The following is a 288358-nucleotide window of genomic DNA, read 5'->3' as shown; positions in this document are numbered from 1 at the left end:
ACTATAGCAATGGTGTCCAAAACTAACTTGGTAAGCAATATATTGTGTATACATGTAGCTGCTGAAAAACTGGAAGTTTCTGTGAGCTTAAAGAAAATTAAGGACAAGTTGGCACAGAAAAAAAAAGAAAAAAATGCATCAAAAAAGATCAAAATGTAAATATACAAGGAAGGAAATTTGTGTGCTGCAGTGGAGGTCTTTTTGAGGAAGAGTATCTTCAGCTGATAATTCCAAAAGATATTTTTTCCAAATGTTTGGGTCAAAATAATAGAAACTAGCAAATTCTTTGTTGAGAAACCAGCTAGTATCACCAACGACAGTCCTCAGTTCTCAGGAGCAATCATACTTTACCAAGTTATAATGGGGAGGACCTTTGATAAGATTTACATGTATGTTACTTCATTTCATGGAGTGTCTATTTCTTTTCTTGTAACAGTTCATGTTTATTAAACCATATTTCATTTTGTTACTTGTTGTTCTTGCTGTTCTTCTTTTTATAGTTCAATGGAGCAAGTTCCTGGACTTCAGGTTATTGGAGGGAGAATATATACTCTATGATCTCAGATCACTAGAGTACACAATATGTAATTTACAAAAGGTAACCTTTGGCGTGGTTTCATCACTCAAGCTACTTACCCCCAGAAATTATCTCTGTCATATGGAAGAGCTTCCATCCTTGTTCAAGTTTTTGTTTGTCTGGTTGTTTTTAACTGACTTTTAAATACTTTTTGTTTTCCAGTCTGTGTTGTACTATGTGCGAGTTTGCTGTGGGAATCTCAAAGGCTTTGGTTCATGGTTGGAATCCACTCCTCCTTGTGCCATGCCATCAAGTATGTATTTAATTGTGTATTATTGAAAATAATAAAAAATACCAGGCTAATGACCTATAATTTGGATTAGGTATATCTCTTTGGCAGTTACTCAGAGAGAATATTGACAAAATATCAACATGAACTGTTAACAGTGATACAAGATTCAAAGAGTTCATTGCGGGTATTTTTATGTTCTAGATGTGGTGCCATGTGGTGTATGTTATGACAATTTTGGGCGAGTTTTAAGCTAATTTGTTTGCTTCTTTACAGCATGGCATGAGGTGAATGACTCCAAACCTCGTTTCCAAGGTCGACTTAATGTCATAGACGATTTATTTGGTCGGGTTTGGCAAAGCCACGAACAGTTCTCACCATTTCGACCAATAGTACCACACAGACCACGCAGTACTACAATTGGCAATGAAACAGGTGAGAAGGCTGCTTGTGGCCTAGCTCCTGAAGGGACACTATTAATAAATTACTCCTATTAATTTTGGAAAATGATAAAATGGTTTACAAATCATTCCTTAATGCAACAATATGAATATGAAAATTATACTTTAGAACGTTTTTTGATAAAATTACTGGGCTACTACAAAGTCCCACTAGATAAATATATAGCTGTGATTCCAGTTGGAATGCGGCAGCAATGCTAGATAAAATAGTTCCGCACTCATGACTCAGAAACTAAGAACATTCTCAATTACACGAATAACGGTTTTTACAGTTATCTCCTATTGATATAGTTAAATCTGTTTTCTTAATGCTCTCCCTAAGAACTTTGTATTGATTTTTTTATTCCGGTCACTATGATTAAGATTTCCACGAAGGGAAGGTCGAAAATGGTACAGAGAATGCTTTCCATAATGTACTGTATTCTTTCATTTCTGTATTTTCTCTTAGTTTATATTGTGTAGTTCCAGAAAAAAATTCATACCCACCCCCCTCTCACAGAAGTATTGAAAATTCCAAGCAGGGGGAGGGGAGGGGGGTCTCTAGGCAAAAAAAAAAATTAATAGGAAATGTGAAGCTAAATTGGAATCAATGCCCAGATGGGTAGGGCTCTTATAAAAGATCCCTTCCTTGTGCCAAATGGTTATCAAGGTAATGAAAATGGCTAAACAGTCCTGTACAAAATGCAAATCTACTTAACAGCTTTATTGACCATCACACATGTTAAATACAATAAATTAAACAGCCAGAAAGAAATGAAAAATATGTGCAAAGTGATAAGGTCAAAAGGGCAGGTGCGAACGGGACGCGAGGACCCATGCGAGGCACATTGTAGTGTTACTGGCTTATAAATTACCAGAAAATTCCTAAACTTGAGAGTTGTTAGAGAAATGTTTTGTGTGAGAGACAACTAAACTGTGCTCTATATTTAATTGCAGCGACTGAGATTGGTGTTTCCCCAAGAACAAGTCGGAAATCAGCCATGAAGAAAAGCCTTACAAAATACACTAATCTACTCTTCCATTCTGCACCCAAATTTGCTAGACATTTAAAAAGGTGAAGAACAAGTCACTAGATCAATGTTTTCTTTCTTGTAATGTGTATCCTTAGTATTTGGAGAGGAAAGCCTCAGGTTGTCACCTGAGGGTTGCTTTTGTGTTCTCTGCATCCAGATTGATTTGGAATTTGAAAATGTTTGGGTTTGAAGAGGGAGGACAACTAGGAAAACCAAAAATGATGGTAAGTCTGGGAGTCAACCCCAGGAAATGTAGACATTCCTGGGAGCGAATGCTCTTTACACCATCTTTGTTCTATGGCAACCAAATAATTAGTTGGTAAGGAATAAAATTGTTAGCGTGGTTCTTGTTACTGTGATGCGCCCAAGAACCAATCCACTTTATTCTTACTGCACAGGCTCTCTCCACTTAAGAGGAAAACTAGACAGTGAAATGTCTTAACTAGAAAACCAAAAGTAATTGGTAGTCGGGAAGTTTTCCTTCCATCAAGTTTGAATCAAAATGAAGGAACCTTGGACTCCTGCATTTTCTATGCATATTAAAGTTAGCGTAACATCATGCTGGTACTCTTGGAACTGGTGTTAAACATTGGTTTGGGAATTGAGATTTGGGCCAGTCCAATCTCGTACCCAGAGTCCTCAGGCTTTTTGGTCAGCGGGTGGGCGCCAGGAGAGACTCTGGAGAATTCGAAAAAATGTAGATTTTTTTGATTGGCTGCTTCGTAACAGCTTGCATTGTTTTACCGCAGAAATCCTGCGGTAATAAAATTCCAGTACCCCAGAGTCTCTCCTGGCGACCATCTGCTGGCCAAAGAGCCTGAGGACTCTGGGTACGAGTTTGGGGCCAGTCTAACTCACTATAATTATTAACATAGCTAGGAGCCACTTGTTTAAACTAGGAATTCTTCTTGTAGCTCATGGTAAAGCTACAGTGCATCAAATCTAGGGATATACAATCTCTAAATGATATAGAGATGTGACGTGAAGAATATTGGCGTTCCAAAAAAAAAAACAGTTGTTAATACGTATTTTGGAGATTATTGTAACAATCGTCATCTCATACCTTCACTTTCCTTTTTCTCTTCAGAGGTGTTTACCTGGCGTCTCTTTTATTTACTGATGACGAGAAGCTTCTTGTAACAGTGGATGAAAATATCCCGATAATTGAAGTGGACGACAATCACCCCAGCACTTTCCTTCAAGATTTCTGTTGGTTGATGAAGGTATGTACGTGTATCTTTCTTTTTGAGTTATTCTTCGAAGATCTTCTAAGATTTGTAAGATCTTCAAAGGTAAGATCTTCTAACATTTCTGAGATTTCTAAGATCGTCTGGTATTTCATCCATTTTCAAGAAGCAGATTAAATCGGTAGACATTGGTAATCTGGAATACAAAAAGTGCCAAGGTTGCTTCCTGTGTTATAACTAGCTAGTCATTGTTGTGATTTAGTCTTCTTAAAAACTGTATATACTGGTAAGGAAGATTTTCTTCTGTTTTCTATTTGTCTTCTTTGCTACAATTTTAGGTGTCTCCGAATTACCAAGCACTTTTGTGCATGCTAGATGCATATGACACGTTAATAAAGTTCTTACTTTACTTCTAACTAAACATATTATATGTTTGTTTGTTTTAAATTTGAGAACAATATGCTCAATATAAGAAATTTTCGCTTTGTACTAGTATCTCATCACCTGCTTTTGGATTCTTATAAACTGTGATCAACAAAAAATCAATCAAATTTGAGTGTTTGCCAAACAGAGAGTCTTGCCATTAACCTATTTTGAATCATAATTCTAGGTCGCATGCACTTGGAAAGATGTAAAAAAGTTAAAACAAGAGATTGAGAAAAAGTCGTCATCAACTTCTATCCTGTTCAGATGTAAATTACTTCAGGCTGCTGATACACTACAGGTACTTTATCGACCTTCACAAGTGCTAAACAGAATTCACATAGTAAATGCCAAAAACTCCCTTTGGATTGTGAACATTAAAAAACGTTGGAAACATCTCTCTATGTTGTCAAAGTGAAACCCATTTTTTGGAAATTTCTCAACCTTCAGGACTATATCGCTGTCACAAAGATCCTACACTAGGCCCAGGTTACCATCAACTCTCGCCTTGCGGACACCTCGCTATTACGAACACCCCGATAATACGGACAGCAGCTAAATCCCCGGAAATAATAAATTACAGACGTTTGACTGAAATAAATTTCCACTATTACGGACTCTCACTATTAAGGTGATTCCATCGAATTGCATTGCGCATCCTTGCTGCGCATAATTTTTCGCGTCATTTAGCGCGCGCAAGAGCGCGCGCGCACACAACATTACGGGATTTCCTTGAGGTTAAGCTCGGCAGGAAAATAAATGGTCCTTTTCTTCTTAACGAGCACGGTGACCCCCATTTTTTAATGCATCAATTCAAATGTCATACGGTTGACCACTATATATCGCGATTTAAAGAAAAGTTTAATACTCTACTTTGAGATATTTTTATTTGAATGCTTTAAAAAGCACGTATTTAGGTAGTGCTGCTTACGTGCACATGGAGCAAAATCTTTAATTTCTTTCATAATGTTAATTCCAGTTCAATGAAAATAGTTTGTTGTGTAAGATTAAAGTAAATTTTGTTGAACTGCTTCGATATTTTAATGCAAGAAATTAATTTTTCTAGAAATGATAGTTCCCTTTTCTAATTACTAGCGTTCCTGATATAAACCTCGTGGGTCATCTATTTACTAAAATAGTCACCCAGGTTGCACAAAAACGAGCACGGTGACCCCCATTTTTTATTGCATTTTTGTAGTGCTTATAACATAGTCATGAACTGGACCAAGTTTTAGACAATTTTAAATACTCCTTCTTTTTCAGCGGAATCACCTTAAGGACACTAACTCGCGGTCCCGAGGGTGTCCGCAATAAAGGGAGTTGACTGTATTAGGATAGTAATCATTATTGGGAAACAATACCAGATTTGAAAGTTCACAAATGGACTAATCTTGCTAAATATGTACAGTATGTTACAAGGAGTATGAACATGGTCTTAATGAAGTTTCTGACTGATTCTTATTCTGATATCCTCAATAGCAAGTGAGGAGTGTGTTAACAACATGTCACCATGCTATGGTATATGTACAAACCAGAACTTTCATCACCATCAGATGACTCAGTGACATGAAAGCATTACATTGGGATTCTTTATTAGCTGTGCACAATTAATATTTTCAATTTTTTTATTCAGGGAGCACTTGGGAAACAAGATCTTGGACGACTTCATTACAAGCCTATCAAAGATAGGAATGGAAGCACTGTGATAGTCGCTGTTAATTATGTGATTGTAAGTATGGGATCAATCTAGCCTACCGGCATCCCATCCAGGGAAAAGTTCATATTCTGAATATGAATATATGAAACATATTTGAACTGCGGGTGAAAGATTGAATAGAAGAAAGATCCTCGCAGTTATTTACGCAACTTAAGTAGTTGCGAAAAGAAAGCCTGAAAAAAAAATTCAGGCTTGAACGGGATTCGAACCCATAACCGCTGCAATGCTGGTGCAGTGCTCTACCAACTGAGCTATCAAGCCAACTGGACGCTGGTAATATTTTAAGTTCGTAATATACCCGTGAAGGATGAATAAATGAATATGAGTCTATGAAACATCATATGTTGAACTGCGGATGAAAGATTAAATAGAAGAAAGATCCTTGCAGTTAGTACGCAACTTAAGCAGTTGCAAAAAGAAAGCCTGAAAAAAATTCAGGCTTGAACGGGATTCGAACACATGACCTCTGCGATGCCGGTGCAGTGCTCTACCAACTGAGCTATCAAGCCAATTGGGAACTGGTCGTGTTGATTAAATAGATGTAAATATATGAGACATATATTTGAACTGCTGGTGAAAGATTAAATAGAAGAAAGATCTTGGCAGGGAAAGTCGGTTCTCTTATGTGAAACTCTGAGCCCTCTTCAGGCCAAACAATCCTTTTTCACTACTGAAATCATGAAATGTTTCCAACATTTTAACCTTTATTTTTTGTCAGCATGCGAGTTCTTTTCGGCCACGTATCATGTCTCTGAAGTGGCTTTCCCTGAGCAAGCTTCAAAAGAAGACACAGACAGCTCCTCTGCAAGCGGGCTTACAGGACGAGTTGTTTTCTGCATCAGAGATGCTTTTGTCTTCCATTCAGGTAAGTGCAGATCAACCACTGAAACCACATTTCTGTAAGTTGTTGAGTACACTCTTTTTTTTTTATATTAGAACCGTTTTTGTAAGAACGTCTAGATTAACCAAAATTTTAAGAACATATTAAGAACATTCCTCAGGCTGAGAGTCGATTAACAACGTTTTTATTTTGCTAATCTGTATATAAATCAAGGTAACAAATGTAAATTAACCAAAATACTTAAGGGCATGTTTTGTATAACATTAACAATGGTGACACACATCTTGGTTTGTCATAATCAGCAGTTCTTGATGCCATATCTCAGCAGGCAATGCACTTTGATAGGTTTCCTAGTCACGTCCGCATTGATTTACTGAAATACATGTAGTTTATACCATGTAATTTAAGAACACCTTAAGAACGTTTCCAGCCTCAAATCGCAAAAAAATATAAGAACGTTCAGCCTCAGCACCAAAATTAGACGTTCTTATAAAAAAAAAAAAAACAGAGTGTACTAGATTTATCATACCGCACTGTATGGCACGATGGGCACATGCTGATGTGCGAGTTTTTTGTCTCAGTGGGTTGTTTCAAAAAGCTGTAAGGCCTTGCCTGCATCAGATATTTAGTTGCCCACATTCAATTTAAGGTTCGCTGAAGCCCTTTTGGCTATTTTTAACCAAATGAAACATTGAAACAATGGTATGATAAGACAATCATCGGGCCAGACAGGAAAATATTAGTCTTGATAGCTGATTCATGCCACCCAGAGCTTGTTCTGTGCACTTCATACGATCACATCACACTCCCGCTTAATCAATGATCATAAATTTCCAGCTGGAAAATGATATAATGTCACAGGTTTGTCACAGTAAAAAAAAAAAGAGGATTTGGCAGTACAGATCAATGGGGTCTTAAGGAAAATTGGGGGAAATTAGTGTGAACCTAGCCTCCCACGCAGACGTGCTTAGGGGTTCGTCACGCGTTCCTGCGTGGGGCAGGAACGCGTGACGAACCCCTAAGAACGTCTGCGTGGGAGGCTAGTGTGAACCAAGCAGCAATCATCATCTGAAGGCAGCAAAATCGCCGGCTGCTTGTACATTTTGAGAGGACTGGGATTTTCTCCATGGACTTTAAGGCCCGGCGAAACGATTGCAACATTATCCAACACTGTTGAATCCAACGTTGTTGAACGATGTTGCACAGTGTTGAACGAAGTTGCTAAACGAGTGCAACATGTTGGATTCAACAATGTCGAACGATGTTGCATCCTTTTGGCCAGGTCTTTAGTGGCGTTTGATATACGCAAGAGCTTAACTTGGTTGGAAGGTCAAATTATACAGTAGTAATGGTTACTCATTCAATCAGGTCCCACATTTTGTCTTGTGGCTACCAGAGGGCCACGCAAAATTGTTAACAAACACCTTTGTGGCTTAAGTATAAGTGAACTCCTTGTGGTGAGAAAGTGAAGCAAAGTATGGTTCGTAAACAGAATCAAGCTGTTCGTCGTCCATCGTGACTATGCATCTTCATGTTAATTTTTGTTTCCTTTACGTTTCAGGAAAAAATACATTATTTTGAAAACAGTAAGAAGAACCTTCAAAGGTAAAATATTTATTGAGTTTTTGTATTCTGAGGTCAAGGCTGCCGATTTTCTTATGGCTGTCTTATGGACTTTAATGTTACTTTCGATGAAACCACATAAAACTGTTTATCACTGTGAAGCTCATATAAATTCAAAATCCCAAGTTTGTTCTTAAATGTAATTATTTTGGAGAGAAGCAGCAAGCCTTTGAACACAAACTGACTAAAGTAATGTTTTTGAATCGAAATACTACAGTGGAACCTCGATTTAACGAAGTTGCTGGGGACCGGCCAAATTTGTTCGTTAAATCGAGGGTTCGTTATATCGAAAACCTCGATATAACGAACTTGAGGAGAAACGACCAAAATGTTCGTTATATCGAGGTCATAGTTAATAATTGATTTGCAAAACAGGTGACTTCTCTCACGCAATTCAATGCAATTTTCGTCACCCAGAAGTGCTACGTTTTGAGATGCAATTCATTAAGCATGGTGGCTTTCAGTAGCAATTATTTTCACTTTTGAGCAGACGCACAGCTTTTGTTTACAAAGAAACGACACTTTCAGAGTAGCGATTTAAAAGTGTTGACATTGTAATTCGTTATATCGAGGTAAATTTTACGTTTGGGCTTCCGGATTATGTTCGTTATATCGAAGAATTCGTTATAACGAGGTTCGTTATATCGAGGTTCTATTCCATACATTTTACTGTAACTTTGGCCGGGACATAGAATATCGTTCGTTATATCGAGGACATCGTTAAATAGAGGTTCGTTAAATCGAGGTTCCACTGTATTAAGCTTTACAGAGGTCTATGCTTATCAAGTAAGCCAAGCTTCTTGTCGGAGGCTTGGGGCCAAACTGAGCGCGTCTTCCTGATCAGTGCAATTGGTGAGGTCAAATTCGATTGAATACATCTCATGTCGCTTAGCAACAAAATCACCAAAGAGCCTTGACTTAGGCAGTTCTCACATGTAGGATCATTATGTGACAACGATTTCTTTGTTTCCATCCCAGGGGGCTTTATATTGGATATCTTAAACTCAGAACCTTTGTGGATGCAATTCATGTGGTGGTAGAGGAAAACTGTCCCAATGTTCTGCCACACGTGAAAATACGTGATAACCCTAATGTGTCCAGGTAGGTAAAGAATTACACTGTGTAGTATAATTTTGTTTGATCCAAAGCGGATCTAAAATATAGAATCAAGGGCTTGTGATCGTGTGCTCAACATAGACGACGGTTTAAGATTATTCTCGGTCTTGGTCTTGTACTGAATGAAACTAAGTTAATACTGTTGATAGCGCTGCTTATTTTCCTACGTTTTTCTGTTTCAGAGAGGAATGGCAGTGGCTCCAAACATTGGACTCCTTGAAGGTATGTTGTTTAACACAGAGGGGATTTGAGGTGGGAGAGGGGTGGGCAGCAATGGGTGAGGGTTCTAACGCTGCTTCTCAACCATTCTTAAGTAGAGCAGCTTTCAATTTAGTGTCGTAAAACCAAAACCAAAGTAATTACTCCGGCCAATCGCAACAGATGTAAACAGCACAATGAACCAATCAGAATTCGAAGCAGATACATGTAACTGGCGCCAAACGCGGGAAAACGTGTGCGGCCAAAACACAATTGGTTTCGGTTTGGATTCCCATTGGTTGAAAAGTGGCGCGAGTTTTGTTAACCAATCACAGAACGTAGTAATGCAAAACCAAAGGAAACGCGAAATTACTTTCGACACTCAATTGAAAACCGCTCTAACACATGATATAGTCGCAGTTCTTACTAGTTTGAATGGTAGGCGTTTGAATGTTTTTTGTAGTACAAAGATTGAAACTATGATCTTACATTTCTGAGATACAGGAGACTATAATATTATTATAGTCGACAGTGTTAAACTGTTATGGAACGTTGTAATAATTAAGAATTGGTTCATGCTTCGTGCATCCATAACTCGATATACGCACAGCTAAAAGCATGAACCAATTCTTTTATAACATAGTGAAAATAAAGTAAACGATTCCTGGAAAACAGGTTTTGTCCCTGATTAATTACAAAATTCTCTGAAAAAAAAAAGGTGAAAGTGGTTTCTCATATCAGTTTAATCTTAACGTTTCATTAACTTCATATAAATAGACATTTTTTTATGGTGTTGTCTCTCTGTAAAAAGTTTTTTATAACATAGCGCGCGCATGCTTCCTTCACCTGACTTGCACACGTCATCGAATGGACGCACGGCCGTGCGTATGTTGAGAAATGTACCATGATGACGCCAATAGGAATTAGATTAGGATGCGCGCGCGCTATGTTGTAATTCTTAATTTGTATTTGACTTGGTTACACATTCATTATCACAGTCTCTGTAATCTGGAAAAAAGGAAAAACAGACTACAAATAGAACCAAAACAACATTTACAATTATGTGTTCGTTGGCATGACGATGATGATGATGATGATGTCCTGGACGAACGGGAAACAGACATGTCCCTTTTACATTGTTTCTGGGAAATACAGGACCGGACGTCAGCTGATATAGGCGTCGATGGCTGCCGCTATCAGTCCATTTGTTGGTCCCACCCACTTTTTATGATTGTGAACAGGATAACGTGAATGAACGAACTTGTGATAGACACCGGGGTGGTCCCTAGTGGTTACTTCACATCCCACAAGAATGATCAGTGAAAGTGCTGTGTGATGGGGCCTACGGTATTTTGTCCTTGTCCGAGAAGGCTAGAAAGTGTAACCATTTGTCAGAGCAAAAGCAGAACTTTCTCCTCAGTTATCCACACGTCTTTGTTATTGCTGTTTTTCTCTTTCTTTCTTGAAAGGAGGGAACTCAGGAGCCATCAAAAACTGCGCATGAATTCCAAGTGCTGGTGGCCAAAGCAGCTGAATCCTTAATGGACAAGCTAGGAATCAGTAATCATGTAAGATTTATATTTTAAAACTTTTAAACTTCTTTGAGCTTCAGCCTACAAATTTCACAAATTACCTACCTCTTTTGGACTTGGGATCCAATGAACAGCATAAACGCCACTGGAAAGAATCCGAAAGGTTTTCACGGACTTAATAGTTACAACATCCTTGTGAACTACAATCGATCATTTGCTGGGTTGTGTGAAAACACAAAACAGACTCACGGGAAAGCACTGTTTAGTAGCTTTTATGTCTCTAGGGTCAGAACCACATTGTACAGTATAACAAACCGGACGGTAGCCGGGATGTACCGCTAAGCAGTTTTCATAATAATCGTCAAACTTTAGGATTTCATCGGCGGAGTCAAAAGTTAGCATCGCATCTTAAGAGACTTACCTGCGTGTGTTATGCTTGCGTTAAGATTTCTTTCTTGGTTATAGGCGTCAAGGCTTCATAGAATCTACGATCGTGAAGTTGTTGAGCTGGACGAAAACGTGTCATTTATCATTGTGTTTCCACCCCCTGAGGAAGTGTGTAGCGCTCCGGGACAAATGGACTGCCTGTCACACCAGAAAAGCTACATCTCGTTGTCAGTACAGACGTTTGAAATGAGTAAGTTAACACTTTTGCTAATTCTTCTTACACTAAGATTAACAACGTACAAAATATTGTGAAAAATGCTGCATTTCCCCTTTGGAAAGATTGAAAACGAAACATCGTCACAGCAAAGCACTGTTCAAAGGTTAACTCTTTTCAGAATTTCATGCAAACTCAAAAGTTAAAAGCATGGTGAACTTTAATAATGATATTTTAATAATTAAAATGGTTAATAATGAATGGGTCACTATAGTCTACCATGTCAACGTCAGCTGTATTACAGTACAAAGGTCTGTGGGGGGGGGGGGGGGTTGTGTCGTTGAGAGCAAAAAAGGAAACTTTGCTCCCCCCCCCTCCCACCCCCCATTTTTCAATAGAGCATATGCCTTTTCAGCAATGCTATACTTTGTTCTTTCAGTTCACATGTACACGTACCAGCAGGAGTTCATCTGTCATTATTCCCGTCTCTCGTCTGTTCTGGATATGGACTCAGTTATCTGCCAGCAGTCTCTCCGAGAGGTACACACATTAACCTTGAGTGAACTGAGTGAACTTATGAATCTTTTCAACTCATGTAGCGCTTACGCAAAGCGTACACATCAGAAGTTGTTTGGAGGAGTTGAACTGTCTCAACGGCCTGAGTTCGATGTAGATATTTTCTTCGTGAAATGTGATGTACTAAGTTGCCGTGAGCCGCAATATTTCTGTGCTAAATATCCGTAAAATGAGAATCAAGTCGTTACCCTGTCGTAAAATGTGATTTTGTAAGCTCCAAACGAAATATTGTGAGCGAGGATGAACTACACTTTGCCTAAAATGACTTGCTGTTTTGTTTTGTTTTGTTTTCCATGAAATGTGATCTGCACCAACCTGTCTAACTACGCTGTTTTTTTGTTTTTTTTTTTTAATACTTTTTCTTTAATGTTTAAACCGTCATTTTGTCTTCGGAATTACCTTTTGATTCAGATACGCACAGTGATATCTAACGAAGTTTTTGCAGAGAATACTTTTATTGGTAAAAAAAAAAGAAAAAAAACGTCTTTAGCCAAGGAAATAAATGGTTGAAGTAATTCACTCTTCTTTCTTCAAACAAGGCATTTTCACCGAATGAAGTGCAGCTTGCTAAAGCCCGACAAGAACAGCTGTTAGATTTCCAGCGGGTGAGTTACCTGAACAGTAAACTAATGATGGTTGTTAGTAATTGTATTAAGGTGTGGTTTTGCTAATAGAGTCGTGGTACAAACCTATCTATGGAAAACCGTAAAACCTGTTCGCAACGAGCATAGAGAGAACAGCTAAATTTGTGCTCTGTTTTCTTTGTTTCTTTTGCTTCGTTTCGTTGTTCTGTTCTGTTACGTTGATGATTTGTTGTGTTCTACAGTATTAGACTGTGTTAAGGTGAATTGTGTAAACTGTTTTGTTGTGGTGTGTTGTGTGTCCTTTCGCGGTTTTGTGTTGTGTTGTGTTCTCTCAATAGATAGCTCGCGTAACATTGTTAAGCCTTATCCAAACCAGTGGTACAGTGATCGCTTACCACTTGAGACTAAAGGGGAGCGAGTGAAGTTAAAAGCTACTCAAACAATTTTCCACGCACAGACTTCTTTTTTGTGAAAATTGGTGCGTTTTTGTTTTTAATGCTGCTATCACGATTTCATACATTATTTCTATATAATGTTTTCGCCAGGAACTGGACGAGACATGGCAGGGAATGCGTTGGATTTTAGACGCTCTTCACTACGCCAGGGATCGGCAAATCCGGGGTGGAATACCGCTGGTCGAGGTGTTTCAGTATTCAGATTCTCATCCTGATGGTCAGTGCTGTGTGTGTTCGTCGGATTTGAAAGGAAAAGTTCTCTGCAATGGACACAGTAAGTTAAGTCCGAATGCGTAAGAGCGTTAAAAAATGATTTCTCAGGGTGATATGCCTGTGATTATATTAAGCCTTTGTAGGACAGAGAGCGTAAGTGAGGCAGTCCGCGTATTCTTTACCGAGTAACGTCACCTCTTAAGTTTTGAATATTTAAGGCCCTTTGCTCTACCAGCAAACCTTTTTGCCACTATGCAAACAATCCCACCCTCTGGGGAGGTTTTTGTGGGTTAAGCTGGTACAGCTCTCTGGCCTCTTTATGTTGGTATTCATATTCAATGCCTCATAATTCAAACACTAGATTATCGTTAAGGGAGAGGTGCAGACTTCTTGCTGATAACGTGAACTTGCTCTTAACTTGGCTGAGAAACCCAACAGAAATAAGTAATAAAATCGAAGTCTATGGCGAGTGATTTGTTGGCCCAAAAGTCGACATATTTGCTGTGACTGGTTCATAAACCACTTTGCATTAGTCTCATGAATTGTGGAGCTCTTTAAATACCTAACACACTCATGTATATACTGCTAGTGAAAATTAGTTACTGTTCCAGATGAAATGAAACGTATATATGACCGTTCCCCAGGTTCTTCGTCTGGTGGTAGTCCAAAAGAGGGCGTGGTCCAAATTCACACCGCAGGAGAGACCAGTCTTCCCCCAGGAGCCACTGTAACGGTAAAGTATCAGCTGTTGGTTGACATCGAGATATACCGTGAAGTACGTTCTAGCCCAAAGAAACGACTGTTCGAACGTAACGATAAAATATGACCGAAAGTAACGAATTATCAGAAGAAACAACCGCAACAGTGACTAATAATTTTTTTTTAAACTGAAAATGATGAGAAATAACAAATGCCACATTTAGTGTATTAAAATACCTGATATGAACGCTCATATATCTGTCTCTGGAACCGTTACTGTCACATGTAAAAGTTTCTAAGACTGCCGGGAAAAAGTCTGGCTTCTTCATTAAACTCGCTGCCAAATCCAAAGTAACCACTTTCCGAACTTTTCAGTACAACAGCTTTATCAAGCGTTGTCTCTCGTTCTATGACGCGATCAATTACTTTAAACCATTTGGCTTCGCCGTATTTTTTCTTAACATTCTTTTAATAGCAAGTTTGCTGTTGTTTCTTGTTAGCTTCATATTACTCCCAGCACAAGAGCAGGCGAGATTGTAAAAATGGTTGTACAGCAGCTTCACAAGAAATGTCAGAACAGAGACAAGTCTGCGAGATGGCACAATCTTTCCGATGAGAAGATTAAAGACTTGTGTTTGGTTGCCGTAATCGGCGGACAAGAAAAGTGTTTTAGAGACGATTTTAAACCACTACAACTTCAAAACCCATGGAGACGAGGAAGGTTATATCTGAGGTTACGCTCGGAGGCTCTCGCCGCATCATCTTCCGGTTACTTTACAAGCGTATGACGCCTGTCCAATCATGTGCCACAAAAGTAAATATTACCATGTAGTTTAAAAAAAGAGTTATAATTTATTATGAAATGTGGTCTTACCCTCTTAGTCTTACAAAATGATCGATCGTAGAGCAATTCTCTTTTGACTGTCGATTGACGTTTGATGGAAAAGAAAAACATAAACCGTGGAAGTGCTCGTTAGATTTCGGACAGTATCAATGCCCTTGAAATGTTTCATAGAAGTAAAATTCTTTTGAGATTCATTCGCTGACACTTTTCAGAGGAAATGAACCTTATGCTAAGAGTTTGTGGGCTGAAAGGCTGCCGGTTATCAGTAGGTCGTTTTGTGTAATACTGTTTGTGTGTCTTTTGTTGTTGTTGTTGTTGTTGTTGTTGTTGTTGTTGTTGTTGTCTGTTTTTTTCTGATCAAGTCAACTTCATGTATTCGGATTCTTCATCTGAAACACAATTTGACTATAGCTACCACATTCTTGACTTGGCTTAGGGCGTATTCCCGCCTTTTTTTTTTCTTTTTACAAGCAGTGATTGGCTAGGAAAGCTCGTGCTACATATTCTTATTAAACAGAGCAAGCGTGCCATATTTTCAGCCAATCACTCGCGCGTGGCACTGGTTGCATGTTTTCCCGCGCTTGGCACTGGTTGCATGTTTCCCGCGCAAGGTACTAGTAGCATGTTTTCCCGCGCTTGGCACTGGTTGTATGTTTTCCCGCGCTTGGCACTGGTTGCATGTTACGTGCGCAACATACTAGTAGCGTGTTTTCCCGCGCTTGGCACCGGCTACATGTATGTTTTTTCGAACTCTGATTGGTTCATTGTGTTATTTATGTTTGTTGTGATTGACAACAATGTGTTTCTTTGATTAAATTCAACGACAGTCTTAAGAAAAACGCTCGATTTATCTTCAAGTTTTCAGGAAAAAGTTAGACATGCAGGTCGTGAGAATCAAGGGAACTCATACATGTATTGATGTTGTGTTTTCTCGTAACTGGTTTTAAATAGGATACCTAACAGTGTGGATGTGTTAAAAAAAATATTAGGGCTTAAATGGTTTTAAAATAGGACAAATGAGTGCCTGTTTTAATTCCAGTTGTGTTTAGAGTGGGTGACAGATCATTGTGAGAAACAAAACAGTGTGAAATACTGTCAAGTTTTGCAGGTTCCAAAGGTGAAAGGTATCGTTAGTAAGATCAACGTTGACTAGCATTGACGACAGTAAGTGCTATAGTTTTATCCCTTACACTCAAAAGAATTAAGTTTAAAATTAAGTTTAAATTAAAAATTTTACCAGCGAAGCATCGAAAAACAAGACAGTAAAAAACTAATCATTTATACCTTTTATTTGTACGGTCACAGTTGAAGATGTCGTCCACAAATTCAAAAGATGGAATCAGATTACATGAAGCCAAGTTTGATCCAGTAGGGGACGGACCATTTTATTTTTGAGAGGGGGAGGGGGGTTGGGCGAATACCCCCAAAAAATTCCTGTAAAGCTTTTCCAGGCGTAAAAAAAACTCGCGGACAGCGTAAGGTAAAAAACAAAGAGGTATGTTGAAATCTGTCGAAAAAATCGATAGCTGAAGTGAAAGGTTATAATGGTTTTGACAAGTTATTTTCGATCAGTCCCACCTCGACACGTGGAATAAGAACGCTACGTTCATTCAAAGTTTAACTCAACTACACATTCGCAACCACAGAGAGTTTTGATGACTATAAACCAAATTAGAAAAGGTATATTAATGAAACGTTTCATTTTTTTTTTCGCCAACCTTTGATCTTTTGTTTTCCAATACCGTAAAATGGAGGTTCTATAAAGCCAGGATGCCGAGCATCTCTTCGACAGGCTTTCAGGAATTCAAGATCAAAGGGCTTTGTGTGAATTTGATTATCGTTTCATTTCGAAAAAATTTTATACACACCCCGAGATATGAGACATCCCTTCTGTAAGCTGTATAAGCCCACGGCTTATCATAAGCGGCGGTTTACGGCCGGTTTTCTGTTTTTAAAGCGTTATTCAGAAATGATCGCTAAAATAACATGGCAAAGCCTCTTCAAAGTTCCTCATGTTGGTCCACTATCTTGTGTAATTTTATTTAAAAACAAAATCTCCTTCTTTTGTAAAATAAGATGGGTGAATCCATCGTTGAAATAGTGAGAAATTTTATTAACTGTAAGTATAGAGATGGAAATGTAATAAATGGGACTCTATTTAAGAAGCAAATGTAAAGTCTGTATATCAAAAAAGCAGTTATAATATAATATAAATGTGATATTGTAAATAGTAGAAGATTGTGCAGCCCATAAAATGTATTGAATTGCTTTTGTTTGTAGTTTGTTTTTGTGTTGAATATGACACGTTTGGTAGAGCATCCGCGGTAGAAATTCCACCCTTTGCAACGCAGACGTATTTCCAGCTGTTGCTTCAGAATTTTGGAGCTAAGGCTGAACGTTCTTATATTTTTTTGCGATTTGAGGCTGAAAACGTTCTTAAGATGTTCTTAAACTACATGGTATACACTACCGTATTTCAGTAAATCAATGCAGACGTGCTGAGATATGGTAACAAGAACTGCTGATTATGGCAAACCGAGATGTGTGTCATCATTGTTAATGTTATACAAAACATGCCCTTAAGTATTTTGGTTAATTTACATTTGTTACCTTGATTTTATATACAGATTAGCAAAATAAAAACGTTCTTTATCGCACTCAGCCTGAGGAAAGTTCGTAATACGTTCTTAAAATTTTGGTTAATCTCAGCCTCAACGTTCTTATAAAAAAGGTTCTTATAAAAAAAAAAAAAACAGTGTAGCAATAAATAAGTCTGCGTTCGCAGGCTATTTGCAACGTAGCGCTATCGACCTCTGTGTAGAAACTGGTTAATCCGCCGCAAAGCTCCAGTAAAACAACTAGACAACACACATTGCTACAATGTGTGCTTGAAGACTTGTCCAAAGATCCAATGACTGTGAAGGAATCATGTCATACCGTTACACCAAGTATCTGCGATCATTTGGGCAGTTTTAGTTGAACAACTTGTTTCATTTTTATTGTGACACAAGTTGCACGAGACGTTGCGTAGCGTAATGAACATCTCTCTGAACTTTTCTCAGTGTTTCCTCAATCGTTGCGATGAGTGAAACTCGATTCTACTTCGTTCCAGTTCGCAACGGCGCAACAGAATTGTAAGACTTTTCCCGACTTCCGTGCCTTACTCGCGTTTGTGACTTCCTTGTACTTATTTCGATACACCGACGGCGGCAGCAGAGTAGCCAATTAGGACTGGATCGATAACGTTCTCGCCTTGTGAGTGAAACCTGGTGATTTTGCCAAGAGAAGTCGAAAACTACTTTTTTTTTTCTCGAAAAAATTCCTTTTTTTTTTTTTCTAATTTCTCAAATTCCACAGCTGGTATTTCGTGGGGCTTATTTTCCCGATTTCAGGAGAGATACGGACTAACAGGCTATAAATGTTGTAGAAATATGACCTATAAGGGTAAACATAACGTTCAGATAAAATTTATTTCCAAAGTTGAACAAAATTCCGAGAATGTCTCCCTTGCGACTTGTTACTCAGTCAAAGGATTCGAGCTAAAGAAATAAATTGTCAGCTTGTAAACGTTGTTCGTTTCCTTCGTTAAATACATATTGACAAGATCCGCTCGCACACAAAATAACAAGAAAAGAACAAAGTAAGCCGATAATTTATTAATTAATTTATTTTTTACAGCTGTTGTGGACTCCCTGTGCTTTGATGATTGCAAACTGAAAGTAATCTAGCCTGCGTAGCTGGCGGTTTTTGTTGGTGGGTTCGCCGGAAGGGCCAAAACGAGTGGTGAAGCCGCGGGGAAATGGGGCAAGAGTCGCGGCGCCGCTCGTTGACGCGGCTCGACGTTGGCTCGACGCGGCTTCGCCGCGACTGTAGCGGCTCCCGCCCCATTTCCCCCGCAGTTGCACCACTTGTTTTGGCACGGCTTTCCCGCCCACCAAAACCGCCAGCTACGCAGGCTCAAAGTAATCGTCTTCAGGCCCTCCAGTGCAAAATACACCCAATCGCAATATCTGGATTGTTTGTTTGTTTCGCCGAAAACAGCTCCAGCCTCGGTTATTTATAATACCATCTAGGCAAGCGTTGCTAGCCACAAGATTTCCCACCATTCCTCTCGTGTCGTGTCGTACCCAGTTTCGCGCCCGATGTGAAAACACAAACAAGTCCAAAAAGCGCAAAGAAATGAGGAGAAATTTGCGCAATATTTTTGGTCTGTTTGAGCAACTTTGAGTCAAAATGGTGACCTTACTAAGGCCGAAGAAAATTCTGGCTTGTTATTAAAGTCCTCGTTCCTTCAAAGGACGGAAACAAAAAGTAAGTTGTGATTGTTCGTCGTTTTGTAGCGATGTTTGTTATTCACCTGTTTTACTTTCTGTAAAGTTTTGTGTATTTCGTATCTCCGTCATGGACCCCGGTCATGGACAGCGTAAGATGGGAAATGATATTTAAAGGAATAACGATGATACAACTGTACACAACAATAATTGAATTGACGATTTCACAATTACAGTGTAAGCTTCAGCTGGTTTAAAGCTTATGTAATATCATTTTGCGCTGAATATCAGGATCGAAAACCTAAATGAAGACAGTAGCTGTTAGCTTTAGGTAACTCATCGAGAGTGCATTAATCGCAACACCGTTTAGGATTCACTGGGCTTATTTGCTTTCATCTAAAGTAAAAAAGTACGTAGGTGGTTTGCATGGCCGCCATGTTGGTGGACAAAACAAAAGAATATTTGTTCACATAGTTTGCACAACAATGGCAGTTAACATACATATACATAAATAAGGAAAAAGGCGAGACCAAGAAAAGAAATCATTGCAGAGACAAGTTTTGGTTTATGCAAGATTTAATGAAAAAGATACAATATTTCAATTCTATTCCAGAGTCATAATCATGTCGTGTTACAGGGATGTTACACTAGCGGTATTTACAACTAAGATAATTAGCATACTGTACACGATGAATACAGTTATTAGAACAAGTCTAATTCTCTGGAGGCTTTGGCCTTCATTGAGGGTCTGAATGGGGGGGTCAAAATGTCGGTTGTCGGTTAAAATATCATTACTTTGTCGGTTGTCGGTTAAGACTTTTGACCTTTGTCGGTTGTCGGTAAATCTCAGTTAATAATTAAAAATACACGTTAATTATTCACATTTATTATGCAATTTGCCCAGTTTTAAGACTTTAAACTCTAGACGAAGTGTAATACTTGTAATAATTCATTATTTGTTTTCACTTAAACCTCGTTAACGCTGTTTTTTAATTTAGCAACGTGCTCATCTACCCCACTTTTGTTTGCAAATCTAGTATACCGATAAAATTCACCAAAGCTTTTATTATAGATGTGAATTTGTTTCCTGTCGACTACGGGGCATTGAAGTAAATCAAGAGAGGTAAATTCTACAAAGAATGGAACACCCACTCTAGCCCCTGGGATAACTAATTTTAATTTGTAAGCTACGGAAGTCTTTTTTCCGAGACGTCCACAAAAACTCACTACACTTATTATTCAACGGCTCTCGTGGCTTTTCTGCGAGGTTTCTTTTTTTTCTCTTTTTTTTTGCCAAAAATTTGGTTGTCATACGTATCAATCTGCACCGTTAAATGGATTTTTTAACTGTTAGTACCTCTTACATGTCGAGACGCACAAATGCACAAACAGCCCTGCCGGATCGGGTAACACACGCTCTGTTGACAACCTCTGGATGTTCTTCAAAATCTGATTCCTCGTCATGCGAATCTGTCTCATACTCATCGATTTGTACTTCTCTGTGATCCTCAAACACCTCAGTAACATCCCCTTCGTCCACAAATTGTATGCTGACAACGCGTTGTGCATTAGCTGACGATACAGTGTTTTCCTCAGGATATCGAAGCCTCTCTTCAGACTCGTTGGTGTGGTGAACGGCGTAGACAGCTGGCGGCAAGGCCCCAGCCTTATCTTTTGTGGTCTCACTCCTAACCGTCCGTTGGCGTACTGGTCTGTAACTCTCTAGCCACTCTTTGATCTGTCCTTCCATCCCTGGTGTTATGTCCTCACTTGGCAAAGGTGTCATGGTAGCTATAGCAGAAAGGGGCATGGCGGATTGAGGTACCGGATAGTAGGATTTGTCATGCGTGTAGTACTTTGCTGCCCATCTAGATGTGCGCTTCAGAGATTCCTTGCAAATTGTTCCAAAATCCTGGGCATATGTAAGTACCGTAAATGTCTCGTGTTTAAGGTGCGAAACAGCGTGCAAATTTTCCACTACTGTTGTGAGCAACGTTTCGAGCAGCAGATCATCTACAAATTGGGGGTTAATGTCCACCACGTTCTTGTATAGCCTTTCTATGCCCTTTTTAAGCAAAGACACAGATACTTGCGTCTTCTATGATACAGTTCCCTGTGGACCATTGATTGCAGACGTCTCGCTCAACTGGTAGCGTTCTTTCACCTTACTCACAGTGTCTTTTACATAGCTGTCAATCTTTGTCACGTTCTCTTTTGCTTGTTTCAAGGACACTCCGTCTGGTTTCATACCCTTAGAATGAATTCCAAAGGTATCGTAAAGGGAGCCAAGAATCCGCAGAAAAGATACCGTTTCTGAGAGGCTCGTCACTATCTTCAGTTTTCCAGCGGAAACATCTGTAACAAACAAGTTCTTGTCTACAGAGCATATCCCTTCGATTTGTTTGAATGAGCATGAGTCTTGTGTCCCATCGGAAGAACTGTTGTGGCCACTTCCTACCAAAGTCCTAACCAATTTATCATCAAGGTTGTATTGCATAACCTTTCCCGCCTTTGTATCCGTGTAAACTACCCTCCCGTTCAAGGTGCAGTTTTTTGTTTTTTTTCAAATGAGTTCAATAACCACACAAACAGTTCAAAAACCACACATCAGGAGGCAGGGGAGCTATCCACTCGGTCGTTCAGCTGTTCATCTACTTTCGCTGGTTCGTTCGCTCGGTTTCTCGTTCGCTCGTTTTCGCCGGTGTGCGTTCGATGGACCGTTTGGTCGTTAACTCAGTCATTCGGCTATCTGTTCGCTGGCTCGGTTCTTCGTTCGCTGGGGTTTCCGCTGGTTCGTTCGTTTGCGCTTCGGGTTTTTTCAGTTTTTGCTCCATTGGTCTGATGCACAAGCAAGACAGAAGAGCAGGAAGAGCAGCCAAGTACAAGAAGTAGCTACATAATTAGACAGCTGGTGCTAAAAATGATTACAATGACAAGCGATGGATAAATGGACAATGGGTTTTTAAATACGTCCGTGGAAGCCTGTCACCATTATATGTGAATAAATAGATTCTATTTTGTTTATTCCTACTTTCTGCCTGCCCTAAATATGGACCTTGCCCCCGTAAGGCCCTCACCCCTCTCCTCCTACTTGTGGCAAGAAATAAAAAAAACACCCCTTCTATAGTTGTTCTTACAACTGAAGTCTACTGTCACTGAACTGGTGTGTGTTTATTGAACTGATGGTGTGGTTATTGAACTTTTGATTTTTACTTACTCATTGTACAGGTTTTTCATTATTTATATGGTGGGGGTGGGGTAGTGCTAGTGAAAATTACATCCAAAGAAAATTTCAGTTTAATTTGGGAAAGTGCTACTGGGCCCTTGAATTTTTTCAGGTCAATGACAATGTACGTTCATAGCTCTTCCTCCTCATGTTTAATGAACTTTCCTTTAGTTATTACCATTCTTGATGGTTTTCCTGCTAGCAGGGTTTAAAAAGTAGTTCATTATAAAGTTAACCTAATTAACTGTATGAGGGAATATTTTTACCTTTAGTTTTAACAATGGCACTGTAAGCCAATTAAACGTTTCGATTTCTTTCACAGAAAAACATGTCACAGGGACTCAGCAGACAAGATGATTTGAGTATGCGCATTTTCGTCAAATGGAGGGACACAAACATTGGTGTCATTGTAGCACCTGTTTTGGCTTTTGTCATGGAATATCCTATTGCCACCTTGTTCATTGCAGTTTTTGCAGGACTGTCTACTTTGCCTATTGTGCTGTTTATTTCATTTGTGTTATACAGTCTGCTCTTCACTATCCTTGGATTTGCGATGATTGAAGGAACATTCCTGATGATTGCAGTCTGCCTGTTGAGCGCCGTGATATTTTTTGTGTTTTTTGTATCCATCTGCATCACTTCATTGCTTATTCTGACCTGGTCGTCAGCAGCTATTGGATACAGCTTGGCTCAGAAGTTGCGATGGATTGTCCATTGTGTTTTTCCAAATTTGAATTTAAGTTTGGACACTCCCCCAGCAACAGCCACAGGGCGTCCTAAATCAGAATAGTGCTTACAAGGTTGACTTCCTTGAACAGACTTGAATTCAGAGTGAGGAAAGCCATTTTTAAATAATCAATGTTAAAACATTGACTATTTTCATTCTTAATTGTAAATATGTGTCGAATTGTGCGTACCATACAAAATTGCTCCAACTTAGCCTGAATTTGGCAAACAGACTTACAGTATTTTAATATACGAAACAGTTCTGTGTCACTTGGTGTTTTGATTGGGAGCAGTTGAAATCACAATTTGCTCAAAAATCTCAACTTAAGTTATTGTTTGGTGACTCCCTGAACACACTCAAGCACAATTATTTATTCTTATTACCAAGGTTATCTTTTGGCCTTCAAGGCTGTTTATATGGATGGAGGTGCCTAGTTGGCAAGGTGGGTTGATTCAGAAAGCGACGTAAATTATGTCTTTCTATCACAAGAAGTGAACATCATAATTATTTAATGTAGTGAAAGGTGGTCATACAATTACAAATAGGTGTATTATATTTGTAAATTATTTAATTTACCATATAGCTTTTTCGTCTCAGTAGTCTGAATGGTGAGCCACTCGTATGGGAAAGTTTTTGTGTTGATAAGATCTCAGCAGTGTATCACTAGGGTCCCAGCAAGACCAAAAAGTGCACCTATTGTTATTATTTTAATGGATAAAGGGTGAAGGTTAGGCCATCCACTACACACTTGTACCTTAAAATGACTGTGAAATTAATCCAAGGCCATTATTGAACTCTTTTAAAAATGTCAGTTGTAGAATTCATTGTTCAGATCCAGGATGGCTTGACTTGCAATTCCTGGAAAATTGGCAGTTGATACAAAATAGCCAGCAAAATCTTGGAAAGGGACAATGGACAAACCTTGGTGGATTTCATGTTCTTTTGGATCTAGTTGAATTCTATAGGTTTGGTCATTTTTCAGCGTATAAGGCTCAACATTTAAACCAGTCCAGAAGTGCGTTTATTTAATAGGTAAGGTTTGAAGTGCCAGATCCTAGAAAAAAAAAAGGGAGAATTGATTCATAGATGGCCTCCAAACTAAGCTAGCGTAGTCACAGATGAATCCAACAGCTCATGGATTCATCTGTGACACAGGATTAATAGGCTGCAGTGCAGTGCTCTCATGTGGTGAGGCCTAACTGGTAGCATGTGTGGTAGCACATGAAAATCGTTTTCCTTCTTAACTTTGTTATTTAGTGTGAGTTCACACAATAAGCAAATATGCAATTTGGGATAATGTTATTTAATATGTATAGGTTTGAGTTGTAATTTTTTCTGTGATATTTTATTGCTAAACTTATAAGCTGTGTTAGGCTCTATTTATTTATATAATTTTGCAGCTTTATTGCATAATTATACAGAATAATGTGCTTGTACTGTTAGTTATTAACTAACTGAAGCTGATATTGAAAAAAAAATGTGATGTTACGTTTTAAGCCTGGTAAATAAATGAGGTGTTTTTTTCAGTCAGTGATACAGCCTACTCGGAATATGAAAATCCAAGTTCTCCCAACAGGACTTGTGGGAGCTATTGCAGGTCATTAAACTAGGTTTATAAAAAATACAGCTATCACAAGTTGATATTACTGAAATTAATTATATCGAACAAGTGTTTGGATGTTAATTAAGTCTAGGGCTCAGTTGGTGGTACTGTTTCTTAGCTGTGCAAGAAGGATCTTTTAAAAAACAACTTTGTTCTGTGTAATGGTTTTAGAGATCATTTGCAGGGACTATTTAATAGTCAGGGGTGGAGGGAGAGATGAAATAGGTGACCTCCACCCCCACTGACTTTTCTTTGTCATTTTTTTCTCCTCCTCGCCCATTGTGCAGTTCAAGAAAAAATCCATACCCACCGCATGGAAGGTCATCTGAAATTCCTAGGCGGTGGGGGGTCTTAAAAGTCAAAATTTTAGAAGCAAAGTATGAAGCTAAACCAGAATTTCCTGGGGGGATGGGGTGCAAAACAACCATCTATGGGGGGGGGGGGGGGTATGGATATTTTCTGGAACTGCACAATTTTTGACTTGATGTGTATATATTTACCTAATATCTTCTTCCCATAGTGTGCAAATTACATAAGTAAAAGATTGTAAATGTAAGTAGCATGCACCTGTGTTTAGGTGTGAGGCCTGGCGTACTTTGGAGTGAACATTGTAGTAGGGTTAATGTATAATAAGTGTGAAGTCTTTCCGTTAGTAATGTAGTAGTGTAAGTGAAGCGTTATCAATAAAAGTATAAAAAAAAAGCACAAAGAATAAGCGACCTAACTGTGTACTATTGTCTTGTTTGATTGAAACAAATCCCCTCCACTTGTTCTCTAAGGAACATACAGGCAATCAATTTTAGAGGAATTTACGTTTGTTAATGAAACCCCCCCCCCCCCCCCAAAAAAAAAAAAAAATACTAGGGTAAGAGAGGAAATTTTTCTCCAGATCAATATGTTTTGGATGCCTGGTGACGGCTGGTTTCTGGTTTCAAAATAAAGATGCCACCACTTCAATGGAAGTGTTTCCAGGCACCTATATGAGGAGGGAAGAAGATGGAGGGATTGAAACACAAGCACACATACAAAATTTGGTAGTATTTTTAGGACCATGTGTATGGGAGGGCTTGATGCTCAGTGTACTTTCATTTCCAGTGCCTACTTTTGTTACTGTGCATCTTGAGATACTGGGTTTCCTATGGGTGGTACCTACTCATACAAGGATATTTTTGCACAGTTTAAAACTATGCAGGGAAAGCAGAACTTAGAAAGTGCTCTTGGTAACCAAAGAGAGAATTTGGGGTAACCATGTATTTTTCAGAGATAATAAACCTTTAATTTAGAAAAAAAAAATGCTATACATTGCTTTGCATTTTACTGTTTTTTGGAATAATTGTTGCTTCATTATCTCAAAAAAATGTTATTTGAACACAGTCACATTGTACTTAGATACAGCCTTTTCCTGGCTACCATGATAAAGTACAAAGGCGAAATGGAAACACAAGCACTATACAGTGATTAAACAACAGTTTACTCTTACATGGCCTCTTATTAACATGGGATGCTGCTACTTCACAAACACTACAAAATCACAAAAATATCTGTAATGAAGGGAAAGTATCACACAAATTTGCTGTCATTTCAAAACCCAAAAAGGTTTGTCTGTCAGCAGAAACAAAGAAATAATTGTCAAGTTTGTTATAAATTATCACCCCAGTACAATAAAACCGTCGATTAGTCCCTCTGGCCAGAGGCAGAGTCGGCCGGAATGGATTGAAACTTGAAAAATGTTAGGCTAATGTTCTTCAAGTTCTCACATTTTTGTTTTCAAAATGCGCTAGAACAGATCACGAGTTGTTCCTTTCAAGAATTGAGTTGATTTCGTTCCTCTCGTCATTCTAGAATTATTTGGCAGCTGATTGAAGGTCCCATTTCATCATTTTTGACAAAAGATATCAAAAACCCCACGATACTTCCCCTATAACTAAAATAACTGGCTGATGAAAATGAATTAGCAACTGCACAGTGTTGGATCCGTAGAAGCTGTCAAATTGTTCAACAAAAAATTATTCTGGACATAAGTTTTGAATGGTATGTCACAGTACAGAAACCGGAAAGAACAAACAGGCCTGTTTCCAATATCAATGCGCCATTTTCAAGATGGTGTCATTTACTACAACTACCAGAATCCTTAATTTTGTTGTTTTCCCTTGCATATCAGGGATGTCATCTCAACCTCACTGGGATTACAAATTGAAAATATAAATTACAAAAAGAGAAAACAAAGAGGATCCTGGTAGTTGTAGTGAAATAACATCATTGGAAAATTTGCCTAAAAATTTAAAATTTGCATGAGAAAAATAAAATTGGAAATTATAACTATTAAAGTCATTTATTCTTGCACATAGAACAAAATCCTCTCTTTGCTATGAAGTTAGAGTTACAAAGAATTGTTCCTTTACTGATTGTTTATTGAGATTCTTGTTTAAAGCCAAAATATTATACACATGTATTGTATCAATCTTACCAAAGCTGTGGACCAATTGAACTTGCAGTAGTGCGAGCATTTTGTTTACATACATCATGATCACTTAATAAACAGTGAAACAGAAAGATTGTTAGAAAAATACGTTTATCTGACCCATGCATAAGACTACATTTAACGAAAAGGCAGACACGTTTAACCCTGGGAAAATGCCTACAATTTAATACTTCATCACTTCGAAAGTCTATTTCTGAAAGCACTTCCTTCCAAAGATCATGGATGCCCATTCTATTATCTAACTTGCATTTCTAGCTAATATTAATTGTTCTACATGTTTAAAATATGAGAAGCTTTATTTGTCATTTCTATAAAAAGTCAACAAACTCGTCCCTATTACAAGTATGGCTTAAATTTGAATTATAGTAAACCATTGTTAATTTGGTTAATATATCTTCACAAGCTACGTAGCTCCCAGGCCAGATTTCAAGTGAAAGCTCTCTCTATCCAATAATATTGACAAATATAAAGTCAGAGCTATGCAACAACAAAGCATATCAGCATTGTTCCTTCTATACACTGCTATCGAGCAATTTTGACTTAAATGTCTTACGTCAAGACTACCATAGAAATTAATTCCAAGAAGTGGCGTGAAACCACACAAACAAACCCAGGCCACAAGAGTAGTTGAATTAAAAATTCTTCTTATTTCAAAGGCACCTGCAAAAACTTGACCAAAAAGATTTGTCAAAAATATGAGTGGAGATGGCATGAATAAGTGTATGAACCTTTTGTGGCTTGTAGTTTATCCACAGAAACAAAGTTACGTTAAAATAATCACCAAAGATATTCCACATTCTGACAGTTTTTAGATTCCAAGCAGACCAGTCATTAAGGCAAAAGGTGTTAAAGAACCACAAAAAGCCCATGCTTGTACTTGGTCATTCTAGTACAAGCAAAAAATGAGTTTTAACATGTGAATATTACTTTAATCTCGAAAATAAGCCACTGCTTGGCAGTAGCATGCTGGACAAACTTACGTTAAAATCTTTAAACCACATCTTAACTCAGTGCAAATTTGGCAAACAGCTGATAATCAACTACTTTCCGAGATGTTCACATGTAAATCTCACTCTTCTCTACCTAAAGGTTTCATTAAAGGATGTGTCAAACTTTTCCCTATCTTGGTTGTCAAGAGGAGCTATCACTTTCCAACAAACCCATCACTCATCTGTACACACCTGACGAAAGGAAGCTTATAAGCAATAAGTTATAATGTCCAAGATTTTATCAAACTATATAATATTATCATTATCAAAACTGTAGCCTGAATTTCCAGGGGCACGCCCAAGAGAGCTGTCTGAGTCACTGTTAATGCCAGCCAATGACATGACTACATGATTGATTGGTTGACTTTCCAAAATCAGGATACATTATTCTAAATCATTTATTTGCAAGGACATTTATAATGTTGTCATCCTGCTGATAAAGATTATGAAGATACACGTTGAAAATGTGAGATTTCATATTGTTTACATGTCTCCGGAATTCATGCTGTCAGAGTTTGATATCAGAAGAATGCTATCCACATGCCAAGTTTACAAGAAATTGAGCATGAGGCGTGCCTAAAATTTTGTTTGCATTCACTTCCCAGAAATACATCAACAGATATAACTGCTAATGACGCTGTTTCTTGTGGCTAGACAAAATTCAAATCACTTGTCTAAGTTATTCACTAAATGTTTTTTTTTTTTACAAAGCAAATTTGCTCCCACTGGCAGTTGCTTATAGCAGAACCACTTCAAGGACCAACAAAAAAGTTTGACGTGAGGAATATTTAAATACAGCCAAAGTCATGATAGCATTCCTTCAGCAAGGTAGAATGAATTTATTTTATCCCAGAACTATAGTTGTGAGTATTGCATTCCATTTACAAATTTATAAAAATTGGACAATAAAAAATATTTTTTTACCACCATCTAAACTGGTTTCACATCCTCGTCTAGGCTGTTTTCAAAAGATGAAGAACCAAATCAAACTCTATCATTTTTACCAAATTGGAAAGCAAAATAATCTTGTCACTGAACATTGGGAGTTTTTCACACCAAAGAAATTTATGAAGTTTTTATTGATAAAAATAGAGTGAGTGGTACATTGATGCATGATTCATGACGTCACTGGATGGCATCAACAGCTGGTTGATTCAGACATCTCTGCTGCAAATAAGCGTCGGGAAGATGGCTGAAATTCAGGCTAATCAAACTGTTGATCAAAGCCACTATAGAAAGGCTGTTTCCTTTGTGATCATGATAATCACGATATTATTTATTACACTGGCTATACACAAATAGAATAGAAAAATTCACAACCTAAGCAGCACTAACCTACACATATCAATCGGACTATTTTCAAATTACTCTAAGAAATATGTAAAAAAAGCTTTTCTTTTTGAAGTCCACAAAAGTGCTTGTTATTGTATATGCTTTAGCAATCTAGCTTTCTTCTTTGTAAATAGACATTCTCAAAGACACAGCCAAAGAAATCGGTATGTCTTGAGTGTGTTCTGCCTGATAAACAATTCACAGAAGCACCTCAACATTTGTCATAATCTGTGGCTTAATACCCCCTCCACCCTGGCGGAATATTCCCCTTTTCAATTGCATTAACTTGGACATTTTACATAACACTGTTCATTGTGTTAAGAGTTATTGCAGCATCAAAGACTTCAGATTGTCCTGTAATATAGTGTCCTTCACTGCATGAAAAACAAACTTGATATTTTCCGTGTCAATGGCTGTTGTAAAGTGATGGAAGAGTGCTTTGGACCTCTCTCTCCGTTTGCTATCAAACATCTGTAAAATAAAGTTCTGCACATCTTCTAGTTTTCGTGGATCACCTTGAAAAGCAGGAAAGTAGTCCTTTATGTTTGCATATTTGATCTTTTCCATTAAAAGATCTGTTTTGTTGAGAAAGAGGATGATTGACACATTGGCGAAGAATTTGTTGTTGACTATTGTCTCAAAGATGTTGCATGACTCCACAAGACGATTCGTTGTTCGATCTTCCATGAGAACTTGATCATAAGCACTTGACGACACCAAGAACAGAATAGACGTAACTTCGTCAAAGCACTGAAACCACTTGGCTCTTTGCGATCTCTGGCCACCGACGTCAACCATTTTGAAGGGGATTCCCTTGATGATGAATTCATGTTCGACAATGCCCTTTGTTGCTTTCCTTGCATGAAGAACATCTTGCTTTGTGGGCAAGAAATCCTTTAGGAAAGAACAAAATGGTTGTAAGCCAAAGGAAAACTACAGTCGGACCTTTATTAAGCGGCCACCCTGGGGACTTTGAAAACTGGCCGTTTAATAGAGGTTGGCTGTTGAATAGAGGTATTGAATACAGCACTTTACTGACAAAATAATAATTCGGGACTTTGGAAAGTGGCCGCTTAATGGAGGGTGGCGGCTTAATAGGTGGCCGCTTGATAGAGGTCCGACTGTATATTGCCATGTCAGCTCTCTCTCGATATGAAATGACAAACCATAATCAGTTTAAATGAATTTTTTTTAAGGCACAAGGGAAGAACGTTGGAATCCATTTTCATCCTCACCATCCATGGTATTTATAAAATAATAGTTTCAGTGCACTATTACAGTAACTTTTAACAAACAAAAGAAAGGTTTCCATTTTTGTAAGTGACTTTTGGCTTTTGAAAATGTTACAAAATTTAGCTGACATAGCTCCCCTAAGTTGATAGCAGCCTCTTTACTATTCAAATGTCTTGAAACTAAAACTGTTATCAAGAAAACACTCCATGATTAACAAAAACTTCCTTGGCAGCTGTGCTTAATAAACCACCAAGAGTTTATTTCACCTGTGAACACACCTGTAAAACTCTTACTGAGAAAATAAATGTTATTAGAGCTGCTCTTACAACTGGGAAAACATTGATACAGTAAGGGAAAAAATTGTGATTACAGCTAACTTTTTCAAATAAATGAAGCAATGTTTTGAAAAAAATTTTAAACGTGTGTTTTCTCTTTTGAAAAGTTTGGTTTTTTAAACAGGTTTGGAGGCAGACCCAGAACAAAACTGTGGGCATGGATTTAAAACACACAGGGAATCTTTGCCCCCATCCCTTCTGACCCCTTTCCTAAATCTACCACTATGTCTGAACATTAAGGAATGATAGGAAATAGTTGCTAAATCATCCAAAACGATATAGTAACTGATAAAATCAAGTTACCTGGGGTTAAATTACTGTGCTAGAATTGAAAAAATCTCAGAGAAAGTCTTTTCCAATAATTATTGAATTATTGAATTACGTGGGTCTTGCATTATAGGAACTCATGACAACCATTCTGTCGAGTAACAGAGTTAATATTGTCCATGTCAGAGAAATAATTTTTCACGTATACAAAATATTCAGTGGCAACATATTACTGTTACAACTGACACAAAGAGGATTTCTTTTCCATAATTGTTCATTTTCACTCATTTGCAACTCCTGTACTTCCACTGTGTTCAAAGTTTGTTTGAGATCATATAGCACCCCATTCTCAAATGAAATGACACTGTTGCTTGAAAATATATTTAGCAAATAAACTGAACTCCACACATATAATGAAGTTAGTGGCTTAATAAGCTCTACTCTACTATGGCTGAACACATATTGCATTACAATAATCTGAATTTTTCTAATTTCCATCAGCAATTTCAGTAGTTATGAATGCTTTTCCATCAAAAGGACACAATCTACAGCTTTTGTACCAACTTTGAAATCACATAGTGCACATCAAAAACAATAATTTGTTCTTTAAGGGATTGCAAAGGGAAACAATCACCAGAAACAGAACTAAGAGACTTGAAAGGGGAACATTGTGTTAATGAAATTATTGCAATCTATATTTATTTATTATATCTGTTATGGCACGAACAATACCAGTGTCTTTCAAATGCAAAACAGACAAAATAGCAAACATAAAATCTAACAGGTATGCACATCCGGACCATCTAAAATCGACTTTTTAAAATGCATTTCAATTTTTTCTCATGGTTCTGAAGTGTGTATATATAAATATTTTTGAACAGCCACTTTAAACACTCCTATAAATCACTTAACAACGGTAGCAAATGAATAAGACATCTTTCAAACACAAACACCAAGCTACTAGCATATCAACGCTGCCTCTGTTAATTTAAAATCTTAAGAACTGTTGAGCAATTCTAGGGTGTGCTTTCGATGAACAGGAAGTTTAGATTTTGAAGTGCTTGCTTCCATGACCAAAGTGTCTAAACAGAAATTGATTTCTAAAACCCTGGATTTCAAACAAATTCTTAGATACCTGAAATTTCAAAAAGGCAATCGATTACAAATCCCACTAAACGTGAGGGCTTACTACTCTTTCGAAATGATGACTCACAAGGTTTTTGAAATAGATCTTTCCTCCTAAAAATATTTTCAAAATCTTTCTTTAATACCAAGCCTCAATAAAAAAATAAATGAAAACATAAGTTCGCATTTGACGAAAGAAGAGCTTGATTCTTTTCAGAAAAGACTCTTTGGTTTTAGAAATTGAACGCTGAGAAGAGAAATTGACAGTGATACACTGCTTGAAATGTTGTTCTCGTTTGTCGGCATGTTTACATTCAGAACAGAACATAAACGTCGATTGAATGTTCTTTATCTCAGCTACGTGTGTACAATAAAAAGAACGAAATATTACTACGCAAGTAAAAAACTTACCGGGCGGCCAACACGATCCAAATTGTCGAAAAAATATTTGGATGAATCGCCCTGAAAAAAGGAATGATTACAATAAGTCAAAATGCGCCTGAAAGAATGTCGATTTCATCCTCCCATCACCGCGGTTTCTACACAAAAACGCACAAGAAGCGATACAAAATTGAATGTATAGTCAATTAAAACTTCCCTTTCTAAGCTAATTTAACAGCAGCGTAGAAACGTCTGCTGTCCTAACTGTTATAGGTTGATAATTGGGGTTTTTGAGTCAAAGAACAAAGAACAAAGCAGGATCAAACGGGATCTTGAGATCATTAGTGTCTTGGAAAGAAAATCGACCTTGGTTTACCATTACCTGCAGGTAATACACCCTACACTGATGCGTTTAATGCACAGTATCTGTGTGCAAAATAAAGCTAAGGCGTTGAAAAATACAGAAATGAGCTGCATATCTCTTAAAACATGACAAATATAGCTTTAATTTCCTTCATGAACTCGCATTGTTGAAATGAGCGCAGGGTTATGTGCTATGCATAATACATTGTTTGTGGTAGATCCATCGCAGAAGCCGCTTTCCAACGACTCTAATATACTCCAGGATCAACATTTCAACTTCCTACAGACCATATCGATTGTAACAAGTTAAATGCGCAGACTTACCAGTTGAAATTCTCTCCTTCTGTCATAAGCATCTTGAATTCCCTTATCCCGCCAGAGCCGCTTCACACAGTCGTAGTACCGTAAGAACAAATCGATGTCGATGTGTTGCGGTGCCTGGAAGTTTAAAATAATTTCTGCGTACTGCTGGTTGGACGGATCTTGCCAATTTAGTCTCAACTTCCTTCGGGCGTCAGCCAGCACCTTCATTCCCTTTAGAATGTTCCCATAAATGATCGGGCGAAACTCATTCAACGCATCACTGTCGAAATCCTTGCCGTGAATGATTCGCATTTGCTTTAGGAAAGTGCTCTTACCGCTCTCTCCAGCCCCTAAAAGCAAAACCTTCACCTGCCGACGGTATTGAACTTTCTCTTGAGCTATCTGTCTATCTATTTTCCTCGATCTGGCCTTCTGTTCGGCCTCCTCTTGGCTCAGGCAGCACGCATCGAAAACCATAATGGCCGACTGCTGGCTGCAACTGACTGCAAAATCCACACCCACTGAGGCTTGCGGGCTTGCGGAGAAATGGGCCTTTGATCAGCAAGCCAATAAAGACCTGACCGGAAGAAACGCGTATTTTAACACGTTTTTGAAGCCTAATTTTCGTCGCTAATTACATTTAAGCAAGCTTATTTCTCAGTCGAGCTGAAGTGGCCAAAAGTTATTTTCTGAAAATCTGGAAATGGAAATAATCAACAACAGCAGCGGTGGCAACTCATGGCATTGAAAAATTTTTTGGCCATTTTAGTCTGTTTAGTGCTTGGCGAGGCGATAGTTTTTAAAATTCGGGCAGTGAAATAATGTTTGACGCCTTGATCAATCGAGGTTATTAAAAGTAGGAGTATTTCGCGATGCTATTGCTTTTAAATTCAGTAAAATGAAAATATTTCAGCGAGAGGAATTAATAACTCCAAATGCCCTCAACAAATCACAAAATTGACCAAAATTATGGGGCGTGTACAAATTGAAATAATTTCCCCTCAATGTACTGCGTGATATTATAACTTGAAAAATTTTCCTTGATGCCCCTTAGGACTTCCCTACTATCAAAATTTTAAAAATGGGTCTTTGATCGTAACATTTGGACTAAGTTTCGTGATCCGTATACCTTTGAGAGCATTTACCACAGTGGAACATATATATTTTTATATTTATATTATTTGTTTGTTTGGAATTTCTCAGTTCAAATGACGTCAATACATAGTAAATGTAACTTTTTGCTAATTAATAAATTAGCTCTCTATTGAAAAATCCACAAACAGATAAAAAATACAGTAAATTAAATTAATTTTCAGCAAAACCATTGCTGAAAAGCATTGGAAAATTTTAGGCCAAAAAGCCTATTTTCATTTAACGATGGATTTCCCTTGCAAATGGCATATTTGTTAATCTCTTTGGCGTAATGGTTATTCATAACCACTTGACGATATCTTCCCTAGACTCACTTGAGTACTGTCAATGCAAACTTTTCATTTCAAGCTTACTTTAATAAGTCGATCAAGGTGTTTGATAAAATTTATTTAAATTAAGTTAATGTCGTCACTACTGTTAATTTGATTGGACTTAAAACTTTGGATTTTGGATCCTGTGTGAAACTTTGGATCCGAAGTCAATCCTTGGATTTGACAGCAAAAGCGACATTATACAGAGAAAAACCCAAGGACACTGCAAAGTGGGATATTTTGTTGAAGTAAACACGTTTTTCTTACATTTATATACGATAAACAAACGACATGTCAGTCAGCACTGGTCAGCTGTCTATTTTAAAGGTCACGGACCGTTAAAAGTTCACAAAATTAAAATTGTTACATGTAACATAAGTTAATATCTTGACCTACGTTCCACAAAGAACTGAGAAGTTGAAGGAAGTTCATATATTTTTATGTATTTCGCGCCGTTCAGTTTCGAAACGGAACTTCACAATTAACTTCTTACGTCACTTTTTGGTTTTCCTGAAGGGGTGGAAGTGCGTTCTTCCGCTTGTAAGAGTCAATTGTAATACGCAAATGTTTCTTTGTTCAGGAAAAAAAAAATAAACAAACTGCGTATGATCCTGGACATATCTTCCTGATTTCCTTTTTTCTGAGCATCTTCGTCCCCTGGAGGTGCAAATGGTCGTGTTGGTGTATACTAACAAAATTATCAACACACGTGAATCATCCAGTTGCCTTTGTAGAGAACCATTAACCAACAGGGATAGCTTACGTTTTGTGTAAGATCAGGCACGTAATTTTTCATGCAATTTACTTGTCTCAATTTTGTTGCAACACAAGTTATTGGAAACGTTGCCTATTGCAGCATGCCCTGCAATGAACTAAGGTGAGCCTTGCAATGTCTGTTTTATTATTATTAGTAGTAATGGTAATAGGACTGAGTGGAGTACAATTCAGGGAGTAATCGGGCGAGTACGATATACGAAGTAGTATCAAGTTCTCGCAACGATTGCGGCAATATTTCCAAATCCCATTACAATCCGGAATCTGAGGACCACAGGTTTGTCAGTCGTAACAGACTGTTTTAAAAGCGTCACCTTCGTTAAAAACAAATTTGATTTTAATATGTATGTATGTATGTATGTATGTATTAGAATTTGGCGAGAAACTAACTTCAAGAATTGTTAAAAAAAAACGGTTAAAACTGTGACTGATTTTTCGGCAAGTTCCTGGTGTATTCGTCGAAAAGTGGCGAATAATCGACAACAGATTTCGAAAAACTCTTCTTTTTACCCCAAGTAAGCTCTTAGTAAAAGCTACCAGTCAGTCCACCGCATTCTTCGTTAGGGTAAAATGTAAAAACTCAAAAGATAAAGGATTGTGTCGACTGCTCGTTTCATGATCTAATTCGTGCGTGTGTCATTTCCAATCGCCTTGGCATGTTGTTCAAGTGTTGGTGATGGTGCACTTTCGAGTACCAGGTTTAGGCCATTCCCAGCGGGGGTTTCATGGTCATTTGTTATCACCAATTTTGATATCAAAGATTTGTAACACAGCACATATAGATGTTTTGTCAACAGTTGATCCTGTTAGGGGGTTATCTGAAATAAAATCGACATTTGATTTGGCGGCCACTGAAGACTGACGAAGAAGCATCTGCATTTTGAAAATACGCTGAGGGTCTGGGTCCCTGGGCCAGCTGACTATGAAAAATCCCCGCACCTGTAAAACGAAGGAAATGGCTTTCCGAACACATAAAGTTAATACAAGAACCTCAATCCCGGAAGAGTCGGCCCTTCGACACGAAGAAGATACGTACGCCACTAATATCCAGTTTCAATAGATAGGCTTGATACTAAGTGTATTAAACATCACGTGTTCCTAGCCATATGTGCACAGTTACTCAACCAACATTCCTCTAAAATCCTCCCTGGTGGAAAATTAAAACGGCTTGGTGGAGTTTTGTCTCCCCATCCAGGTCTCCTCAGGACTGTTACAGAGGGAAGTGTGAGAAAAATTGCAGTGTTAACATAGTTTTTTGCGACACAGGGTGTATAAAAAACTGATACAATGTACTCTGTAACGGAGAAATCTCGTGGCGTTGCCAACTGAATTCAAATTTTTCCACGAACCTGAATTGAGAGCTTCAAAAATGGCCTGCAGCATACAGGAAAGTTCTGCTATTGCAAATCTCTTCAGTGTCTGAGTTGGGGCAGGTTTTCTCATTATTAGAGAACTCATTTCATAGTAAAGAAGCGAAGCCCCTCCTTCATTTCACACCTTTGTAGGCGTGAGATGCAAATTTGGACGATGTTCAGTCGTGCAAGTTGTTTACACATGCACCCTCTGAAAAATGTGCCTCAAAATTTTATAATATCACCACAGCAATATAAGATATAAAGTTCTAATATGTTTAACAAGGGTTATTCTGAAAACTAGGCCAATTTTATCGGTAAAAGCCGGAGAAAAAGGCACATGTTGTTTGTCAGTTGTTTACGCTCTGATTGTTAATTGACATCTAAAGGTGAGAATGGCCTAGCAACGCCCCTTTTATACTTGAACTTCCTGTTGAAAGTCACGATCCGGTTAAATGCATTTCAGAAAATGACATGTTAAACTGGGTAGAAGCAAATGTTAGTTTTTGAATGATCTAATGAGCTCGCATCTTTTCTATTCCGAGTAGACAAAAAGAATCGGAAGTCCACCAAGGTAGATATGTCAATACCCGGGACTTATTTTCCTCCATTGATCAAACTCACACAGACTGTGGAAACTGTTTAATCTTAACTTTATAAACAAGTTTACACGTCTTCACTATTTATAGGACTAGGTTGAATAATGTTATTAATAATAATAATAATGACAATCTTTAATGAGGAAACTTTTTCACTAAAAAGTGGTTTACAAAAAGGACCTCGAAAATTAAAAATTAAAAATTTACAATGAATAAAAATGTACACTTGCAAATGGATTGAAATCACATCCGAGTTGAGTATTTGTGGTGTTTCACACCGAGAGGGCATTATTGAAAAATTATTCTGTAGAACTAACATTTAATGATTGCATTTACAAAGATATTTACAAAATATATCAGTTTAATTTTTAGAATGCAAGGATGTCGACCTTCTTCTCATCTGGAAACCAGGCCTCAGTTTGTTCAAAGAGCGGATAACTTTATCCAGCGGATAAATCGTTTTCCAGCGGAGGAAATGTACAGAAACCAATACATTTTATCCGCTGGATAGCGACTTGTCCACTGGATAAAATTATCCGGTCTTTGAACAACTGGGGCCAGAGTTCGAATGTCTTTCCCGTACACACATGGTCACACGTGGCCCCCCTAAGCATAGTATTGGATCACTCTTTGTGGGCAACGCTGTAGCCTGCAAAACAGGCGTTAGTTTTTTTTGCCTTTTTTTTTTCAGGCGAGCGGAGGCAAACACGAGGCGAGCGCGGGGCGCGACGGGACGGGCGCCCCTCCCGTCGCGCGTGACTCGCGCCCCGTGCTTGCCTCCGCTCGCCTGAAAAATGACGCCCGTTTTACAGGCTAGCAACGCTGGTATGTGCCTCTGGTAAAGGACAACATTGCACTCGTATTTGAAAGATGCATTATTACAACTCATCCTGGTCTCGCACAGGAGAAACGTTGAAAGATGAGGAGAACTGGTTTCTAGAATCCAGTTCCTCTTGCAGCACACGTGCACGGGATTGCAGAACCGAGATTTGCTGTCTCAGCGACTCAATTGTATCTTCAAGTTCCTGATGAAAGAAAAGCAAGAAGATATGCTTAGAGACTTCAAATCGAGTAAAATCTGAAATAGTCCTATAATTTGAGAACAGAGTAGAAGCATATGCCAAATTTAACAATGGGATTGTGTGGAAAACTTGCCAAAAGCATTGGTTGGAGTAAATTTTGCTTCCCTGGATAGCGAGTTATACAGTGGATAAAGTTATCCGCTCTTTGAACAACTGGGGCCAGGAAGCTAAAACAAATACCTGTTTACTGATAGAGGAATTGGAACCGAGCGATAATGGTTTTACCGTCAGGCTTCGAGAATGGGTGGGTGGGGTTGGGGGGGGGGGGGGGGGTTAATTAAAGAGGGGGCTAAGAAGCTGATTTCAAATCGTGAAGTTTGAACAACACAACTGACTGAAACATAGAAGTAATGGGTCGCCAATCACAATGCCGTTCTATTTCCATGTACTTTGAATACCAAGTTTTCCTGAAGCAAACTGACTGATGTGTTGATGATTGGTACGACACGTGAGTTTTGAAGCATTTCTAACATGGAAATGGGGGTGGGCTTATAAAAAAATGACCTTCAAACGGGGGAGGGGGGGGGGGGGGGGTAATAGAGCTTTTATGATATTTGTAGAAAAATAATCAATACAACTGACGTGTTGAAGGAATGGATAAACAACTAATGTATTCACAGTACCTCTCTGAGGGAAGCTGGCATGAGACCTTTCATTTTTTCTTCGTATTGCAATCGTAATCTAGATATCTGTCATACAAAATGGAGGAAAAGAAATGATATGTTTCATTGGTCTTACAACTAACAAAGAAATTGTCAAATCAACGACACAGTTTTCAGATTGTACATACTCTTTCTTGTGAATCGAGTTCCGTTTGTTGCACGCGTTTCTCTAAATGTCTGACCATTGTTTTCTGTGTTTCAACATCCTGCTGCAACGACTGGCGGGAAAAATACAAAATTTCAGGGATTACGCTGTCTTTCTTGTTGTTGCGTTAAAATAATCGATTCAAAGTTAGTTAAAACTGAAACACCTAAACAGTATGGATGGTAGCAAAAGGATTTGTAATGGTTAGAATTTCTCTGTGGTTGCAATCGATGTTTTTCTGACTGAACGAATCCATTACCACTCCTAAGTTTTCAAGACCTTACTTGATAAAGACGAAAAGAAAAAACAAAAGATCTAAGGATTTACATTTTCTAAAATTGCCAATGAAATATAGGGGTTTCATTCACACAGAGAGTTATCCTCGTCACATGAAGATTTACATCTGCCTACCAAAGTGCTAATAACAAGTGTAACCTTGTTTATTCGTGGGGGAGGGGGAGGGGTGCACTGATGACAAAATTTGTTGGTCTTAACATTTGAAATTTAACATTTTAAATATCCACTTATCAAGAAGCGTAAATGGCTAAATAAAAAATAAAGAAGAGTGGGAGTTGAAATCTTTGCCAGTTATACACTGATAGAGCGGTGACTATCCAATGAGGGCACAGGAAGATTGGTCACTTTTGTAACAATTCGGCCAACTATAAACGGAATATTTAAATTCAATGAATCATGGTAATGGTGACTCCGTTTTTTGATAATTCTTCTACTTCAAAAGCAAACCTTAGCAATGGTAGAATGATGCTTCTTCACAGACGCTTTCTCTTCTTCGTATTTTGCTGTCGTTTGGGCAAGCTTCTTTTCCAAGCTTGTTTTTGTTCTGAAAACAAGAAAAAACTCTGTCTTGTAAATAAGGCAAAACAGTCTATAAGCTCAATACATGTAAAAAACACCAAAACTACTTTGGTTTTAGTCGACAAAACTTTCTCACTTTCTTCGATATTCCTCTCTCTCTAGAATGCAAAGTCAAAGGTAAAAGCAGACAAGCCGGGAAAATCGCGCGAGTGATTGATTGGCTCTGTGTGATCAAGAGAGTCTTTAAATGACACTCAAATTGCTTGAACCAGTAATTCCAACCAATACGTTCGTTTATAAATGTAAGCCCAATGAAAATAGATTCAACTTAAAAATTAAACGTATAAAACATGAGTGCTACCGGTTGATTTCTTCTTTGAGTTTCTTGATTTCATCCTCTAGAGTTTCTATAACCTGCAAAACACAAGCAAGTACTTAGCCAATGCCAACTTCCAAAGAAACGTTACCCGTTTCTTTTGAAAACGTAGGCTTTCTAAATAACGTAGCGACCGTATATTGCGTCACAGAAAATAAGGCAGATTTCTTGAAAACTTTATTGACAAGAATAACGAGTTGTTATCCTAAGCAATGTTTCAGGTAATCTGTCTTTCATCACCGCAGAACGCTGCAGGGCCAGGCAACTTTAAAAGGCTATTTCCGAGTTGCATTAAACCTCATTACGAGAAGCTGCAGGTTGGTCAAAAAAATCGAGATGAAAGCGGCAAACATATGAGTAGAAGTTGTGAGGCCTTCAATCCCCATTTTACTCGTGAAAACCATACCCAAATCCAGACTGGCCTTCCCCTATTTCAGACCAAACTGGGCAAAATTTAAACCCTATTTCAGACCATAAAGGCTAAAAAACCATACCTATTAGCGCAGCACAAAACTATATAGTCTCTAAATAGAAGAAAGATCCACGCAGTTAGTACGCAAGTTAAGCAGTTCCGAAAAGAAAGCCTGAAATTTCAGATTTTCTTTTCGCAACTGCTTAAGTTGCGTACTAACTGCAAGGATCTTTCTTCCATTTAATCTTTCATCCGCAGTCAAATATATTTTTCGTATATGATATTCGTGTATAACCTTAAAGGGAAGTCCCCCATGCTACACAGATCAAATGCTTGTGCTTCCCAATTGTCAAACCACAAGCCTTAACCCTTTCATTCCCATGGGAAATGTCATATTTTTGTAAAACGGCAACTGTGAACCCCTACACCAATTGTAATACACCAATTAAAAGGTTTTATCTGGGGCATTGTAGAAATCATTCCAGCTAAGACAAAGGAAGTAACAGAAAAGAATGAAAAGTGTTTAAAACGAGAAAATATAAACTTTAAAATACATCTCACTTTACGTATACAATGGGTATACCCCTAAACTATAGCTTAATTTACAGATCTCAGCACAAAGTTTCTTGTCAAATGGTGACTTGGTCTTAAAAGTGTAAGAGGAAAAAGTTACCAAAAATAGAGGGGTGATTAATCATGTCTTATGTAGGAGGGGGGTATATGATTTTATTCTTCCATCGTGAGGATCTCTCCAAGATCTGTTTGGTGTCCAAATTTGATACAAATTGACCCAATATTGAGCACGTAATGACTTCTTGTGCCATATGGCACTCTTGGGAGTGAGAGGGTTAAGGGACAGTTTTTTTACCACATGTGCTTTTCAAATACCGTTAGCTTTAGGGTTTTATCAATAGGAATTCCGGTATGTTTACGTATGGTGAATGAAAATTAATTTTCATGATAAAAACTGTGCACGAAGTCTCGCTTTCACAATGAGGTTCAAAGCAACTCGGGAATGGCCTATTTAGATCCTGGTGATATCGTTAAGCATCCTGACCTGTTGTCCTTTGCTGGAACGGGTTCCATATTCCTCTTCCATCTGTTTCATCCTATTGTTTGTCTACAAACACAAACAAACCCACGATTTTTAGTGTAAAAACGCGTTAGGTGTAAGTGAAAACAAGTTTTTCTAATTAAAGCGATAAAGCTCAATTTTTCAAACAACGTTAGAACATTCAGTGCCAGACAAACGCGACTTTTGTGGCTTTATGAAGACTGTTCTGTCTTTCGCGTTATATTTTGGTCATTTCAACTGCAATTTTGGCAAAATAATAATAGTTATCAGTGTCATTTCCATCATCTTACGTAAGTAATTGTCCTGATATTATTATTCTTCATCTTTTAAGACAACCAATTTTACTAAAATATACTGAGGAACAGGTGGTCAAATATTTGACCTTAAATTCCACACTGTAGTTTACGTTTTGTTTACTCAAAGTTTTGAGCAAAAATGAAGTTTGCTCACAAATTTGACTAACCTTAGACCAAAGCCAAAAGTAGTGTTGTTGTTGTTTTGTTTTAAACATTTAAATACAAGAGCAGAGCGAAAAACCTGACAGATGAATGATCTACTGTCTCTTGGCTTACCTTCTCTAGAATCTGCTCCATCTCAGTGCTGTGTTCTCGTTGTAACTGGAGTCTTTGTTGTTCAAGCTGGCTCTTGAATTTTACCTGCTAAAAATAAAGAAATCAATTATAACAACGAATTACAAGAACCGTACGGCCCTTCAAAAGGTAGAAACCAAACCACACGTTACACTTCTCACCAAGTTTTCCTCCTGTCTCTTGTAATTTTGTTTCTCTTCTTCTCTCAACAGACTTAGCTCCATCAGCTGAGTTTTGTGCGTGGAGTTTGCTTGTATTATCTGTCAACAACAACAAACAATGATTCACACACTCTGAAACTTCTCCTAACTGTCAAAAGTAATCAAAGTTTGGGCTTTAGTTTTTATTCTCTGAGCTCTGTGTATGGTAAAATAAACACATTCAGCTAAACGTCCTCGAAAAATCAGCGCAAGCACGCACTGTTTCTTCAATCAGATACTAAACCAACACCCATCACGTCTTGCCACTTGAACGCATTTTCCCGCGAAAAGCACCGACTTCACGTTTTCCCTTCAATTCTGATTTTGTTACCCTTACTGTGCTCCGAGTTGTAATTGGCTGTCGTAAAACCAAAACCAGAGGAATCACTCTCTCTCTCTCTAGCCAATCACAGCAAACGCATACAACACAATAAACCAATCAAAACTCGCAGCAAATACATGTTGTCATCAAGCGCGGGAAAATGCGTGCGTGTACCTTACGATTGGTTGACGGAGTGGCGCGAGTTTTGTGAACCAATCACAGAAGGTACTAAATTTAAATTAAGGTGATCATTTTCACAGAAGTAACACAAGTTCAATACCTCTTCTTGAAAATCTCTTACTTGCTGCTCCAACTCAGCAATAGACTGCGAAAGAAAGTTCAGTGTCATCACGACGATATAAATGAATAGTGTAAACAAACGCAACAGGTAAACAGGCTCCTTGGTGGGATTGGAGTGGCGAGAAAATCAGGCAGCGAAGACTCGGTTTCTACTCGTCCTGTTCGTGAGCTCAAACATATGCACAATAATCAGGCAGATATTTAAACTAACGGACTGCAGTACGACGTTCGACCCACAAGATGCAATTATGAGCTCAGTACTACTGAGCTCATAGTGAGTATTTGGACAATTTGTGTGAAATTTGCACAACCAGAAGATCTTGGAAAGATCTACAAATTGAAGGCATAAAATAATGCCCCCCTCCTATATAAGACTTGATTTACTACCCCTCAAACTTTTAGATTTTTTTCTTTGTACGTTAAGGGTCCAGTTGATATCTTACAACAAGCAATGCACTGAGAGCTGTACATTAAGCTATAGTTTAGGGGGATACCCAATATGTACAACGAAAAGGACAATTTTCAAACTTTCGTTTTGGACTTTTCTCACTCTAATATGTGACCTCCTCCATCTCTGTTGGAGTGATTTATAGCACACTCCAGAAAATACCTTTTAAATGGTATATCACATGTGTTCTCCCAGTTCATAGTTAGCGATTCAGAAAAATTCGGCATTTCCCTCGGGCGAGAAAGGGTTAAAGTTATAATAATTGTCGTTGTATTGATCAGTGGACGCACGCGTTTTAGTTCCGTGTTTTACTATTTACGTACGTATGACAAGCCGAAAGAGCATACTGTCTGTATTACCTTAGCGTCTTTTGCTGCCCTGTTTCTGGACTGATTTTCGTGCTCTAGCATTTTCTGATGGAGCTTCTCCAGTTGTATTTCCTAAATGCAAAAAATAAACAGACAAAATAAGCAGACAAACACCACAAAGAGAGTTTTTTTTTTCTGACACACCACTGAATCATATGCTAAGTCGGTCACCAGGGCTTAGCTTTATCACGATGGATAAACATGGATGGAGGTAGGTCAACTTCCTGGACCCGGTATTCTTGAGGTGAGCAATGAAGCCACAATAATCGGATGAGGCCGTAAAGTTCTCACAGGTCTTTGTATGTAGCTTCAGTCATAGCTTACCTTTTGAGCGCTTGGCCATACAAGCACTTACTTCGTTACGCGATAAAACTAATTGTTCCTTTTTTTCTGCCACTGGAGCCAGTGCAAAATTAACCCAGATCTCTCCACAGAGGAACAAAACAGAACGTGCAAATTTACAGCGCTGAGCGCACTGTCATTGCTGCTTGTTTTAGTTTAAGTCACAAATTTTAACGGCAAGTCAAAAATGTGTGTATGACAGACTGATAAGCTGTTCGAATGTGAATGCAGATCATAGTGACTCTGCCTCATGGATACATGGATTTCACCAGACTTTGGAAAAGGAATCAATCGGAAAGTCTCCAAAAGGAAGTTGTTAAAAATATTTTAAAAGAAATTATCAACTGGCAATGGTATACACAGAGAAGCACTGCAACAACGAACTCAAACACTGGATTGACCAATTTTGTGTCCGAATGTTTGAAGTCAAGTACCTTTTCTTGTTCATGTTGTTTAAGTGTTGAGTCCCTATCTATCTGGTGAGCCCTGAGGGTCTGGGCTTTCTCCTGCTCGTTCCTTATGTTAATCTCTGCAATCTGGGACAAAACGTGAATAGTTAGCAGTAGATTTCTATAAACATAACATTCAATAGAAAACATTCTATCAATAACAAACATAATTGAACGCGAGTTGATTTCATGGACGTTTCTTGTGGAGTTTGACTGGAAGGATCTCCTTGCTCTTTGGGCGAAACAGAAAAATGTGGCACACAAAAAAGAACAGCCCACCTCTTTCTCGTGCTTGATTTTAAGTTCATCCAGCTGGCGACTAAATTCCTTAGCTTGTTTTTCTCGAAGATTCTTTGAGCGAGCTAGATCTTCTTCAACTTTCTCCATCTTCAGAACAAAAAAGATACATAAATAAGATAACAGCAGTGAATTGCTTTATATGACACTAGAGCTGTAGCTCATTGGACAACTGACTGAAAGACTGACTGACTAACTGGCTGGCTGACTGACTGACCGACTAACTGGCTGGCTGACTGACTGACCGACCGACCGACCGACCGACCGACCGACCGACCGACCGACCGACCGACTAACTGGCTGACTGACTGACTGACTGACTGACTGACTGACTGACTGACTGACTGACTGACTGACTGACTGACTGACTGACTGACTGACTGACTGACTCACACTTTTAAATGCCACTTTTTTCACGTAAGTTCCACTGAAACACTTCCAAGACGTAACAAAGAAAACAAAACACAGCGAGTACAAGTTATCTCAGTGTTGAACAATCCATCAGTGGAAACTGTACCTGGGCTTTCATTTCATCAAACATTCTTCCTGAGTTCCTCTCCACTTGACTTTTAAAATCCTCCAGAGCAAACTCAGCTTGTTGAGCTTGCTGCTTCTGAACTTCGGACAGTTTTTGAATTTGTTCTTCACGTTCCCTGTGAGAAAAAAAAAAGAAAGTGTGAAGTGTGTCCATTAGTGACGGTATAGGAAGGATCACACCAGCAAATGAACTGAGAGACTACACTGTAGGGGTTTAGTTTAAGCAGCTAGAAATAACTAGGAACATTACAACCTACAACTCCGAAGCAAAACACTACTCTATTTTCTTGGACTTGCTTGGCTTCTTTTTTTTAGAAGAAAATCTCCCTGGTTGCCAAAATACGTTAATTTTATATCGTACAAGTAACCAAGGCGAATTTCTATGATAAGACAAACCAGCATCCAGTCGTTGTTTCCCAAACATTTTCACTGCCCGTTTATACACACACTGTAGATTCCGCCCTTACAAGACAAAGGACAATGAGAGACATTAAGCTCAGACTCGTTCGTGAGCCACGGACGGCAACCGGAAGTCGAATTTTTTCCTTTTTGGAGCGTTTTGACGCCATCGCGTTTGTAACGACAAGCCACAGATGTCCAACAAGAGCTTTTCCCGTCCGTTGTGAGGAGCAAAACCGCGCCAAAAAAGGAAACATTCGACTTCCGGTTGCCGTTCGTGGCTCACGAACTCTGTGCTTAAGCTCCCTAATAAATTGAGTTCAGCGCTCTCACTTCAGGAACGCCAAGTAACATATAGTCATTATCCACTTTACACTGTCAGTGGACTAGTTTCCTTTATAAAAATAATGAGCTTACTTCAATGCTGTTTCCAACTTTCTTATCCGCTTCTCAGACTCCTCTTCACCTTGATCAAGCTCTGCCTGAATTCCTCGAATCTAGCAAAAAAAAGAAAGGCGTATCACTAAAGACCTGATTTATTCAAAAACTGGCCAAAAGGTCTTAGGAAATGAAACCTCCTTTCTAAAAAGTGGAGCATAACACCAATATATCTATTGACCCCGTACATCGTTTGAAATCATTTGAAAATCAACCCGCTTCATCCACAGCTAGTTTCACTTTGTGGCTTAGAACTAAGTTTACTAAAATGAACGTGGGCCACTAGACATCTCCAAACTTTTAGTTGTAACGAAATTTGCTGGGCCAATGCATTCTAAAAGAGTTCACTGAAATAAACATCACAATCTGCTCATATTTCACTTTTCTGCTCATATTTCACGTATTTCAGTGCACAGGCTTGCGTTTCATGAATGACATCTACTGGGACAACGTTTTTATACACTGAAAAGTGCTTCTAACCAAGCTTACCCTAATTTGATTGGTTTGTAAACAACAGGCAATCAAAAACAAATTGAAAATAAGGGAGTGAGAAAACTGACGCACCCCTGGGATACAAGCCTTGGTCTACCTCGGAAAACTATGTCGTGTGTCCACTTCACAAGATGCGTCAAGTGACCACTCAATGAACATATTTACTTATTTACAGTAACAAACACCACTGAAAATCTACCAAACCCGATTTTACTTTAGATACAAAATAACAGAATTACACACTAGGGTGCACTGACACGACCCAAAAATCATCACATGATCATCACTTTACTGACAAATTCAATGCCACAATGTAATGCACAGTTGACATTTTTTTATTGATAACTGCACAATATAAATGAATAAATTATTATTATTACTTTGAAGCACACAGAATTGTGATTACAGTTTAACCTGTATTAAACGGCACCATATCAAGCAGTCAGTTGTCAAAGTCCCGAAAATTACTTTGGTACCTTAATTACTGTAATTCTGACCTCTATTAAGCGGTTGCAGTCACTCTTACTAAGTCCCGACAAGCTGTTTCTATTGCCTTGACCTGTTTGTAAGGGGAAGCCACTAAAATATAGTAACGAATAGCCTGCCAGGTAATTAATTTCTAACGAGCTGTAATACTGACTGTAGGATCTTTGTGTTAACGTTTTATTGGTCCATTCTCCTTTGTCATACCATTTTATCATTGCAGTTTCTTAACTGAGTTATTGATTTTGTGCATAAACTGTACATTAAGTTAGCAAATGTAAAAATGTGTCTTTATTGTGTGTGACAAGCATTCTGTACAACCCTTATTAAGCGGTCACATATCCATTCCCTGAGGGTGACTGCTTAATACAGGTTTAACTGTACATTGTTATTTTTTAAAGCAAACACTGCTCCACTGGTAAATGGATAAGATTTCATCATATATATAAATGTAGTAAAATGCTAAAGTTCTCACCTTCTTCTCATGTAAATGTTCTAAATTCATTTTCTCTTGTTTGTGTGTAGCTTCTAATTCCTATTAAAATAAATGCAATTAGCAAAGAAAATATCATTGGAAAATCGATATCAGTTTTGTGAAATTATAAACATTGTAATTTTTATGCACTCTGAGTGATGTAAACTTTGGTTACTCGAGTAAAACTCTCAAAGTAAACCCTTACCCTAAGCTGTCTCTGCCGTTGAAACTCCTCATCTTGCAGTGCTTGTTTCATCTGGGCTACCTGTGACTCTAGTTCTGCTATGGTATCTGTGGCCTGAAAATTCATCACAACAATGACTCATTGGAGCTGACTTCTTAAGATCATTATTGAGGTCAGGATAAGAGCATTTTTTACATGTTAAAATTTTTATGAAAATAAAATATGCCTCAACAGTTTCAATATTGTATCATCGGTTACATAGTAAAAGAGTCCAGGTTGACTAATATGACAATCTGAATAAAAAATATTCATTCTTTTTTATTTTTTCTTCCTTGTTCTTGTAGTTGTTAGCATAACTAGCCCCATAAACAGCCTGTGACATTTTCCCTTGGCCCTTGTTGTTCAAAGAGCGGATAACTTTATCCAGCAGATAAGTCGCTATCCAGCGGATAAAATGTATTGGTTGCAGTAAATTTTATCTGCTGGACAGCAACTGGATAGAGATATCTGCTCTTTGAACAACTGGGGCCAGATGCTTAAGCTTGTCACCATTTTAACCTCTCAAATGCTAAAGACAGGAAATAACTTTTGTTTTTATTATAACTGTTATTTGTCTATTAGAAACCAGTGTAAAGTTTCACCAGAAAATGCAAGGTGGTTGTCTGTTGGCCTCTTATTGCAACACAACATGTATAAGAATTACTCCCACAGTTATAAAAGTTACAAAAAATAAACCATAAAGATACCTTGGTAATGGCTGCAGAATGTTGCTGTTTCATACTATCCAAGCTAGCATCTGTCCTCTTGTTTAACTGTTTCACTATTGTGCTATGCTCATGGATTGCATGGGAATGATCTTGTTCCATTTTGGACAGACTGTAAGAAAAGTGCAACACAGTACTAAATATTTCTAAAATATTGTACATGCAACTCAAAGATTTTGAGCATAGTCTTACTGTAATCATTATAACTTCTGGGCCCGATTAAAAGGTAAGCGAGGTTTTCAGCCCGCTTGTTAAAACTATTTTAAATTAGTCTAATTTTAAGCTAATGGTAAGGAAAAGTCAAAGTCAAAACTGAGGGAGAAAATCTTTTTGCAAAAACCTTTATTGTTTAGTAATTAAACTTGAATCAAAGTTCTCATTAATCCAGGATTAGCTTAATCGGGCTTTGAACAACTAGGTCCTCATTTCCACTAATTCTCAACAGCCTGCCAAACATTTTGCTCACATAATTTAACAATTTGAGAAAGCTCTCCTGCATGTAAACAAATGACAGTGACTTTTAAAGATAATTTTAAAGGATGTTCTTGAGCACAAAATGGAAACTGAAATTATCCAAGGAGTAGAACATTATATTTAAGATGCAATAAGTATTCTTAAATGACAACTGATCAGCTCTGTAGACAGGGATAAATTTCATGCCACAAGGCATTTTCGACATGTATTGCAACCCTGCCCTCCCCACCCCAAGATGACAACCATTACCAATGCATTCAAGAATTTAATAACCAAAGCAAGACAGTCTTAAATGTATAACAAAGTAACGAAATTACGTTGTTTTAGTTTCTTGTAATTCACTAGACATGGATGCCACTTGTTGTTCAAGTTCTTCCTGAAAAAAGAAAGAAAAACAATTCAACTCTTTGCACTAGTTTAAAATTTGCCTAGACAATTGCAGCGCGTTGGGCTACTACAGAGGGTAGTGCAGCGGGGGGAGGGCCTGGGGGAGCTAATGCCAGCTAACAGCATAAAACAGCTTAATAAACAGCTAATCCTAACAGTTCATTGGTTTATATATTCAGGAAGTCTCATTAGTGGAAGGATGTTTCATTTGAAATATACGGTTGAGTAGGGGCTTATTCTCTAAGGGAAAGTTGCATTTCAAGTGGGCCAGGCTTTGCAATAAAACCAGCTTAATACAGATTGAAACAAAAAGTTGACAGCCTAAAACAGCTACCTCCAGCATGCCATGGGCTTACATTATTTTGGGAGGGCAAGTACAATCGCCAGGATGTTTGCACCACAAATATAGGTGGTTTAGTTTTGAAGGGGCTTACAGAGATTAATGAGACAGCTCAGAGGTTCAGACAGGTGGGGAGATGGTACAGTGTAGCTTAAAATCCAGTGTGTGCCCAAATCATAATTTTTTCTTGTTCTTAATAGAAAAGTCTTGAGTCAATTGAAAAAAATATGTTGTAACAACAAACTGCACGTGCAAGCTATAAAAATACTGATCATTGTTACCTTTTCTTTTGCAAGTTTAGATCTGGAATTTTGGAGTCCTTCTGATTCTTGAGTAAGCTGCTGTACTCTTGTTTCCAATTCCTGAATAACCAGTCTCTAATGAACAACAAACAGAAAGAAAAAAGAGTGAATTTTCATTCTCAAAGGACTTGATTATAAAGCACAGCTTTATATTTCAACATCTTAAGCTGAGCAACAAATGTTGCACGATATTGAACCGTGTGTCACCAGCTTCTTAAGACTGGAAAACAATTATTGGTTAGCGCCGTTCAACAAGTGGCAACTTGTTGAATGGAATAGAAATCATCTCTATTTCGTTCAACTGCGTTCAACAATGTTCAACGTGTTGAACGGCCTTTGTCAACGTTCAACACTTCACGACACACAAATGTTGAACAGGAGCTGCAACATTTGTTGATCAACAAATGTTGCACCGTGTGTCACCAGCTTTACGCACAATGGCTTTAGGCATCTGTCACTAACTTGTATCAATAGCATGGCTTTCTGTACTTACAGTAGTAGCATTCTGCTGATTGTACTCTGTCTCCATTTTTTGCAGTCTCTGATTTGTTTCATCCAGTAATTCTTGAATGTTCTGTGTGTGTTGCTTTTGCATCTCAAACTTTTCCTGCTCAAATTCTGCTACCTTGTCATTCAACTATTAAGGAAAAGGTGGGTTAAATAATTTTGCCATAAATCAAGCTCCAAATGTAGAAATATTATTCAAGTTCTTGTCTTTGTTCACAATGTAGACTAAGAAGTTAACAAAGAAAAAGAACGGTCCTTGAAGTAACTAAAAAACAGCAACGAATTCCTAGGAATTCCATCACAATTTCAATCTTCAAGATGCTTGCATGACAATTTTATAGTGCTTGCATTGTTGTACATAGTCCTGTTAAGGATGGTGCCTTCTAATAAAGAAGTATTTTTGCACAGTTTATGACCATGCGGGGACAGCAGATCTTAGCAAGGGCTATTGAAAATCCAAAAGGAAAATTTGGGTAACCGTGCATTTTTAGAGATAATGAAGATAATAAAGCTACAAAAAACAGTAAAATACAAAGCAATGTGTGGCATTTTTTTTTTCCAAAATAATTTTTGAAGTTTTGTTATCTCTGAAAAATGCATGGTTATACCTCCAATTTTTCTTTTTGGATACCAAAAGCACTTGCTGAGTTCTGCTTTCTCTGCATAGTTTTAAACCGCGTAAACATATCCTTGTATTAGTAGGCACCACCCATAGGAAACCCGAGTATCTTGAGATGCACAGAACGTATGCGCAGTAACAAAAGTAGGCACCGTCCTTAATACTACTGAACTCCTTGTAACTTAGTTTTGTCAGGTATCATTATTAGTTAGGTTATGTTCCAGTATCCCCTCGTATTGATCTTCCCCTAGTGTGATTTCTAGCTTGATGATTCATTCAGCCTTGGAAATAATACCTATAGCCTATTAGCAAGTGCTACACTCAGGCTGTCCGCTGTTTTTGAGGGGTACTGACCTTTTTCTCAAAGTCATGCTGAGCTGTTTCACCACTCTGTTCAGCTAAAGTCTTCAGCTCAGTTATCTGCTGGTCTCTTTGCTCCTTCATTGCTTGTGCTTCTCGAGCAAGCTGAGAGACTAAACGGAACGTTAAAACTGTTTGAATAAATGTGTAAAAAGAATATTGCAACAAAAAGTGAAAAGTGACCAACTGCACGCCAATGATTTTCCTACAGTCTTCTCCAGACTAATGTTTTGTTAAGTGTTATCAGACCAGTAGCCAAGATTAAAACATACTGTAAATCACTGTTTCTTGCATCACATCTTGCACATAATAAAAGCAAGATAAAAGTCTCTTATAAAAAGAACCACAAATCAGCCAGTTATACTCAGAGACCATCTCAATCCTTATACTTCTTTTTCCCCTCCTTACCTTTTCTTTCCTGTTTCTTAGCAGCAGCTTCCATTTCAGTTATCTTGTTTCTGTAGTGTGACTTCACTTCTTCTAATTCCATGTTCTTTCTGTCCAGAATCTTAAAGAGAAAAATCTCACGTTATGTTACTGTAAAGCTACTCAGGCTCTGTAGTGATTTAATCTCCAAATACCTTCTGAACAGCAACATCATGCTGCTGCTGAAGCTTGAGCTTATCTTCATGATATTTTGCTTCAACCATTTTTGTTCTTAGCTCAACCTGGAAGTAAGTAAAATAAGTATTAAGTAAAATAACAGATGCTATTGTACTCAGCAAATACACATCTCTTAAGGAGGATCATGGAGGGTTTCAAGGAGTATCAACTTCCTCTGAGAGTAATAGTCACTTTCAAGACTTCAAGAAAGCCTTTGACTGCATCAACAGGTAAACTTAAGTATGTTTGCAGTGAGAATGATGCATTTTTTCAGTGAGTGACACAGGCACACTCGGAAAAAAAGGAAACCTGAGTGCTCCTATCAGGAGTCAAACCTAAGATCTTCTGATTAAACTAGTTCGGATGCTCTACCACTGAGCTACAGGAGACTCGTTGGGAGCTAAGGCCATTAAACTAGGTTCATGGACAAACATCCTGCATACTGCTAGGATTTGAATGCCATTAGTTTGAATTTTATTCAAAATTTCACACACCTTTTGGTGCTGAGATCAAAGCAGCATGTGACTCAGAACTTTACAACAGCTCTACACACATTAATTTGTTACACATGTTCCAGGCTTGTACAAGATGCCTTACCTCTCTATCACTTGATCGATTGAAACTGTGATCATCTCGTAAAGTTCCATTCACAGATGAAATACCTTTACAACACAGAAAAGTAAATTGCAAAATAAACACTTACTAAGACAGGAAGACAGGTTGAGTTTTCAACTTCAGGGTCAGCATGTTATTGAAAGGGCAGTAACCCTTTAGAGAAAGGGGAAAAAAAACCCAGTGATCCCAAGGAAAGCTCATTACAGTCCACTCTCGCCTTGCGGAAACCCCGCTATTATGGACATTCGCTATTACGAACAAAATCCAGATCCCCGGCGAAAGCTTTAGGGGTTTGACTGAAACTGACTCCCGCTATTACGGACTCTCGTTATTACAGAATTACGGACACTTTTGTGGTACAATTATAACAGCTTTATTGTTTTGACTCTCGATAAAGCGGACACCATGAACTTCACATGTAACATATATTGCAGTCTGATGTTTGTCGTTTGTCAAAACACACTTCAAAAGACTTCTGGAATGTTTATTTTTGCGTAAATTTCATTAGGGGCTGTACAACTTTTTCACTCTTGAGCCTTTCCTTCCAGATTATTTAGGAGAGAGCAAGCTCTCATCCTCACATTCTCATTGACTGCTTAGCAGATTCACTACTGTTGCTAAACTTGTCTTACAAGATATTTTGGGTCGCCACATATTAAGTCATAAATAACTCCAGATAACTGGAACGCGGCTCAAGCCCGAGGCTGCCACCTCTGTTGATCCTCACACCCCGCTATTGCGGACACTAAATGACGTCCTGAGGGTGTCCGCTATAATGAGAGTTGACTGTACTTGTATTAACTTACTTCTATCATCCTGTAGCCACGTGTAGTGCCAGAAAAAATCCATACCCACCTCCCCCCCCCCCTCATGGAAAGTAATCAGAAATTCCTAGGGGGAGGGGGTCTTAAAACTCAAAATTTTAGAAGCAAAGTATGAAGCTAAATTGGAATTTCCCAGGGGGATGGGGGTGTAAAGCAAAAAAACCATCCATAGGGGGGGGGGAGTATGGATATTTTCTGAAACTGCACATTAAATATTAGGGGATGAACAGTTCAACTTAGAATGGAAGAAGCTAGGGAATGCACACACTGTAATAATTATTATTAATAGTTGTTGAATAATTCTGACCCACCTTTTGTAAATCCATTGTAGTGGTTTGTTTTAGAAGGCTAGGAGAAAACAGAAATTTAAAACAAATAGTTCAGTAAAGCCATCAGACAAGCCCAAAATTTAATGTACAAATTGACCTTTTTATTTTTTACCACTCCAGTAAACTCCAAAGAGTCTAAGTGATGGGGGTCTTGAGTCACACTTCGGCCTAACATAGTTAGCATGCTCGTATTATCATTTTACAATTCCCATCTTGGCTGCACAGGGTTACCACCCATTGGGATAAAAAAAATCCCTCACTTCCTTTAAAAACATCTCTTTTTCTCGGAACGACATGTTTTCAGCCCCATCCCCAGGTTCACACTAGCCCTGTAGACATTAATAATTTTGATAACAAACAAAAAAAAAAGTTCGAAGCCAATCCCAGAGCCCAAGATGCCACCAAATAACCGTTAGGGTGTACTTACAGGGGACGTTGAAGGATAACCAGAGTCAGTGTGCTGATACTCTGAAGGACTCCGATGAGATGGTGGAGAAATACGACCTCCATATCTGGACTCTACAATATCATCATTGTATCCTAGCGAGAGTCTTCCCTTGTAACGCTTTTCATCAAGAACATGATCAAATCCTGGAGCCACTTCATAACCATTCTTTTCCTCTCTGCTGGAGCTGCTGTGAGTCGTGGATCTCGGTTGTGGAATTGGATTTAGACCACTTGTTGTCGGTAACTCTCTGCAACAAATGTATAGAAAATTAAAAGGCTTACTGCAAGAGATGCACAAGTGATTATTGGACCTCAAACAAATAATTGCTCCAAATAAAAGCTATTCCACTCCAGTGTACAGATTGATTATCATAATTATAAAATGAAATGTGGTTGATCTGTATTTAGTTAAAGACCTGAAGGCTTAAATTTCCAGTACACAAATCAGCTTATTACTTTTTTTCTGTGAACCTGAGAAACTCAAACAAAAACAGAGTCAACGCCCAGTTTTGGTTTAAAGATATCATTCACGTTTTACTTAATGACCGAGTTTCTTCAGCTTTTATCTATAGAAAGTATGCTTTTCATAATGTTGAAACGCACACAACATCAAAAATAAGAAGTAAATAAGGAACTGAGTTAAACTTTTAAGTCACCTTCTTTGATGCAGAGGAAAGTTTCCAGATGCATCGGAATATACACTTCCTGAAAATATAAACAGCAAGGTTGATCAGAGTTTACTATTACTGTTTGTTTTAAATCTCTGTTCACAAGGATGTCACTAAGAGCCAGCTACTGGCAAATTTCACCATCTGAAAGGGATCTTATCACTGGCTGAAATTCCAATAGAACAAGTTCCTGAGGCTAATCTTAAATGCACCATCCAACAGAGCCGGTCAGGCTTATTAATGTTGCCTGCTGAGGCTTTTCTTAGCTACATCCCTATAACTGTTTCTGGTCATAATATTATTCAGATCTCCATTTTTCTCATCTTTATTTCAGATCCTAAACATCTAGAAGTGTTTACAGATCTTGCAAACCACAAATGAATCAGAAATCACAGAAAATACATGTACAGTTGAACCTCCGCTAACGGACACCTCTCATAAGCAGACACTTGGTCATGTTCTCAGCTACATACAAACACTAACATTTCCAACCTCCTAAAACGATGTCTGTTTACAGGAGGCTTGACTGTACACATATATGATGACAACAGCAGGAAAATGCATACGAGAAAGACACAATTAGTTTTTGTTTCACTTTAACAGTGCATTTCACAAAACTTTTGATGAACTGTTTCCAACGTTTGCTTGGAATTTTTGGAACTTCAGAAACTGTTTGTCAAAAGTTTTGTGATTTCAACTTGAACGTTGCACATGTACATTAATACCTGATGAGCTAGCAATTTCTTTGAGCCAATCCGGGGGCTGATGACCAAATTCCTGGAAATGAAACAGTCAACATGATCTTCAATATTATTTACAGACAACAACATCACGGGACCAAGTAAGCAACAATAAATTATTTTTTCAAAAAAAAAAACCAGTAATTAACTATGTTTACAAGGACCACCGCAACAAAATAAAAGTACCAAATCCTGTAGTGAAGGATCTAATCAGCGAAAAAATTATAGAACAAATAATCTACAAAAAGAGCAAGGCTGATTTCATGGTCAGGGAAGTAAATTTTTCCAATATTTCGAAAGGCAGCCTTGTGAAATCAGCCTTGCTCTTTTTTTAGATTATTTGTTCTATTATTTCAAAGCGATGTCACAAATATATCTGGAAAACAAATGATGATAATTAAAAACAAAAGATTTACTAAAATGCACTTTTAATTACCTCTTCAAGTTCCACACTAGCACTTTTTTTGCTAACTGGTTCATCAAGGTATATAGACTGCAATAAGAACATTCACATGTTACATGACAATGATGTATTACTGCAACATACATATCAGGTCGAGATAGTTGACCTCTGCCATAAGAGAAATAGCATTTCTCACAACTACACTGTGAGATACTATTAATGAGATTCCTGGCATTTATTTTAACTCATAAATTAATGAAATGTCCGTTGTACTTGGTTGTAGTGTCACAAATTACATGCAACTACATGTGTTAATTACTGTTTTCTTCTTGTACTTAATATTTCCTCCAACTGGAGCACTAGTTGAGTTTTAATAAAAACAATGTATTTATCACATTTTTACTCAACAACTGTATAGGCATATAAAGGTTGGATATTTGGCAAAATTTTAGCCAGAGCAGTGTCTAGGCATCCTGTGGACACCTAGTCTCCCTTGCAGCCGCTTTTAGTGTTGTGTGCGGAGGACCGTTGCGACAACAGTAAAAATGACTGCGAGAGAGACTAGTGGACACCCACTTATTGGAAAAAATGTTCTCAAAAATTCACTCAATCCTTTAAAAATTTTATGGGAAATCAGTTTTTGGATAGCCAATTTTCAATTATTGCTGGCTAAAAGAGACTTTCAGCGGTGACAAGCTAGGCACCTTGGAATTGAGTACATTACTTGAGTGCCTGACAATCCCTACATGTACATTGTCCTAAAAAAGTTTAACTAGACAGATACATGTCCACATGTACTGTGGATCCCCATGTTTTGCAAAAATTCAGTGAATTTTAACTTAATTGTTAAAACAATTTTTAGTATATCAGACACATGTCTCTTAAGGGCGATTTACACGGTACAACTTTGTCGCATCCGACAAGCTTACAACAGGCCTACGACACAAATAGTTTCACGTAAATCAAACCTACAGTTTGCATACAACTGTCGCGTACGTCACAAAAAATGTTGTAGGGTTTTAAAACACGTTTTAAAACAGATAAAAAAGAAACTGTTCATCAGCTTTGTTTCTCTGATACCAGTCAGAAAAAAGTCATAGGCGAACTCTTTGAATTTAGCCCACAAGATCAAAAATAATATTGGAAAAGAACTGTCTCTTATTTAACAAAAACTATGTGTTCTAAATAAGAGCTAATTTGGTGCAATTTGGATTTCACTGCTAAATTCCATTAAGTACATTGTACAGTTTTCAACAAAGCCCTTCAATAATAAATTATTGCATTTGACTACATACAAATAGATGTACCATGTAAGATGGTAGTGGTTGAAGCGGTCCTGCCTCTGGTCGCCTGGTAAATGGTTCCTCCAACAGACCTCGTTTAACCATATGAAGCAATAACTGCGCATATAAGTTACGATTTTTTCTGTAAAGGTACAAAAAGAGCGTGCCAATTTTAGTCTCTAATGGCAGTTATTTTTTTAACATAGAATCACCTAACCAAGGGCATGCGAAGAAAAGCAATACCACAATGCCCAGAACTAAAGGTGGAAATTAATACCCCTTAAAACACCAATGTCAGCCAAAATTCAACTCAGAAAACAAAATACAGCAAGGGTTTTTTTAAATTTTCTTATTTGCAAAAATACATTACTTACACAACTCACAATTCAGGCTACTTAATTAATAATTATTTACATTACTAACAATACCGTATTTACCCGAATAAGCGCCACGGCACTTATTTAATTTTTCGTGTCTCCTACATTTTGACTGTACAAGCAAATGCTGACAACCTCCTTACTGCAACAGTTACAGGGAAGAGAAAGAGGGAGGTTGGGCTTGTCATACCGTTGAAGTTTACAGCCTTCACGCAAGAACTGAAGAAGAACGCGAACATTTTGAAGAGAGAATTGAATGAAAGAGCATCAAGATATACTCACTTCGAACTGAAAAACATCACTATTGATGAAAATAAATTCCCATTGCTGGCTTAGAACTGCATTGCAGCAATTACAGTGTATTTTTATCATTTTATGGAAATACTTGAATAAGCGCCGCACCGGAGCTGCGGCGCTTATTTGAGGGCGGCGCTTATTAACCATTCCATTCCACGTGCTGCGCTTAATCGAGGGCGGTGCTTATTCGGGGGCGGCGCTCATTCGAGTAAATACGGTATATTACTCTACTTACAATACAATACTTTTTTTTGATACAGCAAGGTTGTTGCCTGTTGCCCTTTGAGGATTAGAAGTAAAGATCCTAAGGATCCCTCTCAAGTTCCTATGAAATCCTAGCACATATCTTCAAATACCCTTGCAGATTTTTTTTGAAGATTTCCACCAGGGTCAGTATTAAAATCTGTATGGTTATACCACACATTTACTGTAAAACTGGCAAGGTGTTTACATTCTACTGGTACAGATATTGAACAAGCAGGTACTTGCATATTGAGCAGTTTCAACATTTACACAGATAGGCTGTGCAAAACTTGGATGAAACACCCATGTATGCAAATTCTTTTACAAGTCCAAACCTTAGAGCTGACCATATAAAAACTTGGCCCCCAATCACCTCAAGACAACACATATCTCTACTGGACATTTAGGCCAGTATAATTATTAATATATTAGTTTGTTGTCTGTTTATTTACCTTCCACTTGTCCCTGGTCCAGGAGGCTCACACAGCTTCTTGATCCATAATGCAACTCTTTGCCTCTCTACAAACAATCGCAAACAAACATGAACTCAAATAAATTTTCCTGTAATATTATAAATCTTTCTTTACAAAAGCAAGGTTTTATTCTTAATTTACAGGTCCACATCATTTGTTGGCAGGCAATCTCATGAACCATTCTCTGGGTTGTCAACAGTATATCACATAAAAATGATTATCATGGTATTCTTTACATGTATTTGAGACTGAACTAGAAGTTATAAAATATAAGTTTTCTTAACAACAGCAGTCAAACTTAACATCTGTAAAAAAAAAAAATGAAATGTTGACTTCTGACTAACTGGAGAGGCAATGGTTTTCTGGTTGGGTACTAATTAAGAGAACCTGGGGAGGGGAGTCTAAAGCCAGCAACACACCTGGCCATTTTATACACCGATCGCGGCGAATTTGATCACCAGCAAAAATTGCAAGCGATTTTCGCCACCGACTGGCAATTTTTTTTGTTGATCTCGGCGATATGGCAGTTTTGAAAACTCATGTGATAAAATCGTCCTTTGGAACCTGATGGGTTGGCTTTACTGGCGATTCGCAGGAATAAACGTAGAAAATTGAGGGAATGGGCACACTTGGCGAATGCCGGTGAATTTAATCACCGATATCTGACATGCCAGATAAAATCGCCAAGTGTGTCGCTGGCTTAATGGATATGTTCAGGTTTGAATTGGTTTTTGTTTAAAAGTTCTCAAACCAGTTTCATTGATTCTTGTGTTCCTTGTTTAAAAGATTATGGTAATGAATCGGCAAGGAAGATAAAAATAAATTAAAACTGGTTTAAAAAATTTAACCCCATAATACAAGTACACAGGGTATGTCAATAGAAATTATAAAAAACAGCCCCTAAAAGGTATCAGAATATTGTTGTCTAACAAATTGCTAGACAACAATATTCTGGTACCTTTTAGGGGCTGTTTTTTTAATTCCTGCATGTTTTTATACTTGAGCCATTATGGCTCAAGTATAAAAACAGGAATTAAAACTGTTATTAACATAATTATTGGAGTTAGCACTTAATATTACTCTCTGAATAGAACCTGGATTTCCTCAGTACCATAACTACATTAGTTTTGGCACATGAGAAATTCTGAAAAAAAAATGGCACTGATAACATGCTCAAGTCACAAGGGCACAACACATTACTAGCTGTGTTTTTGTCTCCCGAGAAAATGCCCTTATTAGAGCAGGTGCCTAGATTTCACTCTTTTCCTTGCAATCTGTAAATGTTTAAAGATACTCTACTACTGGCTAGGATTTTGAACTAAGGCATAAAGACGCTTAGGTATTGCATTTCTGAATTGTAAACAAAAATTGTGTGTTTACAAAACATAGCACCACAAAACAGAAGACATGTCGTTTAATTAATTAAAAGCCTTCTTCAGTGAAAGACTGACTATGATCTCAGTTTCGGCCCCTGTCCAAGCTTTTATTACTTTCCCGAGCACAATCAATCAACAGGGATTTACAGTTGAACAACTTGGAGTAATGAAGTTATGAATAATATTATTACAGTAATCCCAATGTCATTATCTTAAACCCTATGGCATGGCGGCATTTGTTTCTGATTTTTGACGATGTTTTCTCCTCAAACATACAACAAAACTCCAAACCCTGCTTAAACTGTGAGTGTCAATTAGCACAATCAATAATCATAAGAGGCTAACAATGAAAAGGTTTAAGCTTACCTGACTTTTGAGGAAGACGAAGGACAAACGGCTTCATTTCATCTAAATAACGATCAAACATCGTGTCCTGTCTTTCACTTAATGACCCATTTAGTGCACCAAGGTCGCTGAAACGATGAGAAGCCATTTTGTCGGTTGACTTTACAACTGGATATCGGTAAAAGTCACTTTATGCAGTCACGGGATTAGAAACGTCACGTTGAGTGAACCCAAGAGATTCGGTTTCTTTCTTGTTTTTAATACGATGTTAAAGACGGGCTGTTTTCACTCCAGGAATCGATATACACCACAGCTTCCTCAAGTTTTGTTTTCATTTCAGCCCAAGAAATACACCAAATAATGGTTCTCTAAAGAAAAACATCTGTCTTTCCCGTAATAAATTATAAATGAAGTTTGTAAAAGACCGCCAACCGTCGAAGCACACAAAATGCAACCATAAGAGACGGAATAACGATGAGAGCCTGGGAACGAGTTACCAGTTTTTTGTCTCGAAACCTGTTTGTTGTGATTTGTTGTTATTTTAAATGTTGTTGTTTTGCTTTGTGTTCCCTTTGCCTTTTTTACTATTAAAAATGCTCATTTTTTCATTACGAACTAAAACGCGTTCCATCTTTCTCCCAATTTCCTTTGCCGTGGTCCCGCATTCATTATGTACAGTTATCAGTTTTGAATTGCCCATGCGCTAACAGGTCCAAGATGGCGGCAAAATTCGGCCCGCAAAATTCTACAGTTTCAACGCAAAAAAAGTGAATGTTTTAATTCGAAAGGAAGCGTTATTTGATATTATGGCAAAAATTCGAGAGACAATTGAAGCTCTTTGCACTGTATTAAATAATTGCTGCCCTGACAAGGTGTCCGCCGAAAGTTTTCGACAAGCTAAGTTTGACAAAGAAGAAGCGACGGTCACACTATGGCAGACTCTCCACGCGGTTCTTCGGACAGAAAGCTTGAAGCCATTTGGTAAAAGCGATCACGATGTGGTGAACTTCTGTAAACATAAGATGTTTCACAAGGGATATCGCGTAAACGACTTTTTTCGGCTTCCAGAGGACATGTCTCGTGGCAGCAGGGAATTGATGTTGGCTTTGGGTTGGCTGATGGCTAAAGATGATGTTGTGACCAAATTTATAAACAAACTTGAACCTCTGATTTTTGAAGATCCACCGATGGACTTTTCATTGTATGATAAAATTCCTCTTCCAGCGGCGGTTGGTGACTTTACAGAACCATCGAAACAAAAGGACTCTAAATACTCTGTTGATGTTGCTGAGCGTTTAATACTGAACTACAACAAACTATATTCATCGCTGAAAAGTCTTTTGGCATCAAAGGATGAGTACACAAAAATGGTTTGTAAATTGCACACTATTCCTAAAACTTCCAAATCGCAGAGTTCGAGCCATTTCTCGTCACAAGACATTTACTTCTTGCGCCATCCTCAGAAATTGGTAAAATATCAAGAAAAGCTAGAGTGGTTTTGCCAGTACACTAAAGCTCTTGTCTTTTGGTCTCTGAACGAGCTAACATTCTGGAAATGGATGGAAAGCGTTCTGGATGCAAAAGTGCTTAATGACGGCAAAACAGAAGATGAAATCGAAAACACTAATGGTTGTCAGCAAAATGAACTTTTTAAGCCAAGTAGGGCTTTGCAGAAAGCTAAGGAACACCAAGTTGAACTTTCACAAGTCTTGAATGCCCAAGAGCCGGTGTTCAGGAAAGTCTCTAAACGTTGGAAGAAAATCAAAGCAAATCTGCAGCAATCTTGTGAAGAAAGAAATGAGAATCTAACAGAACTGTTGTCTTCACTTGATCGTGAGCTTTTATTAGAGATAAAGGAACTTCAGAAAGATTTCAAAGACCCTCAAGAAAATTTAAGGGATTTGGAACCAAGAGCAGTTTCTTTTTGCTTTAAGAAGTTGAGCCAACCAGACTTAAAGACAGGAAGAGCATCAAAAGAGATTACCAACAAATCAATGGCATCACAGGAAATTGCAAGGTTAACACAAGAGAAACAAGCTCTTGAAGTTAAACTTAAAAACTTAAAAGAAAAACACAAGGCTAAACTGTTTCAGATTTCACAGACGCACCCAAACCTTGTTTGTATCTCTTCTGATTTGAGAGGAAATACATTATAGAATTGGTGGATCTTTGCGGGAAGTGAGGATTTCAGTATATTGCTATGTTAACGATTTACTAGAACCTGCTTCATTCCTACATCTTGTACTGAAGCTTCACTTTTTGAGCTAAAACGAATGCATTTCTGCTCCCACAGCTTGGAATTACAACTTATTTTCGATTTACAAAGTTTCCACAAAATAACATAGCCAGTAACAAAATTCAGTAAAATTTCATTGTCAATTTGAAATTATAATAATTATTTCTGAAACAAATTTGTTGGTTTTTCTTTGGGCTTAGAAAATAATGACATACAGGAGTCTGTACAATCTAGCTCATTGTGTTTATCTTGAAAATACTTCACATCTGAGGGTCTGCAAGATTCAAAACAGTAAGACTTGGGAACGAGATATTCCAGACAGTTCCTTGGGAAAAAAAGTCAAACTCAAACTTGGAACCCAGGATAGAAAAAAAAAAAGACAGAAAAGGAATTCCTAAAAATAGTTTCCACACCTGAGCTGAAGAGGGATGTATACAAACCAAGAAGGGAAATAATGAAGTGTCCCAGGATCAATCTTGTTGGAAATGGACTCAGTTAGTAAGTAAGCAAGTAGTTAAGGGGTGAGCTATCGCAAAAAATGGGAGTTGAAGACGAAATGATTTCAGTACACATGTTTTCTCCACTCTAAATTCTCTACATGAATTTGTTCAGGCTAGTAAGCTCTTTTTTTATTTGTTAATCAACTAGTTTTCTTTGGGAGGCAATGGGGGGGAGGGGGCTGGGTGGTGTTAAGTTTTCTTATGTCAATGCCTTCCAGGGTTTTGTGTAGTCCACCCCTAAGGTTAAAGTTTTGTTGAAAAAGTGTTATTACAGTGGAACCCCACCTTACGGTCACCTCGACAGTCGTTATTACTGCCAATTGTTTTTTTGGTTTTTTTTGGCCCTGCAAAAGGGCTATACAATTTCTTATAAAAAACCCTCATTAATACGGTCACCCGTTAATACGGCCAACGGCCACATTTTGAAATCCCAAACAGCACAATCCTTTTTATTTTCACCCTGTTAATACGGCCACTCACGCTAAATTTAGAAAACCAAAACACCTGTGGCACATCAATTTCATTGACCTCTGTCATTTACTCTAATCAAACAACTGATTTCCTTTACAAATTAAGCAACACTCCTCCCTGTTTTCATTACAAACATGACAAAGGAAATACAGTAGTCTTGGCGCTATCATCCCCTTTTAATCCATTAGGCAAATTACGAAGCGATTAAGTCAATGTGCTTCGCAACAAAGATGATTGATACTACTAAGTTCAAGACGTATTTTGTACAATTCTGTACATCTACATTCCCATTGTTTATTAAATAGAATGGGTTCAGGAAGTGCGAACGCGATTATACTTTGTCATTACTGCCCTTAAGTCATGAAATTTTACCCTGCCCTGGTAATACGGCGGGCCACCCCATTGATACGGCCAATTTTTTGGGTTCCATTGGTGACTGTATTAACGGGGTTCTACTGTATTATTATTATTATTATTATTATTATTATTATTATTACCATAATAATTCAACATAAACATAAACATACAGTGGAACCTCGATTTAACGAACCCCTATTTAACGAAGTCCTCGATATAACGAACGATATTCTATGTCCCAGCCAAAGTTACAGTAAAATGTATGGAATAGACCTCGATATAGCGAACCTCGATATAACAAATTCCTCGATATAACGAACATAATCCGGAAGCCCAAACGTAAAATCTACCTCGATATAACGAATTACAACGTCAACACGTGACAGAAGATAAACGCTGAACAGATCAACACTCTGAAAGTGTCGTTTTTTTGTAAACAAAAGCTGCGCGTCTGCTCAAAAGTGAAAATAATTGCTACTGAAAGCCACCATCATGGCTTTTAAGCATGGTGAATCAATTGCATCTCAAAACACGGCACTTTTGGGTGACGAAAATTGCATTGAACTTCGTGACAGAAGTCACCTGTGTTGACAATCAATCATTAACTATGACCTCGATATAACGAACATTTTGGTCGTTTCCTCTCAAATTCGTTATATCGAGGTTTTCGATATAACGAACCCTCGATTTAACGAACAAATTTGGCCAGTCCCCAACGACTTCGTTAAATCGAGGTTCCACTGTACAACTTTATTTTAAAACGCTGGTCAGAAACAACTGAAGCTGGTTTCCATGTGGGGCATTTACAAATAAACAAAGCAGACAGGTACAAATACATATTGCAAATAAATGCAAGCACATTATTTTTAAATTACTTCACATTAAATTACACCACAAAAGGCTAGACTACTACACTACAGTTAATTACATTACATAGACTAGTTTTAAGAATTAAAGTATCCCCTTTGCTAATTACCTCCCTGTCCTTATAAGTTGTTTGAGCACCCTAACTTCAGTAAGCTCTGTATACCAATAAACAGCTTCCCTTAGATTACTGCACAGTATGTGAGAGTGACAATGAAGCTTTTGTGATAGGTTATGCTGCATGCTAAGATTTGCCTCACATTGAAAGGTTTTACTGAACTTTTGGCATATTCTTGCTTTTGCAGTTCCTATTCCTGTTTTCTCATTTTTATTGGATAATTTTTCTCAATTTCACATGCTTAGGTCAAAACAGACACAAGGATCTTATCCCTAACAAATGCCATTTTTCCAAAACCTTCCTATCACACCAAGCATTGTCTTTCTCTGTTGTTCAATGTTTGCAGGTGAAGATTCAGTGGAACCATCATCCCTTGCGGAGAGTACTAGCCAAGCACACCACAGTCGAGAAAGTCGTTACAAAGTCAGTCAACAACTCTTTGGTAGCCTCGCACACACTAGAGAGTGGTCATGGTGTGCTTGTCAAGGCCAGTGGAGAACAATTTGGAGGAAAAGATACTCTATGGTAAGCATGTAGCTCTGAGTATAGAACATTCTCTTTAATTTAGTTCTTGAGTACAGAGCACACCCTTGTGTTCCTAAACAAAACGGCTAAATCAAGTTTTAGCTTTTTCACAACTTTTATCTCAGTGCAGTGGTAAACTGGCATAATAATGCCTCAGTTATTTTGCTTCCTCTTTACAATGGCCACTCTTCTTGGCCCAAACTAAAAATCACACAGAAAACGCTATCAATCCAACCAGCATCCACTAATGACCATATTTTTAAGGCCCTCGCCTGTGGAAATGTTAAACTGCCTTGCTGTTTGCTGGGATCAAAGTGTAGCTTTGGCAACAGGACAACCATAGCATGCATGTCCAATACTGTCTACCTGATACGACCTGAAAAAGCCATCTTTCAACATGAACAGGTGGACTAATTTTGTCCATTTGAACTATTGCTTGTCTTCTTCAGATAACAACAGTCTAAACTGAGCTGACGACCCAAGTGAGACAGAACAGAAAATTAATTAAGAATGTTAAAGTTCTGCCTTCAGATAACAACAGTCTTAACTGAACTGACTGCCGATGTGAGACAAAACAGAAAGGAATAAATAATGTGAAAGTTCTGCCTTCAGATAACAACAGTCTAAACTGAACTGACTACCCAAGTGAGACAGAACGGAAAATTAATTAATAATGTGAAAGTTCTGCCCTCAGATAACAACAGTCTAAACTGAACTGACTACCCAAGTGAGACAGAACGGAAAATAAATTAATAATGTGAAAGTTCTGCCTTCAGCCGATAACAACAGTCTAAACTGAACTGACTACCCAAGTGAGACAGAACGGAAAATTAATTAATAATGTGAAAGTTCTGCCTTCAGATAACAACAGTCTAAACTGAACTGACTACCCAAGTGAGACAGAACGGAAAATTAATTAATAATGTGAAAGTTCTGCCCTCAGATAACAACAGTCTAAACTGAACTGACTACCCAAGTGAGACAGAACGGAAAATAAATTAATAATGTGAAAGTTCTGCCTTCAGATAACAACAGTCTAAACTGAACTGACTACCCGAGTGAGACAGAACAGAAAATAAATTAATAATGTTAAAGTTCTGCCTTCAGATAACAACAGTCTAAACTGAACTGACTGCCGATGTGAGACAGAACAGAAAAGAATGAATAATGTGAAAGTTCTGCCTTCAGATAACAACAGCTAGTCTAAACTGAACTGACTGCCCAAGTGAGACAGATGAGAAAAAGAATTAATAATGTTAAAGTTCTGTCTTCAGATAACAACAATCTAAACTGAACTGACTGCCCAAGTGAGAAAGAACAGAAAATAAATTAATAATGCTAAAGTTCTGCCTTCAGATAACAACAATCTAAACTGAACTGACTGCCCAAGTGAGAAAGAACAGAAAATAAATTAATAATGCTAAAGTTCTGTCTTCAGATAACAACAATCTAAACTGAACTGACTACCCAAGTGAGACAGAACAGAAAATAAATTAATAATGCTAAAGTTCTGCGTTCAGATAACAACAGTTTAAACTGAACTGACTGCCTAAGTGCGGTCATGTTGAAACGCAGACCATGCAGACTGCAGACTGCAGACTGCAGACCGTGCAGACTGTGCAGACCGCGCAGACTGTGCAGACTGAGTGTTTTTTTTTTTACTTGTACCTTAATTTTTCTTGTAAGACATTAATTAAAGTAGTAAATACTTTCAGTAGCTAGTTTCCCGCTTCCTTTGTTACAGTGCAGGCAAGAATTTTAAGTGAGGAAGCCTGACTTGTTATAAGCCCAGGCGCGGATCCAGGGGAGGTGAAATGGGTGAATTTTCACCCCCCTTTTTCTGAGCCCCCCTCTTTCTTTTTTTTTTTCTTATCCCTCAAATATTGAAATAATATTTGATTTCTCTGATTTCTCTCATTGAGGTGGAGAATGTGCATAAGCGATGACTGGTTCTACCAATCAATTTATTCATTTTGAGCCTGCTAAAGCTAGTAGAGCACGGTAAAGTAGAATGAAAATGTATTATATATATTATTTTTTAAACTATTTTCAGAGTTTAAAGCACGTTTAAATGGGGTTGACAGACCTGCATGGCTCCCGCTGTGTGCCCATTGTGTTGATAAAAGCCTTTATAGTTTTGCTTTAACAAGCATGTCTTTAAGCGATTTCCCTTTTCTTTAAGAGATCAAGGGAGGTTCCTTGTATATCTTCCTTAGTAGCGGCTGGTTTTGTACTAAATGCCATTTGTCCATTAGAATATTTTTCGAACATGGCAGTGATGGTTGAAATTGTGTCACGAAGGGTAGAATTTTCTTGTGCGCTTTCTGTTTTTGTGTAAGAGCGTTCTTCCTTTCTGCGAAGTTAACCTCGGATAGGATTTTGTCCACCAGGTTACTAGGAAAACCTATCGATACCAGGCGTGTTTTAAAGTTTTTAATGTTTTCCCCAAACACTACTTTAGAAGAGTTTGTCCTCAGAAGTCTAAGAGCTTCTCCTTTAACGAAGCCTTTTTTGACGCCTGCTGGGCAACTGTTGTAGTTTGTGTACTGAAATGTTTCAGTAGGTTTGTAATGTGTGCGCACGTCGAGAATCGATTCTTTCTCGAATTTCTCTCCCTTATAGACTGCTGTATCCAATTGTTTCTAATTGTGAGACTTCAGAGGTAAACTTTATGGTAAGCTGTATGGTAGGGTGGTACGAATTTGCTTGCTCAATGAAATGTTCTATTTCTTCTTTGTTTGTATCCCACAAGCAAAATACATCGTCAACGAATCTTTTCCACGTTATTGGTTTGTTAATGCTCTGCCTTAAGATCTCCTTTTCTATAGATGCCATAAAGATGTTGGCAAAAGCTACCGCCATTTTAGTACCCATGGCGGTTCCGTGTGTTTGGAGATAGTCTTTCCTGTTAAATTGGATGGAGTTCTCCTTTAGTATAAGGCTGAGCATTTCTCTGAGGAAATTTGTAGCTATAGGAAGGTTATTGGCATGAAAGTTCTCGTATGCGTTGCATACTATAGTGATTCCTTTCTCCTGTGGGATATTCGTGTAAAGGCTAGTGACATCCATTGAGACTAGAAAAGCGTTTCTAGGCACCCTAGTGCTTTCAATAAACCTTATGAAATGTGTCGTATCTTTAAGATACGAGTCCTGTATTTGTGCTACTGGCTGAAGTAGTTTGTCTACGAATGATGATAGGCGTTCTGTTGGGCCATCACACCCAGATATGATAGGTCTTTCGACTAATGTCGGTTTGTGAATTTTTGTGAGGGTATAAAACACTGGGATTCGAGGCGGATTTGGTGTTAGGTTAAACCATTTAACCGTCATTTCGTCTATGCACCCTGCTTAGAGAAGGGCATTAGTGAGGTGTTTAACTCTCTGGGATGTGTCTCTAACCATTGGTTCGTCTAGTGGCTGATAGTTATTTCTATCATCTAATTGTTTCTGTCCCTCATTTATTTTGTTTTCTCTGTTCATAACGACGGTTGTTGTGCCTGTATCTGCTTTTTTGAGAATAATTTCTTTGTTGTTAATAAGCTCCTTAAGAGCTCGTGGCTGCACAGACCTCAAACACCTCAACCAGGCTTTGGTTCTATTACATTATTACAAAAATTCACCCCCCATTTCAAAATCCTGGATCCGCACCTGAAGCCCCGCGGTTTCTTTCAGGTTTTCTCGCCATTTATCTTCTTTCCTTAACTTTCTTTATTTTTTCCATCTTGTGCTGTAAATGTTGTGTGTATGGCTGTATTGTATTGTATTGAATTAAGCAAACCAAAACATACGGGTAAAACGCGTCTGCTGCGGACACGTTTACGCGTCTAAAAATCTGCAGACGCACGTCTAGTCAGACTCGTTGTTTTACAACTTAAAAAAACGCTTGCCGCGAGGCTTGCTGTATTTTGCAAAAGGAAACGAAACGAGATGATGAATAAATCTGTAGAATTGAAGATATCAAGACTACAACAGGCAGATTTCCGTGTGTGACAAGCTAAAAGAGGAATTAAACGCCGGAAGTGCAGAGTTTCTGTACTTTGCGAAACGATCGAGCTCTGCGTAGACTGTGAAGGGAACTTGTTTGTTTATATTTGTAAACGCTTTTCTTATTTATCCCTTGCTGCAATGATGATTCGGTAGGTAGTTCGAGAATTAAACAGTGCTCGGGGTAAAAAATCATATAGAATAAACAAATAAATTACAGCCCGGAATAAAATCAGTAAATTCAACAGACTTCGCTCCTCCAGCGCGTTTCGGTTCCGATTTGCATATTTGCTGACTTACCATGAACTTTCCCTCACTCTACCTCAAGCATTTACTATCTCCGGCCGCGAAATGTAATCGTTCAGTTGACTTTAAAGATGAAAGGCAATTCCTCGGGTCCAGTGTGAGCGATAAGATCGATTACCCGGAACAAACCTAAACACTGCGAGTCTACTGAGTACCGCAACGCTCGACGCATTTCTATATTCAGTACGTTCGCTTGGATAAAGCCAAAATAGCATCTTTTGCAAGATTTAAAGCTTCTACTAACGTTATAAAACACTGACAGAAGCCGTCGTTCTGACGTAGAAAGGAATTGCCACGCTGAAAACACTGGCAAGATTTTGGTCACGTGCTAGGCAACCAAGTATCAAGTTACATTCGGCGACAACACGATGCAAGGAACAAAATTTACAGACTGAGGTTCTTGGAAGGAAATCTAGACGCTTTTTTTATTCAATCAACACGGGAGCCACAGTGCCTTTCCAATTATACCCAACTTGTGCCATTTTAAGCCCTCCGAAAAAACCTCGAAACACATTACTGCGCCTTTCAATAACATGCGGACTCTGAAGTTTAAAATTCAGCCAACCGTTTCGCTTTTCACTGCCGTCAATCACTAGAGCGGACCTCTTAGAAAACAACGACGTTTGGCTCAACGGGGTCAAAAGGTCATGTTCGAGCGTTGTGATTGGCGGATTTCGATCCACTTTGTCGGTTTCTGTATTTTTGTGGTCAGTCGGTTGTCTCCGTAATTATGATTGACGGCAGTAAAAAACACAAATCGTTAGCTGGGGTTGAAGTTCAGAGTCCGTATGTTATTGAAAGGCGCAGTAATATGTGTACCTGTAATGGCCATGGCTGAAAAATGAGAAAATCACCAGAAAAATTAAGGTACAAGTAAAAAAAAATAACACTCAGTCTGTACGGTCTGCACAGTCTGCACGGTCTGCAGTCTGTAGTCTGCATGGTCTGCGTTTCAACATGACCGGCCTAAGTGAGACAGAACAGAAAAAGAATTAATAATGTTAAAGTTCTGCCCTCAGATAACAACAGTCTAAACTGAACTGACTACCCAAGTGAGAAAGAATAGAAAATAAATTAATAATGTTAAAGTTCTGCCTTGAGATAACAATAGTCTAAACTGAACTGACTGCCCAAGTGAGACGGAACAGAAAAAGAATTAATAATGTTAAAGTTCTGCCCTCAGATAACAACAGTCTAAACTGAACTGACTACCCAAGTGAGAAAGAATAGAAAATAAATTAATAATGTTAAAGTTCTGCCTTGAGATAACAATAGTCTAAACTGAACTGACTGCCCAAGTGAGACGGAACAGAAAAAGAATTAATAATGTTAAAGTTCTGCCCTCAGATAACAACAGTCTAAACTGAACTGACTACCCAAGTGAGAAAGAATAGAAAATAAATTAATAATGTTAAAGTTCTGCCTTGAGATAACAATAGTCTAAACTGAACTGACTGCCCAAGTGAGACGGAACAGAAAATAAATTAATAATGCTAAAGTTCTGTCTTCAGATAACAACAGTCTAAACTGAACTGACTGCCTAAGTGAGACGGAACAGAAAATAAATTAATAATGTTAAATTTCTGCCTTCAGATATAACAACAGTCTAAACTGAACTGACTGCCCAAGTGAGAAAGAATAGAAAATAAATTAACAATGCTAAATGTTTGCCTTCAGATATAGCAACAGTCTAAACTGAACTGACTACCCAAGTGAGACAGAACAGAAAAGAATTAATAATGTTAAAGTTCTGCCTTCAGATAACAACAGTCTAAACTGAACGGACTACCCAAGTGAGACAGAACAGAAAAAGAATTAATTATGTTAAAGTTCTGCCTTCAGATAACAACAGCCCAAGTCGAACTGACTGCCCAAGTGAAACAGAACAGAAAATAAATTAATAATTATGGAAGCCTCGATTATAATTCTGAACTCTTTTAATGGAAACTTCTACTTCTCTAATCCTGCTCGTAATAACAACCCAGTGCGCATGCTCGTAATGCAATATAAGACACTACATCTCTCCCTTCCTCAAAGAATGAGAAGGGTAAATGTCACTATGAAAATGTCACTATGAACAAAAACAAAAACAAAACTCAACATATCGTTTCCTTAGACTATTTGTCTAAATAAAGTTCAAGTTACATAGTTCCAAAAATGTTCCAGGCAAATGTTCAAGTCACATAGTCCTTGAAATGTTCAGGCACCCTTCTTGTTCTTTCCGATCTGTGAAGTGCAGGTGGTGCTTCTGGTTCATCCTCAACTGCTTCATCTGCTTCATGATATCCTTCAGCTACATCAGCTGCTTCAGCTGTCTCAATGCCGGGTGTAAATTTTTCTTCCTCGTCACTTGGAATGAGTTGTACTGGTACGCTGGAAGGGAGCTTTTTGAAGAATGATGCATTTCTGGTTACAGTGCGTTCTGCGTTTTGGGCCGTGATCATGCTTCCTTTCTTGTCTTTTATCTCAAGTGGCTCAGGTTTAAATGGTGTGGACATCTTGTTCTGCTTGGGCTGTTTTAGCAATACTTTGTCACCAACACTTAGGTCTGTGTTTTTGGCATGGCTGCACCTATCGGCATATTCTGTCATCTCTGTCTTTCTCTTGGCATCGGTTTGTCTAACCTCTTAAGGTGCCAGATCGTGTTGTATCTGAGGTAGTGTGGACTTGAGTTTTCGTCCATTCAACAATTCAGATGGAGACTTTCCTGTGGTGCTGTGGGGGGTTGCCCTGTACTGTCGAAGAAAGGTGAACAGCTCTTGCCTCCAGTTCTTGCCTTCTATGACGGCTGTCCTAATTGCCTTCTCTAGTCTTCTCATCAGTCTCTCCGCCTCCCCATTTGCTCTGGGCCACATAGGAGTTATTCTGCAATGAGTGAAACCAAGGTGAGTGGCAAACTTTTGGGAATCTTCGCTGTTGAAAGGTGGACCATTGTCAGGTCTTACTACGTTGGGAATTCCTTGTCTAGCAAAGATTCTGTCAAGGTGTGGAATTACTGCTTTTGCTGAAAGTGTTCAACTCCCCAGATCACTGCAAGGGCCTCTCTTTCGGTTTGACTGTAACGGCTTTCGTAATCAGTGAGTGAGCGACTTGCATAAGCTATAATGTTCATTCCTCCATCTGCTGTTAATTGTGTGAGAATTGCTCCCAGTCCAACAGGGCTGGCATCGACGATCAGCTCTGTTTCCAACGAGGGGTTGAAGTACTTCATGACTTCTGGAGTTGCCATGCGAGCCTTAAGACAAACAAATGCATGTTGTTCTTCTGGGCCTCACACCCATTTGGCATTTTTGTGTGTGAGTTGACGGATTGGAGCGGAAATGGATGCAAAGTCCTTGATGAAGCGTGCAAGGTACTGGGCCAAACCAAGAAAACTGCGTGCCTCAGTTGCATTCTTGGGAGCACTGGCATTGATGAGGGATGAAATTTTCTTGTCGTTTGCACTGATGCCGTCTGCAGAGAAGTGATGGCCAAAGAAGTCAATGGATGATTGGTTGAACAGACACTTGTCAGGGTTTGCAGTTAGATTGTTTTCTCTCATTCTCTGAAGAACAGCTCGTAGAGCCTCGTCATGATCAACTTGGTTCTTGCCAAACACTATTATGTCGTCAGATATGTTTCTTGCACCTTCGACTCCCTGTAATACCTCTTCTATAGACTTCTGAAATATTTCAGCTGCTGAGTTGACTCCAAAGGTGAGTCGCTTGTATCGAAATTAACCAATGTGCGTGGCAAAAGTAGTAATGCCTCGAGAATTTTCTTCCAGCTCAACTTGGTGATAGCCTTGGTTTAAGTCTATCTTGCTGAACACAGTGGATCCATTCAGGTCAACGGTCAGGTCTTCTACAGTACGGACTGGGTGTCGTTCCCGTTCTATAGCCTGATTGGCCGCTCTCATATCGACGCATATGCATATTCCTGTCTTCTTTGGAACTAACACTATCGGGGACACCCAAGGAGTCGGTCCTTCAGCTCGTCCTATTATGTCAAGTTCCTCTAGATTCTTGAGCTCAGCCTCGACTTGTTCGCGAACGTGAAATGGTAGTCTACGGAACTTCTGAGCAAGTGGTCTTGCACTACTATTGACATGTAATTTCGCAGCTTTATCTTTCATCTTCCCCAGCCCCTCAAAGCAATCTTTGTATTCCTCCACGATGTCATCCACCTGGGGTGCTGATACACTGTTTACTATGCGCAGCAGTCTGACATCAGTTGCCGTCTCATAGCCTATCATGTTTCCATCCTGTCCGTCAATGACATAGAATTGTGCAACCTAGAATTTGTTGGTCACTCCCGACTTGATGTTGGCTTCGAACGTTCCAACGACTGGCAAAGGCTCGGAAGATCTGTAGCCATGGATCTTCTTTAAAGTAGGTAAAATGTGAATATTCTCCATCTGATTGAAAGTATATGTGTCAATAACATTCACTCCCGCTCCTGAGTCGATTAGACAGTTCACTGTCTTTTCTCCAAAGATAACTTCAGTTAATGGTTGTGCCTTGTCACGCACAAAGTGGAGCGTGATACGGTAGGTGTATTCTTCATCAGTGGACTCATCACTATCTCCTTCACCCACTGTGTTGACTTTCTTGGCAGTTAATCTACTTCTGCACACCGTAGCAAAATGACCCTTTTTGTGACAGTGCTTGCACGTTTCTCTCAGGGCTGGACAAGGTCGCCCTTTATGAGGGTAGTGTACGCCACATCTGTAGCATTTCTTGTTTTCGGACGTTCGCTTTTCTGTCTGAACTGGCGATACTTTGGCTAACTTTTCGTGCTCCTCAATACCTTTCGCTTGCTTGTCAGACATTTCTAGACCCCGGCCATAGGCAAGTAAGTCTTTGAGATGTAGTCGTGAAGACGAACGGAGATGAACGAAGATGTCCGGTCGTTTCGCTACAAAGTCGTTTCGCTACAAGTCGTTTCGCTGCAAATAGAATGCGATTCGCTGCACATGTAAAGTCGTTTCGCTCCAGTGAAGTTGTTTCACTACAAAGTCGTTTCGCTACAAAATTAAACTCGAGTTTTCCCAAAGGTCTCGATCGATGGAATCATTTGTATTACCCAGTTTTCCCAAAGGTCAATAATGTTAGTTTTCGTATGTAACACGGAATATCTTCGGTGAAAATTTGGAGTATTCTATTGAACAAATTATCACAAGCGGACTCGATCGATGGAATTGTGTTACCCAGTTTTCTCGCGGCCAAATAATAATAATAATAATAATAATAATGATCGTTTATTCAACCTTTTTGCAGTATAAACTGAATAACAAGGCAGGTCATTAATTACGTACAAATATATCGGACACATAAATATAACTGTTAATGTTAATACATATCACATTTCGCTATTTCAAACAAGATTCTGGTATTTTATGGTGCAAAAATTTCCAAATCTGTTAGTTCTTGCGGAGGCAGCCACAAAAACAGATTCTCCTGTTCTAAGGGCATACGGTCTTGTGTTCGCAACTCTCGGCACTAAACTTCGTAGCAGGTCGGAAGAGGAGTAACTTCGCTTGAGAAATGTTATACACGCATCCTCCCTCCTCTGCCACAGCAAGATTAAGCCTGACTTCTTAAGCGCGTCCTCATAGCACAGAGAAGGAAAGATAATTTATAGCGCCCTCTTTTGTATTGACTCAATTTCATCACTTAAGTATTGCGTGAGGCCAGCCCAAGCGGGACTCGCATACTCTAAAACAGACCTAATGATACTACAATAGACAAGAACAAGTTGCCTATCAGTTAGTCCGCATTTCTTAAGGGCGCGTATTGCATATAGCCGCTTACTCCCTTTCTTTACAATATGATTGACATGCTCGTTCCATGTTAAGTTATCGGACAGGTGAACCCCTAACAGCTTGTAACAGGAAACCTTTTCTATCAGAGAGCTACCAACCAGTAGAGGGGCTGCAAAAAGCTAATGCACATTTCCTTGCATTTTTTACCGTTAAGAACCATTCCCCTAGAGGAAGCAAACGAGTAAAATTCCGATAGAGTAAAATTCAAATATGAAGGAGAGAGCCTGGGAACAAATTCCATGACTGTGGCGTCATCTACATATATATATATTTGTACAGTTAGAGGCCATTCTGTTCACAAGAATGCAAAACAGAAGAGGAGCCAGTTTAGTTCCTTGTGGAGTTCCGCCATTCAGCCATATGGGTGGGGACAGAGACTCCCCCACCCTCACCCTCTGGTTCCTGAAAATCTATTCGATGATCTTCCCGCGTAAAGAAAATTTTTCCGATTCCAAGATGGGCGCTGATGAGAATGTATTTCGGCGAAGTATTCTAGATATTGTGGGAGAAGTATTGAGAGATCTACAAGCTTCTATGACTGAAAGAGCTTTGTTTCGCCTTGACTGGCTACTGGATGTTGTGAACAGATACGCAGATTCGTTGGGGTTTAAAAGTGTTGACGGGCCTGCACGACTCCTGCAGTTCGCATATAGATTGGTCTTAAAGCCTTTATAGCTTAGCTCTTACAAAAGTGTCTTTTAGGGATTTTCCTTTGCGATATGAAATGAGGGGAGGCTCCTTAAAGATATTTCTCAGATATGGTTGATTCTGTATGAGGTGCCATTTCCCCATAAGTATGTTCTTGAGGTTGGGTAACGCAGGGTGGTATTGCGTTACAAAGGGCAGTATTTTCTTAGGTGCATTTTTGTTTCTTTGTTCCAGTGCTTTCTTTCTGTCAGTGAAAATGACCTCCGAGGGATGTTTTTCTACAGTTGTAGCTGGGTAATCTCTATTCTTGAGGCGTGTTGCAAAATTCCTCATATTCTGTTGAAAAGTGTTTTCAGAGGAATTTGTTAACGCTTCTCCTTTGATAAAACCTTTCGTGACGCCTGGTGGGTGGCAAGAATAGAAATTCGTGTATTGGAAGGTCTCTGCAGGCTTGAAGTGTGTTCGCACGTCAAGGATAGAATCCTTGTTGAATCTGACACCTTTGTACACTATCGTGTCCAAGAATGTAGTTTCTGTCTCTGAGATTTCAGCCGTGAATTTGATTGTGGGATGGAATTGCTTTTAGAAGGAATTCTTCTATTTTGTTTCTGCTTGTGTCACATACTGATATGACGTCATCGATAAACCTTTTCCAAAAGATAGGCTTAATGCTGCTCTGTCTGAGTATTTCTTTTTCTTTTTCTATTTTGGCCATGAAGGTGTTAGCAAAGCTAGGCTACGGCCATTTTCGTGCCCATGGCTGTTCCATGGGTTTGAAGGTAATCTTTCCCGTTAAATTGAAACGAGTTTTCTTGTAGGATCAGACTAAGGGAGTGTTCATTATTTATGGGGAGGGGGGGGGGGGGCTGGCAAATGGGAGGGGGGGGGGCAAGCAAAGTTTACTCCCCTATTTAGGGGGGGTCAGAAAGGTTTTGCTCTGGATCTGGGAAAGAGGGGGGGGGGGGGGGCGAGACAAAAAAGTTTGAAGGTTGATATCATTAGTTTTCGAGTTTTTTAAATTCTTCCAGAACCGCATGACATTTAATGTACTTATACCACAGTAAATCAAATCATAATCTCACACCAATAGTTTACACAGCAAATGGGTTCCATTCAATGGATTTGCTAGTTAGATATGTTTGGATTTCACTGGCTGCACCAACAGATAGGCCGCCCTCAGAAATAAGTTGATCTAGGCCTTTCACTAGAACGGTTGGGTGAAGGCTGTCAGTGTTTTGCAGGCAGATCATGTCATCTGACAGTGGCAATATAACTTCTTCTGCACTTTGCCCAGTCAAGGACTCCACAACTGCAGCTTGGCACAGTCTTTTTCTCTCTTCTTTCCTCTGTTTTGCCTTTCTCTTGGCCTCTTTACGCCTCCTACTCACTCCACTTTTTTTTAGTGTCTGCCAGTTACACAAACACCCTCTTTAGCTGCCTTATGGTATTTTCCAGACTAGTGATTACACTCCGTATCCCTTCAACCTGTACACTAACATACGTAATAGTTTCTTCTACTGCTAGTGGAGCAAGCAAAAAGCAGGCGAGTAAAGCACTAAGTGGAGGATGAGAGTATGGTCTGATAATAAATGCATCATTGGGGGGGAGGGGGTCAAAAACGTTTACATGTTCTGGCTGGGGGGGGGGGGGAGCGGGGGGCAAAAAAGTTATCCTTCATCATTGAGGGGGGTACAAAAAGTTCCAAGCGTTCCGTTTCCCCATTTGCTCCATTTTCTCGATGAAGTTAATAAAGTCTGTCGCATCTTTAAGATACGAAGCTTGTTGGTGTGCTATTGGCTGAATAAGGTGGTCAACAAATGTTGAGATCCGTTCTGTAGGGCCGGAACAGCCTGAGATAATAGGTCTTCCGACAAGTGTCGGTTTGTGAATCTTAGTGAGTGTGTAAAACACTGGAATTCGCGGAGTATCAGGCGTAAGAGAGAGCCATTTAGCCGTCATTTCGTCAAAGTGGCCTTCTGAGAGCAGTGATTTAATAGGTTGTTGAGCTTTTTTGGCTGTAGTTTCAGCCATTGGTTTGTCTAGGGGTCGGTAGTTATTTAAATCATCAAGTAGAACTTGACCCTCGTTAAGTTTGTCTTGTCTGCTCATCAGTACGGTTGTGCTCCCCTTATCAGATTTTTTTAAGAATAATGCTTTTGTTACGCAATAGCTCTTTGAGAGCTTGGCGCTCTCCCGTAGATATATTATCTTTTGTCTTGTCAAATTCTATACTTGCGAGCTCAAATTTGACCTCCTCTAGGAAGGTCTCTAGAGCTACTGATGGCTGGACTGGTGGTTTCCAGTCTGACTTAACGTGGAAAGGATGAGGTTCGCTTTCTTCTCCGTGAAAAATATATTGTAGTCGCATTCGTCTCGCAAATTGATCAAAATTGCGCCTGATAAGATTTTCTTTTGTCACGGGTGTTGGGATAAACTTAAGACCACGCGATAGTAAAGTAATTTGCTCATCTGTCAATTGTTCATTTGACAGGTTTTTGACATGCTGTTTGCGTGACTCAATGGCGTTACAAAAGCGCTTTTTGTCTTTGATTTTTCTCCGCTCTTTTCTTTTTCGGTTTTTGGCCGTTTTGTTAACTCTGTGGTTTGCTTTCCCTTTTCCCCTTACTTCTAAGGAGTCTGATGAGACACAAGGGTAAGATTCACTCTGTTTATTCTCACGTATTTGTGATCTCATTTGTTCTAACAGTACGTGACTACGCTTACATGACTCCGGGCTGATGTCTCATCGCCATTCATTGTGGTGTTAGTCGCCGTGTTGCTCCGACCCTCGATAATTTCTTTAACCTCCTCTAATAAGGAGATACATCGAGCTGAAAGTCCTCCCTCGCAGGTGCTTTCCTCTCGAGTGGCCATTTCAAACAAGGAAATAATTTTCTGTACGCGGCAGCGCGGCAACTTAGTAATCGAATGTATTTTCATAAATTATAATGTAGAACTAGTTCTTACCCAGGTTCTGCTCGGTTCCCCGTTTGAGCCACACCCCCATCAGAACAGAAATTGAAGCAACAGAACAAAAATTGGATCGGTTGTTAATTGTGTTGTAATTTCTGTTCTGTTGCTTCAATTTCTGTTTTAATGTCTTTATTTCACTTCGCGTGTCTTAAATTCTGTTCTGTTTCTTCAATTTCTTTTGTAATATGTCAATTACCGCTCCAATCTCGTTAGAAAAGAATTTGATTGCTAATAAGAAAAATTGGAGATTCTGCATAACACAATTTGAAACATAATTTTGGCGGAGATCACCCCTCATAGCTGTTGGGTTGGCTCCTAGTAGAGCCGTTTTATGAAGCTGCTGGGCCGTTGAGGTATGAGCACGCTTTCAATAACTTTCTTGCACTGCATGCACCAGAGTTAAATTCATCCCAGAGGATGAAGATCTTGGTCTGGAGGTCTCGGAACTTTTTCTTCTGGATGCGCCGTAACTTTTTCTCGGAAACAAGCCTGATTTGAAGGGATGTCCGATGGGCCTCACGGTGAAGGAGACTGATGAGCAGGTACAAAGGAAGCTGGGATTTTCCAGACGCGCAGCGATTAAGTCCAAGATGCCAGCCCTCGATGTCGTTGTTCGTGCGGATGGACTTCATGAAGATACTCCACGATGAAGGCGGCCACGTGTTGCCTGTGATCCAGGTGCTGCCGACGTACTGGATGAACTGCTGGAGTTTCGGAGTTGACGACATACATAGTAACATAATACATAGTAACCTTTAAACCGTAATTCTACGTTGTATCGGTCTCTGCTTCTTTTATCAATTGTTTGAAGCCGTTCATGCATATCAGGAATCTCATTTGCTGGAAGGAACGGCAGGGCCATGGTCTTTCTGATGTATGCGTACGTTCCCCGGTCCAGTTTGTATAGTCCGCCTGAAGTCCCAACTCTTGAACCTGAAAAAAGAATAGAACACACGTTAATTAATTAAATAACCTACATTGTATCGATCTATTACACAAACTGTATGTGTAGAAAACATCGCACATTTTTCAGAAAACACGAATGTATTTTTTTTCGTTGCCGTCGTCGTCTCTACTTTATAGTCTCTTTAGACTTGATAAATAAACTAAACCAACATGAAATCGCCTTATTCTACTGCCAAACCGGAAACGAGTATCGAACGACTTTTAGAAAGTCTGGAGGTTTGGGTACGTACGTTTCATTCTCACGGAGGTCTGGGTATGTACGTTTCAATTACAACGGAGGTTTGTGTTCGGTCAAGCCGTGTTATGAAAGGTTTGTTAAGCTAATTTATACATTATAGTATTTTGTAACGAAACGACCTCGAGTATCATGAGGTTGTAACGAGTCGACTTTACATGTGCAGCGAATCGACTTCTATTTGCAGCGAAACGACCTGTAGCGAAACGACTTTGTAGGGAAACGACCGCAAACCAGATGAACAAGAGACGACTATGTGTGATTTGATTTCTTCGTCTTCATTGGCAAACTCACAGGTTTGAGCCAGGCATCTGAGCCGTGTGCAGTAGGAATCTTGCAATTCACCAGGATTCTGGGTAGCATTTCTGAACATGTAAATTTCGTACGTCTTGTTTACTTTGGGCTGGAAGTAAGCATTCAAAGCGTTTACGGCTTGGTCGTATTCTTTCTCTTCGCCCTGGTCTGGAAGTGTTTGGAAAATGTCGGCAACTTCCTCACCAGCGGAGTATAGTAGCAGCGCTCTCTTGCGTGTCGGATCTTTCACCTCATGCGCAGCGAGATACATTTCAAAACGCTTCAACCATTTTTTCCAACGCGGACCGACTGAAGCGTCGTCTTCATGCCGGTACGGAGAATGGAGGAAATGGAGGTAAAATATTCGCCATTTCGCTTCAGCAGTTGTGTAATCGTTCGGTGTAATCTTGTGATGCAATTTTCCGGGGAATCTTCCGTGGCGACTGTATATTATCGTTCAACTGAGTCGAGAAGTCTGGATTTTCACCTCAAAACAGTTTCAAGATGGCGGCTGGTGAGAAGAATGTTGTTTTTTCCATTGTTTATCCGATGTAGTTGTTTCGAAATGACTGTTAATTGAGTTGTAGTTGTAGGTGAGCTCGTTTGGGATATCCTCGTCGCCAGTTATGGAATCCTCGATTATAATTCTGAACTCTTTTAATAAAAACTTCTACTTCTCTAATCCTGCTCGTAATAACAACCCAGTGCGCATGCTAGTAAGCAATAACATATATATTTAGCCAAGCCTAAAAGCGGAGCTCCAATTTTTTTCATAGCATTTATAGAATTATCTGCTTAGCGTATGAGCGTAATAACCTTACCAGTTTCCATCCTTTCTGCCAGTTATATATATTTTTAGTGCCTATGCAGCAAACTGCCCATCAACAATAACAACAACAATGTAATACAGAGGTCAAATTTTTTTTGAATGCCGATTTGTTGTAACAGAAGGCAATTTTTCTTCATTTTCCTTTCCCCGAGGGCAAAATTACTTACTCCTGATAGGTCGAGCGGCGAAAATACTCGCTCCAGATTGGCTGAGCACGCCAGTTCTACATTTCGTTGGTTTCTTTATTTTGTGTCCAAAAATAACGAGTTCTTTCAAGTTCTTTGGAGTTCGCCTGTTTAAGCCGGGTTGTTTGTACCCCAAGTACATGGAAATCAAGTGCTGCAGCTAGAAAGAAAATTCCTAAACGTTAAGTTTTCGTGCCAAGAAACAGCAAAAGATTATTTGTGTCAAAGCTAAAAACTGGGATTGGATTGACTTTTGTTTAGCTGAGAAACAGAAATCAGTCATGGTGACCAAGTGCTTTCACCTCGCTACTTCTTCTTACAACGAAGGATAACCGAGTATAACAGTGTCCTTTTGATGGGAGGAAGGAGAAGGTCAAATTCAGTGGAAGAAATTACTCGGTAAGTTCCTTCTTTAGATCCATCGTTTGCTGTTTTTTGTCGATCTATTTTCGCTAATTTTCAAGCGGTAAGAAGCTTCATAGCGCAGGTGAACAATAATTTGATGCCTGACATTAAGTTTTATCTTTGTTAGTTTACTCCTGTATTAAACTTATATTCTTTCTTCATTACATGCGTAAAATTTACAACTCAGTCAATATTGCTCCTACCGAAACCTAAATAAACGCCAAGAAAAGGAAGAACCGTGCGGTGCGAACGAAATTGCCCCAAAACAAAATGTTCAAAAATTAGGTTCTCCACGAATATTTGTCCTATCGCAACGATTGAAGTATATTTGTAAAGCTTGAAACACGTAAAATAAGGAAAAAAATATTGATTGTTGCTCAGAAACGCATTACACTAGCAAACGGCTGGCAAGTTGCCTAAATTGGTAGGTTGCGTTCAAGTTAACAGAGAAAGAAAAATTCACCGTCGTTTGCTCATGATCTCCACAAATCCCTTAAGGACGGTGCCTACTATTGTTACTGCGCATACGTTCTGCGCATCGCGAGATACTCAGCTTTCCTATGGGTGGTGCCTACTAATACAGGAATATTTTTGCGCGGTTTAAAACTATACGGAGAAAGCAGAACTTACCAAATGCCTTTGGAATCTCAAAAGAAAATTGGGGGTAACCATGCATTTTTCCGAGAAAATTAAGCTTCAATTTAGGAAAAAATCCCATACATTGCTTTATATTTTGGCGCTTTTTAGAGATATTGTTGCTTAATTATCTCTGAAAAATGCGTGGTTACCCCCAATTTTCTTTTCGGATTCCAATAGGCCTTGCTAAGATCTGCTTTTCCCGCATAGTCATAAACCGTACAAAAATACTTCGGTATTAGTAGGCACCGTCCTTAAATTAGGTCATTTCACGTTGTTGTTTTCCGGATGACGGCAAAGAAGTGTGCCAAAATTTAATATGCGGAACGATTGTTTTTGTTTAATTGTTGTTGCTGCCGTCGTCGTTGCTTAACAGGGTTCCCAGACTTATTTGGCGCTCGGATAAAAATGTTTGAAACATCATAATTCAGTCAATATTCCTCCTACTAAAATAATTCTGGCCCTTACAAAAATGTTTTTTAAAACACTTTAACGCTTGGTTGTGACTCGAAATATCAGAGCGTCTAAAACTTGTGCGTGTCTATACATTCCAAGCGCATGGAAGCAGAGCGGCGCAAATGCATTGCATGTACACGGCTCCAAAACAAAATGTTCAAAAAGTAATTCTTCTGCGAATATTGGTGGTATCGAAACGGTTAAGTATCTGTCTAAAGCTTGAAACACGTAACATAAAGAAAAAATACCGATTGTTGCCTGTTAAGCGGCCGTCAAATTACACGTCATGATGATATTTTTGGTGTAAGAGCAACTGAGTGACCCGAGGAAAAATGTTTGGAAATTCAAAACTGTGTCAATTCTGCTCCTATAGTATAATAATTCCAGTCTCTATATAAATATTAACAAATGGAGAATATTGGAAAAAAGTCTTTGGTGTTTGGCAGAATTATTTTGGAGCTTTTAAACTTGTGTGGGTTTACAAACACACGAGAGTTGTGGTGCGAATGAAAAAAACAAGGCCACGAAAAAATATTTTTCAAAAATTAATTTCTACACCAATATCGATGATATCGAGAATTTAATAAACGATTGAATCATCTGTTGGTAAATCTTTAAACACGTAACATAAAGAAAATGAACGATTGTTGCCTGGAAGAAAGCGGCCGTCGAATCACGTACTGCATGATATTTTCTGCGAGAGCAAGATAGCTTCCGGGGAAAAATGTTTGGAAATTCAAATTTGGGTCAATTCTTCTCCTATAGTAAAAGTTCTAGTCTCTAAATAAACGTTAAAAAATGGAGAATACTGGAAAATAGTCTTTGGCTTGTGGTAAAATTATTTCAGAGCTTTTAAACTTGTGTGTGTTTACAAACACGCGAGAGCCGCGTGGTGCGAATGAAAAAAGTACGGACACGAAAAAAATATTTTTCAAAAATGAATTTCTACACCAATATCGATGGTATCAAAAATTGAATGAACGATTGAAGCATCTGTCGTTAAGGCTTTAAACACGTAACAAAAGAAAAGTTATCGATTGTTCCCCGGAGCTGGAAGAAAGCATTTTCGTGTACAAATGAGCTATAAAGGGCCGTCGAATCACGTAAACATTATAGTATATTTCTGCGAGAGCAAGATAGCTCCCGGGGAAAAATGTTTGGAAATCAAAACTGTGTCAATTCTGCTCCTATAGTAATAATTCTAGTCTCTAAATAAATTAACAAATGGAGAATACGGGAAATAGTCTTTGGCTTTTGGTACAATTATTTCAGAGCTTTTTTTAAAAGCTTGTGTGAGTTTACAAACACATGAGAGCTGGCGGTGCGAATGAAAAAAAAAAAAAAACCGTGACGGCCACGAAACACAATGTTCAAGTATTAATTTTTACACGAATATGGATGGTATCGAGAATTTAATGAACGATTAAGGTATCTGTGTAAAGCTTGAAATACGTAGAATAATAAATCATCGATTTTTGCCTGAAAGAAAATATTTTCGTTTACAAATGATCTGTTTAAACGGCCGTCGGAATCACGTAAACATGGTATTTTTTGCCAGAGCAAGTTTATAGGTTTAAAATAGCTCACAGGGAAAATGTTTGGAAATTCAAAACTGTGTCAATTCTGCTCCTAATTTTTAATAATTCTAGTCTCTAAATAAACGTTAAGAAAAGGTGAATACAGAAAAATACTCTTTGGTGTTTGGTAGAATTATTTCAGAGCTTTGGAACTTGTGTGTGTTTACAATCACATGAGGGCCATGTGGTGCGAATGAAAAAACGCGACCACGAAACATTTTTCAAGAATTAACTTCTCCTGGAATATAAGTGATATCGAAAGCGATTAAAGTGTCTATGTAAAGCTATTTAAGAGTTTTGAAAGTTGCCATAACTGATCACGAACGGGTGATATAGACAAATGTGAGGCTTCGTTAGACTTACTTTTCCGGCCGGTCTGCTCTAACTTGCTATTTATCGCTCTCTTTCGCGTTGAACTTTTTTTTTTCTCTCTTTCTCTTCTTTCCACGTTTGTCAACATATCCAACGAAAAAATATAAATTGACTTTGTATTTTGTGTTCTTTAGCACTTCTGTTGTAAACGCATCTCGCCATGCAACTTCCCGCCAAACAAACACGGGCGCATTAGCATTTGTGGGATTGCGTAGGTACGGGCGGTCGGTCGGACGCGTGTGACGTCATAACCAAACCAAAATTTATCGCACTGATGGGTTTACCAAAATCTCTTAGCCATGGGGCTCCGCGCGCGCGCCTCCGGCGCGCAGAGCTCCGCTAATAAATTAATGCTTTAATTTCATTGGAGCCAATTTATTTAGATTTTAAACTTTTGCTATGGCCAGCGTTCTCGTTAAGTTTTTGAATAGGCAACTACAGGATTATCAAGTTGGAGGCTATGGTTGTTGACTGACCAACATGAAAGTCTGTTTTTTTCCCCTGAAAATGTAACAAACATCGAATGACTCAAACAATGGAAGTTATTTTTCTCTCTTTTACTTGACAGTCAGCCAAAGCAGCATTTGGGCCTGAGAAAAACATCCAGTAATTAAGAGACCTTCCAGTTATAACAAATGACATGAATGATGTAAACACTTCAGGTTCTAAGGAATGTTGTCAATAAACTATGGGCATGACCTTTACTGACAGCACTCAGTCACAGCTTTGGTCAGGCAGGTTCGCAGTGGTTCTCCTTGTATTTTGTGAGACTTGTACAAAATAATCCATTGGGGGGAAGGGGAGTTGGGTGGGGGGGGGGGGGGAGAGTTGAGTCACCTTTGGCTGTCTATAAATTTCTCAAAGTTTCTTGTTTTTCATAGTAAATTGATTTCCCACTTACAAATATTTAAATTGTGGTTGACGGTATGCAGTGAAAAAGGCAAATCATTGCTTGGAGTTTAAAGTTCAGAACATGTTATTGAAAGGTGCAGTAAAAGCAATCCCTGTTCGGCTTAGTGTAAGAAATCATTTGGGACTAGCTTAATTGAATGACCTCCAATAAGAAGTCCCTCTTTAAATTAATAAGTGTTTCCGATTAATAAATTTTAATAAATTAATCAATTTAAGGACGTTTTCAACAATCACTTACCCCATTTTTTTCCAAGTTGTGACAAATTCACCAGAGTTTTCCAAGCCCGGTCTGGTAACTTTGCTTGGAGTTTGAAGTACAAGAGAACCCAGTCAGGAATTAACTCTCATACTATGAAACACATGCGCGTGTAAATTTCCCGCCAAAACCAAAACATGTCGTCATGATCAGGTTCAAGGTCTAATGGCACGGAGTTTAAAATATTTTTAAAACACAGACTTAAATGCATCCTTGGGAAGATATCAAGGAATCAGCTGGGATATCCTTTTGGCGCACAAGACCAGCAAATAAACCAAACGTTGAAACCACGAAAAAAGGTACTCGGTATTCTGTTGAAATTGGGAGGGGAAGCAGATTTCTGAGTGTTTTGATAATAACGAGATAAGCCTCAACCTTGTTCGGTATATAGCAAGCATTTTTCGGCCGTTAACTTGTTCGGTTGTTATATACAGATACGGATTCGGCCGTTATCCCAACTGAGTTAACGGCCGAGTCTCGATCAGTACAAAGAATGATAATTCAGTTTGATTAATACTATATACCGAGACAAACTCGGCCGTTATCCCAAATGAGTTAACGGCCGAATTTCGTTCGGTATATAATAGGAAACCCAAATTCCGCCGCGGCCGTTATCCCAAATGACTTAACGGCCGGATTTCGTTCGGTATATAAGATGAAACCCAAATTCCGCCGCGGCCGTTATCCCAAACGACTTAACGGCCGAATCCTGTTCGGTATATAATAGGAAACCCAAATTCGGCCGTTATCCCAAATAACCTAACGGCCGAATTTCGTTCGGTATATAATAAGAAACCCCAATTCGGCCGTTATCCCAAAATGACTTAACGGCCGGATACCGTTCGGTATATAATAGGAAACCCAAATTCGGCGGTTATCCCAAAACGCTGACCCCCGGGACAGCTGACCCCCTACTGACCCTCTCAAAAAATCACAGCAAAAAACAAAAAAAATGTGAAATTAAAGTTATAAAGTTAACCTGCAAGATGAAACAGCGCAAATGACAAGTGAGTTACTCTCTCCTCCACAGAGGCTCCATCAGTGGGGAAACGTAGCTTAGAAAGCCTGGGGAGAGGGAAATTAAACGAGTAGAGCCTGGAGGAGAGAAATATTAAAGCGCGCGGGGACGCTGGGAAGGGAGAGGAAAAGGAGAGAAGATACCTTTCAAAGATCAGCGATCAGCCGATCGCGTCCGCAATGAAATCAATTCTCTGGGATCTATGATTAATGTCAACATAAAACCCGTCTTCACCAGTAGGAAATTATGGCAAACTTTGAGTGTAAAGGAAAACAAGCCTCCGATCGTCAACACGCAATGCGTTGTATATTCATTCTAATGTGATTTGTGCGATGCAAATTAGGTCGGCTTTACTGCCCGACACTTACACCAACGCATTAGTGAACACCGCTATTCTGCTATAGGGAAACACCTTGACACACAACATGGCAACAAAAGAGCAAAGATCGATCACCTCTTTAAAGTCCTAAAGAAATGCAGAAGCAAGTTTGATTGCCTAATATACGAGATGCTGTTTATAAAGGACATCAAGCCCTCTCTTAACACTCAGTGACTCAATTCGCGCCAAACTTTTCACTTGACACTTTCGTTTCTTTTTCTATTGGTTCGTTTTGTTTTACTTTGGGTAATATACCCATAGGACACACCAATATTTTATTGTTTTACGTCTTTATATATTCTTGTTTTAACTTTTACCTTTTTGACTTGATAATGGCGTAGAGTAACGCCGAAATGCGTCCGCTTTTAGTTTTTAAAATGTTTTTAAAGAATCTTTTAGCGTTTAACTTTTCGATAAAAATTATTTTTAAATTCAATTATTTTTAAATTCTTAAGACACCGCACTTTGTGGAAAAAACGAAAAAAACCTATAACTTTGCTCAGATTCAACGAAAAATCTCCACTCTTACACTAAAATGATTGTCAAATTATTCTCTACAGATTGAATAACATTATTCTGATGCGTCGTGAAAAAAATTTCCTCGTTTTTTTTCACTAATTGAGTTGAAGACCCCGGACTTTCTGAAAAAAGTTATAACTTTGCTCAGTTTTAACGAAAAATCTCCATTCTTGCACTAAATGATTGTCAAATTATTCTCTACAGATTGAATAAGAATATCCTGATGTAAAGCGAACAAAAAATTTTCGCGTGTTTTTTCCACTAATTGAATTAAAACTCATTCACTGCGCATGCCCGAAAGTTAACAACAGAACCAACCAACTAAGTGAAAAGTCCATCATCGTTATAACTCGTTCATTGCGCATGCGCACATTCACGAGTTAAAAATGACATTTGTTAGGGACAAGATCCTTGTGTCTGTTTTGACCAAAGCATGTGAAATTGACTAACCCAAAAACCTTATGCGATGAGGCGATAGAACAACACAATTGTTTAGAAATGTAGTTTACAAAACTTTATTTAACTGTCATGAACCCGAGAAACAAAACATCTATTATTATACTTTAGATTTTACACCTGTACCAAAAACCTGTAAATAATACTGGTTTTAAAAATACGCTTTTTAGCGAATCCCCAATAACATTCTTGTAATTTTGTTGATCGTATTTATATTAATCTCTGTTATTCAAAATATTAACAATAAAATAATCAAAACAGCACCAATGTACAATACCCTGCACTCAAACCCAGTTTGACAACAGAACAACAAGATCTTTCAATACTATGCGAAACTTATCTTAATAGTTGAGTTTGATAATTTCAATTGTCAAAATTTAGCCAAAACGGTTTTAAAAAATGCTCAAATCTAAAGAAATCCGTTTTCTGAGCTTCTGCATCAAGGAACTCAGATTTTGGACTGTTACATTTTCAACACTTATTCAGAAAATAATTATTCGACTCCACCACTCAAAATTAAGGTGAAGTTATTTTTGAAGGGTTTGAGAGCTTCTCAATTCGACAGTCAAGTTTTCTTCGCCTACTTTTGCAAAGACATGACTTTCATTTACCAACATATTGTCGCTAATGTTCAATAGCCATCTGCGGCTATGACAATGTCAATCAAGGTCAATTGTCAGTTGTTTCTAAAACAATGTCAATTCAGTAAAGTGGTAAAGGCACGATACCACTCTTCTCCATTTTGACAGCCCTTCTGCGCTGTTGCTGTAGCAATGTCAATCAAACTCAACTGCTCAAAGCTTTGGTGATGATGTTGGCTGTCTCGACACCACTCTCGTTCTGAAGGAAGGTCTCGTGGTCTCCATCAACCCAGCTTAGCGTCACTTGCCCATCACACACGTCACGCAGGCTGAAGTCTTCACCGAGGCTCTTTCCCATCTCGTCCACAGTTTTGGCGCGAATGAGATGCACATTGCTACGAAGACGGGAAGTTACTTTATACTGCTCGCCCATGCGCAAGAGAGCCATAAAGCAACTGATAAACGCTGCAAAAGCATCCTTGCTCAGTGCTGGGTTGGCCTCGCAGACCGCGCCTGCTGTCATCTCTACTTGTTTGTCAATGGATGTCTCCTCCTTAAGAGCTTTCAGGAGCTTCGCCTTGTCAACAGGAGCGTACTGAGGGGCCAGAGTACACAGGCCCTCTGCCACAGCACTCGGTCCCCAAGATCCTTGCTCCACAGTGAGCCTGTTTCGATGCCAGACAGTATGCGCTTCCACGTAGGTATGCGAACCATCTAGGAGAACTAAGCGCTCTACTTCGTTCGTTTTCTCCAGTTGTAGTGCCATTTCAATCGCCACGCTTGCTCCAAACGAGTAGCCAGCCAAACGGTAAGGGCCCTTGGGTGCAATCTCCCGTATGCACTTGACGTAACTATCGGCGAGAGACTGGATCGTATCTTTCGGGGATGTGAGAGTGTACTGCAGACCGAAGACTGGACACGACAGGCTGCTGGCGACGGTGCGTAAAGGTTCAACGGTACTATTGATGTTGTGAATAATGAACAAAGGCTTCTGGTTATTCTTGACTTCATTCAGAGGAACTAAACATTGCTTTCCAATCTCTGGGAGAAGAACTTCGAGTTTCGCACCATCAACATTCTTGCCTTTCTCTGTGCCTTTATCAGCGTCTTTTGGAGCACCACCAGCCGTCAGCTCTTGCATTTTGTTGACAGTAAGCAGGCGGACATCTTTCATGCTCATCTGAATGTCAAAATCGCGCTCTAGGGTTTGGCGGACCTCGACCCCCATCAGAGAATCCAAACCTGAGGAGAAGGGAATTCAGCGTTAGGTTATATTTCCCTAGCGAAACGATAATATCAGCGGGTGTGATCACAAGGCAAATTCTTTAAACATCTGGAAAATTCTTTGTCCGTGGACAAGTTGCATACGACGCCATTTTGTAATCACTTGTTGCAAATAGCAAGGCTAGCGAGTTCATCTTCTAGTACAGCCATTTCAGTATTGAAAACTACATTTTTCTCAACTAGGAATACATGTTGTAGTTAATTTTTAATTGTCCTTTGTGTTACACTCATTACCATCCATAACAATAAAGGAAAACTTAAAATCAACTGAGATAAAATAAATTAACTACAACATACACCTCTGGAGGCTATGGTGTAACTAGTCAACACACATATTGAAAAATTGAAAAATTGAAAATGCTCAATGCCAATGAGCTACAAAATCAAATGTAGGGGCCAACAGAGTTTTTCTCTCGAGGATCAACATTTCAACAGCGTCAACTCTAATTTACTAATCATTTTATTACGCCACAGTTTTGAAACTAACCAAGGTCTGCTAGCGTTGTGTCCGGGTTTATAGTAGAAACATCCTTCACTCCAAGAATATGCGCAACAGCTCCCACCAAGTCAGACCCAGATCCCTTGTCTCCTTTAGTCGTGATCTTGGATGCCAGCACATAAGACGACATCACTGGGTGCGCCTGCGATAAGAATCTGTCCAGCACCGCCAAACAGCTGCTCATGCGCTGTGGAAGCGTGCCACCAATGACTGTTTCATTTGAGCCTCCCATTGTGTCCTGAAGCATAACAAGCAACCTATTAATATCCACTCAAGACATTTTCTTTCTTTAGTCATGAGGAAGCTCAAGGTAAGACAAGCGAATCTGAAATGAAATGAGTTATGGCTCTAGCTTGGTTTGGATATTGGTGTGACTCGTGTTGAATCAGACCACTTGCATGAAAACTTGTACGAATCTCTAGTAACTGGTCAGAATTACTAATCACGATGCCAGTGGTTGGTTATAAATTACGAGGGATTAAACTGTATTCAAAAGCAAACTGTTGTCCGTGAAGGTCTTGGGTTTAGTGTGGCCCTCCTAACGTGGAGTCGTGATAGACGTCATTTCCCTTTTTCTAACCAAAACTTAAGAAGTAACGTATCTCAATTTAGCACTTCAACGCCACCAACACCCAGCTGATTACACGTCCCACGCTTATCAGACTAACAACACTCCACATTCAATCCAGTTCTGGGAAATTATCACACTTGGTAAGTACAGATTTGGGTAACAGGTCAAAACGCTCCCAGAACTCAAACTTATTTAGGGGGAGGAGTGGGAAGGGGAGGGGAGTATTCAAATTCAAAGATGTGATACCTGAATAAGACCAACATCTCCAATAGCACCCCACTGCACAGCCACGCCAGGCAGGCCGCTCTTCACTCGATCCTCACAGATTCTCTCCATAGCAGAGTTGGCAAATCCGTAGTTGGCCTGACCTGCATTACCGCGGCCACTAGACACGGACGAAAACGTCACAAACCAGTGAAGATCCTTGGCTACATCCGCCTGCCTGGTCAACTTGTCAAGATACATCGTCCCATGGTACTTAGGTTTGCTGACGGCATCAAAAGCTTCGATTGTTTGATTCTCAAACATACCATCCTTCAGGACCACGGCCAGGTGGAAGATTCCTCCCAAGGGACCAAGCTCACGAGCCTTCTTCACTACACACGCCGCGCCTTCTTTTGTGCCCACGTCATCTGTTAGTGCCAGGACTTTTACACCCATTTCCTGCCAGACCTTGACGCGACGAGCCTGGTAACCAGTGCGGATACCTGCAATAAAGCACGTGATTTTAATCATTCAAGAATGATCCGCCGTGATTCGAGATCGTGCCACAAAAACAGTCTAATCAAAGCCATATGGGATTTCTTGTAGGAAAAAAATTCAGATGTCCATTTAAAAGTAAACTTCTTTTTCGATGTTCCGTTTAACTTACAACCGACACATTTGAGTTTGCGAACGAAATTCGTGAATTACTTGCGCATCAAGCTGTCTTATTGTTGTAGTTCGAACAAGTCACATACAGGAGTAATCAAATATGTATGCCGTTCAGTCTCAGGAGAATAAAAAGCTTTGTTTTTTCACGGCAAGCCTCGCTCTGAATTCGTGTCTGGGCGAGGCTTGCCGTTCGAAAACAAAGCTTCTTATTCTCCCGAGACTCAACATGGGCCAGCGTGACAAAGGTCTGTACTTTTATCTTACCTCTGCGACTTGTTAGCACCAGATGACGAGCACCTCTCTCCACCAACCAATGGGCTAGCTCCAGGCCAAAACCGCCAAGGCCTCCAGTCACCACATAACTCTTGCGAGGATCACACATGCTACGAGCATGCGCCACAAGTTTGACCACTGACTTGGTCTCATCCTCTGGTCTGACTTGAATCACCACTTTGCCAATGTGTTTGCCTTGGGCCATGAAACGGAACGCAGGCTCGATTTCATCACGGTCAAATACTGTGGTTTTCAAAGGTCGCACAGCTCCTGTTAAGAAAACAACAAGAATCATCAATCAAATGCACTAGAGATGAAAGTAATGTGCAGTACAGTCTATTCCAAGTTTCATGGTCTCTCTTTAAAAATCAAAACTTTTAACATGAAAATTATTCGAGCTTGCATGTGAAAGAAAACTTGATCCACAGAAAACGGATGCAAATTTAGTCTCGCTTTCAAAATGAAGTTAAGGCAATACGGAATGACCTAATTGACAAGAGAGCGTGTTCTCTTTACCTGACTTTATTCCATCAGTGAGGAGTTCAGAAACCTGCAGCCATTCTGGGTTGTCCTCTTCAAAGATGGCATCCAACAAGATTCCATGGAAAGACACATTCTTTAAAAACAAAGCCATCCCCAGAGGGCTGTTGTTCGACAAATCGTACTTTCCAATCTCTAGGAAGCGGCCATGACGAGCCAAGCACCGCAGACTAGCTTGCAACTTCTCCTCAGCAAGGGAGTTGAGAACCACGTGGACACCACGCCCATTTGAACGATGCATTACCTGGAAAAATAATAAGGATTGAAGATACTTTTACCGTGGCTGATCACATGATAAACCAAACCTATTACAGCATTGTCAGGTACTTGAACATGGCATTAGAACAGTTTGATTTTATACTTCTTCTGCAGTTAATGTAAGACTAGTTTGGACAGAAATACGATCACTCAATTTGAAGATTTCAGCATGGCACATGGCCGTCGGAGTTAAACACAGAGATAAATGGACTTCTCAGAGCTCTTTTAGTTATTCTTCGTCGATCTGGAGTCCGGAATTATAATGGGAGCTCTAATCTATCATTATTTCACTCAAATCACTTTTTTTGCAATGACTCAAACCAGTTACTGCCAATCCTTCCCCTCACCAGTTTTGCCTAGTCACACATCACTCCTCCCTCAACTATCTATGTTATTACTTTGAAAACGGTCTCCAACTACGACTTACCATTTGTTCAAATGACAAGTCCCTCGAGTTGCCAATGTTCTCTGGTTTCAGATCAGGAAAGGCGGACATCAGATAGTCTCTCTTCTCCTTTGTTCCTACAGTCGTGAACACCTCACAGCCCATCTTGAGGCAGATGGAGATGGCTGCCTGACCAACACCACCTGACCCAGAGTGGATCAGTACGGACTCTCCGGCTCTTAGGTTGGCACGAACAATCAGGGCATAGTATGCTGTGGAGTAAACCACTGGGACGGAGGCTGCCTGCACAAGGCTCCAGGCTTTGGGTACCTAGAAACATGACAGGGTAACGTTGTCACCGAGTACTTGGAACATTAACTACAAAGAATACAGGAACTTTGCACCAATTTGTAGAGAACTAACTATCAAAAGCAATAATTCCTTTCAGCTGGATACTTTACGTATAGTAATTTACTCATTCCAAACAGTTTTTTACTCTCATATGTTGATTTTTCCAATAGCAATAAAAATTCAGCTCTTGCAGGACTCCACTCAACAAAAACGACTACAAGGTAAACAAGACTCAACTCTAAACCATCCTAATTCTGCCAAGATAACAGGAAGTAACTTTTTGAAGTAAAACAGGGAACCTCAAGTTTTCTGATTTTTCAGCTATTGTGAAAGATGTCATAACATAGCTAGACATTGCATATAAAAAGGATTTAGTTTCCCCACCCTCCCCCCCCGCCAATTCCCGCCAAGTAGTACACCACACACAAGTGTTCAAGTTACCTTCCATGTGAACCTCTGATCTGCCATAACAGTGGTGGCCAGAGCTTGGGCAGGAAGCAATCCCATGATCCTCTCACCCTTCGGATTCTTCCCAGAAAATTCCATTCCCAGAATGCAGTCCTGCTGTGCTAGGTCTCCTGGGAGCGCATCTGGAGGCAGTTTGCCTGTAGCAAGCATGATGTCCCGGAAGTTGAGTGAAGTGTAATTGACTGTGCATAGCTCTGTGGTGCCATGTTTTCCTGGTGAATATTTCAGATGAGATGCAATCCAACGCAATGATGAAAGATCTCCACGTGTCAAGACATTCACATATGCATGTTCGGTTTTCTCATTGGCACTTGGGGAGTCTTCCGTTAAAACATGTCTGAAAGGATAATAAGCAAGGAGCAAAAGAATATTAATAATATTTTCCCTTGTTAAACAATTTTCTCCGAAACTGGTCTGTGCACAATTAGCCTATGGAGACTAGAACAATAATTAACTTTGGAGTTTTGTATGCACTAACTTTACCTGGAGAACCCTGAGGTCATCTCCTAAAGTAGATTGCACCTATGTCACAAGTGTTTAGCCTGCATGCATGCAGGCTGCAAGTCATAGTTGCAGAATAAAAAATGGGATCTTGGAGATGAGTATGCTAAGGTCAACACGTTTCTTTAAATTTTGAAAATATTGCTCTTGCAATGCCTTTTAAGGAGAAAAGCATAACTTGCTGGAGAAAGAATTGTAGAGTAAAATGCCAAATAAGCTTGATACCTTGGCAACGAAACAAATTGAAATTACTCACCTGTAAGATCCATATTTGCCATCTTTGAACACATTCATGACCAAGTCTAGCTTCTTCAGTGAATCAAACTGCTTCATCACTTTGTCCTTTTGCTCAGGGCTGGCCAGAAGACAGCGAATCCTCTCCCCACCCATCTCCTGTCTAAGACAGTTCGTCATGCCAACAATTCCTGTGGGGGATGTGGTGAAAGAGCAAAGCCAGATTGGTGACTTGTCATCTGCAGCAAGGACAGTTTGAAGTTGTGGCACAAACTCAAATGATTCATCCACATCAATGAAGACTGGCTTTTCTTCTGCATTGTTGGTGAGCCTGCAAAGAAGTAGACTTGACACAGAGCCAACCTTTTTGATTGAAACAACACTGAGTCCACAAGCTTCCAGACACTTCACCCACTGTTCATCAGTCAGGAAATACTTCTGTTCTCCACTGGTGGTGAAGCCATTCTTGCCAAAGATTGCCCTTGCAGACTCTAGGCTAGCAGTTACCTCGTGCAAGAGGACAAATCCTTTAGGGCTGAGAGCTGACTTGATGTTCTCCAGAGCGCTTGGAAGATCGGATGTCATGTGGATGAGATTTGAGGCGATAACAAGGTCACTTTTGTTTACGCCACCTGGAGGCTTCTTAGAAACGTCCCAGGTGGTGACCTCAATGCTGTCATCAGGTGAAGCTTCTGTGATCATAGCCAAAAGATCCCCAGTTTGGTCAGTAGCTGTGTACTTCAACTGCATCATAGGGTGGAGACTAATGAGAGGCACAGCGCGCGAGAACACTTTTCCTTCAGCAGCACCCACTTCACAGATTTTCAAGTTGGTACCAGTTTTGTTTTCAATAACCGTGTCCAGGAGCATCTTCAACTGAGGGCCGTCTTGTATGGCATTGAAGAAGTTCTCTTTATTCAAACCATCTTGAATTGACTGTTTGTTGGTTGGTTCATCAACATATGGAACAAATGTGAACTTCTCAAGGACAGGAACTTGGCCATCCTGTCTCCTTGGTGCCACTGTAGCATGAAGTCCTGAGAAATTAAGAATTGTGAGGTTAGATACATAATCATGTATACTCTCAAGGCTGCCGCCTAACAGGATTCCGTTAGCCTGGGGTGCCCAATAAATGGCTTTGGGCTCCTAACTTTTATGCAGCAGCACCTAACACTTCACATGTTGGGATCCAAATGTCCTGGCTTTTGGCGGCTCCTTAAAATTTTTCTTAGACAACAGCCTTCACTCTAGACGCCAATCTGGGGACCAGTAGGCCTTGTTTGCATTATTCTATAAAAATGCCATACAAGAAGATTTTTTGGTCTTACAAGTTCTATACAATTCTCCTGCAAGCTGAAGATAAGGACAGAGAAAATCCTTTAACTAGGGAATGTCAACAACTTCACAAAGAATGAAATATTAGGAATCATGGAACTTTAAAACTGAAAGGTTCAATTACTGATGTAGAAGTGCTGGAATAAACACATGCATTGACGACACAACAATGAAATCGACCAATCTAAAAGACATGAATGGTGTGACGATAATCTTTAAGGTTTACCTCGAAGTTCTACACCTCCTGCTACAACCATGTCCATCTTGGGATCAACCTTCACATCACATGATCCACCCTTTACAGTCTCCAAGTGGATGGAAGGATCAATGCACAATGAGCGTACTCTCGTAGGCAGCCTCAGACCCCTTCCAGGAAGCCTCAAGACTGACAGCTGGAGCATAGTGTCCAGGAAGGACACCCATTCACCGATCCACTTAAGTTCACCTTTAGTCCCTATGAATCAAAGCAACCAAGATTAACCATTCAGTCACTGGAGAAACTAAGGTATTCACAATTCTGTGTCCCAGGACAACTGACAAGCCCTATCCAGGAGAACATTCCTGTAGTACTTTTAGTCCTCTTTAAGTTGCAATGTTGTTGCAATCTTAAGGACGTTTGGGAGCAAGGTTTGAGGCAAGAAGTAAATTCCTATTTCTAGGAGCACGAACCCTATGTTGATAAATCTGGTAGATCAACTTCAAAGTGACCTTGTTGGAAACAAATATTAACATGGCAAATATTTAACAACTTGAAAATTGTGATTTAAGAGAACTAAAAACAAACAGAACTTTATAAAAAGAAACTGGAAAGAAATGACCTAAAAACTGTTGGTAACAAAACACTTTGGAGTGCATTACTAGAAGTTGCCAGATTAAACCAGGGAAACAAGTTTTTTCTTCTTTGCAAACAGAATAGATTAGACAACAGACATACCTGAGCTGTTTGCCCCCAGGATTCCTTGGAAGGTGGGTCCATAGTCATAGCCTCGGAGCCTCAGCTCTTTGTAGATACAATCTGCCGTCAGATGAACCTCTTCTTCAACTGGTGCAGCATCCTTGAAGTCTTTGCTCAACACTGGTAATTCTGGAATGAACATCTTTCCAGACACTGCCAAGCTTTCTCCCTCTGACACATCAAACTTGTTTGATGCTGGCATAAGGTGTACTGTTAGGGTGACTGAGCCAGTTTTGGGTAGAATGGTAGCCCTGTGGATGGTTACATCTTCAAAGGCAACTGGTGTATGCTCTAGCAGAAGTCCTGCAGACTTGGCAAGAGTCTTCCATGCCAACACCAAGTACCCAGTAGCTGGGAAAAGAACACGGCCATCGATACAGTGTCCTTCAAGGTACTTATCAGCTGAAGATGGTGACATGTCGATCTCAAAGTTGCAAGATGTTGCTGTTCCACCACTGCTGCTAAACTGGAAATCAGCGGATGTTGGTACATCCCATTCCTGGGAGTGATCCCAACCCATATGTGGAGAAATAGAGGGTGTTGATAGATGAACTGGGAATGTTGCCTTTGCTGTGGTGATTAGTGTGGGATCAAAGTTGATTCCACTGGAATACAGTTTCCCAAGGCCAGTCAGGAAGAACTCCAGGTTGTTTGGATGCTTTCTCTTCATCAGAGGGATGTTGATGGTCTGTGTGTTGAGTGACCGCTTGAGAATGGCTTGAAGAAGGCAGTGAGGAGCAATTTCAATCACAACAGCATCGGCAGGAACCTTTGCAAGAGCTTCCTGAAACAGAACGGGGCTGACCAAGTTGTTTACGTGATAATCCGCAGACGAGTATTTTGCCAGCTCAGTGTCCCACTTTTCTTCAGGAATGGAGGTACTGATCCAACGTGCTGATCTCTTCTTGGGAACAATGAATTTCACCAGCGATTCTTTAAGTGATGGTGCAATGAGAGCCATGTACTTGGAATGGAATGCAACTCCCGAAGTATTGACTTCCTTTGCAAAGATGTCTTCATCCTTCAACTGTTGTACAAACTTGTTCACAGCATCAGCATCACCAGAGATGGTAACAGTGTCCTGGGCATTGTGGCAGGCTGGTCGCACACCTTCAGGGCACCTCTTCTTAGCTTCTTCCCAAGTCAACCCCACTGCAGCCATGGCTCCAGGAGGAAGTTTGGCTTCCTGGACACAACGACCTTAAAATGAAGCAAGTGTTTTATAATTTCAATTTAAAGAACTTGATTATCAGCAAGAACTTACACGATCATTTATCAAATTCAGTGAAAATTCTACATTGCTGAATTGTTGGACTTGTTGCATTCAATGTAGTAAGAAGGCACTCCTAATATGGATTGGAGTTGAGATTGTATGGGACAATAAGCGAATGAATGAATGGATCTTGGGATGCGTATTTGGCATTCCTGCAGATTTTGAGCCTGGAGAGAGAGCCTGGGATCAAGATCACTGAATGCACTCCCCAATCTTTGATTATTACTAGTAAAAGTAATTTATTTATTCCGCTTGAGCATTTCTGGTAATTTAACAAAGTTGTTGTGTTCTACTTTGAGCAGTAATGTATGAAATGATTACTAAATTAGTAACTGTGCACATATTTAGTAACATTGACATATACTAATAGTGTTTTCATGAACCTCACCTCTCCAGTAGGCAGCCAAGATGACTTCCTTAGCAGTAAAACTGCCATCAGCATATGCACAACCAAGTTCTCCAACACTGTGACCTACTATTCCATCAGGAGTTATTCCTAAAAACAGAATGACAACAGAACTCAGCAACGATGGATAACTGCAGAACTGAACGTCTCAAATCATTAATAATTCATCAATATAAAAACAAATAAAAATATTGCAAGTGTAACAGAGGTCCAGATACCCAGTCTCAGTGAGCATAGACGTTGTTGATTTTCTTCTTCGTTTCCTCTTTATTTTAAATGGCTTGTTTGAGAATGTACATCTATATCAAATGTTCGAGAGTGCATTTCAAAGGGATATCCAGCATCTCAAATAAAAATCTGTAAGGCATCACTTTTTCAACATTTTTCCAGCTGTTGGATGTATTGATAAAACATACTCTCTCACCAATGTTGACTAAGCAAGTATGGCACCATAAGCTGCCTAACATTTTAGTTCCAATAGCTAACATAAAGCAGGGCTTGCTACATCGAACAACACTGAAGCAGCTCCAAATGTTTTGCTGTGGTGTAAGAGGTGACAAATGTAACCTCTTACACTTACAAATTTTGGTATCAACAAGATGCCTGCTACACTGGCATTACGCGTGATGCTGGGGCTGATTCATTTATTCCAACTGTATGCTTTGCCGATTGATAAAACTATCCTTGCTAATGGAATAGTTTGAGTCACGACGATCGCGTTACGTTGTTTACCTTGTGTTACGCGACTCAGACTTTCACCGGAAATGTGTGGAATTCCATTACGATAACGTAAGCTTCTCAATGACCTCTTTTCAGTCTCGCGTCGTGGTCTAAGACTGTCAAACAAAGCACGATTCCTTCATCATGAACTCACCAATTTCCACCGTTTTAAATGTCGAGTGCTTCTTAGAAGTTATTCTTTCGATTTGCCGCTTCAAAATGGTGAAATTTCCGTTTGAAAACGGCACACTTGAGTCCAGAACATGTTATAAACAATATGGCGCGACAATTTAATGCACTTTTAATTAAGAAATCAAATGATGCGTTGACGTCACACAGGTAAGGGTGAGTGGGTCCCCTCCCTCGCGATATAAGCGACAAGAATGGATTTTGATTGGCCTGCTGTTGTTGAAGACAATCAGAACAATACATCCCGAGTAGGAGAGGGGAGAGTTAAATGAATAAATTAATGTACCGATTTGTAGCTACGAGGAAGAAAAAAAAAAAGAAATCGACCCGTTTTTAGACATGGTATGCCCCCTCAGGGCATCCCGCGTAATAAATCCACTTATCATAGTATCATGGATTTTCAAGCTAGTAAAAAGATGTGCAAAGAACACTTACCCAAAAATTTCAAGCAGTCCACTAATGCAACCTGAATAGATGCCAACCCAACAAAAGAGTTGATGGTATTGCTATAGGTGTTTGCATCACTCTCCATTATAATCTTGACCAGGTCAAGTCCAAACTCCTTTAGAATCTCAGCTGTCCTGTAGATCGAATCACGGAATGTTGGAATCTGCATCAGCTTTTCTCCCATGCCAGACCACTGTGTACCCATACCGGAGAATACAAACCACACGGGACGTGGGTTCGACTGCACCTTGGCAACCTCCTCAATGTTGTTTTCACTGCCGACGATAGCATAACCTCTGTGTGGAAAGGTGTTGAGGGGTGTTGTTGAAATTTCTGTCAACAGGGACAACAGATCTTTACTTTCAATATTCTCCCTTGCAAATTGCAGAACTTTCTTGACACCTTCTTCTGTTCGTCCCGATGCAGGGACCACAATTGGCAGGGCAGGTTTCATGGGTGCTGCAGGTGATGGCACGTCTGGGGACTTCAGGATCACATGCACGTTGGATCCACCAAATCCAAACGAGTTGATACCAACAAGACCACCTTTCCATGGCAAAGGTTCTGATACAACCTGTAGAATGCAGATTTCAATATGCATAAGAAAAGGACAATTCTCTACCGAGCGTGCAATGTTTTTTTATCCATTTATTACACCCATTTTGAAATCACACTTGTGATTGCAAATCAAACTCGCGCTGCGCGCTCATTCGATTTTCAAATCACGCGTATGATTTCAGACCAAACTGCACTCCCATCAATTCAATTACCATTATTAAACTCATCGTTAGTGGATGAGCTTGCGGGTTGGTGCCTGAAAGACCGGTGGTGCCACAGGTGAAGTGAGCTAAGCAACAAACTTAAACAGCACAAGCTCCGGCAGGTGAACAGATGCGAAATGAATTGGCACAAGCATGTGAGCTGTAAGAACCCAGGGGCCCCAGCAAAGTAGGGTGGCCGCCCCACATGTCCCAGCCATGCGGGCACCGCTGACCAGCACTTGCCTCGATTTTAACTTTGCCTAAATTACATTTAGCCACATTTAATTTGTTCTCTTAGACTCAAACTCTGAATCATGTGACATGGGCCATGATTTTAAAGTACTCTTATAGTGTGATCATTCAAATGAAAGGTACTGAGCCAACTTTTTTTATGAGCTGTGTTTTTTAAGTATAAATTTGGGAACAGTTGTTGCATAACTTTATTCATGGTAGATACAAGATTAACCCTTTAACTTTGGGTCATGTAAGGTGCACGATTTCCTGCCAAGGAAGGGAAATTACCCTGCCTTCATTAATCCCAGGGGATTGACAAAAACTGAACATAATGACACAAGTTGACCCTTTTCCAACTCTGAAGTCTGCAAATCAAACACTCGAGTGTTAATGTCGAAATCGTAGCTGCTGTGGAGAGGTGTTCTAGAAAAGAAAATAACTCCGGAAGTTTGTGTTTGGGCCAAAAAGTGGCTACAATATTTGAAAGGCGAGGTTCCCCCATAATAACCAAAATTGTTATGAAGTGAACGGCTTCTCACCTTAAGTCGTCCATCCAACAGAGCAGGTATATCAGGGTTGGGTGTGTTGAAATGCAGGTTAGGCGGGATCACACCATGTTGCATAGCAAGCAAGACCTTCGTCACACCACACAGACCAGAGGCAGGTTCAGGATGTCCCATATTGGACTTGACAGAACCAATCAACAACGGTCCCATCTCTGGGGCACGGCCATTGCAGAAAACATTGGTGAGCGAGTTCAGCTCCTCCGGGTCACCAGCTTTTGTTCCTGTTCCATGAGCTTCCACATACGAGACTTCAGTGGGATTAATCTTTGCTTCAGCATACACTTGATCAAGCAATTGCTTTTGAACTGCACCACTGGGATATGTGACACCTAAATACAAACATAAAAATGAATCTTATTGTCATAAAAAACGATCAATCCAAACGATGAGCTGTTACTATTATACAATGTTTTAACCAGATTAGTTTCTTTCATCCCTACTTGCAATTCAATGCAGCAATTCTTCAGTGTTGTGTAAATGCTGTTTTTCTATCAAAGGACAAGGAATCAAACTCCTAATAACCCACAGAAACAGAAATTCCATGACCACAATTTCCATTTCCCCGCCTGCTTCATAAGCGAGTGCCAATCAAGTTTATGGTTACCTGAATTCACTGTACTGTGGTTCCAAATTTTACCAAAAATACACAATGGAAGTATAACAAATCCAAAAATGAACACTGGTTAAGATTGTGCTTCAGTTAGACAGTTCATGTGGGTGTGTTCAAGGTTTGAAGATGCTGGCTCAACAAGATCAAATAATGTCCATTAAGACTAGCTGGTCACCTTTGTTGTAGTTACATTTTTTTGTTGTTGGCTACTTACGACAGCCCCAATAATTATAAAATGTCATTACAATCAAATCTTTTTTTAAGGGGAAGACAAATTTTGGACAGCTGTCAAATTAAGAAAAAAACAACAACAAACAAAAATATTTAAACACACAAAAAAAGGATTTCATGAAGGGTGTTTGTGGAATGAAAATGGTTGCTTATGATTTTACATAGTTAGTGATCCATCCCATCGTTTTTGACTGTGTTAAGTTCAGTTATAATTAGATCTAATACAGCAGTAAACTTTTCCACACCTTGCGTCTTGTATCCATCTGAGTTTGTCTTGGAGTTGACAACATGAGCATAGATCCTCTTAGCAGCAGATCTCTTTGTCAAGTAAATGGCCACACAACCTTCTGAACGGCAATATCCATTACCACTGACATCAAATGACTTGCATGCACCATCAGGGGACAGCATGTTCAGCCGTAAAAAGTCTACAGACGTGTTGGGTTTCAATGTCAAACTAACCCCACCTACAATGGCGGCATCACAACTTCCGGACCTGATCGCCTGGACTGCGCAGTCCATGGCAAGCAGCGATGAAGAACAAGCAGTGTCGATAGCAAAGCTTGGTCCTTTAAAGTCAAACGTGAACGACACACGATTTGCAAACATGGCACGACAACAACCAGTCATACCATATCCAACAATTTCTTCAGTGTTTGCACTGAAGGCCTCTCCAGCTTCAGAACCACTGGCGCCGACAAAGACACCAGTCCTTGAATTACGAATTTTCTGAGGATCAACACCTGCATCCATGAGAGCTTCATATGTGATTTCTAGTAAGATTCTTAATTGGGGATCCATTTTGTGGGCTTGCTTAGCATGAACACCAAAGAAGGTTGCGTCAAAGTGCTTGATATCTTTGAGTTTTCCACTACGTTTTGGCAGGCCATGAAGTCCAGGCGTCCAGCGTCGATCGTCCTCTGTAACCATGTCCTCCTTGTTCATCAGATGGGACCAAAATTCCTCAGCATTATCAGACTCTGGAAGCCTGCAAGCCAGGCCTGCCACTACAATATCGTCAGTAAGTTGTTGGACCATAGTAGATATTATCTATTCTGTAGGACAAATAAAAACAGAGGTTACAACTTAAACCACTACAGAATTTAAAGTACATACGCTATCAAATGATTATGTTTAGGTTCATGATTACAAACAGCTGAGAGTGACCAGCATACACCACCCTTCTTTAGTCACTCCTCCTTTAACTAACTTAATTATTTGTAGTCAACTTTGTTTAATTGGGGAGGCTGAATCACGCATAAGCTTCCCAGTTTCTTTTCGGTCTCCTTGTCCCATTTTCTTTGTAACTCAATTTAAATTATTTTATTACGTCTTGTTTTGTAAATATTTTTCTTTGTGTGGCAAAAATAATTAACAAAAAGCTTTATCTTTGCGTGAAAGCAACCTTGGAACAACAAAGCAACGTCTGAGAAGGGGTAAGCCAACATATGACCAACACATGACCATTCCACCTGACCACAACAATGACACGATTAAAATCTGCAATTGTGCTTTAACAACAAATTTACCCTGGTTTTTGTTGTCAACAAGGAATTGCTCTCCATTTAAATACAGAGGAATTTGGTTAGAATACATCCAACAATAACCCTTTATGACACATAATATATTTGGTTAGTACACTTGACCATATCAAACTAACTTTAGGCTAAATTTGATACAGCTAGATGAAAACACCCCTCAACTGAACTTGAAAAGTTAAGAACCCATATAATTGAATACCCCGAGGGATCGTATTAGCTTTCAACTCTTGGGCTCAAAGAATGCCATTGATCCAAGTTCTGCAGCAAACATCGTTTGTCATTAGGCGAATTTCAAAAATGTATACATTCTTTGGAAATGGTATATAGCTGCTTCATTAGCACTGATGGAAAATCGACAGCATCGACCGTGTACGGCAAGATTTCCGCACGGCTCCATACATAAATTATGTCTTTACTAAATTTTTACTTCGGTCATCAAATGGATGTGCAATCTTTGCACAATTAACACTGTCTTTAAAAACAGGCCAATTAATGCAAATTAAAAAGTTAATTAACACTTCAGCTATTCTTTGCTGAATGGCGAAAATAAAATGCCACTGGACCTAATTAAAGTTAAGTTACGATACAATATTCGAAATCTGAAAAGTGCGCACAACATTAAACACTTTGTAATGTTTCCAATGTACATACTTGAGATGGCTTTTTTTGGTTGTGTGTCGAGGCTGAAGGTGGCTTGCCACCTGTGAGAGCCGAGAGAGTAATGAATAACAGCAGCTCGCATACGAGAAGAACCTCCGAAAGCATTTTTCTTCCAGGCGAATCTACAAGGCCAGTTCGGCTGGATGTGCTCCTTGTACTGGGTCTGCGGCCTTTCATGGTGTTCGAGTGTAGCTGCCTGGATAATCAAGACTTGTATACAATAGCCAGAGATAAAACACAAAAGATCCAACGCGAAGGCTGAATGAGATTGTTTTGCGCAAAAATCTACCACTTGAGTATTTTGGTACTCAGCTGGAAGCTCAATGTTTTGTAATCTTGAAAGAATCGGATTTCACTATTGACGTCAATAGACCACGAGATCAAATTAGCTCCGTGGATTTGGCTGTCGTGTTGTTTTGCAGTTAAAGATTCCCTACAGGCAGTAATCAACAGCAAGTTACGTTTACAGCGAATAACAAAGACGCAATATTCCGGGAGTGAAATGTTGTGACTATATGCAAATTATAAGCGGATATGTGTAAATAAAGCGAGGTGGTGTTCCATTGCGAAATGACGACACTTAGGGCTATCACGTTCTGTTCACGTGTTTCCAGGTCTTGGTGTCAACTCTCGTGACAAACAACTGATTTAGCGGTTTTAGACAATTTTACATGTAAAGTACCGTTGCAAATATCATGTACACAACCTCACATGACTGCAATTTATTTGGCTACCCTTATTTAATCACCATTACAGGAAATTATGTCCAATTGCTCTTGGTCGCTCATGATAGCACAAAAGAGACGTCGAGACGTGGCATTATCATGTTACACTCATAAACCTTGCGAGCCTGGTTTCACAAACCGTCCAAATAGTAACTTCTCAAAGTCAAAAAGTTTTCTTTTCGTGGATTTTGCATCGCATATGACCAAACGTGTCTCGGCGAATCACTCGCAAAACAACGTTTTCGACACGCTCACGTCCGCGTGACAAGATCACTTATTCGAATTGCGTTACAATAGAGCGAGTTTTGTGTTGCGTAAGGTCAGAATCGTAAAAATAAGCGCGCAAAAGGTTTAGTAACCGGAGCGTCTTGTAAACAAAACGGCGAAAGGAAAGCTCGGAAAATAACAATAAAAAGAAGAGCTGCGAATGATTTCAACAGACTTTGAATCGATCGGTTGAAATCTCTTGTCACTTGGATGGAAGCATATGAAAGCAGCAGAGAAAACATGTCGGCTTGAACAAATGCACGTGTTGTACGAGAACGCAAAAAGACCGGATAAAAATCTAGCAGCACGACTAAGAAATTGCTGTTAGCTACAATTAGCTACACCCTTAGGCTTGGTATTAAATATTTAGTAACATGAAAATGAAAATGCAAGACTGGTCTTATTACAAAATTGGCACTGCGACACAGCGCAACAAGCGCTTTGCATTGATCAAGAAATAAATCTAAGTTTAGTTTTTAATTTTTTTTTTACAAATACTGCTGTGATTAGGTGAATGACGTAACGAAGGAAAATGGTAGAATTTTAGTCTTCTTTGGCCAAACCCAAAATAACATAGAACGCCGAAAATATAGCCCCATGAAGTGTCAACAATACAAAATGATAAACTCACCTCGAGTAAATGATTCAATAAGTCGGAAATCCAATGTCTTTAAAGCCTTGAAAAATAACGGCTGATTCTTAAGAAAGACTAGCAGCACACAGTGTAATGAGCGCTTAAAGTCTGAGAAAACGCCAGGTATTTCACCTCTTTATACCTTCGAAAATTATTTGTTGCATCTTCATATGACATATGATAACTACCGGCTGACACACCTCCGACACACCACGCCCGGGTAGCCAATCATATCGCTCTGAGGCAATTTTAAACACGTGCAACTGCACTGAATGGGTTTGCTAAATCACATGGGGAGATTGTTGTCGACGTGTGCCAGACAACTTTTTCTTTTATTCTATTGGTTTAATGATTGGGAAATTCAACAACAGTAAGGCTTGCATGTTGTTGTACACGAAGCTTACAAAATATGATTTTATCTTGCTGTAAGTACAAGACATGGAACAAGGAACACAGACAACAATGTACAAGAAGGGACAGACTACGGACTATAGCAAATATTATTCAAAACCGACATTTACGCATTTACAGACAGTTACAGACGAACTCGTCACATGATATCACAGGCCGTCAGCGGCCTAAAACTCTTTAAAATACTAAATATATAAAAAAATCGGCTATAGGTCAAAAAATAAGTGCTGCAACAGGATTTCAAATGCTTTCCGTAGTCTACAGTTCGCAGTCCATGGTTTACAGTAACGAGCTAACCAGCGATCAGGCGTTCTTTTTTTCGGAGGAGCACGAAAGTGTGGCAGCAAGAAAAAACCCGGGAAAAAAGAACGCCTGATCGCAGGTTAGTAACGAGCTTTAAATTTTGTTTCCGCAATTTATTTCCTTCGTAGCTTACTTCACCAAACACTCAATTCTTCCAATTTTCATTGTCAAACTTCATTGTTGGAAATACATTTCAACTTTAGAGGGAAGACTAATAATTACTAACTACAAAAGCTCACTGAAACAACTCAATTTTTTTCTCCAAGGGGCGAAGAAAATTAATACAGTAAGCTGAAACTGGCTAGCCTGCTGTGCGTGATTTCCTCGTGCTGTACAGGACTGAAACCATGCTGTAATCACTATAGCTCGGTTTTTGCTAACGTGGAACGTTACCAGATGAACCGCCGTGAGCAGATTTGGTGACCTAACTCTCTGTGGATCATTTCTAAACATAACTTAATCAAACTTTACACGTCGCGTCCCTCTTCTGTTATGGGGTGATTGGACAACACTGGATAGCGAATATGTGATATTGATTATTCAGTACTCCACACCGAATGACAAAGGAAAAGAGTCCTTACATCTACGCAAAATATAACGATCAAAGAGATGACTTGCAAGAAACTTTCCCTCATGCAGAAAGGTTCGCGCTGAATATGTAATGATTTGTAACTGTATATTTTCCTGAATATATAACGCCTTTGTATGTGCAGTATACACTATGTATTTATGTGTATGTAGTATGTGATATGTATTTTGCGTTCAGTTGCCCAACTGGCACCTAGCAAAACAAGTAGACAAAATAGAGACGTTTTCATTAAACCTCTGAGCATGTTTTTAATAACTTCTTATCATTTGGCCAATCTCAACTTTAACGTTCTCACGAAAAAAAAAGTTCTTCAGTATAAAAAAAGAGTAAATAAGAGTTTCATGTCCTGCAATCGTGATTTCTTCTTAAAATATTGTGGTGGCCACTGCGTTGTAGCCTATTCCAGTTAATAATTGTCGATTTGTAGAGCGCATTTTTCACGCCGTAATGACCAAATGCGCTTTGAGCTGAGGTGGGAGAAAGGGAAGAGGGGAATTACTGATGTGTTCAGACAATAATTTAAAAGTGGTTGTTCTCTAAACGGTGAGGTGTAATGTTTTCCATTGACTGGTGAGATTTGCAAATTACTGCGAACTTATCAGACATCGCGATTCTGTCAAAAACTTCTCCTGCCAGGTTTACTTTGTTCATTGTATCCTGACAGGTCAGGATTGTCTAGAATTGCGTCTGATAACCAACTGTGGTGTTGAGTAATAAACATTCTTACAAGTACTAAATCAATCGAGTCGCTTCCCTTATTGTTGCAAAAGAAAAGAAGGAATTTGGTCTAAAAAATTGGCAGTCATAACGTTCAATCCCTCATTCATTGGAAACATGAACAATCATGTTCATGTAGCTAGCTCGAGGACTCAGAGCTGCGTCGGATTAAATGAACCACAGACATGTTTCCATTTCGGTAGCTGGATTTTCACACTTTCATCACCTATCTAATTTTGTTTATTTTCTTTTAGCATCTTACAAGCTTAAACGTCTGTCACAAAAACCTTTTCAGGTACAACTGCCTTACTGATATCCTCCCTAGCTTTGAACGTGCAGCTAATTTTGGAAAAGTTTATGATTATCTTCAGCCGAAATTCTTCAATTGCAGATTATTTCGCCACGCATATACTGTCTGGCTGAGGTCGAGGAAGATAGCCGATCCCCGGCACCCTACCAAGGACTTTGGAGTTTTCCCAGCGTTTGCAAAACATTTTTGTCTAGACACCTTTATTATGCAAATTATTTTCTATTATTTGCCACTTTTCGATTGCTCGTGCGATGTTTTGCAATAATTATTATTTACCAGACAGAACAACGGTCACGTGAAAAAAGCCTTTTATAGAAATGTTTCTGCTTTGTGCAAGGTTTTGCAATAGTTGTAAAATTAGTAATTGGCAATAGAAAATGCACTTGTCTGTTATACAGGCCAGGCAGCGATCAAACAAGTACGTCAATTAAGTAATAGAGTAATAGTTGTATTGTATTGTATTGTATTAATTCTTGTGCGAAAACGACGAGGAGGAACGAAGAGACCGGTCGTAAAGCGTCAATGTATGGATTTTGTGTGGCATCTACTTTGGTAGTAACATGGCGATCTTTCGCAGAAACAAATACAAAAACATATCACAATTTCTAAAAAAAGGTATTAATAAGAAATTTTTTCCAATACGGCTCAGAGATTTAATTGTCTTTTCCCAGGCGGGCACGTTCGATTTACGCCTTACGATCACTACGCTCCACGGTAAATTCTAGACTGCAAGCAGTCCCTTTCTGGTTAGTCGAGATGGTGGGCTCATAGCGCAGCGAGACTGGAGCGAGGAGAAATAAACGAGAAGCCCCCTTCCGCTCGTTTGCTCTAGTTTTTTTTTGGCGCTCGGCTATTTCGCGCGACCTCTCGACTATCCAGAAAGGGACTGCTTGCAGTCTAAGTAAATTCTCACAGTAAGAACTTTATATGCTAGCCTGCTGAACAGGCAAGCGGAACAAGTACGAGGCGAACACACCCCTCCCGTCGCGCGACTTGCGCTTTGCGCTCGCCTGAAAAACGCCAAAAAAATAAGGCTTTTTCTGCAGGGTATTTTTATGATATGCCAGCAAACACGAAAAGTACGTCAGTTATGCAAAGGACAAGGAAAATAATGAACAAGGATTTAATGACATAATAGTTCAAAAGGATGGTCGAAAACATTTTGCATAAAGTAGGAAGGAAAATTCACTTCCTTTCTCTTCATACAACATATGGTTTTACCAAACAATACAATAATTGTATAAAACGAAATGTATTTTGTAAAAAAATGTACTTTTAGCTGAAAGTTCAAACTCTACCATTTTTAATTTTGGAAAAAAATATATGAAGTATTGTTACCTTGAAAGCAGTTTATTTTCAAATATGCTGAAGTGTGATCACTGATTAAATTCCAGGGGATGGTTTGCAGATTATGAGTGGTGTGATGTGATGGAGCATAAGGCCATAATTTAGGTGATTAATGCCCTGTCTTAGTATTTGTACTTTGTTCAAATCCCAGCACTTTGATTGAGGCTTGTCCAATACTAATATGACCCCCAAAAGCCATCTTTTGACCCTTAAAGGTGGACTAATTTTGTCCATTTGAACAATGGCTCTTTTCTCATTATTAATTTATTTTCTATTCTTTCTTACTTGGGTCATCAGTTCAGTTTAGACTGTTGTTATCTGAAGGCAGAACTTTAACATTATTAATTTATTTTCTGTTCTGTCTCACCTGGGCAGTCAGTTCACCTTGGGCTGTTGTTATCTGAGGGCAGAACTTTCACATTTATTAATTATTTTCTGTTCTGTCTCACTTGGGTAGTCAGTTCAGTTTAGACTGTTGTTATCTGAAGGCAGAACTTTAACATTATTAATTTGTTTTCTGTTCTGTCTCACCTGGGCAGTCAGTTCACCTTGGGCTGTTGTTATTTGAGGGCAGAACTTTCACATTTATTAATTATTTTCTGTTCTGTCTCACTTGGGTAGTCAGTTCAGTTTAGACTGTTGTTATCTGAAGGCAGAACTTTAACATTATTAATTTGTTTTCTGTTCTTTCTCACTTGGGTAGTCAGTTCAGTTTAGACTGTTGTTATCTGAAGGCAGAACTTTAACATTATTAATTTATTTTCTGTTCTGTCTCACTTGGGTAGCCAGTTTAACTTTGGCCTTTTGTTATCTGAAAGCGGAACTTTAACATGATTAATTCATTTTCTGTTCTTTCTCGCTTGGGTAGTCAGTTCATTTTAGACTGTTGTTATCTGAAGGTTGCCCTGGCCACCCCAAACTACTATTTGAAGTTGCAAAGTCGGAGATTTGATAGTCATTCCGTTTCTAGCTCGTTCTTTGGCTGTCTCCAGTGCTTCCCGTCCATTCAGTGGCATGTTTTTCCCGGCCACTTCCTTGTCTCCAAGGTTAGTCTTATTTAATTTTAATGGTTTGCTACCGGGTTCGGTAAAGGCGGTGACAACATTGTTGATGTCATAGTTCCTGTAATGGAAAACTCTTTACGTTTCTCCCCATATCGATGGGTGTAAGTGCCTCTTTTCTCCCGCGCTGTTTAGAAATGCCTTTTAGTCAAAAGGTTTTGGATGAAGCCTTCAGGCACATAAAATCTTTCGACGCGACATAATCTTCCTGGAAGCAAATGTTGGAAAGGAGAAACAGTTTTTTATCGTTCTTTTAGTATAGTCGACTTTATTGAATCCTGTATAAGCCCGGTTGGAAACCTGTCACTGTGAACAAAAACAATTTAGGAATGGAAAGTTGTCTCATCGACTTAACTAAACAACCGATGCACATACAGGCAAACCCACATTTAAGCAACCCCTTATCAAGGAGTTCCTGTATCTTAATTTTAGCTGCTAAGCCGCTGCCGATGACAAAAGTTATTTGTTGTTATAAAAGGGACTTTTTTGGCACCGGTGAGGGTAAAAGAAGGAATGAGTTTGTATACCTGCCAACTCTCACGCATTATGCGTGAGTCTCACGCCTGCGGACTAAAGACAGCGATCTCACGCATTAAGGACAATTTCTCACGCCTGACTCACAAATCCGGAGGAGTTGTTCTAAAAAACACTTTATTTCAATTCAGATTCGTTATGTATTATTTCTTTGCTCTTTATAACAATCGCAAAAGCTTTCAAATGTCTACAATCTGTTCGAACCGTAAGTGTTCAAAGGTCGTCGGAATATCTTCGGACATTCTCGGCAACGTTCGGAAGTCTTCGGAAAATCGACGGAAATCTTCGGAAATGGCTCGGACGTTTTCGGAAATCCTGGTCATGACGAGACAGAAATCTCACGCGTTTGACTCAGAAAAAGTTGGCAGGTATAAGTTTGCGGAATGGTATGTGGAATGGCATAATTATGCGAAATACGATTTACGTGGGAAATAAATTAACTGAAGAGCGCGTCATGTTTTCGCGCCAATTTTATAAGAGCAGCAGCTTTTTTGATGCTGAGGACTCTTGCTAAATATTAACAACAATTCGAGGATTTGATCGTCTGATTGTTGATTTGGAAGAAGTGAGGGTAAAGAAAGCGATGAAAACTGTTTATAGTTTTCGCATTCAAGGAACTATGATTAAATCCGTAGTAAATTAAATTTCAATTTACCAAAATGTATTTGTGATAAGAATAGTTTCACAACCTTTCACACAACCAGTGTCGATAATTAGACACCATACTTGTTATCTGCTTTTTTGCTCTAGGGCTTTTTCGCTTTTAAATCTCATTTTAGGTTGGGACGTCTGGCACTGAAAGACCTTAATTAAGACGGATATGTTTAGTTCGATAACGCGTAACTGAACTATAGCTACCTGAATCGCCGTATTAAATAGCTAGGTAGCTAGCTCAGCAGCTCAACAGTGACTTGCGTATTCGTCGCTCGACGAAAATGTAAGGTGAGAAAAAGTAGAACATATTTTTCCCATGAGTTGTACAAATTGTAACCGTCAAAGAGTCTGATAAAATGACCGAGTTTAAATTTAAAATTTCTCACATAATAGTTTAAGCCTTGGACTGATGTTATTTCTCCAGTCTGGTGTTGCTTTTTGTCTAGGCTACTCGCTGCCACGTTCTTTTTGTCAACTAGAAATTTAATTTATTCTTAGTTCCTTGAATGCGAAACTTCATCGATTTCTTTACTCTCACTTCCTAACCAGCGATCAGACATGTTCTATTCCAGGCGTATATTTTCTAATCTTCAAACTGTTGTTTGGTTGTTTACAGTCAACCCAGGTCACGCAAAGTACAGTATTTCCAAGAGTGAAATGAACATTCGAATTTCTCTTTGTAATGTCCGACGTGTGAATGGAATGTTGGACATTTCTCTGGAAATCGTTCCGAAAAAGACGCATTAACTGAAAAAAAAGATTCAAAATTATTGGGAAACAATTGTTATTCTTGAAATATTCAATTTTGCAATGTAAAGAAAAATTCATAGCTTTATACCGTCAATAAGCTAGGGAAATTTATACGGGAACTCTGAAATCTCGTTGGCGATTTTCAAAACTGACATGTAAATTTCAAAACTCCGTTCAAATTTCAAAAATATCGTTCACGCGTGACCTGGGTTGACTGTAATAGTCCGCAACATCGAAAAACTGCTGCTCTTATAAAATTGGCGCGAAAAAAGGATGCGCTCTTCAGTTAATTTATTCCCTGCGTAAATCGTATTTCGCATAATTATGCCTTTCGCACGCCATTCCGCAAACTCATTCCGTCTTTTACCCTCACCGTTTTGGCACGGCTTTTAATTGTTTTTGTTTTTCGTAAACCGCGATTCCATTTTTAGTGGTCTGTTGTGGTAATTATCCCGCACAATTTGCCTTGGAGACGAAACTTCATTTGGTCATACCTCGCTAAACTCAACTCAACTCCCCTCGAACTGAAACTTTGTAAACGATATTATATTTGGATAATAATACATCCTCGTCCCCAGGGCCGTCCGCGGGGTTAGCCACAACCCCGCGGACGGCCCTGGGGACGAGGTTGATAATAATAGTCAACCGATTCTGAAAGGGTCAATCTATTCTCCAGTACCACCTCAATAGAGAGTCGTGTCAGTTAAATGTTGAGTCAACACTGCACTAATCTCGCAATATAATACGCTGAGCTTGTTGACGCTTGAGTGTCGTCCCTAGATATGCAGACAGCTCTTCGAATACAACGAATCAATCTACCTATACATTTGTTCTTGTAAGCACAATAAAGTTACTTACCAGCGGCTTTTGGGTGTAGGCAGGAGTTAATACTTTCCACAATGCCAGCGATCCAGTGGCTTCGGACATTTTTTTCCTTCGGGAAAATGGCATTGGACGTGCTGGATTTGCTTCCAACAGCGACTGCAGAGTCGCTAAAGGCAGCAAAAGTGGCTTGTTGTGACAACCCGGAGAAACGCCCCTCGATGAAAGAACTTTGTGCCACTTTGTAAAATGGACTATACCAACAGAATATTTAAGGTGGCCGAACACAGTTTGAGCGCGCTTTACAGATTGTTAGTGATGCTATTAAGCGCGCTAGGGTTGTGGTACTACTAATACTATCGATCCCTCTATTTTATACCAAAATGGATCACAAAGGTGAGTTTTGGTCTTAAAATAACTCAGTTTCTCGTTTATGAATCCTGAAAGTGACTTCACGAGGAGCTAAGCCTTTTTGCACGCCTTTCATCTTTGCTGAGAAAACCTAAGTAAAAGCCACGCATGCGCATTCGACCAAAAATTGCGACTAGTTGTTTTATTGGAAATGAATTGTTTTCTAAGGAACCGCTCGTTAGAATTTCTTGAAATTCGACAAAACAGTAGTTCCCTAAAAGCGTAACTCGCCTACAAACAAAAACCGAAATCTAACAGAGAGTATCTTCCATAAACATTAAAGTGCAAAACCAACATTTACAGGAGATCTCTCTGTTAAAATTACATGAAAGCAGCGTCACTATGTCAGTAATTTGTGAGTTTTTCTGGATACAAAAAATGGAAAAAAATCTAACGAGTGCATTTTCTAAAAATTAAGGAAAACCGTTATTGGTGGACGGTTAATAGCTTCTGCGTTGCCATGGCAACGGCACCTTGCTCAACAAGAAGTATCAAAATTTATTTCTTCTCAGTTAACCTTGCGCCATGCTAATTTCGGGTACTCAGAGGTACGAAATTTTCAAATAACGTTTGCTAACAGGTGTATACTGGAAAACTGTGTTCGGCCACCTTAAGAACATGTTGTGCTGAATATTTCGTTCTTCGCCTATATAACCTCTATTATGTGCATGCATATTTTTTGAGTGCTGTGTATTTTCACACATTACATTATTGGCCTTGAAGTTCTCAGATTGTGGATAGTGAGTGTAAAGACTTTGAGTTTCCTGTAACTTCGCCCTCGATTGTTTTGTTTCAGACTGAGAAAAGGCCTTGTGTTCTTATCAGGGATTGCGGTTACGAGGCCGTATTGTTGCGGTCGACTCGTAATTTTATTTCCGTTGTTTTGGCTATGTACATGCAATTTTTTTCGTAAATGCTGTCAAGATGTCAGTTTTAACGGTTTAAACAATATATTACGTTATGTAGTAAATTATGCGAGGCTTTAGTTGTGTTTCTACTTGCGTAATTGGCGGTTTATTCTTCCCGCGAAGTCAGACGTGATCGAGTGTCCTCGCGCGGAAGCCTCGCAAATAATCTTTTTACGTCAAAAAATGCCCGGGTTAGAGGTTTAATGTTTCTCTCCGCATGCACTTTGGAAATCAACAAGTGAGATGAAGCGCTACCACAAATATTTAAAAGCGACACTTCGATGGGGCTCAGTGAGATCTGTGGTCGTGGGTTACAGTTCGACGCCAATGGAAACAGAACTTAAAAAATTACCTTAGCGTCTTCTGAATAAATTCGCGACGATTTATACTCTCTCAGTTTGTGCAATGTGGCCGAACTATCGAGGAGCTAACGTCAAAGGGGCGCCTTTAAAGTTCAGAAAGAGAAAGGAAAATTAATCATCATGCGTTCACGTTCTCTATAAAACCTTAAATTTGGTCATTCCACGTTGTTGTTTTGCAGAGGACGACAAGAAATGTACTAAAGTGTATAATGGACGTGCAGAGCCAGTGTTTTGTTAATTAAAACTATTGTTTTCTGACGTTCTCGTTGACGCCGTCGTCGTCGCTGCTTAAGGTCCCTAATAATAAGCCATGGACCGATTCAATCGGTCCTTAGCCTAATTTGCATAATTTTTTTCGGAGGCTTAAGTTCCTCGTGAGTTAAAAAGAAAGTGTGACAAGGAGACCGAAAAGAAACTGGGAAGCTTATGTGTGATTCAGCCTCCCCAATTAAACTAAGTTCACTACAAATAATTAAGTTAGTTAAAGAAACAGTGTTACTTATTTTTAATGTCAGTTTGAGTACCCAAAAAACATATTTGTATGGACGTAAACGCTAATAAACGGCCGTTCAGTTTTGTTGACAACAATTATTACAATAATAATAATAATAATAATGATGATGATGATGATGATGATGATAATAATAATAATAATTTGTATGGACGTAAACGTTAAAAAACGGCCGTTCAGTTTTGTTGACAATAACACTGATAGTGCACAGAAACTAGTATCATTCATCTTTGGCTGCGGATGGTCAGGATGGGAATGGATTGCAACTTGAAAAAAAAAATTGGTCAGTTTTTTCAAGTTCTTTCTGATTATTTCGGAAAAATTGCTAAAAAACTTACAGTCGAACCTGTATATAACGGCCACCCTCGGGACTTGAGTAACTGGCCGCTTAATACAGGTGGCCGCTTAATGCAGGATCACTAAAAATACTCACTGGGCGTGGTCTAATGTCAATTTTAATGGCGTATCATACAAAAACACTTCATGCAAGGAAACAATAGAACAATCAACACTCTTTCAAGTGATCAATACTTTAAACAAAGTTCAGTGCCAACTTGTAACTTAACGGTATAATATACGTAACATTGTGTAAAAGTACTATACAATAAATTGTCCTCTACTTCCCTACGGTATGCAGTGCTCTATTTCTATGACTTACAGTTCACAACAAAATATCTCATTCCGTCATTTCATAGTTGTTACGCTCAATGTTCAATGTCACATGGCTGAAGAACAAGTTAATTAAAGAGGAATTTCTTGCTAAAGAGTGAAGCATATTCAAAACAAACTTTTTTTAGCGTTCGTGATATGGTATTGTACTTCAGCACATTGCGGACATCTGAAAAGCGTTAACTATATTAAACAGCCGAGTATCAGCTTACAGTAGCTTTGTACATGTTATTTCTTTATAGTGATGCTGGATCGCATTTTAAACACAATAAAATACTGCATAAATAACATATGGCTTAGTTTCCATTCAAGGGTGGCCGCTCAATACAGGTAAAAATAAAAAAGAAAGACAAACATAGCACTGCTACAGGGTGGCCGCGGCCGCTTAATAGAGGTGGCCGCCTAATACAGTTAACAAATACAGCGTTTGTATGAGCAAACAATCGGGACTTTAAAAACTCGCCGCCTAATAGAGGGTGGCCGCTTAATACAGGGCCGTTATATACAGGTTCGACTGTATTTTGGTTTATTTTTCCTCTCAGAAATCATTTCATGTTTTCTCCCTGTGTTGTAAGAGCAATTTCATGTTAGAAAAGTGGTTCTGTGTCAAATATTTGGGCACTTTTAACCAACATGCAGCAAAATATCTGTGACAGTGCCCCTTTAAAGAAGAAGTGACCGAAGAGGGGTGGTGAATGCTGTCGACTCTCAGCTGTTTGTGATCTTTCAAAGCCAAACATAATCATTTGATACTGTGTGTACTTTAAATTCTGTTTTGGTTTAAGTTGTAACCGCTATTTTTATTTGTCCTACAGAATAGATAATATATCTACTATGGTCCAACAACTTACTGACGATATTGTAGTGGCAGGCCTGGCTTGCAGGCTTCCAGAGTCCGATAATGCTGAGGAATTTTGGTCTCATCTGATGAACAAGGAGGACATGGTTACAGAGGACGATCGACGCTGGACGCCTGGACTTCATGGCCTACCTAAACGTAGTGGAAAACTTAAAGACATTAAGCACTTTGACGCAACCTTCTTTGGTGTTCATGCTAAGCAAGCCCACAAAATGGATCCCCAATTAAGAATCTTACTAGAAATCACTTATGAAGCTCTCATTGATGCAGGTGTTGATCCTCAGAAAATTCGTAATTCAAGGACTGGTGTCTTTGTCGGCGCCACTGGTTCTGAGGCTGGAGAGGCCTTCAGTGCAAACACTGAAGAAATTGTTGGATACGGTATGACTGGTTGTTGTCTTGCCATGTTTGCAAATCGTGTGTCGTTCACGTTTGATTTTAAAGGACCAAGCTTTGTTATCAACTCTGCTTGTTCTTCATCACTGCTTGCCATGGATTGTGCAGTCCAGGCGATCAGGTCCGGAAGTTGTGATGCCGCCATTGTAGGTGGGGTTAATTTGACATTGAAACCCAACACGTCTGTAGACTTTTTACGGTTGAACATGCTGTCCCCTGATGGTGCATGCAAGTCATTTGATGTCAGTGGTAATGGATATTGCCGTTCAGAGGGTTGTGTGGCCATTTACGTGACAAAGAGGTCTGCTGCTAAGAGGATCTATGCTCATGTTGTCAACTCCAAGACAAACTCGGATGGATACAAGACACAAGGTGTGGAAACGTTACTGCTGTACTAGATCTAATTATAACTGAACTTAACACAGTCAAAAACAAATTGAGATCAGATCACAGATTACTGAGATGAATCACCAACTATGTAAAATCATAAGCAAGCATTTTCATTCCACAACACCCTTCATGAAGTCCTGTTTTTTTTAGTGTGTGTGCGCGTGTGTATGTGTTAGTAGTATGCTGTTTAAATATTTTTGTTTGTTTAATTGTTTGTTTGTTTGTTTGTTTGTTTGTTTGTTGTTGTTTTTTTTTCTTAATTTGACAGCTGTCCACAATTTGGTCCCTTAAAAGAGATTTGATTGTAATGGCATTTTATATTGGGGCTGTCATAAGTGGCCAGCAAAAAATGCAACTAGTTACAGCAAGGTGACCAGCAAGTCTTGATGGACTTTATTTCATCTTGTTGAGCCAGCATCTTCAAACCTTGAACTTACCCAAATGAACTACCTTACTGAAGCACGATCTTACCACTGTTAATTTTTGGATTTGTTATACTTCCATTGTGTATTTTTTGGTAAAATTTGGAAGCACAAAGAATTCAAGATTGCAACTTTTACTGCGATGAATTCAGGCAACTATCAATTCTATTGGCACTCACTTCAGAAGCGGGAGGAGAAAACTGGAAAATTTGGTCATTGAACTTCTGTTTCTGTTGGCTTTGTCCTTTGACAGAAAAACAGCATTGACACAGCTTTGAAATAAAAGGCAGTCTATGACTGCATGTGGCTACTGCTTTATTTTTGTAGAATATTGCAGTAAAAAAAGCAATGTTGTATAAAAGTCAGAGGGTAAATGAACAGCTCTAGTCAGTGCCAAATTTGTGCAGCGTTATTTGATCGTGTCGTCATAAGGGCGAATTTGGATGGGCTGAAAGATTTCGGTTTGTTTACACTTAAATATACAGGGGACAGTAATAGATGTGGTTTGGCTCTCCCATGGTTTACGTGAGATCGCATGGTGAACAAATTCCGTGAATCAAGAAACACAGATAAATAGACAATAAGCTTTCTTAATTGCAAAATTTATTCAGACAGACCTGTGTGCACGCCTGAAAAGCAAATTCGTTCAATTTTCGCCTCGAGTGAAGCTCAAGCGACTAACTGCTAGCCACTAAAACACCATTTCTCGTTTTTCGAAAATTTCGCCAAAGCTATTGGAAATATGACAAATCGACCAATTTAACATAAAGCATGGTAAAACTCACATTCAAACCTATGGTATTTTGTAAAATGGATTCCCAGGAGCACACAAACATTCAGAGAACGTCTACAGCTCATCTGAAGATTTGCAAATCGTTTCCGGTCGCACATGTTTCGCCTCGACACAATCTCGAACAGGCATTTCTCCACTATGAAATCATTGATTTCCTCTTTTAAAGCAGCCGAGTGTTCCTTAGAAGTTGTTCTTTTGATGTACAGTAATGAAAACCTGTGTCTTCGTTCCATTATAGGAACCACAAACTGCCACCACGGAAATTCATGCATGAGAGATGCGGCAGCCATTTTGAATTGAAAAACAAGGATCTACGAGTTAAGCCGACTGAGATCTCTCAACCTGTCGTGGTGAACTCGACCCAACTTCGTGTAAATTCTGCAATTCCGAAAGCTTCCGATTTACGGACTTATGCACAACACGGCAGCATAGTGGCTACTGACCTTCCCAGAAGGCAGTAGCCACAAAAATTGTTGCATTGAATTGCAAGCAGGGATGAAAGGAACTTTTCTGGTCAAACATTGCATAATAATAACAGCTCATCATTTGGATTGATCATTTTTTATGACAATTAGATTTATTTTTGTGTCTGTATTTTAGGTGTTACATATCCCAGTGGTGCAGTTCAAAAGCAACTGCTTGATCAAGTGTATGCTGAAGCAAAGATTAATCCCACTGAAGTCTCGTATGTTGAAGCTCATGGAACAGGAACAAAAGCTGGTGACCCGGAGGAGCTGAACTCGCTCACCAGTGTTTTCTGCAATGGCCGTGCCCCAGAGATGGGACCGTTGTTAATTGGTTCTGTGAAGTCCAATATGGGACATCCTGAGCCTGCCTCGGGTCTGTGTGGAGTGACGAAGGTCTTGCTTGCTATGCAGCATGGTGTGATCCCACCTAACCTGCATTTCAACACACCCAACCCTGAAATACCTGCTCTGTTGGATGGACGACTTAAGGTGAGGAGAAATTCACTTCATGGAAAATTTGGTTAACATGGTGAAACTACGCCTATTCAAATACATGTTTGCCGTAAATGGGACTACATCGATGTTATATAGCCACTTTTTGGCCCAAACACAAACTTCTGGAGTTATTGTCTTTTCTAGAACACCTTACAACAGCAGCTACGATTTCAGTGTTAACACTAGAGGGTTTTATTTGCAGACTTCAGGGCTGTGTATAAAAGTGGGACGGGGACAAGGGGACGGGGACATTGGGACGCGTGTGTGGGGACTTGGGACCTGGGGACGCGTGGGGAGGGACGTGGGGACATCAAGCATGGGACGCGGGGACGTATGGGACGGAGACGGGGACGGGGACGCGGGGACGTCAAATATAGGGACCCGGGGGACGTGGGGACGTTAATGTTTATTGTTTAAGTCGAAGGTAAATGCGATACCTCTTTCTTCACAACCCACCCTACCCTCCTTATGGTCCCAATATTCCAGCAAGGAGACTTGGACAGCGGTCTCACTTTATTCAACGCTGGGGGTTCTTCGTCACGTTTATCGTCATGGAGGATTTCCAAGGTAAGGCTATCTTGCGTTTGTCTCGATTATCACTAAAATCCTAACACATCCTTGTTTGAATCTTGTAAATTTTGAGCTTGAAGGATACTATAGGCAATACTTAGTTTAACGATTTGCATTTTTGGTCGCCAGATTGTTCAGATTTGAACTACTTATCGGACGAAGATACAGAAGATGCTAGAGTTTGCAAGCGGAGTAGAAGGTGTGCTTCGTCACAATTATTTTCAGTTGTTTTGCATGTATAAAAAAGCCTTAATGTTACTACAGTATTTTACATTTATAGAAAGAATGCATTGTCACTTTGCGTGGCTGTTCACGGCCAACTTGGCTTCTTTGCTAATGTTTCTAGATTAAAGTAACATGATATTTTCATTGAAATAGGGTCATGAGGTTGCACAGCAATTCTGATTTCAAGTTTTCGTTAACACTGCTATTTTCATTTTTTCTCTATAGTGTTTTCAAACAAAGTCAGGATGAAGTCTTTGATACGGTACGTTCTTTTACTATATTAAAGGTTTTTTGTCCTGTCAGTAGTAGTTTCGTTATTAAGTGCAAAAACAAGCTACATTATAGTCACGACAACCCTTTTTTATTTTCTTCGTATCAATAATAACTAGTACGCCAGGGCAACCTTTTGTAATAGAGAAGATTTATTGTCCGACTTAAAACCCCAACTGAATTTTGAATACATTTTAAATAAAGGAGATGTTTTGCTTGTTTGACCAGCTCAGGCTTTACCATGGGAACGAAAGGTTGCTAAAATCTCAGCTATAAATTCATCATGTGATCTGCCTAGTAATGGATTAACAACGTGTCCTTCCACAACCATTGAAGATTAACGCAAATTAAAAATCTTACACATCAGTCCAGGTTAAATTTGGGTGATGTTGATTTTTGTATTAATTTTTAACCTTTGATTTTATTTAGGCGGATAGCAGCCCTGTCAATTCCCCAAATGCTAAGAAAATTAAGAGGTAGGTTTTAAAAGTAATTAAGCAGCTGGTAATTCTTGGATATGCAAATTTGGGGGATGCTAATAGACCCCTCCACGGTTTTTTCAACATTTGACATGGACCAGTTAGTGAAATTCCTTTGACACCACTGGACAGAGCGCCTTCAAATTGGTAACATTGGCAAAGTTGCAAAAATTTATAGACGTTTGTAAACTTGTCCCCACCATACAAACGTCTGAAAATTTTCGCGACTTCGAGGAGCTATATCTTCGTTACTTTTCGACAAATCACAAATCACTTTTCTTTCAAGGCGCCCTTTCCAGTGGTGAACGTTTTTGGATGATGCAAGAGTTGGTTAATTTCCTTTTATTATTATTATTTTTATATATACAGCAAAACGGTTGTGCGGGAGGAAATCGCGTTTGTAAGGCGAGCAATCGAGATAATCGACACGAGTGAGGAAGAGGAGGACTCTGAGGATAGTCAGCAGGTACATTGAGTGACACATAATGATAACTTATACGGTATCTAATAAGTACTGACATTTTAGGGTGATTCTCCAGCTAATATACAAACCGTTCGTTCTCCAGTCAGTTCATTCGCGAGATAATCATGAACTACAGTCCAAACATTTTTATGATGACAGTCAGTGGTCTCAATTTTAAAGTGACAATTTTCTAAATAAGCTACAACCGTAGAAAAACGCCGTTTTACAGTACTTTTTCTTCCCTCAAAAGCGACGTTATACATGAAAATGACTGTTTAAGGAAGTAATTTTCAAGATCAAGCTACTCTACATAGTTTATATTACCCAAATGAGCCACTGAGGTTCCATGATTGTTCTTAGCGCACGCAGTTTAAGTCATTTTTATCGTTCCTTGTTCCATCAAAGTTGTAGCGAGACCAACCACTGTAACAGTTTTCCGACTTTTAGAATCGTCAGTTGGTGATTAACGAATCATCCCAAAATAGCAATGGGGTTAATTAAACATGAAGGTGCTGTTTTATAGAATGTCTTATGAAACAATGTTTTTTTTTTAGGAATTCAAGAAGTATTACGAAGACGACAGCCGCCTTCCTTATTACGAGAACAGCAGACAATCACCATATTCCAGTAAAGAGAGTGTAGACATTCTGCTGAGAGTGAAAGAACCATGTTGCACTGAAGTCCCCCTTCAGGTGATGGAGAATGCTTCGTTTGTAATAGATTTAGATGCTCTCCCCCACCCCGAAGATGTGCGGGCGGACGATCTTGGCAAGTGGGTCCATATTGGCTCCCCGAAAAGCTATATTGCTGTTGAGAGAAACAAAAGTGGCCATATCCTGGATGTTAGAGTGACAAGGCAGAAAAGAACAGACGCTGATTACATCATGGTGGTTAAGCAGTATCTTCACCACGACAAGGAGGCACAATATCGGAAGCGGATGTCTTTCGTGTACGATAGCAAGTCGAGAAGGCACCGACTGGCATTGCTTCAGTATTACTTTGAAGGTGAAGAAACCCTTTTGAACCTTAAGGAACATGGAAATTCAAAAAACAACACAGAGCCTTATGTTCGAACGAAACCAAGCACATTCGAACAGCTGAAAGAAATATCCAGAAGCTGCCAACCCCGAGAGGTCTTTTTCGAAGCTGTACGTCAGAAGGGGGGATTGGAGTTTTGCCGCTCTAAAAGTGATCTGCCGCGAAATTCCAGGCAGGTGCAGAACGTATTATCGTCTACTTCGGCATCCTTTATGCCGTCAGCTAGTTCCAGTAGAGATATCTTGCTTGAAGCTATGGAAAAGTGCAAAACTAAAGATGGTTATGTCAGAGAGGTAGTTGGTGCACCAGAGCCTATGGCCTTCCTTGCCACTGACAGGCAGCTAAAAGATATCGAGCTGTACTGTTGTCAGGAAGACGATTTTTCAATTCTTGGTATTGATCCAACATTCAATCTTGGCAATTTTAGCGTGACTCCAACGACCTACAGGTGCCGCAAAATTGTTAACGTAACCACAGGTAAATCACCTGTTTTCCTTGGTCCCATGCTTGTTCATCAGAGCAAAACGGAACAAACGTACCGATATTTAGCCTCATCAGTTAAGCGATTCAATCCAAACACCGTGTCTCTTCAAGCCTTCGGCACTGATGGCGAACGTGCTTTGTCAAATGCATTCAATGAAGAGTTCCCTGTGGCTGACCATCATCGTTGTTTTATCCACCTGCGTAAAAACATTGAAATGAAACTCTCCAGTATAGGCATCAATGGGCGTTACCAAAATGAATTTCTCGACGACATATTTGGTCATAATGCAGCAGCTATCTCGTATCACGGAATTGTGGATTCCGATGATTCGGATGACTTTTATGCAAAACTGTGCTCGCTGGAGGATGTTTGGAATGCTCGAGAATGGGAAATCACATACCAAACTCCCACATTCTACGACTGGTTTGTCAAAAATGTTGCTGACACGATCAACGCATCGATGCTGAAACCCATGCGACAAAAGGCGGGACTTGGGGATTCCCTATACACAATAAACGACAATGAAGCAGAAAACCACCTGTTAAAGCTCAAGACGGACCACAAACGTGTGAACCTCGTAACGCTTATTGAAAAGAGCCATGAACTTGTGAAGGAACAAGATTCGTTGCTGGAAGGAGCAATAATTGACCAGGGGGAATGCAGACTCTCAGATGAATATAAGCACCTGAAGATATCCCCAGAAAAGTGGAGAAAGATGAATCCTACGGACAGAAGAGCGTACACCAGAAGAGCCAAAGAAAGTGGTCCCATGTCACAAACGCTTTCCACACTCTCCATATCACATACACAGTCCGGCATCTCTGGTATCCCAGAAAGCATTTCATCCCATCAATTCTCTAAGGCCCAGAGGCTCTTGCGAATGAATAAAGTTAGACATGGCTTTGGGGAAGACGATACTCTATTGGTAGCATCGGATACATCAGCGAAACCGCATGTTATAAGGCAATGCAAAAATGGTAAATTCTGTTGCGATGATGACTGTCCCGCATACAACCATTCCAGTCTTTGTGCTCACACACTGGCGGCAGCAGAATTCAAGGGCAAACTCGTAGATTTCGTAACATGGCACAAGAAAACTGGTGTACAGACAAGTGTGACAAAAATGTCTACTTATGGGCTGGATGTTGGCAGTGCTGGTAAAAAGCCACATCAACGAAGAAGAGCGAAGAAGACCAAGGAGAAAGAGAACTTCATCGTTGAACATGTAGACAGAGTGCAAACTCCATCTCAGAATCGCCAGCCCGTGAAAATGAAGATTGTTCGAAGAAATGGAGAACACGAAGTCTTGCAAGAAAGTCTAGCAGAGACAGGCGAAGGGCATCGTGAGGACATCAGTTCGTATTCTCTTGTGTTCCTGTCTGATCATCCCCGAGTGACAACTTGTACAGGATGTGGAATCAAATTCGCTCGAAAGGCCGATGGTGGACTCTTTCCTCCTCCGCATGACGTCGCCATTACACACAAAGAACACCGTCCCTGGAAAGATAGAAATACAGGGATCTTGAGAGTTGGAAAGGAACAGGCTGTCTATTTTCATGTAAATATTTCTTGCGTTCAGAAAGGAAACAGCATCAGTAGCGCTACCTTTGACGGAGCACAATTAGACATTCATCCCATTGTCAAGCAACGCCTGAACAAGGAGCATAAAGATTTCCTCTTTCAGCAGTTGAACATTTCACTATAAATGAACAACACTGTAAAACGTTCCATGCCGGAAACACTACTTACGAGTAAAAGCGTTGAACGTCAGCAAACAGAGCATGTAGTTAAGATTTAAAACTATTATTACTAAGTACTGGTTTGTGTTTTCATTTTGAGGCGATACCTGCCCTTTTTAACAAGTTTCAGAGCAATTGTTTGCATTAGGTGCGATGCATACCATGCGGTTGCTTCTCAATCAATAGGGGATTTTTGGCCTCCATCAACTGTAAGTTATAAAGTGAAATTTTGTTGACTATGCAGTGAGCACTAGCGTTGTAACGTCGTTCATATTCTATTTACATTTCTACGACAATGGTTGCACTCATTCCAAGTTATTGAAAATGAGACAAAGATTATAATAATTTGCTTACAATTTGTTATGAAATTAGGGATACGCGAGGCAAAACTAGTCGGAGGATACCTTTCATGGCTTGTTACCAAGTCATTCCTCGTTACAGTTTTATTGCAACTAGTGTCCTAAGTTCCTTTTGCTATTACAGCGGTAGTTCAGTGTTACAACTCTTCAGATTACACAATTGCAAAAGTAAGTGAAAAGATGTTTGTAAAAGAGTTACTTGGCAGTTTAGTTTGCGGCCAGATAAACGTACAAAGCAACCAAATATTAGAAGGTCAATAAGCCGAATTACGTGTTTACAAATTAAAGCATGCTGTTCACGTTCATGTTATTTGACTGAACTGTCTCGTTGCAAAGTGACTTAGCTAACCAGAAAAACAGTTTTGCAATTTGTTAGATTGATTTCCTCTGGGTGTAGACAGTTTTGTCAATATGTAAACATTCTTTATTATGTAAGTGAAGTTTTCATAAATTAAAATAATGAGTTTATTTTGCCTTCCGTTCACAACGTGGTACTCGCTGACTCTTTTTTTTTCATTCTGGCCTCCTCAGACAAACCTTAAATACTTTTAGAGAAAACCCGCTTTGATTAATAGTGACATGAAAATGCTTTTTTCCATGGCTTATCGGATATTTCAATGACTGACACGGCTTCTGCCACAGGTCGTCCACCTTCTGTGTTACACTTTCATTCACCCAATGGCAAGTCGGTTATGTACGAATCTCCTGTAATGCTTTACGGCCCTTAAAATAAGAAGTGGCAGTGAGTTGTAAAGCGAGAAGTGATCGCGCTCGCCAAACAGTGAACTGGATGTCGTTATTTCCCTTCTGCGAAAGAATTAAACGCCGCTTTTAATCGAGCAAACCAATGCACAACGTGGTGAAATATCGAGATATCTTTTCCAAAATCTGCGTACGTTATAACGCTCAGTTTAGCCGAAGACATCTCTGAACCTAAAACTTCTGTATATTATAGTCAGGGATGTGCAAGGGTTGCGTGATGATCAAAGCAAAAGCAGTAGAAACTTACCGTGGAAATCCTCGATCCTCCATGCCTGTTTACGAAACGAAGACTCGGCCAAGACCCCCTGCATTGAAGAAAGTGAAACCGCTGTCCTGGTCTTCTTGCTGATAGAAAATTGGAGCCTTAAGCAGGGTAGGGTGGGTAGCGGTCGCCAAAATTTATTTTCGATTCCAAATAAATAAAAAAGGAAACTAGATTACTTGTGGCATAAGCGAACTTCCAACCCCGGAGTGCTAGCTCCGAAATCTATTGCATGTGCCTCTAAACCACGGGGGATTCAACTATTGAAACAATATTCTATTTTGTTTGACATATTTTTAGTGGCAAATCTAACAGTAAATGCTTGCTAACAGTGCTTAACCCTAATCAAGATAGTCAGTGCGCCTACTCCTATATGAAGAAATATTTTGTGTAAACATCATAAGGTGTCCGATGTGGTTAAATAACACAGTTTCACGAAGAAAGAGATATCGCGTTTACCTCCGACTTTACCTCCCGCGTCCCCTACATTCGACGTCCCCGCGTCCCCGTCCCACACGTCCCCGCGTCCCCGCGTCCCATACGTCCCGCGTCCCATACCAGATGTCCCCACGTCCCTCCCCTCGCGTCCCCAAGTCCCAAGTCCCCACACACGCGTCCCAATGTCCCCGTCCCCTTGTCCCCGTCCCACTTTTATACACAGCCGACTTCAGAGTTTGAATAGGGTCACCTTGTGCCATTATGTTCAGTTTTTGTCAATCCCATGAGAGGAATGAAGGCAGGATAATTTCCATTCCTAAGGTTAAAGGGTTAATCTTTTATATACCATGAATAAAGTTAATCAATAACTGTTCCCAAATTTGTATGTGAAAACGTAGCACGTAAAAAAAGTTCACTCAATAACCTCCATTTGACAACAACAACTGCAACAACTGTTCCCAAATCTGTACTTTAAAAAGCAGTACATAAAAAAAGTTAACTCAACAACTTCCATTTGAATGATCACACTAGAACTACTTAAAATCAAGACCCATATCACATGATTCAGAGTTGGAGTCTGAGAGGACAAGTAAATAATGGTAATTGAATTGAGTGGAGTGCAATTTGGTCTGAAATCATACGGGTGATTTCAAAATCGAACAAGCACACAGCACGAGTTTGATTTGAAATCACATGAAATCACAAGTGTGATTTCAAAATGGGTGTAAAAAATGGATAAAACATTACACACTCGGTAGAAAATTGTCCTTTTCTTATGCATATTGAAATCTGCATTCTACAGGTTGTATCAGAACCGTTACCATGGAAAGGTGGTCTTGTTGGTATCAACTCATTTGGATTTGGTGGATCCAACGTGCATGTGATCCTGAGGTCTCCAGACGTGCCATCACCTGCAGCACCCATGAAACCTGCCCTGCCAATTGTGGTCCCTGCATCAGGACGAACAGAAGAAGGTGTCAAGAAAGTTCTGCAATTTGCAAGGGAAAATATTGAAAGTAAAGATCTGTTGTCCCTGTTGACAGAAATTTCAACAACGCCCCTCGACAGCTTTCCACACAGAGGTTATGCTATCGTCGGCAGTGGAAAAATCATTGAGGAGGTTGCCAAGGTGCAGTCGAACCCACGTCCCGTGTGGTTTGTATTCTCCGGTATGGGTACACAGTGGTCTGGCATGGGAGAAAAGCTGATGCAGATTCCAACATTCCGTGATTCAATATACAGGACAGCTGAGATTCTAAAGGAGTTTGGATTTGACCTGGTCAAGATTATAATGGAGAGTGATGCAAACACCTATAGCAATACCATCAACTCTTTTGTTGGGTTGGCATCTATTCAGGTTGCATTAGTGGACTGCTTGAAATTTTTGGGTAAGTGTTCTTTGTTCATTTTTTTACTAGCTTGAAAATCCATGATACTATGATAAATAGATTTATTGATACCAAATGTTGTAATGTAACCTGTTACACTACAGCAAAACATTTCGAGCTGCTTCAGTGTTGTTCAATGTAGCAAGTCCCTCTTTACCTTGACTATTAGAACTAAAAATTAAGGTTAAATAGCTTATGGTGCCATACTTGCTAAGTCAACATTGGTGAGAGAGTGTGTTTCATCAAGATATCCAACAGCTAGAAAAAAAGTTGAACATTGATGCCTAAAGGTTGATTTACACGGTATGACTTTGTCGCACGCGACAAGCTTAAGACAGGCCTATTCATTGTTGTTAGATTGATGAATTATAAATGATTTGAGAAGTTCAGTTACTGCAGTTACCATTATTGCTGAGTCGTGTTGTCATTTTGTTTTTAGGAATAACTCCTGATGGAATAGTAGGTCACAGTGTTGGAGAGCTTGGTTGTGCATATGCTGATGGCAGTTTTACTGCTAAGGAAGTCATCTTGGCTGCCTACTGGAGAGGTGAGGTCCATGAAAACACTATTAGTATATGTCAATGTTACTAAATATGTTCACAATTATTACTAATTTAGTAATCATTTCATACATTACTTCTCAACTGGAACACAACAACTTTGTTAAATTACTAGAAATGCTCATGGGGAATGAAGAAATTACTTTTACTGGTGATAATCAAAGATTAGGGAGTGCATGTGATGATCTCGATCCCAGGCTGTCTCTCCTTTGTGATGTAATCTGCCCCTGAAAAAGATCCATCCATTCACTGAATCAATGTTGTCCCATACAATCTCAACTCCAATCCGTATAAGGAGTACGTTCCTCCTACATCAAATGCAACGCGTTCAACAATTCAGCGATGTAGAATTTTCACTGAATTTGATTAATGATCATATACCTTCTTGCTGGGAATCTTGTTCTGTAAATTGAAATATAACATTTGCTTTATTTTTAGGTCGTTGTGTCCAGGGAGCCAAACTTCCTCCTGGAGCCATGGCTGCAGTGGGATTAACTTGGGAAGAAGCTAAGAAGAGGTGCCCTGAAGGTGTGCGACCAGCGTGCCACAATGCCCAGGACACTGTCACCATCTCTGGTGATGCTGATGCCGTGAACAAGTTTGTACAACAATTGAAGGACGAAGAAATCTTTGCAAAGGAAGTCAACACTTCAGGGGTTGCATTCCATTCCAAGTACATGGCTCTTGTTGCGCCATCACTTAAAGAATCGCTGGTGAAATTCATTGTTCCCAAAAAGAGATCAGCACGGTGGATCAGTACCTCCATTCCTGAGGAGAAGTGGGACACTGAACTGGCGAAATACTCGTCTGCGGATTATCACGTAAACAACTTGGTCAGCCCTGTCCTGTTTCAAGAAGCTCTTGCAAAGGTTCCTGCTGATGCTGTTGTGATTGAAATTGCTCCTCACTGCCTTCTTCAAGCCATTCTCAAGCGGTCACTCAACACACAGATCATCAACATCCCTTTGATGAAGAGAAAGCATCCAAACAACCTGGAGTTCTTTCTGACTTGCCTTGGCAAACTATATTCCAGTGGAATCAACTTTGATCCCACACTAATCACCACAACAAAGGCAACATTCCCTGTTCATCTATCGACACCTTGCATTTCTCCACATATGGGTTGGGATCACTCCCAGGAATGGGATGTACCAACATCCGCTGATTTCCAGTTTAGCAGCAGTGGTGGAACAGCAACAGCTTGCAACTTTGAGATCGACATGTCGCCATCTTCCGCTGATAATTACCTTGAAGGACACTGTATCGATGGCCGTGTTCTTTTCCCAGCCACTGGGTATTTGGTGTTGGCATGGAAGACTCTTGCCAAGTCTGCAGGACTTCTGCTAGAGCATACACCTGTTGCATTTGAAGATGTAACCATCCACAGGGCTACCATTCTACCCAAAACTGGCTCAGTCACCCTGACAGTACACCTAATGCCAGCATCAAACAAGTTTGATGTGTCAAAGGGAGAAAGCTTGGCAGTGTCTGGAAAGATGTTCATTCCGGAATTACCAGTGTTGAGCAAAGACTTCAAGGATGCTGCACCAGTTGAAGAAGAGGTTCATCTGACAGCAGATTGTATCTACAAAGAGCTGAGGCTACGAGGCTACGACTATGGACCCACCTTCCAAGGAGTCCTGAGGGCAAACTGCTCAGGTATGTCTGTTGCCTAATCTTTTCTGTCGGCAAAGAAGGGAAAACTTATTTCTCTGGTTTTATCTGACCTCTTCTAGTAATCCACTCTAAAGTCTTTTGTTGTCAATAATTTTTAGGTCATTTACTCCCAGATTCTTTTTATAAAGCTCCTTTCGTTTTTTAAAATCAAAAATTTCAAGTTGTTAAAATTTCCAATGTTAATATTTGTCTCCAAGAAGGTCACTTCGAAGTTGATCTATGAGATTTATCAACATAGGGTTCGTACTCCAAGAAAAAGAAATTTACTTCTTGCCTTAAAGCTTGCTCCCAAAAGTCCTAAAGATCAAGTTATTAAAATTTGCAATGTTAATATTTGTTTCCAACAAGGTCACTTTGAAGTTGATCTATCAGATGTAACAACATAGGGTTCACGCCCCAAGAAAAAGAAATTTCCTTCTTTCCTCAAACCTTGCTCCCAAAAGTCCTAAAGATTGCAACAACATTACAACTTAAAGAGGACTAAAAGTACTACAGGAATGTTCTCCTTGACAGGGCTTCAGACACGGAATTTTGAATACCTTAGTTTCTTTAGTAACTGAATGGTTAATCTTGCTTGCTTTGATTCATAGGGACCAAAGGTGAACTTAAGTGGATCGGTGAATGGGTGTCCTTCCTGGACACCATGCTTCAGCTGTCGGTCTTGAGGCTTCCTGGAAGGGATCTGAGGCTGCCTACTAGAGTACGTTCATTGCGCATTGATCCTTCCATCCACCTGGAGACTGTAAAGGGTGGATCATGTAATGTGAAGGTTGATCCCGAGATGGACATGGTTGTAGCAGGAGGTGTAGAACTTCGAGGTAAACCTTTAAGATTAATGTCACACCATTTATGTCTTTTACATTGGTTAGTTTCGTATTTGTGTCATCCATGCACGTGTTTAATGCAGCAGTTCTACATCAGTAATTGAAACTTTCAGTTTTAAAGTTACATGATTCCATACACTTATTTCATTTTTTGTGAAGTTGTTGACATTCCCTAGTTAATTAAAGGATTTTCTCTCTCCTTATCTTCAGCTTGCAGAAGAATTGTATAGAACTTGTAAGACCAAACAATCTTCTTGTATGGCATTTTTATAGAATAATGCAAACAAGGCCTACTGGTCCCCAAATTGGCATCTAGAGTCAAGGCTGTTGTCAAAGAAAAATTTTAAGCAGTCGCCAAAATCCAGGACAATTGGAGCCCAACGTATAAAGTGTTAGATGCTGCTGCATAAACGTTAGACGCCCAGAGCAATTTATTGGGCACCCAAGGCTACCGGACTCCTCTTAGGCAGCAGCCTTGAGAGTATACATGATTCTGTATCTAACCTCACAATTCTTAATTCTCAGGACTTCATGCCACAGTGGCACCAAGAAAACAGGATGGCCAAGTTCCTGTCCTTGAGAAGTTCACATTTGTTCCATATGTTGATGAACCAACCCGCGAACAGTCAACTCAAGATGGTTTGAATAAAGAGAACTTCTTCAATGCCGTTCAAGACGGCCCTCAGTTGAAGATGCTCCTGGACACAGTTATGGAAAACAAAACTGGTACCAGCTTGAAAATCTGTGAAGTGGGTGCTGCTGAAGGAAAAGTGTTCTCGCGCGCTGTGCCTCTCATTAATCTCCACCTAACGATGCAGCTGAAGTACACAGCTACTGACCAAACTGGGGATCTTTTGGCTATGATCACAGAAGGTTCCCCTGATGACAGCATTGAGGTCGCCATTTGGGACGTTTCTAAGAAGCCTCCAGGTGGCGTAAACAAAAGTGACCTTGTTATCGCCTCAAATCTCATCCACATGACATCAGATCTTCCAAGCGCCCTGGAGAACATCAAGTCAGCTCTCAACCCTAAAGGATTTGTCCTCTTGCACGAGGTAATAGCTAGCGTAGAGTCTGCAAGGGCAATCTTTGGGAAGAATGGCTTCACCACCGGTGGAGAACAGAAGTATTTCCTGACTGATGAGCATTGGGTGAAGTGTCTAGAAGCTTGTGGACTCAGTGTTGTTTCACTCAAAAAGGTTGGCTCTGTGTCAAGTCTACTTCTTTGCAGGCTCACCAACAATGCAGAAGAAAAGCCAGTCTTTATTGATGTGGATGAATCATTTGGGTTTGTGCCACAACTTCAAACTGTTCTTGCCTCAGATGACAAGTCGCCAATCTGGCTTTGTTCTTTCACTTCATCCCCCACAGGAATTGTTGGTATGACGAACTGTCTTCGACAGGAGATGGGTGGGGAGAGGATTCGGTGTCTTCTGGCCAGCCCTGAGCAAAAGGACAAAGTGATGAAGCAGTTTGATTCACTGAAGAAGTTAGACTTGGTCATGAATGTGTTCAAAGATGGCAAATATGGATCTTACAGGTGAGTAATTTCAATTTGTTTACTTGCCAAGGTATCAAGCTTATTTGGCATTTTACTCTACAACTGTAGAAGTAAATATTCTTCCTGTGCAAAATCTTTCTGCAGCAAGTGATGCTTTTCTCCTTAAAAGGCATTACGAGAGCAATATTTCAAAATTTAAAGAAACATGGCCACCTTAGCATACTCGTCTCCGAGATTCTATTTTTGTGGCTACAGTGCCTTCTGGGAAGGTCAGTAGCCACTATGCTACCGTGTTATGCGTAAGTCCGTAAATCGGACGCTTTCGGAATTGCAGAATTTACCCGAAGTTGGGTCGAGTTCACCACGACAGGTTGACGAGATCTCAGTCGGCTTTATTCGTAGATCCTTGTTTTTCAATTCAAAATGGCTGCTGCGTCTCTCATACGTGAATTTTCATGGTGACAGTTTGTGGTTCTCGGGACAAAAACGCAGGTTTTCAATACTGTAAAACAAAAGAACAACTTTTAAGGAACACTCGGCTGCTTAAAAAGAGGAAATCAATGAGTTGATAGTGGAGAAATGCCTGTTCGAGATTGTGTCAAGGCGAAACATTTGCGATCGGAAACAAGATCTGCAAATCATCATATGAGCTTTAGACGTTCTTGGAGTTTTTGTGTGATCCTGGAAATCCACTTTACAAAATACCACTGGTTTGAATGTGAATTTTACCGTGCTTTATGTTAATCGATTTCTCATATTTACTCTTTGTTTTTAAGGCCATCCATGGAATCGTGTCAACGTATTTAAGAGACCTTGTGTCGATTAAAAGACCAGGAAATTTTAATTTAAGATTCTCCTCGGATAGTTTGTTGCTTGCAAAGCCAACTTATAGAAGTAGGGTTACATTAGGAGACAGATCATTCCAGGTCGCAGCTCCGGCACTTTGGAATGTATTACCGCGTGAGATTCGTTCTATTACAGATCTACGGACTTTTAAGTGCCATCTGAAAACGCACCTCTTTAAAGAAGCTTTTATTGATTGAACTTTTAATTTTTATTGCAATGATTATTAGTACCTTGACACGCATTGTACATTTCGATTTCTATTATGGTATATTTTCAATAATTATTATTTAGATACTCTGTAGTTATTATAGATAGAAATCACGTGATGCGCGCTTGATCATTTTATGGAAAGCGCACAATATAAGAATTAAAATTATTATTATTATTATTATTATTATTATTATTATTATTATTATTATTATTATTATTATTATTATTATTATTATTTCAAATAGCTTTGGCGAAATTTCGAAAAACAAGAAATTGTGTTTAAGTGACTTGCAGTTCGCTTGGATCGGTCGCCTCTTCACAGAGCTTTACTCGAGGCAAAAATTAAACAAATTTGCTTTTCAGGCGTGAACACAGGTCTGTCTTAATAAATTTTTCAATTAAGAAAGCTTATTGTCTGTTTATCTGTGTCTTGATTCACGGAATTTCTCCACCATGCGATCTTACGTACCCCATGGGAGAGCCAAACCATATGGATCTACAAACCGAAATCCTCAAGCGCATACCAGATCTGCCCATATGACAACACGATCAAATTACGCTGCACAATTTTTGTTCTGACTAGAGCTGTTCATTTACCTCTCTGAATTTTATACAACATTGCTTTTTTATTTCAATATTCTACAAAAATAAAGCAATAGCCACATGCAGTCATAGACTGCCTTTTGTTCATTTTGCGACCATGATTTGCAGCCTGCGTGCACGCGGGCTAATGACTTGAGACATAAGTGCAATCTACTTTAGGAGACAACCTCGGGGTACTCCAGGGAAAGTTAGTCCATACAAAACTCCAAAATTAGAAATAATTACTATCATCGGCTAATTGTGCACAGACCAGTTTCGGAGAAAATTGTTTAACAAGGGAAAACAACCTCATTAATTTTTTTTTGCTCCTCGCTTATTATCCTGTGTCATATTTTCAGACATGTTTTAACGGAAGACTCCTCAAGTGCCAATGAGGAAACCGAACATGCATATGTGAATGTCTTGACGCGTGGCGATCTCTCGTCATTGCGTTGGATTGCATCTCATCTGAAATATTCACCAGGAAAACATGGCACCACAGAGCTATGCACAGTCAATTACACTTCACTCAACTTCCGTGACATCATGCTTGCTACAGGCAAACTGCCTCCAGATGCGCTCCCAGGAGACCTAGCACAGCAGGACTGCATTCTGGGAATGGAATTTTCTGGGAAGAATCAGAAGGGTGAGAGGATCATGGGATTGCTTCCTGCCCAGGCTCTGGCCACCACTGTTATGGCTGATCAGAGGTTCACATGGAAGGTAACTTGAACACTTGTGTATGATGAACTAGTTGGTGGGAATGGGGAGGGGGGGTGGGGAAATTAAATCCCTTTCACATGCAATGACTAGATATGTTACGGCATCTTTCACAATAGCCGAAAATTAAATCAGAAAACTTGAGGTTGCTTGTTTTACTTCAAAAAGATACTTCCTGTCATTTTGGCAAAATTAGCATCGTTTAGAGTTGAGTCTTGTTTACATTGTAGTTGTCTTTGTCGAGTGGAGTCCTACGACAGCTGTATTTTGATTGCTATTGGAAAAATCAATATATGAGAGTAAAAAACTGTTTAGGATGAGTAAATTACCACGCGTAAAGTATCCAGCTAAAATGAATTATTGCTTTTGATAGTTAGTCCCAGGTGGGTTACTCGGGTATAAACGTGTCGGGGGGGTCCGACGTATTTTTTGGGGGGGTCTAAAATTTTCAACTCCTGTATTTTTTTGGGTTGAAGATTTAACCGTGTATTTTTGGGGGTTTGAAAAATCTGCGTGTATTTTTTTGGGTTCGAATTTCCGCCAGGCTAATAGTTCTTACGCAATTCAAGCCAAAGTTCCCGCAAGATCCAAAAGCATGATTAGAATAATCTGCATGTAACCGGAGTGCCGAATTTCAGCAGAAAGGCAGTATGTACACTGTTCTTAAAATTGCATTTTTAGTGTATAAAAGTCATGTATTTTTTTGGGTCTAAAATGTCCAGTCTTGTATTTTTTTGGGTGCACAATATAAGGTCCATTTATTTTTTTGGGTGCAAAATATGAGGCTCCGTCGGACCTCCCCGTCACGTTTATACCCGAGTAACCCACCTGGGTAGTTAGTTCTCTACAAATCGATGCAAAGTTTACTGTATTCGTTGGAGTTTATGTTCCAAGTACAGTCTAGCCTCCCGTAAACAGACACCCTTGGGGCCAGAAAAAGTGTCCGCTTAAGAGAGGTGTCCACTTACAGGAGGTTTAAATGAAGTGTTTGTATGTAGCTGAGAACATGATCAAGTGTCCGCTTACGAGAGGTGTCCACCTACGGGAGGTGTCCGTTAGCGGAGCTTCGACTGTACTCGGTGACAACATTACCCTGTCATGTTTCTAGGTACCCAAAGACTGGAGCCTTATGCAGGCAGCCTCCGTCCCAGTGGTTTACTCCACAGCATACTATGCCCTGATTGTCCGTGCCAACCCTAGAGCTGGAGAGTCCGTACTGATCCACTCTGGTTCAGGTGGTGTTGGTCAGGCAGCCATCTCCATCTGTCTCAAGATGGGCTGTAAGGTGTTCACGACTGTAGGAACAAAGGAAAAGAGAGACTATCTGATATCCACCTTTCCTGATCTGAAACTAGAGAACATTGGCAACTCGAGGGACTTGTCATTTGAACAAATGGTAAGCGATAGTTGGAGACCGTTTTCAATACAATAACATAGTTAGTTGAAGGAGGAGTGATGTGTAATCCAGTGAACTAGGCAAAACTGGTGAGGGACAGGATTGACAGTAACTGCTTTGGGTCATAGGAAAAGTGATAAACCATGTGATCAGAACCGCGTCAACACTTACTTCACTCGGGAGCAGAACTGTCTCCTTGTACCAGGGTGCGAGTCAAGATATATGAAAGATTCTCTCTCGTAAAGAGGCTCGTCTTTATGGAATTTTGTTAATTACAACGACAAGGAGGCAGCAGCGTCCCCGAACTTTAACGATGCCAGAAAGCGGGTTAACGCTGTGAATTATTTTAAAGATTTCAAGTTTGACTGTACGTCTGCATCTACCACACGTTACAGACAACGGAATTTTGTCAACCATTGTATTTGCTATACCCGAAATATTCTAAAGTAACGTAGATGAGGTTAGTTTAGGCTTATACAGACGACCCCACAAGCTTACAGCTTTGAAAACCATCGTGTTTAAATAAAGATTATATATGATCAGTCAGGGTAAAAGTATCTTCAATCCCTTTGATTTTTCCAGGTAATGCATCGTTCGAATGGGCGTGGTGTCCACGTGGTGCTCAACTCCCTTGCTGAGGAGAAGTTGCAAGCTAGTCTGCGGTGCTTGGCTCGTCATGGCCGCTTCCTAGAGATTGGAAAATACGATTTGTCGAACAACAGCCCTCTAGGGATGGCTTTGTTTTTAAAGAATGTGTCTTTTCATGGAATCTTGTTGGATGCCATCTTTGAAGAGGACAACCCAGAATGGCTGCAGGTTTCTGAACTCCTCACTGATGGAATAAAGTCAGGTAAACAGAACACGCTCTCTTGTCAATTAGGTCATTCCGTATTGCCTTGACTTTATTTTGAAAGTGAGACTAATTTGCATCAGTTTTCAGCGGAGCAAGTTTTCATTCACAAGCAAGTTCAAATAATTTTCATGTTAAACGTTTTGATCTTTTAAAAAGAGACTATGGAACTTGGAATAGGCTGACTGCACAGTGCATTTGATTGATTATTCTTGTTGTTTTCTTAACAGGAGTTGTGCGACCTTTGAAAACCACAGTATTTGACCGTGATGAAATCGAGCCTGCGTTCCGTTTCATGGCCCAAGGCAAACACATTGGCAAAGTAGTGATTCAAGTCAGGCCGGAGGATGAGACCAAGTCAGTGGTCAAACTTGTGGCGCATGCTCGTAGCATGTGTGATCCTCGCAAGAGTTATGTGGTGACTGGAGGCCTGGGCGGGTTTGGCCTGGAACTAGCCGATTGGTTGGTGGAGAGAGGTGCTCGTCATCTGGTTCTAACAAGTCGTAGAGGTAAGATAAAAGTATAACGTTCATAATTAATTACTCCTGTACGTGACCTGTTTTATCTGCAATGATGAGGCTGATTAATGTGTAACTAATTCACGAATTTCGTTGGAAAACTCAAATGTGTCAGTTATAAGTGAAAAAGAAAATCGAAAAAGAAGTTTACTTTTAAATGGACATCTGCAAAATGTTTCCTACAAGAAATCCCATTTGGCTTTGATTAGACTGTTTTTGTGGCACAATCTCGAATCACGGTGGATCATTCTTGAATGATTAAAATAACGTGCTTTATTGCAGGTATCCGCACTGGTTACCAGGCTCGTCGCGTCAAGTTCTGGCAGGAAATGAGTGTGAAAGTCTTGGCACTAACAGATGACGTGGGCACAAAAGAAGGCGCGGCGTGTGTAGTGAAGAAGGCTCGTGAGCTTGGCCCCTTGGGAGGAATCTTCCACCTGGCCGTGGTCCTGAAGGATGGTATGTTCGAGAATCAAACGATCGAAGCTTTTGATGCCGTCAGCAAACCTAAGTACCATGGGACGATATATCTTGACAAGTTGACCAGACAGGCGGATGTAGCAAAGGATCTTCACTGGTTTGTGACGTTTTCGTCCGTGTTTAGTGGCCGCGGTAATGCAGGTCAGGCCAACTACTGTTTTGCCAACTCTGCTATGGAGAGAATCTGCGAGGATCGTGTGAAGAGCGGCCTGCCTGGCGTGGCTGTGCAGTGGGGTGCTATTGGAGATGTTGGTCTTATTCAGGTACCACATCTTCGAGTTTGAATACTCCCCTCCCTACTCCTCCCCCTAAATAGGTTTGAGTTTTAGGGGCGTTTTGCCCTTCTACCCATATCTGTGTATGCCAAGTGTGATAGGTTCGTATTCCTATAAGTGGGTTGAATGTGGAGTGTTGTTAGTCTGATAAGCATGGGGCGTGTAATCAGCTGGGGGTTCTGTGGCGTTGAAGTGGTACATTGAGATACTTTACTTCTCAAATTTTGGTTGGAAAAAGGGAAATGACGGCTATCAAGACTCCACGTTAGGAGAGCCACACTAATACCTAGACCTTCACGGACAACAGTTTGCTTTTGAATACAGTTTAATCCCTCGTAATTTATAACCAACTATTCGCATCGGGATTAGTAATTCTGACCAGTTACTAGAGATTCGTACAAGTTTTCATGCAAGTTGTCTGATTCAACGCAAACCTGCTAAAAATTGTCTGATTCAACTCCAAACCAAGCTGGAGTTAAAATTTATTTCAGGCTGGCTTGCCTTACTTTGGGCTCCCTTATGACTGGAGAAAGAAAATGTCTTGAGTGGATATTAATAGATTCCTTGTTTTGCTTCAGGACACAATGGGGGGCTCAAATGAAACAGTCGTTGGTGGCACGCTTCCACAGCGCATTAGCAGCTGTTTGGCGGTGCTGGACAGATTCTTATCGCAGGCGCACCCAGTGATGTCGTCTTATGTGCTCGCACCGAAGATCACAAGTAAAGGTGACAAGGGATCTGGGTCTGACTTGGTGGGAGCTGTTGCGCATATTCTTGGAGTGAGGGATGTTTCTACTTTAAACCCGGACACAACGCTAGCAGGCCTTGGTTAGTTTCAAAACTGTACTGTAATAAAATGATTAGCAAATTAGAGTTGCCGCTGTTGAAATGTTGATCATCAAGAGAAAAACTCTGTTGGCCCCAACCATTGATTTTGTATCTCGCTGGCATTGAGCATTTTCAACTGATTTTTTAATTTGTCAAGTTTTCAATGTGTGTTGACTAGTTGCATCTTCTCCAGAGGGGTATTCCTGGTTGACGAAAAAATGTAGTGAATACCAATTTTTTAACGGATGTACTAGAGAATGAACTCGCTAGTTTTGCTATTTGCGAAAGCTGATTACAAAATGACGTCGTTTGCAACTTGGCCACGGACAAAGAATTTTTCAGATGTTAAAAGAATTTGCCTTGTGATCACACCCGCTGATATTATCGTTTCCGTAGAGAAATATAACCTAACGCTGAATTCCCTTCTCCTCAGGCTTGGATTCTCTGATGGGGATCGAGGTCCGCCAAACCCTAGAGCGCGATTTTGACATTCAGATGAGCATGAAAGATGTTCACCTGCTTACTGTCAACAAAATGCGAGAACTGACGGCTGGTGGAGCTCCAACGGACGCTGAGAAAGGCAAGAATGCTGATGGCGCGAAACTCGAAATCTTCTCCCAGAGATTGGAAAGCAATGTTTAGTTCCTCTGAATGAAGTCAAGAATAACCAGAAGCCTTTGTTTATTATTCATTATTCCGTTGAACCTTTACGCACCGTCGCCAGCAGTCTCTCGTGTCCAGTCTTCGGTCTACAGTACACTATCACATCCCCGTGGAGTCGAATCATTATCTTCTGAATAAGTGTTGGAAATGTAACAGTCCAAAATCTGAGTTCCTTGATAGAAGCCCAGAAAACGGATTTCTTTAGATTTTAGCATTTTTAAAAACCGTTTTGGCTAAATTTTGACAATTTAAATTCACACACTCAACTATTAAGTAAGATAAGTTTCACAAAGTATTAAAAGAATTTGTTATTCTGCAGGGTATTGTACATTGGTGCTGTTTTTGATTATTTTATTGTTAATATTTGGAATGTTATTGGGGATTCGCTAAAAAGCGTAATTTTAAAACCATTATTATTTACAGGTTTTTGGTAAAGGTGTAAACTCGAAAGTATAATAATAGGTGTTTGGTTCTCGGGTTCATGACGGTTAAGGACGGTGCCTACTATTGTTACTGCGCATACGTTCTGCGCATCTCGAGATACTCGGGTTTCCTATGGGTGGTGCTTGCTAATACAGGAATATTTTTGCGCGGATTAAAACTATCCGGAGAAAGCAGAACTTAGCAAACGCTTTTGGTATCTCGAGAGAAAATTGGGGGTAACCATGCATTTTTCAGAGATAATTAAGCTTCAATTTAGGAAAAAATCCCATACATTGCTTCATATTTTGGGGCTTTTTAGAGATATTACTGCTTAATTATCTCTGAAAAATGCGTGGCTACCCCCAATTTTCGTTTTGGATTCCAATAGACCTTCCTAAGATCTGCTTTTCCAGCATAGTCATAAACTGCACAAAAATACTTCGATATTAGTAGGCACCGTCCTTAAATAAAGTTTTGTAAACTACATTTTTAAACAATTGTGCGGTTCTATCGCCTTATTACATGAGGTTTTTGGGTTAGTGATTTCTTTGCAGTGAAAATGAAAACAAACCGTCCCAAAAAAAGGCGCTAATAAATAGCTTTCATTTGAAACGATCAACACTTTGAACAGTATTCATCCAAAATCGCCTTGTGCAACACAATAAACAGTACAACAGGAAAGCATAACCATTGCTACAGAGCTATCATTGGAATCGTCACACGCCCAGTTATTCAAAGCCCTACTAAACTAATCCTGAGTTAATGTTAATTTTGATTCGAGTTTAATTACTAATCAATATGCATTTTTTCCAAAAGATTTGCCCTTCAGTTTTGGCTTAGACTTTTCTTTACCTTAAGTTAACAATTTGTAATAATTTTTTTAACGAGCGAGATACAAACCATGGGTAACGTTTAATCGGGGAATAGCGTTAATCGGCTTTCGAAAGGGCCCATCCAACGACTAGAAAATTGGAATTGCCTTGCACAGTACAACAAAAGGCAGCACAAAAACGTACTGCTCGATAAATTTGATTTGAATACACTTGGTTGGTCGTACTTTAGGATTTAGTCCGTCCACTAATGAATCTTTTTCGAGAATGGATTGTTTGAACTTGGAAACAAGGTCCTGATCTGACGAAGCCCATTTCCCATAGTCGCAGAGAACTAAGGAAACCAGGAGGGAGCTCGCTTGGAGGGAGTACAGTTCATGTTGGTCCGGGGGGTAACCACCCAGGAATGATATTTTCCAGATTGGTCTCTAAGGGAAAAGCCTTAGGTATCGGAAGGAAAGGGGAATCGAGATTGCAGTGCTGGTTTCTTCCATTGACTTAAACGTTTGAATCGCCTTTTACAAGGTATGGATAACATCAGGAAAGTACTGCGAAATAGCTTTCATTCGATGTAAAACCACCTTATTTAACGAGGCCTGGGAACGAGGTTATTTGGCAAAAAGTTGTGTGGCCGTATTATACTACCGCCCCCGCGAGAACACGCGATGCGTGGTTTTCTCTTTCCCCACGCGTGGCGTGCCCTCGCTGGTGGTGCTTTTCGCCTGGTTCGCTTGCCCAGCAATCCCTGAGAAAAATAATGCACCACTGTTGTCGTAGTCAAAATAACTTCCATAACCCAAATTTTAGCATGCTGGCTTTGTCAACCAAAATTTAGGAATTTTGTAAAAAAAAAAAAAAAAAAAATAGCACACAGTGACACTAATGGTCTCGCTGGATTTCTTTCTTAGATTGATTCATTTATCTATCAATTAATTGATTTATTTATTTATCTTTCTCGTGCTGGCGTATATTTCTGTCATGCTTGATATGCCTAGCATATTTAAAGCTTGTTTTTTGAAATATCCCAGTCATTACCTGAAACAGGCTAGCGTCGCAGAATAATTTTGGAGGAGATGTGATGATGTGGTTTTCCGACAGTTTCCCAAGTGATTGTTTTGGAAAAGGACAGGTGATGAAAGAAAATAACATTTTTCTTTTGGAGAATATTTTGATGGTAGAGGTGCATGGCGCGGAAATGATTTTCATTTTATTTCTCAGTTTTCCTTCGTTATTAACAGGGAAACACTCTGAATAAGTTTCGTTGATTTGCAAACTTCGCCCCTCGAACGGAAATCGAGAAAAATACAAATGATTATAATGCTTTGTGGAAAACTTATCCTGCCAAATGTTGTGATTTTCATAACAAAATACTATAACATTTATTTTGTGTTCGAATGAAGGCGTTAATGAGGTCTGTCGCATAATTGTAGCAACGCCGTGGCAGCCGTTTACGATTATCTACAACTCACGAAATTCTCACTCGTGTTTGGAAGAAATATTGTGGTGTCAACTTGTTTACCAAAAAAATCATTGATTTTAGAAATGAGAACTGTTAGTGTCAAAACAAGCTGAATTAGTCGATCTTTTGTCATCAGACATAAAAACACGTGCTATGTCGCAAGCAAGCCTGAACGATGTTTTGTATTAAATCAGCAGTGCTTTTTTTCAAAATAGTTTTGAAGTATGAATTTATACAGTTGATTTTCCGTAGCAGTTCTCACGACATATATCAAATTTATGTACACTTTACATTAATTTTCTAAGCTAGAAGTTCGATTTTCCTTTTGTTTATTTTGTCTTGTTTTTCTAAATCCTCCGCTTTATTGTTGTCTTTGACGCATCATTTTTGTTCACGTCCGAGGAGAATTTTAGAAAAGAAGAAAAGAAATCAGCTGCATGTTCGCGAAACTCAGGAAAGGGAGTTGCTATTGTATTTATGCAGATACACGTTTTCTTTTCACTCAGTGTAAAGTTTTCCTTGCTGCCGATTTATCTCGGTGGAAAAGATCGTCGCTGTTCAGTCGTATAACCGAGACACGCAAGAAACCATTTGAGTACCACAGAGAAAGCCATTTGAGCGCCACAACACGAAGTAAGCCATCACTCATGATGCTTCCTCGTTCAATGTCATTGCCGTTTATGATCGTTATACTGGTTTTAATCATCATGTTCCTGTGTATGATGGGGTATTTTCACGTGTGGTTTGCGTGCAACAAGCGATATCGCAAAAAGTACCTGGCAAAAAATCCACCACTGTCCCACGAAGAGATCCTGATGCAAACGCTGAAAACCTCCACGGATCCTAAACTCTTTCAGATGCAAACTGAACCAGAGAAGAAGCAGATTGATGCCATGACCAAGCAAAACATTGTCTAAAAACGCTTGTTACTCCGCAGTGCTTTTTCACCTTCTTTCAACTGAAGTCCATTTAGAAACAAAACTGATGGTTGAACTATCCGGCAGTCGGACAAACTATTCTAATATTGTTTACATCATTAGTAACTGCCTGTATCATTTTATTTGTTCACTGATCATACTTGCTCAAATTATTATACAATCAAGGAACTGTTTACACAAATAACCCTGTTAAAGAAGCCGAGAGAAAGCTGTCCTGCATTACCCTAGAAGCCGAGACAACTCATGTGTTATCCTATCAGTTAACGAGATTGCTAAACCTCGCAACGCCTGAACATGATTTTGACGCCAAAATCTGTATCTGTGGCTTAGTTTGAAGTTCTATCGGCCAACATAATTCCAATTCCAATTCCAATTCTAAAGTTCCAAGTCATTAAACATTTGTTGTCACGCTTTTCAGCAGATTTCAAAGGCCGGTTTTTTTGACCAAATTAGAAAACATCGCTCGAATACCACAGCCTTTTTTGCAACAAACGTTAGAACCAATGTTTGGCCGAAATGTGTTGTTGTTCAAAACAAATACGAAAAAGTTGTTCGGCTTGCTAGGGTAGCCCTAAACTCAGTAGTAACTTTCTCATGGGCACTTTTCAATGCATCAAACTTAAGAAAATACTTGACCGAAAACTGTTCGACTTGCAAACGATCACACTGCTTAGTTTAGTTTTTGTTTGTTTGTTTTTTTCCTTTCTAATTTGCCTTCCTCTCTGATTGAAATGGCTTAGTTTCCACTATGCTAGTAGAATGAATAAGTAAAAGAAAGGCAGTCGTGTAAAGCTCATATTAAACATTATGTTAATTGCCGAATTAGCAGATTTTATTTCAAAACAAGTCCGCAGAAAATTTTGGACTCTATTTAAATTACAGACATCGTTCGTCCTATATTCGCCGACAAATCCTTGCCATTAATTGAAATCGCATTTTCACAGCTGCAAGTATTCTTTTCACTTCTTTTCACTTCTCAATTCACTCGTCCTTTATCTGTCAATATCGTTCTTATTTACACATCTCTAGCAAGTGAAGGTCTCTTAAATGTTTCTTTGTCGTGAACTCTGGTCAACGAAGCTGATTCCTGTTGTTTTCTACTTTTCACTGATTGTGTAAACCCTCCATTTATACTGATGTAAATAATTACTCTGCTTACACTAAGTTTTCTTGCCGTGCAAATAAATATACTGACCGTTCTTGAAACGAAAGCAGACCTTGCGTATCTTCCTTGTGCACTCTTTCCTAAATGTGAAATCATCAAATTGCGAGAAAAATCTGATTTAATTGCAAAATAAACGTCGACTTTTACCTCAAGGGCTGTTTTATTTGCAGAAAATGCGCCGTAAACTTGCTTCGTCTCGCAAACGCCATCGGTTTTAATTATTTCATCGAGATAAACTGACGAGATTTATATAATTTTTCTAACATAGAAAGATGAACTTATGCGAACAATTTAAATATAATGGATGCGAATAGCGCCCGCCAAGAAACATACACGGCCCGCTCGCGCAGAAGATAATTTAATAAATGATATAAGTTCAGGATAGTAATCTGACAAAATGGATTCCAAGTATGGGAGGGCATTGCAAAAATAAAGACACATTTTTAGCTTCCGTAAGGCTTACGAGACGCGCGCAAATATATTAAAATGAATTTCTTTTTCTAACATTTTGTGTTTGCGCGATTCGTTTATGATATCGTTAAAATTAGATATTGTTAATTGTATGGTGAATGAAAATTGTCATATAATAACGATTCTTTTCGGCGCAAGATGCAGCATACAGCTACGTATTTTTGCCCGTTAAGTTTTTTTTCTTTACCTAAACTGGAAAGACAGATATAACTTACTCAATATACGCAAAAAAATTATGCAGCAACCGTATTACAAAACGTTCGGCTGAGAAAATTTATTACAAAGCACAAGTTTATGTTTAACGGTCGGAAATCGATCGAAGGGACAAGGCCATAGATAATAGATTATAATCCTGTAAAATGCATGGCTGGTACCAGCTGTCGGCCATTGATGATGTTTATTTTAAGACGGTAAACGAGTTGAATTCTTTTGACTTTGATCAGATTTTCTCTGTTTGTCGCAGTTTCGTCAGTGTCAGATTAACCTACTGTGGACAAGGCAACAGTAAGCTTCTGAGGACCAAAGATAAACCTTTAAACTTAAAAATACACACACATACGCACGCGCGCAGAAATATGACGCTCATCCAAATTCTCCGGCTTAAAATTTTACTACTTGATCAAACATTCAAGTCGTGAGAATCAATAAAATGATCACCAAAAATGAAATGTCTTGACGTTTTAACAGTTATTCTTCGATCTAGCATCATAAGAATTATATAGAAGACAATGAGGATAGCATCAAATGATATGGTACAACTCTGTTTTGAAGCATGAAACCAACAAAAATGGAGGTTAAAGTGCCACTACTGGAAAATTTGATTTACTTCGTTTTTTTGTTGCTGTCTTGTCGGAAGAAATTTAGGCAGAAAACATAATTATTTCGAGTCTACAGGCGAATGATTTTTTTTTGTCTGTGCAAAGAGAAGGAACCGAAAAAGTATGCAAGCTATTTGCATCCGGAAATTGAGGGGAAATAAAGAGCAGAGCAAACCCCCCCCACTCCCCCCCCCCCCCAACCCCACCATTGCCACCACCTTCTCCTTCACCCCACTGGGCTTGGCAAAACATCTCAAAGGATCATACAGTAGGGGTGGGGACAGGACGACGCTGAGGGTGCGAAAAAAGCAGGGATCCTCCTCGAAATTTCATGGTCCATTTTTCAGTGAATTTTGCAGTCGCATTCCACCTTTCAATTTGATGTCATCGGAGATGTCCGAAATTCGCTTTTGTTGTTCACTTTTCAGTAGATAAGATCAGTTTTTATGCCGGCAATGTTCAGTCCCAGTTGTGCACCGGCGTTGAAAAAAACGGATGTAAGTCGGATTCTGATATAGGATACTACCGACGTTCTTTCATGTGAAAAACGAAGTTCTTTCTCCCAGCGCAGATGGACGTCTCAGTTTCGTGTGGCATTTTTATTCTTTCGACATCAAAACAGCAGTGGTTTGCTTTCATGTTGGGATGAAAGTCTAAAAGACGTTTATGGAATGAGAAAGAGAGAATAATTGTGTTACTCAACCACAGGATTAAAATGCAATTTACCTGGAGGAGAATGAAGGAAACAAAACAAGGGACAAAAAACATATCGTTTCAGAAGGTGGAATTTAATGCGCTTAAAAACAAATGAAAGTAAAATGCCAAAGACCAAATCTACCTGACTTTAGTACACTAAATAGAAAATTCCACAGTGTTCTTGGCTAATGTATTTATAATGTTTGTCCCTTCCGCAGTCACTAAAAACAAAATTAAGGTATATTAAAATAGAGGTTAACCTTCCATTCTTGACGGGGTTTATATTCGGCATATATTTACTAACTTGACAACGAAGACCGAGTAGCAAAGGAAACCTCTTGATTTAGTTGAAAGGCCGGCGAAAAGTTGGAGACAACAAGAACTGTTAATTTTAACTTTTTCATGGAGGCTAAAAAGACGAGGCGTAAACGATCGTTTGTTGATTTAGCACCAAGTGGAGCAATTCAAGGATTCAAAAGCGAAAGGATATTAGTAACTACTGTTGAACTTTTCACGTAAATTTAACTTGATTAAAAGAGACCACCTGACTTGAAACGAGAACTGCAATGTTTTGACACCTGGAAATGATTAGAAGATTTGAGCCTGATGAGGGATTTTTTGAGGAATTTTTATTTTATAAACTTGAGTTTCAATTTCCAAAACTTGGCAGTAAAACCACTCGCCTGCGGCTCGTGGTTCCACTTGAGTTTTGAACCCTTTTTTTGCGTCATTTCATGGTCTATATAAGAGAATCTGTAAATGAAACCCTTCAAGAAGACTGGGCAGGAGGAAAGAGGAAGACCTGGGACTGAATTTCTTTAAGCCAATCATGTTGCGAGTTTCAGTTGCAGTGAAGTTCAAAACAAAATGGCTTCGATGGTTTGAAGGAAAAGAAAAAGTTTCGTATTTGGGGAATGGATTTTGAAGAAAGATCATTGGATTCTTTAGACGATGAAGGTTAGAACTGAAAGTGATTCTTTCTTGTTCTTATTTTTGCGTTTGAACGATAAATTAGCCGCAGGGAAGCGGCTGTGAGGTTGACATTCGATGAGCAAAAAAAAAAAACGCACTGAAACTGCGGTTGATAATAAGACCACTTTTCAAGATAATTACAGCCGAACTGGCTCATATGGTTCAGTTGATCTAGCAGGAAAAAGTAACAAGAGTAAAACAAACGATGGTATAAGAAACCACAAAATTCACCTTGGACTTGTTCGAGTTAAAAACTTAAGCTTACATACTGCATGTAGGCCATCTTGAATAATTTCATCTTTTCTTGTGTTTAAAAACGCAGCCTGCTACTGTTTATAGGATTGGCTGTTGGTCTATGAGCTTAATTTAATGACACCTATCCTTCGCTGAATCTTATTAAGTTACGGAAAACTCAAACAAAATGGCCCTCAAATTTGCAGTTACCGCGGAAGCTGGGACACATTTGTATTTGTCAGAACTAAAGGTTGAAGACCTGAAAGAATATAGTTTACTTAAGGTTGACTACAAACTGTTTTCATTCTTACAAACTGCTTTTTTCTTTATTCCTTTCAACCTGATTTCTATTGTATGTTGGATTGGAGAAATGAGAATATAAATAAAATTACCAAGCAGTGATAAGTCTTATTATCGTGTTTATATAAAGGCATATCTATCTCTGTATATTTTCAGCATTTATTGCTATAGCAAATGAGTTGTTGGACAAATGTAACCTGCCTGGCAAAATCTCCAGACTTGAGGAATGCAGTGACAACTTTTTCGTTGGAGTCTACAGAGGTCTGCTGGGTGATGACTTGCCTGGTAGGGTTAATAACATACTTATATGTTTCATAAGAGTTTAAAATTGGAGAGTTTGTTCGACGTTTGTGAATGGGGCTTTGGGTGTGATGCTCAACGAGTTTGCCTATAAATTCTGAAAGGTCTCCGAAGAGCCTCTTAGCCGAGATGAAATGTCACGTCAGACTAGCCATGAACATTTCACAAGTATTTGACAATTAATTTTTCAATTCTATATGGGTATAAAATTCGATAGTGCCATGTACATTTTTTTGAATAATTTTTCTTATACTTTCACGGATCGCAACTACCACTTGCCATCAGTTGATACAATAATAATGGTATCAAGCCGATGCCTAATCATTGGTGAACAATGTATGGCTATTTTCTCAGCGTACTAGGTTACCATAGCAACAGTATAACCTGTTAAAAACTCTGAATAATGAGCTCGTTGCCCTCCATTTTATATGGCAAAATTATTGACATGGCAGTACCATCTGACAGAAAGACTTCAGTAAAGGTAGTTGAGAAACTTTTTAAGTATAACTAATAAGGACTTGGAAATCAAAATAGCCAGAATGTGGAAGATGCAAACAGAGACAGTGCCAGTTGTAATGGGAGCACTTAGCATCATCAGAAAGGGACTGGATTAGTACATTGAGAGGATCCCAGGCTGAATTAACATTAAGTACTGAGTTTCAAAAGATTACCCTTCTGGGAATGACTCAATTATTCTGAGCAAGGTTCTTTTAATTAAGTGAACTCTTTAGTAGCTAAGGACCATTGTTTGGCCCCAGTGTTAAAGGGAACAACCACAAAAGTAAGCAATCAAGAATAATAATGTTACAGAAAAAATTGTTTCTTGATCCAGTCATTTTATATCATCAAAACAAGTTTCGTTTTCTTTGCCAGGCTCATTGCAGGCACATTGGATATGAGCTCCCGGCAACGTACCGCGACATTTTGTCACGTGATATTTTATCAACTTAATTATGTGACAAAAACATCCAACACCACTTTACAAAGATTCCATAAGGGAATCGAAAGCTTGTGCTTGAACATAAATTTTCGATCCTGAAAACAAAACCTGTTTTGTTGAAGAATAATGATAATAATATATTTGAACTGCAAAAATAGTCATAGATCAGGGCCACATTTTTTTTTTTTTTTCATTTCAGCTGTTAGCTGAAATGAAAAAAAGTGTGGCTTGTATTAACCTATATGCAATAAACAACAATTATTAAGAAAATGAATTCCTTTGCAGCTTTGGTTAATACAACTGTTGCATTAATTTCACCACAGGTATTACAGAGAATCCGATCTCAGTCGAACAACGCATTAAAAACTGCCAAACAGTGATTGACTTGGTAGCCACAGATGTCCTAAATGTGGATCTCTCACACATTTCTGGGAAAGGCATTGTTGAGGGTGACAAGGTTTCTGTCCGAAACTTCCTGGAGATATTTGCTGGTTTGCTTGAGTACTTCATGGAGTGTGTTGATGATGAAGGCATGTAGCCACATGTTGTTATCTGATAATATATTTTACTGTTGTCCATTACATTACAGAACTAAGCCTGTCAATGGTGCTGCTTTCTAATTAAGACATTTAAATCTTGTAATTAGGAAGTATGCCTCTTGTAAATTCTTTTTTCAGTGTCTTAATACTGTTGAGCCTGTTGATGTGGTACTGTGTTTTTAAAATGCCTCTAAAAAATTCCACACCATCCTTGTTTGTGCTGGATAAAGAGTTTCTATCCTTATCAAAATTACAATTTATCAATTTTTATTTCATATATATGGTAATCAATGCTTTTGGGTACATGTTATTTTTAATCAAACTGACGATGGACACTGAAGTATCCAAAACAATTGTCATGTCAACAGTAAAATCTACTTAAATGTTATGTCGTTGTTTTGAAATGTCTAATAATTTTAACAATAAAATTATTTACATGTACTAACACAAAGACAAGTACAAACTAAAACTAAAACCCAACATTTCAGTGTCATAACGATGCCACTGTGAAGGAAATTAAAGTTACTCAATTTGGGCTAAACTACAGTATTGTGTCATGATTATAATTAATTTTATTAGTGAATACTATTTCTTGCAGAACACTGAGTTAGTTTAATCATCTTGGAAATGCCATAATGACCAAAACATTGGTTTTTTTATAATTAGTTTTACTTGTCTTTTCAAAATTAAGCATTGGCAATACTTGGCAGTCTTTGTACAGGGTAGTGTAGATTAAATATCTTTGTCTTCTTTTGCAGGGTCTGATGATGAACATGACTCTAATCTGTTAACCTCAGAACATGACGTCATATCTGGAGTATTAAGAGAGGAGTTTGGCCCTTCTTATCAGGCTCTGTATGGACCTAAGTCAGAAATAAGCAGGTATTTTTTACCATAAAATCAAATACCAACATGGTAAGTTTTTGCATCAAATGGAAACTCGGAAAAAAAGCCTAGCTCCAGATGGGATTTGAACCCACGTCCCTCCGTGATCTAGTTGGATGCTCTAACTACTGAGCTACTGGAGACTCCATGATTTTTTTTCGAGTTTCCATTTGCTGTTGTTAAGTCTCCAGTAGCTCAGTATAGCATCTGACTAGATCACAGAAGGTCGTGGGTTCAAATCCCATCTGGAGCTCGGATTTTTTTCCGAGTTTCCATTTGATGGAAAAACTTATCATGTTGTTATTTCTAACAGAAAATCAAATACATTGAAACAACTCTCTGTTAACTAAGGTTCAAAAGTGCTCAGTATTTGCTGTAGGTAGGGTGAAGTTTTGACCATGTTCCCTAAGTTTTCAAGTTCTCTGGGATGGTAATAGCTGCCTACGACTTTGTAATAGAGCTGAAATATTGAAAAAAAATTTTCATTGTAAGAAACCAAAACTTGGTTACTATATTGGCAAAGGAATGATAGTTATTCAAGAAAAAAGTTAAGTTCTTTCAAAAGTCAGCAATCAGTTTCTGGACGTTTTTTCTTTGGAAAACTCCTGACTCCATGATCACCTTAAACAAGCTGAAATAAAATATTTTACAGCCTGGGCTCTGGAATTTTTGGCAAGCAAATTAGCCTTGTTTGTTTATTATGATTTTGAGGCCAAGGCAATTAAGAGACGAACCTCAGCAGCTGAGTGGAAGAGGAGGGCAAGATCAAAGCAGAAGTTTGGCAAGGTCTGCAGCTGTTGACTCTGTTTTGACAAATGCTGGAAATTCCACTGGCTTTGATGCTGATACCTCAAAGGTACGTGTGAACGAGAACAGTACTTAGCATAAATCAGGGCCCAGTTGTTTGAAAGCTGATTAATGTTAACATTGTCTCTGAAATATGCATAGTTACCCCTAATTTTCTTTTTGGATTTCAATAACGCTTGCTTCATGTTAGATCCACATACATATAGTCATAAACAACATTAACGTATATGCCACAAATGGAGGTTGGGTGCCCAGGAGCCAGGGGGCTGGTACCACCAACCCAAACCCAGGTAGGTAGAACACCCCATAAGCCTGCCCTACCCACAACCCAGCCACGAGCCCCGCCCGTAACCCCGCCCCAGCCCTAGCACCCGTCACACTGAGACTAGAAGCTCAGTGAAAAAAAAGTAAATAACACAGCCCTGGTGAAAATCTTTTGAGGATCTTTAAAGATCCTCAAAGATCTTCATGAAGATCTTCGAGGATCCTTATGAAGATCTTTAAGGATCCTTAAACAATCTTGCAAAGATCTTTAAGGATCCTCAAAAATCCTTGCCAAGATCCTTAAGGATCCTCAACTTTCTTGCCAAGATCCTTGAAGATCTTGGCCAAGATCTTTGAGGATCCTCAAAGATCCTTAAGGATCCTTGCAGATCTTGCCAAGATCTTGTCAAGATCTTTAAGGATCCTTTGCAGATCTTGCCAGGATCTTTGAGGATCTGCAAAGATCCTTTGCAGAACTTGCCAAGATCTTTGAGGATCTTCAATTATGTCGCCAAAGATCTTAAAAGGATTTTCAAGGATCCTTTGCAGACCTTTTCAAGATCTTTGAGGATCTTCAATAACCTTGCCAAAGATCTTCAAGGATCCTACAGGATCCTTTGCAGCTCTTGCCAAGATCTTTGAAGATCTTCAATAATCTTGCAAAAGATCTTCAAGGATCTTGAATGAACCTTTTCAAGATCTTGTACTACTTTGAACTTTCCAAAATCACAAAAACATTTGTGACTGAAATTTCCGGTGAGTCTCAGAATAAGCTGTTGAGAATGTACATGTAGTATGTAGATGAAAAAGAACATCAGCATGTCATAAAAGGGATAATTTTATTGAACAATCCCTAACTTATTTTAGTTAAGATTCAGGAATTTATTTGTATATAAATGTAGGTCTACAATGCTAAATCAATACAAAATAACTTGTGTAAATAAAATCAGAAATAGAAACATACCTTTTAATATGTATTGTGAAAGAATAATATTCAGCAGATGGATATTTTACCTCAACCATGATGGACAAAATTTTGACTACAACATGAAGCCTGGGTGATCACGATCCTAATGTTAATGTACAAGAAACTGTAATAATTTTTATTCTAAAATTTGGTTTGACAATTGCCAGTGAAAACGTTTGTACAAGAAAACATAATAACAGAAAAACAATAACTTATAGCAAGCTCTGATTATGTACAAAAGTTCTAATGACAAGGCTACACAGTGCAACAAATTTCAACAGATGTTGTTCACAACATTAGTGCAAGTCAAAATCCCTCTCTAAATTATCAGCCTTTAACAAAACTTAAAAGTTACTGCCTTGTCTGCACAACTTTAACACATTTATAGTGGCTCAGAAAAATTGTAGTTTTTCCCTCGTGATGACCCACAAAATGTGGAATAACTATATTCTAGATAATGAATAATGTAACAAAACAGTGCAATCACAACATCAGCAAATGTTGTGCTACTATAAAAATTTGATAGGCATAATAATTGTGCAAGCACAGTGCTAAAAGACAAAAAAGTACCAATTTGCTTGTAATTTACATGACCAAAACAATTTGACCCTCTAATTTTCTATTAAACTATCAAACATCAAGTAATGAATTCAAGGCTCAAAGTTACAAAATTTTTTATTTTTTCATTGTTCCTGAGTAGTATATATAGTAGTAGAAGTCACAATTCATAACCATACTAAATCAGTTAAAAATAGGCTCCCCTGCTTACAAGTGACTTAGCTTATTGAGCAGGATTTGGTGACTTCACACACTCTGAAGCTGCAGTCTTGGGTATCGGCCTTGACAACAACATTGAGTTGAAGATCTACAGCAAAAAGAGAAAAAATCATGCACTTTAGTCAGTTCTTCTGTGTGATTACAGTGTTCACATTCGTTTTTAACTGATGGTGCTATTTTATTGTACATGTGGGCATTATAATACTCCACCAAATGACCTTCAACTTCAATCAAATCACAGGCAAATTAAAGTAATGTAAGTTATACTCGATCGAATAAGTCACCACACAAATAAAGCTTACAATTGATTCTCAGTACAACTACAATCATCTGATTGTTCATTTCAACTAGCGCTACAACTACAAACTTACCCCATAAAAACGTTTGTAAATGTTTTATTTTAAAAATAAATAGGAAATGGCTACCTCGACAACCGAGATCAGATGAATTTGTAGCTAAATTCACAGAAGCACATGCATTCATTTGGTTGAATTGTGCATCACATTTTCAAGCCAGTCTTTTATCAAAATCATTGATATTAAAGCCTACCTGTTTCTAAAAAGTATTTGTCCACGATTTGTTGCTTAAAGCCATCATTTTCTAGCTTAAAAGAAGAAAAAACCGAGGAAATGTGCCTTGTTTTCTTGAGTCCTGCGAAAATCCAAAAGAAACGGTCTTTCTGCGAGCCTGCAGTGTATAGCTGCTGACCAAATTTGGCTTTGCTCGTGCCCAGTCTTCCAAGTCTGATGGAAATCCAAGATGGCTGCCGCTCTTGGCCCGGTGGTTTCCTTGTTTCCTTTATAAAAGAAGTATTGTGCAAGAAAGCGACAGGGTAATCATTTGATGAAGACTGTGAGCAAACTTTTAGCTATTGGAAATCACTCTTTATTTATAAGAATGAATTACTGAGTCTGAGTATCACTAAGACACTATCATGCTGCATGACAAGCACTGATCAGACAATCAGCTGAGTAAACTTATTTGTCTATTGAATTATATCCTTTGGTGGGAAGCCATATAAAGCAGGAATCTTGGTGCAACATATCACAAATTTAAATTGCCAAAACGAAATTCCATATTCCATGTACCCGTTTCTCTGAGACATCCAAGCAATAGTTCCAAGCAAAAAACCAACAGTATTGATGACATTGCATTATTGCAACTTTCAGAGTTTTAGTCAACAGTCTGTACTTTCCAACACCTTTAAGGTATAATTATTTACTCTGGAAGCTCAAACTCAGTAGAAACAGAAATTTTGATTCTTAATTTTAAAAGTGACAAATGTATTTGTTACTAAAGCGGGCAGATCTGTGTGACTTTCTTTCGAGCAAACTATTTTAACTCTATATCTTCATCAAGAAACCACAAACGCTCAAATTTGCTGCCTCCACCTGCCCTTTCATCCCACAAGCTTAGGAGCAATAACCGTTTTATAATTACGGTGTGCAAGACCAATCATTAAAAGAACTCTTTTATTATTAGTCATTAGTGGTAGTATGTAGTTTTTTTTTTTAAAATAATGTCCTTTTTCCTCTCGCAGAGTTCTATGCATTCTTCTTTATTATATGTTACCTGTAATTATTAAATTTTTTCTATATTTTGTATATATATTTATGTTTTTCAGTTTCATACAATTTAATTATTTGTACATGTAATTCAGTCTTTGGACTGCGAAGTGTATTTGAATAAACGGTCTTATTGATTAATAAAATAAATTACCAAATGCCTACACTGTAATTGCAAGTGTAATGGCCTTTTATTTTCCATCACCTTTTTTTTCTATTTATCATAGGGGTCTTGCAAACATCCTCATTAAATCCTTGAAGCTCATGAAGGATCCTGGCAAAGGTCTTTGCAAGATCCTTACTATCAAGGATCCTTTTAAGATCCGTCAAAGATAATTCAGCTTAATTTAAAAATCCTTTAGGAGCCCTAAGGATCCTGACAAAGATCTTTGCAAGATCTTCGAAGGATCCTTATTAAATTGTTGAAGATTTTGGCAAAGATCTCTTGCAAGATCGTTGAAAGGATCTTTTAAAGATTCTTCAAAGATCCTCATTAAATCCTTGAGGATCCTGGCAAAGATCTTTGCAGGATCTTCAAAAGGATCTTTCTAAGATTCTTTAAAGATCCTCATTAAATCCTTGAGGATCCTGGCAAAGATCTTTGCAAGATCTTTAAAAGGATCTTTCTAAGATTCTTTAAAGATCCTCATTAAATCCTTGAGGATCCTGGTAAAGATCTTTGCAAGATCTTTAAAAGGATCTTTGTAAGATTCTTCAAAGATCCTCATTAAATCCTTGAGGATCCTGAAGGATCCTTGCAAAGATCTTTGCAAGATCTTTAAAAGGATCTTTGTAAGATTCTTCAAAGATCCTCATCAAATCTTTGAGGATCTTGAAGGATCCTTGCAAAGATCTTTGCAGGAATCTTTGCAAGGATCTTACAAAGATCCTTGCAAGATCCTTACCAATTCTTTGAGGATCTTTGCAGATAGTATAACAAGATCTTGCATATGCAGGATCTTTGAAGATCTTTGGAGGATCTTCAAAGATCCTATAAGGATCCTTTGAGGATCTTAATCTTTAAAGATCTTTGGCAGGTCTTTGAAGATCTTTAAAGATCCTTGAAGATCCTGTGAGGTTTTTCACCAGGGCAAAGAACTAACCCTAACCCTAACCAACCCCCAACACTAACACCAATCCCAAACTATACCAAACTAACACTACCAGGGGGGAAGGGAGGGAAAGAAATGCCCTATAAAACACCATAAACCAACCATGCCACGAAAAACGCTGAGTAGAGTGAAATTCCGAGCAGGTGCAAAGGAGCACGCCTAAAGCTGAACCAAACAGTGGTCACCAAATTTGACTTTGCATTTACATGTAGTTGTTCAACTTGACAACCAAAAAATTGTTACACAATTTCACTTGATATTTAGTACTAACTTGTAATTTTTGCATTTGCCACCCTTTTTCCTGACTTAATCACTCTTGTCCCACTAGTTGAGTGACTCTAGAGTTGGTATTGTCAGTGATTCAACAGCCGAGCTGATTAGACTTGGAGAGACTAGCACGGACAGAGCTGCCTCAAAGGCTTCGGAGAGAAGACACTCCAGAGATCATCTCCCAGACTCAACATCCAGCATGTCTCCACCGTCTGCGTTGAATGAAGGGAGTCGTACAGGTCTTAGTATTGGTGTAGGTGCAGGCGGTGCAAATGTCAGAAGATCTATGGAAGGTTCTGGGAGGACAATGTTAGGTGATGCATCACATTCTCAACGGGCAAGATCTGAAATTAGAGCTGGAGATCTTATTAGGTAAGATTTCAAAATAATTTGAAGGACTTGGTTGAGAAGCAAACTTTAAGATGGGTAAAGGTTTGAGCTCAATTATGTTGTTATCTACTTCTTAGGAAGCCTGAATCATCTTTGCTCAGTCGTGATGCCACTTCTGCAGAAGACGAGTTGACACAGTACACTTTGACACCTACAGAGCTTGAAAAATCTTCAGCTGCAAAAGAGAAGGTATAAATTACAACAATGTATTGCAACTACAGTTAGGGTGCATTTCTTTTGGAAGATCAATCAGAATCCAGATTTTTTAATCCTAAAACAGATTTTGCATTTCTTTACTAAGATCAGTTATCCAAGATCACTCAGATCATGGTGCATCAAAAGAACCGAAGAATCCACTCTGGGTAAGGATTTGTCGGTTCCTTTGATGCACCATGATCCGAGTGATCTTGGATCATTGATACTGAACTGGATCATCCCAAAGAAACGCACTCTTAGATATCGCAAAAGTGGAATCACATATAGCTTGACATACAGTCACTGCTGACATTTTATTCAGTGGGAGGAGAGCCACAGTAGAAAGGGCAAGATCATGAACCTGTTTCAAATTGACTTTAAAAAAATTCAGGGAAAGGACCGTACCCTACCTCTTCCCCACATGTAGATCCACTTTTCTTGTTTGAATGTTACATGACATATGCTGCAGTTCAGAAAAGGGATTTGCACACAAATAAGGATGGAAACAGTAAGAGGCTCTGCATCTCCAGTAGATCTGTCATGTACATGCAATCTGCCCCAAAATTAACCGGCTACCTTGGGTTGTCAAAGGAAAGATTGTTAAGAATATACCCAGGAGTAGATCCATGTTTTGCCAAATTCAGCCAAATCTGGAGTACCTTTTCACAATTTGTTATTTTTTTAAGTACATGTGGGAAAATGTATACAGTCAACTCCTTTTATTGGACACCCTCGGGGTTGCGAGTTAGTGTCCTTAGTAGCGTGAGTCCATAATAGCGGGAGTTTATTTTAGTCAAACGTCTGCAATTTATTTTTCCTGGGGGTTTAGCTGCTGTCCATTTTATCAGAGTGTCTGTAATAGCGAGGTGTCTGCAAGGCGAGAGTTGACAGTGTTCAGTTTTTGTTCATTTTACATTGTCCAGTCTTCCCGTAAGAGCCCTGAAAAGCCTTCATCAAGTTTCCTATCAGCATCTTCAACATCTGCTGCATGGCCTGAGCAGATATCACCTTTAGAACCTGCAAAAGACTCTATCAGTGGAGACCCAGGAGGGTTTGATGCACTGGGTGTACGACCAAAAGAACAACCATCCACAAATGGAGCCACAGAGGGTGGGTCACAGGACAGTAGCGGACGGTCCACACCTGTTTATCATCATTATCATCATCACTTTCACCACACTCAACCACAAGGAAGAGTACCAGGTTTGAGATTTTTTCTTTCAAAAGAAATTGAGTTGGGAAACAGAAAGAAAGCAAAAACCGTGGTATCGATTACCTTAATTCTCAGTTTCGTCTTTTTATTCAGCCTGTTCAAACACTAAAAGTTCCAATCATCTTTTATTCTAACGCATACTAGTAAGCTGTGAGTTCACTGAACTGTTTTAAAAACTCTTTTAAGGTGATCTTACAATTTTTTTTTCCAAGAAAAAACTAGTCAAATAAGGGTTGATGAAGGTACATTCTCAGAATGTGATTTGCAAAATTGTACAGTAAAATGATAATTAATTCAATGTTAGAAGGATTATCCTAATTCTTTTCACTTTACAGATTTTCAGTCTACAGCAGGAGTAAGTGCAGCAGCTACTGTTGATGTATCAGGTCCAACAAGCAACATATCAAGATCGGAGCCTGCTACAACAATTACAGGGACTGTCACAAGGACAGCTCCTATACAGCATGACAGACTGGCCCAGACTGCTCCTGGTGCTCTCACCTACCCACTCTCAGGTTGGTTTGTGCATCAGTTGATGCTAGCAATGCCCACCATCTGCTTGTGCTATAATTCAATGACTTTATAATTTTGACCTCACAGAATAGTAGCATACTTTTTCAGTTCATTCAAGTGGTTCCTGAAGGTCGATTTTCAATTGAACGTTTGAAGGATTTTGGGTTACTCTTAATTTTGCACTTACTTATCCTATTAACCTGCTGTCAGTCCCCCCACCCCTCCCCTCCCCCTGATGCGGAGACTGGTTGATCCAGAGACTGGAGGGCGTGATACAATTTGTTGAATGTATAATTCTTTGTACAAAATCATCATATAACATGATGCAAATGACTTACAATAATTATTTTAGATGAAACGCCCTTCGATGAAATTAGCAACTTAATCAGGTTTGTGGGATTCAAACCCATGACCTTACAATACTGGTGGAAGTCTCTTGAGCCTATCAAGCCAACTGGGGACTGGTCATCTTGTTTTGAACAAAAAACCAAGTGAACAGGCTCCAGATGGATTGAAAGCTGATTGTTCGGCTCATACCACGAGATGTGACGTCACTGTTGATAGACAGGTTGAAGGATGGTTTAGTTTATTTTGACAGGCTTTTAAAATAAATGCATCTTGAGCATTTTTTTTCTCTTTTAGCAGCAGTTATTATATCGTAGGTTCTTTGTATGTGTACTTAGTGTTTGTTGCGTGTGTTTCCAGGGTATAGTTTTTTCATAGCATTTATACCATTCGTGACCATGTAGCAGCCAGTTACCAAACTGCCATTGTGTTCTCTCAATAGGAACTGCATATCCTTCAGCTGCGATCCCAAGAAGCTCCACTGTACCAAGCACAGTCCTTTCTCACCCTCCTCCTACTGGGAGCGCTACTGTATCCACCACAGGCTTTTCTCACCCTCCCCCTGCTGGGGCGACGGGGACTATATCAACCCTGGCTGACTCAGTGTTTCTGTCGGGATCTGCGTCGTCACGTAAGAACGTTCACTCGCAGTGCATGCCTGAACTTCACATACTCAAATGGTTTCAAATAAGATCAATTAAGAGTTTTGTGAAGGCCTGTTTACACGCCTGATTTTTGTCGCTCTTTTTTAGTGGGACTTTGTCGCACTCAAGTTGCATTTTTAATCGCCGCAATGTCGCAGGGTTTTCGAACATGTTTTAATTGATGCAAATTTGCAGCATTTGTTAGAAAACGTACAGGGCTATCGCGCCGAAATCGTAGCTGGTTTACACTTAAAATTTAAAGTCGCTGTCGAGAGCCGAGAGCTTGCTCGAAGGATAAATGTGGACTTCGTATCTCAAATTCTGCAAACTGTTAATTTTCAACAGTCAAGGCTGCCTCTTAACAGCAGCCCAGTAGCCTGAGGCGCCCAAGAAAATGCTCTGGGAGCCTAAATGATTTGCAACAGCACTTAACACGTCACATGTTGGGCTCCTAACTCCATACATTTTCTTGTATTTTTTCCCGCGGGCTAGTTTTAGTAGCAGTTCACGGCTGTTTCGCTATACAGACAAATGTATGGAAAGTTCAAAACACGACTGGACGCTTTCTGGAACAGCTACATCCCTCCTATTTTTTTTTTTTTTTTAAATCCTTCTTCTAGTGCCAAAAGTTTCCAATTCATGAATCTTTCAGAAGCGTTGTTTTATGAAAATCATTTGACATCGGATTTCCATACAAACACTGTTATTTCAAGACGTGTTTGCTTACTCGTCAAAATGGCGTCGAAAACCGTGATAAGGTCTATTATCGTACGATTTCCTTTGGGGGCGCTCAGATTACTAAAAATTTGTTCATGAACAGTGTGCGATTGTTAAATCACCTAAAGTTCTGAATAGCTTGCAGTGCTGTGTGAGTCGGCTGTGGTTTGGCAGAGTAGCCATCTTTAGGTTTGCTGGTAATACAATACGGACAGTTGATGTGTGTATTTCAGGTGCTCCAGTCGTCAGCAGGCCGGCTACTACTGGTGTGACCTCTGATGCTCATGTTGACACTACCTCCTTAAGGGACAGGCTGGCCAGAGGCACAACAACTGCATCTACTGCACCAGGTAAACAACCGAAATATGTGTATCAATTTACGACTGATACATTCACCATGTTAAATTTAAGGCTGATTTACATGTAACATTCCTACTAATAAAGAAGTATTTTTGTGCGGTTTATGACTATGCGGAAAAGCAGATCTTAGCAAGGCCTATTGGAATCCGAAAAGAAAATTGGGGGTAACTACGCATTTTTCAGAGATAATTAGGCAACGATAATTCTAAAAAGTGCTAAAATACAAAGCAATGTATGGCGTTTTTCCATATTGAAGCTTTGTGTCTTTTTCTCTCTGCCCAAAACCAAACCCATAAATACTGCTCTTGACTGAGCTCTGTTTACTGGGCAATAAAAAAAATAAACACACCTAAGTTGGAGCAATATGGCTATGGACAATAGGTCCAAAGCCGCTTTTATTGAAACAAACAAATCATGGATGAATTCTGTCATAATATGTTTGCGCAGTAAAGGTGCGGGCCAAGAATATTGAATCTGAAAAATGCCCGGTTACCCCCAGTTTTCTTTTTGGATACCAAGAGTACTTGCTAAGTTCTGTTTTCTCCGCACAGTCTTAAACCGCGCAAAAATATCCCTGTATTAATAGGTACCACCCATAGGAAACCCGAGTATCTAGAGATGCGCAGTAACAAAAGTAGGCACCGTCCTTGATCTGGTCAATTCGGCCCAATTTGACAAAGAAAATTAGTGAGTGGACGAGAATCAGGGCTATTTAACAAAATCTGTGGCAGCGCTTTGAATCAGGTCCGTTTACATCTTCCGCTACACCAACACAAAAAGAAATCCGCCAACCAATTGCCTATTTCCGAGTTGCTGCGAACCTCACTATGAAAGCGAGGCTAAGTGCCAAACTTTTCATATGAAAATTAGTTTTGTTTGCATATGAATGAAAATTAATTTTCATAACAAAAACTTTGCACTTAGCCTCACTTTCATAATGAGGTTCAAAGTAACTTGGAAATGGTCTATTGTAACGTGTAAATTTGCCCTTGCGATTAAAACTACTAATTGGACCGATAAATTGGTACATTCAAATTAGCGTTTAGCAAAACTTGTACTGTTTTGCATACTGATCTAACTCAACTTGAGCAAATAAAACAGATCGATAAAATTTTCGGGGGTTTTACAAAGAAATGCGTATACCATTAGGAGAATTGAAAGTTTTACATTTTTATATTTTTTCGACCTTGAATCAGTTCTCTATACGAAACTTCACAATTTTGCTAAATTGAGTGTGTCAATCAATCAATCAATCAATCAATAAACTTTATTTACCCTCGAATTTACAGTGTAGCACTGAAGTGCTAATCAGTCCAATCTGTGATTCTTTCAGCTTTATTGGTCAACTAATTAATTAGTTAATTAATAAACAAACCATAAATATGAGAGACAGAAATGTGAAATGAAAGACCAAAAGGGTTAGCGCGAACAGGATATGATACCCATGCGAGGCGCAACCCCAACCTAAGAAAATCAAGTAAAAATTGCAAAAGAGAACACAAATAAAAAAAAAAACACGAAGATTACGAATGGTGGCATGGGCAGTCACGGGAGAGCAACCAGGTGCAAGGCATGTCTATGTGAAAGGTGGTATCTAATAAGGTAAAATCTATCCAGGAGCTTGAGTGGAGTGCTTTCCTTTCTGGTAGGACAACAAATGGAACAGTCCTTCCCACTGGAAATTTTCGGAAAAAAGGCATACCTTCAGACGTATTCCTCTTTTCTTCTTTTCACCAAAATAACCGGAATATCACTGAACCATTTGCCTTAACATTATGTACCATGCCCCTTGGTGAGATACGCGGTTTATTTCCCAAAATTGCCAGTGGAAAGAACCGTTTCGTTTGATTTCACAACTGTTTTTTCCATACAAATGGAAAACGCTCGAGAGTTGTGCTGTTCCATTTGGCGGAAAATTCTCACCGGTTTTTCCGTACAAATGGAAAGCGCTCCTGTTTTTTGGCTTTTTCCATTTATTCTATCTAAAAGTATCACGAATTCAATTATTCAATCCCTTTGTAGGCTCGTCTTTACCAGCTTCCTCGTCATTACCATCCACAAGTTACAGATCTTATACTGCGGCAGGGAGCAGTGTAGATGAGAGAGCTTCAGTGATAGAACGAGCAAACAAGTTGGCGGATAGATTAAACAGTTTAAGAAGAGGACAGGTCAGTTGATATGTTTTCATTTATAAATTTCCGTTTTAGCTATAGATTACACAACACTCGTTTATTCCTGTTAAAAGTCACGTGAAATAAGAAACATTTTGTTTTGTTTCTGAAGAATGAAGTATTGTTTACACCTGTTAAACACTTGTAGAAGTTTGGGAGAAATCCACGCCAGTGAAACTCAGATAGCCTGCGAACGCAGACGTATTTCCGGCTGTCGCTTCTCTCTTATTTTTTTCCGGAGAGAAGCGACAACCGGAAATACGTCTGCGTTCGCAGGCTAACACTCGGACGGCCCGTGTTGTCACATTAGTTGCCCATTCTACCGAACGTTCTTCTTTTGTTAAGTTGTTATTTTTTCCCTTTTTCTTGTTTGAATAACCTACCTATATAAAAGTAAAGTTGCTGTTACCCAAAGTAATTTTTCGTGGAACTTCCAACGCAGTGACGGCAGTATTGAGAGACAAGTTGCAGAACACGTGTTAAACGCTTCGACGTATCTTTCAACGTTGCTAAAAGATGGAAGACTATCCTACTTGTCCACTAACTCACAACGCAAGTTTTCGTTTCGAGACGAGTTGCGAAAAGGGAGTATAACACCCGCGATTTTCGTCCGCAACTTGTCTCGCAACGCCATGTTGTGTTTCAAGCTTCAGGAAAACTTGCCTCCTGTATAAACAGCAACTTTTAAGTTTTGAAAAACATGTTCAAACCAAAAGCTAATACATGTTTAAAGAGCACGCCTTAAAATTATTTTCTTCAACTTGAAATTAAGCACATTGAAAAAAGCATTTTCTAGAACGCTATGTAAACTTCTTTGTTTCAGTTTCGAACAATTGTTAAGTTTTCGTTTTGTTAAACCTGGTCCAACTCAACATGTTTAGTTGATGTAAATGGGGCATTAGTTCTAGTAATTGTTTTTGTATTGTGTAGCCGTTGGCGTCAACATTTCCAGGCAGATCCTCTGCATCTGACAGACCACATTCACGGATCACAGACATTGAGCCTCCTGTCGTAACTCGTCGGTCAGCAGAAACAGGCCTTTCAGCAAAGTACGCTAGACCGGAAGCTGATGATAGCGGAAGTGACAGCGAAAGGGAACCGGAAGACGAAGAGTTAGCACAAAACAGCGATAGTGCTGTTGGTAAGTGACCTACTTTGGTAATAAAGTCGAGCCTCTGTTGTTCACTTCCGTAAATACACACCTCCAACCTTGTTGCTAGAGTGTATCTTCTTCCCACACCCTTGAAGCGAGTGACTGAGAGAGAAGCCTCCTGTAAGCTAGGTTGGCTAAGGAACAAGGCTGCATCAGGTAGTCAAGCCTTGCTAACCTGTTCAAATACCTTATGTTCTCATCAGATTGTCAAGCGAGAGGTACTTAAAAACGTGAGATGATTGAGCGCGAACACTAAGGGGCGGAGTTGGGGGAAGGATTCCGCGCTTATTGTGTCCATCCTAACTTTCGGCCACCAATTTTTACGGCGTGAAATTCACTTTTGTTGCAATATTTCTTGCATTATTTTCATATTAAATTACGCTTGTAAACTTGCGTACTGTTACAAATGTCAAGGTACTGACAAGGTTTTGCCTTTGATCGTAACACTGGTTTTATTTTAAGGCTCGACTTGGCCATTCGATAAGAATTGCTTCAAAGTCGCTTGTATGCTGCTCACTTGGATAACACAACAATTAACTGAACTGTTTCCTCAGGGAAGACTAACCACTCAAAACACGTTGGATAAGAGATTGTAAATCGCAAATGTCTGGTCATACAAAATGCGTTAAATAGTGAGCAAGGCTGATGCGATTGACCGCACTCTTGTTTCACTAGATTATGGAAGATTATCGACAGCTGCTACTGCCCCTGCGAGAATGAAAGGTGATGCATCAACAGCTCGACCGAGAAGACGCACTGGAAGTAAAGGCAAGACTCCAAGGATACCTGGCAGTTACAGAGGTAGCTTTAGTTACTGTTCATCGTTAAATGACAACTAAATCGGAGTATCTAATTATACGTAGCCCCAAGAATAAATTTTCATCTATTCTTGATTGTTAATTCGTCGATGATTTTGCTAGTTACTTTTGCATGATACTGCTTCTTGACTGATGGTATCTGCGATCATTTTCTTGTGAAAAACATAATGAGTCAACTCGCCAGTCAGGTCAAATGACCAGTCACTGAACGTCAACAGTTCAGGAATCGTACAAGTTGTCAGGCGTATAGAGCTGTTTCGACAAAGGTTGTCCAAAAAAAGCGTAAAAGCGTACGCGACAATGTCGAAAGATATCTGGGAAATACCCAATTTAAATTTCAGTAAAAGCTCAGAATCCATATTGCTCGCCATCTCAAGTCTTCGCTGTACGGTCGAGGCATTATTGATTCTGAGCTTTTATTGAAGTTTATTGGGTATTTCCTAGACTACCTTAGTTTCAGCATTGTCGCGTACCCTTTTTTGGACAACCTTTGTCGAAACAGCTGTATACCCAGCCCGCAAAGAATAACTTGTCTCTCGGAAAATAGGACAGGAAATAAATCGACCTTGACGAAAGCGCAAGACCATGCAAGGGAAATAAACTTTTCAGCTGCTATTAATAAGTTTAGCGAAGAAGACTTAGTGATTCCTATACAATCGCAGGTGCAAAGGAAGCAACGTTATGGTAGCTGTTCATATCTTTTCACCACTGGCTAGGTTGTACTAAATTTGAAATGGAAGTGGAGCTTACTGGAGTTTTTCTGAGACCTGGAACTCGTGTTCCAAAGCGTGGCGATAACACTCTCTCACCAACTGATGATAAACCGTTCCTTTGGCTTTGAAGCCTTTTACACTCTAAATGATCGGACAGTCAGTCACTTATTTTATTTCTTTGTTTGTAGAAGCAAATGTGATCATCAACAAGATCATCTGAATAAAAACATTATTCAGTTTTTTTGCACATACTAGCTCACTTTTAAATTAGTTGAGCAGAAATTTGGTTGGTCAATGTCTGACTGATTATTACAGTGTTTTAAATCCGAATTGGTCACCAACAACGTTGTTTTAACGACTTAACTTCCGATATGACCTCCTAGTTTTAAACTATTTATTGAGTAAGAAGAAAACTCAAACCTTTGTAACTGTCATTTTTTCTTCCATCAGAGTCGACCGAGGAAGATTCCTCTCCCGAACGCCCTGCACGCCGCGGCGTAACATTTCGCGACACAGTGGAAACGTTTCCTGTTTCGGGAAGAATGGATAGACTAAGACGCCTGCTGTACGAGGAGGCCGAGGAACAGCGGAAACGGCATACAAAAGACATGCGCAAAACTTACCGCGACCAGTTAAAAGAAATACAGCAGGAACAAGAGAGAGAAAGAGCCTCACAACAGAAGCGAAAAATGCCGGTAAGCTACGTGGCCCAGATGGTAATTTGTCCAATAGGGCGGTTTTCATCTGAGTATCGTAAAAACCAAAACCAACTGTTGACCAATTACAACAGACGTAAATAGCGCGATGAACCAATCATAATTCGAAGCAGATACATGTATTCGGCGTCAAGCGCGGGAAAACGGGTACGAGGAAGACACGATTCGTTTTGGTTTAGCTTCCCATTGCTGGAGAAAATGGGACATATTTTGCCAACCTATCGTAGAGCGCGCGCAGTAAAGCAAATCTCAAGCATGTGCGGAAATACTTTTGACACTCAATCGAAAACCGCCATGCTAAATTTGACCCAAACTTGTAGTTCCTTAGGCATCTGCGTCAAATTCAAAGGGAAATAAAAATCCAAATAATTGTAATGAGCCTTGAAACCTTTGTCTGCGGGACACATATTTATATCCTGACAGCCAAATTTTCAGTCCAGGGGAGGCAACAACTATGACCCAAGTGACCCCTTCGCAGAATTCCTCTGCATCCCTGTCTCCAGACCACGTCGAACTCACCGGGCCAAGGTCATCCGTCTTCTATTGAGGAAAGACGGGTACACGCTAGATGGACGAACGATGAGGAGAAAGCGTTAATAAGATTATGGGCCAAGAATTTTGACCGCCTTGAAAGCAAGGATGCCCGAAAAACGTGGGACAACATCGCGAAGACAATGAATGAGATTCGTATCTGGTCCACTTCAGTTGTGCAAAGTGTAATCATTTTTCTTCCACCCAGTGCGACCCTAATAGTTTGACGCAAGTTTTTGCTTTCAGGTTGAGGTTTCGCATTTCTTGTGATTTTTTTTACTCGGCAAAGTTGCTGACTTTTCCCAAGTGCGACCCATACCTAAGCCATCCATTTTTCATCCGTAGTTATCCCCAAACGTTCCTAAGAAGAAACCGAAGAAGAAGAGCCCCGTCAAAAAGTGTGGGAGACTGCAAGCTGTTTACCGCTCACAGGTTAGGAAATCCCGGCCCGTGAGAAAGACTTCAACAACAGTGAGAGGGAGAAAAAGAAGCGCTTCAGCGAGCCCTGTGTTGAGTAGAAGAACCAGCGACAGTTCCGGTTAGTAAACTCAGAATTAAGAGTATTTATAAAAATGATTAAGACCATCATGAGGCCTTTGTGTCCGGATTTTGTAGCATAAAACAACTAGGGTTATTTTTAGCCACGTCTTGGTCAGATCCAAGGTCTCTCTACCCCCAGCATATTGTTATGAACAAGAGAATGTCATGATCTTTGTAAGGGGCTTTTGAATTAAAAATTTTAAGCGTGTTTTCTCGCATTTTTCACCAACGATAAATTCTGTTGAACATTACTTTTTTTGGATAATGATTTTGTTATTAAGAGGTCGACATACCTTTTAAGCTCTTTTTTCTTCTTCTCTGTTCTTTGAAACAGCTGAAAGCGCTTTCCATTTCGAGCTATTTAAGAAACTTTTCCTCGCTTCAAAAATACACGTCTGAGGCAAGTGATTTCTGTTTAGCGACTGAAATCTTTCCTTTATGACGTAACAAAGGAGAAAAAACGCGCGCGCAAAAAAAATCAGCCAATCAGATTCGTTTCTCGCTCACCATATGCCAGCGCGTGCAGCAGTTTGAATTTTTGCGTGCGTTGCTTGGTTTGCAAACCACACCTTCAATTTCAAAATTGCAATGTTTATTTCAGTTCTGGTATATGTTATTTAAAACGGACGTGTATGTTTAAGTCTTAACTTGATCTTTGAACGCACTTTACTGTTAAACAGCAAGAAATAGAGGAAGCTCAGCTTGCTGTGTTTTCATATTATATTAAGTTAACACGCATGGATGTTTTGGAAACACGAGTTGATGCGATTTTTTCCACAGCTGTTTCGGCAAACTCCCAAAATAATTTCCACATCCTCCCTACACTAATGGTGAATTTTTTTTTTTTTTTTTTTTATAATAAATGTACTATTAGTTCATTTTTTAATGGTAGTTGACTCAAAAGATAAAAGAGTGCACCTTACGACGCATAATTTCTTGCCACAAGACCGCGAGCTTATGTGTGGGCATGTGTGAAACATGGTTTAACTTGATGCCAAGTTCAGTCAATTAACTAATAGTTATTTTTCCCAAACGAGCACGATGACATATCTTTATCTCGTCATTTTAACCTAGCAGTTATCCTCTTTGCGTTAAAAGATTTTTAGAAATATTTTTCGCCAGAAAAAAAGAGTTATCGCTAGAAGCGCTAGCTTCCCATCACTCTGGGAATAAAATTGTGACCTTTAGAATACACCTCCTTATTCCAAAATGGCTACCATTTTAATATTCTATTGTTGGTATTCAAATTAGCCCTTCTTATCTCGTTCTTAAGCTCAAAAATCAAAAGAATATTTTATCCTGTACGAAGCAAGAAGGGCTAATTTGAATGCAAACAAAAGAATATTTAAATGGCAGCCATTTTGGAATAAGTTTCAGTTGTACGCGCGCAAGAAACGTTCCGAGAAAAACTGTTTGGTGTGCATCGTCACCAAGAAAATGTATCTTCAATGGTTTCGTATACCTCATGCACTATATGTATTATGTTATTTGAAGTTCTCCTTTACCTGTGCAATTCCTTTTTCCACCAGACATAGCAATAAGTAATCAAATAGACTCATATTTCAAAGCGAATATTGCAAGCAATATTATGGGGTACTGTTAACTTGAGAGGATTGCAGTTCTTTCACGGGTGCGGTGACCTATTTATTATTGGATATTTAAAATTATACAATGAACTGTGTAAAGCTCGCGTTTTGATTGGTCTAGAGGAGTGTGTGATTAGAGTTTTTACCCGAACTGTTTCTAATCTCGCAATCTGATTGGCTAATTTTCCGTTGTCGATAAGAGTCTAGACAACGGTGCTCGCGTCAATCAGCGCGCGGAAATTTTGACAGTTATTGTAAAAATTTTCTTTGACGTTGATATTGTGGTAAAAAACAAATCAAATGTGGTTTAGCGTTGTCTGTACTCTTATCGACAACGATATTCGTCATCACAGTGGTCAAAATTTGTTGTGGACTCACGAGGCACTGTGATGACGAATATCGTTGTCGATAAGAGTACAGACAACGCCAAACCACATTCGATTTGTTAAATAGACGCACGATTGACGTCATCGAGTGGTGTGACCGGTGCACGTGATCAGAGTCTAGAGTCCAGCCAGAGCGACTGGTCAACAAAGTTTTGCAAACTGTTCTTGCGAGTAGCGGACAAATACACGCAAATTTTCTCAGGAAAGGAAAACTGTTCAATAAAAAATTGGACAAAGACCGTTGAGAGTGACTTCAGCCAGGATAGGAAAGCTAAAACTTTGTTGTGACGTGAAAAGGAAGCAAATATTTGTCGAAATATGTCGCCGATAGAAATCTGGTAATGGCGAGTAATAGATTACAAATCGCAGTGAAGCGACTTACATGCTGTAATATTTTGGGGTCAGGATTTCCTTCTCGAATAAAGGTTAGTTTCGAAAATATTGTTAGTGAAATTCTTTCGGATTATACTCTAATTTAGAAGATCACAATTGCATGTGTGTAGTAGTCCAAAACTGAGTTTGCTGGAAAGTTCTTGACTCAGCTCAGGCAACGCGATGCTCGCTCACGAAATGTGTTGAAATGTCTTGGTTATTGTATAAAACAAATAGATTCCATTTTGCCGTGGGTCTGTACTCTGATAACGCACAGAGGACGTCAAAACGTGGTGAGAACATACGTCACGCTACTCGCCTGCGGCTCGTAGCGTACTTCTTTGTTCTCACCACGTTTTTACGTCATCTGTGCGTTATCAGAGTACAGACGCACGGCAAATTGGAATCTATTTGTTAAATATTACATGCTTGTAAACAATTACTGAGAGTTTAAAAAAATACGAAAGCTTTTATTTGGAGGGAATTGGGAATCACCTTAATGCTTGTTTTCAACGTATTCGTTTCCAGATCACCCGGACATGTTACTCCCGGCCATGTTGGAGGAGTTCCCTTTCCTTCATGTCTCGCCCCAGACCGCTCACAGCATGTGGCAGAAACAGGCGCGGCACCTTAGCTCTGTGCTCAAGTCTGGCACTGAAGCCAAGACAACAAAGACTCAGAGAATGATCGAGGAAGCTGAGCGGCGGCAGGAAGCTTTGGTGGGAATACTGAAGAAAGACTTGGACCACAATCTTAGAATGGTACATAGTTATTCTATAATATTTTACACTTGATATACACATATTTAGTTAATTTTCACTAAAGTCAGTCGATCTTGCATTCATCATCAGGTGATGCATAGCGCACACTGGCTTATGAAGTCATGTTTGGCCAGACGAAATTTAGTAGAATGATTGGTTTATTATGAGAATAACACCTGGGTTTTGAAAAAGCTTACTTATTAACAAAAAAATGAAAAATTTATCTATTTCCAATACTTACTTTTGAAGTAGTTACTTTCAGGAAAGTTGTTACTGTCGGAAGTTCGCTACTTCAGGGAGTTGCTAACAACCGTCAAATTGAGAATGATGTATTAATCAGTAAATGACACAGGCATACTCGGAAAAAAAATCCGAGTGCTCCTATCAGGAGTCGAACCTCAGACCTTCCGATTACTAGTTCGGAGTATGCCTGTGTCATTTACTGATTAATACATCATTCCCATTTATTCGCCAGGCTTAACATATTCTATCACATTATTTCCAATCGTCAAATTTTATTGAATTTTGGGGAGTGTATACTAAGAAACTTTACGGTGTACCCCAACACGTAACGACACTTTGTGTAAACAGGAATCTAAGGCGGACTTCATTCTCCATTAACTTTAAGAGATAGAGAGATTCAAACTTAATTACGGTATCAACAAACAGGTCAGTGTCGTTAGCCAATAGCTTTAGCCTAGTTTTCACATGTCAAGAAAATCCCAGACGATCGGGGATTTCACTGTTTCCTGACAAACCCCAGATTTTTCCGAGGTATCGGGAAATTGCCAGACGTCTGTCCTAGATTTGAGGTATTCATCGGTGACAGACGCCATTTGTATTTGTCGGGGGGAAATGGGTAACTGGAGTCAAGCAATTAAGAGGATTGGTAACGAGCTAAAACTACAGTACAAATGTGAGTTTTCATATGTCGGGAATGATCGCCGACCATCGCAGAAATCTGGGACTCGTCGTAAAAATAGAAACTCCCCCGATTTTCCTGATTTGTCTGCGACCATCCCAGACGATCGGGGATGTCTATGATTTCCAGTTTTCATTAGTTGGGAAAGTCTGGGACAGTTGGGAAACAGTGAAATCCCCGATCGTATGGGATTTTCCCGACATATGAAAACTAGGCTTAAGTCCGAAGTTATGACTTATAAACTGAGGTACCTTTTTGAAATGAATAGCAAAGATGTAACTGTTTTTATTCAGTTTTTTTTTTTTTTTTTTATCCTCCATTGTTTTTTAAGCGAGAGAAACAGGAGCAACAACAGCAACAGCGGACAGTAAGAGCCAAACTAAGAGAAAAGCGGCAAGTGTCTGCGCGTGCGAGACGCTATTACGACGAATACGAACTGCGCATGCGCGCTAGGATGTTGAAACGCCGCACTCGGGAAGAACAGGTGAGAGATTTCATAGATAAGAAGTAAACCAAGACAAGATGACAGGAACTTGTGTACTGGACAAAATAAGACTGAAAAAGTTAGTTTGGTTATGTGTTATTTTGGTATCAAATAGTCTGACGAATCAGGTTAATCGCATCTATAACAAAATGCTGAGTAATTAGGGCGCTGTCACGTGGGTGTCTAATTACGACTTTGATCACAACTATAACAAAATCCTCGAATCTGATTGGCTATCAGCAGTCATGATTTGAGCATTAATAGGACAGTGTACGCGTCATTTGCGCGCGCTGTCATTAAATCGAAACTGTTGTCCTCTATTTATTCTCCAAAAATTAAACTGTTGGCTTTTTTTCCTCAAATTTTGTTAGAGTTATGATTAATTGGTAACAGGACTTCGTGTCGTCCAATTCTGTCTGTTATTACACGCATTTTGAAATCACTGATGATCCTTGTAATCTGATTGGCTCTCAACAGTGCGATTTATTCCCAAATTGCACAATTTTTTGCTCTAAATCGCATCCTTTCTTTAACCCATCAAAATGAAAATAAAGTAACAAAAATAGAATATTAAATTGACAATAAAACTATGTGATTTCAAAATAGGTGTAATAAAGTGGTAATTGAACTTTGTGTTGTGCAATTTTGGTCTGAAATCATACTTGTGATTTCAAATCAAACTCGCGCTGCGCGCTCGTTCGATTTTGAAATCACGCGTATGATTTCCGAGCAAATTGCAGTCCACTCAGTTCAATTACCATTATTAATCATACTCGTGTTTAAACAAATTGGACACCCGCTGCGCGGTCGTCCGATTTTGTTAATCACTTGTATAATTACAGACCACTCAGTCCTAATACCATTGTAAATTGGACAATTATTTTACGCGTGCTTCAACCATGTGCACTCAAATGGATTCCTTTCTTGTGCCTCCACAGTCGTTAAACTTACTCTTTGAATTTTGCTGCGATTGGTAATTGAACTCCATGTCATTCGTTTCAAAATCGATCGTGCTCATAATTTCAAATCGTCCTCTCGCAAGTACTCCCCCGTTGCTCCCTGAGTTGTACTCCACTCAGACTCAACAATGCTAATCTACTCAAAGCCTATTGCTTAAACAGGAAGTTCCCGTATAAAAGGGGCCTGGCCATTCTCACCTTCAGTTGTCAATCAACCGTCAGAGCGTAAACAACTGACAAACAACATGTGCCTTTTTCTTCGGTTTTTACCGATAAAATCGGCCTCGTTTTCAGAATAACCCTTGTTAAACATATTAGAACTTGATATCTTATATTGCTGTAGTGGTATTATAATGTTTTGAGGCATATTTTCAGAGGACGTTTGAGTCAGCAACTTGCCACGAGTGAACAGCGTTTAAATTTGCATCTCACTCCCGCAAGGGTGTGAAATGAAGGAGGGGCTCGCCCTTTTATAGCGGAACTTCTTGTTTAACTTATTCATTTAACACTAACAGTTTCTTTACCTCTCTAGATCTTCAAGAGGTTGTTTGAGGATGGTTTAGATATCCAAAAACAACGAATACGAGAGCTAAGGGAATACGCGAAAGAAAAGAGAGAAGCCCAGGCTAAGAGGCAGCAAAACGAAATCGAGTCATTGGAAAACTTGTATCTTTGACAGTTATCATCTGTGTTCATGTTTTTCAGGATTAATTTTGTCGTAGCAATCTTTGGCTGGTGTTTTAACCAGAAATGTCTCGAATTCCTTTTTTTCTAAATAGGCTTGATAGATCTCTTTCAGATGTTTATTTTGTTGTTGTTATTTTGCTTTGTTTTGTTTTGTTTTGGTTCTTGCTCTATTTTTGTTTGTTTAGTTGTTCTCCTCCTGTCTTTTCAAACTGATTCAAAGAAGCAACAGGAGTAAACCCAAAACGAATTGTGATGTCAGTTGGTTTGTGCGTAACCTGAGTATCAGGCCTTCCTAAGGGGAGGGGGGGAGTGGAGAGGGAGGGGAGGGGAGGGAGGAGGAGGAGAAGAGGAGAGGATTCCCCTTCCTCTCTTCCCCCTCTCTCCCCTCTCCCTCCCGAAAAGCCTGATACTCAGGCTAGTTTGTGCGCGCTTTCCCGCGCTTGGCATCGTCTGCGCTGCTTCGATCTCTGATTGGTTGTTTGTGCTATTCGAAAACGCTGTGATTATCCGTCTATGACACCATGAAGTTTTCATGACAATCATTAAATGATCCCTCCTCTCTTTCAAGAATAATTGCCTTTTGGATAGTTTTTTTTTGTGATTACCCCGTTAGTTGTATTTTCTTTGATGTAGCGCAGTTATCGCGACCAGTTTGCCATGCTGGCGGAGGGTATCGCACGGGAGAGGTTTGAAATGGAAGTACGCGACAAAGCTCAAGAAAAGGTCAGATATTCTTAAGTTATGTGCGAGGATGATAAGTTTACAATACCCCTGTCTTTTGAAGTCAAAGTAGAATTATTACGTCTATTCAAAATGTTAACGCGCAATGTTTATTGATTTCAATTATTTGTATGGATATAAAGCGAGGCTAGCTAGGACTGATCGTAAAGTTATTACAGCCCGTTTAATCTTAAAACTCTCAAAATCCGTCAGTTTATCACTTTGAAGCCCTTGTCCATAGATATGTTTAGGGGTCAGTATCATGGGAGATATCATGAGTTTGGGCAAAAATTCACTAAATTTAAACTTTGAACACTGTGTTTAATTTCTAAATCGCTAATTTAAAGAAATATTAATAGTAATTCTACTGAGACGAAAGGTTGAACCAAAATATAGTACAACCGATTTGAACCCATTTTTATTCTGGTCATCTGCCGGCGGAAATATCCGTGGATAGTGTCTTTGTATTCTGATAGTCTTTTAATGGAATTTTGGTCATTATATCTTGGCTGTTATCAACCAAGTAGCGTCTTTTCCATTTTCAATGTGTTACTAAAAATAGCGTGATACTGTCCCTTTAACTTCCTTCCAAGTGCGGTCATAGTTGTTGAGTGGAGAGGCAGCGGGACCATACTGTAATTCAGGGTAGCATACGGCAAGCGGAACTCCCCCCCCCCGCCCGTTCCCTCCGCTTTCCCTCCCCCCCCCCCCCATACCATTTTATTCCTTTCGTTTTCGTTGTTGTTTATCTATTTTTTCAAATGTCTCCGTATTGCAGGTGGTGCGTCAAATGCGACGAGAGTTGCGTTACAAACTGGAGCGTGACGTAAAGGAATTCCAAGAAAATCTACAGCGTGACGAGGATTCCGCTTACTTCAGACAACTGGAAGCCGATAGACTACGAGGAAAATTTCAGTTGGCAACTCGCAGCGCTTTCTACTAGAAATGCCACTCACAGAGGTAATTCATCTATTGGCAGAATATGTGGAGAAGCATCCTAGAGTGTTGGGAGATGTGAAGACACGAACGTCGTGTTCTCACTGTAAACCTATCGGTGCTGCTGTCATTTATCCGTTGGGCTTCTGTGGCATAACTTCGTGCTTCTCTAATCAAGATAAAAGTTGATAGCTACTGCTTCGTTCATTACAATTTTGAGAGGGTTTAGGGTGTCTGTTGGTCTCAAAATCGATCCGTGATCAAATAAGGCAGTTTTAAAAGGACGTTGCTATCTTATGGGCAAGTATTGAAAACACTATTGCAAGTGAACTGGGCTTTATTGAGCCTTAATATTCTGTATATTGCATACTGAAAGTACACCGCGATGGACTGAACGTAAACCAGCGCCTTGTTTTTGGCGGGAAGAAGCAGAAAGTTGTGACGTGCGTGGTACATTGTGGCGGGATGACACCACCAAATAATAACATTGGGGGGGGGGGGGGGGTGGGGGTGGGGGATATCAAATCATTATATTGATCCCCTGTAGCTATGAATAATCAAGCACACTGATTGGTTACCTCCTAATAGGATATCAGCTTATATCCTGCGAGTACAGAACTAGTGCAACTAAACGGTTAATGGAAACTGATCCTGTAATAAAAAATTGGCGTTACGTTGTTGAATTCTTCAGCAAGTGGACTCTCTTTGTTTCGGTTGTTCCTTTGTGATTTTACATTTGTTTAGAATCTTTGTTTTACAACATTTGGTGATCACAAAACCGATTAAGAGCGTACTCTGGAATAAAGTGAGTTCGTAATATTAAACAGTTCGTTGTTTCATTTGCTGCCATTAGTTGTCAGGAGCAGGTCTCCCAACAGATAACTCGAAAATAAATAAAAGGAAAATAAAATTATGATATATAAAGATTGAAATACTGCGCAGCGTAGTTAATTAATGACAATTTAAGGAGTGTAAAATCGACGCTGTTACGAAAGTTTCAACCGACGTTTCGGCAATGCTGCCTTCTTCAGGGTGCAATGAAGAAGGCAGCATTGCCGTCGGTTGAAATTTATAATCCTTAAATTCTCAAGATAAAATTATGATACCGACGACTCGACTCCAGTTCTTGTACTAATTGTACGTACCTTACTAGTAAAGAACTGAAGTTTTTAAAAGATTGCACGAATATACTTCCTGATTTCTTCATAAATCGTTACCCATCAGAAGTCCACTCATGTCGATTACTTTTACTTGTAGTTTGACTAATAAAATTTGCTATTTTGATTGGTTGAGCGAGATGTCGCGAATTTTTTTTTTTTTTTTTCCGTTGTGTCCGATTTTGCGGATTCCGCCCGCCCAACTCCATAACTCGGAGAGTATTAAAGCTATGACAATGACACTTAGGGAATGGATAGTACGTCTAAAGATATTTCCTTTGACGTCCGCAACGGGAAGCGATGACGTAAATATTACGCGATTATTTACAAATGGCGGCCGTCTTGGATCCGCCATCTTGGATTTCTGTATTTCTCCAAAACTTCAGAAGCCACCAAAATTAACTAAAAGTTAATCAAAACCGATAAAAGAACCCTAAAATGATCTAAAAACATGAAAGTTTCCGAAAGAAATTGATTTTGATAGGAATTAAAACTGCCAGTTAAGTGTGGTTGCCATGGTAACATCAAATTTTGTGAACACTGATCTATCCAACAAAATTATTCCCAGATAAGTTTCTGAAAAAAAGTTAAAAAGTTTGGTGGCGTCTGCTCAAATATAAAAAAGAGTTGTTTCGTGAGTTTACACAACCGCTAACAATAAAGCATGCATGTGCGTTTACCCACCCTTACTTTCTATAAAACTGCACTTAGAACCGTTAGTTCAAGCAAAGTTGACTGCTACTCTTTTTGTTAACACATTTTGGCCTCAGAGAAGAAGTCATTCTCTTTCTTTTTTTAATTTATTTATTTGTATTTAAATAAGTACTTTTTTTACATTCTTATAACTATTAGGTACCATGATTTTGGTTTGCTGTGCGAAGTAATATGCAGTACTGATTTGATTGACTGACTGAATGACTGATTGTTGGCTTTAAGCAAGTTCCTTCTTAGTTTTAAATAATACTACTAAACTAGTCTCCATACCAGGGAGATCTGGCGTATAGATCAGAATCTGTCAGCACTCCCTTGCTGTTAACAGAATGCGTCAAGTCCCTTTTACAGTACACTTCGAATTCGACCTTTGACATTTTTAAATAGGCACACAGTTGCAACTGAATTTAATCTTTAGTTGTAATTATTACTTTATTTTAATCAGATATAATGGAGCGCAGGCTTTCAAATGATTGTGGTTACTACGACCTCTGATAAGTTAACCTATTGGGGGAGCAGGGATGGCGCAGTGGTGAGAGCACTCACCTCCCACCAATGTGGCCCGGGTTCGATTCCCGGTCTCGGCGTCATATGTGGGTTGAGTTTGTTGTTGGTTCTCGTCCCTGCTCCGAGGGTTTCTCTCCGGGTACAGTGGAACCTCGATTTAACGAACCTCTATTTAACGAAGTCCTCGATATAACGAACGTTTTTCTATGTCCCGGCCAAAGTTACAGTAAAATGCATGGAATAGAACCTCGATATAACGAACATAATCCGGAAGCCTAAACGTAAAATCTACCTCGATATAACGAATTGCAATGTCAACACGCGACAGAAGATAAACGCTGAACAGATCAACAGTCAACAAATCCTTTAACAAGTCAGGTGCGAAAGAGCGAGAATTTCTGCGTTCCCTCTCGGCAATGGAGGACACATTTTTGAGGATGCAAGCCAAAAGACAGAGGCAATCTACATTGAAAGAATTCTTTCATTAAACATAAACTGCTGCTGGTTTCTATTTTCTACCATCTACCTTTGTTTAAGTTTTGTTATGCACAGAACGCAACTCGCGTGTTGAGAAACTGAAGAAACTCTTGATTGATATAGTTATGTTTGGACTGTAAATGCTTTTAACTGTTTTGGCAAAGATACAGAAATTAAAGCAAAAATATTAAATCTTTGAAATCCGGAAATGTTGGGTAGTGCAACATAACAACACTGCACTAAATCCCGTTTCCTTGTATACATAGACAATTTTCTGTATAACCTCTATGTTGCGACATTTTTAAATCGCTACTCTGAAAGTGTCGTTTTTTGTAAACAAAAGCTGCGTGTCTGTTCAAAAGTGAAAATAATTGCTACTTAATGAATTGCATCTCAAAACGCGGCACTTCTGGGTGACGAAAATTGCATTGAATGGCGGGACAGAAGTCACCTGTGTTACAAATCAATCATTAACTATGACTTCGATATAACGAACATTTTGGTCGTTTCCCCTTAAGTTCGTTATATCGAGGTTTTCGATATAACGAACCCTAGATTTGACGAACAAACTTTGCCGGTCCCCAGCGTCTTCGTTAAATCGAGGTTCCACTATACTCCGGTTTTCCTCCCTCCACAAAAACCAACATTTCCAAATTGCAATTCGACCTGGAAACAGTGGAGAGAATAGCCACTCCGTGGATTCTACTGAAATTCCTATTATTTATTTATTTATTTATTTATTTATTTATTTATTTATTTAGTTATTTATTTATTTATTTAGTTAGTTATTTATTTATTTATTTATTTATTTATTTATTTAGTTATTTATTTATTTATTTAGTTATTTATTTATTTATTTATTTATTTATTTATTTATTTATTTATTTATTTATTTATTTATTTATTTATTTATTGTAACTCTACATGTACGTCTAAATACGTAAGTTACTTAAATAGAATTTATTATTTGCAAAAACGGGCTGGCGAGCTATTACCAATTCAGACTATAGAGCACATTCTGCTCCTTTATTCTCCAAATTAAAAATTTTAAACGTTTGTCAAATCAACACGTTTCAAATAGCGAAATTTATGTACTGTTATCGGAACAACCTTTTGCCTCCATTGTTTTTTTTTTTTTTCAAATTCATGGCTATAGTACCAGAACAGCCAACAATTATCGCGTGCATCAATTCTGAACTAATCTGAAAAAATTTACAATTCTTTACCAAGGCCCTAAGATCTGGAATTCCTTCCTGTTCAGTACAATCACTTCTCTGTAAAGTTTTCCAATTTGAAGAAAAACCTGCTTGAGTTTTTAGTAAAATAATTACTGAATTAGCAAAGCCGCACACTTATAGCACTATCTATGTATTAAGCATATTGTTACGTTCGAGGTGGCCTCAACTATAAGCCTGGTGGTTTCTGGAGGTCACCTCGCCATACATTAAACTATGGATTAATTGTCGATATATTTTCCTTTATAATATTAAGATCATGCAGTGGCATAGGTGGATTGGTTGGAGGCTCCTTCATAGGCGAGGCATTTCTTGCAATTAATGTTAAGCCTTAATGTGTTGCTTGTGATGGACTGCGTGACTGCGAGATGCGGTTCGCAAGTCCAACCCAGTCTTCAGTAGCTCAGAGGTTAGAGCATCCGATCTAGAACACGGAGGGCCGTGGGTTCGAATCCCATCTGGGGCTCAGATGTTTTTTCTGTGTCCTCTTGTGGTCGATTCCTTACATCTCCCTTTATTTTCCTTTATAATATTAGGAAAAAAGGCAAATGAATGTCAATGTCAACAAACCGTTGCCGCGGCTTTCTCAACTAAATAACCACCACGTCTTGTTCGCACTGGGTTTTTTTCCGCGCGAGACACCTTTTACTTTTGTTGGCTTCGAGTTCCTATTGTTTCAATGTGTTAGCTGCGTTTACTATGATCGTCTCAAGTGTTTACTTTGTTGGCTTTACTGCACTCAGTTGTAAACCGTTCTATCTCACAGTGTTTGTTATTGGACTTCTATCTTTTCTTCCCAATCCACGCCGGTTTAAATACGACGAAGTGGCACCGCATCAGGTGCGTTCACACTGTTTGGAGTTTTGAAGAATACTGCTACAAACCCATCACAAAATCCTCGCATCCGCATAGAATATATAATTGGATTGACCAACGAGTTCGCCAGGAAAAACATAATAACAAACATTCTTATGTGGAAACTAGAAGTCCCAGAAAGGTTTAGTGACACGGAATACAAAGTTCTTACGATCATGTACACCACCAGTGGTACAAGAGTCAATAAAGATGCAACCGTGACGATGAAAAGAGTAAAGGTCAGCTTTCGCTCTCTGCGATTCACGGCATTGTTGACAAGATCTAAACGAATTCTGCAACAGCGCAACCTGATATGAATGCAAATATAAGAGATGCAAACAACAAAAAGAGAAATGAAATAATATGGCAAATACAGTGTGGAATTAATTAATGTTTCCAAGTTAGTGTTTGAAGGCCCAGTTTTGATTAACACAATTTGAACGCTTTCCCTGATTACAGCTATTGACCAGATGACGACGATAACTAATTTGTAGGCCCACATCTTCACCGAACGATGCTGGTTATGGCGAAATGTAGCATGCATTCGTTCTAACGAAATAGCAGCAAGATTAGCAAGGGACGCCATGGAAAACAAATGGAGCAAAGAATCTTTCAGATAATATACCCACTCAAAACTTTCATAGGTCTCCCATAGATTACAATAGTGTCCCACCGCTCGTTCAATCTGCAGTGGACCTGAAATTGCTCCGACTAACAGGTCGACAATCACCAGATTCCGTATAAGTAACCCTGTACCTCGTCGACATAGCAAGGGCCGAGTCGCAAATACAATAATGGCGATGATGTTAAGAATGACTATGGCGAGACATTCAATGATCATCACAGCAATCCACGGAACGCACTGGGACGCAGGCAAAAAATCAAACTCGTAGCTGGTGTCAAAGGTACTGTTGTTGGTGTTGATAGCCATTACTGCTTCACCCGGTATTTTATTCAAGAGGACCTACCGAAAATATTGAACAGAGAAGTTGAAGACCAGCTGCAGTTAAGAAGTAATGAGCATATGTCAATCACAGTTGAAGTAATTCAAAGCGAAGAAGTATTCGCTTAGACCCTTCCCAATGACTAGTACTGGCCCCAGACCAGCCCTAAATGTGGTTAGATTTCTAAGTATGCACGCTCTCGTCCATTACGCAGTTTGACAATTTTGGGGAACTTAAAGGGGAAGTATCATGGGGTTTTTAATATCTTTTGTTAAAAATGATGAAATAAGACCTTCAATCAGCTGCCAAATAATTCTAGAATGACGAGAGGAACGAAATCAACTCAATTCTTGAAAGAAACAACTTGTGATCTGTTCTGGCGCATTGTGGAAACAAAAATGCGAGAACTTGAAAAACATTAGCCTAATATTATTCAAGTTTCAATCCAAACCGGCCTACTCTGTCTCTGGCCAGAGGCACTAATCGACAGTTTTATTGCACTGGGGTGATAATTTTTAACAAACTTGACAATTATTTCGTTGTTTCTGCTGACAGTCAAACATTTTTGGGTTTTGAAATGACAGCAAATTTTCGTGATACTTCCCCTTTAAGCAACGACGACGGCAACGGCAACGAAAACGTCACTTGAAAATATAACTTCGCGTTACTTCAACTAGTTCGCGATTATTCCAATTCGTTCAACTTGTACAATGTGGGCGAAGTACCCTGGAACTAAATTAATAGGAACGGCGTTCAAGTAAGGAAGGAGAATGAAAATCCACTATCGTGTGCTCACATTCTCCACAAAACCTTGAATTTGATCATTTCACGTTGTTGTTTTGCTGATGACGGCAAAGAAACGTACAAAACATACAACGCACGCGCAGAGCGATTGATTTTTTTTTCATTAAACCTTCTGTTTTGGGGCATTCTCTTTTTGCCGTCGCCGTCGTCGTTACAACATGAATTACGTGCGCAGTAAGGATGCGCATAAACAATAAGCGCGAACGTCCTTAACCCCCAATATCGACATAAATATTCTCCTCACAGTTCTCTGCATGTTTCTTATGGTACTAGTTGAAAGATTTCGTTTCAGTCATTCTTGGTGATTGTTTCCTTTATTCTCATGAACTGTGTGTTTAATAAAGAAGTGATATTGTAAGGAGAAAATAATTGGTGGTCACCGAGTATTGTATGCAGTTTGAGGTTACCATCAGGATGTATAGAGTGTTTTCACATGACGTCACGAGGGCCATGTTGGTGTCCCAAAACAAAGAAATGGCGGCCATGTTGATGCCCAAACTAAACCTCTGGGAATTGAACTCTATTTTTATGCAAAAACTTTCTTTTCAATAAAGATTTGGTAATGCAGAGACAAGCAAAGATTAACGATAAAAACCGACGTTTCGGTGTCTTCATGACGCCATTGTCAAGGAGAAATAAAAAGTTACAGAGTCTGCGGCAAGGTGTAACTCTGTAATTTTTTATTTCTCCTAGACAATGGCGTCATGAAGACACCGAAACGTCGGTTTTTATCATAATCTTTGCAAACTTTCTTTTGTTTCAGTAAACCAATATGGCAGGTAGTCACGAGAATGAAAACGCTCTGTACAGCTAAAGATGCATACATTGCTAATTAATAAGGATATTACAGAAATAAAAAGCTACTAGTGATGGCCTTGGGGGTCCATTGATTCATCAAATTAAGATGAATTGTGTGTGGAAGATCAGAGGGCACGGGTGACAACATGATATCTTGTCTTCCCTTATTCCTGCTGAAGATTCATGGCTTGCAAATTATTTAAATACAACCAAATAAACGTCAAATGTTGTTGGAAAATTAATGGTTTGTAAAATTACGATGTGCAATGCTTATTACTTAGAACTTATTACACAATAATGAGTAATAAGTTAGAGAAATTGCGGAAAAATGATAAAGTTGCCGTCATGTTATTTATTTATCTAATCTGTTGTTGCTTGTCTTCCGAGTTCCTAACAAAAAGCCGCTGAAAATGTTTGCAAAATAAAACCAATTAAAAATATTTTAAATCTGTGAATGCAATTACACAAATTTAAATACTTGCATGGAAAATTTATATAAAACTTCAAATGACAGCTATGAACCTGATAAAACATATCTACCTTTTTCAGTAAAAGAAAATGATTTGCAGAAAATTCTGATTACCACATAGTAAATAAATTTGCTCTACTTCCTTGCACGATAAGTCGGCAACTATAGAGCTTTTTATGGCAAATTATGGCAAAATAATAAATCGCGGTGCGATTAATCTTTTATCTCAATTCACAAGACAGTTCGCATTGTCCTTCGCTTTTTAATAACGATATCTTTGCGCTATAATCAAATGGTTTAGATATGTTTCCAATTTTTTTCAAAGTCTCTCAGCGGTTTCGAATACTAAGTTTGCGCGCATACGCGCTCCAGTGCTTCTGATTTTTCCACGCAGACGAAGCCTGCGGACCGCTCTGGAGCGCGTGAAATCACGGTTTATCAAAAATAAACTCTAGCTCTAATAAAACGGTGGATTTTCACTCTTTAGATTGAACGTCTTTTACGAAAACGAATCTTTGTCAACAAAGTATGAGTGGTATGAGATTAGTGATTTAAACCTGTTTGTACTTTCCATTGAAAGTCGTATTTAAAAGAGCTGTCGCTAAAACGAATTTAAACGGATAACAAGACAAAGTGTACGAAGAATATGTCTTCACCGTTCAAGCGAAATTCAGTAAAAATATCTGTCCATATATATTAGGTTTCTGTTGTATGTACTTCCTTTAAAATATCTTCTTCTTTTTTTTTTTTTTTTTTACTTGTCATTTATTGTTCCACGATGTATTTAAAGTTCTGTTTTACCGAGAAAGCATAAAAAATTGACGCCTCAAATGGTCATCTGGCTAGAGACACGCCAAGACCTTGGACACAGTTTTTCTGTATACGGACCTCAAGGTCAGTAAATAACTCTCAATCTCCTAATTTTTGGTTTTGCGTAAAGCAGGTTATCAGACTTTCAGAGAGATCCCTGAAAATGATTTTGTACCTGAACCATGCTTCAATTTAAGTTATAGATACTTGTTTAAAAAAGCGGACGAATGAATATTTTATTTAATTAGCGCAGCAACAGAGTCTTGCAAAGACTGGGATAAAAATAGGTCAATATTTTTTTAGAAGAGACAGTGATGACGTTAGCAGTAGCGACGAGCTTTTCTTACCTCAAAAACCTACTCGTCTCCTCTTTGAGTAATCTGGGAGCAAATTTGCTGCTTGTGATTTTGAATGTTTCTTGACAGCTGTTACTGTGGAAAGGCACAATATTAATTGTTAAGATGCCCACGTAGAAAATGGCTTTTGAAAATCGCTGAGTACAAAAATAGGTTATTAAGAGGTAAGTGAGAATGATTTGATTCTTTTTACGAGATTTACCACCATTTTAGAACCCTGGGAGATCACCGCATTACCTTATCTGTCAGCAGCCGGTTTCTCTTTTAATTTAACTTGTTAAATCATTTCTTGATCCTTTCAGCGTGTTTGACATTATTGGATGAAATGCCCGAGGGTTATCATTTAATTAATTTAAAAAGTGATCCATTTCTCTTACTGTGTGCTTCAATTTTTTATATCTGGCAGGAGAAATCGCTGTTTGATTGGATGTGACGAGTCACATGTCATGTTACATACATAATCATACAAATCTTTATTGTAAACACGATGGTTTTCAAAGCTGTAAGCTTGAGGGGTCGTGTGTTTATGCCTAAACTAACCTAATCTACGTTACTTTAGAATATTTCAGGTATAATAATAGTTAATAGTAACAGTTACTGTTCTACGTGATGTCTTTGAATTAAATTAGACGAGGCATTAATCACGAAAACATCAAAAATCAATAAAGCCAAGAAGGAAACTGAATGTCCCAATGATGCCTGCTAGACAATACTTATTATTTTTACATAGCTTGAGGCGAGTTGTAAGCAGATGTTGGGCGCTTTTTCACCGCGAAAGGTTACCATGCATCTGTTCTCATTTTGTTACAGATAACGCTAATTCGTTACTCCATAACTTTGACACTAAGGCTTTGCTTTAGCAAGGCAAAGCTAAATTCAATCAAAATTAACTTTGAAAATGTTATGACGAAAAACGATAACCAGAATACGGCAATCTCGGTTATAGCTTTATCTTTTAATATGTTACTGTCGTCACTTAGCACTGCTGAAATGACAGGCTAACAATGATTGGTGCTTTTTAACCTTTTTTAATATCCAGCTTTGGAGAAAGAAATCAGTCTTCGACTTAAGATCATTTTGCAAAGAAGCAGGGTTTATCTGTAACACGCGAAGTGGTTTCAAAATACTTCGGTTCTGAACACCTAAGTGAGATTCTGGAAGTGTCAATCATTTGCGTTGTTAGCTTCAACCAAGAACCGAAGGCACTGTTGCCGCTATCCCCTTATGTAACAATTTCCACAGATATTATAAACTTCAAATCAGGAAGAAAGCGAACAGCATCAATACTGACAAGATGTGGCCTTAGGTTCGCCAATGATGTATCTCTCCCAAATCGAAGCTTGATCAAATGAAATTTTGCCTGGAGATAAATTTATAAATTACAGGTAAGTGTGAATGTAACACCTTTCTTATTAGAATACTTTTCTTTTGATTTATCAAGTGTTATTCTTCACGGCGGGCCACAGTAGGAACGTTAGCGCCTTTATGAAAGATGATCAGTGCAATGTTATACCGTCTATTATATAGTGCTAGTGAATTGGCTGTCTTGCACAAAGGGAAATCCCAATTTAATTTTTTTAGATGATCTATAATATTGTTATTAAGTATGAATCAACTAAGAATGCGTTTATCTGATTGCCGGCTGTGCTACTCTGCCCGGTATCTTTTCGTGTGAAAAGTGAAAGTTATGCTCTCTACTCACACAGTTAAAAATTCGAAATAACAGTACTATCAAGCAGTGAATATTAATATTTTTTGATGGCAATTAGATTATTTGCCCTGGAGAAATGCGTGATAATTGATTCGGGCATTGAAATCTCATAGAGCAATTTTCCGTAGGCTCGGACGTTTTAGTCGAGTTTTTCCCGGAAAAGTAATTATTTTAGAGGAATAAAATTATATTTTATAACTGAGAGAAAATGGAAACTGGAAGTTGTTAAGGATTTTTAAAATTCAAATCCCAAGAAGCCAAGCTCTAATACCCTTGCAGAGAATGGGGACAGGTAAGTGGTATTAAATTCGACGGACAGTTAAAGACGGCCAAGTTTGGATAATTTTCTGCATTAACTAGCAGTAAAATGCTCGGATAATGGTCATTATACACATGTTTATTCTACTAATTCTACTAGCAGTAGAATAAGTAAGCTTATATGTAATCTCGCAGCCGCTGCCACGAGGGCGTATTTAAGATAAAGGGCATTAAAGAAAAAAAAACGTGGAGGCATTTCTATGTGAACATATGCATAAAACAGTCATCCCCGCAGTAAAAACATCCACTCGTAAGCAAAACATACAATCTACCTGTTTCCTGACGTACGAAAGGAGAAAAGTTGATTGTCATATACATGTCATTAGGAGAAGAATATAAGCTCAATTTTTAAGCAAACTAGCAGCCATTAAACCAAAATGTTTGGCGTCAATTAATTGATTCACCTGCCTTGTGAAGCTTTCTAACGCTTGAAAATCACACGTACAGACATCGATAAAACGACAAAAGATGACTGCTACATATATGTCATTAAGCTAAAAATACGAGTTGAATTTATGAGCAAACTGACAACGATTATAATAATTTCATTGGGCATTGCGGCGTATTTTGCGGGTAAAAATGGAGAATTCAGCGGGCTAAAACGTATTTTAGCCTGCTGCTCTAAGCCAATGAGAAACAAGAAAATAACGTAGCCAGCCAATCAGAACTGGAAACCATTCAACTGTTCGCGCCGTTTTCTTGCTTGTTTGACTGGAAGCGCTGCCATCTGCAAAAAAATTGTTTTGAGCTACAAAATGGCTAAAAAAACTAACGAAGAAGCAAATTCCCAGTCGTCTCAGCTAGCTAGAGAAGAGGACTCACAGAAACTCGTGGGCGAAGATGGAAATAATGCCTGTAGTAGCTCCATGGCCGGCGGCGAGGTGAAGGTAAACAGTTGGTCTTCGTCGAGCGAAACCCGCCCAGTTTAGCACTTGCACAATTAATTTCTGAACATTTGTACGCGACCATGTCTTCGCTGTTTAAAAACTTCTGTTATTTTTCCTTTGAAAACTTAGAAACAAATATTCTTTCGACAAATTTTGCGGTGTTCTGTTGAAGTTTAAGGTGATTCCATTGAATTGCATTGCGCATCCTTGCTGCGCATAATTTTTCACGTCATTTAGCACAACATTACAGGATTTCCTTGAGGTTAAGCTCGGTAGGAAAATAAATGGTCCTTTTCTTCTAAACGAGCTCGGTGACCCCCATTTTTTAATGCATCAATTTAAATGTCATACGGTTGGCCAATATATACCGCGATTTAAAGAAAAGTTTAATACTCTACTTTGAGATATTTTTATTTGAATGCTTTAAACACGGAGCGATCCTATAAAAGGGAAGGACACGCCCCCTTTGAAGCGCTTTGTTGGCTTCCAAACGGATCAGTATAATGGTGGATGACGTCGGTAACGGTCGAGGAAAAAAGAGAGAAGAGCTATCGTTTGTAAAATCGAAGAGGGAATCGATTTATCAATAAAAATAAGCTAAACGCTAACTATAAATCTTGTAAAACACCAGAAATTCGCGAGATTAACGATAATAACGGAAATAATCAAGTTTCGTTGCCGCAATCGAAATATTATACGAAACTTACCTCGAAATTCGAAATCCTTCTACCAAACACACAGTACAAAGATCGAAACCATTATAAACTGAAGCCTGCAAAGAACTGGACATCTGTATCCCTCCATCTGAACATGCCGATAACCAACCGAGTCTGTGTTGTTCGCCAAAACTGGCGGGATTTATTAAAATTTGGCAGATGTTTTCCGCTAAATTATAAACGACCGCTCGAGTCGTCATGTTGGGTTCAAGTTCATTACCGCTTGTGTATCTATCGATCACGTACGTGAAAACTAACTCTACTAATCCGCTGGAAGTAGCAGTAATAAATTCTAAAGTTCTATGCACAAGTCAAAAATAAAAACATCTAAACACATTTGTCCCATTTCGTACGTGATCATGCATATTTGCATAATTTGCTAATTCGAAAAATCACCAAAGATACAAACAAAACACGACCTGATGTTGCTCTTATGTATCTTATGGATGAAATGATAATGGCAATGGCTGTCACATCAGTATTAAAATTAGCCAGTACTAAATATACAGTAAGCAATAGAGCGGCCGACTTCAAAAAGATTTCCAGCTCCGTCGTCTTGCGTGCGATCGCTCGCCGCTTTAGACACTTCACTTTTCTCCTCCGTTGCCCGCTCCGTTGTTTCTTCTAGGCTTCGCTTCCGAGACTATGTGTCCTTACTTAGCTCTCCCCCACTAAACGACAGAAAGGATCGAAGCGATTCCATCTCGGAAGCCGGTTTCAGAAGAACAACCTATTTCGAGACAGAGTTTGTTTACGAATTTTATCCTAATCATTTCAGAAATATCTCGAAAGGATAAGATTTTACCAGCCGATAAATGAATTTCCGATCTCACAACAGACGAATAACTTAACTTTCTAAATTCTTCTCCTGTAGCCATATTCGTTGGATTGATTTTGAACAAAATAATTTGAACTAAAACAGCTTTTCCGCCGACTTCACGTCCTTTCGAATCGAAGTTGCGGGAACTTGAACGTTGCTAAAATAAGACCTTTGGTAATCAGCCAATCCGATACGCGCGTTTGGGATTTTTGATTGACAGTCTGAACGGTTCAGCATGGTCTTATAGGATCGCTCCGTGTTAAAAAGCACGTATTTAGGTAGTGCTGCTTACGTGCACACGCAGCAAAATCTTTAATTTCTTTCATAATCTTAATTCCAGTTCAATGAAAATAGTTTGTTTTGTAAGATTAAAGTAAATTTTGTTGAACTGCTTCGATATTTTAATGCAAGAGATTAATTTTTCTAGAAATGATAGTTCCCAACCTTGTGGGTCATCTATTTACTATAATAGCCACCCAGGTTGCACAACAACGAGCACGGTGACCCCCATTTTTTATTGCAATTTTGTAATGCTCATAACATAGTCATGAACTGGACCAAGTCTCAATTTTAAATACTCCTTCTTTTTCAGCGGAATCACCTTAAAGCTTATGCGAGAATGAATACTTTTGTACAATGAAATGACTGTAACATAAACGTCGACGCGACGCTGGCAGCGTTCAAGATATCTCTTGCTGTACTGTCTTTGGTTCGTTTTCTGAATGCCCTCTGAAATTATTATAATAGTAATAGAGTTGATGTTCTTGGGCGTAAATATGTTTTTGGCCCTGCTCAGAACTCGGGCCAAAAACGTAATTACGCCCGCGAACATCAACTCTATTGTTATATTTAACCAAATTTTGGGCATCAATTAATTGATTCACCTGCAATGTGAACCTTTTACCGCTTGAAATCACACGAACACAGATTGATAAAAAAAGCAAGCGGTGGGTCCAAAGAAGGAACTTGCAGAGTAATTTTAATTTCACTGAATTTGACCTGCTCATTCCTCTCATTAAAACGACACTGTTATGTTCATTGTAAATAATACGTAGCTACGCGCATGGGCAGTCCTTCTTTTCATTTTTTCCGCGTGCAATGATGACAGGCGATTAAGCTCACTTGATTGTCCTTATGTGCTACTCTGCCCGTGAACTGCTACTAAAAATAGTTCGCGGGAAAAAAATACAGGGAAATGTATGGAAAGTTCAAAACACGACTGGACGCTTTCTGTCACAGCTACATCCCTCCAATTTTTTTCTTAAAATCCTTTTCCTAATGCCAAAAGTTTCCAATTCATGAATTTTTCAGAAGCGATGTTTTATGAAAATTATTTGACATCGGATTTCCATACAAACACTGTTATTTCAAGTCTGTTTGCCTACTCGTCAAAATGGCGTCGAAAACCGTGAGAAGGTTTCTGAACGTAGCAACTATTTTGATGAGCATGGTCTTTTCGTAGTTCCACAGGCTAGTTTGCGGTTGAAATCTATTTCTCACGCAACAAAATGTACGACGGGCGTGCAGTTCGATGAATTTATTTCCCACGGAAAATTATTTTACCGCGGCCACAAAAAGTGTAATTTCTTCAATGCAATCTTTCACAAAAAAGATTTCTGGAAGAAAGGGAAAAGATTCTGCAGAGATATTTCTGTATCCAGTGAATATTGATGAACATTGCAGTTGAAATTTGATCCGGCACGCAAACTTTCCCGATGTATGCAAATTTTGCTCAAGATAACTGCTGACCCCAGCCTGTCTCCCAACCTGTTGCTGCCTAGCAACCGTCCCTTTGTCTGACGTCATTCATACTTTGTTTTTCACTGTTGCTAGGCAACATTGCAGACATCTTCAACGAAATATATATATATATACTAGTAGTAATCAAAGATTATAGTGCGTCGCCTTAGGCCCTTAGGCACCTAGTTGGGTTGCATAAATCATGTTAAGATTACAGGAACTTGTAAGTATAGTTGTAAAACGATAGGTTCTTGCCTGAGAACAATTTTAACATCCGTGTTATCTTAAAAACGTTTTACGCAACCAGTCCCAGGTGTTTACAGGGCATCCTACCAAGGGTGGGGTGGGGGTACTGTAGTTCCCAGTCACCTCATTGTTTTCCAAGTGCAGGTTATTACTCATGCAGGACGTTTTTTTTTTCGTCTTCTTCTTCTTCTTTATTTGTATGTTTAATACAACCGTTATCAAATCAGACCTCGGTGATTACAATTTCAGAACATCTTCTTCAAATTAAATGTGATGAGGCTTCCATCTTGACTACCTTGTCTTGTACTTTTCGAAGCGAAACCACGAGGAACGGTACGAAACGCGCGCGGGACGTCAAGAGATGCTATTGTGACGTTGCAAGATGGAACCGACATACTACCTTTTAAATAGAATGAACGGTGAAAAAAAAGTTCCTCGGAGATGCATGACACTTCAGTGTGGAGAAAACGACACTGAAGAAGGGTCATATACCCGAAACGTCTGTGTTTTGTTTGTTTGTTTGTTTGTGTTTTTTTTTTCAAAACCATTTTTGACACTTTTTGATATTTATATTTATATCAATCCTATCCGATATACAACCTCTTTTCTCGATTTCTCGTGCTTGGGAACATGTGCAGGGGTAGGTACTGGGTACCAAATGCGCTGGGCATGATGGACCGTATCTGAACGTCAAGATGCTATTGTGAAGTTGCAAGATGAAACCGACATACAACCTATTTTCTCGATTTCTCGCGCTAAGGGACGCGCGCGCTAGGCATGATGGACCGTATCTGAACGTCAAGATGCTATGGTGACATTTCAAGATGGAACCAACATACAACCTCGATTCTCGATTAGGAAGCGTCTCCTTCGTCGACGCAATAGATATATTTTTCGCTCGAATTCGCGCGGCTAAGCTCCGCTCGGGCTGGCTCGGCCCGACAAATTTATTAACCTCGATTCGCGAGGAAAAATTGAGTACTCGTCTAGTGCGCCAATCGCTCCGGCAAAATTTTACACAAATTTCAAGCCTCAAAAGCTAAAACCAAACAGTATTTTGAAGCTTCGAAGGATTTGTTGTGTCAGCCGGGCCGAGCTGAACAGACTGGAAAAGCTTTTCAACGATTTCTCGGGTGAGTCTTTCTGTGTTTATTACGCAAGCAATTTCACGATCTTTCCTCAGTGTTTTGACAAACGCATCTAGTGTCTTGTTGCTTGCAAGAACTCTGGATCTTTTATGAAACTAAACGGTTTTTCAGAGCGGCTCTGATGCTTCTGAGAATAATTACTTTGTACTCCGTCTATCTTTTTGTCTGCCAGAAAGCTAAAATTTCTCGACGCACTTCAGTGCGAGCTCGGATTTTCTCAGGTGGTTACTAAATCTCTTCAAGACGAGTCGAGATCTCTGTTTAACGGTTGCAAGAACCAATCTCAGGAAATACATGTACTGTTTGTAATTTCTGAGCCCTAGAATACGGGACAATCCAAAAATCTAGCGAAAAATATATGAAACGTTTTTGCTAAACTGTAATTTGCCAGTTCATAAACAGAAAGGTAAGCAGTAAAAGTTTTTGCACTAACCATTACAATTCTTAACAGCAAACTTGGTTGTCTTTTTTGTGTTCAGCATAAAACAGCATTATTAATAGTTTGGTGTTCTTGCGAGGTCTTTACTTTTTGAAAGCGCTCTGCCATTTTTCTCCCCGACGTACGAAAACTACGTATACCGCAGGATATCTGTTATGTGCGAGCGACGTATATTGAGTTCAACACGACCCTATTCGGGCAGTGTCACAATCTGTAGAATAATAATGGTCATTATTAAAAACTTCATCATTGAACATCATTGTATAATGCAATTCGAGGGATTTGATTGGCTTAGCGGCCATGGTATATGAGCAATTATACCATGGCCGAGAAATGGCGACCATTAAATTGCCTTCTGGTCATTCTTGCACTGCGAAATCAGTAAGATCTAGCAATATTTCTCGGTTGTTTTTAATAAAACAATTATTCCACTTGCGCTTGTTGGATATGAGATGATTATAGCCAACTCGGCGCTACGCGCCTCGTTGGCTATCTATCATCTCATATCCAACGCGCGCTCGTGGAATAATTGTTAATTAGTTTATACCACACAAGTGAATAGTACTTTTCGCGCGCGCTGATTGGCTAGCTCGGAAGTGATTAGCCAAGTACTACTCACCTCCGAGCAGCTGAAGAGAAACAAGATGGCTTCCCGTCTCGCCACCGTTACTTGAGAGGTTATTATTTCGATAAACGAGGCAGCTGTTAAAAAAATACATTAAAGGCAACAAGGTTTGTTTTGACGGCATTAAATGGTAAGTTATTTAATCTTTTCAACCTCATATTCTTAGGCGAAAAATGAAACAATCCTTTGTTTACGGAAACTGCCGAGCACTAAAATTACAATGAAAACAATGAAACATTAATATTTTTCAGTAGGGTTTCAACAACAAGAGGAATTTCACAGAAAAATTGAAGAAATGACACCGTAGGAACTAAACAAGGGTCTCCAAAAGTTTTATTTGTCTGCAATAAAGCGAGACGGAACTTTCTAAAATTAGAAATCGCTTACTGCGTGGCGCGCGAGATTTTAAAATTTCAAACCATTGTCACCATTTGTCAGTATACTGTCAGAAATAAAATTATTTGGTCCACTATTTATTCAGCTTGTGTGGTGTATATACTAAAACAATTATTCACCTCATTCTTACACAGCGAAATCAGCAATATTTCTTGATTGTTGGACATGAGATGATTATAGCCAAGTCGGCGCTACGCGCCTTGTCGGCTATCTATCATCTCATATCCAACGCGCTCTCGTGGAATAATTGTTAATTATACAAATTTTTATTCTACTAGCAGTAGAATAAGGAAGCTTGTATCTAATCGCGCTGCCGCTGCCACGAGGGCGTGTTTGTAACATAAAGGGCATTAAAAAAAAAATAACATGGAGGCACTTCTTGGTGAACATAAAACAGTCATCCCCGGATTAAGAAAACTCACTCGTAAGCAAAACATACAATCTACCTGTTTCCTGACGTACAAAAGGAGAAAAGTTGATTGTCATATACATGTCATTAAGGTGGCCGAACACAGTTTGCGTGCGCTTTACAGATTCTGTTAGTGGTGCCATTAAGCGCGCGCTAGGGTTGTGGTGGGGTAAGCAAATAGTACCGATCCCTCGATTTTATACCAAATGGATCGCAAGGTGGGTTTTGCTCTTAAAATTACTCAGTTTCTCGTTAGTGAATCCTTCTTCATTTATCACCGAACAAAGAAAGTGAGTTCACGAAGAGCTAAGCCTTTTTGCACGCTTTTCATCTTTGCTGAGAAAACCTAATCAAAAGCCACGCTTGTGCATTTGACCAAAAAATTGTGACTGGCTGTTTTAATGAAAATGAACTGTTTTCTAAGGAATCGCTCGATAGAATTTCGTTATATTTGACAAAACAGTAGTTCTCTAAGAGCGTAACTCGCCTACAAACAAAAACCAAATCTAACCGAGGGTATATTAAAAAAACATTAAAGTGCAAAACCAACATTTACAGGAGATCTCTCTGTTAAAATTACATGAAAGCAGCGTCACTATGTCAGTATTTTGTGGTTGTTTCTGGATACAAAAAAATGGAAAAAATCTAACGAGTGCATTTTCTAAAATTTAAGGAAAACCGTTATTTGTGGACGGTTAATAGCTTGCTGCATTGCCATGGCAACGGCACCTTGCTCAACAAAAAGTATCAAAATTTATTCCTTCTTAGTTAATCTTACCCCATGCTAATTTCGAGTACTCAGAGGTACGTAGCTTTCAACTGAAACAATGTTTACTAACACCTGTATGCTGGAAAACTGTGTTTGGCCACCTTAAGAGAAAAATATAAGCTCAATTTTAAGCAAACTGAAAACCATTAAACCAAATGTTAGGCATCAATTAATTGATTCACTAGCCTGCGAGCAACCTCGCGCTTGAAAATCACACGTACAGACATCTAAAAAAGGACAAAAGATGATTGCTACATATATGTCTTTAACATAAAAATACGAGTTCAATTTATGAGCAAACTAACAACGATTAAACCAAATGTTAGGCATCAATTAATTGATTCACCTGCGCTGTGAACCTTTTACCGCTTGAAAATCACATGAACACAGCAAGCAAGCGGTGGGTTCAAAGAAGGAACTTACAGAGTAATTTTAATTTCACTAAATTTGACCTGCTCATTCCTCTCATTATAACGGCACTGTTATGTTCATTGTTAGCAAGACGTAGCCATGCGCATGCACACCCCTTCTTTTCATTTTCTTCGCGTGCGCTGGTGACAGGCGATTAAGCTCGCTTGATTGTCCTTATGCACGAAAAGGATTTGTTTGTACTTTAATCAACATTGTGAACAAAAGCTTCAAGTGTCTGTTCTTTTCAACAAAAATGGTTCTGAAGTACGTTTATTCCTCGTTTTGCAGTGAGAAATTCTACCACGCATGATGACAAAGTCGCCATTTCTTTCTGCAGTTGTTACTTCCTACATGTACGAAATATCCTTCAGTGTTACTTAACAATTACTCCACTCGCGCTTGTTGAATACAAGGTGCCCCTCCTTAGGACACCAACATGCGAGACAAAACGATATTTTGAAACTTTTTGAGTTCTGGCTTCCACCAATTCACTCAAATCTCAAAATGCTCTATCTCTAAAGTGAAGCCATTTATCAACACGAAATTTTACATGGATATTTGTCACACTGATGTGTGTGAATATGTTAGGAGAATAGCTTTGTGGTAGTCTTAGTTTAAGGTTTCTAATTTTAAGGACATCGAATAGCTCCATCGCAAGCTTAAATAGACGGATAAATGAATAGATAGCTTAAATTGAAGAAGTCATCTGAAAGCATCTAAACAACCAACTGGTTTGAAGTGGTAGCGTTCTTTATCATCGCAAGATATACAGATATACGTATTATTTTATGAAAATATTGAGGCTCGAAAAATGTTAAAAAATTGAGCCCGTGTTCACAAAGGCCATGCAATGGTTAAGGTTTAATAAGAACGTCCTTTCTTTGAATGGAAAGATATCAGAATGTTCTTATCATAACCTCTCCTAGTTTTGTATTTAGGCTTGGAGGTCATATCCACATTAATTTCCTGAAATAGTTTATTTTGCAAACGTTTAAGAAGAACATATTTTTAACAGAGCGTTTTCTGACTCAAATCTGCAAACTATAAGGAACATTCGTTTCAGATCTGCCTCAGCTCGAAAATTAGCCGTAGCACATATACGTAGCACAATGGCTTTTTTATGATTGGTGGCTCTCAATACTCACAGTCAAAGTGCTACATGAGTGCTACGCTGGTAGTCGTTCCCGTCGCCTTAATGAAAGACTAGGGAGCTTTAGCAACCACGACAGCGACGGCAGCGAAAACGTCCGACTATTAAAATGAGTTCGCGTTTTTTCTAACGTCGCCATTATTCCAACTCGCTCTAAATGTCAAATGTAGATGAAATTTCCTGCAGTTGAATTTTTTGAGACCGCACCCAAGTTTGGAAAAAGAAAAAAAATTCGTCGTCGTGTGTTTACGTCCTCCATAAAACGTCCCGTCAAGACATTTCACCTCCTAGTCGTGCAGTGACGGCAAAGAAATGTACTAAAAAGTGTAATGCACGTGCAGAGTTGTTGTTTTGGTTATTAAGCCTATGGCTTTTTTGACGTTTTTGTTGCCGTCGCTGTCGTCGTTGCTAAACCTCCCAACTAGCTTTGAGCGGTGGAAACATCGCTATCTACATCGACAAGTGATCCTTTTATCGCGTGTTAAACGAAAACTGAAAAAAAAAGGTATCAGTGCAAACCAAACTATCATCTTAAGCTTGGGTGAACAGTATTAAACCACATCTTTTAAAGAACAACTTGCTTACCTTCACTGACAAATTCGATCAACCATGTTCAGTTTTGTCAAAACTGTAAGTCAAACGAATAATGCCTTACCATGTAGTTATAAGCGACTTTCTTTATCACACATTGAAATGAATGAAAGATGTTTTGTTAGCTGTCGCTTGACACATGCCAAATTTAACGTTTTTGTATGATAGAATCAGTCAACAACCTCTTTCTTAAGTCATATGGAATCAAAATTCTTAATCTCTGAATGAATAGAAAACTGAATTATGATAAGTTAGTTCTTTGCAAAATGTCAAAGGAGGAAAAACAGAATCATATGCAAATGCTAACATAGTACTGGGTTTTCAAGATTCAACTTATATCAGGTTTCGTGTTGTAATTCTCTTTTCAACTTTCCACTTTAACTTTATTGATTTAGTAGAAATTTCCGATGACCATTTAATACCATCCGGCCACAGATTTGCTTCCTGTATTTACTAGTAACACAGTTTAGTACTGAAATATACTAGGAAATAGGTCGCCTTTTAAAATATGCCGTTTCCTGTTTTGCGAGATAAGCTATTTAATACTTTTCAAACGTTATTTTCTTGGAAAAAAAATCAATCTCCTTTCCCAATGACATGGCCCATTTTCTATTAATATTTTTCGAACACCACACGGCTGTGAGAAAGGCTGACAGGATTGCTTGAAAAAACAGTGGCGGAGCAGTGATCAAATTAATTTATCATCAAACAACGTAAACAATAGACCCTAGCCCTGAAACAAAAGACCCGTGTGATACACAGGTCCAACGAAATTAAGAGGTTTTAAAACGCTGCGTGCTATCTGAATACCGTAAACTGCCGCTTATAAGTCCTTCTACCTGTAAACCAAAAAAAACAATCCGATTATAAGCCCCCCGGATATAAGCTCCCCTCTGGCCTTTCTTGTCCAGAACTTTGTACTACTTCAAACTACTTCAAACAACTGTGGAACAATAAGTTTATTCCTCTCTTTTTACTCCCCGAGACTATAAACTGATGGTTTCCCAGCAGAAATTTCATGTTCTTAAAACAAACCGTTAGCCCGCCAAAAAGTCACTGAGACTGGCATTTCAAATTTACAGCTCGTCGATTGGTTGAAATTAAAAAGACAAGTGAACAACGCACAGGATAAAAAACAATAAAAGATAAGCGTTTGTTAAAAGATCTTGATAACCAGGAACCAAGTTATCATTTTGAAGAAAAACACAACACTTTTTAATTTTGAAGATTGTGTTTCGACCGTTTTGCCAGTGACAATGGCTGTTGTAACGGCCGAAACATGTCTTCAAAAATTTAAAAAAAAATTGTTAATGAAATGGAAGAATAATTTGGAGTTTTTTGTCGTGGACAACTGAGTACCATCCATCCTGGCATTTTCGCCGAATGGATACTATGCTCTGGTACTAGGGAACTTACGAAAGCACGAAGGGAACACCAATGAAAACGTCACTTACTAAAGAAAATTCACGCTATCTGGCACTGCTACATCTCTCCAATTTTTTTTCTTAAAATCTTTTTCCTAGTGCCAAAAGTTTCCAATTCATGAATTTTTCAGAAGCAATGTTTTATGAAAATTATTTGCCATCGGATTTCCATACAAACACTGTTATTTCAAGACGCGTTTGCCTACCCATCAAGATGGCTTCCAAAACCGTTATAAGGTCTATTGTAAAAGGACTAATGAGATACTGACTAAAAACTCCAAGATATCTACATCGAAACAATACAAGAAAATAGTAGCGTGAATGATAAAACAAGGAACGCTAAAAACGATAAAAGGTATTTAAAAGTGAAATAATTAAACAAATAACTTCGCACGGATCGAGTCGCATTGTTTATTCAGTTCGCAAATAAAAAAAAACGAAGATCAAGCAGTCGAGTTTGCTCTGACACTTTTTTACGATTTTAAAAGTGCTTGCAATGGTCTTTGGATCCTTTCCATACTCATCCTTTACATGATTGCCGATTGTTGATCGCTTGTGTTCCTCCACACGTTGATGTAAGTATCGACTCTTGAAGCCAACCATAGTCTGCATCGCACAGACCATAGTCTGATTCACAATTAGAGGTTTATGTTCCTTTGGTTTGATTTTTCCCTAGAAAACTCAAACCAAAGGAACATAACAGGAGACAACAACTTCAATATTCAAACAAGAAGACATCTGGACATTAAATACGGTCTAAACGGTGTAACTTACACGAATTTAATAGCATGCGCTAGACAGGGAAATAAAATGGAATGAAGAAAATACTGTCGCTTTCTCAACCGACTGTCTTTTAAAAACCAAAGATGAGTCCAACAATTCTGCTGCGTCACCGATCAGAGGAATAAGTTTAGTGACAATTCAAACAATCTGCAATGTAAGATTTATAATTTACGGGACTTTTAAGACCAACAAAACAGTATTTAAAATGCCGCGCGGCCCAGCCTCTGTTTTCCTGTGAATTTACGGTGAGCTGATTTGTATAAGTTGTGTCATTTTTGGTGTGATAAGGTACTATGGATTGAAATTTGTTGTGTTTTCATTGCTCCATATATCGTTTTCAAGGTTAACGGCCGGAAACCAGAAAAAACATCTGGAGTTTACCTTGGCTATTTGAAAGGCCTTTCTCCTCTCTGCTGAACTTTCACACATTGACATTAACGCTTCTATTACATGTTAGCTGATCAGACCTAAAAAAAACACGAGGCGAATCGATGTTTTTTCATGTACGTGACATGTTTAGAGCAGCAATCCTTCTGTCACGCACTGCGCAAAAATCTAAAATTCAAACTGCTCTATTTTCAAAACAAAGAATGCTATCCTGCTGAAAACAAGCAAGCCGATAGAAATTTAGATTTTCTTATATGTGATGAAGATAAAAACTCAAAATTGTGTTTAGTTATGAATTTCAGTTTTTTATGACGTCATGTGAAAACCAAGAATAGTGACCGTTGCAGTTAGATTGAAGATTTCTACCTTGCTTCGAAACTTAAATTGAGATTGTAAAACAATGACAATAAGATTGTTCAAATCTTGAGTTAAAATGAAAATATAACTTACCACAGCACTTTGGATCTAAGAAAAAATCATCTTAATCTAAGACGACATCGCCGTATAAATAAGATGAAAGTTATCTTATCGTAAGATGAATCGTCTTCTAGTCTTACCACAGCACCAGAATAAAGTTGAAAAAACAACTTAAAATTAGATTTTTTACCACAATTGTTTCTAATGTCGCAATCTGATTAACAAATCGAATGTGGTTTAGCGTTGTGTGCACTCTTATCGACAACGATATTCGTCATCACAGTGGTCAAAATGTTGTGGACTCACGAGGCGCAGCCGTCTTCGATCGTGGTAACTACCAACGAGCCGTTTTTTTTTGTTTTTTTTTTTGCCGTCGGGAGCATAAAAATTCGGTTTTCAGTCAGTGACAATAATTGCCTGACTTTGCTACCTGGAAAGGACATTTTCCCTCGATGAAAACCAATTCATATTTGTAGGAAGAGCGAATGAGAAACAACGGATAACAAGTTTCAACTAGCCGAGTAGATTTGTAAATAATGCAGTTTTGAATTTGCAGCAAAACGTTTCACTGAGAATTCGTCTTTTTTCCTCTGCAAATTTGTTACGAAAACAAAACTGAAATTAACTCAGTGTATCGAAAATAAATGCAAATCCACCTGTTAAAACAAGACGGATTTGTATTTGTTGTGTTGTTATATCCTCCAAGTGAAAATTTGACAAAAACAATCAGTCGTATTTGTCTGTTTGTCCGCCTAACGGACGAAAGAGAGAAAAAAGGAGAGTAAATTCATTTTCGAATTTCATTTTTGTTCAACTTTCTTAAAAGTAATTCTTAATGACCAAGGAAAGTTGAAAGAGAAAACAGTTTTCGTTTTAAAGCAAGAGTTATGCCAAGAGTTCGTTTTTTTCTACGGCTTTCTTTTAATACAAATAAGAGGAAACGATTGAGTAAATTGAAATTAAAGGTTGCGGCAGATTGTTAATTAAAAGTGGCCCATAACACCTTATTTTCTCAGAAAAAGTAAGTACAACAAAAAACAGTGAGAATACAGTCGACTCCCCATAACTCGAATCCTCCGGCGCTAACTCGAACCAATTTTCCTTTCCCTTCAGATCATCTTCTACATGTACAGTAGACTCCCGATAACTCGATAACTCGAACCTTCGAGGGAAATTGAAAGAAGTTCGAGTTAGCGGCAGGTTCGAGTTAGCGAGGATTCGAGTTATCGGGAATGTCGACTGTACATTAATACAGGACAATGCATTGCGATAAGAAAACCACACTTAACTGGAATCTTTTCTAGCATTTTGTTGGAGTCTTTTAAGACTTTAAAAAGTGCACGTCTAATCTAACCAAACCGGTCACCTTCTCAAAAGCAAGTACAAGAAATAAAGACGTTTTTACTAAACTCCAGAATACTTTGCTATAAGAAAACCACACTGTTTACGTTACTACCATGTATTGTAACGCTCTCGGACAAGGATAAAATATTAAGCAAGTTCTTAGTAAACCTCAGTCTTGCCATACTCTTAACATGAGACTCAGATGATCTCTGAACAATAAAAATGCCATTGCTTCAAACCACATTATCAACTCGAACCAAGATGAATATTAAAAACACATCTTTCAAAGAACAGTCTTGCTTACCGTCATAAATTCAGTGGACCAAGTTCAGGCTTTCCAGAAAACTGAAACACAGACAAATGAGAACTTCAGTATGAGGGAACTACCATTAAGCGACTTTATCATGTTATCCCTGCATGTTTTGGCAGCTGACAATAGTTCTCCATGCCAAACTTATGGAGTAAGTCAACAGGTTCTTTATATACTGCTTCCTATGGAATATAAATGTTATCAACCTTAATAAATAGAAAACGCAATTTATTTATGTTAGAACTGTACCTTTGTTCTAAAATGTCAAATGAGCGCAAATGAAAGACGCAAATGTTTACATAGATTCGACATAGTTAGTCTTCTGTATGATTCTCAATCATTGTTAAAAGAAACATATGCCTACTACTCTGTTTCCTGTGTTGTACCTCCCTTGAGTAGTTCTGTCCACTGCCTTACTGACATGTGAACAACGACTTTATATTTCGTGTGTGAGACAAACAACCACTTTATTTCCCATATTTTAATATTTGAGAATTTTTCAATTTGCTTAAAAATATAATTTCACTTCTAAAAACATAACTTTTCATATTTAACGCAATAGTCTGCCACAAAATGTTTTGGTGTTGAGGTGATGAGCCCCGACACCTCGATCCTTTCACACATTGTACAGCTGCAATTGGCGAAGTCAGTTTCAACACTAGAGAGACAATCCTTAGACAGATAATGTGTCTTGAGTTTTAGCTTGATATAATAAATAATATGTCTGCTTGTACCCGTCTGTTTATCCGTCTCACAGATAAAAAAAAGAGGAGAAAAAGAAACTACATTCTTACTTGATCACCGAGAAGAGCTGTTGGAGAAAACAGGTTTGGTTTTGCAACGAACATTTTGCAAAGAATCCCTTCTTTTCAACGGCAACTTGCATACTAAGGCAAAATTAATAAATTCAATGTATTGACATAGATCCCTTCTGATGACGACGTTAATTTACACGAAAAAATAAAAATATTAACGAAATTAAAGTTTCTGATCGATTGTTAATCACAAATGGCCCATAACACTTTACAGCAAAAGTTAGTGGGGGTGGAAATTCAGTAACAATAACATTGTCTGTTTTGCTAACTGGAGGTTACATTGTATATCACAAATTGTTTTCTAAAACTTCGTTTTGCTACATAGCCATATAAAATAGATTTGTTTCCAAATAGATCTGCTTCGAATCTTGAACGTGGTTTAAAATTTGTCCGGTTACACTTTTCGACTGGGCCCTAAACGCTGTCTTTCTCAATTTGTGTTGGGGTTCCTTTGGTGGACTACAATTAACATTTGTTCAATTTGTAAAAAGGAAATTTCTGTCCTTCTGTCCTTCTCGCAACACTTAAATTTGATGCTATGCTAAATTCTTCTACTGGTTTATCCTTATACTAAAATACTATTAATGTTTCCACATAATTGTTTCTAGTAGTACAATCAGTAGCTACCCCTCATCCACCCACCTTCACTGCTTCTTGAAATATAGAAAAAAAATGGCTGTACAAAAATACATGTAAACCAAAACTGAGACTTTCTACACCAATTTCCTTGTGGTTATGCAAAGATAAAGACTTGCTCTTAGTTATCATGAAGTAAAATCGTGTGGCCAGATGGTTTCAAGAGCGTGGCGCTTTTACATACTAGCATTTCCCAACTATGAAAATTAGGAATCTCAACTTTGACATGAAACTCCAGAGCGGCAAACATGGCTCGAACAATTGCTCTTCCTTCTTACGTTATGTTAATATAGAAATTGTTTCAAACTTCAATAGGCTAAACTTTATGTTGGTACTCTTCCGTGAATGACTATAATAAAGCTGTAGGCAGCATTCAAATGGGCATGATTAACTATGCTAAATTAACCAAATACAACCTGTCAAATACACTGAAATTTATTCTAGTAGTTTGGAGTTTCGGACTGCACGTCTGCTCAATTAAAATTGTCACCTTCTCAGGGCAAGTGGAAACGTTTTTACTTAACCTTAGAATACGTCAGGAAAACTCCAATTGCATCACATAAATCACTATTCACCACCATTAACCACTGGGTGATCACTCTTGGAAGGTTAAGCTTTGAGCATTTGGCACAATATTGTTTCGAGGGCTAAGCATTGTCGTGAGGTAAGCATTTCTCCACTTTTCTTAGTACACGACAAAGATATTCCAGATCTGATAGTGGTGACACTGGAAGCTCTTTCTTTTGTAGACAAAATTTGGCCTTTACTTGAGAAAAGAATGGAGAGCAGGGACGAGGAAAAGCTCTCGAGTATCACAACAGCTGCCTTTGATTTGCATAAACAAATTTGTCCAGTCTGTAGATTTCAAGGCGTCTCTACAGGAATCAATCGGTTTTGATCTCGCTGATTGCTCCAACAAGGTACGAAAGGAGATCGCATAGGAGTTGAAAGCGAACAATGACGAATTGGAACAATATTCGAGACGTCACAACATACGTGTGAGATGAAAACACTTGATGACATTATCTCCGCCTTTCCTAGCTGCAATTGCTAGGAAAAATTTCCCTTTCACAGAAGAGAGACAATCCTTCTAAGACGGATAAATCGTCTGAATGTGAAAACTTGATAGATACAGTTTTTGATGGATAATGTGTCTGGTTGTATCTTCCTATTATCCGTCTAACAGGTCAAAGAAAAAGAACAAGAAAATAAATTCTTACTCATCGAGAAGAGCTGTAGGAGAAAACAGGTTTGCTTTTGCGGTGAAAACTATGGAAGAGTTTGTTCTTTTCGCCGGCAAAGTTCACAAGAAAGCAAAATTAATTAATTCTGTTTATCGACGTGTCGAAATATATTTTTTTGAAGAACTTAGGGTCTATTTATATGGAGACGTGCCAGTATGCATCCCTATTCAAATGCCGTTGTGTCCGAGCACTTGCCGGGATCTCGTTGTTAAGTTGCAGGGATCTCAGCAAGCCAAGACACATCCACCGCCTACCGCACTGAAAATGTACCTTGCGCCAATGCTAATTACGTTGAACAAAAAACGCGAAAATAGGCGCACGATTATTTCCAGCCACGGACGACGGGGTGATTTATCCATATAAACCGCTTGAGACATAGAAGTTAGATATTTTCTAAGTCATAATTTAATTTTAGTGGTGTAAGCCTAAATTTATTTCAATTGCTTTAGACATTCCTTTCGCGGCATTTTATGGGAGTTTGCTCCGCTCTTTCCTCAAGTGTGCGGCAGGTTTTATTCAGTCAATGAACAAAACGTTTCTACGTGAAATAACGCTACCGACAGCAAGGCTTCATTTGTGTTGCGCACGACACAAATGGGCTCTAAGGTAAATTATTTATCTTTCTGTGGACTAAATCTTCGAGGTTTTCTTTTAGTTTGCTCGACAAGTTTAGTTTCTGGTGTACACAAGTGAGGACGTTTCCTTGATTGACCGCCTTGAAAAGTTCATTTACTTGTATTAATAATGACGAGGCGTTTTTCTTGCTATTGATGGCAATAAAATTGACTAAAAGCGTTGGAAATTTGATTCATGAGCGGTTGTCCCTAAAGATCATATCGCGGCAAGGGGGGAAAATTCGATTTCTTTCATATTTTAATGTTGGATAGGTTAGGAAATAACTAAAATCACTGTGTAGTTTTTTTCGGTCAAATATCCTTTTATTTCAAAGAAAAATGCAAATAACGAAAATCCGTTAAAATTTCCATTTGAGGCGCTAAATTATTACACGGGTTTGAGAGCCTCGCGTGCAAAAAACAAATCATTCTACCCCCTTTTAAAAAACACAAATCTTTTTTGCAATCTCTAAATATCTGTTGGAATGATTTGGGGAAATATTGCTTGTTCTGTGTATACGAAATAATATAATTTCGAAGGCATACAATTCACTGCATTAAATTTACTTCGTGAAAAAAAAAACTAATTTTCACCATGTGCGAGACCTTCAAATCGGTTAAGCTTGTGGTGGTTGAATGTTAGAAGGATGGTCTATCGATTCCTGTAAAAATGTATTTGGGCAAATGATTAAGAGTGACGCGAGAGCCTTACAAAGTCCGTAAAAAATGCAAGTATTTGACCATCCGCAGTAAACTTTGAAGTTGCGGGTCAGACAAATTTTAGTCCGTGCACATGTCTTGACCCATATTAGGTTAAAATAAGCACATAGCAAAACATTTCGAAATGTTCTAACCTAATAATATGCTGTAAAAGACAGGTCCATTTTAGCATGATTCTCTAGTCGCTCGTCGCATAAAGTTTGAGCTCTGTTTAACGTCCGATGTACACCGCGAAAACTGTTAACATATTCAGTGGTCGAATATAAATCTTTGATCAACTTTCGGCGAATTTCATCAATACTGCATTCTCTTCGACGGCAAAGTCATTTGTGAAGTATTGCTTGGTTTACAGTGCACGAAAACATGATATCTGATCGCTGCTAGAATGACAACAAATGTCGGTGCTTACAGTCTATCTTGCATTGCAGGCAGCGCTCTTAACAGTTTTGGCCGGTTTTGCGGCGAAAAGTTTGCGGAGAACTCCATATTGGATGCGAAAGCGAAAGAAGGCAATTCACTGAACCGAAATGAATTTTTAACAACACAGGGGCTCAATGAAACGACGGAATCAATTTCCATTAACTTTTTTCTGTTACTTAAACTTGAATCAGCAAATTGTTCGAAACGGATTTAACTATAAACGTTTACGTCAAAAGAACGACGTTTCGACCGTCCGACGGTCATTTTCAAGTTCAAGATTAGAAGTAAAATAAGCGTGTGCTTATATACAATAAATCTTGTCACAGTTTTGGAAGCCATGATCTTGATGGGTAGGCAAACACGTCTTGAAATAACAGTGCTTGTATGGAAATCCGATGTCAAATAATTTTCATAAAACATCGCTTCTGAAAAATTCATGAATTGGAAACTTTAGATGACTATGCAAAGGATTTTACAGAAAATAACTGAGGGATGTAACTGTGGTAGAAAGCATCTAGTTTCGTTTTGACATTTCCATACATTTGTCTGTATAGCGAACCAGCCTTGAACTGCTGTTAAAAATAGTTCGCAGGAAAAAAATACAGGAAATGTATGGAAAGTTCAAAACACGACTGGACGCTTTCTGGCACAGCTACATCCCTCCAATCTTTTTTTCTTAAAATCCTTTTCCTAGTGCCAAAAGAATGAATTTTTCTGTTCAAAACACGACTGGATGCTTTCTGGCACAGCTACATCCCTCCAATTTTTTTTTCTTAAAATCCTTTTCCTGGTGCCAAAAGTTTTCAATTCATGACTTTTTTAGAAGCGATATTTTATGAAAATAACTGAGGAATGTAGCTGTGCTAGAAAGCATTTAGTTGCATTTTGGCATTTCCATACACTTGTCTGTATAGCGAACCAGCCGTTTAAAAATAGTTCGCGGGAAAAAAATACAGGAAAATGTATGGAAAGTTTAAAACACGACTGGACGCTTTCTGGCACAGCTACATCCCTCCAATTTTTTTCTTAAAATCCTTATCCTAGTGCCAAAAGTTTCCAATTCATGACTTTTTTTAGAAACGATGTTTTATGAAAATTATTTGCCATCGGATTTCCATACAAACACTGTTATTTCAAGACGCGTTTGCCTACCCATCAAGATGGCTTCCAAAACCGTGATAAGGTCTATTGTGAAAGGACTAATGAGATACCAACCAAAAGCTCCAAGATATCTACATCGAAACAATACAAGAAAATAATAGCGTGAATGATAAAACAAGGAACGCTAAAAACGATAAAAGGTATTTAAAAGTGAAACAATTAAACGAATAACTTCGCACGGACCGAATCGCATTGTTTATTCGTTTCGGCTTTAGGTCACGAATAAAAAACATCTCAAGCAGTCGAGTTTGCTCTGACACTTTTTTAGGATTTTAAAGTTGGTTGCAATGGACTTGGGATCCTTTCGTTGTTCATCCTTTACGTGACTGCTGATTGTTGATCGCTTGTGTTCCTCCACACGTTGATGTAAGTGTCGACTCGTGAAGCCAACCATCGCAAAGACTACAGTCACACTTGAAATAATAAACGTTTTGTTGATTCACAATAGGCCATTTTCATGATGGCGTCGTTTGACTACAACTACCAGAATTCATTTTGTTTTCGTTTTCAAATTCAAATTTTGTAATCCCAGTGGAGAACAAAGAACAATAGCTCTAAAACTGAAGGATTCTGGTAGTTGTGGTCAAATGACGCCATAGTGAAAATGTCGTATTAGAGGTTTATGTTCCTTTATCAAACCAAAGGAACATAACAGGAGACAACAACTTCAATACTCAAATAAGAAGACATCTGGACATTAAATACGGTCTAAACGTTGTAACTTACACGAATTTAACAGCATGCATTAGACAGAGGAATAAAAATGGAATGAAGAAATTACTGTCGCTTTCTTAACCTACTGTCATTTGAAAACCAATTCTGCTGCGTCATTGATCAAAGGAATGAGTGTAGTGACAATTCAGACAATCTGCAATGCAAGGTTCATAATATATGGAATTTTTAAGACCAACAAAACAGTATTTAAAATGCCTCGGCCCAGCCTCTGTTTTCCTGTGAATTTGCGGTAAGCTGATTTGTATAAGTTGTGTCATTTTTGGTGTGATAAGGTACTATGGATTGAAATTTGTTGTGTTTTCATTGCTCCATATATCGTGTTCAAGGTTAACGGTATTAAACGCTCCCTGTTTTTGAATGTAGGCTTAATAGTGACCGTTGCAGTTAGATTGAAGATTTCTACCTTGCTTCGAAACTTAAATTGAGATATCGACAATAAGATTGTTCAAACATTGAGCTAAGATGAAAATATAACTTACCACAGCACTTTGGATCTAAGAAAAAATTATCTTAATCTAAGACGACATCGTCGTATAAATAAGATGAATCGTCTTCAAATGAGATTTACGCGCTCTCTTACCACAGCACCAGAATTAAGTTAAAAAAAACGACTTAAAATAAGATTTCAGTTTTTACGGAGTATGTTTAGTACGCGTCGTAAAATTGCACTGAAGACGAATAAATCCCATAACACAGCTTAAATGTTCAATACTTACACTTTTTGAGGAATATACTGACAATTCACAATAAAGTTACAAGTCACTGCATTCGAATAAACATTTTCTCCTCTGAAGAAAATTGCTAACCTTCCTCCGACGATCGCAACGACTGAAGGCCGAGGGATGACACTTACGGCTTATCAATAAATGCAGTTGTGTGACGACTTATATCCAACAATTAATGAAATATTTATGAAAAAAAACCCCACGATAGTTTTAAACGTCAATAAAGGAAAAAGTTCAAACCGCGTTTGAAACATCCTGTGTTTTTGTGGCATTTTAACAAAAATCAAATTAAAATTTTCATTAGGCGCCGGCTTGGTATTTTTTTTTTTTTAATTTATTTTTATTTTTTTTCTATTTCTGTAACCTTTTTTGTTATTATAATTATTATTATTATTATCAAAAGGTCTGGATAGCAGCAGGTAAGTTACAATTTTAAGCAAAACATGCCATGTTTCAACAGCTTTTCTGTCATCTTCAATTTTAAATCGTAAAGTACACAGTTCAATTTATATGAAGTACACGAAAATGCTAATTAGAACAAACTGTGAAAGAGTAATTAAAGAATACAATTTACAGCCTCGGAAATTTTTGTTCTCGGAGGGCACGAGAAAGCGAACCCTGTAACCTACTTTGAAACATTATGCTAGAGCCAGGAATGCGCGGGCCTATGTCTTTCGCTCTCCTTGCTGTCTATAAGGAAGATAAGAGGCTGCTCATAGCCTACATTAGACCACGCGACAGGAACCGTTTTCTCACTGGAAATGTATAATCCTTCTCAAATGATAACACGTCTTATTAAATGTGTGGCTAAAGAGTTGGATGTTTATCAGGTAAAAACCAAATGTGTTGTCTTTTATTATTATCAGTTACATTATCTCTTATGATTGCGTTATATTCGTCGAGAATATAGCTTCTAAATACTCCCTACAGAGTCGAAGCGTGCATTATTTTTTTTGAAGAAGTATGGAGAAAAATGCAGAACAATGGATCGCGAATATTGGCCCTTAGTTTAAAGTTGAACCAGCAGCTTTTCTTGCCATATCTAACTATTTCAGTTGAATACTTTACAAGTTTTGACAAGTAATGCTTCACAGTATTGTCGAAGAAGACGAGTACAGAAAGAAAAGATTGATTTAGAAAAACGCGTGGGACCAATGAAATATTAAAAGGAAAGGAAAAGCTACTTTCTTGAGTAATGAAAGAAGCCGGAACATTAAGAACACTCACGATTTACGTAAAAGCGAAAGATTGCGTTCAAGCAATCAAACGTCACTGTATAATAATAATAATAATAATAATAATAATAATAATAATAATAATAATAATCTGGGGAAAGCTGACAAAATTGCGAATTACCTGTAACTGCTGAGACACTTGAGGTTGCCATTACTCAGATCTCCAACAAGTTACAGGGGTAGCGTAGTGCGAGGTGATAAACGATTCGAACTCCACGTGATAGATTTAAAACAGATTTAATGACAGTTCCTTAGAGTTCATAACAATAGCGATCGCGTACTAGCGATGTTTATAGTCCTAGTTGCGGTTGCAATATCGACGTAGTTGTAGGTTGTAGATTGTAGGTTCGAACTAGGAGTGACAATTAAAAATACGATCTTCTTAGATTAAACCGGCATAAAAAAAATAAGACTAAATAATAAGGTAGAACAATCTCTAAGCGACATGTAACCAATGTAAAAAAATAGACAATTGAATAGATCAATAACTTTTAACTCTGGCATGAATAATACAATCGAAATTAAATTATCCTAGCAATCTTGCTTTGAATAACAACTGACTAATCTTAAACATTGAGTAAACCTTGAAGAATCACATGTAAGAAAAATGCTTTGGCAATAGTAATGAAGATCAATAGGCCATTTTCATGATGGCGTCATTTGATTACAACTACCAGAATTCATTTCGTTTTCCTTTTCAAATTCAAATTTTGTAATCCCAGTGAAGAGCAAAGAACAATAGCTCTAATTAGCATGAGAAAACCAAAAAAATGAAGGATTCTGGTAGTTGTAGTCAAATGAAGCCATAGTGAAAATGTCCTCTTCCAGCTGAGTTGTCCTCAAACTAATGTCCTTCTCATTGAAATATTATAACGTTGGATAATTCCGTAACTTAGCTTAATGACTTATAAGAATAAAAAGAAAGACTTACTTTGGTCGATGACTCGATACCAAGAGTAGCAAAGAAATAGCGATCGTAGCAGCAGTAGATATCGTCCGATAGCGACTCCGATGGTAGCAAAATACAAATGTGTTTTGTCCTTACTGCGTGTCGTCTTTTATAAGAGAGTATACGCGCATTATGCCTAGGGCGTTAATTAATGCATATTTACTCCTGTGCTTAAGACCTTACGCGTTTCCTCACGGAAAATACTGTAGCATGACATAAGCAAAAAAAAAAAATACAAAATGTTTCTAGAAGGTTTCATATAATCACGTTCTCTAAACTAAAAATAAAGCTATCTTTAAACGGCGGAAATTATTGTAACAAGAGAACTAAACAGGGAGCGTTTCAAATCTAACGTTACCGACAAGTAGAAAATAGTATCTTCAAACTCTTAGTAGCTTCCTAGAAATCTTTGGAGAAGACACGAATTTGGACTTCTAGTTTAAGTATGTCTTTACCTATTCAAGAAATGTTAAAACGTCCGACAATGCTGGATCGCACTCATACCGCGCGCAACTTTGGGAATTTTGAGTTCTTGAGAGAGCCCCAAACGAAGGAATTGTTCTCTTTAAACAGGAGCACACAATGGTTCATCTTGGTGGATATCTGTTCGGATGGCCTTAATCGCCTCAGAATTTCAGATTTAGTCTCAAAATAAACTACAGTTTTCTTAAGCAAAATGTCAGCTCAAATTTGGTAACTCTGGAAAACTAATTTCTTTCGCTTTCGAAGCGGCAAATATGTCAGTAAAAATGCGAAAAAGAGGTCCGCCAGCCACAATTTCTTAAAACTAACAACAGCTTGTACATTCGGGGAATAAAATTCATTTGTTAAAGGGGCGGTACAACCTATTTTAAGTGTCCCTTAAAAGCCAGAAAAGACATTTGTATCGGTGGAATCGTTAAAATAATGATTCAGTTTTGTTAACAATAACCTTACTAGTGCACAGAAACCAGTATAAATTTTCTTTGGCTGCGGAAGGCTAGGATGCAAATGGATACAACTTGAAAAAATTAATAATAACAAGCTTTTTTCATACATCTTAAAAAAATAAATATAACATGGATTTACATAATGGGATCTAGAGTGAAAAATACACAATCATAAACAAAGGAGCCTCGCTGCCCGCGCCATAAAAGAGTTCGCATGTCTTTTGGTTCTTGACCTTGGTATTGCTACTGGTCCTGGAGTTGATCTCAGGTTATAGCTGTAGCTAGTATTTGGCTTTGTAGTGAAAATTTGATTTGCGTGGTTTTTATTATTTACAATTCTCTCCAATTCACGCTTTGTCGCTACTTTCGTCTTTCCTCGAACGTCGAAAGGGATGTTCTCGGTATTCCAATGATGGCGACCGAACTTTTTCAAGTTCTTCCAGTTTTTTTTTTTTCTTTTTTTGGGAGAAATCACTACCAAAACTTATTATGGTCTATTCTTCCTCAGTGAAATCACTCAATATTTGCTCCCGATGCTCTGAGAGCAATTTCATGTTAGTGAAGAGGTTCTCAGTCAAAAATTGAATACCTTACGTTCCCTCGTACAGCCTGATCTCCACGATCGCTAATGATCCTAAGTCTTTGTAACGGTACCGATCGTTGGAAATAACATGGAACCAATCGTAAGTTAAAGCTAAACGTGGCGTTCACATTAGCACTCGTGGCTGAGAGACCTGGCGCAACAACACCTATCGCTTGCATGGAAAAGGCGGGAAAATCTTTGAAAGAGATCCAGCCTCACAAAATGGCGAGCTTAAACTTATTATAGTATATTCATCCTCAGTGAAATCACTCAATATTTGCTCCCGATGTTCTAAGAACAATTTTATGTTAGAGAAGAGGTTCTTAGTCGAATATTCGCACAGTTTGCACCAAAGTACAGCCAAATCTCCGTGATAGAGTATTAGTTTACACAGTTAAAAGGGTACAAAACGATCTGAGGACACAAGAGACAACATTTGAAGTATTTTGCTCAAATCGTCTCGTGTGGTGTCCCGGTTTAAGGCTGGTTTCCATATGATCGCGGATCGCAGATAGCAGATCGCAATAAGGTCTGCGATCGTCTGCGATCATATGGAAACTAGTTCTGCGATCGTCTGCGATCCTGCGATCGCGATCGCAGACGATCGCAGAAGATAGGACCATGTTCTATCTAAAGGCTGGTTTCCATATGATCGCAGACGATCGCAGACCTTATTGCGATCTGCAATCCGCGATCATATGGAAACCAGCCTTTAAGTTCATGTTATATTCTAGATTAGCTTTGTTACCTGCGGCGCCAAGAAATTGTAAATGTAATTTAAAAAACACCTAATAAAAGTTGAAAGTTGAAGTTAAAGCAAATAGAACTTCGTTTTCCTATGTTCTATACAAAATGCACTTAAGAGCGGCTGCCTGTAAGAATCGAGAACTGCATTTCAGCGACGACTTGGTCAAATTTCTTATATTTCGTCTAAAGATATCCTTGGCTTAACTATTTTCAAAAATCATATTTTAAAGTTTCAAGGTATTTTATTTTTTGAGAAAATTGCAAGAGTTTGAAATGCGGCCTAGATGCGGTCACGGGCAGATGAAAACCGCGAAAATTTAGGTCAAAGGACGAAGCCCCGTTCACGGTGTAAAATAACTCAATGAGCTTGAAACTTTACACAAACCTAGACCAACCATCTCACAAGAAAATTAATACAATAAACATTCCAAACTCGCTGGCTGCTTTCTAAAGCATGTAGATTTGTGTACGCTACTCAAAATGGCCTTGAAATTAATGCCTATTTTCATTAAAATAAAAGTATTTCTGATATGTGATTTTCTCTAAATTAAATCTCATATCTCGAAAGACGAAGAAAAGAACTTTATTTGTTCCAAGTTTCAAGCTCTGATTCAAACTCTTTCCCACTCAAGGAAGATCGAATATGCGTGCGATACTTGCGGCTCGCAATTCACGTCACGAATTATGACATCAGAACCGATTTACAAACACTTGACATCTGGAGCCCGTGAATGTTTCCAAACATCACATATTGGTCCCTAAAACTAATCAGGCTGACTGAAGACAGCCATTCAATGTTTTCCGATCCCATATTTCTTTCCTATTCTGCTCTAAAATAATATATTTATTCCGGTCAATTAGCCTACAAAACATGTGCAACAAATTTGCATACCATTTCGATGTCGCAGGAAAAAGTAGTGCATATCAAACTTTACTGCTCCTTTATCTTCTTAAATTTCAAACTCTTGCAATTTTCTCAAAAAATAAAATACCTTGAAACTTTAAAATATGATTTTTGAAAATAGTTAATCCAAGGTTATCTTCAGGCAAAATATAAGAAATTCGACCAAGTCGTCGTTGAAATGGAATTCTCGATTCTTACAGGCAGCCGCTCTTAAACTGTATCATTTTCTTGTAGCATATAGAAAATCATCTCCTTTTGGGAAACAAACCCAAGTGCGAGAATGTTAGAGAACAAGCAAGGCTGATAGGAGTACGTCTAGAGAGCACACATCGGTTCTAACTACAATACAGGAAACAAAAGCTAAATTACAGGTTAAAATTTTCAAACGAAGGAAACTTACCAGCACTATGGAGCGATTATATTTTGTTGATCGCCGGAAAATACGTTTTCGGTTCCATTGTCAAATTAACGCGCTTTCAGAAACCTCTTTGTAACTAATTTTAAGGGCCTAACGTTTCCGAGATAACCTTATCACGCTAGATCTCCGACATAGTCTTTGCATCTTTGTCTTAATATCGTTTACATAATGTTCAAGCCCTGTTTTATCTGGTGCACCTGTTCGGTAATACGGCCAAACATTTCCGTAATAAACATTGGTAACATATTCACAATGCACAGAAATTAGTTTTATTTGGCCATTATGTTCTGTGATCTTCGCCTTGACATGTTTTGCCTAGGGGTCATTCCATCTATGTCCAGCTGCTCGGCAACTCTCCCAAATGTTTTCCTTTCTTTCATTCTCTAGAGAAGATTGGACCTAGTGTGTTTTGATTTATAACATGATCGAGGGTCATAACATTTCTCTCTTTTTTTTTTTTTTACTTTCACCCTCTTGTATTAAATGAAGGATAAAACTTATATTAGTTGCCTATTCACGCTTTTTTGGTAGGGGAAGCCATTAAGCGAAGTCCCAGGCATGAAACATTTCCTTTTTTGTCATTTGCGCCGGTGGATGTTGTTTTGCGAGTGCACTGTGTTTTGAGCCGCTCCAGCTGAATACACTACATATAAAAAAAAAAAGCTTCCTTAGCAGAATGCTTGAATTCACCGCTTTTTCCAGGAAAAGATAGGTGCTGTTATCGAAATATAAATTGTTACTCATTGTGAAAAACCGTGCATGGTATAAGCGAAAACAGTTTTAGTAACGCAAGAATTTGCCAAGAATTTGCACTATTTTAAACAAATAATTCTTTTGGAAACAAAAGAATCATCTCTCTGCATCATCATGAAGTGTTACAATAGAACAAGAAACGAAACAATTCAAAAATTACTTTTCTTCAGTGCGCGGAAACTTTCTCAGCGGAAACACAACGCTGTACAACGGACATCGCGCCAGTTATAAACTGATATGTAAAACTTCAAATAATTACACTTTATCATGAATGTGTAGTATCCCAATATTATACAAATTATCCATCCAAAATTACCTTTATCTGGTGAAATGTTCCGCTGCTTCTTTGAAAGAAGACTCCTTTAAATTTGAGTGCTGATGAAATAAGTTCCTCGGAGTAAATTATAGTTTTTAACCAATCGCAACTGCTTCGAATTTTGAGTCGACGTCGTTTAAAATTATCGTGGAAAGTCATCAAATCTAACAGAAACCGCAGCTTTTCCGCTCTTCAGGGGTCTAACTGTTTCGGTCAGCGGGTGGCTCGTATTTGTATCCATTCACAGTTTGACCATTCATGACTCCAGCTCTTGTTGCGTCTGGGAATTAATTTGTTTCTCAACTCCGTTCTTTTATTATCGTCACGCCGTAATTAGCTATATTTTTCTTTTCTTGTCACATTGTAATAAAAAAAATTATTAGTCCTATGCTCAGCCTCTATATTTGTTGTCACGTTGTAATCAGCTATATTGTATATTTCTTGTATTTACATCACACTCACTGGCGGGTTCTGTACTGAAGATGGTGAACTTTCATACGAAACAAGTTTGTGATAAAAAAATGTCGCAACCTTTATAAGAATTAACAAATGCAAGAAAGGAATCTCAATTGACAAAGGATATTATCAGGCAACAAGCTTTCGGAAAGAGAACGGCCAAAAAACTTCCCAGAAAGATTTTCTCACAATTTTTATACATACATCACCTTCAAACATGTACTAATAACCTTCTTACACAAAAAACGAGCATGAATAGAGTCCCAAAATGTACACCCAATTGGAGCCAGGCTGTGCGGAAATCTTACCAAATATTACTCATGGGGTGTAGGTCAAATCAATCATTTATTTACAATTCATCAAATATTTACAGAGCAAAAGCGATACAATTACAAAATCATTTCTTAAATAATTTTCATTGGTCAAGTGATTTCACGAACCACGGAGAGAATAACACCGAGTCAAAACAAAAAGATGATAGAATTCAAAAAAGATAATTACAGATTTCGAGGGCATTGTATTACTTTCTTTGTTATTTCCAGGAAGGTCTGTAAATGCCAACCTGTTAATCTTGTGTCACGGTTTTGTGAAATCAATCAATGAATATCATGGAACCGAATTAACTATAAATATAACAGAATTAAAGAAGTTAAATGAATTCAGTATTTAATCTACTCTTCTTGACTTTAAATTATGACATTGCTGGTTTCGAGGCCTTGTGTTATTTCACCTGCTATTAATTAGTTTACGGTAATGAAACGAGCGACTTAACCAAACCATGCACGAATCCGAAATCAAGATTTGAGAAATATCGTACAAAAACTAGGCCAACAAGCTTTCTAAGATGTTCTATACATCACAACTGCAGCTTCAATACAATCCAGCCCAGTTCCTTTTAAACTACAAAAACACTTAGTATTCTTGGCTCTGGCTAGAGTTTCCCATCTTGGAGCCGCCAGATTTTGATGCAGTTTTCTTGGGAAGAAGTACAGCTTGAATGTTGGGCAGTACTCCTCCTTCAGCAAAGGTCACGTGTTGTAAGAGTTGATTAAGTTCTTCATCGTTCCGTACAGCAAGCTGCAAATGACGGGGGATGATTCGAGATTTCTTGTTATCACGGGCAGCATTCCCCGCCAGCTCTAAAACTTCTGCGGTGAGGTATTCCAGCACAGCGGCAAGATACACAGGCGCTCCGGCTCCAACACGTTCAGCATAATTTCCTGTAGCACAGACGAAAATACATATGGAATAACCGTACATTCGTTTTGTAAATGAACAACAATACTGGAATGCACTTGAAAAGGTCTCGCGTAAGTCGAAAGACCTAAAAGCTAAAACACGCGAAAGCTCCAGCTATGGATCTGAAGCGTCAATACGCCTCTTGACATTTAAACACGTGCGCGTCCAAGAACTCAGAAAAACTAAGTCTAAGTCTGAGTCGCTAGCAACGATTATGTAACGAAGACAAAATCAGTATTCAACAGCGTATGCACAAGAAATGTTTGCAACGGAAAAACTGAGAACTTTGGCGAACAAATATTTAGTTTAGCGACCTCGTGCTATCAACATAAACAATGTCAACGTTTTCGCACAAACCTTTTCGAAGAAACCGGTGAATTCTTCCAACAGGGAACTGCAAACCAGCTCGCATAGACCTGGTTTTGCTCGTGCTTTTTCCACCTTTAGCTGCTTTACCACGTCCAGACATTTTGGTTAAATCAGATTAATGCAGGATTCACCTCTAAATTGCAGTACTTTCGGCTATTATAGAAGAGCGTATGTAAATCTTCAAAGAACAGAGCAGTTTTTATAGCCATAATTTGCACGTGCAGTGATTTGCCAGTACGTGATTGGTTTAAATTTGACATAGTAGGCGGCGAAAAAATGCACGGGCTTTTTCACGGGTGATTAAGGTTGATTACATTCTTTTAAACCAGTATTGTGGGACTCCATTGAGATTGCGGTCTTCAAAACTTCGTGGAAATAATTTGAACAATAAATCGACTATTAAAGTTTGGCTTTTTCAGCCAGCTCAAATTTTGCATTATCAACTTGTATTAGCTTTCGCATTTTCCACTCACAGTGCCCTGGAAGGTCATTTTATCGCGGGAATCCAAAACCAGAACCCCATGCTCCCTCTATGGGTACCAGTTTAACCGGTTTGCAATATCGGAACTAATTATCACCCTGGGCCCAGTTGCTCGAAGCATGGTTAGCGCTAACCCGGGTTAAATACCATAACAACCTACAGGTTTTAATACCTCTTAACCAATGGTTAGCGCTAACCATGCTTCGAGCAACTCAGCCCTGGTAAGAAAACCTATCTCGGGACCTTGTAACCGCGGCATGACTGATGATTTCGTATTCCTTGCCATCCGGCAGTGATTTTATTAATCATATGGAAACGTAACACACGGGGACTCAACGATCGAATACTTTACATTCCCTTGTACAGCCTGATCTCCACCATCGCTAATGATCCTAAGTCTTTGTAACGGCACCGATCGTTGGAAATGCCATGGAACCAATCGTAAGTTAAATCTAAACGTGACGTTCACATTAGCACTCGTGGCTGAGAACAGATTCGAAAGCCATCATTTTTTGATTGTGCTACTCAAAATATTCAGTTTATCACAATTATAAGTGGTTTGCGTTGCCGCCTTGTTGGTGGATAAAACAAAAGAAAATTTTCTGGCATGGTTTGCATGAAAATGGCAGTTAACTCCCAGAGAAGAAAAATCTTATTGTTCCTGTCCACCAACATGGTCGCCATGACCTCACAATGCAAACGATCAATAGCCATCGAGAGAGAGACCTGGCGCAACAACACCTATCGCTTGCATAGAAAAGGCGGGAAAATCTTTGAAAAAGATCCAGCTTCATACAATGGCGAGCATTCCCGGGCTTCCAGCTTGATTTCTAATTACACTAAATAGTTTAAAAAACAAACAGCTTTAGATGTTTTTAACCACGAAATGGGGGAATTGGAGAAAGTGGAAAAGGATGGTTTTCCTAATTCCTGTTTCCAGGCGTTCTAAGAGTGAAGTAAAGATGGCGCCGATGGGCGAAAGGAGAGGGGACTGGGGACAGATGGCTTTAATTTCTCGTCAAACCATGAAGACCTTCGCTTCGTCCCCACAAAATGAACGCCTGGGATAGGCTATTAAAATTTCAATCACCTGCTTCATGCGACTCGCGTTTATCTTGCCGCAATAATCGTTCCAGAAAAATTGATTGCTGCATTTATCTTGGTTCACAATGTGCTCGCAACGAATCATTTGTCTTCCAACATAAATAAGCTAATAATAATTGTCAAAACGGAGAAGCCAAATATTAAATTGCTTAGAACATATCTGGACCCAGTTGTTCAAAGCCAGATTAAGCTAATCCTGGGTTAATCACTAAAGATTCTTCAAAATGATATTTGCCTCTTGGTTTTGATTTGGAGTTTTATTTACCATGGACTTAAATGAGCTGGTAAAAGCATTTTATATTGTATAGTAGTATTGATCGATCGTACGTATATTTTATAATGTAAAGTAGTGGTGTCCCCAATTAGCGTACATTCTAGTGTACTGGAGGCTACGACACATCAATAAAGTTTTCATTTCCTTTCATTTTAACAACCGAACTGTTAACTTCGGTTAACCTTTAATCGAAGCGTTAATCGGCTTTCAAACTGGCAACCGGGCCGTAACAACCCAATGAGCTTATTATGCGTGGGTTTACCGATGTTCGTTATTTTGCGCACCATCAAAGAGTCTAAAAATAATACCCTGATCCAACATAAACGCTTTAATTTACTTGGGGATTCGCATTTTCTCATTTTGTTGTTAGTGTGACTTATTGAATTTCACGAAAACTTTACGCCGCCCAACTTTCGTGATAGCGAATAACATTGAGCCGAATTTTTATTATGGAAGTCTAATTTTGTTGTCATAATTACTCCATCTTTTTAATGTAAGATTTCAACCGTGTAAAGCTTTTTTTTTTAAAACGCCTATCGCCTGGATTAGGACGGGCCGTACAACAAATATTTAGCTCTCGGCCATGATGACAACAGATGTCTCTCTCTCTCTCTTTTTGCTCGGTCGGCTGTGTGCAATGATCCCCGAGGCCAATTTGTTTTCCTACCTTGTCCTTTCACTTAGTCCAAAAGTCAGTACGTATTATTACGAGATGAAGATAAATTCTTTATTGAAAGAAATTTTCAAACTTTAATGTTGCTATCACAAGCACTTTTAAAACCGAAAGGTATGCAGACATTGTGTAAATGTGCACTGATACAGTCGGTGTGCGAGTCTCTGACAGTCAATTTAACATCAAATGCTTTTAACATTTTCCACAGCAGTTCAGTTAAGTTCAGTTTATTGTCTTGCAATAAATTGTACAAAAGCAAGAAAAACTTATTATTTAAACGCTAATGGCGGGGAAGCCAAAGGGAAGCCACTGGGCTTATAAGTTTAACCGTTTTACAGTTTCATTTCGTTGTCATGATATGTGAACGTATGTGAATTAAGTGCTCTAAACATGTAAATAAAGTAAGTTTTCTTGTTTGCCTTACATACGTATATCACGATACTTCAACTAGCAAACGCATGAAATACAAGCATGTTCTTCAGCTCAGCATTTTTAGAATTTTTGCTCAGTAAGACTTGAAAAGAGCCAGTTTATTGGTCTATTAAGATTTAAAACTCAAAACATTTCATACAAACCACGTTAAATAAAGTTGCCTGTTTTAAAACATGTTTGATTAAGAGACATCAACGAACGAAAAGGTGCAAGGAGGTGACCCCGGCGTAAAAGACACAAACGTCGACAAAGTGATTTATCCCTCTCTTTATGATTTTTACAAAGAAAGTAACGAAATATCCTTAGCATGATTTCATTTTATACAACTTCCTTTATACAGCTCGGTGAAAATAGCATAAGACGAATTGGCAAATAACACCCACCAAGAAATCGTCTTAATCCTCTTTTTAAAAAAAAAATTCTCAAATAAAAAATGTTATTACAATACTGCTGGCGGATACCAGGCTAACTTTTCGTATTGCTTTTTTGCGTGTTGTTGTTCAGCAAAGATGTCCGTTTTATACAGATTCAATCGATTAAAGTAAATCACCTGCCCGCTTTTTGGCAGAGCTTAAGCCTAATGGCCGGTTAGACAACTGTCTTTAAAAAATCGGCAACCGTTTAATACAGGTGGTTTTGAATACCGCTCGATCAAGCCTTACGAACTCTGGAATAAAGGCCAAACAAATCAGCCCAATATCCAAATAAACAGCAAGAGTGAATGGCATAAAAGTTCGAATCAAATGCAGATTCGATTCTCATTTGTAATTTCATGGAGACGACACGGATGCCACGAATAAAATTTGGCGTGAAACTGAAACATGAAGCTTTAAGCTTATGACACGCGATTTCGCAATATTTTTATATTACTAAAACAAGAAATATAATTGAGGATCGTAAAAGCAAAGTAATTACTCTGACCCGTAACAAACAACCCATTGAACCAATAAGAACTCGAAGCAAATTCGTTTTCGTGACGGAAAACGCAGGAAAACGTGTGCCGGCAAGTTATGATCGGATTTCCTTCTTTTAATTTGGCTGTAAAGTAGCGCGAAAGTTTTTAGCCAATTACAGAACTTATTGAAACACCAGGGGGGGAAGGTGAATTACTTTCGGTACTTAATTGAAAACGCTCTATCCGTCACAATTAATGGTCATTTTAAACACCATGCTCAAAGCATGGAGGCTTAAAATAATTGCACCGGACTTGACAGCTATTGAAACTGATGTATACGACCATTAGTGTAGCAGGTCGGGTTTTTTTTTTTTTTTTTTTTTTTTTTTTTGTAAATTATCTATCTCTCAGTGTGTGTTTGTTTTTTTGTTTTTTGTTTTTGGTTTTGTTTTTTTAGATTGACGCAACAAATCGAGAACGATTAATTACAGACAGTGTGGAACTTTAAAGTTAAAAAGGCATGTATGCAAGATCTACAATGTTGTCTATTCAATTTCTGCGTCAAAATAAAAGGAGGTGATAGGCAAAAACTTATTCACACATTTATCCTCGGTTTTGTGATCTTTTTCAGTCACCTCGTTCGTAACATATTAAAATTAACCCCTTTTGGTTCGGGGAAATTCTGCCATTTTTTTATGAGAGAGTTGTCTAGTTTTGAATTTTTAGGAGGCTCAAATAAACCTTGAAAGGTGCTAAGACAACATGGGACATAAAACCGAAAAACAGAAACAACTTACTCAGTCTTTTGCTTGTCCTTCTTTCCTTTCGCTTACTCACGGCCTATGTGACAACGTTTTTTTAGTTTTTTAACAAATAAAATTTTCAAAAAGCAAGACCGCCAGATTGAAACACCGACCTTGAAAAAGGACCTGGAAGTTTATTAATAGTCATAAATTTTACATCGCGATTAAAATATCGTGCGTAGGCTTTAACCAACGTTGGCGTAAAGTTTATTACATTACACCCGGCTCAATGGGAGAACTCTTGCTAATTCATTTCCTATGTCGGAAAACGGAGGTAATAATACACTTGCACTTAGGCTTTAAGCCCATTCATTTAGTTTACTTCAAAACTTACTTTAGGTAAGATGTTACTTAAACGAAATTTTGCTGGGTCTCTTCCAAGTGTTTAGCAATCGTTCCAAAAAGAAACTTTTACTTGAGGTCTTATTTCTACAGTGATTTTTAATGACAAATTATCTGGGAGACCTGAACTAAAAAAAAGTAAGCTTCTAATTTGTAATTCAGTAAGGCGCATTAAATCCACATTCACGGCGACTGCGTCTTTACTAACCGGCGACCTGCCTATCTTTTGCAATTAATGGGAAACCATAAACTTCACACTGCAATTGGAAACCGCAAGTAACTGAGAACTTAAATTTAAACTTCAAAGCAACACATATATCTCGCATTTCATTTCTCGTTCAAAAAATTGACCGAAATACGAGAGACCTTTTTGTGGGCCATATTAAGTTTGTTTAAAAGGCAAGGTCATTTTTTCGGAAATCCATTTTAACCGTCTATCGCCGATCCGTTTTCAGTTATTCAAACCACGTTTCCAAACGATCACAAAGCAGAAGATTGCCGCGGCCGATAACTTCCGGACCCACGTTCTAAAGATTCGGGACAACGCCGTCTTGATTGTGTAAGGTACGTTACATATAGAGTTAGTTGGTTATTGTAGGGCGTGGACAAGTAAAGTTAACGTGTGTTGCAGTTTGTTTCCTCTATTTATCATTCAGCTTGCCTCAGGTTTAGAGGTCCTTTGTGTAAAAAGTGAAGAAAGAAAATCATCCGGGCCAAGACAGACTTGTGCTACTAAGGTCACTTTTGCGTATCTGGTCAATCCCAGAACAGTTGATAGTTAAAAAGAGCAGCCTTGTTTCTTGTGTTCCGTTGGTGAAAAATGTACTTTTAGAGAAGATGTTGTTGTGTTCAGTGGTTTGGGTTGGTCAGTTTTCTTTTTCGGAGTGTGTTATATTGAGGAAAAACTCTTCGTAGCTGGTACATGTAGATCTAGGTGGGTTTTCATTATTTTGGTAAATTAGGAAAAGTTCTTCTGTCAACGACGATGAAAATTAAAAAAAAGAAGTAAAACGTTCTTCTTGGTTCTTACCAGTTTGGCATTCCTGGTTGTACTTGAAAGTTATGAGGTCTTCCACTTCGATGTTTTTTTCACTCTTCCCCCTCTTTTTTCTTCCTTTCTTGGAGGATTCTCGAGATAACGAGAAGATTTAGGATCATTTCTATGACAAACGATAAAGGGGGCAAAAATGACCACGTGACCACAATTAATTTCGCGTTAGCAACAAAGTTCATAATTTATTTTTCGCTATTCTATTTATTTACTAATTCTTTTGAGGAAACGTAAAAAGTATTCTGACGTTTGCTGTTTGTAGTTAACGCGGTTCTAAACTTCTCTAATATCTCTCCTTCGTGCAAGGCCACGTTTCAGTAGCCTGCGACAGCATTCGCGTTTTTTTTTTTTTCGGCTTGCCGAAAAGATTTTACTAACGACGTCATCAAACAAATGAAAGCATCTTCTTGACAACTTTCAGTTACCCGCTTGCCATCGGCTGCCTTCAAAATAATCGGAAGGCCTTTTAATAAAAGCTTTTCTTTTTCAGAGATAATTTGAAAACTGTCATAGCATTTCAATAAAACGCAGAAAATTACAGGGAGGTAATTTTTAACTCGTGAATGCGCGCATGTGCAATGAACGAGTTATAGTGATGGTGCGGTTTCACTTGGTTGGTTGGTCGAGTTGTAACTTTCGGGCATGCGCAACGGTGAATGAGTCTTAAATTCAATTCGTGGAAAAAACACGGGAAAATTTTTTGTTCACGGGGCATCAGGATATTCTCATTCAATATGTAGAGAATAATTTGACGATCATTCAGAGCAGGAATGAAGATTTTTCGTTAAATCTGAGCAAAGTTATCAGTTTTTTTCAGTTTTTCAGAAAGTTAGGAGTCGTAACTCAATTAGTGAAAAAAAACACGAGAAACTTTTTTCACGACGCATCAGAACAATCTTATTCAGTCCGTAGAGAATAATTTGACAATCATTTTAGTGCAAGAATGAAGATTTTTCTTTGAATCTGAGCTAAGTTGTAGGTTTTTTTGTTTTCCACAAAGTGCAGTGTCCTAAATTCAATTAGTGAAGTGTCGGCATGAATTTTGAACAAAAAAGAGGTGAAAATGTGTTAATCGGCGCATCAGAATAATCTTATTCAATGAGTAGGGAATAAGTTTACAATCATTTTTATAGTACAAGAATGGTTATTTCTCGTTACATAATCGGGAAAGATATAATTTCTTTTAGCTTTCAAGGAAGTGTCCATAGCCGTCTTAATTTCAATTACTGATGTGTCATCTGCATTCACGAGTTGGCGCACAGGAGCCTTTGATAATATATATGTTTAGCCAAGCCTAAAAGCGGAGTTCCACAATTCCTTTTTAATAGCATTTATATACATGCAAGTCTGCTTATTGTATGAACGTAACAACACGTAATAACGTTACAAATTCCTCATCCTTTCTGGACTTATATATATCTTAAGTGCATATAAAGCAACTGTTTACGCGAAACATTTCAGTGGGCGCTTAAAATTAATTTGAGCGTCTTTACAAATATGCGCTGCGAATGGCGAATGACTTACACAAGTCCAACACAAAATGTTCAAAACAGTTCATAACTCTGGGAATATTTCTCCTACAGAAATAATTCTAGTCTCTAAGTAAATGCTAACAAAAGGAGAATAAAAAAAAAATCGTGTTTGTTTGTGCTCCGAAATATTTCAGCGTTTACTGCGTGTCTACAAATATGCGCTGCGAATGAATTTATGATAAACATTAAGTCAAACACAAAATGTTCAAAACAATTCAAAACTGTGAATATCTCCGTGAATGTTCAAAATTAAAGGGCATTTGACACTCTTCTGTGCATGTGCGGCGATTTGATTTCTGATCCGACGGAACAGTTTTCAAAGTAGGCGTCTGCGAGGAAAATCTTTTTCCATCCACCTTGTGAGGCTTGTAGAAGTGAAAATAACGATATCGAGGAACTGTTTGGTCATTTGTGAGGGATTGAAATCGCATATTTTGTATTTTTATTTGAATATCGTCGAGAAAATCGATGTCCTCGAGAGGAGGTATTCAAACCGGCTCTGGACGAAAGCTCCTGTCGCCTCGTAGCCGCCTTGTTTCAAAAGAAAAGAAGAAAAAAACGAAGAAAAGATGGGAGGACGAGCATCGAAAACTTTATGTTGCTGCCGATGTACACGCTAGTTGGAAGAAATTAAAGTGTATGTGCTTGTATTCCACGGACACGGCCTTTGCACAACATCTTTTAAAACATAAATATCTTACAAATACAAAAGGTTAAAGGCCAAAAAAAGAGGTTTTAGAACGCGCGTGAAAACTTCAGACTGCCTGCGGTTAGCGCTGCTGCGCAGTGTTGATTATTACGATTTCCTATTGGTTAAAAAAAAATTGTTGTCAATCAAGATCGCACATGCGCGTTATCGTGCCAAAGACCCTTTAATTTATCCACGAATATTTGTCGTATGACAACGTCTCAATGTAGTTTGAAATATTTTAAATATGAAAATTACTTGTAATTGTCTGCAAAATTTCCAAGCGACTTGCAAGTTGTTTACTCACACATGTTCGTTTTCAACTGACATTTCGCCTGTTTGTTCGCCCTCTCAGTTGCTCTCAGGTTTCAAATTTCCTTATTAGCTCTTACTAGTCGCCTGCTTTCTCGACATATGTCGTTTGTCGAGATATTCAACGAATACAACAAGTAGTTTTCTTCAAAATTCTCGTTTGTTTTTCTGAAAGAAGTTGGCCATCCGACTTCCCGCCGAAAAAACCTGGATTGCAGCACACGGTTTGAGTGTCTTATTTCACATTGGCTTACATGGGGGGGGGGGGGGGGGGCGCACGTACGGACGGTCGGTCAGACGCATGTGACGTCATAACCAAACCAAAATTTCTTGCACTGATGGGTTTACCAAAATCTCTTAGCTATGGGAGTCCTTGCGTGCAAAGGAAACATGACCCTAAGAATTGTACAGAGAACTGGTTTGTCTTTCTGTTTTTGTTGTCGATGTTGGGGTTTTTTCTAGTTTTTTTTTTTTCATTATTATTCTTATTATTATTCTTATTATTATTATTATTATTATTATTGTGTGATAAAAAAACGTTTCCTTGTACGTGACTCGTTGAGAAGTATTTTCATTACTTAATTTTTCAATACGTCAAACTTACGACAGTTTTCAATGCTTGTATTGATTTCTACCGTCGTCATAACATTTTAAAATTGATTTCGGATGCACTCAGAGATAAAAAACTTTTCAAAATGTTATGGGGTAATGGAACATTTCGTTTTTTGTTTTTCTTATTTTTTCATTTTTTTGCAGACGGGAAAAACTCATTGAAAATACAAAGGCACCCTTAAAATTAAAGAAACGTGTGAATTTTGAGTGGTACGTCTTGCCTATATGACAAAAAGAACGTCGGCAAATTTCATTATTTTCACAAACAAGAGTGGGATTACGTGACACGTTTTTGTGTACCCGTAATTTTACGCGTTTTTACGTGTTCTTCTCGCTAAAGAAACCCTAAGAGGAAGAAGGAAGTTCTCGGAGCCTAGGCCGGAATACTAAGTTTACGGAGACTTCAAAGTGCTCTGTTAATTATAGCTTCTAAAGCTACTCAGCAGAACTGACGTCAATGAAGATGTAATGCCCCAAGGCTAAGAAAATAGTATGTATTATTTCCCAGAGAAGTCAACCGACTGTCTTCCTCGGGATCAGTCCCTCGTATCACGTATACCAGTCGATAACTTCAAGGCCAAGGTGCTGTTTACCTGGAGCGGTTGTACGGTGACGTGTGCTCGTTCTTGTCCAATCGAAAAAGGCCACGGTTCAAGTTATAAAAAACTGAACCATTCCATTGAGAGTTATTACTGAAGAGCTCTCGGTCGAATCATAGTTACCCGTTGATTTGATCTGCTGAGGTACACCTCTATCTCACTGATCGAGGTCTTCAATTTTTGCGTCAATACCATTGCGTGAATTTGAGGTCAAGATGCACGACATGCCTCTCACTGAAGTTTGATTGAGACTTTAGCAGTTTCTAGTTTACAGGGTATGTATAATTTAGGATGGCCACAAAATCGTCTTTCCCAGTCGATTGTAAATTAATGATACAAAATCTAAGACGGAATCAATTGTAAACTGTCTTCGGAAATATTTCTGCACAGCCCCATACATTGATTATACATACACTACTGTCAATACCAACCTTCCTCCAAAGACGGCCAGTGTGAATAGAGTTTGAGTTGCAAAATGAATACGGCATAACACATAACACTTATGGGACTCCGAAGAAATCTTACTCTCTGTTCAGTTTAAAAGGCGGTGAAGCTGAAACAACGCAACAATTAATCTATCTCTGCCTGTCTTTCTTTCCGCCTTTCACTTGCATATCTCTTACGAATGATTATGATTCTTTTCAATCACCCATCATTACTACTTGACGTACATATCACATCTTGTTAGCTGATATAATATCAACAAATACTATAAACTGGTCAATTCTCATAGCCCTTTACTTTTCGCTTTCAACTTGCAGACACAATTAACAAAAACTGAGAAAAAGCATTGAAAATAGACATTTGCCGTCGACAACCAGAATTCAAATCATCCCACGACATTAGTAGGGAACAGGAGTGACAAGCAAGTGTCTGGATTCTGAAGTAAAGCAATCTTTACTTTTTTTCTTAAACCTAACTTAATTTTGATCAAATCTTTGCTGCTTGCTAGTTTACTACTGTAGTGGAAAAAACAACATCAGCTAATTCCCTTACTCTTTGGAAGCCTTCCTATTTTGTCATCGGTTGATTGTGTAGTAGATCAAATACGAAGAAGAGTGTTTCCTCCGATTTCCAAACACCGAGAAGTAGGTTGGAAAAACGAGGCGCAGCCGAGTTTTTTTTAACCAACTTCGAGGTGTTTGGAAATAGGAGGAAACACCCTTTCGAGTGTTTGATATAGCTTCTCAAACTATTGATAATTCTTGGAGAAATTTGAAGCAAAAGTTCACAAAATTTTATGATAATTAAGATCACATTTCTAAACCTCCTTCACATAGTGATTTGCTTTGTTTTGGCTTGATGAATTATTAATGAGTTTTGGAATGTAAAATCACGTTCGCTGTCTGACAATGTGTTGATGGGTCCAGAGGGAATGTGTTTCCCTTCTGAAAAGAAGTCAAAGGCAGGTGTTAGACTAAAAGAGACATTAAATTGTCAAGACCAGATATAGCAAATAATCTGAATGGTAATTTTGATTCTCCTCAATTTCAATAAAATTTCAATTTACCTTTAGTTATCAACTCTGTTGATAAACCAAATATTGGTTTCGATAAAGTATACTTTCTTGGTATTTATCAAAATACTCTACTTATTTGTTTTATTTTTTCGATAAAACGTAAACTAGGAGAGACAGTTTGTCGTCATTTACTATGGAGCTGGAAAAAATGTTTGGATCGATTCCCAGTTGGCATTGAAATAAATTTATACAATTTTTATTGTATTAACTTTAGCTTTCTTTTATTTCCTCAGAACGTGACGCGGACAGCTCCAGAAGATTGAATAAACAGCTGCAAAAGAAAGGAAAATTGAAAACACGGTAATTGTTTTTTTATTATTATGCATTTTGAATTTATTTATATATTCGTTAGACATATTGAAAGTATTAAGGCCAAACATAAATTGTTCATGGTATCATATTTGGCGTCTTTTACGGCATCGTATCATTGTTAACCCTACAGCTTTTGACAAATCTTGAAAAAGCTTGTTTGATGGACAAAAGCTAAGACTATAGAAAAACCTGATTAAGAATTGCATGAGCCGACTCGCCTAAGGACATCTTTATTAAGTATGTAATAAATTATATGTCTTGTCGTTTTCATTTATTTTTTTACTTATTTTTTACAAAAAGGGTATAATTTTAAGAATACAGCCAAGGTAGACAGAGGTACCCTGAAAGCACTGGGCTTATTTTCCAGAGGGTCTTGGGTTCTGAACTTTAATGGTTCCAGATAAGCTCATAGTTAACAACTATTCCACAAGCACAAGTTGGATATGAGACGATAGATATCATATCCAACAAGCGCGAGTGGACTTATTGTTTTATTAAAAACAACCAAGAAATGTTGCTAGATCTTCCTGATTTTCCTTTGCAAGGACAACCAAAAAACAATTTAATGGTCGCTATTTCTCGGGCATGGTATAATGGTTGATATACCATGGCCGTTAAGCCAATTGCCAAACTCTGGAACTGCATTATCCAATGATCACGTTTTTAATGATAATATATACACTGTGTAGCGCCTTCAAGTAGTCAATCAGAAAATTAATTCTTTAAACACTATGGCTCAGTAGACAAAATATTGGTTGACTACCATGAAGAAAGCAATAATACCGAAACGTGGTCTTTTACCTATCAAACGTAATACAGCTCTGAGAATTTAATACTTATAATTATCTACTTTACTGTATCATCCGTTTCCCTGCTTAAGGGCCAAGATAACTGCGAGCTCCAGGGACAAAGTACCACGTGCCTTTTCTTTCTAAAGCCAACTGGGGTATATTTTCCTGTTAGGTATCTTTCCCTTTGGTCTTTAAAATCTAGACCCCATGATCGAAGGAGCGTTCTCGAAGACCCAAGTTTAGACCAACGTTTTTGTATTGTTTTTACTGTTCACACTGATGTGTTTTAGAAAGTTTTCTTTCTTGGTTTAACCTTATCGTAGCTAAATGTTAATTTCTGTACAAGCACACAATTTGCTGCATCATTTTGTCTGTCTACTAAAACGTATCGACTGCGCTGTCAGCCGAAAGTCTCTGTTTTGACTTGTACACGCGTGAAAATAACAGACCTGCATTTTCGAAAGCTCCACATTAGAAATGTTTATCGGAAATCTCGTTTACCTACATTTCTCATTTTGATGGACTATATGAGCATAAAATGACCAAAAATGTGCAGAGTGCATTGGCGTGAATGGTATCTCTGTAAAAGTTACTTAAATGAGGTTGATACTTCTTGTTTGGTTTTCGTTCAGGAAGAAAAACAATAACAAATGTGAGAAAAAATACAGCTTTGAAAGCTGGTAGATTTGACTAAGCGATCAATCGTGAGATCCCAGCATATGCAGTAATATGAATGAACTTGTTCATGATGAAATTAACTATTCTGGTTGGTTGTGTCATCAAGCTGTCCAAAGTCTGCCACACGGATTCCAAATTAAGGACCAGGAATTATCTCTGCAGTGTATTTTTAAGCCACTAAAGTGGACAATGAACAGGTATTGCATACTGGTATTTAAGTGTTTAAGGGGACTTGCCTCTGATTATCTCGCTAAAAAGTTCAAAAAGAGGTCTGAAATCCACAATAAAGACATAAGGACAAGAATAAGATGGACATCCCAGGGTACAGAATGGCGCCAGGTCGAAGCCGATCACCATGACTTCAAAATACATAAATTGTTGTGGCAGTTGTTAGTCAACAAATGAATATTTTTCTGTTCAACTCTTAGGTGAATTGGTTCGTCAAATATCAATTGATAGCATAATGGTTAGCAGCACCAGCAACAGTACCTTTAACACCAGTAATGAGGACGTTCTTTTGCCCACCTTCCAGTGCATCCCGTGGGTTGCTGTGCTAGCCATTGAATGTCTGGCCATAGTGATCCTGAATGTCATCTCCATAATTGTATTTTCTACTCAGCGTGAGCTACAGCGCCAAGGCACATTCCTACCCATTCGGAACTTGGCGATTGTGGACCTGTTGGCTGGGGGAATCTCAGGCCCTCTGCAGATTGAGCGACTTGGGGAGCACTGTGATCTGTGGAAGTATGATGATAGTAAAACTTGGGTAATTTATATAAAATTTGCATTTCTTCATTTGTTTTCCATGGCCTCCCTTGCCAATCTCGCCGCTATTTCTTTGGAACGAATGTATGCTACGTTGCGTCCGTTCCAACATCTCCTGGCCAGAAAACGATTTTATGTGATCATGATCGCCGGGATTTGGTTAACGGCTGTCATCAGAGAAATACTTCAGATTGTGTTCAATGAAAATCCTAAGTTGGAAATGTTAATTAATTCCACCCTGTATTTGCCATATTATTACATCTCCCTTTTTCTAATTTGTTTATCCTACGTTTCCATTTTTTTGAAAGTACGCTGCAGCGTTCATCCTAATTCCCAGAACAGCAGCGTGAATAACAGAGAACGAAGGCTGACCATCACGCTGTTTATTGTCACAGTGGCATCTTTAGTGACTTTGCTACCCGTGATAATTTTCCTTACTACAAAAGCTATCCATCCTGAGGCATTTTCAAAGCTTTCTAAACGTGTCTACTTTAACGTAAGAATGACGGTGATCATGTTTTTCTTGGCTAACTCGTTAGCCAATCCAATCATCTATTCCTTGCGGATGCAAGCATTTCGACAAAGCTTAAAAGCATTTTTCGGCAAGGCTGCAAGGAACGAAACTACAACCGTATTTCAACTTCGCTCCTTAACTCGACGGACTTAGAGTTTAAGAACAGGCGTTTTAAATGGGGCGTGAGAGGGTGACAAACCAACCTTTCGATGAAGATGAGAACAAAGTATCGAATAATTCGCTTTTAAATCATGTCGTTAAAGTCAACAGATGGTTTACAGAGGAAATGACGATACAACAAAATCTTCAAAATCTTATTGAAAGTACAATTTTTTTCCATTCCCAGGCCTGTTAGTGGGTTCAACACACGTATTTATAAGAATCAGTAGTCGTTATGCTAGGAATTTCAGGATTTTTAAAACGTTTAGAAGAGACAATAAACTGCTCCCATTTTATAGAGGCTGTGGCCTAATTCAGTCAGTGTTTGCTGTAGGAAAGCGTCATCATCCATCGGTTTTGGCCGCAGTATTTGATGCTTGAGGTTTAGTTAACATTGTTTCTTTTGTGATCGGATTTTAGCATTTTCTTCATACCAAAGACTAGCCTCTCGTTATTCTGTTTGGTAAGGTTAAATTTTGTTGCGAATTGTTTGTTTGTTAGTAACTTTAACATGCATTGCCGCCATCTCGGCCCAGTTGTTCAAAGCCCGATTAAGCTAACCCAGGGTAAGTGAACTTTGATAACTGTTTTTAAATTAATTATGATAAACGATGCTTCCAGAAGACTTTTGCGTTTCACTTTATACTTAGTCTCTTCTCTACCTTCGGTTTAAAATTAGTTTAAAAACATTTTCGGTAGGCGAGATGAAACCCTGGTTAACTTTTAACCGTGGATTAGCGTTAATCGGCTTTTTAACAACCGCGTCCAAGGGGATGTTTCATGAAAGCCGATCCTGATAACATACCGGCCTCGAATAGGGACTCAATCTTTATTGACAACGAAAGCAAAAGAAACGAATCGGCAAGCTTCTTCTAAAACCAGACACTAATCCGTTAAAAAATGATTTCGCCAAAAAAATCAACGCGCCCGGCAAGATATCAGGACTTTCAAGAAACCTTGCCCGAAGTTCTGCAAGATTTCAAAGGAAGGTCATGGGGTGTATTCCCGTCGGAGACTCATTTTGTCTTTATGTGTTCCATGCTCGCGACGTTATGAGTATTATATCTTTTCCAAGATTTGAATGGTCGTGAAGTTCACATTTTTCAGCTGGCTCTTCTTCGCTGAGCCAACCGGCCGTTTATAACTGTTAAACGATGATTTTTTCGTAGGGCTTTTGGGAGAGCTGTTAGACCACATGGGCCATGATCGAATAGCTTTTCCAAACAGTAAACCTACTGTAACTTCTTTATTTTATTTTTTCGTGTTTTTTTATTTCTGTCAGTGTAATATGAACAATGTATGTTATTACGATTAAAGTATTAAAAGAAAAAAGAAAAAGAAAAAAATATGTATATATGTATAGCTTTTCCAGGTGGCGCGGTCTTGGAAGGTGTTCTTTAAATTTGTCGGGTCTAGTGTAGTCTCCTTCGACTGCGATGGAGACTAAGTTTAGGGTGCTATTTGACCCAAAATGAATGGCTAGTGAGACCAAATCGCCCGTAGAAAGTGTTTCCTTTAGGCTGCGTGCGCACCAGCCGCCTGTAGGTGCCCAAAGAGCAAATTTTGCGAACGAGTACGTTAAAGGGCATCTTAAAATTGGTGTTGTTAAATAATTGTTACGAAGTAAATCGTACCTTTTTCATTCCAGGACAATTACATTGTAACAACTGTTTGACACAAATGAAACGCAGACATTTTAAATATCCCACCTTATGGAAGCAATATTATCGTAAAAAGAATGAATTTGGTAATTACAGTGTAAAGTGTTTCGGTCGAAAACGATTTTTTATGTATTAAAAACGCCTTGCTTATGTAATTTAAAGCGCAATCTATGGGTAGTTACTTTATCCGGTCGCATAGAGATTTTAGTTTAATCGTGATTTTGTCTGATAAATCGCGACTGTGTGACCACAACCGTTGTTATTATAAAAAAACGTGACCTTTACCGTTTTGTTTTATTTTTTCTTATTTTTAACTTAATTTGCCGTTTCGAGAATTTAATTTAGTGTTATGTTGTCAATACTTCAATTTCAATAACAACATTTAACTTTAAAGTTTACCATTTTATTGCTGATCAAACTTTCAAAACTTTCACAAAACTAATGAAATAAAGAAATCGAATAACCCGAATTGATAACCCTAAAACGAGACAAAAGGAAGTAGCATAAATGAGGTCAACAGTGTTAGTTAGTCAAATGGCTCACCAAGGAAGAGCTTATTTAATAATTTCGTTTTTGTAAGTCTGTAAATACTTTACTTAGTTGTAAGCGGCCAAAACGCCAAGCTGAACAATGTTGTAACATTGCAGCTCGTGGTTGTTAGCATAGCTTTGCTCCCTTGTCTTGATAACACACTTAGTTACCTACGTAAAGAATTAGGTGTGTAATTGTTATTATCTATATGTAAATATTAGACTTATAGCGGAGAGCTGATTTACTGCGTTTGATTAAAGTTCATGCATATATGATTGTAGTTAACCTGTTTGCTCTGGAGTTTGAAAGAGCCTCGAGTTAAAATAATACTGGTAATCTATGGCACTTATTACGCTAGATTTTATCTGTAAATGTTTCAAGGGCTCGCTCGAAAACTTGCTAAGTGCAAATTTCGCCTTGTAATCCAAATTGTCAATACACTCTTTTTTATAAGAACGTCTTATTTGCCTTGAAACGTTACCTGGTGTAGAATTTCAGAAAACCGATGATGTGAATTATGATTGTTGTATAATAATCAATCCTTACTGAAAACTGGAACTTACTTGGAGAGATTTGGATTTCACTGTAAAATTTCCTCTTAAAAACTTTCCACAAAGCTCTTCATTTTGTTATTGTCAATATTTATCACAGTACGAAACGTTTGTAACTATTATTAGTATAATTAAGCTCTAGCGGACTGCAATGCTATCTAGTTTTAATAAACGGAGAGCCTCGGCTCCTTAAAGCTTGGTCCTTCGAATTGTCTTGTTTGTATGATAGAATCCTGTTAACTTGAACCCCAACTAACCCTGCTGGTTCCCAATAAATAAGTTCCAACGTATTTTATGCCGGTTTTTCACGTGCTGATTCCAGTCAACGAGCGTTGAATTTATGTGAATTCAAATTGTTCTAAAGAGAATGAAAATTGAGTTCTAATTGCCGAAAAGTTGCATTTATTGGGGCTATAGAAGACTAAGACAAATACGAGGGAAACAATCCGCCTCCGTTCGATTAACCGGATACAAACGTTACATCGGTCCGGCTAATATGAAACGATATAAGAACAGCTCAAAGTTCTTGAATCAGTATGTACTGGGGTGTCCATTCTCAAACAACAGCAACGGTCGCCAGAAAAAAAGAGAGCCTAGCTTCCCAGAAAATGACCTTAGTTGTCAATCAGCTAATAAAAAGTAAACAGGTTGACGAATAACATGCGTTGAAGGCCACTGCCATATCTTTTATCATGGTGAAATTATGCGTTGTATGGGATTTTAGCACCTTTAGTTCAACGGACTTTCGAGTAATCGCCGTACTATTACTAAAACACACCCAAATTTACATTTTACACCCGAATTATGTGAGATAAATGAAGAAGTTTTTTTCCGCACTTAAGAAATGCCACAAACTCAGGTCGTTTTCCATTTTAACGTATTCAATCGTTTTCAAACACAGCCACCCGTCTATTTTAAACACGCAAACTTTCTTAACTTTTTCAAAATAAACTTGCTATTTTTCGCTTACATGTTGTCGTAACATAATGCTCAACCCGAATTCTTCTTCCTGAATGGTTTGTTCTATAGTTGGTATTATCCATCTTCTATTTATCGCATCCGACTTTTCACTTTCCTTAATGCCTGTCCCGAAACATCATTGGCAATTTCTTGTAAGCCTTCGTCGGCCGGGGAGGCGGAGCTTTGGAGGTCTCCCGTAGCTCAGTGGTAGTCAGTGGTAGAGCATCCGAACTAGCAATCGGAAGGTCTTAGGTTTGATTCCTGATAGGAGCAATCGGATTTTTTTCCCAGTATGCCTGTGTCATTCACTGAATAATACGTCATTCTCAGAAAGGTCGGTTTTTGTATTATTTTGGTATGTTTTGGCTGTTTCGTTTGGAGCTGAATACGAGGCTTTTCAGCTTGACAGAAAGAGACATTTCCATTTGCCACGTTAAGTTTTAGGAATTACAAACTTAAAGTTTTGCCTAAATGTTAAAATCCCGAGTTTTTGACCTTAGAGCGCGCTCGTGCTCGGATTCCTTAACGAGACATCTGCTCTTTGCCGACAAAAGGGTTTGTTATGGCCCCAGGGGGGCTATGCGACACTAACATGGCCGCCATGCACTATTATTTGAACCTCTAGTAGCCTGTGAACAGGCTCCCATGTGGGGTGGAGGGCAAAGAGAAAAATCGAGTTTGGTCCAGGGCGACCTTTCTTTCTCATCCCCAGATCGCGCTCGGCTCGCTCCTCTTCGCTCTCCGTTCTCTTCCCCTAAGCGCCACTTTGGTAGCCTACTCACGGGGTAAATCTCTAGGGAATGTCCTCATACCCTTGTTTCTTGTACTGTAGTACCGCAACGTACAAAACTGTTACAACACAACTGTACGCAATACCGTAACTGAACGCAATAAGGCAACGGCTTCCATTTAAAAAAGGAAATGCTTTAATATATTCAAGCCTGGAATTGGAAACATTTCTCTATATCTTTTGACGGCGTAAAGTGGTTTTGACGGCAATTATTTTTTTACGGTAACTTTTCAGTACCATCTAATACTAACAACAGCCGTACGGTTTTCAAACGCCAAGAATTTATTTAAGCTATATCGCCTCCTCATCTACACACTGAACACCAGAATCGTTATCGCTTATGATTTTCCCCGTATGCATTCATGTCTGCCTTCCACTCTGACACGTTAAGTTATACCCTCAAATACTTCCAACGACGTTTTAACTAACAGCTTAGGGAGGACATTGGGAGGCCTTAGAAATGCCTCCAATGAGAAGGCGTGGAAATGCCGACATCGGACTTGCGCCACTTTTTGTTGGCCCTATCCCCCCATTGGAGAAAATTCGATTTTTTTGGCCTCCCGACAATAATTATTATTCAAACAAAAGCTCACAAACAAATCAGCGGGTCCAAAAACCCCCTCTAGGACAAATTTTGGGGCCCACCAAGGGACCAGGGTCCAATGAATATGGAAAAGACGATTAAGAAAGATAGGTGAGTAAAATGTTTCCCAGGGCAAGTTTTCCGACACACTGACTCGATTGGAAGCTTTTAAAAGAATATTTGGTGTTGCGTCCAAAAATCAACATTTTTCCAAGGTGTAGGTCCAGGGTTTCTGGTCAAAAATGACCAAATTTTCAAGTCGGTATATTCCTCTTGTTTATGTCCCTATTGATCTCAGCGTGTCTTAAAACTCCCTTGGAAATTATTTTTAAGTGCGAATAACGCCCTCACAAAGAATTTTTGGTTTAACACTGACACTGACTTCATCTTTTGTGTTTTATTTCTTTCTCCCTGGTCCCTTGAGGGGCCTAAAAAGTGTGTCAGAGGACGTTTTCGGACACACTGATTCGATTGGAAGCTTTTAAAACAATATTTGTCTTGCGTCCAAAACTCGACTTTTTTCCAAGGGGTAGGTCCAATGTTTTTGATCAAAAACGACCAAATTTTAAAGTCAGTATTTTGGACTTGTTTATGTCCCCATTGATCTCGGCATGTCCTAAACATCCCTTGGGAATCATTTTTAAGTGCAAATAACGCCCTGACAATGAATTTTCTATTTAACTCTCACCCTGACTTCATCTTTTGTGGGCTATTTCTTTGTTCCTGGTCCCTTGGGAGGACTAAAAAGTGTCTCAGGGGAAGTTTCCGGACACACTGATTTGTCTTGCGTCCAAAAATCAACTTTTTTTCTAGGGTTAGTTCAAGGATTTTTGGTCAAAAATGACCAGAAAATTTGGAAGCTTTTAAAAGAATATTTGCTTCCGTCCAAAAATCCACCTTTTTCAAAGGGGTAGTTTTAGGGTTTTGGGCCAAATTTTCAAAGCGGCATTTTTCACTTGTTTATGTCCCTTTTAAAAGAATATTAGTCTTGTGTCCAAAAATTGACTTTTTTTCAAAGGGTAGGTCCAGGGTTTTTGGTCAAAAAGGACTAAATTTTGAAGTCGGCGTTATTCACTTGTTTATGTCCCTGGGGTTCTCGTCGTGTCCTAAAACTCCCTTGGAGATCATTTTTAAGTGCAAGTAACACCCTGACAAAGGAATTTCTTTGTAACTCTTACCCTTTCTTCATATTTTGTGGGATATTTCTTTGTCCTCTGAACCTTGGGAGGCCTAAAAAGTGTCTCATGGGACGGTCTCGGACAAGCTGTTTCGATCAATTGGAAGCTTTAAAAAAAAATAATTGTCTTCCGTCCAAAAATTGACTTTTCTCAAAGGGGTAAGTCCAGGGTTTTTGGTGAAAAATGACCAAATTTTTAAGTCGGCATTTTTAACTTGTTTATGTCCCTAGGGATCTCGGCGTAGCGAAAAACTCCCTTGGGAATCATTTTAAAGTGCAAATAAAGCCCTAACAAAGAATTTTCTGTTGAACTCTCACCGTGACTTCATCTTTTGTGGGCTATTTCTTTGTCCCTGGTCCCTTGGGAGGCCTAACAAGTGTCTCGTGGGACCGTCTCGGATACACTGTTTCGATTGGAAGCTTTTAACAGAATCTTTGTCTTGCGTCCAAAAATTGACTTTTCTCAAAGGGTCCAGGGTTTTTGGTCAAAAATGACCAAATTGGAAAGTGAGTATTTTTCACTTGTTTTTGTCCCTAGGGATTTCAGAGTGTCCTTAAACTCCCTTGGGAGTCATCTTTAAGTGCAAATAACGTCCTCACAAAGAATTTTCTGTTTAACTCTCACCCTGACTTCATATTTTGTGGGCTATTTCTTTGTCCCTGGTCCCTTGGGAGGCCTAAAAAGTGTTAAAATATTAACGGCAGACTGATCCCAACGGCGGAGGTGACGAGCTTGATAGAACAAACAACAAAAGCTAGAATAACTGAAATATATTTGTTTTTAAAAAAAACAAATTTTTTTTGCCCGATATTTCGGTTTGCAATACAAACCTTCCTCGGGGGCTGAACGAAAAAGAAAAGTGAGAAACATAAAAGGATCGTTACAAAGAAGTTTTAAAATATAAAATGCGTGACAATGATTGGTTGTTTAGGACTAAGTTACAAGTGTGAGACATGTCGTTGGCGTGTTTCGTCACGTCTATTTATACCAAGAGGGTGCAATGTTTTATCTTTGTTGATTAAATGAGCTTCACGAGCCTTTCTAACTGAGTCACGTTTGCTGCGTATAAGTTCAAGCGGGATTAGTTGGACGTCGTTGATTGAGTGGCCAGGTTGGTTGAAATGTAGCGAGACAGGAGTAGGGTTGAGTAGTTGATGGTAATTCAGGATAGATCTGCGATGCTCCCCGAAACGTTCATTAAGTTTGCGCTTTGTCTCCCCAATGTATTGGGAGTGGCACTTCTTACATTGAATTAAATAGATTAGGTTTTTGGAATTGCAAGATACGTAGTCAGTAATTTTGCGTGATTCGTTAGTGTTGAAAAAAGTGTAGTTCGTTTGACCTTCTTGGAGAAATGAGCAAGTTAGGCATCGTGGGTGGTTGCATTTATGAATTCCAGCGGGTTGTTGATTGGAGGGCTAGTTTTGAGGTAGCTCGGAATGGACCAGGAGATCACGTAGACTTGCGTTACGTTTGTAGGCGATAACTGGTGGATGAGGGAAAACTTGTTTGCAGTTGGCGGAGGACTGGAGGATGTTGATATATTTTGTCACAATAGATGAGATTTTGGGAAGAGCAGGATTGAAGGATATGACGAAGGGTGTTCTGTCTGTTTTTGTGGCTTTCTGTTCTTGCGGCTGTAGTGTTGCGTGACGTGGGATGGCTCGTACGCGATTTGCATCTTTTTGTAGGGAATAGCGGCTATAACCACGTTGGACCAGGTGCTTGATGAGTTCTTCGCTTCGTTTATCAAAGAAAGCGTCGGTAGAGCATATGCGACGGATTCGCAGGAGAAGGCTGAATGGAATAGTTTGTTTTAGTGTGGTTCGGGTGGCATGAAGGTTTGAGGAGGTATTGATGCTTGTCTGTGGGTTTTGTGTGGAGATCTGTTTGGATGTGGTTGTTGCTGAGGTGGACTTGGACATCTAGGAAAGGCAGTGTCTGATGAGAGGAATTTGAGTATTTATGGGTAAATTTGATACTCCCGTAAATAGAGTTTAAGTATCTGATGAATCTTTAAGGTGTTCCTCTCCTTCTGTCCATATCATAAAGACATCATCGAGGAACCTCCACCAAACGAACGGCTTAAAAGGAGCGTTTTCAATGGCGTGTTGTTCAAATTTACCCATGAATAGATTAGCGTATGAAGGTGCCATGCGGGTTCCCATAGCTGTCCCGTGTACTTGTAAATAGTGTTCGTTGTTGAAGGAAAAGTTGTTCATTGTAAGAATCATTCTTACGAGATCACATATACTTTCAGCAGGAAGGGATTTGTCTTGACGAGTGTTTAGAAAATGGCGGCAGGCTTCGATGCCTTCGTTGTGAGGAATGTTAGTATATAATGAGGAAACATCCAGGGTGACAAGGAGGGCGTTTTCCGGTTGAGGTCCCAGTTTCTCGAGTTGAAGAGAAAGTGTGTAATATCGTTTAAGAATGAAGGAAGATTCTGAACAAGGGGCTTTAGGTGGTAATCGACGAACTCGGAAATGCGTTCAGTAGGGTGGCTATTGCTGGATATGATGGGTCGGCCAGGGTTGCCTTGTTTGTGGATTTTAGGGAGAATGTAGAAACGACCAGTCTTGGGATCAGAGTTGGATGACAGGTATTTAAATGTCTCATAGTCAATGAGATCATTTTTGTGTAAACGGGTAGTGTATTCTTTGACGCGTTCGTGTATTTTGCTTGTAAGGTCTGAAGATTGTTTTTGATAATATTTAGTGTCATTGAGCTGTCTGCGGCATTCATCAACATACCAGGAGTAGTCCATTATAACAGTTCCAGAGCCCTTATCAGCTGGTTTGATGACTATATCTGAACGTTTCCTGAGTTTTGTGAGAGCTTTGCGTTCTTCCATAGAGAGATTGTTGTGGATAGTGGCTGGTTTTGAGGTCATGATCTTATTTTCGACTGCATTGATAAAAGTGTCAAGGGGTATGTCTCTTCCATTAGGAGGAGTCCATGATCCCTTGCATCTGAAGCACTTGACTTCATGATCAGATGAAAGATTTGGATCAGTTAGGTGTTGTTGTTGTTGTTGTTGTTGAAAGAATTCTTTTAGTCGTAGATGTCTTGCAAAATCGTTGATATCTGCTTGTATTTCTGACCAGTTGACACTTTCGGGGGTGGGGACGAAGGTCAGTCCTCGTGATAATAGTTTGGTCTCAGAGTTTGAAAGTCGTACAGTAGAAAGGTTGATCACTGTTTCCTTGTCTTGTAGTGGTTGTGATATGTTTTTGTTTTGCGAGCGGGTTCTGCGATTTTTTTGTTGGTTGACGTTTGTTGGTGTTCTAGGAGTGGAGTTGGCTGTATTTCTGTTAGGAGGATCGGAAGGAGCAGTGATGACCGTTGCGTACAGTGTTGGTATTTTCAGCATCAGTTTGTTCCGCATTATTCATCGATGTTGGGTTATTTTCCGCAGGTTGATTAGATGCACCGTTCTTAATGTCAGTTGGAGGCATACGTTTTAATTTCTTCGTGCGGAGAGAATTTAGATTGTTGCTGAGGTTGAATGCCATATTTTCAATGAGAGTAGTTAAAATGGTGTACGTTGAATGATTATTAACGGAGGTTCGCAGGTCTTCCAGCTGATTGCTTAAAAGCGTTGTTAACAGTTCAATGTGATTGTGGGTTTCTTCCAACAGGAGCTGGAGTTGTTTTCTGGCGAGGTTGTTGAAGTTTTCATTCCATTTTCTCCAGAAGAGGGGGTTTTCTGAGTGGATGGCTGGGGTGCATTTAGGAAGTAAGCCTTTCGGAATCAAATCGTTCGTTGCGTAGATTGTGAAGTTAGTGTGGTGACTTTCATAACGTTTCAGTTTCAGAACTCTTTGGTAGAAGGAGGAAGGTCAGAGATACGCTGGGGCCCAGGATTAGTTTCGACGTCCATGCAGAGCAGGAGATGTGAGGTATTTGGAGAGTAGAGGCATTTTGAAGCTGTTGCTTCTGGAGTGACATGTATGTTGGTGTGAGAAGTCTTGGAGGGTCTGTAACTGTAGACGGATAAATGAGCTAAGGTTTCATTTGACTTATAAGCAGTTGTTGTAGACGCGAGGAAAGTGAAACAGAATGAACATACAAAGAGTAAACATAGGAAACGAAAAATGATGTATTGATGAGGTTTACTTTTTCTATAAGAGATGGCCGTTGATTTTCGTCTTGGGTTGTTGTGACGTCTGGAAGAGATGAAAGAACCAACGCGTAGTCTCCACAGAAAAAGGTCAATCCCCATAATTTTAAAATTAACGTGCGGTGAACTCAAAAGTGTCTCAGGGGACTTTTCCACACACACTAATTCGATTTGAAGCTTTAAAAAGAATATTTTCCTTGCGTCCAAAAATCGACTTTTTTCTAAGGGCTAGGTCGACGGCATTTTATCAAAAATGACCAAATTATGAAGTCGGCATGTTTCAATTGGTTATGTCCCTAGGGAATTCGGGTTCTCCAAAACTCCGTTGGGAGTCATTTTACCCTGACTTCATCTCTTGTGGGCTATTTCTTTGTCCGCTGTCCCTTGCGAGGGCTAAAAAGTGTCTCAGGGGACGTTTTGGGACACATTGATTTGATTGGAAGCTTTTAACAGAATATTTGTCTTGCATCCAAAAATTGACTTTTCTGAAAGGGGTAGATCCAGGGTTTTTGGTCAAAAATGACCAAATTGGAAAGCAAGTATTTTTCACTTGTTTTTGTCCCTAGGGATTTCAGAGTGTCCTTAAACTCCCTTGGGATCATTATTAAGTGCAAATAACGCCCTGAAAAAGAATTTTCTCTTTAACTCTCACCCTGACTTCATGTTTTCTGGGCTACTTCTTTGTCCCTGGTCCCTTGGGAGGCCTAAAAAGTGTGTCGGGGACTTCTCCGGACACACTAATTCGATTGAAAGCTTTTAAAAGAATATTTGTATTGCGTCCAAAAATCGAGTTTCAAAAATGACCAAATTTTGAAGTCGGCATGTTTCATTTGTTTATGTCCCTTGAGATCTCGGCGTGTCCTTAAACTCCCTTGGGAATCATTTTAAAGTGAAAATAACGTCCTCATAAAGAATGTTCTGTTTAACTCTCACCCTGACTTCATCTTTTATGGGCTATTTGTTTGTCCCTGGTCTCTTGGGAGGCCTAAAAAGTGTCTCAGGGGACTTTTCCGGACACACTAATTCCATTGGAAGCTTTTAAAAGGATATTAGTCTTGCGTCCAAAAATTGACTTTTTTCCAAGAGGTAGGTCCAGGGATCGTGGTAAAAAAATGACCAAATTTTGACGTCGGTACTTTTCACTCGTTTAAGTCCCTGGGGACCTCTGCGTGATTAAAAGATCGCCCGATTGGAGAAAATTCGATTTTTTTGGCCTTCCAACAATGTTATTCAAAGAAAAGCTGCCAATTTAATCAGTGGGTCCAAAAGTCTCCGCCTCCCAAGGGACCAGAGTTTAAGAAATGTGTCAAAGAGGGTTAAGAGAGAGAGGCTTGAAAATACCAATTTTTTGTCAATTCGTTATTTGTACATAAAAATTAGTTCCAAGGAAATTTTTTGACACGCCAAGTTCATTGGAAAATGAGTGAAAATGAAGACTTCGAAATTCCGTCAATTTTTGGCCCGATCCCCCCATTGGAGAAAATTCGATTTTTTGGCCTTGGGAGAATTATTCAAACAAAAGCTGTCAATTGAATCAGTGGGTCCATAAAACCTCCTTGGGGACAATTTTAGGGCCTCCCAAGTGACCAGAGTCCAAGAAATATGCCAAAGAGGGTTAAGAGGGATAGGTGTGAAAATACCTTTTTTGACAGGTTGTTATTTGTACATAAAAATCAGTCCCAAGAGAGTTTTTCAACACGCCGAGTTCACTGAGGACATAATGAGTGAAATGACGACTTGGAAATTTCGTCATTGCCCCATTGGAGATAATTCGGAAACAAGAGATATTGCAACATTCTTGGAACCTTTGACTCAACGCATTTTTTTCGTAATTTAATTTAAACGAGTTATAAACAGGCTCTAAACTGAGTTGTAGTCGCTCAGTATGCATCTGAGAACCAATTAAATTTCCTGCGACGAGTTTTGTGCTTCTTCTTGCAAGTCCCAGCTTCCTGTCCTGATTCAGCCTCTTGGCGCCGTGTAGACCTGGAAAGCACCTAAAAAACAATATGGGTGTTGTGGGTTTATTCACGGGTGGGGTAAAATCATCAACGGGTTGATTACACTGCCATAACCAGTCAACTCTCGCTTTGCATAATCTCTATTTCTTGGGCGTGGTGTAATGGCTTTTATTAAAAAAACTGGATCATCGTGTAATGCAATTCCAGGGATTTGATTGGCTTAGTGGCCATGGTATATGAGCAAATATACTATGGCTGCTAAGACAATAAAGTCCCTGGAATTGCATTATAAAATGATCCAACTTTCAACAATCACCAATATTTACTTCGCTATTGATGGACCTTTTTGCTAATTGTTTTGCGATGCTCTTGTCACCGTCGCTGTAACAACTTCCTTAAACTCATTAGTCTGCGATAAGAGCATTACCTTAAGATTGCTTTGCTGATCACGTGTCCGAGGGGTGTTACCCGGGGAAGTTGCTGTATTAGCCGCAGGAACCTATAAAAGATTCATATATAGTGTAGTTTAAATGTTTTACCTCGTTCTCAGAGAAGACAAGCAATGATAAGAGATTTAAAAGGCCTATCTCGCATTTTATAGCCGGTATGTGTAAGTACTTCAGGAAAATACTCTACATGTTCTGTTGTTTAATTTGAAATGATTCCTCACGCATCAAAGCAGTATCACAAGACACTTGGCTTTCATTTGAAAAGTGATACTGCTGGTTTGAATCCACGGACGCAGAACGTAAGGTTCTTCTTAATTGAAGAGAGCTTTGTTCGAATTGTTCAGCATCACAGACATAAGTAGGTTTATAATGGTCTCTTAAAAGATCCCCAACATAATTCCTGCACGATATCAGGCAACATTTTCTGCAGAATGTTTTTGCCCAAGTTTTATGAATCAACAAGAGTTTTCTTCAGGGAAACAACATAACGTGCGCACTTGCGGCAATTGTAAGCAAACGTGACCCCATCCTGACATGATAAACACCACCAATGGAAAGTATACACTCGGCGGTTGGAAAGGATCCCTTTTAAGAGAGAGGTTTTTTAAAGTTGCTGGAATACAGTTAATGAAGTAGACGTGGTCCCAATCTTAGCCGCAAACTTGAATGTTAGAATAACAGTATGGGGTTTAGCCTGCGTAATTAGGGAGGGGAAGGGGGAAGCAAGAAAAAGTAACGGATAAAAGGGGGCCCTTTGTTCTCGCTGCCCCTCTCTCTTCCCCCCCCCCCCCCCCCCAATTACGCCTGCTACACAGACTATGCGGGCTCAACGGCTATTAGGAGCTTCAGGAGAGATAGGTGAAACCTTTGGATAAGAATGGTGTATTATTCAGTTAATGACACAGGCAAACTCGCAAAAAGGAAATCCGTGTGTTCCTATCAGGAGCCAAACCTAAGACCTTCCGATTACTAGTTCAAATGCTCCACCACTGAGCTACAGGAGACTCATGGGAGCTAAAGTCATTAAACAAAGTTCAGGGGACAAACATCCTGTATACTGCTTAAATTTCCTCTTTTGAGTATGCCTGTGTCACTCACTGAATAATACACCATTCTCATTCATTCACCAGGCTTAAACTATACCATCACATTTATTCCAATGGACGTATGCCACACAAGACATTCAAATCCTTCATTCAACATCCCTTGGACAATTCCTTCGTTCTCGAAAATGTGAAAGCAGTTTGAACACTTCGTTCAGCATTTGTTGCAAAAACACACATTTCTTCTTAGAAATTTTACGCAGACAGTTGGCCCGATGTTGAAATCATGTGAACGGTCTTCACACAACATTTGCTCAACATTCATCCAAACACTTGGACACCCCAAAATATTATACATTCTAAAACTGAAATGTCATACGCTATAATCTAAGAATATTCAAAAGAATATTTTAAACCTAACATTGGCAGAAAAATAAGAATATTCAGCCTGGGCCAGAAAAAATTAATAATATTATACAAAAAAAAAGAGTGTAACCAGCTTTCCCTGTGTCACCTCACTCAACATGTGAGCAACTTACCTGAAAAGATGGAAGGGAATCAAACGTTGGAGTAGTCAAAGTACAAGGGTCTTCAACCGAGGGCTGAAGTATACTTGGGCTCTTGTCTGTGATAACATCATCGTCACTACTTCTGGTTATCAACAAGCCACTCTCATCTATTACGCCATCAGCGCTTTCGCTTTCTATAATAAAAGACGTAGCCTAACCCTTAATATGTTCAGGAAAAATAACACAATCTCTATGATGTAAACCAAGTAACATTCTGCACATCATTAACTCGTGAAAGGCTTTTATTGTTTTGTTGTTGAGCTGTTTTGATTTTAAAATGGGTGTAGACTTAAATCATCTTGGTCTGTAAGTATAAAAATGAGTATGGATTTTAGAGGGTGGCTCTGAAAACAGTATTGGGACATTTAAAACGGGGCCAAGATTTGGAGAAATCAAATCGAAATCGTCCAAATCATTTACAGACACAGTCATAATCATCTGAATAACTTTTAAGTTAAGTTTTTGGTTAAGTAATTTTTGTAAAGCATCTTTAAACTGCAAGGATACTGGCACCATATAAATATATTACTATTATTATTATTATTATTATTATTATTATTATTATTATTATTATTATTATTATTATTAGTAGTAGTAGTAGTAGTAGTAGTAGTATTAGTATTATTATTATTATCATAATTATTATTATTATTAGTGACATTTTCAATCATGAATGAAAGGCATGTACACACAAGGAAATTGCCTTCCCCTTGTTTATCACATATTTGCTGTCTACAGTGAAGTGCCATGACTCTGGGAATGAATTTGGGGTATCGTGGGTAGATGCTATGATCCATATTGGATCCAGAATGTTCTTTTATTACTGGGTGACTCCTGCACACATTCATGTGTAGTTGGTTCCAAACAACTTCCATATGGAACTATCCTAATTTCTTTCACAGATGTGAATGAACAGTTATGGCATTTTAGGTTTCTTTGATATGCATCCGATTGAGGGAGGGATTGGGGAATGGCCAAAGCCGCAACACTACTGCAAAAAGTGTCAGAACCCACAATAATGTCATAATGTGTCAAAAAATCAGTGACATGACAAGAACCATGTTCGCAAATGTCAGATTAATACTGTACTGCAACGGAGACATTACTAAATACCATACAAAAAATGGCCCAACACCACAATACCATAAGCCACCATGTTCCCCTGTTGATCATAAAATACCTACTGGTATGTTAAAATGTAATTTATTATCATCATCATCATCATCATTATTCTTATTCTTATTGTTACATTACTTTATTTTAAGGTAATACCTTGCATTCAGACAACAAAGTTTAATACCACAATTGTCCACTCACATGTATAGAAGAGAGCAGACAATAACAGAATTTGCATTAGAGGTAACTAACTGATCTTACAAAAATTATATTCTGCAGGAAGCTAAAGGCAGAGCAGAGAACAATGGCCAACACAGGATTAGGTTTGCATTTGCAATTTTTTTTTCTAGATTTTAAAATTTTTACTATAATGGAGGACCTCCCTCCATATTTTTATGTGACGGGCACTTCCTCCTTAAAAATTATTTATTATTATTATTTATTTTTATGCGCCTTTGCTGAAGTCACCAAAACTTACCAGTGGATTCTGCTGAAGTATCAAGAACTAAAGGATCCTGTTGTGAATAGAGATCCATAGCCTTGGCTAGATAAATACTGGACTTTGAAATCAACAGAACAAAAAAATTAATGACAAATAATAAAGATAAAAGGGTTTGCAGCCAGCTCATCCGTAACCATCTCTACTGTAATGCCGATATGTTTTGGTTAAGCTAAAGTTGTACTCTGGATAAGTGGTTGTAGAAAAGACAAAGCTATCCACTAACAGCCAAAAATCAAACTTTGAAAACCAATCGATATTATTAATCAATAAAACTGCTTTAAGGACAGTGCCTAGTAACACAGAAGTATTTATGCATGGTTTATGACTATGCGGAAAAAGCAGATTTTAGCAAGGGTGATTGGAATCCAAAGAGAAAATTGGGGGTAACATACATTTTTCAGAGATAATTAAGCAACAATAATTAAGAAAAGCAGTAAAATTAAAGGCAATGTATGGCATATTTTTCACATAATTTGAAGCTTTATTGTCCCTGAAAAATGCATGGTTATCCCAAATTTTCTTTTTGGATACCAAGAGCACTTGCTAAGTTCTGCTTTCTCCGCATAGTTTTAAACCGCGCAAAAATATGCTTCTATTAGTAGGCACCACCCATAGGAAATCCGAGTATTTTGAGATGCACAGAACATATGCACAGTAACTAAAGTAGGCACCATCCAGTATGAAACATTTATGTGTAGCTAAGAGCATAAAACAGCTTAATGAGCATCATTATACTTGGCAGGGCACAGTATCATCAAATGTTTGCGTCTCAGATTTGGGAGGGTTTATTTGGGGATAGGTAGGTTATTTTGGACGAGCAAGTCGGTATATTTAGATATAATTTATTTGAAATTTTTGGTTGATTGATTCATGGATCATTATTTAAATAGGCTAATTTGTAGTAAACAAGAGGACTCAGTCATCAGACTTCTTACTGAGTGATTTCTAAGCTGGCCTTGAGATGAACCAGAATGACTGCTGGACTTTACTGAGGGTGATGTGCTGTCTGAAAGTTTAAGAAAAGAAAAAATCCTGCTCAGTGGCTGTATTGCATCAATGAAAAAATACTGAAAATTAATTATATTTAGACTTAGTATTTTTTTTTCTGTGTATGTGTCTATGTGAGAGGGTGTACACTGTACATGTGCTTGGGAGGGGGGGGGGGCACAGGTTTACAGGAAGGGAAGAGGCTTTTAAACTGAAACAGTTGTCAACAATTTTCCACTTGAGTTTGCATAATTTGTTGATTGGTTTTCAGTGTTCCTTTAAAATTTTTTTATCAGAGCGATGAAAAAAACCTGTGACAACAATCTTTCACAGAAGTCTTTTCCCATTTTTTTGGTTTGGGAGAGCATTTCTTCAACCCCCCACCCAACCCCCTCTACTTGACATTGTTGTTTTTCATCTACATCTATTTCCTGTTAATCAACATCGTCTGTTGAAAAAGAAGCAGGGATGATTTGTGTTAAATTACACCAAAGGCAAGTTACTTTGCATACAACCAAAATTGATATAATTAATCTTTATCTTGTAGTTCAGTGGACTTTGGTGAAGATTGAAGGATACAACAATTGTTCTGTTATGATAAAAAGAAAGTGTATTATTGTACATGTAAACATCTGATGACTAAAAAAATAGTGGTGTATCACGAATGTAATAAATTACAGTTGTATGCAAGTATTGCTTTGCTTGTTTACTGTACCTGGACTAACAGGCCTGTCTTGTAACTGTGCTTTGTGCTTGTTCTCATCTAGAGGGCATGTGAGATGTACAAGATCTTCACTCTGAGATCTTTTTCTTTTTACAGATTGGCGCCTGTCAATTTCAACTAAATCAGCACTGCACTCCTTGTCTAATGTTTCAGAAAAACTCCACGTGTTTTGGCTAAACAGAGTATCAAAGTCCAGTGTCTTTCTTGGGGTATCATTAATGACAAACTCTTTATTGTTTTCCAAACTTTTCAAACCTTTTTCTGTAACTGTGACACCACCTTCTTTAGTGTCTCTTTCAGAGGTAATTTTCTGGCCAATTGAGTCCTCACTCAACACAACACAATGCTGCCTGACAGTAATGTCATCCAAAGACGATGGATTAGAGCTTGATGGCTCATTTCCCTGCTTAATTTCACAAGGAGTATTCCCTTCTTCTGCCTGGCTTGCGGTAGGTGCAATTTCAAAACAGGATGGCGAGGTGACATCATGAACTGATATGCTTGCATCAAGCAAATTTTCCAGCTGGGATTCTGTTAAAGACCAGTTCATCTGTTTAGCAGTCCTTCCAGGCATTATATTTGGCAGTGCCTGTTCCAGTTCCGTCTCTTCACTATTCTCGCTGGATGGAACAACATTAATGACTGGAGAGTTCTCAACAAGAGACAACCTTTCATGAAAAATTGAGCATGACTCATCACTGTTTGTTTTCATTTGTGAAGAATCACTTGATGACGTACAGTGTTCTTCAGGAACTAGTCCTCTTAAAGGCTGAGTCATCACCACGCTCATTTGAGATGAAGATACACAATCAACACTTATCATGGCAATATCACTCTTCTCTTGTGGTGGAGTGAATTCAGAATTACGATCATCACCTCCCCTTTCCTTGACCACATGTTCTAGAAAATGTAATGGACCTAAATCTTTGAATACTTCACCCTGATTTAATATGTCTGCTATAATTGTTGATGGTTGATCACCATCACTTGACATACTAAAACCACTCCCAATTTCAATTTCAGCCAAATCCTCTTCAGTTGGGTAACTAACACCAGCTTGTTTCTCACTTGACTCAGTTGCTCCAATGGAACCAGTCTCTACTTTCTCTCCAGTGTTATGATCACACGTAGCTGACCTAGTTGGTTGGTACCGTTCATGCTCTAATGCCACAGAAGAAACAGAAGGTTGTACATGTAGTCTGTCACTTGATGTTGTGCTATCGCATGACGTCATCTCACTTTGCTGTATTTCACTAGTTTGTGGTGGACGATAGCTTGGCATCCATTCTAGAAGAATTTAAACAGTGCTCTTTTAGCTGAAGTAGGTTACGGGCAGTAACCTAAATGTCCTGTTACAGTTCTTATAGCCAGTGTCAACTTCCAACCCTCTTGATTTTTAACCATGCCTGGCTACAAACCAAATATTTTCAGTGCTGTTTTAAGGTTTTATGTTACAGTCTCGGATTTTTTAGAAAAGTTTGTAACTGCACACTTAGCATTCCAGTTTTGCTATCAAATTTTTATTCTTTTTTTTAAAAGGGAGAAATGTTTGAATCAGTTCTGGTGAAAAAAAAATACATGTAAAATTTTCAAAGAGAGAAGCTGAGTAAAAGTGGATTGTGTTGTCACATTATTGTCAAAAATTATGTGTCAACATTGAGTCTGCTGAGTGGGGGTGGGGTGGGGCACAATGGCCTAATAGACCATTTCCGAGTTGGTGTGAACCTTATTGTGAAGGCGAGGCTAGGTGCAAAGCTTTTCATATGAAGATTAGTTTTGTTCGCATATGAATGGAAAATAATTTTCATGATAAAAACTTTACACTTAGCCTCGTTTTCATAATGAGGTTCACTGCAACTCGGAAATGGCCTATTATTAAGCCCATAAGGGTTCTTGTTGGGAAATTCTGAGTATTCTGAGAAAGAAATCATGCACAAGTTGTATTTGTGGATAAGCTGTACTCCGATTTGAAACGACACATTGCAAAAATTCAAAACATAGTTTTACTGGTTGAAATTTTATAAACACTAGTTTACATAAACAATCATGTGAATCCTGTAACAAGAGAACAACTTTGTTTTAAATGGAATCATTCTAACTTGCTTTCCATTGTTCTAAAAAAATTGAAAAGTATATCTGAGTAAAAGTACATGTAATGGCTCCTAAGTCCAACATAATTCTCGGAAGAAGATACAAATATTCAAGATTCATGTGATGCATGTATAATTCCAATTTCAGAATATCTCCAATAAAACTTGGGTTAAAAAACTATGTTACTCTTTCCCCCTAAATTTTCTCTTGGCTTTCAAAAAAACTTAAAACCTATTTAAAGCTCTACTGCACATATTCTGACTGGAAGGTAATGGCAGAAGACAAAAAACAGTTTGCTAAATAAACAAAAGCAAAGGAAAAGAAAAATTAAACTTGCTTAATAGAAAACAAATTTTATCCACAACACACACATTACTCAATTACTAAGTGCCATTTACCTGGAAGTTCATCCAGTTGCTTTTCCATTTCTTCAGGAATGAAAACATTGTCATGGTTCTCTTGTAAGACATTTTCTACTTTCTTAAAAAAGGGAAGATTGGCATCAGATTGTAAATCATGGAGTAATGTCTTTGTTTGCGATAACCTCCAGAGTTCCTGTAGTCTGGCCTGTAAGGGGGGATAGGTGGAACTGTCTATGATGTCGCTCCCAAACTGGGTGTTTCCCTCACCACCGGCAAATTTGAACTGGTCTATCTTGACCAGAAACTCTACACCATCCTAAAGTAATAACAAGTATATAAACTGTTAATATGGAGGGCTTGTCTCTAGACCAGTGTACACTGTAAGTGGTGATTTGTTCTTGAAGTCAATGTTGTAGGTTAAAATGAATCCCACGTTAAAATGATTTCAACCTAGGTTGATTTGTATTTTCCTTTTGTTGCAGATGTAAATTAACCAACCTTAACAAAGGAAAATACAAATCAACCTAGGTTGAAATCATTTTAACCTGGGATTCATTTTAACCTACAACATCAACATTGCTCAAAATCAGCTATACCTGGGTTTGGATATAGACAGGAATGTGTAGTTGTTAGCTGTAGTTCCGGTAAATTTGAAAAAATTGGTTCATTACTTTTTAAAAACACTTAACAAAAAACAGCAACTAATCATTCATGTTTTGATTAGGTGGCTTCAGCTTTTAAACATAAAATTATGTCATGAGCTAATTAATAGAGCACACAGTATCTTGGAAAATGTTGGATTCTTTTCAGCATACATGTGTAGATCGTCATGAATACATATGCACATCTCATATCTTACTTCAAGAGTTTATATTTATGATTACACTCCTTTCTGTCCTCCAGTTGAACCAATGGAAACAAGCTACTCCAGTACAAGCCAGAGGTAGTTCATGTAGGTGGGTGCCAAGGGTACAAAGGATGGAGGAGGATTGATAGAGTGTATCATAAAATACATGTACACTTCAGAATGGAAAATTTTCAGTTTTGATGAAAAGGTAGCTTTACAGTACCAGTCAAATGTAAGTTGATAGCTGCTCAAAACTTTAATGGCACTACTTCATCTGGGACCCTTCAAACTTGAAAACTTTGAGGCTTGAGTCTTGGCCTCTAACTTTCAAGTCAGGTATTTTGAGTTTTAAGTTGAGTCATTTGAGTTTTAAGATGACAAAACAAGGAACCTGTGGCTAAGATCATTTTACATGAGACTAAATGAAGAAGAGACCACATTTCCCTTTATTTCAAGGTACTTACATGTATGAGCATCTGAGTGGATAAAGAAAAATATCACACTTTTATGGCTGGGAACAGTTGGAGGCTCCTCCATTAGATTTGCCACTCTATGGGGAAGGGGGAGGTTTGCACTTTGCTTACATTTACGGTCGAGCCTCCTGTAACTGGACACCCTTGGGCCAGAAGAAATGTCTGCTTATAGGAGGTTAAAAATGTAGTGTTTGTAGGTGCTGTAGCTGAGAACATGACCGAGTGTCTGCTTACGAGAGGTGTCCGCCCACGGGAGGTGTCTGTTAGCGGAGTTTTGACTGTATAATAATTCCATTAAAAAGGTATTTCAGAGAGACAAGCCTTATTCTTAGAGGAAGCCTTATTTTTACTGTTCAAAGGTAAAAATGATCATGAACTCCAATTTAAAGCACTTCACCCTCAACATGTAAAAGAGGTGCTGGGAAATAGTAAAATAAATGGAACTTACCAACTTGTTTTCCACTGTAGCTTCCAAAGAATATTTTTTTATAAAGATTAGACCACCTCTAATTTCAGCCATTGAAAGACTTGGGTTATCTCTGAAACAAAAAAGAAATATTAGGATAGTTCCATATGGAAGTTGTTTGGAACCAACTACACATGAATGTGTGCAGGAGTCACCCAGTAATGAAATAACATTCTGGATGCAATTTGGATCATAGCATCCACCCACGATACCCCAAATTCATTCCCAGAGTCATGGCACTTCACTGTAGACAGCAAATATGTGATAAACAAGGGGAAGGCATTTTCCTTGTGTGTACATGCCTTTCATTCATGATTGAAAATGTCACTAATAATAATAATAATAATAATAATAATAATAATAATAATAATAATAATAATAATAATAATAACAACAACAATAATTATAATAAATGTTAAAATTATAATTATTTTAAAGGTCTGTGTTTAGCCCAAATTGGTCTCTACATGTGTGTGCTTGTGTGTGGCACATATAAATAAATGAAATGAAATTCTAATGAAAATGAAGCCTCCATGAATAACTTGAAATCAATGCACAGATGTTGGTACAATGAATCATCAAGCAAAGTTCTATGTAATATTCATTCAAACACACTGTTGCTGCAGTGAATAATAAGGGAACTTTTGGGTCCTAGAGAGGTTTATATTTTAAAGTATAAGAACTGACCCCTCTTTGTCTCCTTATACCAGGGCTGTCAATTAGGATTGCTCCTCAAAATATATCCAGTCTGTATGTCAAAACAAAACTAATTTACAAGAATGGAAGTTTTAACGACATAATTGCACATGCACGTACCCGGATGTATACATGTATAAAATTTTCTCTGACTCTAGCGGCATGGTCCCTCAGTTAATTGGTATATTTAGTGCAAGACCACATTGATTGCGTTAACGTTCATGGAGGTACAGTATATTGTCACATTACCTTTTAAACTGCTCAATGGCAACTTGTGAAAAGAGAGCTTTAACATAAAGTTTCTTGTCACTTATAAGTGCCATAGTTTTGTTGGGTGTTACTTCAAGCTGCAATGAACACAAAACATACTTATGTTAAGGTCAGGACACACTTCGGGACAAGCAACCTGAACAGGCACTTTTGTCTGCACTGTACAACTGTATAAGAGGCACATTGCAGGGACACATGAAATGGGATAATGAATAATGTGTTTTTATTTGTAAAAATTTCTACCTCGCAGCAAGGAAAGGTTCCAGGAACAAGTGCACATGATACGACATTATTTTGGATCACTTTGTCCCCACTTCAAGACACACAAATTCAAACCAGCTGAATTTCATAAAGTATGTAGCTGGGACAAAATTTTTTCCCTGCAACAGAACTTTTCATTGAAGCAGAGTTGTCACTCGAGGGGAACTGACCCTACATCATGTCCCTGCTACATATTCCCTAGTGTGTCCTGACCTTTAAAACATTAATTTTATTCTGGCAAAGTAAAATAGAAATTGTTAATTTTAAATGGAAAAATGTACATTTTAAAACTTTTCTGTGTTTCTATTTGACTTATCCCACTTGGTAATACAGTCGAACCTGTATATAACGGCCACCCTTGGGACTTGAGGAACTGGCTGCTTAATACAGGATCACTAAAAATACTCACTGAGCGTTGTCTAATGTCAATTCTAATGGTGTATCATACAAAAACATTTCAAGCACGGAAACATGAGGAAACAATAGGACAATCAACACTCTTTCAAGAGATCAATACTTTAAACAAAGTTAAGTGCCAACTTGTAACTTAATGGTATAATATACGAAACATTGTGTAAAAGCACTGTGCAATAAATTGTCCTCTACTCTTGTACGGTGTACAGTACTGTATTTCTAACTCACTTACTTACGTGACTTGCAGTTCACAACAAAATATCTCATTCAGTCATTTCATAGTTGTTAAGATCGAAGTGGAGTTATAACGGTAATGTTGCTAATTAAAAGTAACACAATATATAAAGAATTCTTCAAGTGAAAATAGGAATAGGGTAAGAATTACAGCGACTTAAACAAGTGGGACACGTGCATTCGGCGCCTCGGAATTTGAAACTTTTGTTTGTAGAGCAAGTCATTGACTGTCGGCACTCCCAGCGACAATTCCTGTTATCCATGGTACTGTGCATATGGCTTAGTTTCCATTTAAGGGTGGCCACTTAATACAGGTAAAAATAACAAAGAAAGACAAACATAGGACTGCTACAGGGTGGCTGCAGCCGCTTAATAGAGGTGGCCGCCTATTAATACAGGTAACAAATACAGCGTTTGTATGTGCGAAAAATCGGGACTTTGAAAACTGGCCGCTTAATAGAGGGAAGCCGCTTAATACAGAGCCGTTACATAAAGGTTCGACTGTACTATACCTGCCAACTTTTTCCAAGTCAAAATGGGTGAGATTTTTGTCTTGTCGTGGCCGGGATTTCAAAAACGTACCAGCCACTTCCAAATATTTCTGACGATTTTTCGAAGACTTCCAAACATTGCCAAAAATGTCCGAAGATGTTCCAACGACCTTTGAAAACTTCCGTTTTGAACAAATTTTCGCATGTTGTGATACCTTTAGGACACAAAATCAACATTAAGCGCCTTTTTGGGGGAAATGTTATTGAATTTTTGTTATTAATCTTGACTGTGTTAGAGAACAACTCGTCTGGATTTGTGAGTTAGGCGTGTGAAATTGTCCTCTAGGTGTGAGATCTAATTGTCTTTAATCCGCAGGCCTGAGACTCACGCATAATGCTTGAGAGTTGGCAGGTATGTAATACGTTCTGATCTCTTATTGATCTGGGGAAAATTCTGTTTGCATAAACATCTTCCATTGGACTTATGAATGTGATTGGGAGCACTGTGCATTCATGAAAGAGATCGAGTCGCTTACATCGTGCTTCCAAGGATGGCAATCCCAAATCATGCAACTTGCAACGCAATCCTCTCGACAGCAATGTTGTGGCAAGTTGCAGAGCAAACATGGCTTGTATTTAACAGGATCTTTCTTTTCCATGGATACAGATCAAGTGACGATACCAAATTGACTAGTGAGCAAAACCACAAGACACCTTGTGGTATATAAGAATTATAATGCATACCTTCAATATCTGCGCTCTTGCAATTTTCGGCAAATTTTCTTCTTTTCTAGCTATCAAAGCTTGCTCAATCCACGGCTTCGTTATCCACGACGCCATCTTGGATCAGGCGTCCCACCGTTGCGTTCAATCCACCCTCACTAGAAACTGGGGACAACTCGTTACAAAAGCGAGATATACATGGAGTGACAAAGGGTGACTGGTATTAACCTGAAGATGACGAGGTCCCTAGTAGCAGCTGAATATATATTTCCTTCGCGGTTACTTGGTGTATTGTCTCGAAGCCGTTGGAAGAGTTAGGTATGCCTGTGCCTTACCTCGTTCCCAGGGTCTCGCGTTGCCGTAAACTCTGCACAGATCAACCACCTTCTCCGTCTGCGAACGCACACGAATTTCCCGCTGTCGCTTCTCTCCACAAATGGTCACAAATACGTCTGCGTTCACCGGCTGCCATCTCCTTAGCCTCCCACGCAGTTGTTTCTAGGGAACTCGCGGGGCGGAGGTAATATGAGTCCCCTAAAAACGACTGTTTGGGAGACTACCATCTTCCGCGTTTTCAAAACGACTGTAAACTGTCTAAACTTCGTCTCAAGCACGAAAAAAAATCTAAGCACGAGTTTTAAATCTTATTCCTCTGTGTTTCTTAGAGTACCTTAAGCCCTGCTTCTTTCTGTTCGGGTTTGTGTCCATTTGAAAGCATCTCTATTTTTTTTTTTTTTTTATTATTTTATTTGACTTATTTGCATACACTCGTGATACAGCCAGCCACATAACTTACACTACGGGTACTTACACAACTAGAATACAAAGAATTTTAATCATTTTATACATTGTTTATCGACAGGGCTAGTATACATACAAGAGTGAGAAATTATAACTAATAAGCAATACATAAATGAAAAAAATGAGAACAAGGAAAATAAAATAGGAGTGGCACATCCCTCGAGACGAACGTATTTATTGCAGCTCATGCGCATAGTGTTGTCCATTTTGCTCTGAACTTTCTCAGTGTGTTATTTTTAAAGGCAATTGTGCGCTCACAAAGGATCTTTTCATTAAGTAACAAGCTGAAGATTTCAAAAATGGGGTAGGCTTTGTTTATGAATACAATAAAATCTGCAATTCCACAGCGACAAACCAAAGAGTGGTGCCGGATCACTTGTAGACCTGGATCAGCAAATTATCTCAAATACAAAATATTGACGGCAGACTGATCCCAACGGCGGAGGTGACGAGCTTGAGAGAACAAACAACAAATGCTAGAATAACTGAAATATATTTGTTTTTTAAAAAAACAAATTTTTTTGCCCGATATTTCGGTTTGCAATACAAACCTTCCTCGGGGGCTGAACGAAAAAGAAAAGTGAGAAACATAAAAGGATCGTTACAAAGAAGTTTTAAAATATAAAATGCGTGACAATGATTGGTTGTTTAGGACTAAGTTACAAGTGTGAGACATGTCATTGGCGTGTTTCGTCACGTCTATTTATACCAAGAGGGTGCAATGTTTTAGCTTTGTTGATTAAATGAGCTTCACGAGCCTTTCTAACTGAGTCACGTTTGCTGCGTATAAGTTCAAGCGGGATTAGTTGGACGTCGTTGATTGAGTGGCCAGGTTGGTTGAAATGTAGCGAGACAGGAGTAGGGTTGAGTAGTTGATGGTGATTCAGGATAGATCTGCGATGCTCCCCGAAACGTTCATTAAGTTTGCGCTTTGTCTCCTCAATGTATTGGGAGTGGCACTTCTTACATTGAATTAAATAGATTAGGTTTTTGGAATTGCAAGATATGTAGTCAGTAATTTTGCGTGATTCGTTAGTGTTGAAACAAGTGTAGTTCGTTTGACCTTCTTGGAGAAATGAGCGAGTTAGGCATCGTGGGTGGTTGCATTTATGAATTCCAGCGGGTTGTTGATTGGAGGGCTTGTTTTGAGGTAGCTCGGAATGGACCAGGAGATCACGTAGACTTGCGTTACGTTTGTAGGCGATAACTGGTGGATGAGGGAAAACTTGTTTGCAGTTGGCGGAGGACTGGAGGATGTTGATATGTTTTTTCACAATAGATGAGATTTTGGGAAGAGCAGGATTGAAGGATATGACGAAGGGTGTTCTGTCTGTTTTTGTGGCTTTCTGTTCTTGTGGCTGTAGTGTTGCGTGACGTGGGATGGCTCGTACGCGATTTGCATCTTTTTGTAGGGAATAGCGGCTATAACCACGTTGGACCAGGTGCTTGATGAGTTCTTCGTTCTTCGTTTGTCAAAGAAAGTGTCAGTAGAGCATATGCGACGGATTCGCAGGAAAAGGCTGAATGGAATAGTTTGTTTAGTGTGGTTCGGGTGGCATGAAGTTTTGAGAAGGTATTGATGCTTGTCTGTGGGTTTTGTGTGGAGATCTGTTTGGATGTGGTTGTTGCTGAGGTGGACTTGGACATCTAGGAAAGGGAGTGTCTGATGAGAGGAATTTGAGTATTCATGGGTAAATTTGATACTCGCGTGAATAGAGTTTAAGTATCTGACGAAATCTTTAAGGTGTTCCTCTCCTTCTGTCCATATCATAAAGACATCATCGATGAACCTCCACCAAACGAACGGCTTGAGAGGAGCGTTTTCAATGGCGTGTTGTTCAAATTTACCCATGAATAGATTAGCGTATGAAGGTGCCATGCGGGTTCCCATAGCTGTCCCGTGTACTTTTAAATAGTGTTCGTTGTTGAAGGAAAAGTTGTTCATTGTAAGAATCATTCTTCGGAGATCACATATACTTTCAGCAGGAAGGGATTTGTTTTGACGAGCGTTTAGAAAATGGCGGCAGGCTTCGATGCCTTCGTTATGAGGAATGTTAGTATACAACGAGGAAACATCCAGGGTGACAAGGAGGGCGTTTTCCGGTAGGCTTTGTTTAACCACGAAAGAAAGATGTGATATTTTGCAATGATGACATAATGATTGAGAGCTAGACAAGTATTTAATTCAGGCTTATAACCATATAGAATATCCGTAGTGTTTATGGTGACATTTTTCCGATCTCTTTTCATTCCACCAACCGATTACAATTTGCCAAAAAATTTGAGTACTGGGGCATTCGTATAGAAGGTGAAGTAGATTTTCATGGGGGTGGTTGCAACGATCACAGCTCGGAGATGCTCTCAGCTTCATTTTGTAAAGTTTGCTATTGGTTGGTAGAATGTTATGTACCACCTTATATTGAAAACATCTAAGTTTGTTTTCCATTGTGACCTTGAAGGATAACTCATAAATAGCCTTAACTGTGAGATTTTGTTCGGCTAGTATCGTTTCTACGTTCGGAGGTTTAAGCATTTTCAGCACAAAAATTCTGCGTACAATTTTGGCCGTGACGTTCGAAGGAGTGAGGTTGTGTTCATCACTGTTCTTGAGAGGTTCTGAATTAAGAATTGATTTTTTCCATAGATTGGGGATCGCAGAGAGGAGACCATTATAAGTAAGAAAGTCCACTGCTAAACCATATTTTCGTTGAAAATCGGATCTCGATAGAAAGTTTCCGCTTTCGTTTAGAAGATGGTGAATTTTAGTAACCCCTTTTCCGTACCATGAGGCGTAAAACACAGGTTTCCCGTCTATTCTTATGAAACGGTTGTTCCAAATAGTTTCATGTTGATAATCCATAGCCGTTGAAGGGTTCTTAGAGTGTAATTCTTGTCAAACAGTCAGTATATCTCTGTAAAACCTTGGCACATGTGTGGTCAAACTTAAATCGCGTGTGTCAAAATTACAATCAAAGATAAACCGACCCCCATATTGAGATATAGCAGAGGAGAAGACGGAACACCATTTACTACCGTCAGCTTCATGTAAACGTTTGACCCAAGCTGCTTTAAGCGATTTTTCCAATATGTTGAAGTCAACCATATTAAGACCGCCTTTATCCACAGGAAGTGTTATTGTTGGACGTTTTACCTTATCGGGCTTGAAGTTCCAGATAAATTTGAAGCAAATATAATCTCTATGGCGGCAGCTTTTTTTTTTCTCTGGGTTACTCCTGTTTTCGCTCAGTATTCAAGCCGAAATCTAGTTTTTGCGCGCAGCAGCAATGCAATGAAACATAAAAAACGAAGGCTGTTTTCTTCGATCTTCCTTTATAGACCCTTCTCCAAAATGGCGGCCGAAAATTCAAATAAGTTAAAATTAAAAACGTATATTAGCACTAGAAAGAGCACTTAAGAGTAACCCTGCAAAGTTTCAGCATATAAGGTGTAATATCAGCTGAGATGTAAGTTGAAATGTATTAAAGTTGAAAAATTAAAAATTTACAGACCTTTGTATGACTGGGGGTATGACGTATACCCCCAGTCATACAAACCGTCTGTGAATTTGCAAATTTCATCTTATATTTTCTAAGCTGATGTAACACCTAATCTGCTGAAACTTCGCAAGGTTACTAAAGTAAAGGTGCTCTTTCCAGCGCTGGTATCAGTTTTTTATTTAGTTCAATTTTAACTCATTCGACGCTGTTGCCGCCATTTTGGAGAAGGGTCTATTATCTTAGGAGGATTCTCCAGCAACAGGCCTTGGGAGATGTTCAAGCCATGCATCCTCCCGCCCAACCCAAAAGGCTGATTTCGTGTAGCAAACAAATTTACTCATGCATATGCGCGTGCAGTTATATATGCGTGTGGAGGTATTTATATAAATAGAGTGTTCTTTAGTATGTGAGTCAATTGTCGGCCGTTACACTGACTGACGCGTTGACAATTTTTTTTTTCTATCCGAAGTTTTTAGTTTCAGTTCATTACTTTGCAAAGACCTTCTCAGTCTGAAGTTCAGGATCCCGCAGCGATCGGCGTCACAGCCGGGCTACATTGTTCTGTTATCCAGGCGATAGTTAATCAACCGTTAGTGACCGTGTCCGGCAGAATCCCAGGTCAAGGGAGTTTCGAGCAAGCGGCTGAAGATTGAACCCACAACAGTTTGACCACAACGTGAAGGCTCTCGAGAATTTTGAGTCCGCTATCGTGGCACTCGATCATAGCAGGATTGAAAAGGCGAAGGATGCTCTGAAGGAAGGTATGGATCTTGTTCTCCACCGAATTAATCTTGTTAGGATTGCAGATAAATCGGAATTCGGCTGGGAAACTGTGAATCAGTATGAAGCAGACGAGCTTCGAAAACTTTGATGTAAGGCTCATCATAACACAGGGAGACAATTTTTTTTTGTATTTTACTTTTGACGAGACATTTATCTTCGTTGTAGAATGTTTGAAGAGACGCTTGCCCAGCAGTCCGAGGCGAAGATGCTGAGACTAATAATAATAATGATAATGATAATGATAATGATAATGATAATGATAATGATAATGATAATGATAATGATAATGATAATGATAATGATAATGATAATATTCTTCTTCTTCTTCTCCTTCTTCTTCTTCTTCTTCTTCTTCTTCTTCTTCTTCTTCTTCTTCTTCTTCTTCTTCTTCTTCTTCTTATAGTAGACAAAATTCCGTTGTCTGTAACGTGTGTTAGATGTAGACGTACAGTCATAGTTATCAGCCTCAGCGCTAACCTTAACCCGCTAACTGGAATCGCGCGAAATTGCTCCAAAACCCACATACCACATAGGAAAAAGAACAACAGACAACGGAGTTCAGGTGCGGATCTTTTTTTATTGAAAACTTGTTGGCATTTTTAAATAGGCCTTATCACGTTTTTTGACGCCATTTTGACGAGTAGGCAAACAGGCTTGAAATAACAGTGTTTGTGTGGAAATCAGATGTCAAATTACTTTCATAAAACATCGCTTCTGAAAAATTCATGAATTGGAAACTTTTAGCAGCAGGAAGAGGATTTTAGGAAAAAAAATTGGAGGGATGTAGCTGTACCAGAAAGCGTCCAGTCGTGTTTTGAACTTTCCATACATTTGTCTGTAAAGCGAACCAGCCGTGAACTGCTAATAAAAATAGTTCGCGGTAAAAAAATAAAGGAAATGTATGGAAAGTTCAAAACGCTACATCCCTCCAATTTTTTTCTTAAAATCCTTTTCCTAATGCCAAAAGTTTTCAATTCATGAATTTTTCAGAAGTGATGTTTTATGAAAATGATTTGACATCGGATTTCCATACAAACACTGTTATTTGAAGCCTGTTTGCCTACTCGTCAAAATGGCGTCGAAAACCGTGATAAGGCCTATTGAAGTGGGAGTCGTTTGGTCGCCACCTTCGCTTTCCTGTGTAACAAGATGCCTGCTACACTGGCATTACGCGTGATGCTGGGGCTGATTCATTTATTCCAACTGTATGCTTTGCCGATTGATAAGACTATCCTTGCTAGTGGAATAGTTTAAGTCACGACGATCGCGTTACGTTGTTTCCTTTGTGTTACGCGACTCAGAGTATCACCGGAAATTTTAGCCTCCCACGCAGAGGTTCTTAGGGCAGGAACGCGTGACGAACCCCCAAGAACGTCTGCGTGGGAGGCTACGGAAAATTTGTGAAATTCCATTACGATAACGTAAGCTTCTCAATGACCTCTTTTCAGTCTCGCGTCGTGGTCTAAGACTGTCAAACAAAGCACGATTCCTTCGCCAGGAACTCACCAATTTCCACCGTTTTACGTGTCGGGTGCTTCTTAGAAGTTATTCTTTCGATTTACCGCTTCAAAATGGTGAAATTTCCGTTTGAAAACGGCACACTTGAGTCCAGAACATGTTAAAACAATATGGCGCGACTATTTAATCTGTCATTAATAAATATATCAAATGATGCATTGACGTGACACAGGTAGGGGTGAGTGGGTCCCCTCCCTCACGATATAAGCGACAAGAATGGATTTTGATTGGCCTGCCTTTGTTGAAGACAATCAGAACAATACATCCCGAGTAGGAGAGGGGAGAGTTTAATGAATAAATTAATGTACCGATTTGTAGCTACTACAAAGAAAAAAAAAAAAAAAACAAGATGCCTGCTATACTGGCATTACGCGTGATGCTGGGGCTGATTCATTTATTTCAACGGTATGTTTCGCCGATTGATAAAACTATCCTTGCTAATGGAATAGTTTGAGTCACGACGATCACGTTACGTTGCTTCCCTTGTGTTACGCGACTTAGACTTTCACCGGAAATTTTTGAAATTCTATTACGATAACGTAAGCTTCTCAATGACCTCTTTTCAGTCTCGCGTCGTGGTCTAAGACTGTCAAACAAAGCACGATTCCTTCGCCATGAACTCACCAATTTCCACCGTTTTTAATGTCGAGTGCTTCTTAGAAGTTATTCTTTCGATTTGCCGCTTCAAAATGGTGAAATTGCTGTTTGAAAACGGCACACTTGAGTCCAGAATATGTTATAAACAATATGGTGCAACAATTTAATGCAGTTTTGATGAAGAAATCAAATGATGCATTGACGTCACACAGGTAAGGGTGCGTGGGTCCCCTCCCTAGCGATATAAGCGACAAGAATGGATTTTGATTGGCCTGCTGTTGTTGAAGACAATCAGAACAATACATCCCGAGTAGGAGAGGGGAGAGTTTAATGAATAAATTAATGTACCGATTTGTAACTACGACGAAGAAAAAAAAAAAGAAATCGACCCGTTTTTAGACACGGTATGCCCCCTCAGGGCATCCCGCGTAAAAAGAAATCGACCCGTTTTAAGACACGGTATGCCCCCTCGGGGCATCCCGCGTAAAAACCCCTGGCAAAAACCAATCATTCACGTGGCTACTGCCCAACCCCCCATTGGCGCCTGGTTACTAAGCTTTCAGGAAGGTCAGTTTGTTCTTGTTGAGTCGGTTCAGCAGTGGAGGCGACTTTTTCTTTTGGCACGGTGGTATGTTTACAAGCTTATGTTTTTGGGTTTTATCGTCGAAATATAATTGACACATCGTTTTCACTTTTGCATATTCTAGGAGTCTAACGCGTTACTGAGGGCGCAATTCGTAGCTGATAAAAAGACGGCACATTCTTCGTCAGATTCCAAGAAGCGAGAGGCGAAGAATCGAAAGCAACGCCGGTGAACGGGTCACAATGGACATGGAGCTGAATCACACTTAAACATTTAAATGGCATCTGATTTAAATGTGAGATGCAGGATGTTTGTCTTATAAGAATGGATATGCAGTCCAACCTAAAACGGTAAGTTTGGCCGCTTGATTCATAAAAGCTCGAATATGAGACGTTTGTTTACGAGTAAAGTAAGCTGAAAGGACATTTTAAAATGGTTAAATACAAGAGTTTGTATTGAATTTACGATACCCAGGTGTAAAAAATGTAAGAATCTGTAATGATTCCGAGATAAAATGCTACCAAACGGACAAATGGTATGTAAAGGCGATAGGTTAGCAGTCGCGCGCTATTACATGATCAAAAGAATGAGGTTTTGTTACGGGTGTTTAAATACGAAAACGAAGACCCTCGAAAATGAAGACCTAAGACATAAGACCTGGTACGAAAACGAAGACCCTGTAAAACAGAAAACCGTGGAAAATACAAGTTCAACACACATAAAGGTAGCAAGGCTAAGTGATATAATAGGACATTACACTTCATGCGTTCTTTCATTATACTTTTTCACTTTCAGACTTTATTTATTTTATACTGCTAGTACTACTGATCCGTCTTATCTGCTCTGTTTCGCTATGCGAGCTAATTTGGTAGTGAAATTCTTGAGGGTTTCCTCGGGTAAACTTACCACGCATATTATTCTGGTTCAGCAGGTAGAATTCGAATGCTAGCCGCCTTTGATTTATAGTTAGGATTGCGTGACAGGATAATAAAGAACGCGTTCTGTACAGGAAATGACCCTGGGGTTCTGTCAATAAATAATTTATGTCTATGTATGTTGTAGCTAAAATAGATTCTAACAGTCTATAAGGTTGTTTGCAGGAAAATTCTCGATAAAAAGTCAGCAGGTCTTTTTGCTGACGTAGGGTCTTCGTTTTCGTACTACGAAAACAAAGACCCTTTATTAAAAACAGAAAAACCATTGAAAGTACGATTGTAGATGAACACTGCGCACTTTTAATTGTTATTGGACTGACACTTCGCGCGTGGTGTTTCTTGGTGTTTCTTCAGTCACCACTGCTTTCGGCTCTTGTATTTGTTTTTCTATGCAATGAGTTCAAGTTTGGAACAGAAATGCCGTCGATAGAGCGATCGGAATATATTAAACCCTCAATAAGGTTGTGTTGAACTTGTAATCTCTATGGTTTTCTGTTTTACAGGGTCTTCGTTTTCGTAGTACGAAAACAAAGACCGGGTCTTAGGTCTTAGGTCTTCGTTTTCAAGGGTCTTCGTTTTCGTAACACCCGTTTTGTTACATGTGTAGTGCTCTTGTTCCTAGGTTAGTACATCTGGCGGTCCTGCAGTCACACAGTCACGACTGGAGGACTGGAGGAGCAGTGTTTTAAATTGAATATCAAGTGGGCCGAGTATTCGTTCTGCAATCTAGCCGGTGACAGAACATTGCACTTTTCCAGGAGGGGTGGTACGGGACCGGTGATGGGTAGTCAACAAACATGGAGCTTTTCAAGATTTAATAATTGCCGATTTTCTACCCAATTTCTTCACGAGATTTCACCAGAATGTAAAGATACAAACAAATAAATAACATCAAAAATGGTCTTACAAAATTGTGACAAATTGTGATGTTCTTTGTTCCCGTTTAAAGGGGCACAGTTATGTCCTTTGATCATTTACTGTGTACTTTCAGCTGTCAAAATTGTATTGTTTTCTTGTAAATGAAACGTGTGCAATATTTTCCACATACAGTTTGCTAGAGTGATTGTAAAAACGGTTGCAGAAGGAACCTTTAATATACAGGAATTCGAACAGTGTGCAGGTGGAGGACTACACAATTCAGTCAAACCTGCACAATATCACTTAATTCCTAAAAAAACTCTGCACAATCCCACAAAATAGTGAAAAAGTTGTTGAAATTGTAATCAAATAATAGATTCCTATTTATTACCACGATTCCTAGACAGTTTTAGGTGTTTTACCTTCCATGCCAAAACAATTAATAAATCGCACATGCTCCATCAATAAATTTGAGCAGATGTAAAATCAACAAGGCATATCCACTGGCCTGGGCAGGTGTTTCAGCTTCTAATCCTGCTTTTCACTGGCAGATTGCAACAATTGTTTGGCAAGTAACAAATCAGAATTGTTGTTAAATAGCGGCACATAGTTATGGACTTTGAATTGAAGATAAAAATATTCTTGAGCAACATGTTCCCAGGTTTCCATAAAATAATTACACAGTAGAAAACAAAAAAAAAAAACATACTCAGTTTAGTTCCTGGTGAACTTTTTCCAGGCAAAAATATTGTTATGTTTAGCTGCCAAAAATATATTTAAGTAGTGAGCAATAATACCAAACCATGGACAAGTTCTTGGCAAAAACAGACAACATTAACCACACAGCTGTAAAAATAACCGTAGCAGACAATTTGGAAAACTTTTGAGCGAAATTTTTGTGTAATGTTTTACAAAGACTTGTGGTTGGACAATAAATACAAAGTATTTTTTTAGTTTGAATTCAAATTGAAGTAGAACAACTGTTGTGTTTGATTTCCTTTTTTTTTGGAACAAATCTGTCAAGTACAGTAGTTGTTAAGCTCCCAGGAACAAAGCTCCTCTCTTCTCTTTACTAAAAATGTCTTGACTCCAAAAGTGTATCACAGTAGGGAGAGGGAAGGCATTCCAGTAATCCTGTGCGCCATTCTATTCAAAGACATGAGGCAATATGAACCTCATTTGTGTTTATCTCAACTACTTTTTTCTGTGATTTTGGTTTCCTAGTTGATGAGCAGAACTGTTAAAAAAATTAAATAAAATGTTTCACTGTTGTGAGTGAACATCTCAACTGGATTTATCAAATACCTAATAAAAATTTGTTCACCTCCATGAGGCATCCAAAATTTTGCTACAGCTAAGATACTTGCAAGTCTCTGCCTCAGTTTTGCAAAAGTTAATTCCACTACCATAAGAGTTATCATATGAAAGTCTGTGAAAACTGGAAGAAATAGTTTAAAAACAAAAAACAAGTTTGTAAATTTTATCCCAAACATGCCCTTGAAGTTCGCTAACGATCTCACAGTACTGTAAATCTTGCCTCTGATTCAACACAAAATGCCACATGTTTAATCAAAGTCAAGGTTTACAACTCACTGTTAGATTGCTTGTGAACCTTTTAATATTGAAAATTGTATTGCCAAAAATAAAAGAAGAACTATGATTTTTAGAAAACAAAATGAGCTTTCAGATTTCAATTCAAGAATAAATTTAAGCATTCAAGCTTTTGATTCTTTTGTGGAATCTTAAATTCTTTGTCAAGTAGTGAGATGTTAATTTTTTTCACGTGACTTGGGGTGGTGTGAGTCACGTGACGATGTCCAAAAAGACAGCTGATAGCCAGTTCGTAACCACTGTCTCGATTGAGCCATTGAGAGTGGGCCCCTGGCAGTGTATTTTGATGGCCCTTCTGAACCTCTTTCTCTGGATGTTGATGTTGTTGTCATCCACCCAGTTGCCTAATTCATGTTTTGATCTTTCCATCCAGGCAACATTCAAAGCATTACAGAGGCTCGCTTCATTTTCCAAGACCATATGCACCTTGAAACTTTACCCAAGGCCACCTTGTGGGCTTCACTGTGTTCAACTTGAGATTTGATCTGTTATACTATCTATAAAATGTAACATCAATCTCTTATTTTATGTGGGGATTCCTACAATGCTTTGGGCCAAAATATAATATGTTGACAGTAGTGATTGTGGCATGCATTTGAGAGTCACTGACTGAGTTTTTTCCAATTGCCCAAGTTTATGACAAGAATTACCTGCCACAATGGCTGCCATTGTCATGTACCTAAGTAACAAACAGACAATTGCAATGCACCATTTTGTTATAAATGTTACTAATGTTGCAATATATTTTTCTTTTCAGTCCCAAGATATGACCCACATGTTCATTTTTATTTTACTTAACAACAGCTGAAGACCTTGGATCCAAGTGCTTCTCCTCCAGCTGAGGTGAATGGAAGGATGGCTGTTAAAATGTCCAAATACAAGTGGAGGAAATACAATATTATGGCAAGTAAAAACTAAATGAAAGGACACAATGACAAACCCTTCTTAAGTGTTGTTTCTATGTGACCCTATTTGCGAAAACGACCCTTAACGGAAACGACCGTTGAACCATTTTTCAATGCGTTGTCAATGGACTTTCAATGCATTGATAATGATTTTCAACGCATTCTCAATGCATTTTCAACGTTTGTCAACGTTTCTCAAAGCATTGGAAAATGTTCTTCAATGCTTTCATAATGTTTTGCAACGCATTGGCAACGTTTTGTAGTAGAGACATAAAAACGTTTGATATGATAACTCTGGTAATCGAGGACTTCCCTTCCAATTCACGCACCCGGTTTACACGCACGCCTTGAATATTTCATTAGTCCTATAAACGTTAACCGAATTATAGTTTTTACACAAAGCTTGGAAGAAATTAGACAGACAAATACACTTTTTTCTCAAGGTGGTATTACTTCAGAAATTTGGTTAACTGCGAATACAGAATTGAAATGTAACAAACATAATCGAAACATTCCATGCATTATATTTTTAGCCGCGTTCTTGTTGTTTCCAGTTGAATGCACATCACAAACACGCCGCAGACCGCGCGGCGATCATGATCGCCATACTTTCTTGCACGTACCATTGAATTACCACAAACTGATCTCCAAAGACTGAAAGAGTTGCTGACTTACAGCAACGAATCTGCCGACATAATTATTTATTTTAAATGACATAACACGACGAGCGTGAAGTCTGTCACTGGTTCATGTGACAATGCAAGGAATAACAAGAACTCAAAATGTACAATTCGTGTTTAGTTTCTTTTAAAAAATCATTTAGAAATCATTTAAAATATGTTGACCAAGTTTATGCCAGCGAAAATTACAACAGTTAAAGTTTGCATTAATTCTTTGATCTGCTTTCTTGATAAGCTTAATGGTATGTCTGTTTTCTACGGAGGCATGAAACCACAGGCAAAATTCCTTGACCTCCACTTCTTGTGGAAGAGAGAAAGAAATGATGTATTCAAAGAAAAATAATAATAAAAAAACCCCGTGAATACATGCCGGAAAATCTTTGACATTTTTGATTGTCTAGCATTTAGCTTGATGACCTCTATTAACCTGCAGATTTTTGATGCGTGTCAGTTTACACTGACCTGACTCTTCCTTTCAAAATTCGCATTGTTGTAGCATGGAAAATAGCAACTAGGAATATTATAAGCTTGCAGAAATAAAAACTTGGAAACTAAGTAATTGAGGATACAACATTTTTGGCGGCAATTATGTACGTGACAAAAATGAAATACGGCGCGGTTCGGTCTTTCACATGTAATGTATTCACTACACAAAATGGGACAACGTAGGCCGCAGTTTCTAAGCACTCAGAATAGTTTCAACGTTGTAAAATGCCTTGTACTAGACCATTATTCGGAAATTGAAATCGTTTTTGACAATGGTTTTGATTCAATGCTCGGCAAATTCGAAATGTGGTAAAATAGAAAAAATTTTCAAAGCTTTTAACAAACGCGTCCAAATTTGTTCGTTCGTGTAATGATTTGGAAATGGTTTTCAATGGATTTTCGGATGCGTTGAAATGTGTTATCAATGTTTCAAAACACATTCCAAATGTTCTGCAACGATTTTGAAATGGTTTTCAATGAATACTTGTTTCGTTGAAATGCATTGTCAACGTTCCAAAACGCGTTGACAACGTTTTCAAAATGCATTCTCAACGTTTGAAAATGCATTGGCAATGGAAAATGGTTTAACGGTCGTTTCCGTTAAGGGTCGTTTTCGCAAATAGGGTCACCTATTACATTTTCTTAGCATTTGGCAGTTGGCTTGTTTTATAACCATGTTCAAAATCAGTTTGCTATACAATGTAGGAAATTAATTGTCATTTGTCTTATTCTATATTTTATTAAGTCCCATATTAGTCAATTATGCACAATGTACCCTATGTCAGAAATTCCCTTAGCCAATCTTAGTAATTAGAACTGACAACTTCAAAATATGGGTCATCAACTGGTAGACTGTCATTAAAGATCCAGTGAGAGGACCACGTATCTCGTCTTCAAAGCTTTTGATTTGAAATGTTATCGTACAATGATTCAATTTGATAGAGGGTGTAATTTGAACACTTTCAATGCTGTCTTGCAAATACAGTCAACTTCCTCTTTTGCAGACACCCTCGGGACTACGAGTTGGTGTCGTTAATATTGAGATTCCAAAATAGCAGGAATATATTTCAGGCAAACATCATGTAATTTATTTTTTCTGAGGATTTAACTGCTGTCCGTATTACATGTATCAGGGTGTTTGCAATAGCGAGGTGTCCGCAAGGCGAGAGTTAACCCTAATCACTGATTAGCCAATTATCAAGATGTCTTTGGACAACAGGTTTCCTCTGTCTCCAGTTGTATTTGTCTCTTATTCATGTTCTAATTTGCCAAATATCCACGAGATCGTGGGCCAATTTGATATCTGTAATGAGTCTTTTGTTTCTAATTGACTGCCATGACTGTCTTTCATAGCATTTTAATGGACATTGAAATCTCCTGTTATTAATTGATTGAACAACAGTTATTCTCATCAATTATAGACATAACATTCAAAAAGAAGGTACATTCAGGGTCTGAAATTAACTTTTTCCTAAGGAAGCCAACTGGCGACTAACCTAAAAATTTTGGTCGCCAGATGGAAGGGTTTGGTCGCCAAAAGCAAGTGTTATTGTTTTTTTTTTTTGGTTTCTTGCTTGCCGCGCCATGAGCGCGGCTTCACCTCTTAATTTGCTGCAAACTAAAGAAAACAATCTCTCTGGCCAGGGTATAATTTACCTTAATTTAAAGTAAAGCACAAAATTAAACCTTTCAAGAAAATGTTATCATTTAACACAATATACATACAACTATAAATGTTCTCTCTAATGTTCTTGCCAAGGCTTCGGATTTCTTTCTCTTATTATTTCCATTTAGTGGGAAGTATGCTGGTATCCTGTTAAGTTCTATGTTCAAGACATGGGGGCCCTCTTTCTATACCTAGACTCAACTAAGGATGCAATAAAAGTATCTGTTCTTCGCCGAAACGGAACGAAAACGCAACGATGATCAATAAGCTAGTGCCAGACCCTCACACTTTTTTGTTTTCGCCCGTGATATCCGTATTGGGAGAAGCCGCTGAAACAATATGGCGCCAGGAAAATATGGCGATCATAAAATCGTCGCTTTGTTTTACTACAACTTTTAGAAAAAGCCCTTTTACCTTGGAATGTCAAATGCTGATGGGACAAAAGGTTAGTCGCCTGCTGGCGACCATTTCTAAATTTCTGGTCCACAACACCTAATCTTTGGTCGCATTGGCGACCAGTCAGTCGCAATTTCGGACCTTGACGTTGCTCCCTGGTATTATTTTTATCATAGGGGTGTCTTGAAAAGGAAGACCCCCATAGACCCCAAATGCCCCAGACCCAAAGACCCCAAAACTTGAAAACGAAGACCCCCTATTTTATTTATTTATTTTTTGGGAGAGAAACGTTTCAACTAAATGTAATGAATATCAACAAAATGTAATGGATACTTGTACTCTCCTTTTGGATCCTATACTCGGGAGGGGGTGAGGGTTGATAATTTTAATTTTTTTTTTAGTACTTTTTTATTTGAGAATATTATTTACTTTTTTTTTCAACCTACTGTTCCCCAAAAAATGGTCTTTTCTGAGGGGAGTTAGGGGTTGAGACCAGTCTCAACTAAATGGTGTATTGTGTATACTTAGATCTTTTAGATCTTCCACCCCCGATGTTATACCCCCTCCCCCTGAAGGTTTTTTCTAAGGGAAAGGGGTGGGGGCTAATTGCCCTTACCCCTCACCCCCAAGGAAGGTTATTCCTGAAGGGAGAGTGTTGGGTTTAGAATTAAGTGTCGATTTGAAAGAGCCAGAAGACCCCCAATTTTCCATTTCCATCTTCTTTAAATCGTGCACTGTGTAGTATTAGCAAGTAGTAAGTTCCCTCTTCTTTTTCCAAATACCCTCTATTTCTTTGAAATCAGAAATATGAGTTAATTGCTTTGCAATCCCTTGTCTTCCAGTAATTAGTTTTAATGTACTCCTTTTTATTTTTTTACTAAAATGCAACTTTCCAATTTTAATTATCATTGGACATGGAAACAGCAACTTTTTATGGACACACTTGCCAAACACTAATGAAGAAATGATAAAACAATACATGAGACAATGCCTAATAAAACATGGAGTGATCGCAAACACACATGAACAAATAGCATAATATTACAAATAACTTCTTGGGTTGGCCTAGCACCCTTGTGCGTTTAAAACTCTGAGTAACTTCTTCAGGTATATTTCTGGGATGTTGACTGTACCTTCACCATTTACGGAACAACTAAAGCCATACTAGGAAAAACAATCAAGATATACATGTGTATGTTTGGTATTACATTTTTCTTCCTACATACTACTAGCGTGCGCAGTAGTCGAGCTCTTTTTGCAAAATATGTGAGGCCAGCAAATTTTCTTTTACCGAAGGCGGAACTTCAACTAAAGAACTATTAAAGTCTGACAGTTGTTGGAGCACTGGGTAACCACTTGTTTCTGTCGTTGGGGTCAGGGTACATCCAGCGTTCCTCGTGCGCCAAGAGAATGTCAACTGGTATTATTTTGGTTCTTCTTATGAAACCAGTTCTGCACTTTCGACATTCCTTTGCTTTTGGCGCCTCTTCCAGAAAGCACACCTTGAATGGCTTATCGTTGTGGTGAATAGCTGGATTGAATTCAACAGGAACGTGTGTGCTAGTATGTTGATCTTTTGATTTTCCTGACTGTGCAACATGCCACGGATTCTTATTTCTAGAGCTCTTTTTCCCTGCAGAACCGCTGTTTGGTTGGACCAGGCCAGCTCTCTATGCCTGGTCACTCGGCTTCAAACGCTGTGCATGTAGATGGCTTTCGATAATTTTTTCTTTAATTGCAATGGAGATACTGTGCTTACAAATAGAGTCGTGTTTGTATGAGTTACAAACACAAGTCACATAAGTATCATTCTTCATGCATGTGTAGTAGCCACCTTTGGTGTTCCTAATTGCCACAAAAAAACTTAACGGATTTCCCATTCTCAAAGAGGTTGGGCTGCCTCTGAAAGGCATGGGGACTATTTATTAACCTTCGCACTTCTTCAATGATACTCCTTGTCAATTTTAGCGAGTACTTGGCACGTCTTGGAACTCTTGGGGAATTTGCGCACTTGACATTAATTTTTGGTTGCTGTCAACCCGTATTTTTTTCTGTTGCAGTACATTGTCAACTGTCAGTTCATTGAATTTGTCGATGTACTCCTGCTTCTGATGCTCCGTAAACTCTCCGCACCATGTTTGGGGAGTAAGTTCCAGGTATTTGCAGCTCTTTGCAAGCTTGTATTCGTCACTTCCACCGTACAAGGCAGCCGTCACCTCCTCCAATTGATGTACAAATGTCGGTTGAAAGGCTTCTGTTACGAATTGTAATTTTGACAGATCTTGTTTGCCTTTGTCGTTCTTCATAAACAGTTCCTTATGATGAGTTAATACGTTATTTAAACTTTCGGATTGATGCGCGTAGCACCGTTCCGGCTTTCCTTGATTGTCCAGTGGGACGTGTGCTTTAGAGCGGGCCCTTGCTATCATCTTTTTGGCCATGATATCAAAGTTCTTGTCAAGGTACTGCCAAAATTATGACTGGTTATCACCATCTTACTGCGGAAGCTCCTTCTCTTTCTCTTCTTAAATGACAATTTTGAAAATTGAGGAATGGATAATTGAAAAATAGATTCCATTTTACCATGCGTTTGTACTCTGATAACACAGATGACTTCAAAACATGGTAAAAACAAGGAAGTACCTTATGAGCCCCAGGAGGAGTTCATCCGGCATTAAAACTAAACAAACTATTTAACATCAAAGTTCACATGGAGAGATATATTGTTAAACTTAAACTTGAAAGGAAATTCAACATTTAGTATTTTATGAATGGAAGGAAACACTGACTGTTAGCAGATTGAGAAAAGGTACGCTAACTCTGCAAGTATGGAACAAAAGATATGCTGAGTCTGTTTGAATCCTAAGTAGTTAACTAATTAAATATTCTTTTCAAGAAAATTAGCTGTTGAAAAGGTGATGCACAGAGTTCAAATGTCCACATTTACTGGACCTAGTTTGAATACACCTGATGAATACATTTGTCTGTTTACAGCTACATGTCCATACTAGTGTTTAAATAGATATCTTTAATTGTTAATTATTGGTATGTACTTCTAAAACAGTAAAATACTATACTAGAAGTTTAAATAAATAAATAAATAAATAAATAAATAAATAAATAAATAAATAACTAAATAATTCAGAAAGAAAACAGTAAATACTGTAATAAAAAGATATAAGCTAACATTCACATATATATATATATAAGTGTGGGATCACTTGAGATGGCTTTATGGCCTTACCTCTATCCTAGCATCCACACTGCACTGATAAGGCCCAAAAGGACATTACTGTCCCGCAGACATTACTGTCCGCAGTTATATACATGTAATTATATGTATATATACATCAATCGTTTCTACATTTCTGAAATACAAGCTTTAAAACCATTCAACTAGTCAGGAATCACAGGCAATGTTAAATTGCTCCAGATCCTAATTGACTTGGAAGATGTGAATTTCTTGTTGTGGGTGAGATCTCCGCTGGTAAGGAGATGCCAACAAGACCTTTGTAGATTTTGTAAGAACATACATGCTTATAGTCTGTGATGCTCTAGAGAATCCCATATCTCTTACTAACAAACGGTCAATGTTTGCAAAACCTTCCTAACATATTCCCTTCCTTAAATCTTGACATCCTTGTCAAGCAAAATGATAACACTTTTAAAGTTGTTGCATAAAGGCAAGTGGAGGAATAGCAAATCCCTGAACATAATGTAATCAGGGCTAAATAACAATAAAAGTTACTGATCAGATGTGTGACCATGGACTGTTCATAAATTCAATTGTTAAATGAAAGAACTGTCGAACCAAAAGTCAGTGCTGTCAATAAGGTCCGGTAGCCGGCCAAAACAGCCGGCTACATGTAGTTTCGTCTCACCTTACTGTTAATTTTAGTAAAAAACTTAAAATAAGGAAAAGATTCAACAAAAATAACTGTGAGACATCCGCCTCAAACGTCTGAGACGAAATAAAGGCACATTTCAGGAGTTTTAAATGTGTTTATCCTTGCTGCGTGCAGTGGAAATTGATCGAAGGGGACGTGGAACGCCTGCGACATTTTCAGAGAACAGGATCCAGCAAGAAACCGGCTCAAAATAATGAAGTAATAATAATAACCCCGCAAAAATAATTGTAAAACATCCGGTTCAAACGTCTGGGTCTAAGTAAAGGCACATTTCAGTTGTTTTAAACGTGTTAACCTTTCAGTGGAAGTATAGAAAGTTGAAGCAGATCGAAGGGTCGTGGAACGCCTGGGACATTTTCACAGGACTAGATCCCAGGTTTTCGCATGTCAGAAGAAAGTGCATATGAATCTGATATGGACAACTTACTTTAACTTCAGTATTGTTACCAATTAGTGTACACCAGGTCGCCAAAGGACAAAGCCGAAAGGACAACATGAACTTAAAACATTGAATGTATTTTTTGAATCAGCATTTGAAGATTTATCATTTCACTCTTTTCTAAAAGCCAGTGATTGAGATTTTGAGGTAAAGAACGCTTGTAATAAACATAGAATATGGTTAATATAGTTTTAATTTTAAACGTTGAAAATAGCATTTCCAAGCATCTAAATTTCAAAATTTTCTGGGGGGGGGGGGGGGGGGCATGCCCCCAAACCCCCCAGAGAAGCTTGCGCCTTCGGCACTCGAAAAGAAGGCTGCCGTCTACTTTCCCAGTGAGGACATCTACTTCAAAACTTATTGACAACACTGCAAGTGGATAAAAACATGGGAGAAATATGGTTTGTTTTGCATGCCAAATAATTCGTCATTCTGTTATGAAAGTGTCTATCTAGTGTCTGTCTAGGAATAGCCTCAACAATGTACATACTATGAGTAGGCACAGAAAGAGACAGACCATACCAAGAGGGAGTAATGGGATACCCTCTTTCCATTTCAGATTCCCAGGCCCCCTTTTGTACTATGTCCAGATCAGCTTCTGAGGGGTCTATCCTTCTATAGAGATTGTCAGATAAAGGAAGCTTCCAAGAACAGGCAGACTTGACTTGTGCTTTTCAGTCTTCTTGTTGTCTTCGGATCTTTTAAAGGTGATTTTGTTGTTGTGGGGTCAATGAAGGCTTGGTTCATTTGCAGAAAATCTCGGCCTGCATGATGTGAAAATCATCATAGGGTAATCCTCCCTAATACTGGGACATGCTCTCTATTGACTGTTTGGATCATCTGGAGAAACATTTCATCTATGACTGATAACCATGCAGCAGTGTCCACAAGTAACTGAACTCCTTGTCCTGCAATTACACTGCTGGTTGACAGATCACTGGAATGGAGACTTGTATGTGTCTGTGGCAAATGTTTCTGTACTTTCTCTGGATTACTTGTCCCTGTGTCAACACCTGTTTTGCTGAGTTCCCATTTTGTTCCGACATCATTTCGTTGCAAGTGCAATCTTGGACGTTTAAGATTTTTCTGCTCACACTTGTTTGATCTAGGTGAGAGGAAATCTAGTCTGAGCAATCTTCCACATCAGTATCAATATTCAGAGATTGGGAAGGAAAAACAGGCATATGGGCTTATTTTCCCTGGCTTTCAAACGTTATGCGCCATTTCTAAAAATTATGGGCCATTGCAGTAATGGGGTGGGCCAGAAGAAAAGAAATTTGGGTGTTTTTGTAAGTGATGTAACTTTTGATAGCGTGTACAGTGGCAATTATACAGTATGTTTCAGTTAACATTATAATGAAATAGTTTTATTTATGTCTCACTTTAAGCAATGAAACTCAACAGCTGTCAACTTCAGATGAAGAGCAATCAATGCACTATACCTATGAATGTGTTTATTTCCTTACTGTGTTGAAACAATGCTGTTTCTTTAACGGTAAACTGTTGACTGTGCATACTCAATCACCTTATTTACATTGCTTACTCACTAGAGAACTGCAGAAACAATTCTGAGAGATAATCACTAACTCAACTAGTGTTAAAACTTGTAGCAAATGATTAATCACACAGGATAAATTATGGATTCTGACTCTGACTAGCTGAATCAACTTAACTTTGGCACTGACACTGACTTGTGTTCAAACATAGATTCAAAACAAATATTCATGCATGACTGTAATTTTCTCCAGATAGTACTGAGAGCTGTTATAACCTGGAGATTATTTCAGCTAAGCATAGTGCAAACTACAGTGCTGATGTGGCAATCCAATGTTAAAAATAAAAAAAAAAATTCAAAAATTGTTTAAAGTCTCAGTCTTGATCAAAGTAAATAAAGGGTCCCATAACTTCCTAAACAATTTTTTTTAGAATTCTTCCTGTGTGACTGCGGCCACAGCTGAGTGCCTCTTGTGAGAGGTGTCTACTTATGGGAGGTTATGTGCCTACATGTGACTTAGGAGAGGCGGCTGCCGAGAAGAGTTCTGTTAGCGGAGATTTGACTGCATCAGTATTCAGACAGGGTATTCAGTCAAACCTCTAATGCGTACCTTCTGTGGGAGTATGGCCCTTTTAAGCGGCCACTAGAGATTCCACACGAACTCTACATTATTAACTGAATATCAAACCTCCACAAGGGGATGCCTCTAGTAAGCAGACACTTGGCTTCTCCTGAAATAAAACAGACACTGATATTTGGCCCTCATGGGGTCTGTAGGCAGGAGGTTCAAATTGTTCAACTGTGCATTCATTGTACACAATTTGTTCATTAGATTAAAAAAAAAAACACGTAAATTTGGGGATGAGATATAGTGAACTTTTAATTCTTGTTTTCATACCAATTTTTCCACTATCTGGTTGATCCCTTACCTGACTATTGATCCAGGTTGCTGTTATAATTTCGAGGGCTGTCCCTTTCCCATTGCCCCCTTTTTACAACATTAACAGATGCATAAAAACTAATTTTACTTTCCCAGGGAATCCATTCCCTCTTAATATATAACAACGACAAACTTTCAATTTCCTTTCCTTTCATTGCTTTCCTTAGCTTGGGAATTTTGTTTACACCACAGTAGCCTTAATTATGTGCCAGCCATCATCAAAATAGAAATCAAATTTGATGGCGTTTTTGTCTTCTATATTCTTTTGCTCGACTTCCACCCGTACGGGAACTGCTTGATGTTTTCGTTTAGCATCATCACACTACAACAAAGCTTGTTGATACTGCTCCTGGTAGAATGAACCCTTCACTCTAAAGCTCTCCTGCTGCAGGTCATCATTACTTTCGTCTTCATCGGAACCCTCATTGTCATCGTGCAAATTCAGCGATTCCAAGTCAGGAGGCTCAGGTCCACTTGTGGTATCACTTTGATCTGGCATAAAAGGCACCAAACATGGCATGCTTGGTGTGAAATAGCCGCAGTTGCATTCTGCTCGAGCGAGGTCAACAGGATGACAAAATACATCGATCACACTGGCTTCCTGAATGTTCGAAGGCTGCACCACAGCCGTAGAACAATTTCGACGCAAAATTTCAAAATCCGAAATGAAAGCTCCAGTTGATTCTTGAGTTTTGTCCTCAGGATTTACAAACTGTAGAAAAATCAGACAAAGCGCTTTTCAATGCACTGTTTCATCCACATCAAAATAGCCTATATTTATTTACACATCTGTAAAACCAAGTGAACAAAAGCCGACACTTATACACAAATTTTCATTCATCTCGGGGCTTACAGATGAATTCGGATCCTTTTTAGTAAATAAAAATGATAAACTTACGGTAATGTCGCAACTGCAATTGATTCAAATGAGGACAGGACTCCATAAACTGTCATACAGCTTATCGACAGGCCGATCTTTAATGAATTTCGGGACCAAAGAGACCCTTCATTTCGACATTTTTTTGTAATTTGTTTATTTTTATTTTAGCACACGTTACAATACTTAAAGAAATTGGTTAACTAATTACAGTTTACAGCTTATCTACATCGTACCAAGAGGAAACAAAGGAAAAGTTGCAATTTACAAAACACTGCTCAGAATAAGTTACTTAAAAACACGAAACAGTGCTTACAAATAACTACTTACAAGAACTTATTTACAAAACACTGCTTTCAAACCTACTATTCGCAACTAGTGAATAACATGAAGAAGGAATGAAAAAAAAAAAGACCGAAAAAATATTATGAATTAAATAGCAAATTTAAGAAGACCAAACTTAATGTAGGATATGATAAGGTTAATTAAATTTTCCGCTAGGTGTTTAAAGCTGCTACTAACTTTTCCCATTTTTTAAAATGAGTAGTGAGTTTATCCCTCTCCCTCGCAATATGGAGTTCGATATTATAAACACATCTTATCCTTCATTTCGACATGCTATCGACGTAACTCTAGTGAGTTTCCTTGCAACAAAGTACAGCACAGGAGAAGCCTTTCAGGTGAACATTAAAATCTTCTCTTGACACGCAGTGTATGTAGATCAGCCTTGTTATCCGCCAAGCAAAGCATTTTGCATCGAAGCACATTTCCAATGAAACCCGCCATTTGTGACAGAAACTCACTCTATCTTACCCTGGTAACAGAAAGCTTTGACGTAGGATTTAAGTAAACTTTAACTTATGCTTTCAGTTGTGCTAAATCTGTAGTCGACAAAAATTCTGAAGAGCTTTTATGAAGGGAAAAAGTAAACTGTGTTTAACTACATAGCTTTTAAACATGTTTAAGCCTTGGTGTGAATGGGGCATTACGCCTTGACCATATGATCAAAGGACTTACATTGAGCGCATTGGCAAGGGTGAGGTCATAGGGCAGAGGCATCTAGGATGGTAGTGTACAGCCTGGTGTCCAGAATGTTGAGACAAGTGCCAGAGTCATTCTGCAGGTTCTTTGCATATGCTATACAGGAGTGGATAGCGAACATATAAACTGGGGACCAGCGAAATGTGGGATTAGCAAATTGAAATTGCTTGCGATATGAGGCTGGCTTGGTGTAGCGGGTGGGTTGTGTAGCCATTATCAGGTTTTTGTACACGTTCCATGCTTGCAGCCACGTGTCAAATGAATCAATATGGGGTTTGCGCGGGCCTTTAACTACATATGTGATGCTATTATTGCCTTGAGCAGGGAGCACGTTGGTGCTGGCGAATGGCACTGAAGATCGCTCTCCGGTTAGAAAAGGTATTGGCGAAAATTATTTCTTCTAGTCAATCCGGTTACGTAAAAGGGAGATACATTGGCGAAAGTATAAGATTAATCAAAGATGTCATGGATTTCACAAAAGTAAAAAACTTGCCTGGGATTGCCGTTTTCTTAGACTTCGAGAAAGCTTTCGATTCAGTAGAATGGGACTTTCTTCAAATATGTCTTCAATCTTTCAATTTCGGCCCACAACTTAGGTGTTGGGTTAGCATTTTTTACAACAGCATTACTAGTTGCGTTTTAAATAATGGGTATGCATCAAATCACTTCTTCGTAGAACGAGGAGTACGTCAAGGCTGCCCCCTTTCAGGTATGCTTTTTATTACTGCAATTGAAGTTTTAGCTCAAAAAATTAGAAAGTCCAATGATATAGAAGGTATAAAAATTCAAGATAATAGAATAGTTAAATTATCACAATACGCAGACGACACTACAGCTATTCTCGCCAATGTTTATTCCGTTAGTAACCTTTTTGCACTGCTCTCCCGATTTGAAAGATGCGCCGGATTAAAGATAAATGTATCAAAATCTGAGATTTTATGGCTCGGCTCAATGAGAAATAGGAAAGACGGAAATTTAAATATTCAAGTAAGAGATGAACCTGTGTACGCTTTAGGTACTAGCTTCTCTTATGATGAAAAGTTATCAGACCAGAGAAACTTCCTCGACAAGCTAGCAAAGTTACAGAAAACCTTAAATTTCTGGTCCCAAAGGGACATCTCAGTTTATGGAAGAATAAATATTGTCAAAACATTAGCCCTTTCGAAGGTCATTTTTATGTTTAGTTCTTTGGAGACACCGCCTTACTTCGTAGAGGAAGTGAACAGAAAGATTTTCTACTTTGTATGGAATCATAAACCTGCGAAAATCAAAAAGTCAACTTTAATAAAATCTAAGAAAGAAGGTGGCTTGGAAATGAAAGATTTCGTTATCTTTGACAAAGCTTTAAAACTAAACTGGGTAAACCGTCTATGTTCAGACCATGACTCTCCATGGAAATATATTCCAACCTCTCTTCTTGCTAATGTCTGCGGCGCCTTCTTATTTTAGTGTAATTATGACTGCAAACTTCTTTGCCTAAGTGAACACCTTCCCAGATTTTACGAAGACATCATTACCTATTGGCCGAAAATTGCTGTAAGCTGTCCCTAAAACAAAGCTGAGGTGTTAAATCAAGTGATCTTGAACAATAGGTTTTTAATTGTTAATAAAAAATCGATCTATTTTCCGCACTGGCATCGGACTGGAATCATTTACATTTCAGATTTATTTGACGCAGAAAAGAACTGTTTTCTATCTTTTAACTCCCCCTGTGAAAAATATAACGCAAAGTATAAATTTCTGCAATACTACAGCATGCTTTCTTCTGTTCCTCCCTTCTGGAAAAAGCTATTAAATTCTAGCAAACGACCCCACATCGCATCTGTTAACTCAATTAGCGACTCATTGTCATGCAAAGCTTTATATGAAAAACTACTATCTCTAGAAACATTACCACCATATGGTTTACAAAAGAATAACTTAAGTAAAGTGTACCTTTTACCCTTTAATGTCACAAACGAAACAAAATTGACGATGTTTCAGTATAAGATCATTCATCGCCTCCAAATAGTTTATTGCATAAAATGAAAAAAATTGACTCTCCAAATTGCCCATTTTGCCCTTCTGAGATCCATACTATTTGGCACTTGAATATAGAATGTTCGCAAGCCAACTCTTTCTGGGTAGAATTTCAAGACTGGTATGGTAACCAAAGTGGAAGGAAACTCCACCTTTCAAAGTTAGATGTTTTATATGGTGTATTTCACTCCTCTTGTTACTGTTTAGCCCTAAATCATCTCATCATTATAGGAAAATACTATTTATACATTATACATCAACTCCAATGCCAGAAATAAAGTTCAGTTTGGTGAATTTAAATCTCTAGTTCGCGACAAATTGGTATTAGAAAGATACACCGCGAGTAAATCAGGCACACAAACTAAATATATCAAAAAGTGGGATTTCTTACAAAATATTTAGTTCTTCTTTCTCTACTGTGTGTTTTACAAAAACTTTTTTTGATATTTACTTTATCAATATATATATATATTGTTTTGTTTACGGTATTAGTAATGTTATAATTGAAGTTAGTAGTGAATAGTATGTACAGCCACATTGTAAGTAATTAAGCTACGTAATTGTAAGTAATCTGTAGTGAAAGCATTGTAATATAATGTAAGTAATGTGTTCAAGTGGCTCGCATTTACGATCCGATCCATGTATGTATTGTTCGTGAGCACTTTGACCGCTTCTGGGTAGCCTGCCTTGTTCTCTTGCGCTGTTTTTCTTAGAGCTATTTGCGCCATGGCGGGTGCAGGCTTGTCCCCAAATGTCAGAACTGTTTTGACAAAAATGTCAGGCTCTCTGTTTCCATATTTCTCAATAGAAAGTGGTGTACATGTTGATGTACATGTTGAATAAGAATCCAATGATACATCTTGGAGATGTCTCCCACTACTGCAACGTCCTTCTCTCAAAATCTTAAGACAACCCCAAACATGCCATTTAAAAGGTCGAGACCTTTTTTCCAGTAATCATTCAGCGTATGTCCTTGGAATGCAGAGGATGAATTGAAAACAATTCGAACAGGTGTGCTCTTTTTGTCTGGCCTCAGTACAGCGTTATGTGGAATGTAATAAACAGGACCATGATACTCATCTTGTTCTTGCTTTGAAAGCTTTCGCGCAAATTTCATGCTTTCCATTTCTTTCATCTGTTTGCAGTAAGCTTAGGCTTGTTCAGGATTTCTTTTCAGCCGTCGTTCTGTTGATTCTAGACGTTTTATTGCCAAATTTCTGTTGTCTGGCAGCGGATTATGTTCTTTCCTCCACTGGTAAGGGATCATCCATTGGTTTTCGACTTTGAAACACGACTCCTCTATGAGCTTGGTTTCTTCTCTTTCTGTTTGAGTCAGTTTGTCTGCATCGCAGACACAGGGTTTCACGGCAACCCCCATGGCTTCCATTGTCCAGAAGTCTGTTAAGTCTACGGGCATAGCATACTTGACAAATAATATACCACTCACTGGCTGAACGTTTCCTGATGAACCTCCAAACATCACCCATCCCAATGGTGTTTGTCTTGCTACATGCTCTTTTGCTTGTTTGGTCTCGCCTGTATGCATGTGAGCATGACCAATTCCTATAAGGATGTCAATCGGTCCCCTTCCACGTCGGATCTTCTCGTTTTGCAGTCCCAGGAGCTCAGTAATCTGTGAAGTTGGAACTGGAGGAATGTCATCACTGATGCTTGGAATTCCGATGGCTTTTATCAAATACTTCTTGCGGTCATCTGCCGAACTGACTGGTATGCGGTACTCTTTCTTTCTCAAAGTTTCTTCTTCTCTGCCAACTTTTGTTATGGTCACCAAGATATCCCTTCCCTTGAGTCCTAGTAGCTCAGCAGTGTCGGAGGAGGAGGACGTTTCCTTTTTTTTGGATTCCATTCTGTCAGTAAATGTTTGCTGCCATTACTGGAAGAAGACCTTCGCCAGCCGCGACAGCTGCTACTCCTATTTTGAATGCGTTGCTTTTGTGCAGAAGTGGATGATGAAAGTGTTCGGAGTTTTTACACATCCAACATTTGTGCCAAGTTGCGTTACCTTTGTTGCTTGCATCTCCCAGGAAATGATTAACTGAACGTTGGGTACTTGAACCGGTTCTCAATGGCGCTGTTGCACGCATCTGTGACTTCATTTCAATGGTCATCCAGTCCATAAGCACTTGCAATGTTGCCTTCTTTCGGTCTCGTTCTAGGTCCCTAGAGCACACTTTCCAGTCATCTGTTGACATCTTTTGTTCGCTAATGGATAGCATGTGACTGTTATCCATATCGCTTAGAACACCCACTTCTTTAAGAGTGTAATAACACTGCTTAACCAAGTATACTAGATCGCAGAATCTAGCGTCTTCTCCGTTATGAGGGCGCGAAACTTCACAACATCTTGTGTTATGGTGTCCGATACAAATCTTGGATCGCCATAAATGGAATC

At 38.8% G+C, this 288358-nt stretch overlaps 13 protein-coding genes, 3 long non-coding RNA genes, 1 other non-coding gene and 1 pseudogene across 28 annotated transcripts in view; 8 read left to right on the top strand and 10 right to left on the bottom strand.

The window, feature by feature from the left end:
* The window catches only part of LOC146451000 (ankyrin repeat and fibronectin type-III domain-containing protein 1-like), a 35320-nt gene extending 18162 nt beyond the window's left edge, over positions 1-17158 (top strand). For 2 of the 4 annotated variants that reach the window (XM_085099857.1, XM_085099859.1), the window contains 18 exons: positions 501-598; positions 740-830; positions 1083-1241; positions 2204-2321; positions 3368-3503; positions 4078-4191; positions 5524-5619; positions 6326-6472; positions 8010-8053; positions 9050-9172; positions 9370-9409; positions 10855-10953; positions 11383-11554; positions 11958-12058; positions 12634-12699; positions 13224-13407; positions 13991-14079; positions 14546-17158. In XM_085099857.1, coding sequence (XP_084955983.1) covers positions 501-598; positions 740-830; positions 1083-1241; positions 2204-2321; positions 3368-3503; positions 4078-4191; positions 5524-5619; positions 6326-6472; positions 8010-8053; positions 9050-9172; positions 9370-9409; positions 10855-10953; positions 11383-11554; positions 11958-12058; positions 12634-12699; positions 13224-13407; positions 13991-14079; positions 14546-14833 — 2165 coding nt within the window. In that variant the 3' untranslated portion in view covers positions 14834-17158. The remainder of the gene's footprint in view (positions 1-500; positions 599-739; positions 831-1082; positions 1242-2203; positions 2322-3367; positions 3504-4077; positions 4192-5523; positions 5620-6325; positions 6473-8009; positions 8054-9049; positions 9173-9369; positions 9410-10854; positions 10954-11382; positions 11555-11957; positions 12059-12633; positions 12700-13223; positions 13408-13990; positions 14080-14545) is intronic. The other 2 variants (XR_014860201.1, XM_085099858.1) reach the window with 2 other exon arrangements.
* On the bottom strand, positions 5796-5868 carry Trnaa-agc (transfer RNA alanine (anticodon AGC)). The gene has a single exon. It is a non-coding gene; the product is annotated as a tRNA-Ala (tRNA).
* A 1875-nt stretch (positions 17159-19033) lies between the features above and the next one.
* On the top strand, positions 19034-24639 carry LOC146450998 (uncharacterized). The gene is made up of 2 exons (XR_014860162.1): positions 19034-19200; positions 22709-24639. It is a non-coding gene; the product is annotated as an uncharacterized LOC146450998 (long non-coding RNA).
* On the bottom strand, positions 19984-21624 carry LOC146450999 (uncharacterized). Its single transcript, XM_085099823.1, has one exon. The coding sequence runs from the start codon at positions 20968-20970 to the stop codon at positions 20521-20523; it is 450 nt and encodes a 149-aa protein (XP_084955949.1). The 5' UTR covers positions 20971-21624; the 3' UTR covers positions 19984-20520.
* A 2467-nt stretch (positions 24640-27106) lies between the features above and the next one.
* On the bottom strand, positions 27107-34039 carry LOC146450997 (guanine nucleotide-binding protein subunit alpha-12-like). The gene is made up of 3 exons (XM_085099699.1): positions 33548-34039; positions 32891-32941; positions 27107-30413 (listed from the first exon to the last, which is right to left on the bottom strand). Exons 1-3 carry the CDS (start codon positions 34001-34003, stop codon positions 29844-29846), a joined length of 1077 nt encoding a protein of 358 aa, XP_084955825.1. The 5' UTR covers positions 34004-34039; the 3' UTR covers positions 27107-29843.
* A 3703-nt stretch (positions 34040-37742) lies between these two features.
* Positions 37743-61854, bottom strand: LOC146450996 (centrosomal protein of 112 kDa-like). The gene is made up of 32 exons (XM_085099860.1): positions 61404-61854; positions 59641-59707; positions 58296-58413; positions 57022-57078; positions 56571-56622; positions 55834-55882; positions 55158-55425; positions 54713-54749; positions 53560-53624; positions 52941-53027; positions 52768-52867; positions 52354-52472; positions 51367-51510; positions 50853-50948; positions 50162-50220; positions 49353-49482; positions 48628-48720; positions 48423-48482; positions 46952-47031; positions 46116-46251; positions 45581-45688; positions 45287-45388; positions 44502-44582; positions 43675-43719; positions 43034-43132; positions 42855-42941; positions 42265-42327; positions 40781-40833; positions 40348-40444; positions 39587-39676; positions 39420-39485; positions 37743-38739 (listed from the first exon to the last, which is right to left on the bottom strand). Exons 1-32 carry the CDS (start codon positions 61528-61530, stop codon positions 38593-38595), a joined length of 2982 nt encoding a protein of 993 aa, XP_084955986.1. The 5' UTR covers positions 61531-61854; the 3' UTR covers positions 37743-38592.
* Positions 61855-62082: 228 nt separating this feature from the next.
* On the top strand, positions 62083-64005 carry LOC146450995 (tubulin epsilon and delta complex protein 1-like). The gene has a single exon (XM_085099861.1). The coding sequence runs from the start codon at positions 62189-62191 to the stop codon at positions 63536-63538; it is 1350 nt and encodes a 449-aa protein (XP_084955987.1). The 5' UTR covers positions 62083-62188; the 3' UTR covers positions 63539-64005.
* Positions 64006-89705: 25700 nt separating this feature from the next.
* On the bottom strand, positions 89706-108170 carry LOC146450994 (fatty acid synthase-like). 2 transcript variants are annotated; one of them, XM_085099698.1, is made up of 15 exons: positions 108032-108170; positions 104453-105262; positions 103340-103695; positions 101794-102379; positions 100432-100539; positions 98750-99970; positions 98042-98269; positions 96503-97517; positions 95719-96082; positions 94969-95256; positions 94260-94527; positions 93735-94013; positions 92844-93304; positions 92015-92264; positions 89706-91485 (listed from the first exon to the last, which is right to left on the bottom strand). In XM_085099698.1, exons 2-15 carry the CDS (start codon positions 105243-105245, stop codon positions 90449-90451), a joined length of 7254 nt encoding a protein of 2417 aa, XP_084955824.1. In that variant the 5' UTR covers positions 105246-105262; positions 108032-108170; the 3' UTR covers positions 89706-90448. The 2 variants fall into 2 exon arrangements, with proteins under 2 accessions (XP_084955824.1, XP_084955823.1); XM_085099697.1 differs by lacking the exon at positions 108032-108170 and adding an exon at positions 106400-106928.
* An 11041-nt stretch (positions 108171-119211) lies between these two features.
* On the top strand, positions 119212-142700 carry LOC146450992 (fatty acid synthase-like). Its single transcript, XM_085099820.1, has 14 exons — positions 119212-120020; positions 121854-122209; positions 130107-130692; positions 131132-131239; positions 131691-132911; positions 133520-133747; positions 134279-135293; positions 137252-137615; positions 138721-139008; positions 139591-139858; positions 140089-140367; positions 140659-141119; positions 141710-141959; positions 142393-142700. The coding sequence occupies exons 1-14, from the start codon at positions 119228-119230 to the stop codon at positions 142599-142601; spliced, it is 6426 nt and encodes a 2141-aa protein (XP_084955946.1). The 5' UTR covers positions 119212-119227; the 3' UTR covers positions 142602-142700.
* LOC146450993 (uncharacterized) lies at positions 122624-128315 on the top strand. The gene is made up of 6 exons (XM_085099720.1): positions 122624-122782; positions 122915-122984; positions 123236-123272; positions 123710-123756; positions 124129-124225; positions 124777-128315. The coding sequence occupies exons 1-6, from the start codon at positions 122644-122646 to the stop codon at positions 127447-127449; spliced, it is 3063 nt and encodes a 1020-aa protein (XP_084955846.1). The 5' UTR covers positions 122624-122643; the 3' UTR covers positions 127450-128315.
* A 7561-nt stretch (positions 142701-150261) lies between the features above and the next one.
* Positions 150262-179475, top strand: LOC146450990 (uncharacterized). Of its 3 annotated transcripts, none has more exons than XM_085099706.1 (21): positions 150262-150379; positions 151085-151213; positions 152492-152698; positions 153466-153562; positions 154304-154448; positions 159413-159726; positions 159822-159933; positions 160863-161142; positions 161488-161667; positions 162453-162641; positions 163605-163721; positions 165754-165899; positions 166833-167043; positions 167731-167856; positions 169037-169281; positions 170179-170371; positions 173246-173478; positions 174732-174884; positions 176376-176509; positions 177169-177253; positions 178029-179475. In XM_085099706.1, exons 1-21 carry the CDS (start codon positions 150337-150339, stop codon positions 178191-178193), a joined length of 3504 nt encoding a protein of 1167 aa, XP_084955832.1. In that variant the 5' UTR covers positions 150262-150336; the 3' UTR covers positions 178194-179475. The 3 variants fall into 3 exon arrangements, with proteins under 3 accessions (XP_084955832.1, XP_084955831.1, XP_084955830.1); XM_085099705.1 differs by having other exon boundaries at positions 153466-153589; positions 165769-165899; XM_085099704.1 differs by having other exon boundaries at positions 153466-153589.
* Positions 156288-157857, bottom strand: LOC146450991 (uncharacterized). The gene is made up of 2 exons (XR_014860164.1): positions 156957-157857; positions 156288-156495 (listed from the first exon to the last, which is right to left on the bottom strand). It is a non-coding gene; the product is annotated as an uncharacterized LOC146450991 (long non-coding RNA).
* A 3194-nt stretch (positions 179476-182669) lies between the features above and the next one.
* LOC146450989 (uncharacterized) lies at positions 182670-218385 on the bottom strand. 5 transcript variants are annotated; one of them, XM_085099712.1, is made up of 4 exons: positions 218255-218385; positions 204345-204385; positions 187301-187384; positions 182670-184092 (listed from the first exon to the last, which is right to left on the bottom strand). In XM_085099712.1, the coding sequence occupies exon 4, from the start codon at positions 184057-184059 to the stop codon at positions 183085-183087; it is 975 nt and encodes a 324-aa protein (XP_084955838.1). In that variant the 5' UTR covers positions 184060-184092; positions 187301-187384; positions 204345-204385; positions 218255-218385; the 3' UTR covers positions 182670-183084. The 5 variants fall into 5 exon arrangements, with proteins under 5 accessions (XP_084955838.1, XP_084955839.1, XP_084955837.1 ...); XM_085099713.1 differs by lacking the exon at positions 218255-218385 and adding an exon at positions 217168-217292; XM_085099711.1 differs by lacking the exon at positions 218255-218385 and adding an exon at positions 211412-211501.
* On the top strand, positions 187601-236790 carry LOC146450987 (uncharacterized). The gene is made up of 5 exons (XM_085099717.1): positions 187601-188694; positions 225778-225886; positions 230878-231001; positions 231869-231935; positions 233845-236790. Exon 5 carries the CDS (start codon positions 233880-233882, stop codon positions 234846-234848), a length of 969 nt encoding a protein of 322 aa, XP_084955843.1. The 5' UTR covers positions 187601-188694; positions 225778-225886; positions 230878-231001; positions 231869-231935; positions 233845-233879; the 3' UTR covers positions 234849-236790.
* Positions 219040-220490, bottom strand: LOC146450988 (histone H2A, embryonic-like). The gene is made up of 2 exons (XM_085099709.1): positions 220307-220490; positions 219040-219930 (listed from the first exon to the last, which is right to left on the bottom strand). The coding sequence occupies exons 1-2, from the start codon at positions 220416-220418 to the stop codon at positions 219623-219625; spliced, it is 420 nt and encodes a 139-aa protein (XP_084955835.1). The 5' UTR covers positions 220419-220490; the 3' UTR covers positions 219040-219622.
* Positions 236791-247049: 10259 nt separating the features above from the next.
* On the bottom strand, positions 247050-260170 carry LOC146450986 (uncharacterized). Of its 2 annotated transcripts, XM_085099824.1 has the most exons (10): positions 259932-260170; positions 257767-257864; positions 256804-256894; positions 255072-255351; positions 252574-253869; positions 251807-251877; positions 250848-250929; positions 249224-249387; positions 247620-247691; positions 247050-247228 (listed from the first exon to the last, which is right to left on the bottom strand). In XM_085099824.1, exons 1-10 carry the CDS (start codon positions 260025-260027, stop codon positions 247112-247114), a joined length of 2367 nt encoding a protein of 788 aa, XP_084955950.1. In that variant the 5' UTR covers positions 260028-260170; the 3' UTR covers positions 247050-247111. The 2 variants fall into 2 exon arrangements, with proteins under 2 accessions (XP_084955950.1, XP_084955951.1); XM_085099825.1 differs by lacking the exon at positions 247620-247691.
* Positions 260171-267676: 7506 nt separating this feature from the next.
* LOC146450985 (uncharacterized) lies at positions 267677-272027 on the top strand. Its single transcript, XR_014860167.1, has 3 exons — positions 267677-267734; positions 267814-268039; positions 271851-272027. It is a non-coding gene; the product is annotated as an uncharacterized LOC146450985 (long non-coding RNA).
* A 14734-nt stretch (positions 272028-286761) lies between these two features.
* LOC146450984 (uncharacterized) overlaps positions 286762-288358 on the bottom strand; it is a 2222-nt pseudogene continuing 625 nt past the window's right edge.

Source organism: Pavona decussata, unplaced genomic scaffold, assembly GCF_977016875.1.
Source record: "Pavona decussata unplaced genomic scaffold, jaPavDecu1.1 SCAFFOLD_416, whole genome shotgun sequence".
In the NCBI taxonomy this organism is placed as follows: Eukaryota; Metazoa; Cnidaria; class Anthozoa; order Scleractinia; family Agariciidae; genus Pavona; species Pavona decussata.
This window is presented reverse-complemented; position numbering and strand designations above follow the sequence as displayed.

Bases quoted from the DNA above. Each gene is read 5' to 3' on its own strand.
- LOC146450999 (XM_085099823.1), bottom strand. From the start codon at position 20,970: ATGCCCCTTTCTGCTATAGCTACCATGACACCTTTGCCAAGTGAGGAC.
- LOC146450997 (XM_085099699.1), bottom strand. From the start codon at position 34,003: ATGGTTTTCGATGCGTGCTGCCTGAGCCAAGAGGAGGCCGAACAGAAG. The intron at 32,942-33,547 runs GTAAGTCTGCGC...TCCTTTTTTCAG, and splicing joins GAAGGAGAGAATTTCAACTG to GGCGATTCATCCAAATATTT. The intron at 30,414-32,890 runs GTAAGTTTTTTA...TCTTTCCTAAAG, and splicing joins TGGATCGTGTTGGCCGCCCG to GATTTCTTGCCCACAAAGCA.
- LOC146450996 (XM_085099860.1), bottom strand. From the start codon at position 61,530: ATGGCTTCTCATCGTTTCAGCGACCTTGGTGCACTAAATGGGTCATTA. The intron at 50,949-51,366 runs GTAAGTACAGAA...GTTGTTCATTAG, and splicing joins ATCAGCAGAATGCTACTACT to AGACTGGTTATTCAGGAATT. The intron at 43,720-44,501 runs GTAATACAGACA...TTTCTTTCGCAG, and splicing joins GGGCAGCAAAAGACGCTAAG to TCTATTGCTGAGTTGGAGCA.
- LOC146450995 (XM_085099861.1), top strand. From the start codon at position 62,189: ATGGCAAAAATTCGAGAGACAATTGAAGCTCTTTGCACTGTATTAAAT.
- LOC146450994 (XM_085099698.1), bottom strand. From the start codon at position 105,245: ATGGTCCAACAACTTACTGACGATATTGTAGTGGCAGGCCTGGCTTGC. The intron at 100,540-101,793 runs GTAAGTGTTCTT...TTCTGTTTTTAG, and splicing joins GGACTGCTTGAAATTTTTGG to GAATAACTCCTGATGGAATA. The intron at 95,257-95,718 runs GTAACTTGAACA...TCATGTTTCTAG, and splicing joins ATCAGAGGTTCACATGGAAG to GTACCCAAAGCCTGGAGCCT.
- LOC146450992 (XM_085099820.1), top strand. From the start codon at position 119,228: ATGGTCCAACAACTTACTGACGATATTGTAGTGGCAGGCCTGGCTTGC. The intron at 130,693-131,131 runs GTAAGTGTTCTT...TTTTGTTTTTAG, and splicing joins GGACTGCTTGAAATTTTTGG to GAATAACTCCTGATGGAATA. The intron at 139,859-140,088 runs GTAAACAGAACA...TTTTCTTAACAG, and splicing joins CACTGATGGAATAAAGTCAG to GAGTTGTGCGACCTTTGAAA.
- LOC146450993 (XM_085099720.1), top strand. From the start codon at position 122,644: ATGCGATACCTCTTTCTTCACAACCCACCCTACCCTCCTTATGGTCCC. The intron at 122,985-123,235 runs GTGTGCTTCGTC...TTTTCTCTATAG, and splicing joins GTTTGCAAGCGGAGTAGAAG to TGTTTTCAAACAAAGTCAGG. The intron at 123,273-123,709 runs GTACGTTCTTTT...GATTTTATTTAG, and splicing joins AGGATGAAGTCTTTGATACG to GCGGATAGCAGCCCTGTCAA.
- LOC146450990 (XM_085099704.1), top strand. From the start codon at position 150,337: ATGGATTTTGAAGAAAGATCATTGGATTCTTTAGACGATGAAG. The intron at 162,642-163,604 runs GTAAGAACGTTC...TGTGTATTTCAG, and splicing joins GTCGGGATCTGCGTCGTCAC to GTGCTCCAGTCGTCAGCAGG. The intron at 173,479-174,731 runs GTACATAGTTAT...TTGTTTTTTAAG, and splicing joins TGGACCACAATCTTAGAATG to CGAGAGAAACAGGAGCAACA.
- LOC146450989 (XM_085099712.1), bottom strand. From the start codon at position 184,059: ATGGCTATCAACACCAACAACAGTACCTTTGACACCAGCTACGAGTTT.
- LOC146450988 (XM_085099709.1), bottom strand. From the start codon at position 220,418: ATGTCTGGACGTGGTAAAGCAGCTAAAGGTGGAAAAAGCACGAGCAAA. The intron at 219,931-220,306 runs GTTTGTGCGAAA...TCTGTGCTACAG, and splicing joins TCACCGGTTTCTTCGAAAAG to GAAATTATGCTGAACGTGTT.
- LOC146450987 (XM_085099717.1), top strand. From the start codon at position 233,880: ATGGTTAGCAGCACCAGCAACAGTACCTTTAACACCAGTAATGAGGAC.
- LOC146450986 (XM_085099824.1), bottom strand. From the start codon at position 260,027: ATGGCGTCGTGGATAACGAAGCCGTGGATTGAGCAAGCTTTGATAGCT. The intron at 257,865-259,931 runs GTATGCATTATA...TGTTCATTGCAG, and splicing joins CAAGAGCGCAGATATTGAAG to CTTGAAGTAACACCCAACAA. The intron at 255,352-256,803 runs GTAAGTTCCATT...TTATTACTTTAG, and splicing joins CTACAGTGGAAAACAAGTTG to GATGGTGTAGAGTTTCTGGT.